Genomic DNA, 288,358 nt, shown 5'->3' with positions numbered 1-288,358 from the left:
CTCCTGTTCTTTCTACCCATTACTAGTTCATGCTGCAGACTGCCAACCCTCCGGGGTTGCCAACCTTCCAGGATTGTCCTGGAATCTCCAGGAATTAATCTGTAATTAAAGATTAATCTTTATGTCATGTGATGAAACCTCCAGGAATATATCCAACCAAAACTGGCAACCCTAACTGCACTGCTGTGTATTTCTTCTGATGCGTTTCATGCTTTTCCCTGAACCTATAATGTGTTCCTTCCAATCATTTTGTTTCTCAGGCTTGGTCTACACTAACCCCCCAAATCGAACTAAGATACGCAACTTCAGCTACGTGAATAACGTAGCTGAAGTTTGAAGTACCTTAGTTCGATCTTACCTCGGTCCACATGCGGCAGGCAGGCTCCCCCGTCGACTCCGCGGTACTCCTCTCGCCGAGCTGGAGTACCGCAGTCGACGGCGAGCACTTCCGGGTTCGACTTATCGCGTCCAGACAAGACGCGATAAGTCGAACCCAGAAGTTCGATTGCCAGCCGCTGAACTAGCGGCTGGGTATAGACGTACCCTCATTCTGTGATACGTTATTACAAACTGGTTTCCTTTGTATCTCAGTGGTATCATAAGCATGAGGTTGCACTTCTAATTTGTCTTTTTTTAAAGCTAAACAGACAAACAAAAAACAAATCTCTGCCACCTACTCAGACACTTCATGCAAATGAAAACATAAGGTCATTAGTCTGAGCACAACATCACGGATATCTGGATTCTTGTAAATTTCACACTAGTGCCTTTTGTTACATTACAACACATGCCAGCTTGTGCCAGGGGTGGCACTACACTACAAGCAGAACAGACAGCAGCACATTAGGTCAACAAAGCATTCAGCAACTGTTTTTGGTTGTGGGACGGTGAGGGGAGAACATATTGTGGTTTACCCTAAGGCAGTGGTTCCCAAACTTTAACAACCTGTGAACCCCTTTCACTAAAATGTCAAGTCTTGCGAACCCCCCTCCTAAAAATGAACATTTCTAGGGATTTTCTCCTTTATCTGAGTATAAATTATAAAAGCAGTGATCTTGGAAATATAAAATTTGTTTTTATGACATACTTATTACACACTATTATTATTATTATTTTATTTGTTATTACAGTACTTTTATTACATTATGAAAACAGTAACACTCCTCCAAGATCTCACTTGTATCACTTTGAATAAGCCTGTTATAAGACAAGGCTCCTATGTTTCATCAAGGAGTATCAGATGTGAAACAGCAGGAAGGTATTTAAAAAGCCAACTCAAAGAGTTCCTCCTACACAAGCATTCAGGTCTTGAGCAGTCCAGGCAAATAACGCACATTACAACAAAGCTTAAATTTGTTCTTCATAATAATTTTAAAAACAATACTAGCTGCCTATTTAATTTTAAAAACAGCAAAAAATATCCACCTCCCTTTCCATTTCTTACAAGGAGTCTGGATTTTTTTGCCTCTGTCTTCACGAACAAGGTCAGCTCCCAGATTGCTGCACTGGGCAGTACAGCATGGGGAGAAGGTGACCAGCCCTCTGTGGAGAAAGAAGTGGTTCGGGACTATTTAGAAAAACTGGACGTGCACAAGTCCATGGGGCCGGATGCGCTGCATCCGAGGGTGCTAAAGGAGTTGGCGGGTGAGATTGCAGAGCCATTAGCCATTATTTTTGAAAACTCATGGTGATCAGGGGAGGTCCCAGATGACTGGAAAAAGGCTAATGTAGTGCCCATCTTTAAAAAAGGGAAGAAGGAGGATCCGGGGAACTACAGGCCAGTCAGCCTCACCTCAGTCCCTGGAAAAATCATGGAGCAGGTCCTCAAGGAATCAATTATGAAACATTTAGAGGAGAGGAAAGTGATCAGGAACAGTCAGCATGGATTCACGAAGGGGAAGTCGTGCCTGACTAACCTAATTGCCTTCTATAATGAGATAACTGGCTCTGTGGATGAGGGGAAAGCAGTGGATGTGTTATTCCTTGACTTTAGCAAAGCTTTTGATACGGTCTCCCACAGTATTCTTGCCGCCAAGTTAAAGAAGTATGGGCTGGATGAATGGACTGTAAGGTGGATAGAAAGCTGGCTAGATCGTCGGGCTCAACGGATAGTGATCAATGGCTCCATGTCTAGTTGGCAGCCGGTTTCAAGCGGAGTGCCCCAAGGGTCGGTCCTGGGGCCGGTTTTGTTTAATATCTTTATTAATGATCTGGAGGATGGTGTGGACTGCACTCTCAGCAAGTTTGCAGATGACACTAAACTAGGAGGCGTGGTAGATACACTAGAGGGTAGGGATCGGATACAGAGGGACCTAGACAAATTAGAGGATTGGGCCAAAAAAAACCTGATGAGGTTCAACAAGGACAAGTGCAGAGTCCTGCACTTAGGACGGAAGAATTCCATGCACTGCTACAGACTAGGGACCGAATGGCTAGGTAGCAGTTCTGCAGAAAAGGACCTAGGGGTCACAGTGGACGAGAAGCTGGATATGAGTCAACAGTGTGCTCTTGTTGCTAAGAAGGCTAACGGCATTCTGGGCTGTATAAGTAGGGGCATTGACAGCAGATCGAGGAACGTGATCGTTCCCCTTTATTCGACATTGGTGAGGCCTCATCTGGAATACTGTGTCCAGTTTTGGGCCCCACACTACAAGAAGGATGTGGAAAAATTGGAAAGAGTCCAGCGGAGGGCAACAAAAATGATTAGGGGTCTGGAGCACATGACTTATGAGGAGAGGCTGAGGGAACTGGGGTTGTTTAGTCTCCAGAAGAGAAGAATGAGGGGGGATTTGATAGCAGCCTTCAACTACCTGAAGGGGGGTTCCAAAGAGGATGGAGCTCGGCTGTTCTCAGTGGTGGCAGATGACAGAACAAGGAGCAATGGTCTCAAGTTGCAGTGGGGGAGGTCCAGGTTGGATATTAGGAAAAACTATTTTACTAGGAGGGTGGTGAAACACTGGAATGCGTTACCTAGGGAGGTGGTGGAGTCTCCTTCCTTGGAGGTTTTTAAGGCCCGGCTTGACAAAGCCCTGGCTGGGATGATTTAGTTGGGAATTGGTCCTGCTTTGAGCAGGGGGTTGGACTAGATGACCTCTTGAGGTCCCTTCCAACTCTGATATTCTATGATTCTATGACGTTTAAATCTCCTCAGTGTGATAGAGATGCTTGCTTTGATCTGCTTAGCTCCTGGAAATCCAGGGGCTCCGGGCTGCTGGCCCCGTGCTTCCCAGGGTTCCTCGGGACAGCTCTGTCTGGCTTTAGGGAATTTTTTCCCTGAGAACCCCCTGTAACATTTCGTGAACCCCCAGGGGTTCACGAACCCCAGTTTGGGAACCACTGCCCTAAGGCAATGGAATGCCTAGAGACTCTCAAGCTGCATCTCAGGGCTAGCTTGTGCCACCAGTTCACAGCCTTGTTCCACCCCTCCTCCAAGGGCGCAGTCGTTTTCTGTTGGCCTGTTCCAGAGCAGATTTCTGTCTTTGCTCCACTCTACCAGCTGGCATGTTACAAGGTGGGACAGGCATGATCCTGCCCACTCCCTGTTCACCCACTCTGTGAGGAGAGGAGAGAGTAGAAGATGCACAGTCCCTGTTTATCCCCGTGCAACCTAACCCAAGGTAGCCCATGCAGGGGCTTATGGATGCGGGGCAGTCTTACTGTCCCTTACACCCTGGCATTAGCACATAGGCCAAGAGATCATCTAGCCCTGATTGATTTGACTCTTGTCCCTAAACAAGGATCAAGAACCGAGTGGGGCACAAAGAGGCTTACAGGATATAGGTTTCTAAAAACACAGATATGCCAACACTGAGAAACATTGTCTCATGGAACAAAAATGCAGTAGTGGAACATCCAAATCTACCAACATCAGTGCAGGCAAGATACTGCCACCTTTCCTCGCAGGGATAGCTGTGGCTGCCTGAAGTGCCTATGCAGACAGGCTGGTAGGGGGCCCCCAGGGGAGAACTACAAAAGCTTTAAGCTAGCAGGACATAAAGATCTTTTAGTCACCCCCCTTCATTCTGATGTCAAGGCCTCTGTGCATTTGATGTTACTCCCCATGAGAAGCACCTTACTCTATGAGTAGTCCTGCTGAAGTCAATGGGGACCTCTCATGGACAAGTTACTGCAAGGAATCTGCACTGGGTGAATCAGCCAGTGCGCTCTTAATCCTGTTCTGAGAGGACAAAGCTCACCAGCAGGGAAGGTTCTGTGCAGGTTGGAAAGGGGCTGGGGAGGAGTGGGGCTCAGAGCCCGGGCAGGCAGGGGGCCCTGGGAGAAGTGTGGGGTTGCAGACAGTTTGGGTGCTATATGTGATCCACCAGGTGCTAGAGCTTTAGCAGCTGAAGTGCCTACAATGTCGTCTGGGACATGATACACCTGGCACACTACTAGGGACTGTTTCATGCAGAGTTTGATGGCTGCATTACTTCCCCATGAGGCGCAATGATTACAGTATCATTTAGTGTGAACCAGGGTATCAGCATCTGACTCTGAATTCCTAAGAGACTGATATCAGCGAAAAGTGAGCACCCAAAAATGGAAACTAAATAGCATTGCCAGTGACAAAAAGGGACTCTAAATAGTGCCTCTCACTCAGCACTAGAGGACACTAAAGCAAAGCCAGCTCCTTCAATGTCTTCAGAAGAGAAAATTGCAATTGAAGTCTAGGATGTCCTTTCTGTATCCTTTAAAGAATATGACAACTGAATCATTCTGAGGGGTTTTAAGAATAACCTGTTAATCAAAGTGGGTTTTCCCCTGAAATAGGGGCATGAGACCCCAAAATATGGATCTCTAAAGAATTTTGAAAGAAACAAAAGTTTCCTAAGTTGGCAGGGTTACATTTTACTTTCCTTTAAACTTGTGCAATTGATAGGTTTCCACTTGTGCAATCTCTAAGGTAATAGAGATCAGACTTTGGCCTGCGCATTGTAAAGTCAGTCTTCTGAGAACAAACTGCCACGAGCAAGAGCAAACTGTGAAACAAACTGTGACCTGAAGAAGAGCTCTGTGTGGCTCGAAATCTTGTCACTCTCACCCACCTTGTCTCTGTGAAACAAAGACGTTTAGCACTTCTCTGGGTCTGTATTATGTGTGATAATTTTACATCAAATTAGCTGCCAAGACTGAAATGTACAAAGAGTGAAGATAAAAAACAGGAAAAAGGAGCTTGTGGGGCCGGCCGACAGCCCCAGACCCCCGACCCCGCGGGGCTGGCTGGCAGCCCCAGACTCCCCCGATGCCACGGGGCCGGCCGGCAACCCTAAACCCCCAACTCCCAATCCCATGGGGCCTGCCGGGAGCCTCGCCCCTGAACCCTCCCTCCCCCGCAATGGGGTGGGCTGGCAGTCCTGACCCCGCCACACCGGGTGGTGGGTCAGCCGGGCCCCCACCACGCTGGACAGCCAGGAACCTGGACCCTGCCACGCAGGCCAGCTTTTAGCACACAGCTGAGCTGGGCCACAGCCGTGTGCTAATTGGGCTGCATGTGGCTAGGGTTGCCAACTTTAGTTGGATGTATTCCTGGAGGTTTTGGATGTTCAGCAGAACATATAATCTTGAATTAAAGATTAATCTTTAATTCCTAGAGACTCCAGGACAATCCTGGAGAGTTGGCAACCATGCATGTGGCCCACAGGCTGCTGGTTAAGAACTGCTACTCTAGAGGAACTAGAGAATTGTCTGAGCTACAGATTCAGGTCTGAATCCAGTTCTGAATTTCAAGAATATTTGAGGGTGTTCAGGTGCAGGCTTTTCAGTCAGGAATATTTTGAATATGAACCAGATTGGGGAACAAAGGGAAAGATAATAATAATCAAAATTTTGCACTTATATAGTGCCTTTCATCTGAGAATCTCAGGATGACCAAAGAAGTCTATCAACGTAAAGAATCTATTTTGGGGGCCCAATGGTACCAGCATACTCCGAGTCTAAGGACAGGAAAACAGAGAAGGAAAACAATGATCCCCTTGCCATTGTGTAAGGCTAGCAACTATTTCTTAGGAAAGGTTCAGGACTGGAGTACCAAGGGCTTTGCAGGTCACATTAGTTAAGCTGTGCGAGAGAATCTGTATAGGCCCTGCCTTCATAATGGCTCTGGACTATGTTTTTAATAACACTTCTCCATGAGCATCAAATTCACACAGAAAGTCATGGCATTATAATGGTTTAATGAGATTTATGTGAAATATTATGCCTCATACCACACACCTGGAGAATCGTTTAGGACAGGGACAAAGATCAGTCCTTGGGTTTATTGTCCTAAGAGCCCGATGGCACCAGTTTTCATCTTGCCTTCTCCATTTTCCTGCCTTTGTTTGTTATTCCATCCCACCTTCTCTGCTAAAGTCTGCTGCTTTTCTGCTGTGTAAAACCAGCACAGGGCTTTATGTCAATCACTCTAAAGGAGCCGCTTTGCTAGGTGCTGACTCCGGGAAGAAGGCAGGAGGGGCCAGCGATGGATAGGTGATGTGAGAAGTAGGACAGGATGAAGGGTTTTTAAATATCTGATCACTATTCTCGGAGGCTTAGAAAGCATTTGTAAACTGTGGAGGGTTATTCTGTCTCTGACAACCTTCCTGCATGTTTAATTGTTTACCCTGTATATTGTGAAGATACCTTTGACTGTATAATCCAAGCACCACTATTTCAAAGGGGTCTAGTTTCCCTACAGGACTTGCACAACCTTGACAAATTCCTGCAGACATTAATGTCTTGATTTTCTTTCCTCCCATTTTCCTCCACTCTTGTTTTCCATAGCCGGTTCCAGTCAGTTCTCTCATTCATGGCCACACCAATGAGCTGAGCAACAGCATGTGAGTGTAGGATCCACTTCTGCTTTTGTCAGCTGCCTGCTTCCCAGGCTACCATACCTTCAACTGCATCTTTACTTCTGGGGGAATTCTGTGCCACTGCACATGCGCAGAATTTATGTCCCCCACAGATTTCTTTTCTTCCCCACAGAAAATGACTTTCTGACAGGGAAGCAAAGGGAAGCCACAAGAGCGGTCATATGACCCACCCCAGCTGTATGTTTTGGGTGCCCAGAGCAGCCGGAAGATCACTGTAGGGCAGGGGACGGGACTGGGGAAGACCCAGCTGGTGGTTCCTACCCTGTGCCAGGCTCAGCTACTAGTCCCAGCTGGGCTGGGGAGCATGGGACTTCCTGTTCCCCACCCCCAGATTTCTTCCCCGGCTGTTGGAAGCTTTGCAAACCCCTTCCCCCACTTCCTGCACCCACTCCTCAGCTGCAGGGAGAGGGATCACTGGGCAGGGAGCTGCTTCCCCATCCACCCAATTCCCATGCAACCTCCTCATACCCAGACCCTCCTGCTGAGCTTCACTCCCCCCACGCCCAGAACCGCCCCGAACAAGTCCCACTTGCCCTGCACCTGGACCACCCCAACGAGCCACCCACATCCGGATCCCCACCCTACTGAGCTCCAACCGACTGCACCTAATTCTCCATCCCACTGAGCCCCACTCCCCCAGCATCTGGAAACCCCCCCCCCGAGCTCCCCACACCCAGACTCCCCTGCCAAGCTCTATCCCCCCCACACCCAGACCCCACACACTAAACCCCAACCACCTTCACCTGGACCCCCCTGCAGAGTCCCATGGCCTCTGCACCCAGAACCCCCCCAATAAGCCCCTGTGCATCCAGATCCCCCCCTGCACCCAAATCTCCCACTGACCCACCCATACCCAAATTGCCCCACACAGAGCCCTCTCAACCCATATCTAGATCCCTACACACTAAGCCCCTCCACACTTGGATCCTGCATTGCTGAGCCTGCCTGCCCACACCTGGTGCACTTGGCATGGAGGGGCAGGGCCCTGGGGTGATTCTGGGGCAGGCCCGATCCTTGCACTGTGTCAGAGTTGGTTGCAGCCTCATTGCTGAGTCCATGTCTTGGGGGGGGGAGCTGCACAACGATCTCCCATCTCTGTGCAGCTTGTGGCCTCTGCTCCCTAGTGCCATGCTGGAGCCTCCACATTTATTTGACAAATAAAATTTGCAGAATTTTAAAATACTGTACACAGAATTTTTAATTTTTTGGTGCAGAATGCCCTCAGGAGTACATCATCTTCCTTCACAGAAGAGAAGGAAGGAGAAGTGAGGAGGGCCTGAGTGATTGCAGACTAGAACCAACTCACCAGCACTAATTCATACTCACTTAATGAGCAACAGAACTCCTCACCCCATTCCAATACATAAACACACCCCTTTCCCACCTCAGGAAGATTCCTCCCTTCCCTATGCCCTCAATATCCCAGACAGCTTTCCCCCTCAATGTAGAGAGGGGAACATTCCTTGTGGCCCCCAACACATTCATGCCCTCAGTAGCCTCTTCACCCAGCCCATGAGGCTGCTCGTATATACATCTGAGCCAACTGACTCCACAATTGAGGGAAGGGGCCCTCCTAAGATGCATCCACTGCTGCTTGGACACAGTTGAGAATCTGGTCCTTATTCTCTGCCCCCAAGTGACTTTTTTCTGAAAGTCAGAGCCTGTGTTTCTAGCGCCCAAATGGCTGGAGGTATGTGGCTGAAGTTTGGCATTGAAATACCGCTCAATGAGGGGAAGTGTCTTTGAGTGCTCTAGTTAAAGTTGGTTTTCACTTGAGTACATTGAGCAGGGGCAATAATATTTGTGGTGGACAGGAGATTTTTGTGTCGTTACTTATACAATATCACATAGCAACAATTCCATTGTATGTAGAAGTGTCAAATAAAATGAATCAATAAAAAATTAAGCTCTATTCTCACTCACCATCAAAGAGTGAATCTGTAAAAAACTGACCTCTACATCCACATTCTGTATGTGCTCTTTCCTTAGTGATTCTTATGTGATATTCTGGCAGGAAGAGGCTCAGAATGACCTTTGCATTCAATATAACTTCTTTGCCTGCATTAATACTTTAAGCTTTATTGACAAATTTTCCTTCCCCACTGTTCTTCCAAGTCCTAAGCTCCTATGCATTTAATATCAGACCAACTTCTCCACTGTGATTGCCCATTATCATAGCTGCAATCATGTTGGAAGAGGAGAGATTCCTGAGGTTACTATGCACCATCCTATACTGCCATTTTAATTGTCATTATGGTCATTATCGTTAATAGGGGCCACTCTTGTTCTTTATGCATTATGATGTTTCTAAGAAGCTAAACATGTTCTACAAATATACCATACTTGTAAAAACCTGCCAAAATGCTTCATTTGTGATGCACAGACCTCCCCTCCATTACAAAAGTGATAAACATTAGCAGCTTGAAGAACCAATGTCACCAGTAAAAGTAAAAAGTTAAATACAAAGAGAAGATTAAACAACTACCCAAGAAATATTAAATATTGTTGATGGAAACAGATCAGGCGACTGTCCACATTTACTACAGCACAGCCCATTCGTAGCTGACATTTCCTAGGGGTTACTGTTCATGATACCATCTGCTCTACTGGGATTGCTGGGTACAAATGGTCACTGTCTTCCACTCCATTGTCCTGTCAGAGTCACTAGATGTGAGCTGTTGAGACCACATGCACCCCGTGTCAGGGTCACTGAGCATGAACTGGTGGGGCCAACGCAAGCGTGCTGCATTGGCAGGGCCTGTTTGCATTGGTTTTGATGCCTCTGTGTTGGTTGCCACAGTTGATTGGTGTTTGTGCTGACACTAATGTCTCTCCCTTGGCAGGAAGCTGCTGTAAGCATCTCTCCTAGGAGGCTGACTTTCATATTCTCTACTGAGGAATAAGCAAAGCATCCACCCTCTTGAGGACAAATCCCCCCTCTGAGTTTGCAACCTCTTCCCCCATATGAGTTTCCTCCTGGATGTCATTTTTTCATTCTTATGGTGATCACTTTACTCTTTCTTTCCTTTACTGGATTATTATGAAGACATTTTCTTTGATCTTACTCTCATATACAGCTGCTGAGTCAGGAATTATATTAGTAACACTGAGGCATAACAGGAATTATGCCACAACCCCCTTGCAAATAACATTCTTCCTCTCCAGGCCCCAGGCATATCTCCAGCATCCCTCACTGCCTTCAACATCACCCCAGCTAAGAAAGCGCAACATTTATGCTGAGTGTCTGAGATACTCATATCACCAGGGACAATCCCTTATAAATGGACTCACCTTTCTTCCTACTTTCCAGACCATTCCTTAAGCTCCTCATAGCATAGGCTTCTTCCTCTCCTCACCCCCATGAGTATATACCCCAGCAGGTGCTAGATTCTTTTGGAATTAGCTTCACTGGGCTCAACTGGCTCCTTGACAGTATACGTTCATCCTCAAGATCTGGCTCTTTTCCACCGACCATGCTTTCTAACAAAACAACCAAACCCTACTCCAAGACTTTCCTCAGGATCAGCTCAATGATTTCTCCACAAGCTTTGCTTGTGCCCCAGCCTGTTATATCTACACATGCTAGCACAGGTGCAGGTGGCCTAAATTTACACACTTACATGGGAGAACCAGCCCTTGGCACCCCCAAGAATCTCGGGATATAAAGGTGCTAAACCCTTCCCAAGTCCTGGGCCAAGTTCAACTTATCCAGACTCAAGGTTAGACATCTTTAACTCTAGAAGATGCAATGTGGCCACAATGCTAGAAAAATATAAGGGGTCAGATTCTCCATGCAGTTATACCTATTATACACTGGTGTAACTCTATTTGAATGAGTGTTATACTGGCATAAAACTGGTCCACAGATTATTATTTACTTATTTATTGTTAAATAATGATCTTGTTAAAAGCTTTGCTGAAAAACCTTCTTTTAGCTAGAAATTTTAATATGCATTTGCCATCCAGACTTTTCTTTACATCAAACTTAGCAATGGAGGGCTCCTCTTCTAAGGAAAACCCCATTGTTTTGCTCTTCAGTGGACACAGGACTTGGTTTGTCTTATCTACTACATTTTAAACTGGCCCATCTGAGCCATGGCTTACAGACACCACCAAGTTGGACTTTTAACTTTACCAGATGCTGTCTGACCACCACAGAAAATCCTGCCAATTTTATATTATATCTCTGTGTAATTATAGCTCTTTAGCTCAGTAGGGTATTATTAGCTCAAGCTGTAATTCGTTGACTGCACTATAATTACAGTGCACTCAGCCTGATAGTCAGCTATCACCTAGAATGGGTGTGTTCCCGGTGTTATTTTTAACAATCTGTTGGCAGCCCTTATTACCAAGGTTTTCAACAAAAACATCTGAAATTGGGCAGGCATTTGGCAGCCTCATTAGCAGCAAACCTCTCTGGATATTCTTAAGTGGTTTGCGGGTTGCTCTCATTTTTGTGTCTCTCACTGTCATTGTCCCTTCATTGAGAAATTGACAAACAACAGAACAAAAAACAAAAGAAACAGGAGTGTGGAATCCTACTCCACTGGATCATAAATGCTTGTGGGTATAGGAAGGGGCCTTTATCTGTTAGTGCCGCCTTGCAAAAGGATGGGGAGCTACACCAGCTGACTCCATCCCCCGTATGCTGCCGCACTCAATTCTGTGTTCGTCAAGTTCATCATCCGGCCCTCAGGACAATGGGGAGTTGGAAGTTCCATGGCTCTAGTGGAGGCTAGACAGACCTAGGTCTCCTGGGTTTAGAGGCTTCTTCTCCAAAGTCCTTGCCTGGAGGAGTTAGGGGAACCCAGGCCCATCCACTCTACTGGGTTCCAGTTCATGGCCTTTCTTTGGAACAGCCAGAACCAATCCTTCTCAGTCCCTGGCCACTCCTTGAGATACCTCCTACCTCTCTTCTGTGGGCTTTCCCAGCCTGTTTGTTTCTTCCTCTTTGGAGGGTTGACTTCTCAGGCAGCTTCTCACTAGTCTGGTGGAGGGATCCTCTCCCTCTACATTCTCTCTAGTAGCTATCTTTCTTCTCAGGCAATTAACTGCCTCCTGGTTACTCAGTGCATTAACTACTCCCAGGTGAACCTGAGCTGCCTCATTCCCCCTATGTGGAGCCTGTCTGAGGTTGACTGGCCCCTACTCCTTCAAAGGCCTAGCTACCCTCTGACAAGGTGGTCCCCCTTAAAAATTCTAGTGGTTTCATATTTTTAAATTTGGAGTCTACTGTTAAAATTCATAGTATGATCCTTGGGAATATCAAAATTATACACTTGCATTAAATATTGTAGTATCAGAGGTGGTCCAAGGTAAAACTCTGACATCTATGACCCTTTATGGGGAACCTACTATCATTAGAGACACCAGATGCTTAATGGCTGGCTCTCCTAAAATGTGGTTTAAACTAAAACCCTTTGATGTCACTTTACAAGCTTACATATGTATAAAGTAATGGCTCTAATAAAAAGTCAGTCTAAAGAATAGTCTCTCTCCCCTTGTTGCATGGGAGATTTATACAGCGCATTTCAGTTAATGCTAGTGGAAGTTACTGGATAAAGATAAGCATAAATCCCACCATCCAAGTGTACAAGAGGAATCAAGAAATTAAAACTGTGGTGGTGGTTTTGTGATGTAAAAATGTATCCACTAAACACTGGGCATTTAAACCATCTGTTCTACCTCCCTCTCCCCCCCCTTTTTTTTTTAAACTGAGAAAGAGACGGATTTAATGAAAACTCCTCTTCTCTGAACTTCACTGACCTGATGGTGCAGGAGACATGAATATCAATAAGCCACTTCTACAGGGCTCCTTGCATGATTTGCCTTTCACATACCAGTAAGAATGATTTTAACAGTGGGAGAACAAAAAAACAACAACAACAATTCTGGGCTTTTTTTGTTTGTTTGTTTGTTTTGATAAATGGGTGGAAATGATTCAACATTTACAATGATTTGGAGGACTGGGCCAATATTTTAAATTAGACCTGAGTTAGAGCAATGGCTAGCAACATAATGGGAGCTCAGTACAACACTCTTCACTGGTTTTGTTATATACCTGTATGCCATGGAAACTAATATAGAGAAATAGTGCTAGTGAAAAGGTAACTGAGGATAATTTAGAACATATAGTATAATATTGCATTAGTGTCCTAGGGTACAGGTCATTTGGACTAACGTAGGAGCAGAAAGCGAAGAAGACTACTGATGCACTAAAAATATCCTTGCTTTGGAAGAAATTATATCGGAATTAAATAGATATCTTGAATGATTAGCCCCAAAACTGGATGTTCTTGGTAGGGAAATCTATTGTAAGTGACTAGAAATATTTCCTCCCCTTCCTTCTTTAATGAGGGGCTCTGGAATAGATGGCATATTGTTAAAATACAAAATATAAGCACTTATTTTCACAACTGTCATAGGTTGGCCTTCCCCCTTACCTGCAGTGATGAGAACTCACACTGAACCCTACATTGTGCCCTAGTCTACACACCCATGCACGGGTGCAAGGGGAAGTAAGAAACTCCTACTCTATGCTCCCTACTCTCCTGCTGTAGAAGATGATAGATGGGGAGTTGCAAGGAATGTACAGAGCCTTAGCTTCCCCCTCCCAATGCACCAACCCACAGAGCTGAGTAATTTTCTGCTAGTGTAGACCTGCATCAAATTATTTCCCCTGGAGTAGAGAGGGAGCAAGGATGGAATTATGCTTCTCTGAGCATCATGCCACCCCTTACTGTGGGCTGTCTTTGTGGCACAGTCCAACCCCAAATGAACAAGAAAACAAACAGTTCTTTTTTCCCTTCCAGGCTGTTAAAACTGGTCAGAAAAAGTAACCCTATTACAGTGGTTCTCACCCCGGGGCCCAGTTAGCACACAACTGTGGCCCAGCTGTGTGCTAAAAAAAATTCAGGGTGAAAAGAAAACACCATTGCTCCCCAGACAGTAAAGAAAGCTGTACTGCAGGCATGACAGGCCCAGAGTCATGAACAAATGAGGCCTAGAAGAGTCAGTGAAGCCTGCTTCCTTCTAACTCCCACAGCAAATGACACATTATCCACAGCTGAACTGTGTGACTCACTCAAATTCTAGCCACATCTGCTCTTGGAGTCAAGAGACTGATCTGGGATTACAACGTTATTAATTATAATTGTAATGTGTACAGTGCCTTTCCTCCAAAGATCTCAAAGTGCTTTACAGGCATTAATAAACGAAGGGCTTGTCTACACAAACAGTTAGTTCATGGCAAGCTGGGTTGGGAATCTACCAACACTAGCCTGCTGCCGACTAAATGCCCATGTGCATGTTCACAGATCAAAGTGCACAAATGAACTTTTAATACACGTCAGCAGGGTCCATGCAGCCAGTTAGTCTGCAGCAGGCTAGTGCAGGGTAGATTCACACCCCAGCTTGCCATGAACTAAATGTTTGTGTAGCTAAGCCCTAAATCACCCAAAACTCCTGTGAGGAAGCTTTATTATGCCCATTTTAAAGATGGGTGAACTGAGGCACAGAGAGGCTCAGGATAAAATAGTGGCTTTGTGCCATTGCTTGACTTGCAGGGGTGAGGAGGAGCTGTATGCCTGGGGCTGTTCCTAGGGGCATTTCATCAGAAGCAAACACAATGCCCCCAGGAGCACTGGAGAAGCACACACAGCAGCTCTTATGGCTACATCCTTTTACATGGTGAGCTTGTGCTCTGCCTATGCTAATATAGCTCTTGGACAGTGGAGTGGGCAAGAGAATCATAATCCCACCATTGCCCCATCCTTCCATGTTTCCATCTGGAGTGTCAACCACTGCTCACAGCACTAGAATTCCTTGGTCCTTGTGTGTCAGTAGCACGAGGACAAGGAATGTGCCTGGCTTGTGAGCTGGAGTGCAACGGTGGGAAAGGTTTTCTGGGCCCTCCTTATCCACACAAGGCTACATACAATCTAGCTGTAACTAGTGAGTAACAAATCTGGGAACAGAAGTCCTGGCTCTTCCACTGCCTTCTTTAACCATACACAAAACCATCTAAGAAGCTTACTATTGGATATAGAAGAACACATTGGTTCTAGAACACTGACCACAAATTCAGCACTAGTCTATCTCCAAGGTTAAATTTGCGCTTTGTCTAAGCATTGAAAGTTAGTCACGTAGTTATATGCTAAGAAGTCCATTTCCACTTTTCTCCTGACCCTCTTTCTTCTGTTTCTTGTTGTTAATTTTATTTAATCTTTCTGGAATATCCCACAGCCATAAAGAAAGTGTAATGAAGCCTGCACTACCAGCATCCTGTTTCTTCAACTGTCTTCCTTTCTGTTTTGTGCCCAGAATAGAATGGATAATTTAGATGATTTCACTGATGATTGAACATAACTGTTACTTCAGCACAGCCAACATTGCAGGAAAAGTAATAGGCATAATTGTCCTGAAGCAGCACTTAATCTAGGGATCTTGAGGGCAAATTCTTCTAGAAAGAAACATTGGTATAAAAGATGTTATTTGGCACAGTCTTGTAAATATGTGGCAAATTGCGATTTCTCACTTCAAATCTGACTTTCTAAGGTCTCACAGGAACTATTATGATCTTTTTTACATTTATTTCCTTTGCCACGCTTCCTTCTTATAATTTCAACCTCTTTTCTTCCCATAGTCCTGATTCCCCCCCTCCCCGCATATCTTTGTTCCTTTTTTCTGTTTACTCTTCTGTTTCTAGTCTCCTCTACTTTCTTCCAGTACCTAGGGCGAAATAAATGATTCATTTAAAACACTTTGATGAATTTTGCTGCGTTTTCTATTTGCAAACTAATTTTTAGTCTATTTGTAAAATGACCCTATGTCCTAATTTTACCGGGACAGTCCTGTTCTTTTTCATATGATTTCCTTGTTTCCCAGGATCGTCTTTCAGAATACCTCAAATGTCTTCCTAGTCCTAGTCTCTTTATCCATACAGTCCTAGCTTCCAACCCGTGCCATCCTCTACTAGCTCCCAGTCCCAATCTACTCCATCTGCTCTCTGCCCCTGAGTCTAGAAAGTGCTGCTCAGCCCTTGTATCCCTGGGCTAGCGCATGTTCAGCATAGACAGACGATTTGGAGAATTAAGATGCTGAACTCTAAGAAGTCTATACAGAGCATTTGTGAACTGAGATATTTTAGTGACATCTAACCTTGCCAAATGTGGACTGTTTTTCACAGGCCCAGCACAAGACAAATCCCTGACATCAGCAGGGCCCCCTTGCCAAATTTCAAGTCCCTGCTCCAAAGCCTGGAGGTGGGTGCTAGAACTTCTCAAAAAACTGGCATCAAGAATTATTTTTTTAACGTGAGCAAAACAGTGTATTTTCCCCTAACTGTATTCTCAGAAACAGCTGAACAATTTTTGCTGAAACTTTCCAAAAAAATTCAGCCCGAGGCAGACACCTGGCATGGAAAATTTCAGCTTGACTGGTTAAAATTTGGCAACATTATAAGCCACTGTAAATAGGGTCTTATAACAGGATGTGTCAGGCAGCCTTATCCATAAGCAGAGCTATAAGCTCTCCCTATAATTAGTAAGATTCATACTCTGAGCAATATGAAAAATAAGCAGTGAATAAAATCCAGTAAACATTTAAATATGGCAGTAGAGTACAGAGCAGGAACACCAGTATTTTGTACACTAGAAATCCATTTAGTTCCATGCACATTAGTCACAAGGCAAGTAGAATGAATCAAATGAGTATTCAAAGTGGCAGAGAGATGGACAAAATGACCTGATGAGTCTTTTTCATCTCTAATTTCTGTGAAGTGAGTCAATTAATCTCAGGCGAGGTATACAAGTTTACAAAGGCAGCAACTAATGAGACAGTAAAACGAGTTAATGTAACACAAAACCTCCATTTAACGGATCCTTTTCAAAATCCATAAAGGGCTGCCATATGTCATAGTAGCGCAAAGAAGCCCGACCAGCCTTATACGCTCAAATCTCAGAAGGCTACAGTTCATCAGCATAGTTAAGCCAGTGCACAAATCAGAGATAATCACAGACTCTCCATTAATTCAAATCACTTTTCTTGCCAAAAAGAGCACACTGTATAGTAGAAGCTCATCATGCCAACTCTGGTAATGTGCTGGCCTGTGTCAATGTGTATCACTGCCCTCTACTGGGCAGAATCAGACTGGACTGAGTGTTTTGTGGTCTGTCATTGTCTAATCCAGTGATTGAGCTGTAAAAGAAAGGGATTGTGTGCTCCCTTCCACTCAGCTCTTTTCCCCACCCCAAATACCAACCCCTTTTCTCATACGATGTGAAAATAAAGTATGTTCCTCTCATTCAAGTACTCTTATTTTCCTATAGCGACTAGCCTAAAAGGATGTCAATCTATGTCCCAGGGTATTGGGAATCTTCTTCAGTCAAAGCAAATTCAATGAGTTGGGTGCCTAACTCCTTTAGGCTCCTTTGAAGAACTCAATCCATGTTTGTACTGAATATTCATGTAGCACAGACCAAACTCTTAATATCTTGCTCCAGGATTCACTAAGCTGGTGTAAAACCTGGGGTGGGTTCTCTGCGGACAGTGTAGTCCAGGGATCGGCAACCTTTGGCACATGGCCCACCAGGGAAATCCGCTGGCGGGCCGGGACGGTTTGTTTACCTGCAGCGTCCATAGGTTCGGCCGATCGCAGCTCCCACTGGCCGCGGTTTGCCGCTCCAGGCCAATGGGGGCTGCGGGAAGCGGTGACCAGCACATCCCTTGGCCCGTGCTGCTTCCCGCCGCCCTCATTGGCCTGGAACAGCGAACCACGGCCAGTGGGAGCTACAATTGGCCAAACCTGTGGACGCGGCAGGTAAACAAACCGCCCTGGCCCGCCAGCGGATTTCCCTGACGGACCGCGTGCCAAAGGTTGCCAATCCCTGGTGTAGTCAGTATTTGTTCCAACATCCTGGTCATGAATCTGGAAGTGACATTCCCCTAGTACAAGAGGAAACTTATGAAGGTTTGCTTTTAGCTCACGTAGAGTTTATTTGAATAGATGGTGTCCCATGTGGTACATACTGTACTGCACTTTTGCATCTTCTTTGTACTTTAGCTTTGAGTCTCTCAAGTGAAACACAAGAGACATTTTTTAATAAGACAAAAACATTTTGGGACAAATCCTTGGCCTTGGTCCAGGCCTTCTCCACCACTTTGGCAACAGAAGAGGCATAACTGGCCAGCTGAGGATTCCCAAAATCCCTCTTTTGCTTAAAACTGGTTTAGCTGGCTCCTATGCCCCCTCCCTGACCCACAATGTAGGGCTTGTATTGGGAACATGGATGGAGTGCTGCTGCACTCTATTGATCCCTGGCCATAGCCAGCAGAAATAATATAGGCTGCTGTAAAATATATCAGGACGGGTGGAAACTGCCCCTGTGATCAGGGGGCTGCAAGTGGCTCCTTTGGGGCTCCATCATTTAGCTGTGCCCAAAGCTTATTGAGCACAGCTGAAGACTGAGCCCTCCATATTTTGTTAAGACAAAGGCCATGCTTATAATACTGTTTTGGTAAGAATTTTGGCGGGGTCATGTCTATGACATGTCAGACGGATATTTCTTGAGTGGTCATTGCTATCTACAGTAGTAAAACTTGCAGTTTGGCTATCATAAGGATCTGAAAGCCACATGCAGATTTCTAGTAATGGTGTGTCTTAATGTCAACTGACCAAATCCTCCTCTGACACTATCAATGCCAGCATAATGGCAACCACATCGCTTCTCTTCAGGTCTAGCCTAAGGTCCCACTCCCAGGGAACTGCACTGGCACAGATCAGGCAAAATGAACAATGTACTTTTAAAAAACAACAAGGAGTCTGGTGGCACCTTAAAGACTAAGATTTATTTGGGCATAAGCTTTCGTGGGTAAAAACCTCACTTCTTCGGATGCATCCTTGTTGTTTTTGTACATACAGACTAACACGGCTACCCCCCGATACTTAATGCTACTTTTGAATATTTCACTGGACACATTAAATGAAAAACTGACCTTGAACATGCAACCAGAGGTGATTGTTATGAATGGGTCATACAGTGGTGGAGAATAGTCCTCAGTGAGTAAAGCCAAGCTCTCCCAGGGATCAAAAGAAAAAACAATTCCTTCCCCTCTGGGTTCTTTCTCTTTCACATCAGCCTAGCAGCCCCTAGACCAGGGGTCGGCAACGTTTAGCACGCAGCTCGCCAGGGTAAGCACCCTAGCGAGCCGGGCCAGTTTATTTACCTGCTGACACAGCAGTTTTGGCCGATCGCGGCCCCCACTGGCCGCGGTTCACTGTCCCGGGCCAATGGGGGCAGCGGGAAGCAGCGCGGGCGAGGGATGTGCTGGCCACAGCTTCCCGCCGCCCCCATTGGCCCAGGACGGTGAACCGCGGCCAGTGGGGGCCGCGATCGGCCGAACCTGCCGCGTCAGCAGGTAAATAAATTGGCCCGGCCCGTTAGGGTGCTTACCCTGGCGAGCCGCGTGCTAAACATTGCCGACCCCTGCCCTAGACCATGCCATTGATGGAAACTTCACCACATATGGAAGAGAAGAAGTAAGTGTTGTGTTTACATTTTATACAGTGCTTCAGCCACCAAAGGGAACATTAGCAGGACCAGCCCAATGGCTACAGGATAAACCTGTCCCTTCCATGCACTGACAATACCTATTACTAAGGGCTTGTCTATACTTACCGCGCTGGTTCGGCGGCAGGCAATCGAACTTCTGGGTTCGATTTATCGCGTCTAGTCTGGACGCGATAAATCGAACTCAGAAGTGCTCCCCGTCGACTCCGGTAATCCTGCTCGCCGCGAGGAGTACGCGGAGTCGACGGGGGAGCCTGCCTGCTGGGTCTGGACGGCGGTAAGTTCGAACTAAGGTACGTCGACTTCAGCTACGTTATTCACGTAGCTGAAGTTGCGTACCTTAGTTCGATTTGGGGGTTTAGTGTAGACCAAGCCTAAGGGTAGCTTAATGAAAGGATTTGGCCCATTGATCTAGTGAAAAGCATGTTAAACCGGAAGACTGCCATGCTGGTACTCAGTCATAAAGAATTTGAGTAATACACGACAAAGAGTCCTGTGGCACCTTATAGACTAACAGACTTATTGGAGCATAAGTTTTTGTGGGTGAATACCAGGGCCAGCTCCAGCATTTCTGCCGCCCCAAGCAAAAAAAAAAAAAGCTGCGATCACGACTGGCGGCAGCAATTGGAAAAAAAAAAAGGCTGCGATCGGCGGCGGCAGTTCAGCGGCAGGTCCTTCGCTCCTTGTTAAGCTCGTGCCTGGAACCGACCCCGGTGAATATCCACTTCATCGGATGCCCATGAAAGCTTATGCTCCAATACATCTGTTAGTCTATAAGGTACCACAGGACTCTGTCGCTTTTTACAGATCCAGACTAACACGGCTACCCCTCTGATACTTGAGTAATACAGTGTTTGTGACATTGTGTTAAATTGCAATGACATTCAAAATTACGGCACTACCCCAATACAAATAGTATAATGCATTGCCATCATATCATTTGCAACTCCGCTCATTGCTCTAGCTACTCTTACTCCTCGCCCTCACCTTCCTGGCTGCCAAGACCAGGGGATATTTTCTCCTTTGCTCCCTCCTCCCTTTCCATATGGGTCATTGTTCCCTTAAACACTTAAGGACGTTTCAAATTCTCTGGTAGTACATAGCACATCTTCACAGAGAGCTTGTGCGACATGGCAATACTGCAGTTGCATAGATGGAAAAGTAACCTTAAGAAACCATGTAATATATTTTAACTGTCTATTAAATACATCTTAGCAACTGGAAAGGAAGAGGAGGAACCAGCACTATGTAACAGCTCTCCATGGACTATCACAATTGCTCTGTGGAACACAGTTTGAGCCTATAAAGCTTCTAATACAATTGACATAGAAGCAGCTCATATTCCATGGTCAGACAACACAATTGCAGATGCTATCGCTTGATATTCTGCCTCTTAGCTGGCTATACTTCTCAAAAGGTTTTCCAAGGTGAACTCAGTGAAGATAGAAATGCCTTTAACAAATCAACTAAGCTACTAAATAAATAAACATTAATGAAATGTGCTGTCTTGTCTGTGGACCAGCATCACACCATGTACACCTTTCCTCCTTTATAACTGCTATCTGGAGCTTTATTATACAATATTTATTATTAATTTGTATTATTGCAGTGCCTCTGACATCTTAAAAAATGTATGATCCCTGATTCTAGGAAAGATGCAAAGACCTAAACACAGAAACAATTATTATTGCACAATGGTCAAGTGCCCCAGCAGCATTATGGGCATTTTCCCCTAAGGGGCAGTTTGCATTGTTGAACTTTTCCAGCTTATTCATTACTTGTTAGAATACTGAGCACCTACCTCAAAGTCACCAGAATTCAAAGAGGACTAGGGTAAAAGCCTCTCCTCTACAGCACTTCTGGAGAAAAATGGTGGAAAATATTACATTCTGAAAGTGAGTTTTAAACAGGAGGAGTGGGCATTGGGTAAATGAAAATAGCTTATGCATGAATCAGACCTCCCATCAGGAGCCAATGGGCCCAGTTCTCCACTACCTGGCATCTTGTATAGGCATTTATATCTGTGGAAAATGAGTGTGCAAAGTCGGTGTAAAAACAATGCCAAATTAGATTGTCAGTGTTTTACACCCACTTTACACAGGTAGAAATGACTACACAAAGTGAAATGACTACACTAGCTAAGGGTACGTCTACACTTAAAACACTACAGCAGCACAGTACGTGACACTTACTACAGTGATGGGGGGGCATTTCTCCCACTGCCATTGTTAATTAACCTCCCAGAGAGGTAGTAGCTAAGTCAACAGAAGAATTCTTCTGTCAGTCTAGCACTGTCTACACTAGGGGTTGGGTCGGCATTGCTATATCTCTTGGGAATGTGACTTTTTCACACCCCTGAGAGACATACCTATGCCAATGAAAGTTTTCAGTGTAGACCAGTCCTTAAAGGTATTCTTCACTTAGTGATAGAAGAATAAATGGTTAATACATTACCTCTCTAGAACTTGGGGGAAATGTCTACTCTCCTTGACTCTCTTCAGTCAGCCAGGCTGTCTCCCAGATCTTTCCCCTACTCCTTCAACCAACTGGTTTTTAAATCCCTGGATCCAGGTCATCTCATATCAGTTTATCATCTCTCAGGGTGAGGTTACAGCAGTCTTCCCACATAGTACTGCTTGATCTAGTACACTTTAATCATCTCTATTCCCTATACAATAATTCCACCTGTCTTGAATATTTATCTTAGATACTTATATGGCCCCCATTATCACAGTATGAAAGTGCCGCACAGCCTTTAGTGTCTTTATCCTCCCAACACCCTTGTGAGATTGGAAAGAACTCTTATCCCATCTTACAGAGGGGAATCTGAGGCACAAAGAGACCAAGTCCAATATTACATAGAAAATCTGTGGTGGAGAAGGGAACTGAATTTGGCTGTCCCAAGTCCCAGGGCAGTGCCCTAACCACTGGGCCAATTATTATTGTCCCATTGTTCAGGTATCAACCCATCATCTAGGTCTAGAAGGTTCCCCCACCTTCTTGTCTCCAATCTGACCCCTCAACTAAGACAAGGTGGACAACTCAAACCAACTAATTCTTGTTTTCCCTCTTCATTCTCTGAGGGTTAGATTGTGACTAGAGCTACAGCCCTGAGCAAGGAGTGGCTTAGGCTGTCCCAGGAAGAATTGTGCCTTGGAGACACACTGGAGTCACATTCTTTTTCTTCTTGCTCCCTTGGCAGCAGTCAGTTATAACCTCTTTTGCCCAGGTTGTCTCAGCTGCGCTGGCCAGCAAGTAGGGTAGAGTGGATCCAAGGCTCTATCCTTTCCCTGCCTATCTGCTCCAGGGAGGGAATAAGAAGGTAGACAGCACTAGTGTAACCCTTCTGCCCATCTAAGTTGGCAGCAACTAGGGCCGGGTTCTGTATCTAGGGGTTCCATTTCAATAACACAATGCAAAACCGGCTCGAACTCCCACCCAGAGAACTGGGACAATTACATACCACCCCCTGGGTGCCTCTAAGAGGCAATACTTCCCCTCTCGCAAGCACAGAGTCTGAGTGTAGCAGAAAATGTTTAATAACATGAGGTAAACGACATCAGCATTAAATTGGAAAAAAACACCACAAACAGGATTCATAACATAAACCATGAGCAAAAGACCCACCCCAGCAAATTGGGCTGTGTCCTTTCCCTTTGGTTCTTGAATCCAGCAACACAAAAATCACCCAGAGTCCCCAAAGTCCAACACCACCAAAGTCTCTGTCCCTGGTCAGTGCAGCCCCAGAGTAAAAGGGGGGGCACGCAGGGTGTTAAGGGGCACCTTACATGATCCAAGGCCAGCCAGCCATCTCTCCGTGGGGTTCCGCCACAGCCTTCACCACGAGCCAGTCCACTTCCTGCCGTCCCACGAACTGCTCTGCTCTACAAGCTGCTCCGCTCCACTCACCAACCTGTGAGCCGCTCCAGCCGTCTCCGCAAACAGCTCTGCTCACCGTTCCTTGGGCGGCTCCCACCGTCCTCACAAGGCTCCTCACCACTCGCTGCTCCTCTAGTCATCACCGCATATTGCTCTGCCAGCTGCTTAACAATATAGCTTCAGGCTCCCCCACTAGTTAACACAGCACTCAGTGATCTCAGCTCTTAATAACTTTAGCTCTTTTGTGATTTCAGCTCATAATAGAAGAGCCCCAGTGTTGATACACCATTGGTGTAAAATGAATTCAGCTCAGCAACCTGTAACTAGACTCCTAATTGCATCTGAAGAAGTGAGGTTCTGACCCACGAAAGCTTATGTTCCCAGTACTTCTGTTAGTCTCAAAGGTGCCACAGGACCCTCTGTTGCTTTTTATAGACTCCTAATGGAATTAAAATTGCTCTGACATTCAACAGTGGAGAGAGAAGATGATGCAATTAGTGTTTCAAGCCCACAAAGAGCACCCATACCATCAGATACAAATACCTCTCCCCATCCTCACTCAATTCACTGGGTTTTGTAACCCATGCCCCTTGTCAAGCAAGTGCTACTTAGGTAATGGTGAGTCCTTCTGTCATACAACAGTTCCACTGGCCTTGATTCACAGAATCAGGGTAATAAAACTTTATTATTCCTGCCCCAATAACAGAGAAACTGGGGATCCCACACCAGCCAAAGTAACCACTTTCAGTTGCTGTTGTTTCATGCCAGGCGGGTGGGTGTGCCTATGCAAACAAGATCAGCCCCTGGAGTTCTTTTCCACACTCGCCATAATTCACCACCAGATGTCAGGGTAGAGCTCATCCTGACTCTGCTTACACTAGCATATTCTTATTTCCTTCTTATTCCCTTGTATGGGCATGTAGTCCATGCCACAGTCTAGCCCTAAGTCTGACTCTATACCCAGATCTCAAGGCTATTTCCTGCTGCTGCCTACTTGCCAGCTTTCAGCAGCACTGGTACACACCACCAGAAAGCTTAGTGCGCTGCTCTTGCTGTGTCTGAAAGGAGGAAAGCCTTCTGGTGCATATTAGTACTACTGTGAGTGAGAAGGCAACAGATGAAAAACAGGTGTAAAAGGCTTGGGGACATCAATGATCCTTCAAGAAGAACAGCCAGTAGAAAATAAGATATCTTAAACAGTAGAAAAACATCAATACTCCTTATCTGGTCACAGTTATTAAGGGTCTGTTTATGCTGCCCTTCTTCACACTGAATAGAACATGTGACAGAAGGACTGGTCTCTGTCAATAAACCATATTTAATAGGGAGCAAAATTAGGGTAAATCTGAGTTTTGGAAGGCTGTTAATTACTTCTCTGAACCTGGACAAAAGATGTGGAATAGAGCTGACCAAGCAGCCAAGAAGCTATCTGCTGGAGTAAGATTCTAAACATTTGTAAGGGGATGAATTAGCATCTTCTTATAAATTCATAGTTTGTAAATCCCAGAATGGACCACTCTAATCATCTAGTGTGACCTCCTGTATAACACAGGCCATAGAACTTCCCCCAAATAATTCCTGTCTGAATTACAGCATGTATTTTAGAAAAACACCCTATCTTGATTTTAAAATTGCCAATGATGGAGAATCCACTAAAGCTCCGGGGACATTGTTCCAATTATTAATTACCCTCACTATTAAAAAACTACATCTTATCTCCAGTCTGAATTTGTCTAGCTTCAACTTCCAGCCACTGGATCATGTTGTGTCTTTGTCTGCTAGACTGGGGAGCCCATTATAAATATTTGATCCACAGATAGGTACTTATAGAGTGTGATCAAGTCACCCCTTAACCTCCTCTTTATTAAACTCAATGGATTGAGCTCCTTGCATCTCTCACTATACAGCACATTTCTAATCCTTAAATCATTCTCATGGCTCTTCTCTGAACCCTCTCCAATTTATCACCATCCTTCTTAAATTATGTACAGGGGTGTAGGTGACAGCACCTTACTTTGTGAGTTGTCCTGTTGCTTTTAATGTGACAGCTTGCAAAATAAGGTACTTAAAGTGAGTAAGTATAGTAGAATCAGGCCCTACTAAGAAGTATTTTACTATTTATCACATATTGTAAAACCAATTAATACAAAAAACCCTTCACCACAAGTTACTGTAAGGATCATCAGGACTTGAACTCAGAGCTGTAGAGTGATTCATAGATTCATAGATTCTAGGACTGGAAGGGACCTCGAGAGGTCATCGAGTCCAGTCCCCTGCCCACATGGCAGGACCAAATACTGTCTAGACCATCCCTGATAGACATTTATCTAACCTACTCTTAAATATCTCCAGAGATGGAGATTCCACAACCTCCCTAGGCAATTTATTCCAGTGTTTAACCACCCTGACAGTTAGGAACTTTTTCCTAATGTCCAACCTAGACCTCACTTGCTGCAGTTTAAACCCATTACTTCTTGTTCTATCCTTAGAAGCTAAGGTGAACAAGTTTTATCCCTCTTCCTTATGACACCCTTTTAAATACCTGAAAACTGCTATCATGTCCCCTCTCAGTCTTCTCTTTTCCAAACTAAACAAACCCAATTCTTTCAGCCTTCCTTCATAGGTCATGTTCTCAAGACCTTTAATCATTCTTGTTGCTCTTCTCTGGACCCTTTCCAATTTCTCCACATCTTTTTTAAAATGCGGTGCCCAGAACTGGACACAATACTCCAGCTGAGGCCTAACCATAACAGAGTAGAGCGGAAGAATGACTTCTCGTGTCTTGCTCACAACACACCTGTTAATGCATCCCAGAATCGTGTTTGCTTTTTTTGCAACATCATCACACTGTTGACTCATATTTAGCTTGTGGTCCACTATAACCCCTAGATCCCTTTCTGCCGTACTCCTTCCTAGACAGTCTCTTCCCATTCTGTATGTGTGAAACTGATTTTTTCTTCCTAAGTGGAGCACTTTGCATTTGTCTTTGTTAAACTTCATCCTGTGTAACTCAGACCATTTCTCCAATTTGTCCAGATCATTTTGAATTATGACCCTGTCCTCCAAAGCAGTTGCAATCCCTCCCAGTTTGGTATCATCCGCAAACTTAATAAGCGTACTTTCTATGCCAATATCTAAGTCATTGATGAAGATATTGAACAGAGCCGGTCCCAAAACAGACCCCTGCGATACCCCACTCGTTATGCCTTTCCAGCAGGATTGGGAACCATTAACAACAACTCTCTGAGTACGGTTATCCAGCCAGTTATGCACCCACCTTATAGTAGCCCCATCTAAATTGTATTTGCCTAGTTTATCGATAAGAATATCATGCGAGACCGTATCAAATGCCTTACTAAAGTCTAGGTATACCACATCCACAGCTTCACCCTTATCCACAAGGCTCGTTATCCTATCAAAGAAAGCTATCAGATTGGTCTGACATGATTTGTTCTTCACAAATCCATGCTGGCTGTTCCCTATCACCTTACCACCTTCCAAGTGTTTGCAGATGATTTCCTTAATTACTTGCTCCATTATCTTCCCTGGCACAGAAGTTAAACTAACTGGTCTGTAGTTTCCTGGGTTGTTTTTATTTCCCTTTTTATAGATGGGCACTATATTTGCCCTCTTCCAGTCTTCTGGAATCTCTCCCATCTCCCATGATTTTCCAAAGATAATAGCTAGAGGCTCAGATACCTCCTCTATTAGCTCCTTGAGTATTCTAGGATGCATTTCATCAGGCCCTGGTGACTTGCAGGCATCTAACTTTTCTAAGTGATTTTTAACTTGTTCTTTTTTTATTTTATCTGCTAAACCTACCCTCTTCCCATTAGCATTCACTATGTTAGGCATTCCTTCAGACTTCTCGGTGAAGACCGAAACAAAGAAGTCATTAAGCCTCTCTGCCATTTCCAAGTTTCCTGATACTGTTTCTCCCTCTTCACTAAGCAGTGGGCCTACCCTGTCTTTGGTCTTCCTCTTGCTTCTAATGTATTGATAAAAAGTCTTCTTGTTTCCCTTTATTCCTGTAGCTAGTTTGAGCTCATTTTGTGCCTTTGCCTTTCTAATCTTGCCCCTGCATTCCTGTGTTGTTTGCCTATATTCATCCTTTGTAATCTGTCCTAGTTTCCATTTTTTATATGACTCCTTTTTATTTTTTAGATCATGCAAGATCTCATGGTTAAGCCAAGGTGGTCTTTTGCCACATTTTGTATCTTTCCTAACCAGCGGAATAGCTTGCTTTTGGGCCCTTAATAGTGTCCCTTTGAAAAACTGCCAACTCTCCTCAGTTGTTTTTCCCCTCAGTCTTGATTCCCATGGGACCTTACCTATCAGCTCTCTGAGCTTACCAAAATCTGCCTTCCTGAAATCCATTGTCTCTAGTTTGCTGTTCTCCCTTCTACCCTTCCTTAGAATTGCAAACTCTATGATTTCATGATCACTTTCACCCAGGCTGCCTTCTACTTTCAAATTCCCAATGAGTTCCTCCCTATTTGTTAAAATCAAGTCTGGAATAGCTTCCTCCCTAGTAGCTTTTTCAACTTTCTGAAATAAAAAGTTGTCTGCAATGCAGTCCAAGAATTTGGCAATTTGATCTGGCAACCAATAGCACCATACTTCCACCTGGCTGCAGCTATAACCTGTTACTCCCTGTGACCCACAATCCACAGAGGTGCAACACTCCTGGACATTCTATCTCAAGAGATCTGACTGACAGTGGTCTTAGTGATCCTGGTTGGCTCCTTGTCCCTATATAAATCCATGGTGCGTACCAGGAAGTGTCCAGGCAATAATGTGGATTCCTAGCTAGCTACCATGACTGAATTCTTCCATTGACCTAGATACCACCTCTCGGGAAGGTGGATTACCTACAGCAAGGGGAGAGCACCTCCCATCACTGCAGTGTTTACGCTGAAGTGCCACAGAGGCCCAGCTGCAGCTGTGCCATTAGCATTTTAAATGTAGACATAGCTAGAGTTTCTAAAATTGCTGGAACAAAAACCTTAATATCATAAGGGAGGATTGCTGTTACCCCATGTAATGCTGCTTTTACAAATGGGCCTGGGATTATATTGGTTATTGTCATAACTATAAAGGGAAGGGTAACAGCTCTCCTGTGTACAGTACTATAAAATCCCTCCTGGCCAGAGACTCCAAAATACTTTTACCTGTAAAGGGTTAAGAAGCTCGGGTAACCTGGCTGACACCTGACCCAAAGGACCAATAAGGGGACAAGATACTTTCAAATCTTGTGGGGGGAAAGGCTTTTGTTTGTGCTCTTTGTTTGGGAGTTGTTCGCTCTTGGGACTGAGAGGGACCAGACATCAATCCAGGTTCTCCCCATCTTTCTAAACAAGTCTCTCATATTTCAAACTTGTAAGTAAAAAGCCAAGCAAGCCGTCTTAGTTTTACTTTGTTTTCTCAACTTGTAAATGTACCTTTTACTAGAGTGTTTATCTTTGTTTGCTATACTTTGAACCTGAGGCTAGAGGGAGGTCCTCTGAGCTCTTTAAGTTTGATTACCCTGTAAAGTTATTTTCCATACTGATTTTACAGAGATGATTTTTACCTTTTTCTTTAATTAAAAGCCTTCTTTTTAAGAACCTGATTGATTTTTCCTTGTTTTTAGATCCAAGGAGGTTGGATTTGTATTCACCAGGAGTTGGTGGGAGAAAGAAGGGGGGGATGGTTAATTTCTCCTTGTTTTAAGATCGAAGGGGTTTGGATCTGTATTCACCAGGGAATTGGTGAAGGTCTCTCAAGGCTACCCAGGGAAGGGAATTAGTTTTGGGATGGTGGCAGCGGACCAGACCTAAGCTGGTAGTTAAGCTTAGAAGTTTTCATGTAGGACCCCATATTTGTACCCTAAAGTTCAAAGTGGGGATACAGCCTTGACAGTTATAGATTAGAACCTAGTGGTTAAAATGAGAGGAGACAAGAATCAACCCATGTTCTCAGTTTATGGGTTTGTGGAGTGTGATGCTTCTTACAGTTAAGGCTTATATCACAAGAGAAAACCAAATACTATAAAAATCTCAGTATATTAAAAGATGCCAACTCAGCCAATAATTCAGGAATAATATAACAAAGTATATAATATATAAAGATCTATTTTGTGTATAGAACACCACAAAAGCACATAGTGCTTTACTATAGGCCTGATTCTCCATTCTCTTGCATCAGTCTTATGCCAATGGATGTATACTGCACTACAGAGTTTTCAGTCTAGTTCAGATATATTTGATACGCCACTTTAGCTAGGTACGAGTTGCAGATGTTGTCAGTTAGCAGACCAGCATTAAGCAGCTTTGCAGAAGAAGAAAGGGTTTAAAGAGAGATTTAAGAAGCAATAAAGCAAATAAAAAAGAACTGCCCTAATAGAGTTCCAATTTATAGTAAATCATTCTAGCGAGGGAATTAATAGCCTCACCACTATAGTATCTGAGGGCCTCAGATATATTAAGATATCCACACAATGCCTTTGTGAGGTGGGGAAGTATTATTCCCAATTTACAGGTGGGGAACTGACGCACAGAGTGATTAAGTAACATGCCTAAGGACACACACAATAATGTCTATGGCAGAGACAGGAGTTAAAACCCTAATCTCCTGAGTTCCGGTCCAATGCCTTAGCCACAAGACAGTGGATAACAGTGGTTAAATAATCTGAGTTGCACAATCTTCATTGTAAATTATTTTTAAACAATTAGAAATGTGGCTTTCAACTTAAAATAAGGATTTGAGCACATTTGAATCATCTGTTCAGTACTGAGAAAGGCTCTCCTTGCTCTCTGGAGTCTGAAATGCACCTCCACTGGCAGTGGGTTTAACAAACACCTACTTGTCCTCTCTGCTATCCCTAGGTTGGAGAATCCAATCCCATCCCTACCGAAGCAAATGCAGACTCCTATTGATTGAAAAAGAAACTGGATCTGGCCCTCTGCTTGTGATTAGCCGGCTGTGTTAGTGAGAACACCCTGCCCTCTGCTGGACAGACGATCTGTTCTGACTCCCTTTTATTTGCTGTCTCCAGTTGTACCTTATTTTTTTCCTCAAAGCCAGATGTTCTGGTCACAGTTTTGATTTTGATTTTTTTTTAAAGTAAATTATTTGTTATTAGTTACAATGCTACTCCTGATTGTTTTATTAGCTTGTGTGTGTAGCTTTCTTGGTTAATTCATTTTGTCTCAAACGTTCTGTTCTAGTCTCTAAAACTTCCACGGCTGATTAGCACTTTGAGGACATTCGTGGAGCACAATTCTCCACTTTGGTTCAACATAATCACCTTACATTCATGTTAGCTGGATGTTTTCTAGACAAAAAGGCTTATGTCACAGTATTTTGTTTACACTGATTTAGGCACAGAAGGAATCAATTTAATACTATGTTCCTGCAAAGCCAGCTTGTCAAGCTGACTAGAACAGAATTCAAAGTCATATATCCTGAAGTAGTTTTCCTACCCACTCCAGCTCTTTATTTATTGCTTTACCCACAACAGCTCTTTAGACCACTCTTAGAGAGCAAGACTAAGAAGTTTCTGGATGCCTAAGTACACCAATGGAAATGTCTGAGCTGCCCTAGATCCTTTGTTCAACCACAATACAGGTGGGCTGAGCACTTAACTGAACCGATGTGCCTGTTTCAGCAAATATGCTTTTCCACGCATTAAATTATCAAAGAATGAAAACAAACAAAGGAATAGAGGACTAATTTCTGTACATCCTCACCTGCTGTAAAACTATACTTGCCTTTTCTTTAGGAAGCAATACAGCAAAAACAGCGGGCACCAACTTAGGGCTGGCTTTATTTTATACTGCCTGTCATTTGCAGTACAGTGACTCATGTAAAAGATTGGTAGGTTCTGACTGGTTTTGTATTGCCAGTTCAGAAAGTGAGCTCTCACAGCTGGAACTCAATTCTTTGGGATCCCTGGGACTACTGTCTTTCTGTAGGACTTCAAGCTAGCACGTGTCTTAGACAAAGCACAAAAACCAGTCTTGATAGGTTTCTCCATCATACGGTATCTGGCATCTGTTTAAACTTCTTGAGGCTATCTGAAGAAAACACCCATTATAGCATGAGTTCAGTTAAAAAAAATACTAAATGGTGCTTCCCTGTGTACCCCAGAAAGCAAGTATTATTCTGCAGCTTTATTAAAGACAACAGAAGCCATGACCTTTGCCTCAGTAAGCAGGTGCTTCAAACACAGAGCATGTGCATACCCACACATGTCCTGTTTCCTGTCTTACCTCTCCAAATAATGTAGATTTGGTAGAAGCCAGTAGCTATCTGTTTCATTTGTACCCATTTTAACATGAGTCATTCTGCATTCTGTACTAAGCCCAACAGAGATAAATTGAGCACATTGATGTGGTTGGTAGAGTCTTACAGAGCCCCTTTATGCTGTCAACACATATAAATGCAAAATAAGTTTTTATTATCTATGTAAACTCTGCTGATATTTACTCCCAAAATAAACCTGGCTTTTCAGTATGATGCAACATCACACTGCAGTAAAAAGCAACAATACAGCTAGACATATGGAGAGCTTTTCCTGCCCTCAGTTCCACAACTTAGAAATATAGGTCAAACATTTGGGTCCCTATATTTGCCTAAATATGGATTTATTTGCCTAAATATAGGAACCCAATTCTGAAAAATCTTAATTTATAGTTCAATAGTTTCCAAAAGTGTCATTCTTAAATAATTATTTAAATCAGAACAAGAAAAATGGCTGGTTGCAGTGTTGTAGCTGTGGCAGTGTTGTCTCTCTAATACAAATTATTGTTAGTCACTCTAGTGGCATGTAAATCAAGAAAACCAACACTAAAGCCACATAGGTTGAAAACATTGGTACTCTGCTTAGTGCACATTTAGAACTGTCAAAAAATCAGATATTTTATGTCCTGATGAACAGCTGCCTATATTACAAAGCAATAAAAAAAAAATATCACGGACAGTATAAAAATAAAGAAAGGTAGTGTAAGTCGCACCAGTCCTATTTATTATTTATTTCTTTAAATGTACAAAATACAGCTATAGGCACTTATCCTATGGTTTGGGAACTTATCCCCTAGGTTAAAAATACAAAATAATGCAAAAGGGCTGCCCACGAATATAGCCAACCCAACTCACAGCCTGTTCTCTCCTAAATAGCTAGTGAAAAGAGAAAAAAGATAACCCTCTGGGTACTCTGTAAAGTCTAACAAATCCAACTCTGGCAGACCATGGTCCTGAGGAATTTGCTATATACAACAGGTCAAGTGCATGCTGACAGTGAATGAGGAGCCTGGGAAATTTTATCACAAAGCAATAACCTATAGTAGCAGCTGTGGTACACCTCCGTTGATCTCTATTTTGTGGAGTTACAATGTCCTAGCATTTTTCATGGTCTTCCGCCTAATACCCAAGGCACTTGAGACAGGACAATTTTTTTCCCCCACTCACAAGCCTGTTCCTGCTGCTGTAGATTATAATTGCCTCATGAACAGCCAGAAAGACAATACGGGGCCCGTGTGGTGCCATAGGTTAGAATGATAATTAATTATTTTGATTTGAAGCCATGTAAAAACATGAAAAATAAGAAAAATATCAATATATAAAATGGTTCCTTAGCTGTGTTCTATGTACACTTAATAGAAGCATTGTACACTCAAGCAGTGTCATTATTGTTAAAGAATTAAGAGGGATATACACAGCTAGGAGATACTACTTAATCAAAACCAACATTCCCCTTGAGTATGATTTACCAGACTCTGGCATCTTCTAAATATACTGATTTTGAGATTATAATATTTATTAGCTCATCTGAACATAATGTACCAAATTAAAAACCTTCAAAAGCTGGTATTGCCCCAAGATAGTATAGTAACTTTGAAATATTTTAATTTACCCATTTCCAGCCATCTAGTCAAATGAGGAATTTCTTTTGGGATGTGTGAAAGATGTAGAAATGGGAGATGTGGAAGAATCAGTAAAGCTGAATATCTGCTAAGGCTTTTTTATTAGAGACAAAGTGCAGGAAGTAATATCTTCTATTGGGCCAACTTTTGCTGGTGAGAGAGACAGGCTTCCGAGCTTATATAGAGTTCTTCTTCATATCCAGGAAACTAACTTACAGTATTTCTGCTAGATACAAGGTGAAACAGGTTGTTCAGCATAAGTAGTTAACACATTGCGAGGGACTATTCAAGGTGAAATGGCCCAATACCACTGTTCCAGTCATAAGGAGGAAAGGAAGAAGTTGCTAGTGGGTTATAGATTGTTGTAATAAGTCATAAATCCAGTGTCTATTCAGTCCATGATTTTTAGTGTTTAGCAAAGTTATGAATTTGGGCTCCCAGACTTGTCTTTTGAAAGCATTGTGCAGGTTTCCTTTGAGGATGAGGACAGATAGAGCGATTGGTTTATGAAAAGGGTCTTTTTGTCTGTATCATTTTCCTGTATGAGTTCATGAGAGAGTAGCAATTGTCTGGTTTCACCACATTGTTATTGGGACATTTAGTGCATGGAATGAGGTGCACCACATGTTGATAGGCATGTGTAGAACCCATGGATCTTGAAAGGTGTGTTGTGCAGGGTGTTGATCATTGTTGATATGTCTGCAGGTTTTGCATCTGTTGTACTGACAGAGTCTGGTGCCACTTTGAGTTGGTGTGTCCTGGTCTAGGGGATGCTTGTACCTTATGGTAAGCTTGAAGAGATTGGGAGGGATTGTTTAAAAGCCAGAAGAGGGGGTTTAGGAAAGATTGATTTCAGGACGTGGTCCCCCTTGAGTATGGGTTGTATTTGCCTGATGATACCCCAGTGGGGGTTCCACTATGGGGTGGTAGGTAACAACTAGGGGTTTTCAGTCAGAGCGAGGTTTATTTCTGCATGGAAGCAGGTTCTCTCAGGATATTTGAGTGGCTCATTTCATGATGCAATCTACTTCTTTGGTAATGTCCTTGTTTGGTGAAGTCAGTTTTGAATGTCTTAAGGACAGACTTTTTCCCCAGAGCATATTCTGTGGTATCTGAGTACCTGGCTGTAGATAACAGATTTCTTGGTGTGTTTGGGGCGGTTACTGGCTCTATGAAGGTGAGTGTGGTGATCCGTGGGTTTCTTGTATGTAGTTGGCTGCAGGGTTCCATTGCTGAAGTTGTAGACCAGGACACACCAACTCAAAGCAGCACCAGACCCTGCCACAAAAACAAACAGATACAAAATCTTCAGGCATATCTCTGCGGCTACAATGATCACCACCCCCACAACCACAGACACGGGTTTCCTCCAGGCCTCAGGGCTGCTGAACACCCCACTCTGCCCCAGGCTCCACCCCCACCCAACCCTTTCCCCCAAACTCCCACCCTACCCCACCCCTTCTCCCAAGCCCCCCCTCCTCTTCCAACCCTCATTCCACCCCTTTGGGGAGGCTAGTCCCCAGCTCTGCCCCTTCTGCCCGTGCCCTCCCCACGGCTGGAGCCCCAAGACCTCCTGCCCCCCCTCACAGCCGGAGCCACAATTCCACCCCCCACAGGAACTCCAGGCTGGCTGAAGCCCTGAGCACTCCCCACCTCAGCTAGAGGCACCCCGGGCTGGCCGCAGCCTGGAGCAGCCCCCTGCCCTTTGGCTGGCCAAAGCCCTGAGAACCCCGCCCGCCCCCTCCCCAAGGAGCCCCGGGCTGGCCAAAGCCATGCTGTGCCTCCCCTCCCCAGACCCAGCCAGCCCTGGGGAAGGAAGGGGGAACCTTCTGTTACCTAGAAGACACTTTTGATATGCCCCATGCAGGTTCCGGGGTGGCTGAGGAGGCAGTATGTGCCTCCTCAGCTACCCCAGAACCAGGATGGGGCATAATAAAACAAAAACTTCACCACCAAACCCCGCAACCAGGGGTCTGGCAGCAGCGCCAGGGGAGGTAAAGTCTGCTCAGCCTATTATACCCGCAGCCCCTGCCCAATAGCAACTTATGTGGGTGAAACCAGACAATCACTGCACCCTCCCAAATGAACTAACACCTGAAAATGCTAAAAGACAAAAACACCCGATCACCTGTGGGTGAGCACTTTTCACAAAGCTATCAGTCCTCATCCTCAAAGGAAACCTGCATAACATTTTCAAACGATGAGCCTGAGAGCTTAACGTTGCTAGACTCTAAAAATCATGGACTGAATAGAGATACTGAATTTTAACTGGCCACTTCACCTTGAATGGTTCCTTGAAATGTGTTAACTACTTATGTCAACAAGCTGTTTCACCTTTCGAAGAGCTCTGTGTAACTCAAAAGCTTGTCTCTCTCACCAACAGAGGTTGGTCCAATAAAAGATATTACCTCATCCATGTTGTCTCTCAGATATGCAGGAACCCACATAGCTACAACACCACCACATCCAGCCAGGCTTTCTTATATTAGTCACTCGAGCCTGGGTAAGTTACATTGTAAATGAAAAGCCATCACTAAACTTGAATACACAAGTGCATTGATTTAACTAAATTATGTTTTTATATTGACTTAAAGTAGTGCTGTTATGTAGACACAGTTAAATCATTTTACAACTGGCTTATCTTGATTACCAGCTGAAAGTAAATCAGTATAAATCATTTTAAGTGTGTCCACACAAGGGGTTTGCGCTGGTCTAATTAAATCAATTTTAAACGATTTAATTAAACCGGTGCAACTTTTGTGTATAGACATGACTTGAAATACTGAACTGGTTAAGGCTTACTCAGTATGGTAAGAATACATGCAAAATGTTTCTCAAAATGTGAGGCAGAGATACCATCTGCAAAGCTTCTCAGAATAAATAGAAAGGGTAAATCCCAATCCCACTAGTTGAAGTCAATGGAAGTTTTGTCATTAATGAGGCCATAATTTCACTTAAAATGGAAAGAGACAAGATGCAAAGAGAAGAAATACAGCCCAAGTGTAGAGGAGATGGAAGGAAGAATGATAGAAACTAGAAGCAAAGGAGATGGTGAGGGGGAAATAAATGAGAGTGCACCAATGGGTTTTTCTGGGCCTGTGTCCTGCAACTCACATAGTAATTAAATTAGTATTCCTTTACCCTGCCAAATGCTGATGGCTATTATAAGCAGACCCGGTAGTTAGAGCTGGCCAGAACTGTTCTGATGGAATGCTTTTCCATGCAAAACTACTAATTTATTGAAAGCAAAACATTTCATGGAAACATGTCAATTGTTGACAAATCTTCTAACAGAACGCAAGCATGGTTTGAAACTCAACTGCCAGGCTGGTTTCCTGCCAGCTAACCTGCCTAGCTCCTCAGCAGCCTGCCTGAAGGACTATCTTGGAGTTGGGACCCCAGTGCTTATAGGATCTGCTGTTCAGAGGCAGTCCTGCTATACAGACTGACCTGGAGCCAGGCTTTCAGACCCCTGGGCCCACCTGCTTCCTGGGCTACCCAGCTCCTACAGCCTGGGGATGCAGCTGCCACAGGAGTCGAGAAGTTCAGGGAGCCAGCTGGCCTGAGAATCTGTCAATCCTGGAAGCCCTGAGATCTCTGACTTGGTGACGGTTAGGATAGTGTGGCTGCCATGGAGTCAGGGACCCTGGAAACCCAGGCAGCAGCTGACTGAAATTGACATGATTCTTGCCAGTTTCACAGCTGCTGGACCACTGAGTCCTGAAACTGACCACTGCTATAAGGTGGTGGACAGCTGTGACATGATATGATATGATTCTTGTCAATTTCAGTCAGCAGTTGCCAGGGCTCTAAGGGAGCATATCTGGTTTCAAAAACACAATCTGCTGGTGTTTCCAAAACAAAATATTGTGGGATTTCGGTTCCAAGAAAACTTGAGTTTTTTGCTTTTTGTCCCCTTTTGTTTTCTGGAAACTCAAAAATCATAGAATGGAAATTCTGTTTCCCAGCCAGCTCCAGTGGTGATGCCTATAGCTAAAGGTTGCTTGGCCCATCTCATTATAAGATCTCATTTTCAGTTGCTTATAACTTTGTCAAATTGTAACTGTTTGAGATGAAACTTTCCATGCTGGGTGTCTGCCTCTGGTTAAATTTTTCTGAGAGTTTCACCTAAAATGGTTCAGCTGTTTCCAAGACCCAAATTGTTTGTCTGTAAGCCTGCGTGTCCATCCCTCCTGGTCCATCTCTGAGGGAGGCCACACCTCTTCACTGTCAAGCCCTTAGCACTGCAATCAATTAGTGGGAGATTAGCAGTCTTTAGAGTTCAGTCCACTAGATCTGTACTGGGCAATAGCAAGTCTATGAACCCCAGCCCTCAGGCAGGGCAGGGCATGAACAGTTAGGGGCTCTGGCCTGCAGTCAGGGCAGAATAACACAGTCTATAAGCCCAGGCTCTTAGCCTGGGTTGGGCAGCAAGCAGTTAGGGACTCTGGCCTGCAACCAGGACAGAGTAACACAATCTCAGGGCACAGGCAGGGGTGAGCACCAAAACACAGGCCTCCTTGTCTAATGCAGGGAGGCTGCCTCCCCAGGGGAGGGAGGATAGCAAGGGGCCTGGGCCCACCCAACTCCAGCAAGTTCCAGCCCAGGGGGGGCCCTAGCAGTGGCAGAGTGGTCCGCCATTGGGTCAGCTGGGATCCACCCACAGCACGCTGACCTAGTATCAGGCCAAGGCCCAACCAAATTGTCATCTCGTTTCCCTGGGCTACTTCCTGCCTTCCCAGGGTTTGGTACCTCTGTGCTGTAGGTGTCCTCTGTCTCCCTGGGATCAATGGTCAGTGATAGCCCAGCCACTCGCCAGCACCTTGGTCAGTCAGGGGTTCTGGGAGCTCTGGCCAGTCCTCAGGCAGCAGCCCCAGGAGTTCCATCTCAACATCCCACTCAAGCAGCAGAGAAGAAGGGTGTGTCTTCCTCAACAGCTCCATCCCAATGAGCTGCATGGACTGCCTTTTGTATTTCTGCTTCCTGTCTCACCCCTCAGCAGGCATGGCTTCCCTGGTTCTGTAGCCCCAGTATGCTGACTTAATTCCACCTCCATGTGAGGGGCAGACTCAATGTTGATGTAGTTAGGTTGACGTAGTGTCAGTGTAGACACTGCGCTGCTCACATTGACTGCTACTGCCTTTCAGAAGCCATCGCACAATGCCTCACACTGCCAGTACAAGTGCTCCCGGTGAGGACGTGCACCGTCGACACAAGGAGCATAGTGTGGACACGCAAAAGCAATTTAATTACTGCAGCAGCTGTATACTGATGTAACTTAGATCGACATAATTTTATAGGGTAGACATGCCCTAGGATTGGGAGCAAAGGATGGAAAGAAGACTTAGATTAGATGAGGAGCTGTAGGGTGTAGGGAGAAGACTGGGACTGACTGGGACAAGTAGCTGGGCGGGGGGGCAGTGGGGAAGAGGAGATCAGGCAAGGAGACTAGTACAAGGAGCTTGGGGGAGTGGGATTGGCTGGGCTAGGAGACTGGGACAAGCTGCCTGGGAGGAGAAGTCTGGGAGCCAGGACGAAAGACTGTGATTGGATGAGGCACCCTGGCTTAACTGATCAGCAGTTAAGTCAGGGACTGAGCAGGCAGGAAAATGGGTGGAAAGAAGACTGAGACTGCCTGGGAAAAGGTATTGGGACAAGGAGTCTGAGGGGGAAGATGGGGATGAGGAGCTGGGGGAAGGTGAAGATTGAGATCAGATGAGGAGCCCAGTGAAGGAGGATGTTGGGAGAGACTGCAACTGGATAGGCTATGAGACTGGAACTGGGACAAGAAGCCTGGGGTAGGGCAGTGAAGAAACAGGACAGAGACAGACTGAAGGGGACATGGACCGAAGGGGTCAAGATTGGGAGCAAGAGGGTCTAGAACCACTACAATATATTCCCCCTCCAGAATGTGAACTGGAACCCAAGATTCCTGATGTCACCATTCCTCTGATGTCAGCAAAGAGCTATGAAATCCAGTGGCAAAGTGTCTCTTGCCCCTCTCTAGTGTAGGGCCATGCAGAGGATGACAACCTATCAACTACTGTTAGCTAAGTGGCAGAGGTCTTTGCTGTGGATCTAAAGATTCCAACCTTGCTGATGATCCATGCGGGTGTCAACACGATTCCTTCTGATAGAATTGCTCTTTTTTCAGTTGTTTTTTTAAAACTTAGTGTACATATTGGGTTCCGGGAAGTGGGTGGGCGAAGCCTGCCCACTGCTAAAGGATCCCCCCCCCCCAGCCTAAGGGGAGGACCCACAGGGCCTAAAACCCAAATGATTACAGGGGGCAACTAATGTAAAAACAGGGACAGGAGTGCGGTTAAAGGGTCAAAAGAAGGGAACCTGACGGGGACACCGAGCAGAGCACCCCGGACAGCGCCCACTGCTCCTCAAAGGTGTCAAGGGAGCCAGTGGACGCCGCCCAGAGGAACTCTGCCCGGATACATGAACGGACAGAGGATCAGAAACAGGCCCCACAGTCATAGGAACCTCCATCGGCCAACCTCCTCTCCCTGGTTTTATAGATGGCCTGTTTAGCCAGGGCCAAGAGGAAGTTGACCAGGAGGTCCCGTGACTTTGTGGGGCCACGGATAGGGAGCGCATAAATGAGAAGGTGAGAGGAAAAGTGCAACCAAAAATGCAACATAATGTCGGTGAGGAGCCGGTGTAGGGGCTGCAACCTGGCACACTCTAAGTAAACGTGAGCCAGGGTCTCCCTCATGCCGCAGAAAGGACAGGTGTCTGGGACAGGGGTAAACTGTGCCAAGTACATGCCCATGCTCACGGCCCCATGAAGGAGCCGCCAGCTGATATCCCTGGCGGGTCTCGGGACCAGGGTGGAATAGAGGCTGGCCCACTGGGGCTTCTCACCCTCAACAGGTGGCAGGAGGTCCCGCCCCTTCGTATCAGGGCGGGACACGAGGGTGAGGAAGTGAAGAGTGTGGAGCACGAGCGTGTATAGATGTTTCCTTGGCGTGGTCAGGAAACGAACCGGCTGCAAGTCGTGCAGCCGGACCTGGTCGAGGTAGACCCGAGCAGCGGGCGGCAAAGCAGCCTTCACCTCCTGAAGTACGCACCGGGGAGTACAAGGCCTGGAGAGCCCCATGCGCCGAGCGAGCGTCAAGGGATCCAGCAAGACTCCCTGGTCGTAGTCCAGGCAGTCTCCGACTCTAGTGACGTCTGCCAGGACCAACCTCTGGCGCACCGCGGGGGACTCCACCACCTGCACACGAAGCTGGGGGTTGTGTAGCAGGGGCTCCGCAAGGAGATCTGCCCCCCCCTGGTGGCCGCCACGGACCTGGTCGCTCAGAACAGTTTCCAGGTCTGGAGGAGGTCCTGGTAGAAGACCGGCAGCCCGGAGAGGTCTCGCGGAAGACCTCTCAGATCGAGATAAAAGAGCTGCTGGTCATATCAGAGCCCTCGGAAGCAGTGCAGGAAGGCGTGCGCCAGTACTCTCCACGCCGGACTACCTGCACCATAAAGGAGCTTCTGCAGGGCCTGGAGGCGGAAGACATGGATCTGAGTGCGGAGGCACTTTAGGCCCTGCCTCCCTCCTCCAGGGGCAGATGGAGGACCCCCCCAGAGACCCAGTGCAGTCCTGGCCAAAAGAACTCCAGAATCGCCCTCTGGAGGTCGGCCAGGAAGCCCGGGGCCAGGACTAGGGTGTTGAGACAGTACCAGAGCATGGACAGGACTAGTTGATTGAGTACCAGTGCCCTCCCTCGAAGGGAGAGGCACCGGAATAGTCCTGTCCATTTCCGGAGCCACTCCGTCACCCTGCCCTGCAAACCGTGCCGGTTCTCTGGAGGAGACGGATGCGTGGCAGAAAGGTAAACGCTGAGATAGAGCAACAGACCCGCATTCTACCGGATGGCCTGAGGTGCGGGTGGGAGGGAGCTCGCCTGCCACTTGTCCTCTACCACCAGGCCAGAGCTCTTGACCCAGTTGACCCGGGTGGAGGAGGCCGCCGAGTACATGGTCTGGCAAGCCTTCACCCGCACCAAGTCGCCCGGGTCCTGGACCACGAGGAGCACCTCGTGGGCATATGCTGACAGGACCAGCCGCAGCTCTGGCTCCCGAAGCACCAACCCCGTCAACCTCCTGCGGAGGAGACAGAGGAAGGGCTCGATCGCCAGAGCGTACAGCTGGCCCGAGAGGGGGCACCCCTGCTGCACTCCCCACCCGAAGCTGACCGGCTCGGTCAGGGTCCAGTTGAGCCTAACCAGACACTCCGCAGAAGCGTACAGCACCTGGAGAAAACCCACAAACTGGGGTCCGAAGCCTAACACTCGCAGAGTGCCCAGGAGATACCTGTGGTCCACCCTGTCGAACGCCTTCTCCTGATCCAGGGACAGGAGGGCGAACGACAGACCATCCCTACACCCAAGCTCCAAGAGATCCCAGACCAGATAGAGGTTATCATAGATGCTACGGCCCGGGATGGTGTAGGTCTGGTCTGGGTGGATCACGTCCTCCAGCCCAGACCCCAGCCACAGCGAGATGGCCTTGGCAATGATCTTGTAGTCCATGCTGAGGAGCGAGACCATTTAACTTCTAAAAGGGGAACTACACAAAAGCGAGGAAGCTAATGAAATGTAAAATAAAATGAACAGTCACAAGAGTGAAATGTCTGCAAGCTGCATATAAACTTTTTAAACACAGTAATAGAGGCTCAAATTAAATGTATTTGGGGGGGGGGGGAAATAAGAAGACCAAAACAATGCTACCCAGACTAAACAACAGAATAGAAGAAGCAGCTGGAGGCAAAAAGGCATCCTATAAAAATTGGAAGTGAAATCCTACTGAGGAAAATAGAAAGGAACATAAATTCTGGCAAGTCAAGTGTAACAGTATAATTAGGCAGGCCAAGAAAGAATTTGAAGAGCAACTAGCAAAAGACACAAAAATGAACAATAGTTTTTTTTAAGTACATCAGAAGTAATAAGCCTGCCAAACAATCAGTGTGGCCCCTGGACAATTGAGGTGTTATTAAGGAAGACAAGGGCCGTTGTGGAGAAACTAAATGAATTCTTTGAACCAGTCTTCACTGCAGAAGATGTGGTGGAGATTCCTACACCTGAGCCATTCTTTTTAGGTGATAAATCTGAGAAACGGTCCCAGATGAAGGTGTCAATAGAGGAGAGGAGACTTTGGAATAAACTGACAAATTATACATTAGTAAGTCACCAGGACCAGATAGTATTCACCCAAGAGTTTTGAAGGAACTCAGATATGAAATTGCAGAGCTGTTAACTGTGGTATGTAACTTACCACATAATCAGCCTTTGTACCAGATGACTGTAGGATAGTTAATGTAATGCCAGGAGTTTTTTTGTTTGTTTGTTTGTTTGTTTTTTGGGGGGGGGCGGGGAGTCTCCAGAGGTAACCTTGGCAATATCAGGCCAGCAAGCCTAACTTGAGTACCAGGCAAATTGGTTGAAATTACAGTAAAGAATGCAGCTGAACATGATACGTTGGGGAAGAATCAACATGGCTTTTGTAAAGAGAAATCATGCCTCACCAATCTATTAAAATTCTTTATGGTGGGTCCAGAGACATGTGGACAAGAATGATCCAGGGGATATAGTGTACTTGGACTTTCAGAAAGCCTTTGACCAAAGGATCCTAGACAAAGTACGCAGTCATGGAATAAGAGAGAAAGTCTTCTCATGGATCAGAAACTGGTTAAAAGACAGGAAACAATGGGTAGGAATAAATGGTCTATTTTCACAGTGGAGAGAGGTAAATAGTGGGGTCCCTCAAGGATCTGTACTGGAACTGGTGCTATTCAATATAGTCATAAATTATCTGTTCATTCCCTCTGAAGCATCTGGCACTGGCCCCTGACCCAATATGGCCAATCTTATGTTCTTTCACTCATTGGAGAAAGCAATTGAGATTTGGGCTGGGCTTCCCTGCTCTTTCCTAGTGAGTTGTGATGCACAGGATGCTGAGGAAAATGGCAGACAGATGGAGCTGGTGATTTATGTGTAGTCAGAAAAAGTAACTGTGAGTGTTCAAAGGAGCCATCTGCAAGCTCTGTGCACTGCTTTTACAACTTATTCATTATTCCTGGAGTTGACACCTTCTGTGTGATACTGCACCAAGAATGTTCTGTGATACACAGACAACGTGCTATGAGGAAGTTGTAGCAAGAACCATTTGGATTAAGCCTTCTTTCATCCCTGAGAATAGGGGCTTATCTGAGCCTTTTACATCAGACAGGCGGCTCATGGAGAAAATCTCCAACTGTATACTTCACAGGATACACTGGTCACTGTTCCGGCAACTCCACCTGTATTCCCCTTCTGTGGTTCAGCAGGGTCACCCACTCCTAGGCTTCCGGTTCCCAGGCCGTTGCCTCTCTTGGCAACATGAGACATGAGTCTCTCCTTCCTGACTGGGTGTATTTCCAGATGTGATGGTCTTTGCTTGTGGGGAATGTTGCTTAGTGGTCTTGGGCTTAGGCCCTTCAACCTGCAGAGAGAGGTTTTGGTAGGGGAGCCCAGGCCCTTCCGTTGCACTAGGCTCTGGCCTAAAGAGCTGTGGGGGCAACCAAAGGGTCTGACACGAGTGCTTAATTTGTGCCAGGACTTGCCAGGGCTGAGCCCCAGCACGTGGAGGCTTGGCAGTTCATAGCCCCGGCACCTCTGGGCTTGCTGCATTAGTTATGAAAATAAAAATATTGCTTGAGCCCCAATGGCAATTGGTTGAGCTCCAGCACCTTTTTCATTTCCAATTAAATGCTGTCTGACACTCAGAAGCACCTTAAAACTGCTCTCCCTGGGCCACTTCCTACCACCCCGCTATTGTCCAAAGTTTGCAGTCTGGAACAGGGGAGGGTGTAGCACCTCTTTGTGGCCAGGCATGGCATGGTTGCTTTCTGCCTCCTCTACTGCCTTGGCCCTCTGGCCGGGTCAGTTCCCTTCAGGGGTAGCCCGCAAACAAAACATGGGAAATCAACACAAATAAACTGGGTTAGTAGGTAAGAGGAGGAAACGCCTCCTTCTCTGGATATAACAGAAGCAGGTCGTCCCTTCCTTCAGGAAGGGGCCTTCAGACAGATATTGATGGGAGAGATCCTGCCTTCCCTCAGTAGCTGCAAGGCAAAGATCCTTTCTCTTCCCTGGCCTGCCCCCACGTGTGCTGTTCTGCTCTTTTAATTCCTCCTCCAGCCTGAGCATCCCTTGCAGGTGTGGCTGGGCAGGGCTGGCTGAGCCCAGAGAAGCTCCATAACCCTTTGTTGCCCAGTGGGGGGTTTGTATATCCCATCACACTAGGCTGCACAGCTCCTTGCCAACACTGACTTCCCCAGCAAAGTCAGGCTACCTAAGCAGGCCTGCTTTAGTTTTCTCCTCAGAGATGGTAAACAGTGACAAGGGCATCCTCTACTCCCACAAGCTGTCTCGTTGGTTTAATGGGATTAGTGATGTGCATAATAGGTATGAGTAAGGATTGTACAGCCATGGCCCAAACTCCGACCAGAAGCACAGCCTGCTACTGAAAAAAGCAATGACATGAACATCAAGATTGAAAAGCAGAGAAAAATAAAATAGATCAAAATACAAGTACATTAGCAGAAGTGACAGTGCTTGCTGTATGGCCATAATGGCATCTTCTAAAAACTCAGCAAGATTGTCTGACTGTGTCCTACCACAGGCAACTAGTACAATCTGACCTCCTCAATACATAAATGCAAAGACAAATCAAAAAGTGGAAATTCAGCAGAGTTTTATTTTGCCCCACATATAAATGCAAGAAAGAAGGACCCTTGAGCAAGAAATCCCTCCTCAGGCTTGTTTCTATCTGAATCCTTAAGATCACTGTCATGTCACAGGCCGATTAGACTTTGAAGAAATTAGTAAAAGGAAGTCTGGTTCCAATCTGGACACCAGGGCCAGTCTTCATCACAAGTTAGGGATATTGCAGCTAATGTTATCTCTACTCCCACAGTTGTCAGAATTGAGAATGCAACAGTAGTAATCTGTATCAAGCAAGAAGAAAAATTGTGTCTCATTTCCCATAAGCAGTAGATTTACACATCTTGAAAAAAGGAAGCAAAAAGTGTTTTATCATTTGGAAAGAGTGAGATTTACAAAACTAGTCCAAGAAACAATAATAGAATGCTTCTCCCTGATATAGATAGGGCTACCTGAATGTGTTACTGTCCTGCAGAAAAACTATGGAGTATTTGCAGGCATTCTAAATAATTCTTCTTGCAGGGCTGTAACACAATCAAGTGACCATGACTGTGAAAGGTATCGTATGATTTTTGACCACATATCATCACGGTCATTTGACTCTGACCTTTCCTTTTCCAAGCACTGTAAATCTCCCTATCATCACGTCTGCACTATTGCCAACATATATCACTACCCCACACCGCTTCTGCTGAAATTCTCTTTGATACTTTCCTGACCTCTCCCTTTGTTGCGTACTGAAAAAATCATAAAGCACCGGCTTGGAATTCCTTAGCGACAGGATCCAATCCTGCACCTATTGAACTCAATGGGAGTTTAGCCATTGTATCAACCAATTCCTTAAATAATGAAAAAGAATGAGACCCCTGAACAGCAGTTAACTAGATTAAAAGCCAGCTCACTTCTCCAGACATGCCCCAGCTGCCCTGCTGCACAGCCCTGTCTTCAGACTAGATAACAGCCAACACTGCATTTACCACCTTGTACTGTTTACAGGCATGTGTAGCCAACAGGAACACAGTAACACACATTCTAACCTATGCATACACCATAGGATAATTAAGCCTTTAATTAATGAACTAAAATCACTGTGCATAACGCAATCTAACAGCAACTCCCTTCTTTACGGCTCACCCATGTCCCAATGCTGCCTGTATTTTAAAAATTTCCCCTCCTCCCCCACTAGTAGTACAGCGTCATTCAGAGGCCCAGATCAGGATCAGAGCCCTATTATTATTATTATTATTATTAAGTTTTATTTCTGTAGCACCTATGAGCCCTAATCACAGACCAGGACCACACACTGCTAGGTGCTGTACGTGTTGGTAGTCCATCACTACTGATGAAGACGATATTGTTGCAGTTCTCATCTATGGCTACGCATATGACTCCGAAATCCAAAACCTGATGCACAGAGTTGGCCGCACTGAGGGCATGGGAAGTCTGTATCTATGATGTTTGATGATGCAGCTCTGTTTGCCTTTCACGTGCAGCCTGGAGATGAATTTGTCAATCCTGCTCAAACCAGTTACATGCTGATCTTGTCAGAGACCACCAGTGAGTCCTATTCTGAGCCATTTGCTCAATTTCTTTGGGATTGAGTCACTGGAGACTGCTCTTCAAATTATCTTTGAAGTGCTTACATGGATGACCCTTCTTTCTTTTGCTCGGACTCAGCTCTCTATACAAGATCTGTTTTGGAAGACGGTGGTCTTCCATTCTGATGACATGTCCGCTCCACCTAAGTTGTGCTCTCAGCAACATTTCCTCAGTACTGGTTGTGTTTTCTCTTTCAAGGGTCTTAATATTAATCACTATCCTGCCAGCAAATGCTCAGTAATGAGCAGAGGAAGCACATGTGAAATTGCTCAAGCTGTTTAATGTGACGTCTATAAAGAGTCCTTGTCTCAGATCCATACAGGAGAGCTGTTAGAACCACTGCACTATAGATCTTCAGTTTGGGGGAGACACAAATGTTATGTTGGTTAAGGACTTTTGTTCGAAGTCAGCCAAGGGCCTGGCTGGCTTCACTAATTCTGGAGGAAATTTCCTTATCAAGGGAACTGTCACATGAGATGGTACTGGCCAGATACTTGAACTGATCCACATTTTTCAATGGTGTGCCTTGGATGAAGTTGGCTGGCACTGGGGCATTGAAAAATAGGTCCTGGTTGGAACTAGACCTCTGTCTTCCCAAGACTGATGGTGAGGCCAAAGAGCTGGGATGCTTCAGAAAAATCTATCAACGATGATCTGAAGGTTGTCTTGTCTCTGGGCCATCAAGGCGCAGTCATCTGCAAAAAGTACCTCGACGAGAAGTCTCTGCAGCATCTTGGTCTTAGCATTGAGACTTTGAAGATCAAAGAGGGAGCCATTGAATTTTAGGGGGATGTATATCTCCTGATCCAAGTCCCTTGTGGCATGGCTGAGGACACAGGCAGAGAACAAGTTCAATAGTACTGTCCTTGCTTCACTCCATTTGAGATTTTGAATGCATCGGAAAAGTCACCACTGGTGAGTACTTGCCCGGTCATGTGATCAGGGAACAGACGGATGATTTGTATGAACCTTCTTCGGCATCCCAGTTTATGCAGAATAGCCCATAGACTCTCTCTGACCGTATCAAAAGCTTTGGTCAAATAGATGAAAACTGCATACAGGTGCACTGTTTTCCTCTAAACATTTTTCCTGGACCTTACAACAAAGATCAAGTCCATAATACTATGACCTGGTCTGAAACCACACTGCACTTCTGGCAGATTCTCCTCAGATATGTTTGCAATGAGTCTGTTCAACAGAATGCGAGCTAGTATTTTCTCTGCTGTACAGAGGAGAATAATACCTCTGTAGTTTCTGCAGTCAGCTTTGCTGCCTTTGTTTTTGAACAATGATACAATAATAGCATCTTTGAAGTCTTGTGGCATTTCTTCTTCCTCCCAAATGCTACTCAAGATGTCATGAAACACCTTGATGGCGTTGAAGCCTTGTAGTAGGGCGGCTGCCCCACTCCCTGAGATTATGGGCTGTGGCAGGCCAGGGGGCCTGCGCAGATGCATAGCCAATAGGAGAAGGGCTTACTGGGAGCCAATCAGGGCCCAGGTTGGAGACAGCCAATCAGGGCCAGGCTCAGCCCTATAAAAGGCTGCTCAGGGAGAGAGCAGTCAGTCTGTCCCAGGCCTTTGAGAGGGGAAGGTCTATCTCCAAACTGGGAGACTAGCACCATGGACAGAACAGTGCTGGCCAGGCTCAGGGAGCAGAAGGGAGCTCTAGCCTGAGGCCTGCCAGGCTGCAGGCCCTGATTGGAAGGGCCTAGCGGGTGCAAGGGGCCGTAGGAGAAATGGCCCAGGGAAGTGGACAGACGAGGGGAGAGAAGGAGGACAGCGAGGCTGCCGCCAGAGGGTCCCTGGGTTGGGACCCAGAGTAGAGAGCGGGCCTGGGTCCCCCCACCCCCACTCCCTTGCAGTACAACCAGCCATTGGCCGTAGGGAGCGGCTATTACAGACCATGCCAGATCCCTGATGGGAGGGATTAGACTTTGGGGTGTGTGGTTGACTACAGTGGAACATAGAGACTGCCGATTGACCGCCGCCCCCCCCCCCCCCCGGAAAGAGTCGTGGAAGGACTGAGGGGCACTGCCGGAGGGCAGTGGTCCTGAAGAGGACGCCGCGAGTTGGTGAGCGACGAGGGCTCAGACACGCCAACCGAGGGCGAGACGATGGACGGGACACCACCAGGAGGGGGTGCTCCACTGGACTGAGCTAATTCCCGGAACAACCAGTAGGGGGCGCCGCGGTGGTGAGTCCCAACCCCGTTACACGCCTGCTACTTTATACAGTTCTGCTGGAATACTATCCTTTCCCGAGGCTTTGCCAGAGTTCAGTTGTTGGATGGCTTTCATAACTTCCTCAACTGATGGAGGGAGGTGGAGATCCTCTTTGATGGGTTTCTCAGGTAAATGATCAAAGATACACCAATCAACTGTGGATGTTCTATTGAGTAGACTACTGAAGTGTTCAGCCCCTATCTATACAATTCCCTCCTTGTCTTTGATGAGGGTTATGCCATCTGCCAACTTCAAGGGGGCTGTGCCAGATTGATGGTCCACAGACTGCTTTGAGAGAGTCAAAGAACATCTCTGCATTGTTTGTATCTGCATAATGCTGAACTTATGCAGCTTTCTTCTCCCACCACTCATCCTGCATTCTCCTCAGTTCAGACTGGGTCTTGCTTTGTAGGTACTTAAACCTATCTTTCTTTGAGATGGAAGTGAGATCATTCTGTGATTCAACAAATGCTTTATGCTTGTCACTTAGGAGTTTGGAAATGTCCTTGTCGTTCTCATTGAACCAATCCTGGTGTACCCTTATCTTTGGCCTCAGCACTGATTTAGCTGTGTCAATAATCATGTTTGAACTGGTTCCATTTCATCAAGTGACTGCTGAAACTGCACCTGATAGTTAGCAAAACTCAAGCACGCCATGTTAAAGGCTATTTTATTAAGTTTGGGGCACTTGCACTGTGAAGGGACTATATGCAGGTTAAGCACTACTCTTACCAATCTGTGGTCTGTCCAGAATTCTGCATCATGCATGGTTCTGGTAATTCTGACATCACAGATGTGTCGGTGGTGGGTGATAACAGTCAATCAGGTGCCATTGTTTGGACCGTGGGTGCATCCATGTAGTTTTATATTTATCATTTTGCCTAAAGATGATGTTAGGAATGAGCAAACTATTCTGCATGTTTACCCAAGAGGAGGAGGCTATTGCTGTTCATCTTTCCCACTCCATGTTGTCCTCTAACACCTCTCCAGTAACAGCTGTCTCTACCAACTCTGGCATTAAAGTCTCCGAGCAGGATGAGCTTCTCATATGCAGGGGTTGATCTGATGATGGATTCCAGGTCAGAGTAGAACTGCTCCTTGCTTTCCTCTGTGCTGGTCAGTGTAGGTGTATAGGCACTGCTGATAGTGACATGCCGTAGAGGATTCAGGGGGAAATCGAAGCCTGAATGAATAGCTCATGAAACTAACAGGCTGGTCAGGAAGTTATTTCTGGAGAGATGTTCTTATTACAAAGCCAACTCTATGGATCTTGTCTTCATCCTCTGCTTTTCCTATCCAAAAGAAATTGTAATCACCTCCTAGCTCACTGATGGAACCTTCTCCAGCCAGTCTAATCTCATACAGTGCTGCAATATCAATATTGTACTGGGCAAGTTCTCTGGAGACAAGAGCTGTTCTTATCTCAGGCCTTTGTGCATCGCCTCCATCTATAAGGGTGCAAACATTCCATGCTCCTAGAATGAGTCTTTTCTTCTTTATTAAGTATCAGGGGGTAGTCTTTAAAGGTGCCACCGGACTAGTTGTTGTTTTTCTTCTTTACTGTTTTTCGACCACTGTAGGATAATCTGCCAGCTGTGGTAGTCTGGCCAGATGTTATGGGGCAGGCAATGTTTAGGGCACCTTTCCTGGCCCCTTCCCTTAAAAAGCAGTGCTATCCTAAGAAGGGCTGCTTGGTTGCCTAGGCTGCTGCCGAACTTCTCCGCTGCCCCGGGGATAGAGCTGAACGGCAACTAGTCCCGAGGCCATCTACGTGGCTACAACTGCCAGCGGTCATCTCCACCTGTTGCTTCGCCATACCCCTATCACCACAGGACTTGGATTAAGGATGATGAGATTTGATAAAACAATGTTAATGGGATGAGAGTTGTGAGAACCTGTGCAGGAAATTTGAGTGAGAAAACTGTTGCACAGGGGCAGTCCCACTCTCGGCCATGGAAGCCAGATTCAAGCAGCACGAAGAATCGTTACAGCTGGGAACTTCCTTAGCTACAGTGGGTGACCAGGACATCTTCAGTGGCTTGTCATGCTCTCCATGCCCCACAGCATGTTGCTGAATCTCCTTCATGGCCCAGTCCGCCAGAACAGTCTTTGCATGCTAGAGAAAGGCAGTTTCCGTATCTCACCGAGGGTAAAAGATCCATCGACTATCCTCACTGTGCTGTATAAACACAGAACAAAAAGGTTAGTGCTTTTGTGCTGTAAAAACATACAGCAAGCGACAGACTATGCCTCAAAGAACTCCCAGTCTAATTTAAGAAAATAGACAAGTAGGTGTAACAAAGAAAGGAAGTGGGGGTGGGCGGGAAGACTGAGAAGGAGAGAACAAGTGACTACATAGACCAGTGTTTCCCAAACTTGGGATGCCGCTTGTTTAGGGAAAGCCCCTGGTGGGCTGGGCCAGTTTGTTTACCTGCCATGTCCACAGGTCCCGCCCATCGCGGCTCCCACTGGCCGTGGTTCACTGCTCCAGGCCAATGGGAGCTGCGGGAAGCGGCGGCCAGCACATCTATCTGCCTGCGCCACTTCCCGCAGCTCCCATTGGCCTGGACCAGCGAACTGCGGCCAGTGGGAGCCGTGATTGGCAGGACCTGTGGACGCGGTAGGTAAACAAACCGGCCCAGCCCGGCCCGCCTGGGGCTTTCCCTAAACAAGCGGTGTCCCAAGTTTGGGAAACACTGATATAGACAGATATCCAGGCACAATTAGCAGATTTAGAGTTGGTGGTGTTTGTTTGTTTTTAATATAAGCAAAGAAGTTAGTGATCTCACTATCCCTGCAGGTGATCTGCCAAGCCATTTTAATCTGGCAATTTACTATACATCTCCTGATAAAGTGGGTCTTGAGGAAGGATTTAAAGGCAGACCAAGCAGGAGGTTTATGGATTAGTCTGGGGAGGGTATTCCAGGAGTAAGAGGCAGCACTGAAGAAAGCATAGGGACGTCTGTGGGAGAAGTGCCAGCAGACTCCTAGATAGAGCCCACATCAGCTCTATCCTCAAACAATTCCATTGGCTACCCTTTCATTTTAGGAATCAGTTCAAAATTGCCCTTGTTTTCTTAAACCTTCTGAGACTTGTTTCAGTCACCTTTACAGACCTTGTCTACCTTTAATCCCTTCCCTGCCCCTCCACTTGTCTAGCCCTGGCCCCTCTCTATCGCTACATACAATCTCGCAACTGTTAGATTGAAAGCCTTCTTTAGCTCTTGTTATCAGAATCTTCTTTCCCCTTCCTCACTACTTCTAAATTATCATTTGTTTTCAGGTTTCATCTCAAGGCATTTTTTTCCTATGCCTATACTTCCCTCTGCCGTTGCTTTTTATTTTAGCTTTGTAGCTATATCATTTAACTCTAAAGTATTTTGAGATACACTTGTAGAATGTTATACACAAATACTCTTATTTTGCTTTGTTATACCACTGCAAATCTAAAGTAACTCCACCAAATTTAACTGAGTTACACCAGTGTAAGTGAGGTCAGGTTCAGGCCCACTGGTATTCAGAACGTTGAGAAATATCAGAAACAATAATCTGGGCCCAGATTCTGCCATCATTACTCATGGTGAGTATTACTTGCCAAATAAAGTAACCCCATTGAAATCAAGGTAGCAGAATCTGCTCCCAAATGGCTATTTCTCAAACTTCTCAACCTCCTGAACACAATGAGATTGAATGTGATCTTACTTTCATGGGTGTAGCTCAGTTGAAATCAGTGGAATCACTCCAGATTTACCACAGTGTGATGGAGCGGAATCAGGTCAGAAACATGCAGTGAGGGCTTCCATGATGCATAGCAAAGGGCTCAAATTCAGAGTAGTCATTTTTGTCAAGTGTACAGTCACTTCTGTGGTTACTCTACTGATGATTAACGTTTTGCGAGTGACTTACTACAATAAATGTGCATCATGTGTTGGTTTGGCTTTATGCAGTTATTTTTGTTTTTCTATAAATATGAAAGGACTCCTGAATGGGCAACAATATTTTTCATGTCACTGAACAGTTAGTTTGCTCAAAACTAGAAGCCTGAATACCTTCCCCACGGGCTCTCACAGCCTAGTCCTGCCTGGCTGGTACTCGCAATCTCTCCCCAGGTTCTCTCTTCCACTCTCTTTATGCCCTGGGAAGGAGGAACCCACTTACACCTTTACCACTCAGAAGGAATGTACTGCAGTCACTACTGTGGGACTAGGGTTGCCACCCATCCAGGTTTTACCCAAACAGTCTGGGTTTTGGCTTCTGTATCTGGGCGCTATTTATGGTTTTACCCAGAAGGTCCAGTTGAAAAAGGGACCTGGCAACCCTAAATGGCATCCAAACCAAAAGTCTGGTTACCATGGGATGGGGGGTGACGCCCAGTCATTAACCTGAACCAGGCTCTGATCAACCAGGGCCATCTCCTACCTCCAGGCAGGCTTCTTGAGACAATCCAGGAAACGATGGCAGGAGGGCGGGAGAGGAGCAAGCAAAGGGATGGGGCCTTGGGGGGAAGAGGTGGAGCAGGGGCAGGGCCTTGTGGGTCCGGGTGCCAGCAATCTGCTGGTAAATGTGGAACACTGGCAGAAGAACAGTTTCAATTTTTCTTTTTGACACCCTGCTGTGATAAAGCACTTAAGCCCTGGCCTTGCTTTCTCAGTCTTGGTTTCTTAAGTGCTAGATAATTGAGTTCCTGTGTGTCTTTCTGATTCTCCTGTAGGGTTTTGAGTGGTTTTTTGTTTTTTTTTTTTGGTGGAGAAACAATTTCAAAAAATTGAGTGGTTACAGAGATTTAATAACTTGCTTTTACTTGCATTAGGGGCATGTAACTCTCCATATATTTACAAGGCACATATTAGATATGTCATCCATACTAGAAGGCACTAAAGAGAATTTTAAAATGTTATTGTTTAATTCAACTGGAAAGAGTGCCCAAGGGATTCAGCCAATTAACTCTATTTTCCCCTGAAGTCTTAAACCAACTCTCCTGAATTAAAATAGATGCACTATAAATCTCCTTTGCCAAACAAAGAATGCTTCAGCAAGTGATAAACCTGGCCCTCCAAACACATCTCTCCTTAAATGTGACCAAGCTAGAACTCCTATAAATACCAGTGGGAACCAGAGGGAACTAAAATGTACAAAACTAGGTATTGACAGTGCAAATATGTGATGACTTCTTCAGAAGGCTGATAAGCTAGGACCAAACAACGTTTAAAAACAATTATTAACCAACTGAATCTATGGTGGTTGTCACTTTAAAAAGTAATTGCTGGGCACAACTTTAACAATAAAGCATATGTAGAAGTCATTAAAAAGTTTTCCTTGAGCAAAACAACACCCTTAATGTCAAATCTAGACAATTTTATCCCATCTAGACAAGCAAGAAATAGAAGGTATCTTGAGGCTGATATCATTAATAAACGTAATAATATTGCCCACTAAACTTTACCCCTCCCCCCCCCAAACAATCACTAAACTAAGCAGGCCAGACAGGAACAATCCATCAAGGAAATTTATTTAAACAGTATCAAGTTCCTAATTATCTTACTTTCAGAGATGCACTATAACATTCTATTTGTCTTCATCTCCATTGCTGCTGGAATATCAGTTGACAGGAGGGATGAGGAGTTCGTTTCACCATCTGTAAATGGTAGATAAATGAACCTCTTAAAACATCTTGGTTCTAAACCTGGGGATGCCTCTATTTCTCCTAATAACATGAGTTACCTGAGCGACTTTAGCAAGAAGGGTATTTATCTAGTCTACCAGGCCTCCCGACTCCATTTGAACATCCTAAAGCATCATTTTTTTTGTTTCTGAGATGATTTCACTGTGAACCCCTATGTATTACACTTCATATTTGGTGAAGCTGCCCAATTCAAATTAAGCAACATTTTCAATCTATGTGCCTAATCCTGCAAGGTGCTAAATAGCCTCAATTGCTTAAAAGCAAGCATAAATCCCAGCCCAGCATACTAGCCATAAAAAATTTATTCCAACTGTGCATTTTATTTGGGGTAGTTAGTTTCTTCCAATATGTTTAGTGACGGAAGAAAGTATAAAAGTAAGTAAGAGCCATCACAATTGGCACTAACTGGCAACTTTCATGGTAGGCTCAGTAGAGGCCAAGGAATGAAGGAATAGCAAACAGACATACAGTACAAAGTTCCTACTATTGTGAAACTTGCCCTCAATTCAGATGTTTGATGTACTGTATTAACTCTGGCAACACTTCTATATGGCCATTTGTATAAAGTTGTTGATATGGAGACCAATCTATCCTTGCCCCCCTAGAGATGCCTGTTGGTCAGGAATGAGGCACGCTACTGGGGCAGGTTGGGGAAACGTGTATGTTCACGGTTTGTGCTGTAGCTATTCTATTTTGTGACTGGCAACTTTCATGACATCTATATTCACACAAATAAAAATTAAAAAGGAAATAAGGGCCAGATATTTCCTGTGATACAAATTGTGATGCTCATTGGAATGCCCTAGCAGATTTGTATATGAAGCAACAACACCCAGACAACTTCAAACTAGAGCTACAGAACACAGGAATGCAACATAGAGAATGACAAAAAAATCCCCTGTAGCCAGGCACACTGGAAACTGCATGCATCATCTATTATCTGTGCTATTCACACCTATTAAGCATGTGCCAAAATAAAAGAAATACTTTTCAATCTGTCAAGGCTGTGAAACTACATTTTAACATGTGTGACAAAGACCCAAAATAAGAGGCAGAATGAAAAATAACAGAGAAAGGACCTCAAAATAACATGGGTTGAATTTATTTAATATGTATGGAGTTTTCTGCAAATTCAGCATCAATAATCAGGCTTCTTAATGTCAGTAGTCTCAGTAATAAATGGTCAGATAACACTGGATCTCTGTGGAATAAAGGTAAAAATAGAGGAAACTTGCATAAGTTGTCTTTCACTAATTTGAAATTGTTTCATATCCTTGTGATAGGCTGGAGACCACATAATCATGTGTAGGTGGGCAGGGCCATCCCTCTGAGTCTGAGGGGGGCTACGCCTCCTCGCAATTTGGGTATGCTAAGGCCTTCTCTAAGAAGAACAAGAGTGGGGGAATTAGTGATTCAAAAGGGGGTCCATCCTTCAAGAAGGGCAGGCCATACACAGTCTGGGCTCTGGCTGGTGACCAGGGCAGGGTGCAGCTGTCTATTCATCCAGCCCTTAGGCAGGGCAGGGCAGCCACCAGTTAAGGCTCTGGCCTGTAATCAGGCAGAGCTGCAGTAGTCTATTTCCCTGGCCTTTAAGCAAGGCGGGACAGCCAACAGTTAAGGCTGTGGGCTGCAATCAGGAAGAGCTGTTGTACCAGCCAAGTGCAGGGGCTCAGGTAGGGGGTTGAGTGCCACAGTCTTGGGGGCTCAGATTTGGGGTGAGTGCCACATGCAGTCTATTGGGCTTAAGCAAGGGGTTGAGCCAAGGAGCACAGACCTCCTGGCCTACGGAGGGGGAGTACTGCCACCCCAGGGGTTGGGTGGCAGGGGGGACGCAGGCCCCCCCAGCTCCACCATGTCCCAACCCAGGGCCCTATCAGTGGCAGAGCAGTCCACCACTGGGTCAGCGTGGATCCGTTCACAACACACGGACCTGGTTTCAGGCTCACTCTCCACCAGACTGCTGCCTGGTTCCCCTGGGTTGCTTCCTTCTTTACCCCTCAGGCTTACCTGGATCCAGGGGTCATCCTCAATATCCTCTGAGTACACTGCCAAGGTTAGAGTTAGTAGCTCCTCTGCCTCGAGAGCATTGGGGCTCCTTGGAAGCTTATGCTGGTCCCTGGGGCAACAGCAGTTCTCCTTGGTGCTCACCTCCAACATCAGGGAAAATGTGTCTATCACTTTCAGTGGCTTCTTCCCAAATAAGCAGCTGGGCCAGCCTTTTATATTTCGGCTTCCTGTCCCTCCCCTCTGCTTGTGGGGTGTGGTCCTCCTGGCTCCTCCCACCTGGTGGTCTTTGGCGTTCGCGCCACACCTGCATCTCAGGGGAGCCACACCTCCTTGCTACAGATGACATGCCCTTGCAGGAGTGGGTGGAATCCTAATTTGGCTCCTCAAAGCAAAATAAAGATTTCACCAGAACGGTAGAAGGAGCTTTTATCGTCATCTGAATTAATGGAAAAACATCTCTGAAATCAAATCAAATATGACACCAGACTATTTATTACAAAATCCCCACAGCATTAAATGGATAACCACACTGAACAGAGACATTTGTTTTTTGTTCTGTTTTCAGTAATTATTTGCCCCAAGCCAAGCAACTACAGGATAAGTGTACTTCACTCTACTTTCCAAAGAAGTACAAAGGGTTTTCTTAAAATGGCAACATAGGAATTGGAAGTTTCGCCCTCTTATCAACTGCTCCATCTGGTAAAGAACTTTGATTAATTACTTGTCATGATTCTTTTTGACCTTTGTGATGGTTTGGGCGGGAAATATGTCTGTATACAATGTACAAATTCCACTTTGGTTTTATGAACAACCTGTTTTCTTACATCTTATGACTGTCTTCTTCCTTGCTTCTTGTGTTAAGTAAACAGGGGAGTGTTGCCAACATATCAGTCTATGAATAAGTCAATCATTAAAGATTATCCGCATCTGAACAGCTCTTATCTAGGAAGAAGAAAGGCATGACAGCATCCTAGAAAAAAGTCAATAAAAGGTATTACTTTACAGACCTTGTATCTGTTTTCTTCTGAGGCTGTGTCTACACTAGAGAGCTTACAGCTGTACTGTACTGATTCAGCTGTGCCACTGTAAGATCTCTCATGTAGCTGCTCTATGCTGACAAGAGAGAGCTCTCCTGTTAATGTGACTAATCCACCCCCAACGAGCAGCGGTAGCTATGTCAGTGGGAGAAGCTGTGCACACTACCACTTATGCCAGCATAATTTATGTCGCTCGGGAGGGTTGATTATTCACACCCCTGAATGACGTAAGTTTTGCCGACATAAGTGGTAGTGTAGATATAACCTAAAGTCATTAATAAAAGCGGAGGGCTAAGAACTGATTCCTGTGGGATCCCTCTAGAAACACACTGTTCAATGATAATTCCACGTTTACAGTTACATTTTTACACCTGTTAATTAGCCAGATTTTAATCCACTGAATGTGTGCCATGTTAGTTTTATAACATTCTGTTTTTTTAATCAAAATCTCATCTGGTACCAAGTCAAATCCCACAGAAATCTAACTATATTACCTTAACACTCTAACCTTTATGAACCAAATTTGTGATCTCATCAAAAAAAGATATCTGGTTAGTTTGGCATGATATCTGTTTTCCATAAACAATTGTCTTTGACAATTCCACCTTATTCTGAAGCATCTGGTACTAGCAAGCGTTATGAAACAACCTGGCATTAATTATATTATGCTCCTTTAATTCTTTATTAATTGAGTCCCATATCAGCCATTACACTATCTTGCCCAGGATTGATGTCAGACTGACAGGCATGTATACCTATCCCATTCAACCTTTTTAAATATTGGCACATTAGCTTTCTTCCAGTCTTCTGGAACTTCCCCAGGGTTCCAATATTTATTGCAAATCAACATTAATGATTCAGGGAGATTCTCAGCCAGCTATTTAAAAACTTTTAGATGCAAGTTATCGGGACCCATTGATTTTAAAATGGCTAAAATAAGTTACTGCTGTTTAACATCTTCCTGAGATACTAGTGGAATAGAAGGAGTGCTATCGTCAGCATGTGATGAGACTACATGTCTGTTTTTTTCCATAAGATAGAAATATTTATTGAACACTTATGCCTTTTCTACTTTAATATTGATTATTCTACTATTTATATCTAGTAATGGACCAGTACCATTGTCAGGAACTTTTTGTTCCTAATATACTTAAAAGAAACTTTTTCTTATTGTCCTTATCTCTGCTGGCCATAGATTTCTCCTTATGACCCTTTACTTCCCTCATCAATTTCTATAATTCCTAGCTTCTGATTTATAGTACTACCAACTTCTTTTTCTTCCTTTGTTTTTTTATATATAATTATTTTTGTAGCTGTCTTCACTTCCCTTCTAAACCAGATTGCTTTTTTTAACCAATATGGCCTTCTTACTTAATTGTGGGATTGTGGCTGTTTGGGCATTAAGTAAAACGTTCTTAAACAATTCCCAATTATGATTCACATTTTTCTGATTAAATTATTCCTCCTAGCTGATTTGGCTCATCATTGTTTTCAGCTTTGTGAAACTGCCAGACCTGACTAGACCAGCGGACCACCTAGTCCAGTGTCCTGTCTTTGACAATTCCACCTTATTCTGAAGCATCTGGTACTAGTAAGCGTTATGAAACAACCTGACTATATGGATTGGGTTTTTTTACTTCTTGGTAAAGTTGGTTTATGGTCTGAAACATGAGTGTTTATATCCCTTATAAATGTTTATCCTATTCTATGTAACTGAGCATGTTCTCATAATCCATAATCTAATCAGAAGGGAGGGATAGCTCAGTGGTTTGAGCGTTGGCCTGCTAAACCCACGGTTGTGAGCTCAATCCTTGAGGGGGCCATTTAGGGATTTGGGGCAAAAATCTGTCTGAAAATTGGTCCTGCTTCGAGCAGGGGATTGAACTAGATGACCTCCTGAAGTCCCTTTCACCCCTGATATTCTATTATTCTATGATTTGCCCACAACAACAAATACTAATACAAAGAATTCTGAGAAAGTGGGTTATAAAGATATACAATCCAACAACCAAGCAACAGGGGGTGCAGGTGTACTCAGTATCTCTGCTGCCGAGCACTTCCTCTCAGCAGGATTATCCAATTAAATACCTACTGGAACAGCTAAATATAATCTGACAACGTGCAGTCTACTATACATGAGAAATTTGAAGCTCTGCACACAAAAATGGGGGCTTTTGCTACAAAAGCTAATTGCACTTGACAAGAAGATGGGGGCAACAGAGAAACATGTGGAGATGAAAATTGTCTCCCAGGACAACATGGCAGTTGACAGAGTGGATATTAAAAAGTTCTTGTCAGACAGGAACAAACTGCAGATTGCAGAAAGGAACCAGTTTAGGCATAAGAATATCTTAATGCTGAGAATGCCTGATGATAAAGACCTATTTGACCTGGTGTCTGTTTGAATCCCAAATTCCATCACATCCTAGATAATCAAAAATAATGCCATGGAGTAGAGATGCCACATTAGAGAGAAGGAAAACCAGAGTCAGCTGCTGATGCCTGCAATAGAGGATCTTAGCAACTGAACTGTCTGTAGAATAAAAAGTGACCTAGGGTGGAAACATTTTCCATATTCATTTTCTTGCACCTTAGGCTATGTCTACACTGGATACCTTACAGCGGCACAGCTGTACTGATACATATGCACCGCTGTAAGATCTCCCGGGTAGCCGCTGTCTGCCCGTGGGAGAGAGCTCTCCCGTCAACATAATTAAATTACTCCCAACAAGTGGCAGTAGCTATGTTGGGAGAGCGCCTGCCGCTGACATACTGCTGTTCACACCGATGCTTCTGACGGTGTAATTTTTGTTGCGTGGTGTGTATGTGTGTGTTTGTGTTTTCACACCCCTGAGCGATGTAAGTTATACCAACAAAAGTGCTAATGTAGACGTAGCCTCTGACAACACACAGAAGAAAACAATTAAATATTCTGAAAAACAATTCCATAAAGATAACAGTATAAGTCAGGAGAAATGGAAGACAATGGCATTACTTGTGATTCACCCTGGTGGAAATTAGAGAAGACTCAGAGCTAGTGTCTGCAACACAGCTCTTTGGACCAAACTCTACTTTCAATTACTTCTATACAACCACAGTGACTTAAGATCAGAATTTGGGCCCAGGGTTTCTCATGAAGATTATCCCTTAATCATGAGTTATGTACATGGAATCACATTATACACTGGTTCATGATGTCAGAACTGAGCAAATCTTTTCAGAACAGAACACAAGTCAGTGGGGCACCACTGGCAACCCTAACCCTCCTTTTGTTATTACTTACTGTTTGTATTATTGTAGCACCTAGGAGCCCCAGTCATGGGCCAGGACCCCTTTGTGCTAGGCACTGTACAAATAGAGGCAGGATAGAACTTAGGAAGCCTGAGTCCCAACATAGTCTACTCCTGTCAATAAAATAGTAATGTTAACCACTCGCAGAACATGTTAGCTCCTGGGGTACAGGTCTGTGGTATGGTTCAAAAGACTACAGTGATGAGCATCCTACAAAACCTTATAATCACTAGACGTTTTTTCAAATAATACTTTAGATAGCCAATAAAACTAATAATTCTGGAAGTAATATGTGCTTTAAATAAAACCTGTAATTCTGCAGATGAGCACATGGTAGGGATCAAATGTATCATTGATGTAAGGTGGGTGCAGTTCCATGGGCTTCAATCAGAACCTGCCCACTTATGCCAGCCGTGAATTTGTCACTAGATATGTAATGTCATAGTAAGCAGTTGTCACTACTGCACCAACATTTATCAGATAAAATTATTACATTTACATCTTTCATTGGGCATAATTGAAAAAGTAAAGACTCAGTCCTGCAGGGTGCTGCGTAAGTCCTACCGTGGACTCAAATGCATTCAGCACCTGCAGGAAATGCTCAGCATCTTCAGGATTGAACCTTAAGTAATTATAAAAGAGCATTGTCAAAGGATCAATATTTCCTACTCTGAGAATAAGCTTCCCAGCTCTAGGTGAATACATTTCTCATAATTTCCTCTGCTTTGCCTCAATTATGTAGCAGTGGCATTAGGAGACCATTATGCTGTGTTAATGTTCCATTGACATTATCTCTAATTCTGTTGCTTGAATAATAAGAGTTAATTAAAAGACTGAATTTTCTTTCCTCAATACTTGTTTCTTTTAAATATGTTTTTGAAAAAACCCTAAAATGTATTCCTGAGTACAGAAGATTTCTTCTTCTTCTCAACAATCAGAACTGAAATGCTAATCAGCTACTTAGAACATGTTTTCATAATTAGTAAGAATGGATTTTAAATGTCTTTTAATAAAGCTTCCCTAAATTAAGCAATGGTTCTCACCATAGAAGTCCACAAAGGGAGATAATTCACTCTGACAAGAGTTATACACCAGGGCTTTCTCAATGTAGAGCTTTAATCTGTAAGGTCACCTGCAGTCTAGTGGATTGAGGGTAGCTCTGTGAATCAGGAAACCTGGATTCTATTGGTGACTCACTGTTGCCTTGCTTTGTGACACTAGACAAGTCACTTGCCGTCATATTTTCTAAGATATCACCCTGCGTCAGTCTGGGGTGTTCAGAAAACTGGGGAACTTTTAAAATCATATGTTGAGCAACCATGGATCCTGAAAACATGGTCACATGTCTAAATGTGCAAGACAAGTGGGTGCCAAAGACATTGCTGACCATCTAGGTACAAACTTGTCTAATGGACACACTCATATTTATCCATGCCACATTTGTTCCCTCTTCCTAAATGTCACAAATAAACCCCTGATACCCTTACAGCGCTCTCCTAATACTACAGTACCCAACATATTTGGACACCTGTGGTAGAAGGGGACAGCACACAGAGCCCAATATCACCAACCATGGCCAGAAACCCTAATCATAAGTGAGGAGTTATAGGCGTCAGTTCATGTGGCATGATGAGGTGATGAAATATTAAAGCTGGTTTTCATAGTTTTTGCCATAATGTTGCAAACCTGGAATGTGCAACAAAGCATATTATGATAAAGGGGCTCCCATATGGAAAGGGGAAGAGACCAGAATGACCCCATATTGTTATATTTTAAGTGTATACTCTCACCATATTGTGCCTGACATTCTTGCCTACAGATTTGAGACCCCAGAACATTCTGATATATGATAGGTAGGGCCTTCCCCTCTTAGTAGTGTGAGGTGTAGAAAGATGGGCAAAATATTAATAGAGGCCCCCATGGCAGCATTTCCTTGTTCCATGCACACTGTGGCATAGATACATACCAGAGGGACTGGGACATACTGCCAGACCCTACAGTTCTAATCCAGCCAGCCATGATAATGCGTGATCCCCATATAGTATATTCAGTGGGTCTACTGAGAAGTATGCCTATGTCACGGATCTGCAGGGTCTGTGCTACACCCCAGATTTTAAACAGTCTCTGGAGGGGGTGGTCAGGAGACAAGGAGCTGCGGGGGGTTGGATGAGTCAGGAGTTCTGGGGGAGGGCTGTCAGGAGGCAGGGGTGTGGAGAGGGGTTGGGGGAGGTAGGGAGTGGGGGGATTGTATGGGTCGGGTGTTCTGGGGGTCCTGTCAGGGGGTGGGGAGCAGTTGGATAGGCGTAGGAGTCCAGGGGGTCTGTCTGGGGGTGGGGGTGTGGATAAGGGTTGGGGCAGTCAGGGGACAGGTAGGGTCCTAGCGGGGCAGTCGGGACAAGGAGCAGGGAGGTTTAGGTAGGGGGTGGAGTCCTGGGGGGGCAGTTAGGGGCAGGGGTGCCAGGAGGGGGTAGTCAGGGGACAAGGGGTTGGGGGTTCTGAGGGGGGAAGTCAGGGGGTGGGAAGTAGGAGGGAGTGGATGGGGGCAGGGCTAGGGCGGGGCTCCCTGCATGCACAGCTTAATGAAATGGGCTGCACACACCTATGGCTGGTACAGGGGTTGCAGAGGTGCAGCCTGGGCTTAGGTGAAGGTAGCAGGTCCAAACCCCCCGTGCCAATGATGAGTGGTTTATAGACTGCAGTCTGCTCCAGTGAGCAGGGGCTAGATGGTGACTGGCAGTAGCCACTGAGGTGAGATGGGGATAGAGGGTTGGGGGTTCCCCTGGGTGGGGGCAGAACCCTGATGTAAAGGGTGCCGGGATCTGGGAGGGACACGGGGGCCAGCGGCAGGCGAGACATTGGCCTGCAGAGGGCGCTCTGGGCTGGAAGAGCTAATTCCTGAGACAAGCAGCAGGAGGTGCTGCTCTGGTAAGCTGTTGCCTTGCTACAGTGTGCCAAATGCATAAGGGGTCCCACTCTTCTTTGAAAGTAGGCCACGCAGCTTCACCACCTCCTAGATTGAGTCTCTGGCTTCCAGCACACCTGGTTCATACTGTGAGCTCTGCCCAGCAAGTCACACTAAGATGGACTCGTGATAGAGACTTGTACACTCTTCAGGGACTCATGCACCTCAGCCAGTATTTGCAGTGACAGGCAAGCAGTGTTGTCAAAACAGAGTAGGGTTTATTAGTCAACTGGAACACAACATTGGAAGTCCTTAGGTTAGCACAGAGAAATAAAGGTTAAAGCATAACCAATTTCTGGTGAAGCCAGAGCCATTCACCAGCCAAGCTATAGCAAACTCTGTTTTCAGGTTCTGTCTCTCTCTGACCTCCTTAGTCAGTCCCTGCAGAGAGCCAGCTTCTTCCAGAAATAAACTCTTTTTTTTCCCCTAGTCCTCTCACAAGTCCTTTGTTCTCCAGCTAGGGCCATGCTGAGTGCACAATCCCTGCTAAGGCAGGAAAAAGCTCCTTTTGGGTCATTGGTTACTAGGGATCAACATACTGGTGATGAAGGCTTTCCGTTTTCTTCTTGAGTTTTCCATTGATATGGGTCAAGTCCTTTTAAAGAATCATTTAGTGTGCTCAGAGAGATAGGCAGCACACATACACGTATGGCTTTTTCCTGTTTTCCCCACTAAGTAGCAATGCAAAGTATAGGTGGAAACTGAAGCACACACAGGTGTCATAAAAATATTACAAAACATTCTCACTTTGTCACAGCCTGTGACTGGATGTACACGTCTGTCAGTTCCTTGATTATTAGCAGTGTTGTTGTAGCTATGTTGGTCATAGGATATTAGAGAGACAAGGTGGGTGAGATACAGCAGCATCCAGGGAGGCAGCGCCACCTCCACCTGCTGACTCACCTTAGCAGACTACCCAGGGCTGGTTTATAGTGATCTGGGTTGAGAGTGGTGGGGGTTCAGCTCAAAAATTTTAAAAACCGCTCTGGCTGGGGGGGGGGGCGTAGCTAGGGGCTGTGTGCAGGCAGGGGGTATCTCAGGATGTAGGGATGGGGTAGCTAGGGGCTGTGTGCAGGCAGGGGCTATCTCAGGGTGTAGGGAGGAGGTAGCTAGGGGCTGTGAGCAGGCAGGGGGTATCTCAGGGTGTAGGGATGGGGTAGCTAGGGGCTGTGTGCAGGCAGGGGGTATCTCAGGGTGTAGGGAGGGGGTAGCTAGTTGCTGTGTGCAGGCAGGGGGTATCTCAGGGTGTAGGGAGGGGGTAGCTAGGGGCTGTGTGCAGGCAGGGGGTATCTCAGGGTGTAGGGAGGGGGTAGCTAGGGGCTGTGTGCAGGCAGGGGGTATCTCAGAGTGTAGGGATGGGGTAGCTAGGGGCTGTGTGCAGGCAGGGGGTATCTCAGGGTGTAGGGAGGGGGTAGCTAGTTGCTGTGTGCAGGCAGGGGGTATCTCAGGGTGTAGGGATGGGGTAGCTAGGGGCTGTGTGCAGGCAGGGGGTATCTTAGGGTGCAGGGAGGGAGTAGCTAGGGGCTGTGCACCAGGAGAGCTCCCCTTTAGTCACTGCTCCCCAAGGGCTCTGCCGGCCACAGAGCAGGGTCCCGCTGCCTGGGCAGCTCTTACCGGCTGTATGAGCTGAGGAGCAGCCACAACCCCAGGCACCAGCATCAGGAGATGGAACAATGCGGCTGCCCGCTCCGTGGCACAAGCCAGAGCAGCAGCTGCCTGCACTGCCCAACTCCAGTGTCCCGCTTCTGACCTGACCAAGGGGTGGGGCCTCAGGGGCAGACAGAGGAGGAAGTGGGGGCGTGTGGAGCTGCCCTCGGGACTGTTCTGTTCTGCTCTGGCACTGCGGGGATGGGGGCAACCAGCACTCAGGGCATCAGCCCCGCAGCATGGGACAACAGGACTCCGAGCTTCAGCCCCGTGGCCGGGGAGGCACCAAGGCTCAGGCTCTGGGTTCCAGCTGCGGGGTCCCACAGCTCCCCTGAAAAGGCAGAAAATCCCAGTCTTTTTTCTAAGCAGACATCTCTCTTTGCCTTCGCTTCTCTTCTGTCTCCATATGTAGCCACATTGTAAGGTCTGAGGCTTTTGTCTGCAGCCATATTAGGAGAGCAGCAGCCATGAGCTAAAAATCACATCCTCACATTCCATCTAAATTAAAACAAATTTAAATTTAAATGACATTAAAACAATGTAATATCAGGCTGCTAAGAAGTTGATCCTGTCCTAATAGTATCCACCATCACCAGATAAAGAAACAGATCTTAAGATGGTAAAGAAAACTTTGTTTGATGGCATTCTGTCTGGAAAGAAATCACTTATCAATGGTGGTGATTGTAAAATCTATACTTCTCTTGTTTTGCATTTATGGTCCCTACTTCTCTATTGTTTATCTGTACGGTCTTTGTCTGTTCTTTGATTGTTTCTGTCTGTTGCATAATTAATTTTGCTCAGTGTAAATCAATTAAGGTGATGTAAATTAATTAATGGGGAAAACAGTGAATGTGATATATCTTGACTTTAGCAAGCTTTTGATATGGTCTCCCACGGTATTCTTGCCAGCAAGTTAAAGAAGTATGGGCTGGATGAATGGACTATAAGGTGGATAGAAAGCTGACTAGATTGTCGGGCTCAATGGGTAGCGATCAATGGCTCGATGTCTAGTTGGCAGCCGGTATCAAGGGGAGTACCCCAGGGGTCGGTCCTGGGGCTGATTTTGTTCAACATCTTTATTAATGATCTGGATGATGGGATGAATTGCACCCTCAGCAAGTTTGCAGATGACACTAAGCTGGGGGGAGAGGGATAGGGTCCAGAGTGACCTAGACAAATTGGAGGATTGGGCCCAAAGAAACCTGATGAGCTTCAACAAGGACAAGTGCAGAGTCCTGCACTTAGGAAGGAAGAATCCCATGCACCGCTACAGGCTGGGGACCGACTGGCTAAGCAGCAATTCTGCAGAAAAGGAACTTGGGATTACAGTGGATGAGAAGCTGGATATGAATCTGCAGTGTGCCCTTGTTGCCAAGAAGGCCAATGGCATATTGGGCTGCATTAGTAGGAGCATTGCCAGCAGATTGAGAGAAGTGATTATTCCCCTCTATTCGGCACTGGTGAGGCCACACCTGGAGTATTGCGTCCTGTTTTGGTCCCTCTACTACAGAAGGGATGTGGACAAATTGGACAGAGCCCAGTGGAGGGCAATGAAAATGATTAGGGGGCTGGGGCACATGACTTACAAAGAGAGGCTGAGGAACTGGGGTTATTTAGTCTGCAGAATTGAAGAGTGAGGCGGGATTTGATAGCAGCCTTCAACTACCTGAAGACGGGTTCCAAAGAGAATGGAGCTAGGCTGTTCTCAGTGATGGCAGATGACAGAACAAGAAGCAATGGTCTCAAGTTGTAGTTGGGGAGGTCTAGATTGGATATTAGGAAACACTATTTCACTAGGAGGATGGTGAAGCACTGGAATGGGTTACCTAGGAAGGTGGTAGTATCTCCATCCTTAGAGGTTTTTAAGGCCCAGCTTGACAAAGCCCTGGCTGGGATGATTTAGTTGGTGTTGGTCCTGCTTTGAGCAGGTGATTGTACTAGATTACCTCCTGAAGTCTGTTCCAACCCTAATATTCTATGATTCTGTGATTCTATGGTGGGGTATAATTGGTTAAAGGATTGTTTTATAATATGTTAGGATTGGTTAGAAAATTGTTCAGTAATATTTTAGTAAAAAGAATGGTTAAGGTAAAGCTAAGCAAGACTCGAGTTTCACTATATAAACTGAGGTCCAAAAGGAAGTTCTTTGGAACCAACTCCAGGACACAGCCCCAAGATCAGAGCTGCCAGACCTCAACACTCTGCTAATGACACCGTGCAGAAGCTGGAGTCCCCCAGATGACCTGATCCTGACTGGCCATCAAAAAAAGTTCACCTGTCTTATTGGGAGTGGTGAGTGTAGTATGCTTAGTATGTGCATTCTGTTTTGAAGATTGTTAATAAATAGAGGTTAAGTAGGATATTACAGTGGAAGGCTCTTTCACTGGTAAAAGACCCCGCAAACCCACAGAGTGTAAGGTTACGCCCTGAGCCCTAGGAACAGGGTAAGCATGGGTGCCTAAATTAACAGGGTTACACCTTGAGCCCTAGGAACTGGGTACAGATGGGTGCCCCTAGAATGCGTGAGTAACAGAGAATTTATGCGGGTAACACATTCTGACAGGCAACATACTGAGTAGGCAGGATTTGTATCTGCCGTAACAGAAACCTGGCTTCTAGTCCCAGAGCTTACTTTATTTGTGAAATGGATGGACTCATAGTTATCAGTCCCCAGGGTGGAATATGGGGCCATGGTCAATAATAAGGGCTTTGAGTTGCACAAAATATTAATAGTTGCCAGTAGATGATGACTTAAACTCATGCCCTGTCCTCCTGGTTCTTAGACTACTGTACTTTAGGTTAAAGCAGAGGTCTCAAACACGCGGCCCGCGGGTCGCATGTGGCCCGTGGAGTTATTTCCTGCGGCCCGCCATAGGCGCTGACTCCACTGGCAGCCAAGCTCTCCTCACCCCCTGCCCTCTTTCTCCCCCCTCCCCCCTCAAAGCGCACTGCGTCCCCACTCCTCTGCCTACCTCCCAGCACTTTCCGCTGCCAAACAGCTGTTTAGTGGCACTTAAGGACTTTCCATGAGGGAACATTACAGTTTTTAAAAAGTTGATATATTGACTTTTAATAGCATACTATATTACTCTTCACTTTTTTCATTTTTGACTTACTTTTGTATCATTGTATGAAAAGGTTTCAGTGATGCAGCCCTCGGGACAATGTACTAGTCCTCTTGTGGCCTTCATGGTGATCTGAGTTTGAGATCCCTGGGTTAAAGGGTATTTTGTGAGAGCTGTGGTCAGGCTCTCTTATTTAGAGGGGTGTGTGCCGGGCTGTAGCTAGGTGGGGGATGGAGCTGTGAGAGCCCAAGGGGTGTGTGCAGGGCTGTAGCTGGGAGTGTTATGGCTGCGGGAGCCTGAGGGGTGTGTGCGGGATGTAGCTGGGGGCAGTGCCAGATTAAGGTATAAACTAACTAAACTACATTTTAGGGCCTCGGAATATGAAGGGCTTCTAAAAAAGAAAAAAATGACTCAATTTCAAATTTTATCAAAATCAGTTGATAAATAAAGGAGATATGGGAAAAAGAAGATTCTCAGTAAAAACAGGCATTTTCGTTCAAATATCACAAAAATATACACATCTGGCTACACAAATACCCTAACCCTACCCTTCACTAATTATATTCATTACTGAAAGGTGGGATGCCAGGGCTTAGAAGAAAATGATAATTGCACTTGTAAAATTAGATTTCTACGAGTAAGTCTGCTATCAGGCTCCTAAAGCAGCTTTCTGTTGGGCAGCTGCTACTCATAAAATTCTGACCATGCCTTCATAAGTTATTTAAATAAATAAATAATCTCACTGCCGATAAAATTGTAAAAAATGTGAGATCGGAGATGGTAGTGTCATGAAGCAATCCTGCCAAGCTCATACTTGTATGTTAGTGTGGTCTTTCTTCTTTTGATCTGTACATACGTACAATTGTGTATTTTAGGGCGCACGCTGCTTTCTGCTTCATGGGCTATCCATGCTTTATATGACTGAGTTTGCAGTTGATCGTCTTATGGACTTGGGTCAAGTGGATCTTGAGGATAAATTTGTGTTGGCTTCCCTCTGTCAGTTTTGGGAACCTTCACAGTAAATATTAGAGAGTGCTGATGAAAGGATAAATAGAGGTTTTTGAGAGATGTGAAGGCAGATATACATATATATAAAATTTTTCTGAGTAGTTGGTGAGAAAATTATTTCAAACTATGTGCATATATGATTTATAGGGTATTAAAGCCTATAATATTCATTATATTTGCTTGAATATAGGCTAGTTTTTCTCACTTTCTCAATGCCTGTCTAGAGATTACCAATCTTTTTTTCTGGTAAATTCTTTCTCTCTCTTTCGCACATATAGCTTGTTGTCACTCTGTGTGTCCGAGGTGTTTACTCGGATTAATTAGTGGTTCTGCGGGAGACAGAAAAGAAGCGAAGGCAAAGAGAGATGTCTGCTTAGAAAAAAGACTGGGATTTTCTGCTTGGTGGGTTTGGAGCACGCAAGATAGTATTTTATTATAGGTAAAATGCTATGTAAAAATTCTTATATAGACTTATAAATCACATATCATATGTATAATACATTGTATTTTTATAGTATGGCAAAAGAAAAATCCCAACAATTCATTGTTTCGTAGAGAAAACTAAATCGGAATAAACATTTGTAAATATATTTTATATATAATCTGGATAAACTTTGTATTTCCCTGACGAAATTAATCAAACGTTTTTTCATTTATTCATATGAAAAGAAGGATCACTTTCTTTATTCATGGTGTAAAAAAAATGATATATCCTCTCTTGTTTTCATGTGAGAACATAGACAAAATAGCACTAACTTTCACAGAAATATCCTGGTAAAATAACACAGGTTTTTGCCATATATATATTAATAAAATATTATTTGTTATTGTATAGATATATAAAGCTCAGTATTTATAATATAATTTTTTTTACTGGTTTCGATAAAAACTTTCTGCTATTAATTTTAGTACCAACATGAGGTAATTCAGCATAACCTTCTATAAAAACAAAACAAATCAATTTATTGGAAAAATACAAGCTGCATACAATTTTCTGACGGTTTGCTTATTACCTCAGTGTAATTTATATTAATATAACTAATAGTTGAGCTTTAAGCTTGTGGGTTATCCGCATCCTATATCTTATATTGCCTCTTGTATCCTCTATTGCCATCTTATATCCTCTTAAGAGTCTCATTGCGTATTAAGACAAGGAATTCCACAATTTAGATGCCCCACAGAGAAGAAAAATTTCCTGAGAACTCTGGTAAATTGTATTTACTGTATTTTTTTATTTTATATTTTTTTATATTGTTTTGTTTACTTCTACGTTACTTACATATGAAATTAGTTCAAAGAATTTGTCTAACATTTATTTCTGCCATGTCATCGTTACAGAGGGCTGCTGAAAATGAAGATTATTACTCTATTTTTACAATTTCGTCTTTGTATATATGCAAATATAAAGCTTTTGTGTTTATATATTCAGTGTCCTTTCTGTGAAAATAATAAATTCTTTTTTTTTTTATGGTATGGGGCCTCTTACACTTGACATAGTTAGGGCCTCAGAATGTCATAATCCGGTCCTGGCTGGGGATGTGTGAGTGTGAAGCTGTTAGAGTCCAAGGGGTGTATAATCCAGGCTGTAGCTGAGGGCGTTGCAGCTGTGGGAGTCCGAGAGGTGTGTGCCAGGCTGTAGCTGGGGGTGTTGCGTTCTGGGAAATGGAGGGGTGTGTGCCAGGCTGTAGCAGGGTGGAGGGGCTGCAGGAGCCCGAGGGGTGTATGCCAGGCTATAGGAGGGTGGATGGGCTGCAGGAACCTGAGGGGTATGTGCAGAGCTGTAGCTGGGGTTGAGGGAGGCTGAGGGGTGTGTGCCGGGCTGTAGCAGGGTGGAGGGGGTGTGGGAACCCGAGGGGTGTGTGCAGGGCTGTAGCAGGGTGGAGGGGCTGCGAGAGCCCCAGGGGTGTATGCAGGGCTGTAGCTGGCGGTGTTGTGTTCTGGGAACTCGAGGGGTGCGTACTGGCTGTAGCAGGTGTAGGGGCTGCGGGAGGCGGAGGGGTGCGTGCAGGGCTGTAGCTGGGATTGCGGGAGGCCGAGGGGTGCGTGCCGGGCTGTAGGGGGGGTGTTGTGGCTGGGGCGGCCGAGGGGCGCGTGCCGGACTCTAGGGAGGTGTTGTAGGGGGGGTGTGTGTTGTGGCTGGGGCGGCCGAGGGGTGCGTGCCGGGCTGTAGAGAGGTGTTGTAGGGGGCTGTTGTGGCTGGGGCGGCCGAGGGGCGCGTGCCGGGCTGTAGCGGGGGGTGTTGTGGCTGGGGCGGCCGAGGGGTGCGTGCCGGGCTGTAGGGAGGTGTTGTAGGGGGGGTGTTGTGGCTGGGGCGGCCGAGGGGTGCGTGCCGGGCTGTAGCGGGGAGTGTTGTGGCTGGGGCGGCCGAGGGGTGCGTGCCGGGCTGTAGGCAGGAGCTGGCTGTCAGGTGGGGGTGGGTGCGCGGCTGTCCTAGGGAAGCGCAGGCGGAGGAGGGGCCCGGAGCTAACGGATCTGCAAGGGGCTGGGGGGCGGGGCGAAGAGCCTCCTCCGGAGCTGGCCTCAGGCCGCGGAGCTGTCAAACCCGCACCCCGCCCTCCCCGGCTCTGCGCCAATGAGTCCGGGCAGGACCTGTCACGTGCCAGAAGGGGCGTGGCTGCGCGTGGGCCCCGCCCAGCTGGTCCAGGGCAAAGGCGGCGCGGCTGGTGAGAGAATCAAACAGCGACGCTGCGCCGCGGCGGGGTTCGGGGACCGGAGCCCGAGCCCAGGAGGTGTCCCGGGCACGACCCCCTACAGCCGGTCCGGGCCGCGCGCGTCTTTTCGCTGCACGCGGGTAACGGCCGGACGCTCCCAGGTGCCGCCCGGGGAGGTGAGAGCCGCGGTCTGGGACGCGCTGCCCGTCGGGGCAGTAAGTGGGTGGTACCGGGGTGCCCAGCCTGCGGCGGCGGCGGCTCTGCTGGGGCTTCCCCAGACGTTGGAGTCCGCCCCGGTGCTGCCGGGCTGCGAGCGAGCTGGCCCCTGGGCTGCTGCTACAGACCCCTCCACTGGCATAGCGGAGCCCGGCGCTGCCCGCACTGCGGGGGTCCCTCCTGGCCAGCGCAGCCCCCATCCCGCACCATGTCGCTGAGGGGTCCGGGAGAGGCAACGCGGCGCCACGTTAACTGCCTTCCTCTCCGCTCAGCCACGAGAGCCCGGCCAGGGTCGCGCCCGGCGCAGCGCTGCGGACACAGAAGCGTTCGCTTCTCTGCAGCCCGTCCCGGCGGGCGGGTCACCCCCCGTGCCTTTGTGTGGCTGTTGCTTGTTCGCAAACACTGGCTGATCTCAACTTCAAACTGTGTTTTATCTGCCACGGACGTCAGAATAACCAACTGGGTGGGTAAAATTGTTGGGATTGGGAGGGATGTAGCTGGGGTTGTGGAATTACTTTCGGCAGGGGGACTGGGTGAATAAATCACTAAAACCGGGAGCACTTTACTTGTTGAAACGCGTGTAGAAGGTGGTTAGACCCATGGGGAAAATAGTTGAGGGTTGTGTGACTTTGCACGTGATATCATCATGGGTGGTTGTCCCTTGGCACTTAATGTGGTGCCTCATTTAGTTTTCGGATAATGTATCTGCTAAGAGAACAGGAGTACTTGTGGCATCTTAGAGACTAACAAATTTATGCTACTCTGGTATCTGCTAAAATACATTAAGATCTGATATTCAGACTAAGAAAATATTTTTCATTTTGAGAGAAAATGAAGAGCAGCGAATTGTCATGCAGGCTGCATTGTCCTAGGAGACTTAATGAGCAAGGCATATTTAAGTTGAAACTAGGAGTCAAGACAATATAGTAATAAGCCCTTTTAAAAATACATTACACAGTTTTAAAAACCTAGTTTTCTCTGTTGTCAGTAGTCTCCTTTCCTTAGTACGGGGAAAGAAGTCTCCCTATTAACTGTTTAATTCCCCCAATGGAACAAAATTTAAATTTCCCAAGCATTATAAACTGTTGTATGTCACCACTGACCCTCCTATATATTTTTTAGAAATGTCTATTTGAAAGACTGATTTTTTTTCAAGAAGAATGCACTCACAAGTATGTTTAATACTTAGTAGTTTAATGAAATACTGTTAATTTTTTAATTCTCAGTCCAGTATGGAGTAGCCATGTAATATTTGTTTTAAAACAATCTGTATAAATCAGTGTCCAGGAAAGCTGCAAAAAACAGCCCCCCCAAAACCTCAACACCCCCCCAATAAACAAATACCCCCCCCCCCAAAACCAGAGTTTTCTAAAAGTAGATTTAAAAAAAAAAAAACTTAAATGAGTTGAACCTGTCACTTTTTATTAGAAATTCATCTGCTTATATGTGGACTAATATGTGGTATTTAAAACAAAACATAAAGCTGTTTAAACTGAGGACAGAAAAAAATCTCAAAACATTAATTTTCATGAGAGGGCTCTTTTGGCGGAAACCTTAGATGTTTTAGTTTAGTCCCTGGAGACAAATTAGAATGGAAATTAACACTTGGCATATCAAAACCTGACTTGTATGGTTGGGTCCCAACTAAAACTCACTTTGATGTTAACCTCATTTTTATTCTCCTTAAATCTGTCAGATCTTTGAAATAAGGGCTGTAACGGTTCTTAAAAACATCAGCTGTTGAGCAGTTGTCTGCTCACTACAAATGTTGTGGTGAGGATGTATTTAGTTCCATTCCTTTGCTTTCCTTGCCAACTCAGTTCTGGTGAACTGGCAGGAATCTGAAATTGATAGCCCTGCTTCCTTAAGCACAAGGCTTAAACCAAAAACAAACACACTTTCATTTCACTGGCCTGTGATATCTTCAGAAAATACTGTAGGAGCTTCTCTGAATCCAATGCAATCACCTAGAGATGTTCTTTCAGCCATGCTCTAATTTTCCTAAAAACTCTTTAGCTTCTGCTGTAAACTGGTTTGCCACCTGCCTATCTGATATGTACTGTGCAGTTCTTTAGTCTTTAAAACCTACAGTAGCACTTGACAAGCAGGATTCTAGTCCATCTTAATTCATTGCCTGTTAAAAATGCTTCTAGCTGGGGAGAAGGAAGGTGTTGCAAAAGGGTGTTGGATGCTTGTTACCATCTATGGTTATGGTCACTTGTGAGCTGTTAGGCTTTAAGTCAGTGATACTCAGACTGGGGCTTGGGAGCCGCAAATGGCTCTTTGCAGCAGGTAGTATTAAAACACTGTGATTTAATTATTAACCAATCAGGATGCTTTTACAGTAAAAGCTTTAGTTATCCAGCATGTTGGGGGAATGGAGGGTGCTGGTAAGTCAAAAGTTCTGGTTAACTAAAAGTTATACTTACCAATGGACGGGGAGGAGTGGGGGTCGCAGACTCTGGGAGGGAGTTTGGGTGCGGGAGAGGGCAGGGGGTTGGGGCACGGGATGGGTTTCGGAGTGCTGGATGGGGCAGTGCTCACCTTGGGCGACTCCCCACAAATGGCGACATGTCCCTGCTGTTTCTAGACGGAGGCGTGGCCAGGTGGTTCTGCACGTTGCCTCTGCCCCTGCAGTTCCCATTGGCCATGGTTCCTGGCCAACGGGAGCTGTGGGGGCAGCGCACAGAGCCCCCATGGCCGTTTCTCCGCCTAGGAGCAGTAGGGATATGTCGCCAGGTAGGGAGCCTACCGGCCCCTGTGCCAACCGGACTTATAACGGATATCAGAAGTGCCGGTTTCTAGAGCTTTCTGGTTGTTAAAGTGCAGATCAACACAACTTTTACTGTACTATGTTATTAACCAGTTGTAGTTGATATAATAATACTTGGTCAGAATAACCAAGAAAATACATAAATTTTTTATATATATATATATATATATATATATATATATATATATATATATATATATATATATGTAGTAAATGAAACCGTGAATTCACACTACTGTGACTCTCTTGGGTAATGTTGATAGCTAATTTGGCTCATGAACAACTGAGGTCTGAGTATCACTGCTTTAAGTAGTTAAGATGTGATAGAATCCTTCTTTTGGAGAAAAGGAAAAGCTAACTAAGCTGTGAATAAAGGGAACTGGTGCTTAGATGGCTAGATCTAAATGACAGCAACAAATTGAGCATTTTTCCTGCTTTTAACCAGGGGCTGCAGGGGGACTTTATTAAATTGGGAATGAAAGATCTCAAAATTTCTTTTTGTGTTTAAAAGCTTTTCTGTCTTCTCACTTTCAAAGAGTGTCCAAGGAAACATTTTCCCAGCACATACTATTTATTTGTCAAGGATCCCTTCACTTTTTTAGCAACTGTGAAACTAAGAACTTTTTAACAAAAGTTAAGGAAAACACTATGTATAAAACTTAATCCTTTTCTCTCTTTTTGTGAAGCTTAACTGCACAGGAGAAAAAGTTGGGTTTGTGCTCTTCTTGTATAACAAAGGCCCAGTGTATATATTTTTTTTAATCTTGCTTGTTTTTAACACATTACAAATTCAGGTCTTGTCTGCTCTGGAAGGCTCTCTGACTCTTGGAGTTGTTGAAACTATGAAATCCCTAGAGTCAAGAGGGTAAAAGCTGAGTAACAGAGGATTTTTAAATCTCTTGCATGTAATGTTCTCTGTGTCTGTTGTGCTGGTTAATTTACGTACTTTAAAGACATGATCCAACTCTTGTTGACTTCAGTGGGAGAGATGGATCAGGCTGAAAGTCTGGCATAAAGTGCAGCCAGTTTGACTAATGTGCACCTAACCATGTTGTAGCTATTTTATACACCATTTCTTTAGGACGTGAGTCTCCGGGGAAGTGATACTAATGTTTTGAACCACATATTGACAAAATGTGATTAAGAGCAAGCCATATTATGCAGGATTTACATATCTTGGCATTCAGACTCTCTCTGTAAGAAACCTTCCCCCCCACCCCCATGTCTAAAAATTAGTTGCAGTTATTGATAGAAGCATACAGGTCTCTCTGCTCTCAGTTTTAAACTAAGGTTTACAAATACAGCAGACTAATTGTGTTTCTCATGATGGTGCATGCACCAGATATAAATATATATACAAAAAACATTTACTACAACAGAAATGCCTCCCAGAACTTCTGTACTGTATATTCTGGGAAACAGCACTCCTAAAATGTCTTAATTCTTGACAAAAACTTGTGATTACTGATTCTTGGGTGAGATGCTACTTAAGTGTTCAGTACTCTGAATACATTAGGAAGGGCTTGAAAAGAGATTGAGCTTGAGCTCTAGTTTGATGATCTGACTTTTTCCCCTTCGCGTTGTTTCTGTTTCCCTAACTGTGATATCTTTCTATCACGTGCAGTGTATGTGGCTGTCACTTTAGGCTACAAGTCACAAGGGCTTTCTAATTCAGGCCTGGTGCTCTCCTGCTTTTGAACAGGGAAAAGTCTTGATAAAGAAAGTAGATATCACTATTTGTACGATATGTGCTAACGTGCTGCTTTGCTGTGGCGTGGACTTGCTGTATGAACCAGAATAGCCTTCACGTAATATGTTTTGTCATTATTTTAATGTAATGGCTATCTCCGCTTCAGAGGGAGAGAAGATTTAAAAATAAATGAGCTAGGTATCATGAAAGGAGACAAGCGGAAGGGAACTGTTGTCTTAAAGTAGTAAGAATGAATCATTGTTTTCTGTAAAATGCAGTATTTATATTGGTTAAGTGTTGCAGTAGTTTTCTGGGAGTACCTACAAAGTACTAGATGCTGTACAAACATAAAAGATGGTGTTCCTTCCCCCAAAGAACTTAATATTGAATATTTGGCTTTCTACTTCATTAATTACTTATCAGAAAACATTAAGTTTCTGCAAATAGTCTCTGTCAGAAGTGCTGAGGGGGAGAGCTGTGGCTGGAACTCATTAAAAGGTATATTTGCATGGCTCCTATGTTTACAGGAAATAAAAAATTAGAGGCTTTGCAATTTTGCAGTTGCAGGCAGTCAGTGAGATGAGGTGTGGGGGATGTGCAGAGTGTTTGCTTTTCTAAATGTCAAGCTGAACAGTTTCTTCATGGAGTAGTACGAAATTTATTTTCTGCATTCTGTGCACAGATTTACTCATGTTAAATCAGTAAAGTTTTTAAGTTTTAGTCCACTCTAACACATTTCTAGTCTGATTATTTTTAACACATATGGTGTGTGTGTATACCTTACAGCATAAATAGTATTGGAAGATTAGGAGTTGGAGTTACCAGAGGCCAAGGGCAAAATTAGTCCTAGGGTACAACCCAAAACCCCACTTCCACATAAGGTGTGTGTGGCGGGGGGGCGGGCATGCTTGAGGATTCCTACTTGAGAACTGTCTTTGTATCCTGCTTGGTTAATTCATCTCTTGTAGCAGCCTTTGGCTAATTTAATATTAGATTGAAGCCCTTTTTGCTCACCTCCAGCTGTTTAAAGAGGATGTGGTCTCACTCTGCCCTCAAAACCCCAGAACTTCCTGGGTGTGGAAGGGAAAAGGAAGAACCCAGAAAAGACTGATGGAAGGGCAAAGGAGGAAGCCACCCTCAGCTGAGAGGCTGCAAGATGGCCTCTGCTACTCCATTCCTTCTTCCTCTCTATAACCACAGCCAGGAAGCTCTGGGGTTTTGGGGGCAGAGGGAGACCCATGAGTAACTCCTGTGCCTGCCTCTGCTGGATAACTTTTCTAACTACTGGTAGAGTGAAATTGACAGTTGTGAACAGTAGCAATGAAAATGACTGTGCTTGTTTTGTTTTGCTGCTTACTGAGAAAGGTATAGGCAACTGCTGAAGCACTGGAGCTGTCTTCCTATAAATCTTTTAGACAGACAGCGTTGCATCATGTTGACGCTAGAAGATTTTCTTTGCAACTGTAAGAAATCAGAACTAAGGCCCAGATTCTCAAAGGTAATTAGGCCCAGATCCTCAAAGGCAGGCGACTATGCTGCTATTCAAAATACAAGGCTTAGTTATGTAGAAACCAATGGCTTTGGGCCCTTTCTGTTCTTGCCCCCTCTCAGTTTGGGGGAGGAAAAGTTCTTGTGGCTGGAGAGTAGACTTTTTTTTTTTTTTTTTTTTTCTCAAATCCAGGACAAAAATATTTCTCTCTTATTGGAGAGAGAGTACCACCAGTGTTAAGCCTTGCTTAGTTTTATGAATGACACAAAGTATAACCTTTTGGACAGCGAAATAATCTCTTCAGTCATGAGATTACATCAGTGAAGACTGAGTAGAAGAAACTTCAGAAACCAGCATTTAAAGCAAATACTTGGTCAGCTCATGGTAACAGCATGTTAAATGCTTTTCCAGCAACTTGGTACATGCTAATTTAGACCTCGTCCACATTTAAATGTAGATTGACCTAGCAATGTCAATCATCGTGTGAAAAATTCACACCCCTGAGTACCATAGTTAAGATGACTTAGCCCCAGTGTAGACGTGGCTAAGTTGATGAAAAAAGTCTTCTGTTGACCTACCCACCATTTCTTGGGGAATTGGATTACTTAATTCGACCGAAAAACCTCTTCCATCGACATAGGAAACAACAAGGAGTCTGGTGGCAGGACATAGGAAGCGTCTCTGCTATCGGTGCTACAGTGGCATAGCTGCTGCTGTAGCACACATAATGTAGTGGTGCCCTTAGCCTTGTAGCTTTATACCCACAACAGAGAGCCTTGCTGGTGCACCTTTGTGTTTTTAGATCAGTGACCTTGAACTCTGCAGTATAGGAGTACAGTATAGATAGGGCCGTACCAAATTCATGGTCCATTTTGGTCAGTTTCACAGTCATAGGATTTTAAAAATCATAAATTTTATGATTTCAGCTATTTAAATCTGAAATTTCATGGTGTTGTAATTGTAGGATTCCTGACGCAAAAAGGAGTTGTGGGGTGATACTGCTACCCTTACTTCTGTGTTGCTTGGCAGCGGTGCTGCCTTTGGAGCTGAGCAGCTGGAGAGTGGCAGCTGCTGGCTGGGAGCCCAACTCTGAAGGCAGAGCCGCTGCCAGCAGCAGCACAGAAGTGGGGTGGCAATACTATACCATGCCATCCTTTACTTCTGCGCTGCTCCCTTCAGAGCTGGGCCGTCAGTCAGCAGCTGCCACTGTCTGGCCGCCCAGCTCTGAAGGCAGCAGTGCAGAAGTAAGGGTGGCAATACCATTACCCCCCTAAAATAACATTGTGACCCCCTCTTGCAACTCCCTTTTGGGTCAGGACTCCCAATTTGAGAAACGGTTTCCCCCATGAAATCTATAGGATAGGGTAAAAGCACACAAAGGACCAGATTTCTCCGGGGGGAAAGGGGGAGACACCAGATCTCACAGTCCGTGATGTGTTTTTCATGGCTCTGAATTTGGTAAGGCCATAATTATAGAAGCTCTTGGGGTAGGGAAGAGGGAGCAACTAGTAGTGGTTAACAGCTGGTTTTTGATGTAGGGTGTCTGGGAAAGTGAGGAATCAGTCCTGGCTTTTGGCAATGAGGAGGCAGCTTGGACTCTGGTTCTGGGCGGTAAAGAAATCTTTGTTTCTTCCTACCTTTGACTAGGTGGGAATGTGGGTTTTGTTTTGCAATGAACTTCTTACTGCAATCTACAACAATTGCTCCTACATGCAATAAAAAAGAAGATACTTCAGTTCCCCCCCCCCCTGAAATTTTTAGCAGGGAAATAATTATAATTTTTGATATCTAAACTGTACAGCACGTAACCTGTGTATCCTTTTGCATTCGTTACCTTCACCTCATCCCCCATTCCCTCCATTTTTTAATTGGATTCATAAGCCTTTGAGGGTAGTGACTGGTACTGTTTGTGGTTGTACAATCCCTAGCACAAAGATCCTGAGCGGTGTCTCAGAGTGGTACTTCAATACAAATGCTAGTTAATTATATATGAATAGGAGCAATTTTTCTTTTTCTTTTCCGGACCTGTTCATTCTGCCTGCAGACATGTGCAGATGCTACTGCATTGGTCAGCTTACATTGTGAAGTTACCTTATGGTGTTAAGGGATAGTGGTTTTTTTTTTTTTTTTTTTTTTTTTTTTTTGAAAGAATCTTGGATTTAGGCGCACAATTATACATCTGTTTATGCAGCTGCATGAAACAGAACCCTAGGGTACAGTTTCCATTCTAACTTCACTCACTGGCTTTTAACTTCCTCAGACAAGTTGCTTCTGGGTTGAAATTTATTTGCTTGATCTTGGAGCAAAGGTGAATCTTGTATTGGAAAGATTTTTAACAGTCAATACAGCCACTCTTAAATTGTGGGAATACTTTTCCTATATATTACAGGAGATGTCTTAATGGTCACATAACTGTAATAGGAGAAGGGACAACTTCCTAGCTGGTAGAAGTAAATACTTCAGATTTGAAGAAAACAGGCTTAGCGTTTAAATTACATATATTTGTAAAGCTGACTGGAAGCTGACAGATACATCAGTTGGGGAAGGTATAATAAAGCCCAAACTACAGTTCTGTCCAAACCTCTTTTTCTAAGGACTGGCTGTGCTAACTTGGAGAAGATTCAAAAATAGGATCAAAGTAACACAAAACACTCAACAACCAAGTGAGGTTGTTTAGCACATGGGGAGAGTAGAAGCACCCTTCCCTGGGTAGATTCTCTTGATACCTTTTTGATCTCCTTAAAGTCCTCATGAAGGGTTTTACTTGAACATTCATTACTCCTGGGGAAATTCTGCACCACTGCGCATGCGTAGAATTCATGTGCTGCTCAGAATTTTTTTTCTCGGCAGAAAATAATCTGCCAAGAAGTGCTGCAGTTATGCCTTTTGCCCACCAAGGGCACCAGGACAGTGAGCAGCTGCTCCCAAGCAGGAGCAGCCCTAGCTGAGGATAGTGAAGAGAAGAGGCTGTATTCCTCAAAGCACCCTGCCCATGGTTCCAGGTCAGGATGCATGGGATATGGGGAGATGGACAGCATGGGGCTGCAGGGGGGTTGTCATAAACTGGGGTTCAGAATGGCTAGTGAGGGGGACGACAGGGGCAGGGGCTTAATGGAGTTGCAGAGACATGGGGATGGGGTGGATGTGCCTGACTGAATGAGGGAGGCTGGGGTCTGCATCGGGGAGGATCCCTAACAATCCCTCCTACCCCCTTCCCCCCCCCCCCCCAAAATACAACAAACCCTGTTCCATACTTCTCCCACTGACATCCAACAGCCCTCCAAGTTCACACCCCAGGCGCCTTCACAGCAGTTACTTCCCTCTCCCTCAGCTCCTCTTTTACCCTTGACTCCCCCAAGTTTCAGAAGCAGTGCAAAGAGGTGTGAGAAATGTTTGTACTGTAGTTTAAATGAATTATTATTCAGAGTTCTGTATTAATATGCCTTGTAAGGAATCGATTTGTCAAACGTTTCCTGAATCTTTTTTTGTTGTCTGTATTGTTACAGACATATTTGCTGACAGGTATTTTGAAATAAATTACCAAAATAATTGAAACTGGCGTGATTATATTATTTTTACAAATAAAATATGGCTAATTTTTTATTTATGTCTTGGTGCAGAATTCTCCCCAGGAGTATTTCTCAAAGGCAGTTGCCTGATTCTTTGGTCTCATGACTGATAGACTGATTTCCTTCTTGGCAACTAAATTTCCCAGAAAGCCTATTCTGAAAGGGCCCAAGCACCTAATATAGGGCCTTGTTACACTGATCTCTTTTGAGTATGTATATTAAGATATGCTTCAACAAAGCTAGTTCTTTTTTTTTTTTTAATGTAGGAAACTAAAACAAAATAATGGTTCATGTGGTATTAGTGATGCAGAACCATGAGCTCAAGTTAGGAAATTTGAAGTTAGTGCAGCAAGAACTATTAACTTGTCCACACTGTGCTTTTGTAGTGACTTCCATTGGTTTTTTTGTTTTTGTTTCAGTCTAAACTGTAATTATTGCTATATTTATTCAAAAGTGCCATAACTTGGTCCCATTGTATATCCTGTATATTTTTACGTTCAGGTAAATATTGTAATACTTAGAAGTTACCAAAACCTGTGCTTGATTTCTCAACCTGAACACTGTCTTAATGCTGTTTCCCTTTAAATAATAAATTTCATGTGTATGATACTTCAAATAATGAAGCTAAAAAGGCCTTTTGATTAGATACTAGTTGACTCTAAGTTAATACCTGCCTTCTAACACATCATAAAGTGAATACATGAACTTTTGTGCAAGAAGGGGTATTGTTACATCCAACTTGGATACAAATCTCTTTAAGAACTTAATCCTAAAAAATCGAAGATCAATAGAAAATACTTTCACAAAACTTGTGAAAACCTATTCCAATGGGAAGTTTTTATTAACAAATAAACGTTTTCTGCACTGTCAGCAACTTGACAAAGATTGTGCAGGGGCATGAAACTAGAAAATGAAACGATCTATAAAGAAAAAAAATTGACTAATCAGTTTATTTTCCTTGCCAGGGCTCAGAGAAAAGTGAGAATAAATCTACTGAAAAATAATCAGAATTTCAACATTTTAAATATCTTTGATGTAGTAATACAGTTATGGGGAACTTCTTACCTTAATGGGCATTCACTCCCATACTAACATCTTAATTCTGCTCGTTGCTCAAATTCAGTTTTTTTTGTATTACATTTGTTTATCTTTATATCTGAATTGAGTCCTCTAAAAGCAATGTATGACTCTGCTTATAGTGATCAGAAGATGATGGCAAACAGAGCCAATTGCACTTAGAGCAATCTCTGGGAATTGTGTAGTGAAGCCTATATGTTGGTCTGTTGTCTCATTACTTGTTGGAAAAGATACTTGGCTGAATTCCAAAGAGAAATGTAATTAATTTTGATAAGAGTCATTATAAAGCAATTAGTTGTGGAGGAAGTTGTGATATTGGTTTGGTTTACAGAGTGATCGCATACTTCACATATTTAAACAAAACTTCCACATATGGACTAAAAAGTTTATCTATAACAAAACTTTATTCATAAGTTAAGAATGGCACTATTTTAATTTCACTGACCAGATTAATGGGAAAACATGGCAATGTTTGGTGAAGTGACCTCATATTTTGATGAATATACTGAAGTAATCTGTCCAAACAGTGTTCACCAGTCTGCAAGAGTTTTGATGATATTTGTGTGTTTGGATTCACATCAGGATATTCAAAACTCAGCTTACAAAGACCACCAAATTTAGAAATACTTGTCTACTGGTATGCTGATCCTTCATAATCCTTTCTTTTGTTCCACACTTGGAGTAAACCTAAAGGAGGAGAGCAGAGGAATATCTAAGGCAAAGTGAGGATACATAGTGACCTACAACTTTGTTTTGGGGCTGAATATCTATTTTGTCTTTCATGAGTGAATATTAAAGATATAATGATGTAAGATTTTTCTGTCACTGAAAATGGTATATCACTAGCCTGCCATAACCACTGAATGTTAGCCAACTGCAGTTCTTTGTTCCACAGCTGTGGAAGTTGAAAATGCCTGATGTGCTGTACTGCTGAACGGTGCTGGGAGAATGAGTTCAGCATTGTTTCTTTCACTAGAGAACTGTTCCTACAGATAAATAGGGTAGCCTGAAAATAAATACTTAATATATTTAGAAACTCTAGTCTTTGTGATTGCGTAACTTTTTGTCTGAAAAAGGCTGCAGGTCAGCCTTTTTATAATAAGAGAACAGTCTCCTCATAATGAGTGATGTAAGTGCCCCGTTTTCTAATCTGTACAGTGAAAAGCAACCACAAAACCAGGATTATTTGTGGTACTCTTCAAATTGAATGAAGATCCTTTCCATAGCTGTGTATTAACTGAAACACTTTCAATAACTTATCAATTAACAAGAGTGCAGTATGATGTATATTACTTAAGCAGTATGCTGTGAGTCGGAACTGATTTTTTTAAAATCTATTCCTTGTTTTTGTATCAGTGGTCACACTTGACTGGAGTGATCTTTTCAATTTGAAGTCAAGGGAACATAAATATATCTGCCCCTACCTTCTTTTGGGATATCTACCATTAATGCAGCTCCAGCTAATATAGATGATGAGGCACAGGTGTTTTTACTGTTTCTTGTCTAATGAAATAGCACAATGGTGATTCTTTTGCCCCATCCAGATCAGTCACACTGTTGCTACCGCAAGTGGAGCTGTGTTTATGTATGGTTTATTAAACTCAGATGAATTTTGGGATCTTGAAAGTGGAGGCTAAACCAAACTTAAGTGAGCCAAGCATATTGCTGTCTGACACTGCTGGCTTCCCCACACCTCTGCAGTACTTTTGTTCATTTCACTTCATAGTCTCTTCTAAATGTAGATATTTTACAGTGTGGACTAACATAAAATGTTTAGATCCTCCAATAAAACAGAAGATGTAAAAATAAAATGGAAGACACCCAAAAAAGGAGCAAATGTAGCATGTGCCATTATCCCAGCTAGTGAAACATTTTCTGGTGGCATGGCTCTTTAAAGAGCCAATGATTGGGGACATACAGGAGTACTTTAAAAGACACATAGTGAGGATGCTTGATCTTAAGTAACTACTTGATAAGTATTCTCTTCTTAAGAGTGCTTTGTGTAAGCCTGAATTTGAGGAAAACATTTTAATTTTAGTGGTCAAAACAGAGACCAGAGAAGAGAAGAAAAGAAATACAGTCCTGTCTAGTAGATAATTTTGAAGGAGATGTTCATCTTTGTGTCAACTCATTCACTTAAAACTTAAAATTCTATGTGTGGTGATTTTTTTTTTTTTTTTTTTTTTTTTGTATTTTGTTTTAAGGGCAGAAGGGTCCATTATGATCATCTAGTTTACCTCCTGCATAACACATGCCATAGGACTTCACCCAGTTGTTTCGTCATAAAATTGATGAATTCTGTTTGAGCTCTTAGAAAGATATGTAGTCTTGATTTAAACACTTTGACTGATGAACCTACCACATCCCAAGGCAAGTTGTTCCAGTGGTTAACTACTCTTACTGTTAAAAATGTGTGGCATATTCCTTGTCTGAATTTGTCTAGCTTCGCCTTTAATCATTGAATCTCATTATGCCTTTTTCTGCTAGATTAAAGAGCCCTTCATTATCAAAAATCTCTTACACGTTTAGGTACTCGAAGACTTTGCTCAAGTGATCTCTTAACCTTCTCTTTCATAAATTACATACATTCAGCTTCCCTAGTTCTCACTACAAGGCATGTTTTCTAAACCTGGAACTATTCTTGTATGTCTTTTCTGAACACTTTCCAATTTGTCAACATCCTTTTTGAAGTGTAGACATCAGAAATGGAGACTATATTCCAGTAACGATCTCACTGTGCTGTGAACAGGGGTGATGCCACCTCCCTTGATATTCCTCTGCTTAGGCAGGCAAGAATTGCATTTGCCCTCTGTCACACAGAGCCCTGGAAGTGTCCAGCCAAAGAGAGAGCTCTATCTCCACACAGAGTCCATTGTGTTTGGAGCTCACCTCATTGGACTCCAAGTGCACTTTAAGTCTCTTGAGTTTGAACATAATCTCTAGGCACTGCCCTGTCTGGAGGTGCACTTCTAGAGTGCAGATCCTCTGTCCAGTACTCCCTTCTGAATGCTGTGCCCAATTTCCTAGCCCCTGGAACTAATCCTGGCCCTTCAGACTTCTCTGTAGCCAGGGCTGGTGCAAGGAAGTTTTGCACCCTTGGCGAAACCCCCCCCCCTCTCACCCAGCTAACCCCCCCCCCCCCATGGCAGCTAACCCCATCCCCCCACCTGGGGCGCCTGCCACCCCTCCCCCCCGCAGCAGCTTCCTGCCACACCCCCCACGCTGGGAGCCCCCCTGCAGTAGCTACTCCCCTCTGCGGCAGCTAACTCCGCCCGCAGAGCCCCTTTCTCCCCCCCCCCCCCCCAGCTCACCTCAGCTCCGCCTCCTCCGCTGAGCACGCTGGCACCGCTCTAATTCTCCTCCCCTCCCAGGCTTGTGACGCCGATTGGAGGAGACTTAGAGTGGGGGCTGTGTGCTCAGCGGAGGAAGCAGAGTGGAGGTTATCTGGGGCGGGGAGCGGTTCCCCTGTGCGTCCCCCCCCATTACTGCGGGCGGCCCTCCCTGCGCCCCCACCCCGCCCCAGCTCACCTTCACTCCACCTCCTTGCAGGGGTGGCATGTTTGTAGAAATTTTGGTGGTGCCCAGAACCCGCCCTCGCCCAAATTCAACCCCCCCAAACTCTGCCCCCCACCAGCCCAAGGCTCTGGAAGGGAGTATGGGTGAGGGAGGAGGTCTGGGGTGCAGGCCCTAGGCTGGGGCAGGGGATTGGGGTGCAGGCTCTGGGAGGGAGTTTTGGGATGGGAGGGGTGCAGAGTGATGGAGTGCAGGGGTGAGGGCTGTGGGGTGTGGCTGCAGATGAGGGGTTTGGAGTGTGGGAGGGACTCAGGGCGAGGGTAGGGATGTAGAGGGTGAGGGCTCTGGCTGGGATTGGGGATAAGGTGTTTGGGGTGCTGGAGGGGCTCAGGGCTTGGGCAGAGGGTTGAGGGTGCAGTGTGGGGGTGTGTGTGAAAGCTCTGGCTGGGGATGTGGGCTCTGGGGTGGGGCAGAGCTGGGGATGAGTTTGGGGTACAGGCAGGCTGCTCTGGGATAGGGGACAGAGAGGAGGACTCCCCCCAGCTCTTTCCCTGCCAGCCGCAGCAAGCTCTGGGGTATGAGCCCCCCTTTCCTGCCCCCCCAGCAGCACTCCCTTCCACCCCCCCCCCCCGTCACTGCATGTGCTCCTAGGGTTCGTCTCAGGTCCTGGAATCTCCCTCGCCTCCCCCATAGTGGGGCGCTGCGTGTGCCTCCTCCCCTGCTGTTGCCCCTGACTGTAGCCTCACTGGGGGTGCCTCCTTGCCCAGCATGGGGCAGGAGCAGTGACTGCGGGCAGGGGGGTCCCCTGTGCTGCTGGAGGGTCACATTGGAAAATGAAAGGGTGTGAGGGGGAAGGGCAGGCTCAGAGTCAGTCTGCCCTGGCAGTGGAGAAGGGGGGCACTGGGACCCTGCGGCAGCAGTTGTTGCAGGGAAGCAGAATGGAGGAGACAAAGACAGACAGGCTCTGCTCGGGGACAGAGAGTTGGGGGCAGGGGCAGCAAGTTGGGGCCAGGGGACACTCGGGGGAAGGCGTGGGAGGGCTGCAAGTGGGGCCGGGGGGGGGACGACACGGCCCCAAGTATTGCTGGCTCTGAATATTGCTGGTGCCCGAGCACCACGTGGATAGGCTTTTAGGCGCCCCCAACCACTAGGCGGACGCCTAGTTTGCCTAAATGGTTGCACCGGTCCTGTCTGTCGCTTAAGTACACCCCTCTTCTCCATAATTTCAGCTGTGTGGCAGAAATTCTGACTTTGCAGTTAAACTCTTCAGGGGCATATGACAGTGAAAGCAAACAGATATTGCTCACAATTCCAAACACCATTACTCTTTACTTAGCAGTATGGGATATGTGCAGGTCTAGACAAAATACAATAGTCTTAGGCCTTGTCTACACTACGAGAGTAGTTCGATTTTACTTGCATCGAATTTTTGTAATCGATATTGCAAAGTCGAACGTGTGTGTCCACACTAAGGACAGTAATTCGACTTTGTGCGTCCACACTAACGGTGATAGCGTCGACATTCGAAGCGGTGCACTGTGGTCAGCTATCCCACAGTTCCCGCAGTCCCCTCTGCCCATTGGAATTCTGGGTGTAGCCGGCAATGCCTTCTGGGTAACAAAATGTGTCCAGGGTGCTTTTGGGAAACTGTCGTCATCCGTCCATCACTCCCGCCCTCCCTCCCTGAAAGCGCCGGCGGGAAAACAGTTCGCGCGCTTTTCCAGTCATTGACAGCGCGGACGCCACTGTACTCCGAGCATGGAGCCCGCTGCGACCATCGCTGCAGTTGTGGCCGCTCTCAACGTCTCGCAGCTTATCATAAAGGTTTCCCTGAGGCAGATGCAGAAAAGTCAGGCAAGGAGGCTACGGCACCGCGGTGATGTCCTGAAGTCTGAGAGTAGCACAGACCTGTCAGAAAGCAGGCGACCCAGCGCCGAGGACATCACAGTGGCAATGGGTCATGTTGATGCCGTGGAACGGCGATTCTGGGCACGGGAGACAAGCACTGAGTGGTGGGACCGCATAGTGCTGCAGGTCTGGGATGAATCCCAGTGGCTGCGAAACTTTCGCATGCGGAAGGGAACTTTCCTGGAACTTTGTGAGTTGCTGTCCCCTGCCCTGAAGCGCAGTGACACCCGGTTGCGAGCTGCACTGAGTGTACAGAAGCGAGTGGCCATAGCCCTGTGGAAGCTTGCAACGCCAGACAGCTACCGGTCAGTCGCGAACCAGTTTGGGGTGGGCAAATCTACCGTGGGGGTTGTTGTGATGCAAGTAGCGAAGGCAATCGTTGATGTACTGCTGCCAAAGGTAGTGACCCTGGGAAACGTGGAGGCGATCATAGATGGCTTCGCAGCGATGGGATTCCCAAACTGCGGTGGGGCCATAGATGGAACTCACATCCCTATCCTGGCACCGGACCACCAGGCCACCCAGTACATTAACCGAAAGGGCTACTTTTCCATGGTGCTGCAAGCACTGGTGGACCACAGGGGACGTTTTACCAACATCTACGTGGGATGGCCGGGCAAGGTTCATGACGCTCGTGTTTTCAGGAACTCTGGTCTGTTTAGACGGCTGCAACAAGGTATTTACTTCCCGGACCACAAAATAACTGTTGGGGATGTGGAGATGCCTATAGTCATCCTCGGGGACCCAGCCTACCCGCTAATGCCCTGGCTCATGAAGCCCTATACTGGCGCCCTGGACACTGAAAAAGAACTCTTCAACTACCGGCTGAGCAAGTGCAGAATGGTGGTGGAGTGTGCTTTTGGCCGTCTCAAGGGGAGATGGAGAAGCTTACTGACTCGCTGTGATCTCAGCGAAACCAATATCCCCATTGTTATAGCAGCTTGCTGTGTGCTCCACAATCTCTGTGAGAGCAAGGGGGAGACCTTTATGGCGGGGTGGGAGGTTGAGGAAAATAGCCTGGCTGGTGATTACTCACAGCCAGACAGCCGGGCGATTAGAAGAGACCAGCGGGAAGCGCTGTGCATCCGGGAGGCTTTGAAAGCAAAGTTCCTGAGTGAGCAGGGTAACCTGTGATTTTATAGTTTGTGTACTGAGAAGCTAAACCTGCCCCCGTTTCTTTACCCAGGTAATGTTGACTATCCTATCCAGTTACATACCCCCTTCACCCCCCCTCCAACACACGTGTCGAAATAAAAATAGTTCTACTTTGTTAAAGCACACCGTTTTCTTTAATACTGTTTTAGCGGGAATTTTTTAAAACTGGGACGCAGACTGTGGTGCGGGGCGGGTCTAGTGTTGTGATGCGAATGCAGCTTCTAAACTCAAGGATTGACAGGCTCCGCTGCGGTGGGATGCTTGTTTCAACGGAGCCTGTCACCCCTCCTGATCGGGACTGTGTGTATGGGAGGTCTATTTGACTTTGTGGCAGGGGGAGGACGGTTACAGATCCCATGCTGTGTGGCTCTGTGATCCTGTCTAAGGACCGGCGCTTAAGATCTGTAACTGCCCTCCCCCGCCACAAAGTCACAGAGCAACCCACCCCCCCCAACATTACATCAAAACAACCTCCCAGACTAACCGGGGCAACTAGTCACTGCATCACTGCACTGTGTATGTGCCCTGCTGCTGTGCCTGCCCCCGACTATGTACCCTGCCAAAGGAGACTGTCCTGTCCAATTTCCAACCCCCTTTCCCCTCCTCCTCCAAAAGAACATGATTGAAACAGTAGTTAACAGAAACGAATTTTTTATTATCAACTACACATGGCATTGGGAGGTGAAACTTGGACGTGGGCTTGTGTCAGGCGGGAAGGAAAGAACTTTTCAAATTTTGGGAAATGAGAGCCTTCTGCTACTAGAGCTCTCTGCAGGGGTGGAGTGAGAGTTAGCAGGGACTCTGCCGCCTCTCCTTCTTTGCACTTTGGGTGAGGTGGGTATGGGACTTGGTGGCGGGGGAGGGCGGTTAGAGATGGACTGCAGCGGGGCTCTGTCCTCCTGCCTCCGTTCCTGCAGAACATCCACAAGGCGCCGGAGCGTGTCCGTTTGCTCCCTCAGTAGTCCAAGCAGCGTTTGAGTCGCCTGCTGGTCTTCCTGCCGCCACCTCTCCTCCCGATCCATGTTGGCTTGGTGCATTCGGGTCAAGTTCTCCCGCCACTGGGTCTGCTGTGCTGCCTGGGCTTGGGAAGAGGCCATAAGCTCAGAGAACATGTCCTCCCGTGTCCTCTTCTTCCTACGCCTAATCCGTGCTAGCCTCTGGGAGTGTGATTCCAGGCTAGGTTGTGAGACAGTCGCAGACGGGGCTGTGGAAATGGGAAAAAGGGAGTGAATTCCTCTGAAAGATAAATGTAGTTGTGAACAAAGAACATAGTCTTTCTCTGTGAACAAGACCATGCACAGCACCTTTCACATGCGCACTCAGCACAAGGTCGAATTCTCGGCCTTCGCATTCTGTGCCTGGGGTCTTGAACAGCACATTTGAGAAGCGAGGCAGCACAACGGAATTTCTGTTGCAGGCAGACATGGTAAGCCGTACACTTGTGGCAGTTTAAAACTTTTATATTACCACTGGCCTCATTTCACATTTAAATCAATGTCAGTCCCTGCTGCCAGCAATCCGGCAAGCGGGAACTCTGCCCCTGTCCCACCCCCTCGCGGCTGTCCCCGGGAATGATCCCTTTCGGCTGCCCCTCTCCCGCCTCCACCGCGTGGCTGCAAACCAGCGGTGACAGTTCTGTAAAGGAACGGGAAAGCAGTCCCAACACTAACATTCCCCTACCTAATTAAAAGCAGGTCACCATGGCCGACATCACCCTGATGAGGATCTCCGAGAGCGACAAAGAGAGAATGCTCCGGGAAAGCCTCCAAAGACCAGGGCCGTATGCCGCCCTGCTGTGCAGAGCAATGATCCCCGAATACCTGATAATCTCGTGGCGCGGCAACGTGTCGTACTTCGGAGGACCCAATAAGGCCGCTCTCCCCAAGAACCTCATGCAACGGCTTTCAAGTTACCTCCAGGAGAGCTTCATCGAGATGTCCCAGGAGGATTACTGCTCTATCCCCGCACATATAGACCGCATTTTACTGTAGCTGCAGTAGCAGGGAATACACAGTAGAGCGGCTTGTGCAGGACAATCACTGAAAACCGGACATTGCTAGATTTCTTTTCAAAACTTGCACTGCCCCTTACTAAACCGTTAAGCGCCTAGGGCACACTAATCATGAACAACCCATTCTTTTAATTGTTAATATTCCTGTTTTGTTAAAAATAAATGTTTAGATGTTTACAACACTTACTGGCTGATCCTTCACCAGATTCTGTGTCCGGGGTAATGGCTGGGGACGCTTCGTAGGGGATCTCTGTAAGGGTGATGAAGAGATCCTGGCTGTCGGGGAAATCAGCGTTGTGAGAGCTGCCAACTGCCTCGCCCTCCTCATCTCCTTCCTCATCTTCCCCGTCCCCTAACATGTCTGAGGAACCGGCCGTGGACAGTATCCCATCCTCAGAGTCCACGGTCACTGGTGGGGTAGTGGTGGCGGCAGCACCGAGGATGGAATGCAGTGCCTCGTAGAAACGGGATGTCTGGGGATGGGATCCGGAGCGTCCGTTTGCCTCTTTGGTCTTCTGGTAGCCTTGTCTCAGCTCCTTGATTTTCACGCGGCACTGCGTTGCATCCCGGCTGTATCCTCTCTCTGCCATGTCTTTAGAGATCTTCTCGTAGATCTTTGCATTCCTTCTTTTGGATCGCAGCTCGGAAAGCACGGACTCATCGCCCCACACAGCGATGAGATCCAAGACTTCACGATCAGTCCATGCTGGGGCTCTCTTTCTATTCCCAGACTGCACGGCCATCACTGCTGGAGAGCTCTGCATCGTTGCCAGTGCTGCTGTGCTCGCCACGATGTCCAGACAGGAAATGAGATTCAAACTGGCCAGACAGGAAAAGGAATTCAAATTCAAATTTTCCCGGGGCTTTTCCTGTGTGGCTGGTCAGAGCATCCGAGCTCGCACTGCTGTCCAGAGCGTCAACAGAGTGGTGCACTGTGGGATAGCTCCCGGAGCTATTAGCGTCGATTTCCATCCACACCTAGCCTAATTCGACATGGCCATGTCGAATTTAGCGCTACTCCCCTCGTCGGGGAGGAGTACAGAAGTCGAATTAAAGAGACCTCTATGTCGAACTAAATAGCATCGCAGTGTGGACGGGTGCAGGGTTAATTCGATTTAACGGCGCTAACTTCGACATAAACGCCTAGTGTAGACCAGGCCTTACACACTTTCGCTGTCTCAGCTTCTTCATCACACTGGGGAATCCTCTGAAGTGTTCAGAGTCCTTTCTTGAGTCTCGTGGCACCTTTTTGGGTCAGCTAGCTTTCTGTGACCTTGGCTGGTAGTCCTGCAGTTAAAGCAGAGCCCCTGCTGTGAAAACATGCCCATCAATTCCTCTTTTCTACAGCAACTTTGGGTAGGTCTCTGTGAATCTCAAGTTTGTGTTCCCCCTACTAATAGTTTTAGTACTACTGCTGGTGACTTTTCCATTCTCCACTTCATCAACTCCTTGCAAATAAACTTGGTTAAACTGGTTTCCCCAATCAGGTAACCTCTTCAGCATACCCATTGTATGATTAGAGCACAGTCATTAAGACTAATGACTATTTTCTTGGGTCTGGCAGAGATGTGCTACAGCAGGGGTTGGCAACCTTTCAGAAGTGGTGTGCCGAGTCTTCATTTATTCACTCTCATTTAAGGTTTAGCGTGCCAGTAATACATTTTAACGTTTATAGAAGGTCTCTTTCTATAAGTCTATAATATATAACTAAACTGTTGTTGTATGTAAAGTAAATAAGGTTTTTAAAATGTTTAAGAAGCTTCATTAAAAATTAAATTAAAATGCAGAGCCCCCCAGACCAGTGGCCAGGTACCTAACCGGGCAGTGTGAGTGCCATTGAAAATCAGCTCGCGTGCCGCCTTCGGCACCCGTGCCATAGGTTGCCTACCCCTGTGCTACAGGCTTATTAGCAAATGGCGGATTCCACATCCGTTCAGAGGCATTCCATGATACAAAAATTTAATATAAACCAGAATTTATATTATAACTGTATAATGGACCTGTCTCCATCATTTATCACTTCACCAATTTTGTGTTACTTGTTTAAAGAAGGGAGATAAACCATCATGCTTTAGGGCAGGAGTTGGCAACCTTCAGCACGCAGCTCCCATTGCTGGGAACAGCGAACTGCGGCCACTGGGAGCTTCAGGGGGCCGTGCCTGTGGACGGTCAATGTAAACAAAATGTCTTGCGGCCCGCCTTCGGATTACTCTGATGGGCTGCGTACCGATGGTTGCCAACCCCTGCTTTAGGGCATAATCCATCTACTAACTAATGTAAGTTTCTTCCAAATTCCAATATGCAATTTACTCCATAAGTGTCCATTATAGGTTACTCACCCCTTTCCTGTGAAAAAGCTGGTTCTGGCCACTGTCAGGCAAGGCACTAAACTAGATGGCAGCATGGATCACATCCAGTATGAAAATTCCTATGTTATATCATATCAGTGAAAAACAAAACAAAGATGGCTATTTGGAGGTCATATTATTAAATCTCATAACTATTGTGTTGAAAGTCCTCAGAAGTTTCTCAAAAGAACAGAGCAAAGATTGAAAAATTAAATATACATATCTCCTAAAAAGCATCAGAATTTATTTATGCTGAACAGCACCCACTGCACCAGGTTTCCTACAGGAAAAAAAGTAGGTTGACAGGCCATCTTTAAATTAAATGCTGAAATCCGTATTTCAGCACCTAACTGCAGGTACTCCGCTTTGAAAGTTTATGCCATTAATCATTATTTACAAAGGCCTTTTTAAAATTGCCAGTCAAGTTACTTTTTTTTTCTGTAGAAAACTTGATGGAATGGATGCTATTCGGCATGATTGTCAGACTCTAATGCTCTTATAATCGCCAACTTGCATCAACAGAATTAGTTTAAACAAAAAGGACAAGTTGCTATGATTCAAGGATTGTGTTGACATTATTCTTGTTAAAAATAGAAGATACTAAGCTAGAAGTTAGTGAGCCAACATTAGTATGTCGGATAGTAGGCATAATTGATGGACAAAATAGGTGGAATAGCCAAACCCCTCACTATCACTCAAAAGAACAGATGGAGGCTACTCAAGCAAGCTTCATCATCATGGCTGCCACCCCCACCTTTTTCTCTGACTGCAGGCCTTCATCCTGATCTTGAGAAATGTCCTTACTAGACCAGGCCAGAGAGAGGGAGAGGATGACATCACCACCCTACCAGCTCCAGCTGAATCCTAAACACCACCTGGGATGAAACGACTTTAACATCAGCAGTAATTAAAAAGTATTGATGCCATCTAAGAGACTGTCAAACAAGGGTTTTTCCCTTCTAAAACTTTCTAAAGCTAGAGTGAGAGGAAACAAGAAATGTTAAAATGGAAGCCTTACTTAACACTTTACATTTCAAATGCTTTAACTGTATCTTTAATAGGTTTAAAGGGTTTTTATTGGTGTGTTTGCCAGGGTACTAAGCAGGCAGAGGTCTCTGTATACCAAACCACACACCTTTTTTAAAACTAATGTCGGACATAGACTGGGTTATGTTAACATTATTGGCCCACTTATTTCACCTACGTTAAAATATTATTCCCATACTTTTATCTTCTAAATGCTCTGGGTTTCAGGAAAACTTCACTAAACCCCCATCTCACGCACATGCCCCAAACTGCTCTTTATATTCAATAGCCAAATCCTCCAAAGTCTCAAAATACTGTGTTGTACATTTACACAAATATTATGCTTTAATAAAATAAAAATTAAGCAGTTGTTAAAATAAAGTGCACTGGTACGTTATCCTTGCTTTTTTTTATTGTTTACATGCTAATATGAAAAATTCTGTACTCCACTAAGTAAGACCTAGAGGCGCTACTGTAATTTTAGAACAATAACTTCCAAAGTAGGTGGCAAAATATGGTGGTATTGGGACTTTTCTTTTCTTATCACAAATAACTATGAAAAGGCATATTCAAGAGCCTTTGGGCTATCAGCTGTGGTGATCTGTTGTGGAAGGAAGAACAAAAATATATTCCATTCCCTCCCCCTTTTACCGTCCTCTCCCCCCCGTTAGAGGGTATCCACACACCAATCCATTTAAACAAGTTTCTTGTGAAGCACGAAGACAGAGTAACTTTACTTAATATATAAACCAGGTGTTTATATTGGGCAAAAAAGTACCAAGATACACAAAAATAAGCCAGTACTGCAAAATGGTGCATGCCATTTATTGAATAGCTAGGCTGTGTGCTTATGGATCTGAATTCATTAATCCTGATCTTAATAGAATTTGCTGCAATATTTCACATATTGAAACCAACCATTTTAAGAGCTTTCCACTTCAGAGTCCATTATTTAGTAATGTTCTACCATAATATCAAACTCGTATGAATTTTTTTTTTATAAACTAGAACAACCTTCCCTTCAGGAAATGATTTACCTCGATTGGAAAGGCTCTTCGTGGTAGGTTAGTTTCCTTGATGTAAACTAACCTAAATGGATAATAATGCCTTTTTTGCTAGATGTGCTTAAAAATAACTTTACTTATGCTTTTTTTAATTACACAAGCGCTGAGCGATTGCCAGAAGACAACTAGGCATTCCATGATAAATTAAAGACTACAAGAGTGCTAGTCAAGGAGAGCTGTCTTATTATTTGTTTTAGCTGGACTAAAGATAAATAATTTAATTCATATTTCTATTTTATACACAATTTTAGAGAATTACCATAAAAATCAAATATCTATAAAGCATGCTGTAGAAAAAAGAATTCAGCACACAGACACCTTTGCAAATATACATGCCCAAGTCTTTTCTTTGGATCCTTGAATTCCAACACTGGTAAAATTTAGATCTGTGAGCTGGAAGAAGCTGCAAAATATTACTGAATTTCTGCTAGCACCAATGCAGCTGCACAGTTGCTAATAAATGGGCACAAAGTGGGCTAATGTAAAACAGCATAATTAAGATTTGTCTACATGCTAGTTCAGTGTGTTCTTGTATCACACCTGCTGTTATAGACAACTTAAATAAGACCTCTCCCCTGAGGACTACAGTCTCTAGTTTAAACAAATACTTGGTGTAAGGGATGTGAACAATCTAATGACAAGACACACAGAAACATGTTCAAGGAAGTAGGGCTTTGTCCACACTCAAAATCTGTACTATTTTTAACTACACTGGCACAACCGCCCTAGTGAGGACACAATTGTGTGGACCCAGCTATACTGGCCTAGGCACTTCTATACCAATATAATAGCACCCACAATAGGTGTACCAGAATAATTATTTTGTTTAAATAACAAAAAGTTGCACCAACTGAAATAGTTGCAACACTACAACATCTGTTACTTTAGTCAAGAAATTAGCGGATCAAATTAACTGGCAAGTGAGCTCTAAATATCAAATATATGAGGCTGTTAAAATAAGAGTAAATGCTTTCAGAAATGTCAGGATAAAAATTCTAGGAAGACGCATTTGATATATTTTTAACTGCATGATGCCAGAGGTGTTAACTAAGTTGCTGTTGATATCGCATACAGCTGGAGCATTCTACAAAATATGAAATTCAACTTATAAGTTAGCATAAAACAGAACATCTGAACTATTACCGGAATTACTTTAGGGCCTTATCCTTGTCCACTGGAGTCACTGAAAATTTCAATGGGACCAGGATTTAGCTGTAAGAATGCATATGTTCATCTTCGGGTTTCAGACTGTTGCCCATCACTATAGCATCCAAGCACCTTCCACATAAAACTAATAGTAATAGCTGACGTCCCTAGTAGATCTTATGGAGCCTGTGGTGGTTCTTCCTTTTCAGGAGTAAAGGCTCTGGTTTTTGGTTTTGGTTTTTGGGGGCAGAAGGCGGTTGTCAGTCTTGCTATAAAAGAAAGGCTTTCTTGAAAAGCAAAGTTTTGCACAGTATTTCCTAGAGATACTGTCAGATGCTAGAGTTGCCTAATCTCCTTCGGAGCTTCCTTCCACACCCAGATCCTTTTTGAGAATCCCTTGGCCCTAGCTCACAAATTTTATCCTGGGCTTTTTTACCTGCTTTCTCTCAGTTTGGTCTTTAGCACCTCTGCGGCTCAATCCATTATTTATTCTAAAGGTTAGGACCAATGCCTTTAAACTGACAGCAGAAACCAAGTAGGAATCAGCAGAGGGAATGAAGCACAGGCCTGAAGAGCTCATGACTGCCTAAGCCCGGGAAGCAATGAGCAAAATGCAGTTTAGTCAATCACTTCTTCAAAAAGGAGCCTACTGTATGTGGGAAACATAAATACACTTAAGTCCATAAGGTTGTTTCTAGGTACTCTAAAAGCTTTCTCTAATACAATTACTATTACATTGTTCAGGTCTGCCATTCAGCTTTAGTACAGACTGAAGTGCTTCAGATTTCTATTGCTTTCTAATCCTTCTCTGATCTAGCAATAGCTATCTGGAAGTTTTTGTAATCCATCTCCCCTGACTTGTAGTACTGTAACTTAGAGCAATATGTATTTTTAACATGGTAGACCACATCAAATTTATTAAATTTGCAAAACCAACTGATTTTATAAGGTTGCTCTAATATATTTTATAAGGTTGCTTTGATATAATGTAACGTGCTGCAGTGAACAGATGAACTATAGTGGGCACTAAAGCCTATCCACTCATTTTCAATTAATTTTAATTGAAGATGTATAGCTACATCCTCTGAACTGTTTTGAAATCCCAAATATAATTTAACATCCCCATGGTTCCTTAACATTTGAAAAGGCTTGACATTCTGTTGCATTCACAACATCTATGAATGGGAACCTGTCAGGCAAATCATAAAAACTAAAAAGGAGCTATCCTATTCAATAATAGAAGTCTTCTGTTCCCAGACCTTTCAAAACTACTCAAGATAAACATGGGATTGCTTCTGTTTAGAGCTGACTTTTCCATCTTAAGCTTTCCCATCCTTTTTCCTGCCGTTACAGCAACAGAAATCATAAGTAGTTTATTTTCCTCTGACTAGAATGACAGGAAAGGTTTTTTGCTTTTTCATATTAGAGGAAGTGACCTTTTCAGATAATTTGGAAACTAGGTCTGATGTAATGTTATCTGATAATGTTTTATTTGTTTAAAATAGTTTGATGCAAGTTGTTTTGTTTCTCTTTCATACCTTCCCCATCAACATTTGTTGTTAGAGGACATTGTAACATCATCTCAACTTTATGAACATCCATACCACAATTGAACATGTCCTTAGCTTGAGTCAGCTGGCATGGGCCATCCACAGGTTTTTAATTGCAGTGTAGATGTACCCTAAGAGTGTAAGATCTAAGGTGCATAACAGACTTCAGGAGTAGCGTTTAGGCCTAGTCACTCCTCAGAATTCTCATGTGAAGTCCATGGCAGCAGTTTACAAAAACAAACCCTAAGGAGCCATGTGGCCATCTTTTATTGCTGTTCTTACAGCGGAGAGACTAGGATTCCCTGCTCTTTCATCTATCTTTTTCTTCCCTCTTAAGTAGCACTATAGAAATTCCTTCTTTGGAAGGTTCTAAAAACCTACCCTGAATAAACAGGTAAGGTTAGCAGTAAGGCTGTAAAAGAACTGCCTTGCTTCAGGTAGAATGTACATTAACCATGTTGCTGGATAGTCAGTGTTTTAATCTGAGGCACTAAGTGGGGGATGGTGGGGACAGACATAATTTGTTGTCACAGGACAGAGAAAAGTACTTACATTACTTTTTTCAATTAACTTTTCAGCTGAGAAATGGTTTGAACTTCAATTAGAGTATGCTTCCATGTCAAAGTTGATGTCCTTTTTTCCCCCCCACCCACCTCCCCATCCTCATTACTGAGACTTTTATGGCCTTCCACTTGCTGTTGTGCATTGAATAATAAAGTTGGAAGTGCTCATCTCCTCCTGATTTCCTTCTGTTTTGCCTTTGCCCCTGGAATGAGTCATTAGCTGAGTTTCCCCAGTCATTCCCTTTTTCCAGGCATTTAACAAGTTAAATCAGTATATATGCAATTTCCCGGCTCTACTCTTTTGGCTGGTAGGGGCATCTGACTCTCATTGCTGTATTGGTCTTCGGAAGAGTAGGAGTGATTCAAACTCTGCATTTTCTAACTTTCTCCAGCCAGCAGCTCAGACTCAGCATTGTTTGGGACTAACATGTCTTCCTTCTAAAGGGTGGCATGTTTGCACTGAGGTACTACTTTTGGACACCTGGTGCTCTTCTGAAGTGTGGTTTGGTCTCTTTAATCTTTTCACCATTGTATGATATCTGCCTCATAGAAGGAGTTCCAAGGTACTGCAGAGGAGGGAGGTTAAATGTAATCATGGACTTCACAAAAAATAATTTTTTGTGGGGAGAAAGGGAAGTATTATGAGTGGAACAACTCATGTAAACTACCAGTTAGCATTCCTTAATTTAAAATAGTCCAAACTGTGTTCAGATTAATGTACCTCACTGATTTGTGAAGGGATTTAAATTACATGTTATTTGCAGAAGCTCATTAGAAGGAGTCTTCACAAGATTGGGCAGAGAAACTGCATATCAGTGTTTACAGTGGAAATCATTTTCTATAAACCTTTGTTAGATTCCAAAGTAGAGTGTAAACTAACTTACAGGCAATCCATATTTAAATATCTAAATTGTGTGTGTGTGGCACACACAACAGGAAATTAGGATAGCTCGTTTTGAACAAAAGTTTGAATCTCAAAACTTCCAGACTAAACTAAATAAAGATTTTGCTATATTGTCGATTATGCCTCTGCCGGGTTACATCCCTGGTGTTGCAGGTCTTACGATTTTGAGTCTCACAATATTTGGGGTCTTTCTGATAGCCCCAGTTGCTGTAGTCATGTGAATAAATCAGAATCTCTGCTTTCAATTAAAAAAAATTCTGGAGCTCATGATTGCAGAGAGAAGCTGGAAAACACTGATCCTAAAGGCTCAAATACTAGAAGGCACATAAAAAGTTGTCTTTTAAAAGTGTTATGACCCTTTTTAGGGACTGACTTGTGATTTTTTTTGGGGGGGGGTATGCTTGGTGTTGGCAACACTGCTTTGCGTAGTTATCAGTAATTACAGCTTTTTGATGTGCCATTTGGTAAGGTGGAAGCTGAAATTAGATAACTTGATCTGAAATTTACATAGACCCTCAGTTTGTGCTACATTGGTGGGTGGAGTGGGGAGTGTTGGCTGATTTTTCTGTTGCTGGTAGACAGCCCATAGGACTAAATTGTTGATGAGCATGTGTCTTTCCCAACAGGCTGTATAAGTGCACTCTAGGTATTATGTAAAATGCAAATCTCTCTCCTTTTGCATAATCTGGTGTTATTGACAAAACTGTTAAGATAACACACAAGATCAGATGAAACCTTCTCTCTAAATTAGGCTGCTCGTAGAGTCCCTCTGTTAGGTCTACTCATCCCAGATCATCTTACCTGATGGTGTAACAAGTCATCTGCCTCAATGAGTCAGAAAAAAAAAAAACACTCCACGCTTTCCTAGCAAGTTGAATACCTGCTATACAGGATGGAAAGTCCCTGGCAAACACTGCCAAGCTATAACAAGGGCTTTCTTTATCTTGTACTTTGAAAATACAGAAATGAGCTCTGTTTATCTTAGTCATATGAGCAGCACAACAAGAAAGGAAAGCAAATAGAATGTTCAAATAAGGCAAATATCAACAATCTATTCACATAATCTTTTGGTTACTCAGTTCTGTGAATATACTTCCCAGCATTGCTAGGAGAGAAACAAATCCTTTCTCATTATAAAAGAGGAAAAATAAATACAGATGTTCAGTACTAATATCCTAACTAAATTCAATATAATAAAACATACTTGCCAACAGAAAACTAAAAAGAAATGCATAGCTATTGTTGAAATTGTCTTCCTTATTCACATCTATAATTACATAATGGTTTTTTTTAATCTGTGTCTTTTTTGTGGGTCTGTTTATATCCTAACTGTGTAGTTCATAATATGTAGTAAAGCCTATTTTACCCTTACTTCATGTCTTCTGGTTTTGTGCCTCCTTAAAAGTAACTTGCCATGATACACACCAGCCTGTCTTTTCTCATTCAAACTGTATTCAAAACATGGGAAAAAGTGTATGAAGAAAAAATGGCTGTCTAGTATGCTACCTTACCCAACCATTGTTTGTGCAACAGCATCGACAAATGCTCTAAGCCCAGCTGTATCCATATTGTGCATCAGGTTGCTGCTGAAGATCCAATAAAAGGAATGTTAAAATATTGTATGTGGTTCACCCCCAACCAGTAGAAGTTGTTTCTTGAGTCCATGGATCAAAGTGTCGTTCCTCCCCCTCTCTTCCCCTCCCTCCCCCCCCCCCCCCCAGTGAGTTTGCATGGCTCTTTGGGTAGGTAAATTATGGAATAGTTTTTTTTCCTTGGTGAATAGTCATTTACAGTTTGAGTAGATAGTGAACAAGACACTTATTGCAGCGTAGTTTAGTGTTCAGAGCAGAAGATTTCGGATTTCCTGGGATCTGTTCCACTGATAGCTCTTTCACTGATTCACTCTCAGATAAGCTTGATTCATCTACCTCAGTTTTCTGTTTATCTGTCATGCATGGATATTGAGGGCTGAACTGTATGTGTGAAATGGCTGTTTCCTCTAATGAAAGCTATCAATTGCAGAGTACTGTCTGGGTGGGTGGCCTGCTCAGCCCACTAGATTGCCAGTCACAGAGGGGCAAAACTGAATGGATATGGAAACTGAACTACTGGTAAATTTGCCCTTTGGAACACAATCCACAGAGAACAATTGAGATTCACTTGCGAAACATAGTATGAGTTTGCATTGTTGGTGATCCAGCTATTCTATGGATTAAAAAGACTACTTCTGTTGAAGTGCTATGAAACAATGTCTTATAAGCACTTAGTTTAGTATCAGCTGCTGTAGATATTTAGCATATGGATGGCTTTTCCATCTTGTTGTACAAATTTTATTTAAAACTGTGGAATTAAGAACCTTTAAATTGCCTCTTGCATAGCAAGGTCAGTGCCACATATCTATTTCAATATTGCCATTCACTTCCAAACTTTCATGGGAGAAAAGCGAGCCAACCAGAATATTTGTGTTATTCCAAAAATATGCTGTTCACTTCCTGAAGGATAGGGTCAATGTAGTGTGTTCAGCTTATAGAAAATCATTGATGACATTGATATTTGGATTCTTCTTGAACCAGGTTCTTGTGAATACTACTCTGTCCAAAAAAAATTGCTCTCACAAAATAGCTGCTGGTATTCTTATTACTGTGAATTGGTCTTCTGCAAGCTGCATTCTGTGCTTCAAAATAAAACAGTTCAGATGGCAGGAATTTGAGTAATGAAAAACAGTTTCTAACATAAATCCTAGACTTCCATGATGCAAACTCAATAGGAGTCTACCCTCTCATTGAGAGGTAGTTTTACCTTGCAGTCTTACTAACCCCCTCTCAGAGTTGGTAAGACAACTCCCACCTGTTTATGCTCTCTGTATGTGTGTATATATATCTCCTCAATATATGTTCCATTCTATATGCATCCGAAGAAGTGGGCTGTAATCCATGAAAGCTTATGCTCTAATAAATTTGTTAGTCTCTAAGGTGCCACAAGTACTCCTGTTCTTCTTTTTGCGGATACAGACTAACACGGCTGCTACTCTGTAACCCCCTAACTTAATCCTACCGATTAAGTCATCCTTTTGTCAAACCTGTAAAGTTCAAGAAAAGATTGAAGCTTTGGGAGAGTATTTTGGTTCATAAATACCAGCCCCAATAAAGGTTTAGTAAAATATCTATTATTGCCACTTCAGCCTAGTGAAGGGTTTCTCACAGAAAGCATTAGTGTATTGCCATCCAGAATGAATATCAGGTGCTGAAAGACTTTTGCTACTGCTTTGGCTCCAGGAGGCTCACTCTGTCCACCTTCCTATAATAGATATGAACATTCCCTCTTTAATAGGTCACTGATAATACTTCTCAGTAGCTTTGTTTGAAAATCCAAAATATAACTGTTACAGTATGTCTACATTTAATAGGGTAAGTATCTTAAATGCAGAAAAATAGCATTAGTAACTTTATTGTTTAGAAGCAGTTTTTTTTTTTTTTTAATTTTTGGGATTCTGACTATCCTTTAGGAAACTGAGGGTCTGATGCTTGTTATGTGGATCTCTGGTGGGGAAAACAATTTTCTGTCTTTAAATATCAAAACAGAATTTTTGTGCTACATGTATGCATGACTCATAATAAGCTGAAAATGTTTTTAAATGGGTCTCCATCAAAAGTGGTCTAGGAGTGAAATGCTTTTGAAATATTTGATGTTTTGGGCATTTAATATATTTCAGTGGAAAAAATAATTGATCTTCAGGCGTACTTTTTAGAACCTCACTAAGTCTCTCATACTGGAGATGACTAGCAGTATCCCAAGAGGATAAAATTATCCCAAAACTTTCTTCAGTTTGTTAGTGGAATTTTAAGGGGTTCCCTCAAAAGCTCTGTCAGCATATTTCTGTCACAACTTAAGGTGCATAATATACGTTTGAAAATTTTATGAAGCGTGTACCTTTCAAACTTTCTTGAAAGACGATAATAAATCTCTCCTCCTCTCAGCATCATCCATTGTGACCTTACTACTCCACCGACTTATTAGCTGCTGGCTTGATCTTATTTTCAAGCAAAATTGCTCTCTTGGGTTCCTTCTATCTCATTTAACATCACTGACCTTAGCCCAGGGGTAGGCAACTTATGGCACGCGTGCAAAAGGCAGCACACAAACTGATTTTCAGTGGCACTCACACTGCCTGGGTCCTGGCCACCGGTCCGGGAGGCTCTGCATCTTAATTTAATTTTAAATGAAGTGTCTTACACATTTTAAAAACCTAATTTACTTTACATACAACAATAGTTTAGTTCTAAATTATATTCTTAAAGACCTTCTAAAAACATTAAAATGTATTACTGGCATGTGAAACTCTAAATTAGAGTGAATAAATGAAGACTCTGCACATCATTTCTGAAAGTCTAGTATCAGAGGGCTAGCCATGTTAGTCTGGATCTGTAAAAAGCAACAGAGGGTCCTGTGGCACCTTTAAGACTAACAGATGTATTGGAGCATAAGCTTTCGTGAATGGTCTGACGAAGTGGGCATTCACCCACGAAAGCTTATGCTCCAATACATCTGTTAGTCTTAAAGGTGCCACAGGACCCTCTGTCACTTTTGAAAGGTTGCTGACCCCCACCTTAGCCTGATTTCTTTCACTCTCAGCCCCCTCTTCATAGACTTCTCATCAGTCAGTTGTCCACTACTCCTTTTTCTTCCACCTTTGACTCTGTCTCCTATTGTAAAGTTTGTCCTATTAACCTACAGAGCTGGCTTATGTCCAAATCTGATTTCTGTTTCTGCTTCTGTTTGCTGCCGAACATCTCTTGGGTAATCCCATGACCATGCTGACTTACTCCATTACAGGTTGGTTCTCTCCACCTTCAAAACTTCTGTCACCCACCAAAGCATACCATTTCTTTCTCATTGAATCCCTCGTGCCATAATCTTATTTGCAGCCTTTGATTCCTAATCCTCTTGCTGCCTCCTTTCACTGGGCAGGATCTTGTGATTTCATAGCAAAGACGAGCATTCTTCCTTTAACACGTGCTCCTTTCTTACCACCCAACCGTATGGTCTCCTACCTTCTCTGGCATTTGCAAATTTACTGTCATTATCAAAATGTGGACATGCCCATATGACACCCTAAATAACTGGCATATGTACAAAACAGACTAGATTGACCTTTCTTGGTAGGTGCTTTGACAGTTTTGAAAATGTCTGTCACCTTATGAATTTCATTTTATTTTGTATCACTTGTGATTGTAACCTGCATTCATTAGGGACTCCATTTTGTACCTGATCATACTTCGTTCTGTGTTGAGAGCCAGTTTGATCTGCTATATGTTTAGCCTGTTTGTGCTATATAACAGCAAAGCTGGAGAAGCAGAGGGCATTTCTCATCTTGTGAAACGCTAATGCAGGACTCATCCAGATTGCTCTCTCCAAGAACTCACTTGCTTGAAGCTGATGTGCTTTATCACCCCCTATGAAACAAGGGTATTGTGCATGTAAAATCAGCATGACTGGGGCTTGACCAAGACATTATCTTTAAGCAGGAGGGGTTCTAGTTGCAAAGATCCATGTAGCTAGCATGAAGGGTGGGCAAGAGAGGCTTTGTTTTTCCTCCAGGCAAATCAAGATTTTAAAATCCAGGTTGGATGTGGTTCTTAAAGATGCTCTAGTTCAAATGGGAATTGGTTCAGAGAAGTCATATGGCCTGTGTTATACAGGTGGTCAGACAAAATCCATGTGGTGGGTGTTGGCTTTTTGTGTGTGTGTGCGCGCAAAGCCTTTGTTCCTTGCTCTAACTGTCACATGGTCATGGAAGAGTTAAGCTTTAAACTAAAGCAAACCCAGCCAAAAGAGACCCTGGGAGAGAGTGCATAAGCAACTGAGGCAGGTTGGGAGATTTAATGTTAGTCAGGGGGGTGAGGAAAAACAGGAGGGGCTGTGGGACTTGGGTGAGGTGGCCTCTCATGCATCTCCAGAACACTGGACATGCTGCACAGAGGATGCCATTTTTAAGAACGTGCTGCTGTGCACTCACTGGCGTGACTCCACCCAGACTCAGTGGGCGTGAAAGCATGGGAGCAGAGTCTGAGTCCATTACACCAAACTGGTGACCGTCCACAAGGAAGGACACAGCTGAGGCTTTAACAAGTGTGTGTGGTACCATTAGAGAAGGTTGTCTTGATTTTAGTCAGCTAAAGACTTAAATTAGCCCGGTCATGCAAAGATAGGCACAACTGAAAGACAGATCTCCCATCTTTTTAATGCTAAGATCATACAGTAAACATCAGAACATTTCTTTATATTTTAATTTCTTTTCAAATATCCTGTTCCCCTTCTCAGATGGAGTGATTTGTATTAATTTAAATCTACTAGCCCAGTTTTCATGGTTGATCAGGTATGGCTGTACATCTGTTTGTCTAATATGATTCTCTGTTTCCTTGGCAGTAAATAAAATGACAAGATTAAGACTTTGTTCTCTTAATTTTAAGCCATTTTGTTTTATTTGCTTCTCTGAATACTTTAGCTAAAGACTTGCTGTAGCTTTTTCAGTTATGAACGTAATTGTTATATCTAAGTCTGGGTTAAGATAAGCACATGACTTGTAGAAAGTGAAGAACTGGACACAGCATTTGGCATGCCCTGTGTGATAGTTGCTTGTTAGGAATTAAGTGTATGAAATCAGCGAGAGACCTCCTTGAAACATTACAAGGTGAGTATTTTCAAAAATAGTTAACTATCAAGCCTGTCACAATAAGTGAACAAATGTATTCAGCCAGTAAACACTGCCAGAAAAAAAGCTCTCACGTCATGCCAGTTCATTATGAAATAGAAATAATTGCTCATGAAACTTCAGACAACTAACTAAATTACAAATTATTAAAAAAAGGTTCACTATGCTTGACCTTCAGTCAAATTGCAAAAGCTGAGGAGCAAAGTAATGCCAAGATGGTGTAAGAATGTTGAAAGTAAAATTCTAATTTTAATCTAAAAAAATTAGTTTGTTTTAATTTGCCATCTTAAAATAACTTACAAATGGAGTTCATGGTCATTGCACAAGGGAAAAAGTAGAGACTCTGCTGTCTTGTTTCTGAATGTTCAGCCTTGAGGAAGGAAATGTTATTACTTTGTTTTCAGTACAAATGCTGCAAATATCTTCAAACTTGTGATCTGGTGTCATGTGAAATAACCATGATTAGTTATTGTGTAAAAGGATTGATACACTAATTACAAAAATTGCTCAGAAGTCTCTTTGTCATTGTGACAACCTCCTATGTTGAAATTGTAGTGAAGAGACATTTGGATGAGGAAGGAGAGAGTTCACTGCATCTCCTGCTCTCTGGGCTCACGCTAATGGCCCTAAGAATTCCAATCACTTCTTATATTTAACCAACTCTGCCTAAAACGTGCTATTTTAGTAGGAATGTTCATCCTGGAGTGGAGGATTAGGGTAAGGGTGGAGATGGGTGCTCAGGAATAGATTTTTTTTGAGCCAAATGGAAGAGGATGCTTAATATTCAGCTGTGTTCATAGTGTTTGAATTTGGTGTTCAAAGCAGCTCCTGGTTGGAATTAGTATGTCATGAAAGGTTTTTACAAGTGATTAGCAGCAAAAGTCCTCCTCAAACATCATGGGGAGTCTACTTCTCTTCTGCAAGGGTAGACTATTAAGTTGATATTTTCCATTACTCTGAGGGATAATAGTTGAACAGTATACTGAATGTCCCATCTGCAGAAAAAATAAACAGTTGAAAGATAGATTTGTAACTACTTGCCAGAATTCTTCCACATATGTGAAGAACCTGACAATAGGTCAGTTTTTTTTTTATATTTTATGAGAGCGGTGTTATACCAATAAAAACTAGCAGTATCTTATTAAAGGGGACAAGATAAAGATGCCACATTTATTATAACAATTTGATTTATGACCAATAACTAATATCTTAATCCTTACACACACACACACACTATATCTATCTATCTATCTATCTATCTATCTATCTATCTATCTATCTATCTATCTATCTATCTATCCATCAGATGTTATGCAGCTGCTGCATAGTTACCAGTCCTGCTTGAGTTTGCAGCTTGGGTTCGTAGCTTGTGGCGGCTAACTGGCCAGGAAAGCCGGGCACAAGGACGAGCTGGGTCTCAGTTGCGCATGCACCGATGCCCTTCCATGTTGGCAGCAGAATGTTACCCTCCTCCAAAGTTTTCCATCTCACCCATCCTTTTTGTAGGCTTTAGTTTGAATCCAGAGTCGATAGGTCTTGCTGTGTCACGCTGCCTCCAGGTTTGGTGATTGATCACCTGTCAATTGCAGACATGACTTTCAGACTCCGACCGGGCTTTGATCTTCCTTTTATTGTACCTTTTCTTTTTAGGGTGGATTCTTCTTACTTTGTTAGGGCTCTTGTCTGCATCTTCAGCCGTTGGTGTTTGAACTCTATTTAATCAGGACAGGCTGAGGCTGGAGGTTGATTCCATCATCCATACATACCTCATTCACACATCTAAACTAAACTAATAAGATTACAGCAGGGTTTGCAAAAATGAAGGTTGCAGCAAGCCCTTACAAAATGGAGTAAGCATTTTTAAAATGGGGTTTGAATTACAATATGGCAAACAGTGAACAGAAGTTACAATATAGACAAGTGTAATAAATGGTGAACAGAAGTTACAATACTGAAACAGTGCAAGTCTCAGTGATTTAAGCAGGAATTGGATTGATAGTGAAACTTACAAAGGCAGCTGACTGAACAGCTATGGCTCTTAACAAGCATCTTAATTGTTAATTAGCCAGTTATTGGGGTAACCGGTTTTATGAATGAATATTGTTTCATTCATAAAACTTTACTTATGAAGTTACATTAATAAAGTGAACAATTAAAAACAATTTCATTCATCAGTTCTACAGAGGCTGTGTAACTGGCTCAGAGTCTGAAGCATAGGTGACAATATGAAGAATTTGTATTCTTGGAGAAGCAAAAACAAAACCCAGAGCAAATGATAAATATCCAATAAATAGCATTTGAACATTATGTGAAACTTTTCAGTATAATAACAGTTGGCATACCAGGAGTTTCACAGCTCACCCTTGGACCTACACAATCTTCTCCAAGTAAACTGTGCCACTAGTGAAGCATCTCTAAAGCTGTACTTAAGAATCAAAGGGCACTTGATTTTGGGAATTTATTTCCAGAGTGCACCTGGTCTCTCTGAGTCTCCATATTATAAGTAGTAACAATACCTATAGCTCTAATAGAATTACTCCACTGTGATCCACTAGAGAAGAGGGTGGAAAGAGGCCAACTAGAAAAGACAGGGATTTCAGCTCTCACCCACATGTTTAGTCATTGTCCTGTTAACATATGTAGTATAGAAAAACAACCTCTTACAGCAGCATGAGTCTTCTAAACGCTTTTGTTCTTGGAAGCTGTAGCTATCTGTGAAGGAAAGAGAAGAAGGAACCTCCTGCTCTTCGAAGTCTTCTTCAGAGACCCTTAAAAGAAAATGGCGTCCACAACTTCAGAAAGTGCCAGTGGCTATATCACAAATTCATATTTATGAAAACTAATTAATTCATGTTATGCCCTCCAACTTGTTAGGTAATAACTAGAAGAGGCCTGTAACCCTTCATAAACGTTACAAGCTCGTTGTATTAGTCTCTGCAAAGTGTGCTCCAGTTCTTTTTGATATGTGCTGTCCCAGGTGACGAAAAGAATATTTACTACAAACACCCACAAATCCCCAGTGATGTGTATGGAAGGTAAGACTTGAATTTCTGCTCTTCAATTGATCTTCTGCTAAATTCAGCAGGCCTTTTTCTTTAGGTCCAGTTGAAATAGACTAGTGGTTTTAAAACTTTTTTTCTGGCGACCCAGTTGAAGAAAATTGTTGATGCCTGGAACCCAAAGGAGTTGGGATTGAGGGGTGTGGCTACAAATTTGTTTTTGTTTGTAAGCAGTTTGTTGAGAGTACTCCATTCTGAAAAATAATATCACAGGAATGTAGTATCTTGCCTCTAGTAGTGACCATTTCAGAGAGAGGTGAATGTTCCTCTCTATCCCTGTTGTGACAAGATGGCCGATGTATCCCTGGCCCTCCTGTATCACACTGTTTAGTGCAAGTAATCAAATAGGTAATATTTATTGCTCAGGTGATATAGTGTATGCTCCGAATAATGAGACTTGATTACTCTTCTCTGAGTTTACGGATTTATAAATGTTAGGAGCGTGGTCTCTTTGGCCCAAAGGGTGAGGTTAACCCTTGCAGTACGATTGCAGGGCAAGCATGCCCTGTCACAGGCTCTTATTTTTACCCCTTTATTCCTGATACTTTTATTAGTCAAAGTCCTACAGTAAAAAGCTTTGATCTAGTTTTTTGGGTATGGAAGTATCATAACTAGAAATGGAAGGGTAAAAACCCTCCTGTATTCAATATTATTAAAATCCCTCCTGGACAGAGGCACCATATGACAGGGAGAGAGAAAATGGTTGAGACTTATAAATCTCAACCAATAATCCTAGGATTTTTTCAGTTTCTTACATGTAAATCCTGCTGTGTCAGTAACTATTTTGGCTGCCTTTCTCTGGACCCTATCACTACTGTTGTAATTTGTGCAGGATGAACATGATTGAAATCCTTATTTAAAAAAATCCAACAACCTCAAGATAGTAAATCCTCTCCTTTCACAGATTTGTTTATCAATGAAGTGATTTCAATTCTTGCTGTAAGATTAAAAGGGGTGCTGTTAAATTAAATATTTTTTGAGTGTGATTTTTATTCCAGGTTATTGGCTTTAGTTAAAAAATAAGATCAGATAGGCATCAAATTACTTTCCTTAGGGTCTCAAATGACTGCTCAGAATTTGTTAATGAATGATAGAATAGAATGATAAAATACTACATTGAAATTGGGATGTATTTCCTATGGAATATAATGTTTTAGGAAAAATCCATCTTGGGCTAAGAATTTGATAGTGAACTCCTGCATTATGATAAAGAACAAGTTAATCATGGATGCTATAGGAGTAATGGAAGCCGTTATATTAACATTTGAAAATACGACTTAACATTATGTATTTTGGCATTATTGGTCAAGCAACTCAATTTCACTCAGGGCTGCAAAACTAACAAAAAACAAACACAAAATCCTCAAACCCTGGGCTTTACATGTTTAATAGATTATTTTGAGAGCTCGTGGTCTGCTATTTTTTATTAAAGGGGTGCTCAGCTCCAGTAGTTTCCACTCAAGTTAATATACCCTAACTCCAATGTACAGAGAATATTTTAAAGTCAGAGGCAGTTGTGAGTGTGTTTTTGCACCTCTAAAAATCTGGCCATAAAACTTTACAAAGTCGTCATGCAAGAGCTTATGTTCTAAAGGTTCACAGTCACACTGCCTATACTGATTGCATTTAAAAAATGAACAAACTTGACCAGGATACAAAATGTCAGGATTAACTTTACTGGCCTACATTTTCAAAAGTGACTACTGATATTTTGGGTTTCCAATACAGACATCTTAAAAGGAGGCTTAATTTCAGAGCATGGGTGCTCAAACTCCTGGAAAATCAGGCACCTATAAGGTATCTCAGATTGGACACCCAAAATAAGTGGTTGCCTTTGGAAGATCTAGAACACTGTATTTTTGTGCTTTCTAACTCTGACTTACTTACCATGGTCCCTAATCACTAGATTCTATGCATTCATTGCACAATTGAGAAGGGAGAGAAAACTAAGAAAACACATTAGACACGTGGCATGTGAGATTTGCCAATTGAGTAAGAGATGTAATGTGCACAAGGATAGACATCAGGGGTAGGCAACCTATGGCATGCGTGCCGAATGCGGCACACAAGCGGATTTTCAGTGGCACTCACACTGCCGGGGTCCTGGCCACCAGTCCGGAGGTCTCTGCATTTTAATGTAACTGTAAATGAAGCTTCTTAAACATTTTAAAAACCTTATTTATTTTACATACAACAATAGTTTAGTTTTATATTATAGACTTATAGAAAGAGACCTTACAAAAGCATTAAAATGTATTACTGGCACGCGAAACCTTAAATTGGAGTGAATAAATGAAGACTCAGCACACCACTTCTGAATGGTCACCAACCCCTGATAGAGATGCTTGGCATAGCAAAGTTTGAAAATCTATGGTCCTAGCAGTCCACTTATTGGATTTAGAAGCATGTTGAAGATGTTGCTGCTAATACCAGAGTTGAATGGTTGCTAACTTCCACTCTTTACTGTAAAGGACTGATGCACTTTACTTGATCTCTAAATGCCAGATTTTAAAATAAAAATGCAAATTATGATGTATGTAAATGAAAGCATAAAATCATGACAGACTTATTAACTATGGTAGCAATACTAGGTGCATAGAATAACTTTAAGCTAGTATCAAATTTATTCAGTAAATACAAAAAGGGAGTGTTATCTTTTAAATTTAACAAAATCCAGGAATTTGTCTGTTTGTAACTCAGATTATTGTAGAGGAATGTGACAGTGGTATAAGTAAAGGAAGAAATAACAGTTCTCCTTTTATGAATGCTTAAAAAGGTCTGTCAAGGAAGGCTAAAAACTGCACAATTTGTCTGAGAATTGGAAGAGGCTCCTTTTAGACCTATTCTTGCCTCCTAATTATATAATGCTACATTTCATTGGGGAAAAAACAACTTGTGCTATGCCTGGGGCTCCATGGTCTTCATATAGATTTGTCACATTTAAAAAAAAAAAAAAAAATTGCACAATTTCCCAAGGTTGGAAAGCCAAGCTCTCAAAAGTTAGGAAATGTCAAAATTAAGGTTCTCATGCAACTATATACCCTCATGTATGTTTGCATGTTGCTAGTCTTCCATTAAGTGATCATACTATTTCTCCCCCTCCCCCATATGAATGCTCAGTCGGTTGTGAGCAGAGGATCTTCAGATTCACAGCGCACACTTTTCCACTTGAGCTAAATGATTAACTGGTAACAGAAATGTAGACTATTATCCTCTATATCAGTCCCTAGAAGGGGACATTAAATACATGTTGCCAATGAATTGTGGAATGTTTTGGTATTAGGATTCCTGGTCTCTATTCCATAGATTCCAACACTAGAAGGGACAATTGTGATCTAGTCTGACTTCCTGTATAACACAGGCCATGGAACTCCCCCAAAATAACTTCTTTTGAACTGGAGTATATCTATTCTAGACTTTGGGAGCAGAATGTTTTCCAATGGTTACAGAAGATAGCAAAAGTTCATAGCCTTTTGGAATGAGAGCCACACAGATTTGGCACAAACTTGGTTCTGATCTTTTAGAGGCCTGAGTCTTTTCCCAGTTCTGCCTAAAATTATCTTATGAGCAACCTCTGATACCTTTTTTTTTTATATATATATATATATATATATATATATATATATATATATATATATATATATATATATATATATATATATATATATATATATATATATATATATATATATATATATAAAAATATTTACTCTTTTTTATAGCTGCTTTTCTTTAGAGTTAGGGATATGAACACTTGGCCTATAATTAGGGCCCTACCAAATTCTCGGCCATGAAATACACGTCACAGACCATGAAATCTGGTCTTCCCCTCTGTGAAAACTAGTCTTTTGTGTGTTTTTACCCTATACTATACAGATTTCATGGGGGAGACCAGTGTTTCTCAAATTGGGGGTACTGACCCAAAAGGGAGTTGCAGGGGGCTCACAAAGTTATTTTAGGGAGGTCGTGGTATTGCCACCCTTACTTCTGCACTGCCTTCAGAGCTGGGCAGCTGGAGGGTGGCGGCTGCTGACTGCAGGCAACAGCACAGAAGTAAGGTTGGCAATGCCATACCATGCCATTCTTTCTTCTGTGCTGTTGCTGTCAAAGCTGGGCTCCCAGCCTGCAGCCACCGCTGCTCTCCAGCTGCCCAGCTTTGAAGGCCATGCTGCCACCAGCAGCAGTGCAGAAGGAAAGGTAGCAGTACCGCAACCTCCCCTTCAATACCTTTGCGATCTGCCCACAACTCCTTTTTGGGTCAGGACCCCTACAATTAAAACACTGTGAAATTTCAAATTTAAATAGCTGAAATCATGAAATCCAATGACCGTGAAATTGACCAAAATGGACCATGAATTTGATAGGGCCCCATCTATAATATATCTGTGCAGTTTGCCACCCTTAACACTAGTGACTGGAAGAGGTGTGACCGAAACCATAGTCTCTTGGCTCACAGCCCAGAGTACCTTCTCATGTGCCAAAAGGGGTTTGTGTATATCTCTTACCCAGTGAAGATATGGAGCGGTATGGCTGCCCAATGTGTGTCTCATATGAGGACACTCGGGAGGCCTGCATTACAATAATATTTGACTACTTCAATTGGCCAAATGAAAGTGAAACATTCTTGATTCAACCTGTTAAATTTAAAGGCCGAAGTACATAGGATACAGCATGACTCGACACATGGATCTGAAATTCCTATGATTCTTTTGTATATTGGTTCTACAAAGGATGATGCAGCAGCCTTAAAAAGGACAGGCTTGGGTAATTCAGGCTCAAAATGTAGGTCTTGTTAAATCTTTACTTTTAAAAAGAAGTCTGTAAAGATTTCTATTTGAATCGCAAACAGTGGATTGTGCTAGTATACAAGAACACAGAAGTGAAATTTTAACTAGGCAGGCAAAGTAAGTGTAACTGTAAATTTAGCAAAAATGGTAGAAATTACACTTCCTAAATCGTTTGATTTTAATAATCCATGATGCTAAAGGCTGGCAAGGTCACTTTACATTTGTAACAGTTAGTTCCTTTAAGTCACATTTTCTTGTTTCTTCCCCGCCCCGCCCCCGCCCCCCCCCTCTACTTTTATGGTATTTGATTTCTGTTCTTTTTCATCTACTGTGGGAATCTATTTTTGTTCTGAAAGTGCTTGAAGATAACTTCCGCAATATCTGCAGAGAAATCCAACTCCAAAGTCTGCTATTTCTCACTTCATCATATTTTTTAATCTACAACAGGAAGAAGCTGCTGAATTGCACACATTAAAGACCAACTTTAATGGGTCTATATGATCACAGTGGTTCCTTCTGGCTTTATAATTTGAATTCCCAACTAAATCGTATTGTATTGCAAAGTCAGTATGCTGCTAACATGTAGTGTCCTCTATTTTTTTTAATCCCATAGTTAATATGCATTCATAGATTAAATCAGGTAAATTTAGATTTCTAAGCCTTTGTGTGTTTTTAACTTGCATTACCTTTCCATCCTAAATAACTTCAGTTACAGCAAGCTGTGCATGATGATGTTAGTTGTTGGCTGCATGTGTGTGTTCTCTCTGTGTGCTGTTCCAACTCTGGCCAGATAGCCAGCTCAGCAGACCTTGATTGAATTGTCCAGAAAGACCACAGACTCGGTTCAGTGGTGAAAGTGCTTGGCCAGGTTTATTGATGACAAAGCATTGCACTTGCACCTGTTAGACTCTAGGATACATGCTCGTGAACTGCGGGATCTTCCGCTTCCCCCCTAGGCTGGACAAAGACACTCACTCTGCGACCCCTCTTTTATACACTATTACAAACAAGTTACAAATGCCCCCTCTGACTTGATTAGTTACCACCCTTTACATTGTGCCTGTTGGTTTGATCAAAATATCTCTGTCACCCTAACCTTATCTTTAGGAGGAATCAGTGTGTCCCTGTATTATCATCAGGAAGTGTATCATCAGGAGGGACAGCTCAGTGGTTTGAGCATTGGCTTTGCTAAACCCAGGGTTGTGAGTTCAATCCTTGAGGGGGCCACTTAGGGATCGGGGGCAAAATCAGTACTTGGTCCTGCTAGTGAAGGCAGGTTCTGGATTCAATGACCTTTCAAGGTCCCTTCCAGTTCTAGGAGGTAGGATATCTCCATTAATTTAATTTAATTTAATTTAATTTAAGAATAACGTTGTATGGAGGTGTTTTGGTACCATCCTTCTAAGAATGTGTTTACGTGAATGCTTAGTACCTAGGAGTGCTTGTGTTTTTGCAGTGCCAGCTCTGTTCTTGCCAAGTCCATGTACTGACTCTTGCTATCTTTGCTTTATATCAGCAGGGCCTGACTTTAGTTTGGGCCTTAGGCCTTGTACCAGGCCCCATGCTTCAGCTCTCTTTTTACTACACATGATAAAAAGAAATTGGGAACATCTTCATTGGTAAACTGAAATTTTGGCAACAGTTATACACTGTCTGAATTAATGCAGTGATGTCCTTCTGAGGGCTGGCCTACACTGCAGCTGTAAGTTAACCTAAGTTTTATGCTACTTTAGTAGTGATTGCTTTGTGAAAAGTGTTCACCCATAGGTGATAGGTCTTTTATCATTTTCAGGTGTGAGTTCATTTGAGAGCGTAAGTACTCGTCTGATTTCACCCACACAGTTACTATTGGGCCATTTAATGCACTGGCTGAGGTATGCCAGATGTTGAATAGGCATGGGTATGACTGCTGGATCTTGAAAGGTGTGTTGTGGGGGTGTTGATCTTTGTAGCAGGGGAGATATGTCTACTGGTTTTGCATCTGTTCTGGCAGATATTTTGACACAGTGTTCTAATTGGAAACATTGTCTACTGGTTCATTAAAAGCTATTGAATTGTTTTCTCGGTGTCCTTTCTCTCAGACATTTTTTCATTTTGGTGAATTGAATGTGATACTAGTACTACTACAGGCATCTATTCTCAGGCTTAAAATAGTAAAAGTGCTGCCTCTTTCCTTTTATGCTTTCGCTGTACATTCCACAGCAATGTCAGTCAAAGGAGAAGGGGGAAAAAGTGTTCATTTTAAAAGAATAGGATTGGTTTTGTTTTGGTAAATGTTACATGCAAAGGAAATTACTAAATACAGATTTTATCTCTTCTAAGAACTGCTAATTCCACTCTGGCATTAGAAATGGAAAGAACCTATTCTTGCACCTATCCATCCTGTCTGTGGAAACACCATTGTTAACTTAACTTCCTTTGTTTGAGGAATTTGGCTGGAACAACTATATTTTCTTCTGTTCGGCTTGTCCCCTCGCTTGCATTAGCTTCTCATCAGTGCTTGTATTGCTTACAGACAGCTCACAAACCTATCAAGATAAGAAACCAAAGGAAATATTAATTGGTCTTTATCCATCAAAATACAGATCACTTTCTTGCCTTGAGATATTGACAGGAACATTTTAACTTCTCACGCTAATCATTCTCTAGGTGAAAATGCATTAACTAGGTAGAGAAATAAATTTTCTGATTTACTTATTTATTTTAGTAATACTACAAAAGAGTTGGGAAAGAAATTTCAAAGTGCTGCTGGAGTCAAATGAAGGCTCCTCTTTTGAATGAAAATTGTGTCACCCACTTATCATAGATAACATAGGTAGCAACAATTTGTGGTAAATGTTCTGTCACATCATTAGAATTTTCCCAGTTTCAAAGTCTTATTTAAAGACTTAGTGGGTGGAAAAAGTATGTGACTCTAACTCAGGACATAATCGCAGTGTTTCAGGATGGAGTTCCAGGGGCAGAGGGGGTGGGGGTGGGACTTTCTTGAACATTTGTTAGCCATTAAAGGAAAGCACATCAAGGTAATCACTTTTTTCCAAACAGACTGTGTGAAATATAACTTGTATACGCAGTACTAGCATTACAAAATATTAATATCTACTGTAGGTTCCACTCAGTGCCTGCCTAAGCATTTGGTGCAGACCAGGTGTTAGCATTCTTCCATTACAATGTTTAATTCTTTCCACAAGATGAGAGAGAATGACACTGTAAACCTATACTGGTTTAAGATCACCAAGCAAGAAAGTTACTGCAGTCCATGATTATAATCAAAGGAACACATAGTCCTGCAGATATGTAGCTTTCTAGAAAATTCTTCCTATGTCTAGAAAACACCCCCCCCCCCCAGAGATAATAAGATTTTACTAAACCTGCATTTTCAAGGTAAAAACAAAGAATTAGCCCCATCTGCAGTTTCATCTGCATGTTGCTTCAAGAAATTACCGGCTTCATCCGATTTGGAAAATGCAAGGGGATGCCCCCAGAACTTATACAGTAAGGATTAGGAATTTCCTGTGAAATACACTTGTTATAATAGAGGGTGACTACTTTTCTTGAATTTGAGTAAAATTAACTTCACCCAGTTTTCAGTCCATTTGAAAGGGATCTTCTCATGCCAATTTGAATTGATGTTTCAAGTGATAGGGTATCTCAGACTTTCCAAGAATTTCATTGGTACCAAGGTATATTGCATGTACTATGTTCCCTTGTGTGTTGAACTTACAAATCTGATAACTAAATTTGCCATGATGGGTTGCTTTATAAACTCTTGATGGTCATTGCTAAGAGTTCCATTATTCTTTAGATATTCAGATTATGGGCCACACCTTATTAGAGAAATAAGGTAGGTTTACTTATAGGTCAATGCTAGCATCACTGACTGCATTTTAAAAATTGAGTAGGGAGGTAATACCATTCCTTGGTACCACTCTGGGTATTGATAAAAATTAAAGATGGTAGATATGAAGTAACTAAACTACATATGTTAACGTTTTCTAAGTATCTATTAATGGATTCTTGTCAACAGTTACATTTATACATTTTTCATGATCTCCTAATTTTAATGCTGCTTATCTTAGTTTTTTTTATAGTGCTGCCCTTTACTGTAGTGCCTGAGCACCTTCCATAGAAAATCAATAGCAATAGTCAAGTCCCTAGTGGATTTAATGGAGTCTCTGGTACTTTTCACGTCAGAATTCTGTTTGGGATAGTCCTTTTTTGGCAGGGGAGGGACAAGGAAGAAAGGCAGGGTTAGAAGGGTCTTCGGAATAAAAGGGGCATATGAACTCAGTGTCACTAAGGGCAGTAATTACTGCAGTGGCTGATATCCACATTACCCTCCTTCTGTCCGTGGTCTGCGTCCTTACCAGAAGCCCTTTCACCAAATGAAGAGGGGCAGTGTGGGGGCTGACAGCTGTGGCTTTCAGCTTCGTGCAGCTCCCCGTTGGGAGCCCAGTTGCCCTCTGGGCTTCTCACCTTCCTGCTCCCAGCTGCCCAGGGCTTCTTGTCTCTGGAGGGAGATCTGCGCCAGAATCTAGTAGGCTGCCATGCCTGGCTCCTACCCAGCCTGGAGAAGCTGGGAACAGTCATTAGAGGGGAAGTCTGGCTTCATCTCTGTAGCCCTTGACTGAAGCATATGCAGTCAGTCCAGTGTTGCATAGGAGCTGAGAGGCTCAGGCATGCTTAGTGAGGCTATATCTTCAGCAATTTTAGCTGTTAAGCTTTAACAAGTCTCTACTGAGCATGTGCAAACTTGTAACTTGGGCAGATTTTCACAGGTTTGGCAAATGGACCATCCCTTACATAAAGGTAAAATTTGAAGTCCTTGCTCCAAAGAATGTTGGCAGTGCTATTCTTTTTTTTTTTTTTTTTTTTTTTTTTTTTTTTTAAAGAACAGGTCACTAGAACTTTAACACTTACATGTATTTTTTTCTCTAGCCTGTGTTCTTGGAAATGGCTGAACTATTTTGGCTGTCTTTTTTTTGCCAAACCAGTTCTGCCTGAGCCAAATAAGCTGGCATGGAAAAATTCAGCCTGAATGGTTAGAGTTTGTCAAACTTATAAGCAGCTGAAAACAGGGTCTTACAATGGGAGATGTGGGGCAACCTTAATAGGTGGTGCTACCAGCTCCATCTACAATATGCTTTGTATTACCCAGAACGCTGACAGTATTTATTGACTCTGTTCTGGTTTGGTTTACTCCCCACTGTTCCATTTCTAGTATAGATTTACTTCTGATATTTGAGCTTTCCTCCCAACCACCCTTCTTTTAAAAGCTACTTTTGGCAACTCCTAATTCCTTGTCATTTTTTAGGTTGATAAATCACACCGTAAACATTATAGAAACTAAATTTAACTAGTCAAAGATACTTTACCTAAAAGTACAGATTTTATTTCTGCATTTGGTTATGATATCTTGGGTTTCCAGATCTTCACAGTTTGGGTTTTTAATATTGCTTTGTTAGATACAATTTTCCAAAATTTGCTGACTCAGAATATAATCTTGTACTGAAGTATCCCATGAACTTGTTAATTATGTTGACCTCAGGTAGTTTGTGGTTACCAGCCATCTCTATTATTCATGTTATAGTTCTTATCTTTAAGTAGTAGTTTCAGGAAGACTTCTCCTGTGGTTGTATTCTTTACTTTCTGGATATAAAATTGCCCCTTTCATAATGTAGAAAACCCATTGATCCATTTTTAGCTGCATATTTTACCAAGTAGCTGTCTGAGTTTGAGCTCCTTGAGAGTTTGTACAGAAACTTTTCATGACATCTTATTTCAGTCTTGGAGAAGAGGGTATGGAGTCTGTTGCAGTTCCCCTTTATTTATCATTTTTTTTTCTTTGTGTTCAGCCTCAAGTTTTAGCACCCATCATATTAACATATGTTAACTACAAAATTATCACACCAAGTGCAATGCACTCTAGTACCTTTGAGATCCTTTGATGGGAGGCTCTGGAATTTCTAATACTAATGAATTAAGCCTTACAAGCTTACAAGTCTTACACTCTTGTCCAGTAAATCATAATTGATGTGGCCCTCAGAGTAGTCTTGAGAAGAAAAATCAGTTAATCAGTTTAACATTAATCTGTTACCAGTTGTATGAATCTATTCCTGTAAAAAGCTAAGCTTGTGGATGAAATCAGCAAACTTTTCTGTAACATACATTTGCTGAGAGCACTTGGGAAATGCAGTATTGACAATTCTCACTATTTTATCATAATCTCTGAAAGTTTAGTAGTTTTTTTTTTTTTCTTAGTGCCAACTCCTGTAGCAGGTTAATTACATGAGGCTGCTTTTATTTTAAGGAAAGTTGGTTTGTTTCTTGTCCTTGAGCTTTTTGAGAAGCTTGAAAATGTAAACTCTAAAGGCTTAAGAACCAGAATGCCAATAAGAATGCAAAACTTAATTTTTTTTAATCCAACTCTTGAATGCATATGGTATCAGTACTGAAACTGACACATCTTAAGTGACTCGAGGATGTTTAACAGAAGCTACTAAAATTAGACACTTTAAAACCAGCAGGTCCAGATAAATTGCATCCAACAGTTTAAAAGAGCTAGCTGAGAAGCTCAGTGGACTGTTAGTTGTGGGGTTTTTGTTGTTGTTTTTAATTTCCAATAACTTTTAGAACACTGGAAAAATTCCAGAAGACTAGAAGGAAGGTAATCTGGCGCCATTATTTAAAAAGGGTAAATGGGATAATCATAGGGCTGTCAGCTTGACATCCATGATAATGGAATGGCTGATATGGGCCTTGATTAATCAAGAATTAAAAGTGGCATTAGTTATATTATGCAATCAACATAGACTTATGGAAAATAGATGTTGTCAAACTAACTTGATATCTTTCTTTGGATGAGATGACAAGTTTGATTAAGGTCATTGTGTTGATGTAATATACATAGACCGCTGTAAGGCATTTGACTTGGTACTGCAGGATGTTTAGATTAAAAACTATAATACAAAATCAATGTGACATGTTAAATGGATTAAAAACTGATTAACAGACCAGATCTCAGAGTGATTGTAAACAGGGAATCATCAAACAGGTATATTTCTAGTGGTGTCCCAGATGGATAGGTTCTTGGCCCAATGCTATTTAATGACATATAAGAAAACATATAATCTCATTTCTGATTATAACATTTGCAGATGATACAAAGCTTGGGGGAGTGGTGGCTGGAGGGCGGGAGAGGATGTCTTCTTCTGTTTACTCTTTATGTGCAGGCTTACCTATCAAGATTGATATTGAACAGTTTATTTGTACTGGTAAGTTACTAGACTTTGCCTTTATCTCTCCTATTCTCCAAGATTGAAATAAAGTGATCCTGAACATTTCTGTACAAAAAACAGACATTTGCTTGCTAAAATATGCAGCTAAAAATGGATCAGTGGGCTTTCTAAGTTGCAAAAGAGACCCTTTTTTTTTTTTTTTAATTCAGAAAATAAAGAATACAACTACAGGAGAAGTCATCCTGAACCTACTTCTTACAAGATAACAACAAAAACATGAATAATAGAGACGGCTGGCAACCACAAGCTGCCTGAGGTCAATGTAATCAGGAAGAAGTTCATGGAATATATCAGTGCAAGATTATATTTCAAGTCAGCAAATTTTGGAAAGTGGAATCTAGCAAACTACGTGCAGTAGAACACCGTATTTAACTCCCAAACTGTGAAGAGCTGAAAACTCAAGGTATCCTAATCAATTGTAGAAATAATGTATTAGGATCTGGCCTTCATATTTAAATCTAACTGTCTTAAAGCAGACTTCATTTTCTCTATCTCCTCATTAACAAAGCAGTAGAACTCCTTTTGAACTCAGACCATGCTCTATGAAGTCTCACAAGTGCCCTTTTGTTTGTTCTTAAATCTGCAAAAACCATGAGAAAATGTAATGTGTCACTATTCAAAAGTTATTCTGGGCCCTAATTAAACTTATACTGCAGAGGTAGAGCTGGGGTGATGCGCCTTTCCTGTGAATTAGACACTTTCATTTGAGAAGGGGTTTGGATTGGCAGGAAAGCCCATGCACTTGCCAAAAAAAAACTGCATAAGACAGCTCCCAGAAATAGGTTTGGAGGCTGAGACCTTTGGTCTTGCCTTTTAAGTGGACTTGGTAGTCCTGGCATGCTTTAAGTCGTACATCCAAAGGGGGGAAGGCCTTCAATAGGTTTGGATGATATTGGTGCCGCATTGTTCCTCCTTCAAGCAGCCTGTCCTGGTAGAAATGTAGGAGATCTTGCTTAAAGTAAAAGTTTAATAAAGTAGCAGCCACTTAACCAAAAGATCATAGTGTTTTTCTGCACTTGTTGGTTACCTGCCATTTTCCAAGGACTGAGTGAATTATCTAGACCATGCAGGGCTGGATTAACCTTTTATGAGCCCCGGTGCCAAACATAATTGTGGGCCCCCATGTAGTCATTGTAGGGCCCCCATGTAGTCCGAGTGTGGGCCTGGTGTGGCAGTGCCATTGGTGCTATAGTATACCTGGTACTGAATCTCAGAGACATTTTTCATTTTGATCAGATACCTCTGCATGACGATATGCATTGCCATACACAGCTCCCCCGGTTTTTCTCATTGAGCTGTACGCCCACTGGGTTTATCAGTGTCCACAGTGAGCAGAACTTTCATAGTGATTAGGGGAAACTCCCCACAGATTTATCTCCTTCCTCATTCAGACCTTCTATAGCCATGTCTCCAGTACCACCCTATGTCACCGTCACTGTATGTGGTTCTGGTCTCAGTTAATAAAGTTCCACAGCCAGCATATACCTGATCAGTTCTGACAAATGCCTTCCTCAGAATCCATCCTGCCATTTTAGCAAGCCACTTGCAAACACCATTTCCCCAAAGAGAGGACTTAGCCACTGGAAACCTGAAATCACCAGATTTTCTTCCTCTGCTCCCAGCTACATGCTAGTCTACTACTTGGTCACCACCACCTCTCCCCATGGCTGTTTCCCTTCTCCCCTGCAAGCCTGACCTGCTTCCTCTTTCCCTGCTTCCCTTGACATTCCTTTCCTACGGGTGACCTCTGTTTCTTGAAGTTAACTCCAGTTTCTTTATCTGCTCCTATCTTAGTTGCCCCCAGTAGTCACAGAGCCACCTGCAGCTTCTCTGGCTACAGCCATGGAAGCAATTGCCAGAGGCCAGCCTTAGCCTTATTACCTTTTTTATGTTAGAAAACTGTGAATAAATGATTCATTTCTTACTCGATAATTAACTTGTGATTTGTGTCAAACTCCCTTTGGATAGAAATTCAAAGTCAATGCACAAAAACAGCACTTAATTTTTTAATTAAGCTTATTGTTCCCATATTTATTCAGCACATCAAAAATGTATCAATCATGTTTTCCATTTATTGAACAAAGGAAGTATTATCTACACTTAGTGAATTGAACTGGTTGTTTGTGCTCACCATGCCTGTCAAGGCATTAGAACTAGTAAATCTCATCTTCTCATATCTAATTTTTATTAATAGATTGGAAGAGGAAAACAACCAGAGGTGAAAGTAAGCCAGTCTTGCCAGTACGCTATACCGGACTGGCTTTCTCAGGCTGGCGATTTAAAGGGCCTGGGGCTCCCGGCAGCGGCTGGAGCCCTGGGCCCTTTAAATTGCAACCAGAGCCCCTGGGTAGCTGTAGCTACTAATCTAAGGAGGGGTGGCAATTCCAAGGCTGAGCATGCTTGAACCTTGCAACGGTGGCCCTATGGACTCTAAATCCTCAGTGCTGGCCCTAGGCAGCTGCAAACTCTGCAGTTAAGCACTTCCCTCCTCTAGGCCATGGCTTTAAGTACCTGAGATGCCCATCACCTGCAGCAGAGGCCACCAATTCCTATGCATCCCTCAGCTAGCACTGAGTCTAGCAGAAACTGCAGAATGATTTTGGAGGCTGGAGTTCCAGGGGGTTTCCATCCCTGAACAGCAGCTCTGCAACAAGCTAACATGGCCCCACTCCACTGTGGAACCAGGACCCTATGAAGACAGTGGAGTTACCCTGTGTATAACCAGTTCTGTCCAAAGCCTGTTGAAGTGAGTGGAAGTCTTTCTATTGTCTTTAATGGGCTGTGTATAGAAGCAAAGGACCCCATTCTAGACTCCAGGAGCAAAGTGCATTCTATGCTGCACTGGTTTACTATTGTAACAGGAAGGTTTTACATTACCTAGTGAATAAGCAACACCTTCTAACTTTTTCTGAGAGGCTTCCCACCCAGTTACTAACTGTAAAGCTGCTTAGCTTACAAGGGCTGAAAATATCAGGTAGTATGGTTACAAAAGCAAGGCACTTCTGAATTCAGTAGGAATTATGGATGGGCACAGAATACAGACAGGACTGGTACCTGCATGGTTACAAAACTGCAGGTGGCTAGGAGCCCCAGAGCTCGGGCGCTTTAAAATGCCGCCCGTGACTCCACGGTGGCAGAGCCCCGGGTCCTTTTAAATCGCCGCCCAAGCCCTGCTGCTATAGCTCTGGGATAGCGTCAGCGAGGCTCCAGCGGTGATTTAAAGTGCCAGAGGCTCCAGGCACCGCTACTGCAGCGGCGCCCCGGGCCCTTTAAATCTTGATTTAAAGGGCCCAGGGATTTAAAGGCCCTGCCTCTTCCAGTTGAGGCCCTGCCCTCTGATCAGGACTCCGGTGCACTGGTAAGTCCTTTAAGTTACTTTCACCCTGAAAACAACCTTTCCTGTTTCAACTTCTAATTGGTTGCTTAACTCTGAATACCCTCTACTCATTGAACGAATTGAATAAACTGAAATGAAAGAAATATTCTCTCTGCACCTGCAGAAGATACTGCTGTTGCCAAAGCTGGTTCAGCACTTCAACAAACTGGTTCCATGTGCTTAGCCCATGACTTCCACCAGTTCAGTGGGTTGGTTTTCTTTAAAAATTAGGAGCAAATATGTACTGCTTAGCATTACTTTTTGTATTTAATATAAAGCATTTAAATTGATTATAATAAATTTAGGCCTTAATTTCAAATTTTAATTTTGAACGGGTTTACATTTAAAAAAAATAAACTAGTATTTAATTTAAATTAAATAAAATCTGAATCTTGATTTTATTTTTTCTTCTAAATCTATTTTTAGCCACCTTACCCCCTCACACATCCTCATTTGCCTAGATCTTCTCCTAGAAGGGGTATTTGCACTTAGCCCCTCTGACCCAGCACAGCAGTTGTGCACTTCTCCCTCTCCATTCTGTCCTTTTAAAGAACAGAACTACAGAAATGAGTACAAGAAATGTACTTCTCTTTGTGGAAAACCACAGATCAAGGAAATGTGAAGGCAGGTGGTGAAGCTCGAGTGCAGAAGAGAGCATTTTTGTGGGTGCGTGCTGCAACTTGACAAAATAAATTGTGGTGCATTGTGTTGTTGGATGTTTATATTGTACGCGGGGGGGGAGGGGGAGCTTATACAAGAAAATTCTTGGTTTTATTATTGCCATGCTGTAGCAGACCCTCAAACTGAATAGAGAATTCCTCAGTTCAGGTGTTTTAAGCTTGTCATGGGGTCATTTGTGGATGTCCTTTCCACAAATTTGGCTTTCCAAGAATCTTGCATTTGCTGTCAAGTCCTGCCAATCTCTGGCTCAGTTTCTTTCCTCAGGTCTCCCTCTGACTTCCTTATATCTGTTATGGGATTTTGTTGAGAACCTATCAATTTTGAATGATTAGAGAGGGAGTGCAGAAATAGAAATGTATACACCTTGTTTTTCTCCTTATTAGTGCAGACTTGAAAGAAAAGTCTTGTCATGAAAATGTCTGAATTCCTTAATCTGTACTTTGATTTGTAACTGCTATTCTTACACAAGGATCTACACCTACTCATCTTAGACCAGAGCTAATTTTTTAAAGAGCCCTTTTTGGTGCTTTTTCTTGGCACTGTCTCTTATATACGTCAACCAAGTTATTTCAAATTCTTTCACAGGCTCTACAGAACTGTGTGTGATGATGATAACCACATTCTGAGAACTATTTCCTGTAGGTAGTATGTTTATAGTGCTATCATGACTCTCCAGGACTTCAGAATATAAACCTGTTTTGGTAGCTTTTGCTGCATTTCCACTGTTGGTCTGATTCCAGTACAAATAAACTGATTCTTAATTAATCTCCAGCTTCTTTCAGAATGCAGATATGGATGGTCAACTCTTTTTTGCAGCACTAGTCACTGAAGACAAATGTGACTATGCTATTTTAAAGGGGTTCTTGGTTTAATATTGTAAATATGTATCAATGTTGAGTAATATTTTTTCAATAAGAAATGCCTACTCCATATACTGTGCCTTGAAGATGGTACTCTGTTGGTTTTGTAGGCTAACAGGTATAGCGAGAGACCCCAAAGCGCAACACTCCTAGTCAGATTTGTAATGGTATGTTCTGCAATAATTAACTGATTTGGGACAATGTTAAGATTTTTTTGTTTTTATATATTACACTGTGCAAGCTTCCAGGTGTTTTGAAGATTTACACACTTTTTTTGTATGTATGCATACCATATATACATGTAGCCACCCCCGGACTGCAACCCTGGGGACTGTTAAAAATGCCCAGCACCACTACACAAAATAGGCTAGGAAGGACTTTGGGTAAAGCTTACCTGAACTGAAATTTGATAGGATGTTGGGGGTGACGCTCATTCTCCTACAAAAGGGATTGATATTTTAGACCAGTAGTTCTCTGGGCCCGCTGGGGGGCCACGAGCAGGTTTCAGGGGGTCCGCCAAGCATGGCTGGCATTAGACTTGCTGGGGCCCAGGACAGAAAGCCGAAGTCCCACCGCCTGGGCCTGAAGCCGAAGCCTGAGCAACTTAGCTTCACAGGGCTGTCTATGGTGTGGAACCCCAGGCAATTACCCTGCTTGCTACTACCGAACACTGGCCCTGGCTTTTATATGCAGAAAAACAGTTATTGAGGCACAGGTGGGCCATGGAAATTTTAGTGTGGGGGGCACTCAGAAAGAAAAAGGTTGAGAACCCCTGTTTTAGACTACAGGTGTTATGATCTTATGACTTTAACATTTGAAAGTTTATACGTCCAGCAGTACGCTGTTCAACACCATACCAAGGCACATGGTCCCTATGGATTTCCAGGGCGTGTTTTCTCAAGACTACATTCATCAACTGGATTTTTCCCTGATAACACCTGTCAAACTACTGATTTGGTGGTTCTCCTGTTTCGCTACAATAATGAGACAAGACTACATTTCAGTTGGACTGTTTAGTTATACAAGATTGCATTATTGCAATCAGAATTTTTAGGTTTGCGTGAACATTTATTTCGTTCTGATAAAATGTAACAGTGAAACAAAGAGCAATAGTATGTGAATTTTCAGTACAAAATTAGTGAGTTCAGAATTTAAGCCAATTGAGCAATGTGGTTTTTATAAATGTCACTGGTATTGGACTTTATTAAATATTTATATTTCCATAGTGCTCTAGTGTACCATTGTGCTAGATGCTGTCCAGATTCGCATCAAGATATAATCTCGGCTCCAAAGAGCCTGCAGTCTAAGAAGGAAAGTGACCTACTGTGGGGGGAGGACAGAAAAGAAGGATGCTACAACAGATCCACCCAACACAATTTTTATGCGCAAGCTTCTAAAAATATAAACTGACTGCCAACTATTCCCAGCTGTCTCTCAACCTAACTCTTCTTAACTAAGGAGTAGAGGAGTGTGGGAGGTGGTATAATATCCTAAATCATTAAGAGTGTATGCAGGGTCATAAAATCAGGTCTTGTCAGAATAAGTAAACTGCCTAGTAAAAATATAGTGTATTGCTTTTTGTGTCTAAGGTACATTTGTTAACTATGTGAAATTGCAATCTGTTTTTAGAAACCAAATGATTTCTACATAGCAAAATCTTGGGTGGTGTCACTATGCGGTATTTTGTTAGCCTTTATCTTTCTGAGACCTTATTTCATCAGCAACAGTTTGGTGTACCCATATTTCATTGCTTGTATGTTTGAAGACTAAAAACAATAAACTCCTTAAAATGTAAAGGAGGCATTCTAGGGTTGAAATTTATATGCAGGGTTCTATGTGTAATGTGATTACGCAGCTGGCAAATTTTCTTTTTCTTGTAAAATTGGGCTAAATTTTAGGATTTAGGAAATCTTAGGATTTTGTAGCATAAGTCTATAGCCCTTGCAGTTGTGAAGGTAACCCAGTGGTGCACAGTGTAAACCAATGCTGAGATACTTGCAGATAGCTTGGAACAGTAGGTCTGGGTGTCGTGAACAGAGCTACTTATCTCCATTGGATATTGGCTCCAAATCCTAACCAAGGATACTTTAAACATTGACATTGCTTCTCTGATCTTGGCAGAAATGTCAGGCTAATACTTCACCATTGTTGGATGTAAGCTAGTTGCTGTCTGGGTTTTGTTGGTGTGGAGAATGAAGAATTCTCTATCCCATTTTGCATAGAAGTGGAACAAGTGATGCATCGCTTCTCCCCATGGTACCAAATTCCAAATGCCTTTTGATTCCCAGAAAACAAAACCACCACCTACATCTTTCTGGCTGTCCAAAGCCCCATCTGCCAAAACCTCAGTCTTCCCACTTAAAGCCTCTGCAATGCTGTTGTGTATTTTAATACAGAAATGACAATTGGGGTGAGGTGGGGTAGTGTAGTGCAAAATGAAATTAAACTTAAATTTAATATTAACAAGAAAAACTACATATTGCACCATACTGGAAAGGAGCAGCAGCAGTGGGAGAGGACCTATAGGAACAGTGTCACCTAATGTAGAGGTCCCTGACACACACGACACAAGTCTAAATTACATTAAGTCAATACAGATATCTGCCAGTCCCACAGTTTCCTATTACACCCTAGTAACTTGAGGGAAATTGGAGAGTCCAGCTGTAACTGAGATGTGTTGGGCTCCTGACCAAATAGTCACAACTAACTGTGGCAATCTTCAATTTAATAGTTTTCAGAATAATAGTTGCACCTCTTTGGAGTCTGAGAATGCAAATTTTACTTATACAAGAAATAATTCAAATGTTCCTTATAACCGAAATAACAAACTTTTTTTTACCTAATAGTTAATATTTAATAGTCCCTTCCATAAGGACCTCACTGTCATTGTGATTAGCAAGCAGGTCATCCCCAAAAGGGTACTGAAAATGCTGTTTACCTTGTGTGCTTGTTAGGTTGGTCAAAATACCTGCCAATTTCCTTAAAGAATAACTTACTAAATGTCATGCTTTTCAATACAGTGTGAATTCATTCTAGCCTCATTGGAGAGCAGAGTCCTAAATATGGAAATTTGCCCATGTTGAACTATTCCTTCCCTTAACTACCATCTTCAGTGTGACTATCAGTGCACCTTAAGTGATAGTTACTTCTAACATGAAGGAAGGGTGTATGCATTACAAACACAATTAATGTTTGTTTCAGTTGTACTGTCATAGTTACAGGACTGGCTGCACTTACCGCTTATATGGTCCTTCAGATGTTACATATCATGCCTTTACTTATCCTCTGGTGGGATTTTGCAATTCTCTCACTCTAGAAAAACAACAAGGAATCTAGTGGCACCTTAAAGACTAACAGATTTATTTGGGCATAAGCTTTCGTGGGTAAAAAACCCACTTCTTCAGATGCAGGGAGTGAAAATTACAGATGCAGGCATAAATATACTGCCTGTTAGTCTTTAAGGTGCCACTGGACTCCTCGTTGTTTTTGTGGATACAGACTAACATGGCAATTCTTCTGATACTTCTCACTCTAGACTGATCCCAAGGCTACAACTGTTCTTATGCTGTATGTTTGAGTTCTTCTTCGAGTGCTTGCTCATATCCATTCCATTAGGTGTGTGCGCGCCGCGTGCACGATCGTCGGAAGATTTTCTACCCTAGCAACACCGGCGGGTCGGCTGTGGAGCCCCCTAGAGTGGCGCCTTCATGGCGCTGAATATATACCCCAGCCGACCTGGCGCCCCCTCAGTTCCTTCTTACCGCCCCTGACGGTCGTTGGAACTGTGGAGCGCGGCATAGCTGTTCTCCACTCTCCCTAGCTTAGTTAGTTATTCGCAGTTATAGTTATAGTTATAGTTATAGTTATAGTTCTAGTGTGTATAGTTAAATAGTTCAATAGTTTTAAAAGTTGTTCTAGTTGTTCTAGTAGTTCAGGGGATTAAGGGGGTCGTCTCCCCCTTTCTCCCCCGGCCGCGGGGCCGGGCTCATGCCCAACGCTCCTGGCTTCAAGCAGTGCGCCTCCTGCGCTAAGCCTATGCCCACGAGTGACCCGCACGACTCCTGTCTGAAGTGCCTGGGAGAGTCCCATCAAACAGATAAGTGCAAGATCTGTAAGGCCTTCAGACCAAGGACCAAGAAGGAGCGGGACTTTCGGCTCCGGCAACTCCTGATGGAGGCGGCACTTAGTCCGGACGCTCCATCTACAAGCCAGGCCCCGGCACCTAGCGCCTCGGTGCGCAGTGCCCCGGCGGCACCGGCCATGCCGACCACGCGAGTGGCGTCGGACAAGCCTCCCCGGCACCGGACCTCGTCGGCACCGCAAGCACAGCAAGTGCCTCGGCGCCGGTCATTATCCCCAGGGCATAAAAAAGCCCATAAGACGGGGACCTCCGTGCCGAAGACGCCGGCTCCCCCAGTGCCGGGGGTAGAGCCGCGTCCGCCGGTGGAGCACCGGAAACAGGTGCCTCCAGCACCGTCGAGTCCGGCGCCGAGGCCGTTGAGTCCGGTGCAGATAGCGTCTCCACCGAGACCGGCGGTGATACAGTGCCTCCCGTCGACTCCAGAGACCTTCGCGGTGGCGAGAGACTTAATAGCTCTCACGGAGCCGGCACCGCCTCAACCACCGGCACCGACGGCACGTTGACTCGCCCGGTCCAGTCGAGGGGGAAACCTGCCTTGATGCGCCCTCCATCGCAAGGGCTGGAACCTCGGCACCGGTCCAGGTCCCGAAGCAGGTCCCCACGCCGCTCGCAGTCCCGGCGCCGAATATCACCTCGGCACCGGTCGTACTCGCGGCCAAGATCTTCGTCGCGGCACCGCTCTACGTCTCGGCACCGCTATGATCGTCGGCACCGATCAACGTCGAGACGTAGTTCTCGGCACCGCTACGGCCGACGCTCGACGTCGAGAGGCCGCTCCCGGCACTGGGCATACTCCAGGTCCTCGTCGAGGTCCAGATCCGACTCCCGGCACCGACGAGGTCATCGGCACCGATCGCGGTCCCGGCACTGTTCGCCGGCACCGCGTAGAGATAGATCATCTCCGGACCGGCACCGTGCGGCACCGCAGCCCACGGGAATCGTCTCAACGCTCTCGGCACCGCCATGGCCATCGAGATTGGTGTCTCGCTCCTCGGAGGACCTCTCGAGATCGGCATACCCCCCTCAGGGGCAAGCCGAGGAACAGGACTTGGGCCATTGGCAAGAGATAACAGAGGACCATTCTCATGGCCCATCTCACTGGTCGTTTTGGACCCCGTGGGCGTACCATCAGGCGCAAGGGGCTCCAATAGCTTCGACCTCTCGCTCCGGTCACTCCGCTAGAAGGGCCCCAGAGTCCACCATCTCTCGGCTTCCGCCAGGGGGCATGGAGGCTTCCGTGTCCGCACCACCTGATGCCCTGGACCCAAGCGCAGGTGATGCTCCGGCCCAGGAGCAGGGAGACCAGGACCCTCCCTTGGATCCTGTACCACCGGAGGCATCTTCCTCTTCCTCTCCGGATGAGGCAGTGGCGGGCACATCGTGCACAGGTCCACCTCCAATAGATCTTCGGGCTCACCAGGATCTTCTGCGTAGGATGGCCCGTAATATGGACCTGCAGGCAGAGGAGATAGTGGAGGTGCAGGACCCCATCGTGAATATCCTCGGAGCGGATGCCCCATCGAGGGTGGCGTTACCCCTGATCCGCACGATACAAGCCAATGCAACTACGATATGGCAGACTCCTGCCTCTATCCCACCCACAGCGAGAGGGGTGGAAAGGAAATACTTTGTTCCGTCCAAAGACTACGGGTACTTGTATACCCACCCCCAGCCGTGTTCACTGGTGGTGGCATCAGTGAACGCAAGGGAGCGCCACGGTCAGCAGGCCGCAGCGCCCAAATCAAAGGAGGCTAAGCGCCTCGATTTGTTCGGCCGTAAGGTTTACTCAGCCGGAGGGCTGCAACTTAGAGTGGCTAACCAGCAGGCGCTCTTGAGCCGCTATAACTTTAACTCCTGGAACTCTATGGGGAAGTTCAAGGAGTTGGTTCCCCAAGAGTCCAGGGAGGAGTTTGGAGCCCTGGTAGAGGAGGGTAAGAAGGTGGCTCGGACCTCCTTACAGGCCTCCTTGGACATAGCGGACTCGGCTGCGAGAACCCTGGCCTCAGGTATCGCTATGCGGAGGATCTCCTGGCTCCAGGTTTCGGGTCTGCCTCAGGAACTGCAGCAAACCCTGCAGGATCTACCCTTCGAAGGACAAGGGTTGTTTTCAGAAAAGACGGACTCTCGTCTGCAGAGCCTCAAGGACTCCAGGACAATCATGCGTTCCCTGGGGATGCATGTTGTGGGCACTCAGCGCAGGCCATTTAGGCCGCAGCCTCAGCGCTTCTACCCCCCCCCCCCCCCGCCTCGTCAGAGACCGGACTCGGCCCGGAGGCGAGGGCGAGGTGGTAGACGAAGGTGGACCGGCCCTCAACCCGGTCAGAACCAGGGGCCACCTAGACCACCTTCAGGCCCCAGGCAGAACTTTTGAAGGTGCGGTCGAGGACGGCGCCCCAGTCATCCCCCAGGATCCAGCCCCCTCCTTTCGGGATCGCCTTTCCCATTTCCACCGTGCCTGGTCCCTTATAACCTCGGACCGTTGGGTCCTTCGCACGGTGGACAGGGGATATGCTATCCAGTTTTCTTCAATCCCCCCCTCCTCCCCCCCTTCCCCGTCCCTCTTCAGGGACCCTTCTCACGAGCAACTTCTTATACAGGAAGTTTCCACGCTCCTTGCTATGGGGGCCATAGAGGAGGTTCCAGTGGAGTTAAGGGGCAGGGGATTCTATTCCCGTTACTTCCTCATTCCCAAGTCCAAAGGAGGTCTGCGACCCATCTTGGACTTGCGCGGACTCAACAAATTCGTAGTAAAGTTGAAGTTCCGCATGGTCTCTCTGGGGGCCATTATCCCTTCCCTCGATCCTGGAGACTGGTTCGCCGCCCTCGACATGAAAGACGCATACTTTCACATCGCAATTTACCCGCCTCACAGACGCTTCCTGCGATTCGTGGTAAGCAAGGTGCACTACCAATTTGCAGTCCTTCCCTTCGGCCTATCCTCGGCCCCAAGGGTGTTCACGAAATGTATGGCTGTCGTGGCAGCGTACCTTCGTCGGCAAGGGATACAGGTGTTCCCGTACCTAGACGACTGGCTAGTACGCGGTCGCACCAAAGAGCAAGTTCGAGCTCACATTCACATAATAGTGCACACATTCAACGAGTTGGGCATCCTACTCAACAAGGACAAATCCACTCTAGAACCTACCCAGAGAATAGAATTCATCGGCGCAGTCCTAGACTCCAGACGTGCACAAGCCATCCTGCCAGACAACCGCTTTTGCACCATCACGAACCTCATTCAAGGGCTCAAGGCCTTCCCAACTACCACGGTGAGGTCGTGCCTTACCCTGCTGGGTCACATGGCTTCCTGCACGTACGTAACCAGGCATGCCAGACTTCGGCTTCGCCCACTCCAGACCTGGGTGTCATCAATATACCGCCCACATCGGGACAGCCTGAACATGATGGTCACGGTCCCGAACTCGGTCCTGACCTCCCTCACCTGGTGGCTAGATCACAATGTGGTTTGCGAGGGGATGCCATTTCACGCCCCACAACCCTCTCTGCACCTGGTCACAGACGCTTCGTCTCTGGGTTGGGGCGCCCATCTCAACGAACATCATACCCAGGGCCTGTGGACTGCACCCCAGATAGCTCTGCACATCAATGTTCGGGAGCTGATGGCGGTGCGCCTGGCGTGCCAGGCATTTCTCAACCTCCTACGTGGCCGCTGTGTGTTAGTTCTCATCGACAACACCACGGCCATGTTTTACATCAACAAGCAAGGAGGAGCACGTTCGTCAATTCTATGCCAAGAGGCCATTCGCCTGTGGGACTTCTGCATCGCCCACTCAATCCATCTCACGGCATCGTTCCTCCCTGGAGTCCAGAACACTTTAGCGGACCGACTCAGCAGGTCCTTTCAGACGCACGAGTGGTCTATCCGTCCGGACATCATACATTCAGTTTTCCAGAAGTGGGGGTTTCCCCAGATAGACCTGTTTGCATCTCGAGACAACAGGAAGTGCCACGTGTTCTGCTCCCTGCAAGGTCGAGCTCCGGGCTCCCTCTCGGATGCGTTTCTCCTTCCCTGGAAAGACCACCTGTTCTATGCCTTCCCTCCGTTTCCTCTGGTCCACAAGGTACTGCTCAAATTGCGCAGAGACCAGGCACAGGTGATTCTGATCGCCCCAGCGTGGCCGAGACAACCTTGGTACACCACGTTGTTGGAGCTCTCGGTTCAGACACCGATCCCGCTTCCATTATGCCCGGATCTCATCTCTCAGGACCACGGCCGCCTGCGTCACCCCGACCTGCAATCACTCCACCTCACGGCGTGGCTGCTCCATGGTTCACCCAGGCAGAGCAGCAGTGCTCGCACTCTGTCCAACAGATTCTGCTGAGCAGTAGGAAGCCCTCAACACGGACTACATACTTGGCCAAGTGGAAGCGGTTCTCCTGTTGGTGCGAACAACGAGCCACGTCCCCGTTGCAGGCACCTATTCCTCTCATATTGGAATATCTCCTCTCCCTAAAACAGCAAGGGTTGGCGATATCTTCAATTAGAGTTCACCTGGCCGCTATATCGGCTTTTCACCCAGGGGAGCTCGCGTCTTCGGTATTCTCTAACCCAATGGTCGTTAGATTCCTCAAGGGCTTAGACCGGATGTACCCACAGCAACGTCAGCCCGTTCCGACGTGGGACCTCAACCTGGTTCTCTCCAAGCTCACAGATCCTCCATTCGAGCCACTGGCCACCTGTTCACTTCTGTACCTATCCTGGAAGACAGCCTTCCTCGTAGCCATCACCTCAGCAAGGCGCGTTTCTGAACTCAGGGCGCTTACATCTGAGCCCCCTTACACAGTTTTTCATAAGGATAAAGTGCAGCTTCGTCCACATCCTGCCTTTCTCCCTAAGGTGGTTTCTCCTTTTCATATCAACCAGGATATATTTCTCCCGGTCTTTCATCCTAAACCACATGCCACTCGCCAGGATCAACATTTGCATTCCCTGGACGTACGCAGGGCCCTGGCCTTCTATATTGACCGCACAAAGCACTTTAGAAAGACGACGCAACTCTTCGTTGCAGTGGCCGACCGAATGAAAGGCTCACTGGTCTCCTCACAACGCCTATCCTCCTGGATTACGTCTTGCATCCGGACTTGCTATGACCTGGCAGGTGTCTCAGCACCGCACCTCACCGCTCACTCCACGAGGGCCCAGGCTTCCTCGACGGCTTTCCTGGCACAAGTTCCGATCCAGGACATTTGTAGAGCAGCGGTTTGGTCATCAGTCCACACATTTACAGCTCACTATGCACTAGTGCAGCAGTCCAGAGACGATGCTGCTTTCGGATCAGCGGTTTTGCACACAGCAATGTCTCACTCCGACCCCACCACCTAAGTTGGGCTTGGGAGTCACCTAATGGAATGGATATGAGCAAGCACTCGAAGAAGAAAAGACGGTTACTCACCGTTGTAACTGTTGTTCTTCGAAATGTGTTGCTCATATCCATTCCAAACCCGCCCCCCGTCCCCACTGTCGGAGTAGCCGGCAAGAAGGAACTGAGGGGGCGCCGGGTCGGCTGGGGTATATATTCAGCGCCATGAAGGCGCCACTCTAGGGGGCTCCACAGCCGACCCGCCGGTGTTGCTAGGGTAGAAAATCTTCCGACGATCGTGCACGCGGCGCGCACACACCTAATGGAATGGATATGAGCAACACATCTCGAAGAACAACAGTTACAACTGTGAGTAACCGTCTTTTTCGGCACCTCTGGCTCTTCCCTTGAGGAGTCTCACCAGTGCTATTCAGTGATCAGACAGTCTTCTTAAAACAGAACTATTGAGGTAATAGCAAAGCTTTTAGAGAGGATTTTAAGAGTCTGTGTGCATGTCTCTTACCTAAAGGCTTATCCCCTGCTGGTGACCTAGGCAGGCCCAACTTCTTCAGACATCTCCAACAGGCTTCCTGTCGCAGACTGCTTCCTCCGAAACACTTGAGAGAGGGTCCCTCTTTAAAACTGAGAACAATCTTTTTTGTTCTTTTGCATTCCTGGGCTTTGGCCATTCTGGTCAAAACCAGTTGTGTAGGTTGGCTGGAGCCAGAGTAAAATCATCAAAGCTAATAGATGTGGCATTGTCCCTTAACAATTCTGAAGTGTTTGAGAAGTGGCTATCCTGGCCATTATTTTCCTTCCTGCTTGTTTTTCCCAGTAGCCTCCTATTAAATTTATATAGTCATACAGTGAACACCTCAATTGCCAGGCCAAAATATAGTATACATAAATTACAAAGCAGCTCCAAATCTGTGGTGTATCCACAGATTATGAACACATTTTATTTAAAATATACAAAGATATAATTGTGAGCCAGAAAATCTTGGATCTCTCTTCCTTGCACTTCTACAGACTTGCTGTATGTGACATTGGCCAAGGCACTTAACCTGTGCCTCTCTGTAGAATGTATATTTATATATTTCACATGATGGCTGAGGTTTAAATCATTGAACTTTTAAAATATTTTGAGCTTCTTGGGGCAAAACAGAGTAAATTATATTTTTAAATATGCAGCATTGTTGTGTACCCTTGATGGTCCCAGGATATTAGAGAGACAAGGTGGATCAGGTAATGTCTTTTTCTGGACCAACTTCTGTGGATCAGAGAGACAAGCTTCTTGAGGTTACATAGAGCTCTTCTTCAGGTCTGGGAAACGTATTTTTAAATAAGCATTTTGAAACCAAATCACCTGGCTTGGGGCTGCAGGATAGGCACCCCTTTTGCGGCCCCAGCAGGTTCAGGCCAGGGCCGGGTTTAGGCCGGGGAAGGGGTGCCCGTGCCGTGCCTGGGGCCGGGTTGCACTGCGCCTGGGGCTGGGTTGGCGGAAATACACCCCGGCCGTGGCATGTCACCCTGGCTGTGGCAGGTCACAGGGTGGGTTCCCTGAGCGCTTGTGCAGCGCTAAATAGGCTGCTGCGTGGCTCCATGGCCGTGCAGCTTACAGGGAACTTAAGTCCACAGTAATTCATGTCTGTTTTTGAGGGTTTTATACTGTGGTGTGAACAAGCCTGGTATCATAGCACCCTTTCCTTGTTCCATACAAAAGATTGCATCATATATAGGGAATAAGGCAGTGGTCCTGAGGAAGGGCGTGGGATGATCCTGTCAGTCTTTTTGACTGGAACCTAAAAAACATGGATCCAGTCCCCAGCTCGTCCAAAAATGGCACCATAAGTGGCAAAGTCACGTAGTCTCTGTGCCTCGGGTCTGTTTAGGTCTACTGCTTAAACTGTAGTGGAGATCTTAAAAATTCATAAAAATTTCTGATTAAATTGAGTGCTACAGAAAAGCTTGTAAAAGAAAACCATTCCTTGTTCACTGTAGGGATTGGATGTTGCTCAGTAATTGAGGCCTGGAGCTACACATTGAACAAAGAGGATGTAAAAGGATACAGAAGAATCTGGTTTTTGCTTACTGACTGTTGTTTATTCACTGGCCTTTGTCAGCTCTATGCCTTGAACGAGTGTGATCCTGTGGGGAAAATGACATGTTATATTTTAAGACTATCACAATGCATGTGCAAGATAGGCCAACCTTAATGTGATAATTTCTTGAGTTTTGGGTGCTTCACTTTGCAACCTTAATTTTCCTTTAATTTAGGCCCTTTGTACAGGTAGTATGTGGAATCTTCGAGAACATACGATATAAATAGCATATGGTAGCAGTTAAGCCATTATTTTTGTTGAGCACTGCTCTAGTGTATTATTGTTAAAGAACACTAGTGATATCTGGTTGCAGTGTTAATTAATTTCAGCCACTGATGATTGATTTGTTCTCTTCCAGGATATGCAGGTTTGCAGCATGGAGGAACTCTAATTGAAAGAAATACTGAGACAAGGCCTCTTTCAACATGGAGACTGTTTTATTTGAAGGGGAACCTGACAGAATTTCGGTGAGTAACGTCAATGTGATTGAATGTATTCAAATTAAATAAACGTGGAGGGTTTTTTTTAGGTTCATTGATCTTGAGTTTGTATCTTAAATTGTAGGTACTTTTTGGTCACTGCGTGTTAAAAGTAAATTTTATATCCTATCAGCAGGGGAAAATGTACCAACACTTGTTAAGCAGGGCCTGCCTGGTAACCTTGTAGTAGTACTTTTCACTACCATGGAAGAAATGTTTGATTCCTGGACTTGGTACTCACTATTGGGGGGGGGGGGTAAGGTAGTAGAGGGCATTCCTGTTAGTCTTGCTGATCAGCATATGAGCAGGGCAGACTAGCTTTCTTTTTCCAGTCAGAGATTGGTAACTGAAGTGCTGCTTCATGAGATAAGGGGTAGGAGGAATGGTAGGGATTCCGAGGACTTTTTCAAGGACAATGAGTACTTTCCATCGAGGATTGTAAGCTCTCTGGGGCAGGGACCATGTCAACTTCTATACTGCACCTAGGACTGTGGGGCCCTAATCCCGATGAAGGTCTATAGGTGCTACCATATTTAAACAATTATGTTAACATACTAAGTAAAATAGTGAAGATGTATAACTGCTGAAGCCTTTATATATGACCAGGCTTGGAAGAACTAGATTTTTATTGGTAAATGTTGAACATTGATTTCACCATACAAACACTAACAGACAAAAAAAATCTTTCCATCGCTTCTGATGATAAATTTACAGATAGGCAAAGTAAGAAAAATGCTGTTAACTCATTAGAATTTGATTTACAGATATTTACTTTGTATATTTTGACATGTGATATTGACAATTTGAATATTTAAAAGATATAAAACTTTTAATTTTTTGAATGTCAACATCTACTATCATTAAAAAATCATCTTACACCTCCCACGGCTGAAAATTGAAATAGATAAAAATCAGAAAAATGCTGAAACCATAATTTTGCACTACTGTGAAAATTTAAATCAATAAAAATAACTTAAAATATTATTGTTTAAGTTTACAGAAAAAAAATCGTCGAAGCTTATATGTGAGGTTTGCATGACACAAGATGCACTAATGTTTTTTGTGGTGTGGTTTATTATATCTAGGGGAAAGATATAGCTTTTGATCTTCTTCCCGCCACATAGACAATTCTTTAAAAGATTGTCATTTACTTGGTAAAGACTCCAATACTCAATGAATTTCCATGAGGGCCTGTTACATACAGAATGGTTCAGTGGGATGTGACTTTTTTCTCCTGAAGTCATTTTTTGAGCTAATCACCTCCCTTCAAAAACAAAGTAAAACTCATTTAGAATTTTTCCTTTCTTTAGTGAAAATAAAGGAATGCTTTAAATTAATTCAAGAATTTTTTTTTTTTTACTTGATAAAACTTTTTGGTCACCCATAAAAGCAAAAAGAAAATCTTACAGCAGTATTTGGGCCATAAAAATAAGTAATCAAAAGCAGCTGTTTTTCCAGGACATAATCAATAATATGGAAAATGTGTTTCTATCTGGAGATGAGTATAAAGTGAGCTACTTTACAGCCTGCAGCAATGTTGGATCTCTCTTTGCTCATTCAGAATTACAACAAGGAGGTCGGTGGCACCTTAAAGATTAACAGATATATTTGGGCATAAGCTTTGTGGATAAAAAACCCACTTTTTCAAATGCATGTGGATACAGACTAACATGGCTACCCCTCTGATACTTGACAAAATTCAGAATTGAACTTCTCCCTGGGAGAGGGTACTCTCCTTTCCAAGGCCTTTGTTCACACCTTGTACGTCAAATGTCAACCACAATGTAGGGCCTGTTTGAAGAAACTCCCTGTTCCTCCTCCTCCTCCTCCTCCTCCTCCTCCTCCTGTGGTCATGGTACCTTATTTGCAATGATGAGAATCCTGCACCTTTCCTCGGTTATCAACATTTAGCAAATATAGAGATAAAGGTAAATTGGGAGGAATGCAGACAACTTTAAGTGTGTGGTGTTGGACCTCCTTGACATGCTTTAAAAATGAGATCTATAGAGTAGGTTTTTCTAAGTTCATTAAGGCTACAGATACACTGTCCTGCAGTTTGGACTGTGGGGGTGTAAAGAGCAGTGCACGCCAAAGTGTTGTGCTGTAATTCCCCCAGGCAGACCCTGTGGGCACGAACTAAAAGTTTTCTGGTTTGTATTAATGTAGTCCTGTTTGAATAGGACGACATTAATCTGAACTAGGAACTTTTTAGTTCGTGCTCACTCGGATCACATGGGAGAATTACAGTGCAGCACTTCGGTGCGCACTGCTATTCACACTTCCAATGTCTGAACTGCAGGGCAGAGTAGGCAAGCCATAAATCTAAAACGTTGTGAATTCTCTTCAGAACTGATGTTAATGTTAAGTACTTTTTTCCACTGTTCAGCATTGCTTGCCAGATTAATACTTACAGTAGTAATTAAGTTTGACAAATGTGTACCTTGATTATAGGCAGAATGTGAAGTATCATTTAATGTTTCTATTTTATACCACAGCTATTGTGTTAGAAGTGTTTTTCAAACTGTAAGCACAATTAAAAGTTTCTCTTTTGGGGCCAAAACCTTATCTAAGTACAGTATCTAATTTTCTTAGACTACTACACATTTTAGTTTAACGTTGCTTAAAGTATTTGAAAATCAATTCAGAAATATTACTACTATATTTAGGATTAGTACAATATTTCAGTTCCTTCTTTGTTTTGAAAATCCTTTGTGCACAAATACCCAGCGTCTTACAGGTTTTGTATTTTTGAGTATGAATAGGGTTGCCAACCCTCCCAGATTGAGCCCAATTCCAGGAGACTCACGGCCAATCTCCAGGAGGCTATTGAAGCCAATCCAGGATATTGTAGGCCACTAAAAGTCTGGCGGCGCAGTGGGGCTAAGGCAGGCTCCCTGCCTGCCCTGGCGCTCCACACGATTCCTAGAAGTGATTAGCATATCTAGTTAGGCCCAAGGGCGTCCAGGGGATCTCCACATGCTGCCCCTTCCCCGACTGCCAACTCTGCAGCTCCCCTTGGCTGGGAACAGCGGCCAATGGGAGCTGCAGGGTCAGTCCCTGCAGGCAGGGGAAGCACATGGAGCCGACTGGCTGCCCCTGAGCCTAGGAGCAGGACACGCTGGCCACTTCCCAGGAGCTGCCCAAGGTAAGTACCGCCCGGCCAGAGCCCGCACCTTGCACACCCTCCTGCACACACCCCAACCCTCTGCCCCAGCCCTGAGCCACCTTCCACACCCAAACCCTTCCAGAGCCCGCACCCCAACCCCCTACCCCAGGCTCAGCCTGGACCCCCTCCCACATCTCTTCAGCACTCCAACCTCCTGCCCTAGCCCAGTGAAAGTGAGTGAGGATGGGGGAGAGCAAATGATAGAGGGAGGAGGAGATGGAGTGAGTGGGGGTGAGGCAATGGTGTTTGGGTTTGTGTGATTTGATTAGACAGTATGAATAATATGGCAAGCAAGTGTGGATAGCCTAAACTTGAATTTATCCCCTAGAACCCCCAAAGAGAGGAAACTTGCTGAAGTATGCAGGATAGCTGTGTAATATTGAAGGGTTTGATTAGTGGGAGCCAGAAGTAATAAGGGCTTTTAAAAAAAAATCCTTCACTTAATCTTGTGTGCTGTGACCTGGTTGCTTTTGTTCTAGTACTGGGGAAAATAAATTATAACTTAAATTTTCTGTTGCCTGAGTTGCATAGTACTGTATTCCCCTTCTTCAGATTGGAGAGAATTCTGACTCTGTACAGAAGCCCTGGACTGCCATGGTGCTCTAAATTATAAGAGCTGATACAGGCTGAACTGCTGAGCTTTTCATAGGCTTTTGTAGATTTCTGTGACTTTCATATTTTTTGAAATCTGTGGGTTACTCACAGGATCCAGGCTCAGGCTGGCCTTCAACTGATGCATGTATCGACTAGGATTGTGTTCATTCATATTGGGATGTATTCTAGAGCAGAAGTTCCCAAATTGGGGTCCATAGGCCACTTACTGGCAGTCAGCAGAGATCTGGCTGGTTTACATTGTGCTGGCTATTCTTATTTAAGCTGAGAAAAGAACAGGTGGCAGGGGGCTAAAATCATATAAGAACATAAGCATGCAGTGTGATTCCTTTTCTTCAAAAGACGAACCATTATTGGGGTAAAGATGACCAAAAATATTGCCTAATACTATTTTCCTGCCTAAGCAATAGCTGTAGTTACCACAGGGGGAAATGATCAGTGTGATCACAAATGTGAGTGGGAAAGTAGCTCATGACTCAATTTCTTTTAATATTTTGTGTATACTGTGAGAGTTTGAACTCTCCAGCTCTACAGTTCATGCCATCTGCTGGTGAGGGAGATCTTGGAGTAGGACTGGTTGCAGGATCGCACTCATGCTACAGCTCTGCTGTTTGTCTGTAGCAGAAGACATCTAACGTCATCCACCTAGACTCAATTGCTGGGTTGGTAGAGAGCAAACAATAGGCTGTATGCTTTTTTTGGCATTTAGAGTATGGCTTTCTTGTCCAATTAAAATCAGTTTGTTCTGTGCATGCGTTTGGAAAATGGGGCAGCTCATAAGAGCTAGTAATTTAGTCAGAAAAAAGCACCTATGCTAATTCTCCTAGCTGTTCTGGTGATGCAGTTCTCAAACTCTCAACTTTAATTCTTGCTTCAGATCAGAATAGTTTGGTTGTAGCTTGTGTATTTGGGTGGTGGTATTGAAATGGGTGATCAAGAGGGCACAATAATATCAGTTTTTCACATGCAAATCTTGTTTCAATTTTGGAACCCTTGGAAACACTTTTTCCTTTTGTTTATCCCAAGCTTGTTCATGGAACTGCAGAGAAATATCTTTAACTTCTCTTTCCATAAAGTAACTTGGTGCCTCTGGAGTAGAGTTAAGAGTTCTGGGAACTGTTGTCCAAAAACCTGAACTGTGATTTTGCATGACTCATGAGATGTGATAACTCCTGTGTGTTGATTGGCTGAGCTTGGTTTAAAAGTAGGAAATGTTAATATAAAGGGGTTTTTGTTTTTGTTTTTTTAAGCAAGTCTCAAAAGACAGGAGAGACACTGAGACTCTGTAGGTTGCACAACAGCATAGTTAGTTTGTTTTAAACATCCTAATTTTCTGTTCTCGATTTATGTGTTTTTTTATTCCACACTTTCTTCTTCCTTTTTGTGGGTGATTTAAATGGATTCTAATTTGAGCGTTCTTTAGCTATATTTTGAGTGTTTAGATGAAGATGTGGTGGTGGTGGTGGTGTGCCTTCAGAAGTTGGAGCAGATTGAGGCCCTAGTGTGCTAAGCGCTTCACATACCTCTAATAAGACAGTACCTGCCCTGAAGAGCATACAAACTAAATAGACACAGGGTGGGGAAAAAGGATGTATTATTCACATTTTACATATAGAAGAACTGAGGCACAGATGACTTGTTCAGGGTCATCCCCTTCCTCTTTCTTTCTCTCCTTGTAGTTTTTTCTTGTAGAGCCATAGGTTCATTATTGCAACTATGCAACAACTGCAGCATAATATAATGTTCTCCAGGTCACATGCAGATATTGTGTGCTATGTGTAAATTGACCTCTCAGAGTAGGGTTATTGTGTTATAATTTGAAATACGCTGACCAAGATTTAGCAGAGGTCCATCACAGGGGTGGTATAATTTACTCAGCATGTGAGAGATTGGGGGTGTGGGGGGACGGGGAATTACACTGCGGTAAAAGATTGTGGGACGATAGACAAGATAATAAAAGTGATCGTCCAACAAAAATAACAGGGATTTTATTTAGACTGGAACAAACAGAACTGAACCCTACCTACCTACGATGTCTAATATAGGAAGTGTATAATTAAAAACCCGATTCAAATACACCCCCCCCCCCCCACACACACACACGTTCAAATGTGCGCGCATACTAACTTAATACTAAGTCTACTTAACTATATATAACCCTCTAAATAAAAAAAAAATCTATCTCTGTGTGTACAGGCTATTATCTTATAGGTTGTTGTTGTTTTTAGTTCAAGGTTCACCTTTTCCCAAATATCTCACTGGGTGCTGTCTAACACCGAAGTCAGTCTCTGAGTCTCAAGCACCTCTCGTGACTTCCTGAAGAGATGGTCTTGACTCCAGTGATGCTTGCTTACTGGGGTACACGTTAGACCAGACTCACTGGATCTGAAGGACCTTTGGTTCTCCTGTTCTGGATATCTGGGACAACATGAATCAATGAGATTACTAGGAGATTACTGTATCCAATGATCAGGAATATAAAGGAATGGATGCTCAAGAACACGCGATTAAACACGGACTGACGTGACCAGCCAGTTTTAAACGGACGGGATCCTCTCCTGCACATCAGTTTGTCCTGCCCAATCTCAGCCTCTCCACTTACTCTGTTTCTCTATGCTATTCTGGCTGCCCTCTCCCCTCACCCTGTTTCTCTCAGGTTACTCACAGACCGTTAACTAAACTAAGGGGGGAGGGATAGCTCAGTGGTTTGAGCATTGGCCTGCTAAACGCAGGGTTGTGAGTTCAGTCCTTGAGGGGGCCACTTAGGGATCTGGGGCAAAAACAGTACTTGGTCCTGCTAGTGGAGGCAGGGGGCTGGACTCAATGATCTTGCAAGGTCCCTTCCAGTTCTAGGAGATATTTCCATTAAAAAAACAAAAAAACCTCTCCCTCAGGTTCTCCCCGCCTGCCTCTGTCCCTCAAATGTTCCCCCCTCTTCTCCTCCATCACTTCCCCTCCCCCTGAGGGGAGATGTCACCTCCTCCCACTTTCGCAGAGGGAGCGCCACCTGTTCTCCACAGAACAATGACAGTGCATTCACCCTATATCATATGTCCCCATACAAGGTTGAGTCCCTTAGTCTTATTTACATATGCTTTAAGTGTAAAACACATAACTTCCAATATTTCTAAGATGACGTCAGATGTAATCCACCATCCCTAGCTGCTTTTCTGTTGGGCCTTTATGCTGCCAGTGTCAAACTGTATAAGGTCTACGGTGCAATGCATCTTGGAGTGCACAGACTTGGCATTTCATGCAATTTATTAATTCAAAAATCAAATATCAAAATATCCTGGTTTAAACTAGTCTTTTTTTCCTAAACTTCCCACTGTTTCAGCTTCCCTGGCACTAGCAGTAGTGGGAGTACCAATGTAGATAAGAGACTGGTAGCCAGTTGTCTTTATCATCATCTTGTGTAGACCTGCTATGAGCATAATTGGCCTGCATGGTGGTAAAAGTGCTTGCGTCACTGGCCATCATAATGCTGGTGGAGCTGAAGTGGGACTAAGAATAGTAGGAATTATTTTGGAGGAAAAGGCTACTGTTGACACAATGTTTTGAATGTGCAATCAGTAGAGGGAATCTAAAACACATGCGCTATGTACTGGTTGCTGAGAAAGTAATGGACTAAATTCAAATGTATAATGCTAGTTTAAACTCTGATCTAGGCATGAGTTCTAATTAATAAATCAATCCCACTTTTGTTTTTGTTTCGTTTTTGATTTTTCCCTCCTAAGGCTGAGTTGGTTATCCTACTCTCTCCCAGTGTTTCATTTGGTTTTGAGTAAGAACAAGGTCATCGGGGGGGAGGATAGCTCAGTGGTTTGAGCATTGGCCTGCTAAACTCAGAGTTGAGAGTTCCATCCCTGAGGGGGCCATTTAGGGATATGGGGCAAAAATCTGTCTGGGGATTGGTCCTTCTTTGAGCAGGGGGTTGAACTAGATGACCTCCTGAGGTCCCTTCCAACCCTGATATTCTATGATTCTATGATCTTTGTTTAGGGACAGATTCAGTCTTAAGGAAAGCCCTTCCTCTATATATTCTAGAGTCCCTGTAATGATCTGCAAGGCTCTTCTGCTTAAGAGAATTTAATCTTTGACCATTATGATCTTTTATTCATCTTTGCCTTTTTGAGGTATACATTTTTCCTTTTGACAGGGTAGCTGCATCTCTGAACAACTCTATTTCTGCATTGTTCAAACATAAATATAATTCTGGCCCCAAAATGTAGTTTAAATGATAATGAAAAGAAAACTTACTGATGGTGTGGGAATGGGAAGAAAGAAGAAAGTGTAATTTCCATGGAAGCAGATGTTTTGCTGCTTGTCTTTATTCTTAAAAAAAAGTATCTATTTTTAGGAACAGCAATGGGAGCAGATAATTCCAGATCAGAGAGAGTGACGAAAGGCTAATTGAAAAGTGAGATCTGAGGAGGAATTGGGAGTAGAGCGAGACTTCTTGGCATACAGGGAGAGGATGTTTGGGCACGGGGTGGTACAAGAAAAGACATATTATTGCAAGTATGAAGGAGATAAAGTAAAAGTGGTTGGCCTAGAGGCCTTAGAGATGGAAAATAAGAGGTAATAACTTGCCTGGCAGGTGGGGGCAGAACTTAAAGCCTTCAAGTTGAAGAGTTTGAGGTTTGATGTGGAAAGAAGTCAGTGATGAGATTTAAGGGAAAGGTGGCACAGTTGAAAGTGGTGTGAGACAGATGATTTTAGATTTGATATTTTGGGAGAAATGAAAAGGGTGATGAGGCACACAAGTCCAGTCTTGTGTGCCCCCTTGAATGTAGTGGATACTTTGAATTGTGTAAAGATTGAATGTAAGAGGTTTGGGACAGTAATGTGCAGTCTCTTACTGTAGATGAGTTATTTGTTTAAAAACTTCTAAGAGGGTAAAGGGGAGGCAAGGCATATTTTTGATGTTCATGGCACTTTCTTTTAAATATTCACAGGAACCTGTTATTCATCATCTAGCACACAAATGTATAACTTGCACACTAGGTAAAAGGTTTTTAAAATAAAACATTCTTGTTTTAGTTCTGACTAGAAAACTGTTCATCTGTTAATTATTTGTATTGTATATTTTTGTTGCTCTAAGATAGCTTTCTGCTTTAATGTTGCCTCTGTAGAACTGTGAACCAGTAATGTAGCTTAGGTTCTTCTGTGTTGTCTAACAACTTCTTGGGTTGAATTTTCATATGTAGCTCTTATGGAAGCAGTGCAGTATGGTAAAGTATCTCTAATCTTACCTCTCCCTTCCCCTCCCACTGTGCCCTTCTACATGAAATTGTTAGTATATTAGTCAAATTAAACAGTTCTACAAACTTTGATTATATTTGTCAAACTTAAAGAACTTCAGAAAACCTTGTAACTGTTCTTCTTGGGCTATTGATGGGCTATACAGAGAATCTGAAAGTCTGGACACACTATCATGGGAGTGTGCAACCTAACTTATATCAAAATGTAATCTTATTGCTGACTGGAAGAGCTGTTTAGGACAGAAACGTTTTGTTTTATGTACATAAAACCATTCTATGAAAAGAACAAAACTTTATCTGAAGCAAAGCTGTGTGCTGCATTTGCAACCTGTGTTGTGTGTGAAATGTAAGCTTTCTTTACCAATCTTCGATTTGTACAATAGGTGAAACTCACTATTTCACTTTCACGTCAGGGACGGTACTTGGTACTGCTCTGAAGGCAGGGGACTGGATTCAATGACCTTTCAAGGTCCCCTCCAGTTCTATGAGATAGGTATATCTCCAGATAACTTTGTAATTTTAAAGGGTAGAATATTGAACTGTGGGTTCTTCGTTATTTGTATTCAAGTTGTATAATCAGCTCTTTGGACAGTTATTGGTATACCATGAAAAAACAGTAACTTTTCCATAAAGATTACAGTTATGTTACTGTTTTAAAGCTATATTTTGCTCCCTTGCTAAAATCTATTAAATCAGCTAAGTTTGAAAATCGGTAAAAACAAGTCTTGAGCTTCTTACAAAATCTACCAAATTTAGGTCTTTCAAACGGGGGTTTCTGGCAGAGGTCACCACCACAAAATAGATATTTTCAAAGTTGCAAAAGCTTTCTAACACTCTATATTTATTAAGGGGGGGGAAAGGTAGTGGTGGGGGTGGGATATGAAATTTAGATAAAAATCTTGCTTAGGCGAGTTTGGTAAACTATGATACCAAAATTTAGTTGCATGAAATGTGAAGTATTAAGTCTCGCAGCTCCAAAAAGAGGAAAATGCTAAAGATAACCAGGTTCCTGTGAATTCATCAGGGTACAACAGAAATCCTAATTTTTCATTTATAAAATCTGAGGTGAGCATCCTGCCTTCTCCCCTGCAGAGAAAGCTCAAAATATAACAGGATTCTAGGGAGGGTTGTTACTGGGGAAAGGGCTCACAAGTGAGGCTGCTTGACAGGCTATGTTAGTGGCTGAGACAAGCAGCCAGTGATCGGAGAAGTGGTGGCGATCAGGAGGAGATTGCAGTTATAGGGAAGAGGAGCTGTGGGCCAGAAGGGCAGGAGTTGCTGCCATTCCCCAAACAGCTGCAGTTTGGATGACTGTTGCTTTCTGGATTTGCAGACGGGCTGGAGGGTGAGCAGGAGTACTTTGGGTTTTTCCTAGAATATATAGAGGGACTGCCATGGGTAGACAAGTCTGTAGGAAGTTAGAGAGCCCCTAGCTTTTTTGCTCCCTAATCCTATGTCACTACTTTAAACTAAAGAAATTCACCAGGCAGACTTTAAGGTGGAGTTATGATTGTGATCACACAAAGCTACAAAGTCATTGTGCTCTTCCTGAATGTGGGAGTTTAAATGTCTAAATTCTAATACTAGAAAACCAGGAAATTTAGAGATAAGGGCACCCTGTACTCCAATATCTTTTACAAGGATATTAGGCACAACTTTAAAAACAAGTTTTCAGTGTGTACTTGTTCTGCTACTATTAGAAATTCATGGTCTGCTTTGCTGATACAAATAAAAGGGCTTATCCCAAGATTCCCTTGGAAAGAGCCCCTTGCAGGAGGTGCAGAGCCCGTTCTTGCCCTCTACAGGAGACCCTGGCACCAGGAATGGGATAGAGTGGCTAAAGCGTCAGCACTGAAATAAATTCCATTGTCACTCTTCAAGTCTTATCAGTCCAGCATTTTTTGTGACTACTAACGGTCAAATAATAGAAATGTTTTATAAACACTGATCTATATATGCTATTTAAATCGGTCTGAGAAACTAGTAAATGCAGTTTGGGATGATCACTTAAGTTCAGGTTCAGCTTTGGTGGTAAGATTTTGAGAGATCTATGCACAGAAAGCTACAATTACAATACCATGAAATTTCAGAATTAAATATCTGAAATCATGAAATTTACAATTTTTAAAATTCCATGACTCTGAAATTGACCAAAATGGACTGTGAATTTGGTAGGGCTCTATTAATAAACAGTAGTTTGCAAAAATAGCCTTAATTATTGACCTCTGACAGTGAGATGATCCTTTTTAAGATAAATCCTTTAACAATGTGGTTGTGGGATAAAATTTTCAAAAGCAGCTAAATCCTATTGGAAGCCCAATGGGACTTAATAACCTGAGTGACTCAAGTGCTTTTGAAAATTTTACCCTTGGTCTTTATCTTTCTGTTATATACAGGCAACATAATTGTTTTTTCTTAGTGGACTATGGATATTAAATTTACATAGTTATGCATGCTTAAACATAGCAGTTTAGGTGAACAAACAGCAACTTAACGATGAGCTTAAAAAAAGGGTCTTGTTTATAACAAGTGTATATATTAAACTTATTTTAATGTTTTTTTTTCTAAAGACTATTGCTCACTTATCTTAGAAAATTAATTATTTATTGGAAAATATTGAATACTCCCTCTAGATTCTGGAAAGGAAAATGCATGTTTCAGACAGTTTTATGGCATGTTTCTGAAGTATTGGAGAATTTTGCTGGCTAAAAGTGAGCCCATGACTGTTTCTTGATATGAAACTTTCTGTGGTTTGATTTGTGGCAACACAGGACTCAGTCCTTCCTCCTTGCTCTGACAGATGACTGCCAGTTGCTAGGGGTTCTTCTTTTGCTTCGCCAGTTTGGATTCCTGCCTCAGTCAGAGCAACATACAGGACAGAGGCTGTCTGATGCACCCGTGTATGTTAATACTCCATGACCTAGCTGGTAACAGGGTACTCTTGAACTTGTATCTCCAGCAGGGTGCCTCAGATACTGCTACACCTATGAAAGGGGTGCCTGTTTCCATCTTTATATGGTGTAGCCATTCTATTTTCCCCATGGGATGTAGGGCAATTTTTTTTGGCTACTTTGTCCAGAAACCTAGTTGATATTTCCTGCAAAAGAATTTCATCAAAGACATAATCTCTGGATCCCTAAGGGCTCAAGCTTTCCCCTCTCTCCTGGTGTGTCTGTTCCTGAATGTGGTGACCTTTTTCAGCTTTTCAAGTTGGAGATTTAGATTCTATATATATAAATTGAAATCCTCCTCCTCTGATTTATGTGGAGGGGTGGGACTGAAAATACATATGGGCAATCAAGTTTTCTGAAGTGGTTTTTAAGATATTAAAAACTATCATTGTACACCTTATTCATATGCAAACTTGCACTAGTTTGACTAATTTGAACACGCATTTTTAAACCAATTTTGGTAAACCTTTGCAAGTTTATATATAAATAAGGTGTACAATACTGGTTTTTAATATCTTAAAAAAAACATTTGAACTAAAGTTTAGTAAAGCCATTTTCCAACAGTTATAGTAGACTCTCTGTTGGTTTAGTTTGTTTTTCACCTACAGAAAATGTCAACTTTTCATTTGAAAGAGAAGAAAAAAAAAAACCACAACCCTCAAAACAAATCAGTTTTTAGCCCAAAACTCTAAACATACATAGTAAGAAGAGACTTTCTGTGGATCATGTTTAGTTGAAACCCCAGTTTTCTGGCTGAATAAGTTTTTGACTGAAAATTTCAAGCAGCCTTAATATCAACACACAAACTTGTACTAGTTTAAATAACTTGTTTTAACTGAAACATTTGTATGAGGACAAGTCTTTAATAGATGAATTCATATGCAGACATGAAATATTTTTAAAACAAATGTTTGGTACTCAGACATTTGGGTTACCGGCTATTATTTGAATTCAGGATCACTTACCCCTGCAACAGTTGGACATTACAGGTATCCTAAAGTAGTGTTTAGACTGACACTTTTCTGTATCGCTTTAGCAGATACTCAATCTTCTTTTGCAGGAAAAATCCCTGACAGTAGGTCTTGACAAGCTTAAAATCTTTTCTTTCAGTTTTTAAAATGTCATTCTTAAGGTTACATGTGTATTCTGTCAATGATTTGTGATCGTTTAAAAGTATATATTTTTAAATTTAGTTTATAGTACATATTAAATAGTTCAGTTCTTTTTCCATCAAGAGATTGTATGTTTCTGCTATATATCCTGATCACTAATGCATCAAACCAGAAAGTAATTTTGCACAAATAATATAAAATACTTGATTAACTTTAGGAAAAACAAATAAATAGCACATATACACATCCACATCATTGTAATTGATTCATGTAGGTTTTTTTTTTTTTTGCAGACTCAATAATAAAAATATTACTGTGAGAAGTGATGCTTGTATGTTTGTTAATATCACTTTTCTCAGCAAGTCCCAGGAAAAATTAAGCCCTGGATGGGGGACAGGATGGGGTTGGAGGTGGAGGCAGTGGGGTCTGGGGCGATGGAGGGGTAGATTCAGGGCTAGGAAAGGCGGTGGGGTCCAGGAGTGATGGGGAGAGGGGCATGGATGCAGGGCCAAGAGAAAGGAGGGTGGGTGGCGAGCCCTGCAGCTGCGCGGCTGGAGCAGGTTGTTGGCACCCACGGCTGGGGATCAGTGCCCACAGCCAGAGCCCAGAGCTGGGTGCAGGAGCTGCACGGCTGGGGATGGGGCCAGTGCCTGCGTTCGGAGCAGGAGCTGCATGGCCGGGGCAGGGAGTTGAAGCCCAGGGACAGTGCCCATCACCACGAGGCTGAAACTAGCACCCGCTGCCATGTGCCTGGGGATCAGCGCACGCCCGGGGCCAGGGATCCGCGTGGGCCCGGGGCCAGTGCCTGCTGCCATGCCCCCAGGGATCGGCGCCCACTGCCACATGGCTGGGACTATGAGTCAGCAGCCCGGGTCAGCGGCCAGGACTGGGGATCGGAGCACGCAATTAGGAGTTGGTGCCTGGAGCCAGCAGCTGCCGCTGGGTTTCAGTGCCCAAGGCCAGCTGGGGCCAGTGCCCAGGGCCTGAGGCCAGCACTGTGTGACCAGAGACGGGGATTGGAGCCTGCTGCTACGTGGCCAGGGATTGGAGCCTGAACTGAAGCCCCATGGCCAAAATCCAGGGCTGTGTGGCCAAAGCTGGGGATCAGTGCCTGAAACCCTGCAGCCGGAGCTGGGTGTTGTCACCTGAAGCCCCATGGCTGAAGCCCTGGTCTGCGCAACCAAGCTCCCTAAATCCTGCCTCTGGAGCCTGCCTCCCAACCACCCCAGGACTGAAGCCAGAGCCTCATTGCCTTCCCACGCCGGTAGAGAACTCCCTGTATTCCTGCAGCATTGTACCCCGCCTATCTCCAGGGGCCGTGCAGAGCTGCGCATCCAGGAGGAACAGAGAAGGAAGTGGGAGGAGCAGAACCTTTGTCTCCCCCACCATCACGGCTCAGGAAGCTGTCGAGGCTGCATAGAAACCCCCTGGTTGCCATATTTGAGAAACGCTGATTGATTAGGAAGCTTAAATTACAGAACCCTCCCATCCCTGTATGCTTGTTCATTAATACTTTGTTTCTCATCTCTCCCAACTCCTGCTTTTGCTTTAAAGCTCTTACTATGAACTGGCAGATGTAGCAGAGTGGTGCAGATCAGGAAAGGCTTGGTGTTCTGACTCATTATCACACTGAATTTATGCTTACACGGTTGTTCTATTACTGCATGCCTCTCTGCTGTTTTGTTGCTCTTGGAACTTTCTCAAATCTAAAAACAGTAAGGTAATATAATCCCATTTGCGATAACATGTATTATGTTCCCATTTTAAGTATGCTATCTTACTGTATTATGCAGTTAAAGAGAAACCAACTTGATATGTCCAGTTTTTTTAAACATGAGTTTGATACTACTTTAGTCCCCAAGTTTCCTTTAACTTCTGGGGGTTTTGCAATCACATTCCCCTATTTAAAAACATGTTCTTTCTCTCACCTGATACTCTGTGAAAGATCCAGGCAAACAGAGTGAAACTAACTAGCTGACTAAACAGGAGAAACTGAAATGGACTATACAGAATGTGCTTTCAAATGCCCTAGTAAACAAACTGAAAAATGTGAAGTTTTTTCTTTTTTTACTGATCTTGTTACAATAGTAACAACATTTTCAGACTGAACTGAGTATTAACCTCTCCAGGGCAGCCAAGTGGCACAGGAACCCCCATCGCTAAATAGGGACATGGCTATGTTCTCCACGAGGCAAGAGACTCCTTCTGATACACCTCACAGAGTTGGGAGCCTCAGGGGGTGACATGGTCTCATGTTTGCTGACATGGAGGCAAACCTGACACCTTTTTTAAAATATGGCTAGGGTTTGCCATCTCAGTGCACCCTGGGTAGGGTTTTGGTTGGGCTTTCCAAAGCACTGGATTTTATACTTTTTTTTTTTTATTATTATTTAAAAAAAGTTAGTCAGATGTGCAACAGTCCTGTTTAATTCTCATTCTCACACTCACACCTAAAATTGAAAAGATAAACTATACATTAGCAGAGGAGCGATTGGGGATATTTTTTCCCCAGTAGTGGGCATGTCACAATGCTTGTTTTATCCTTTGATCCCAACATTTATGTCTCTTTTAAAATGGTAAGCGCTTGGGGGCAGGGATGGATCATATCTTGTATCTGTACAGCCCCCAACCCAAGTGGTCCTGATCCTGACTGGAGCTTTGGATACTAATGGAATATAAATGATTAATAATACAAGTCAAATTACCTCCCATCTCAAAAAAGATGAGGTGGGGTGGGCTGTTACTTTATAAATACTCCATCCTCCTGCAATGATTACAACTATATATAGTTCAGTGGAGACTTAGGTGGGGGAAATTTGTGATACAGCTTACAGTTCTTTGGAGATGCACGAACACAATGCTTCTTGTTTAACTCTCTTCAGTTTCCATTGTTTGTCTTATTTCCTACACAGGAAAAATATGTTGTGTGATGGGTAGCTGTACTTAATGAACTAAAACACTGAGGCTTCTAAAATAATAGTTTTGCATAAATGCTTATGCTTGGCTGCATCATACTAGTGGATGCTGCACATTTAATGCGCTTTTAGGAATGTTTCTGTTTACATGTACAATTTGAGAGAAACAATTTTTTCTTTTAGATGGATTGTCCTAGAATCCTAACTCTTTCATAGGACATTGTGGTTTTCTGAAACTGATTTAATTACAGATCTTGAGACATGTTCTGTTGTAATGAGTTTTGTGAACACTAAATTTCTGAACATCTTTCAGAAGACCTACTTTTGTCTATCTAAAAAGGGATATTAGCTGCTCACTAACTGTATCTAAGCTAATAATGGCTTCCTATAAGCATATTTGTCAGTTTTGTTGCTTCAATGTTTTGTTTCTGAACTGTTAAGTCCTTTTGAAGTCTTCCCTTAATATTGATGTGCATGTTGTATTTTAGTGATAAACTAACTCTGTTTTCATTGTGCTTCCTCTTTCCTTTTGCTCCTGTTGCTGACGTCTCTGCACATTTTGCTTCTTCCTGGCCTGGACTTTTTTTGTTCGCTGTTCTTCGTTCTCCAATTGCATTGCACGCGCAGAATCATGGTGAGATCAAAGACTCTCATGGACCATCAAGTAAGTAACTGACCTCGTCTATCGGATGTTTGGGCATATTAGTCACGGTCACCATCTTCTTGTGTGAGCACATGGGCCAGTGGACATAACACTAGGGTTTCATGTGTGTCATGACCTAATTGAAGAACTGAGATAACAAGGACAACTGTTAAAGAAATACTTTATTCTGCTTGTTGGTCTTGTCCGTAGGTGTTTGTTAAATTTAAAACCAACCATAATTCATAGGACGTATTGTTCTTCTTCAGTCATGGCTAGAAAAATATGAATCCTTTTAACACTCCACTTGGAGTTCTGAAGTTAAAATGGAAATATTTATCACTTTAAAAGAAAGGACTGTCTTTTCACTCTGTTTGTTTATACAGTGCCTAACACAGCTGGGCTCTAATCGGAGTTGGGGCCTCCAAGTGCTACTGTAATATAAACACTAAATAGGACACACAAAATAGTGGTTTAACAGGTAGAAGCAACTTGTTTTATTTGGCGCTTAGGGCAGTGTTTGCTTTCAGTACCTTGTTGTCCAATTAGTTTTAATAAAAAGCCTTCTCACATACTGAAGTGTGACTAAAAAGAGGTATCCCAACATGCAAGGGAGACTAGTTTGGATGCATTTTTACTAAAATACCATTTAATAAAAGGCAGTGACCTATGGGAATGCTACTATTAGAAACTTTTCAAATCCGTTTGGGGTTTTGTATATTGCTTTTTTCTTGAAAAAGTGAAATGAAGTAAGTTATCTACTGCTGAAAACGATTTACAAATACTTTTTATGTTCGGTCACATGCAGATGGGTTTGAATTTAGCTTAAGGTGTTAGATGTACTTTCTTTTTTTGTGGTGTCGCCTTTCTGTCCCTCAACAGAATTTTCTTCTTAGTTCTTGTAGCAGCACCAGCTCACCATTCTGGTCATGGGCTAACTGCTGCCCCAGTTTCTCTTCACTCAGTCTGGCTCTCCCAATTTTGTAGCCTGGTTTGGTTGCTGTGGTGATTTGGCCCTCCGGCTAAATCACTAACGAAAAATTTCATTCTTTCCAGGGTATCCAAGTCAAAATAAACACAAACCAAAATCTTCAGCCAGTCTCAAGCTAGGCCCGCCCCTCCTTCCTAAAGGTCAGTCTTCTCAACTGATCTTTTCCTGGGCTTTTTTGAGTCTTGCCTTGCTGTCTACCAACAGCAACTCCCAGGGCTTTCTACCAGGATTCACCATTCTCTGTCTTGAGTCTCTTCCCTGGCTTCTGCTTTCTCTCCATCCCACAATGCCTGCTTGTCATAGGACTTTGCTTATTTTGCCCAGGGGTGGGGGGGATGCAAGCTAAGTATGACACAGATGGGTTGGATCCGTATGATTCATAGATTCCAAGGGCAGGAAAGGCCATTGTGATCATCTGGTCTGATCTCCTGTGTGACACTTTGCCAAAATATATTCTAGAGCACATCTTTTAGAAAAACATCCTATCTTGATTTAAAAACTGTCAGAGAGAATCCATCACAACTCTTGGTAAATAAGAGGGCTGAAACTGGCAATGGAAATTCCCAGCAAAGCTTCCACATGACAGACTGGAGACCTTGAGACTGTTGAATTTGTCTCCTCTAAAGTTTCTGTTTTGAAAAAATATCTTTTGAGCATGAGGTCAGAAGTTTAGATTTTCAAATCTCATGTGAAGTTTCATTGAATGTGCATTGTGAAGAGATTTGGCCAGTTGTGTCAAATCCTTTAACTCGAAGTTGAAAAGAAATGTTTATGTTGCGGATGGGGGTTCTGTTTTCTCTTTTGCTTTCAGTGAGAAAAGGTGTTTCATTTCTAAGGGTATGTCTATACTTACCTCTGGGTTCGGCGGTAAGCAATCAATCTTCTGGGATCGATTTATCGCGTCTTGTCTAGAAGCAATAAATCGATCCCGGAAGTGCTCGCCGTCGACGCCGGTACTGCTGCTCCGCGAGAGGAGTATGCGGAGTCGATGGGGGAGCCTGCCTGCCGCGTGTGGACCCGCGGTAAGTACTTTGTAGTTCGAACTAAGGTACTTCGACTTCAGCTACGTGAATAACGTAGCTGAAGTTGCGTATCTTAGTTCGAACTGGGGGGTTAGTGTGGACCAGCCCTAAGACTAACTGCCTCAAGGTGTCTGTGGGCCATGTTTTATCATGGCTCTTTGTTGCAAGATGACAGCTCTTCAGTTACATTGCCTTGAAAGGCCTCCACTGCAGAGACCTCTTGTAGAAAAATGGAAGTTGCTAAACGAGAGACTGGAACAGTAATTACTTGAGCTCAAATACTTTGGAGAGCCAGTACAAATTTCTTGAATCAGTATACTTTTCCAAGCACTAATCCAGTTTCAGTGAACACTGAGGGAAAATGAGGATTGGGAGCTTGCATGTAGTTCATACAGCAAATTCAATACTGAAGATGAGACAAGTCTCAAATAAAGGGAAATCAGACTCTGAGGCTAGAGTCTGATTATTATAAAGGACTGTTTGGTGGCGCTAAGTACTGGAGGCTTAATCTTTAAAAGACATGTTCTAAGAAGACGCACTTATATTGCTGCTGATTAATGCATTAGGCACTTAAGTAAATTTAAAAAAAAGACTTCAGTTAGGACTCTTGCATTTGAAGCTCTGCCCATTGTAAGCACAGTGCTGTTACTTATTGAGAGATGCAATGAAACTGGCAGATAGCTTTTTTTTTTTTTTTTAATAAATTCAAATTACTGATGTCTTAACACTTGTTCTCTGATTCTGTTACATCTCTAGATTTCATTTCCCATCTCATGAGCTACAGACAGTGGTACAAGAGATCTCTTAAAGGCTTTGATTGCATGAGAATTTTATGTATTTTAAATTACAGACTCTGCTTAATATAGGCTGGAACTGGAATGTTGGTTAAATAGGAAGGTTTGGGATTCTGATATATTAGTGTTTACAGGAGTGAAGCCTTTTATATATTGAAGCATTATAAACTCCTGTGATGTGATTTCTATTGAATAGCATAGTATCTGGTATTTCTCTTAAATCCCTAGTTCTTGGAGTCTTCTTCACTTTTTTAATGAAAACTGAGATTCTCATGTAAAGTAAGTTTCTAGCCCTCATAGCTGCAAAGAAGAGCTTGAAAATGTTGAATCCTAAACCCTTAAATACCAAAAGGAAAATAAAAATAACCTAAAATGAAAATTTTATTTATTTATTTTTTAAATCTCACCCTAAAAATCTTGTTTTTAAGCCAATCTCATAACTTTCCTTGGGCAGGCTGTCATGCTTTTTTGAGTGCTCAGGGTTGACAATGCTGGAATAGGATTTTATTGGAATCCATTGTGGTATTGAGTTTCCAATGCATTATATTAAAGATCTCTTACTACCTTTTCATTTGTTTCCTTATTGAAAATATAACTTGCCATTTCAGATACTTAAAATAGCTTCCACTGCAGAATCTGTGCAAATTTGACATAAAGACTCTTAATTTGTAATTTTTCATTTCAATTCTTCATTTCATATCTTCTGTTATTGACTTGCTATGAACTAGCATCCCAACAGCTGAGCAGAAGCAAGTGTGAGGAAATGGAAGAAGGTAAATAAAAATGTTCTTTAAAACAGAGTTGTTGGCCTAGCCTAGTGGTCTTAGTGGTGTTGGAATGTCCCCTCATATGGGGATCAGAGCTTAAGACCAGAACTTTGTCTCTTAATCCACATTATACCAGTAACTGATTTTTGTTTCCTTTCCTAGCACTCTTATTCCTTTTTAAACTCAAAATGATTTCTTTGGTTCCAAACATCTTAATGGCCTGTTTTGGGCATTTTTCCATTTACTTACCTTAGTAAATAGCTTTTGAAAATATTCATTTTGATTGTTTTTAAATTCTTGCTGTTTCCATTTAAAGTGAACTAGGCTGTTTCTTAAGTGTTTCCAAAAGAGCTTTTTACCAATTAGGATTCAAAAGATGCTGGGTACTGCCCCTCACAGACATATAGGGCATAATTTTACAGAGATGGTCGAGCACTTGATGCTCCCATTGAATTCAGTTGGAATTGTGGATATACAGCACTTCTGAAAGTCAAGGCCTTAATAAAAGCTACAGTAACTCCTCACTTAATGTGGTAGTTATGCTCCTGAAAAACGTGACTTTAAGTGAAACGATGTTAAGTGAATCCAATTTCCCTATAAGAATTAATGTAAATGAGGGGATTAGGTTCCAGGGAATTTTTCTCTCTCTCTCTCACACACACACACACACACACACACACACACACACACACACACACACACACACACACACACACACACACACGTTTTAAACAAACAATTTAATACTGGTACACAGTGATGATGATTGTGAAGATTGGTTGAGGTGGAGGAGTCAGAGGGTGGGATATTTTCCAGGGAATGCCTGACTGCTAAATGATGAACTAGCAATTGGCCGAGCCCTCAAGCGTTAACTCTCATAGTCTACAAGGCAGCAGGGGGGAGGGGAGAGAGCATCGCAGACAGACACACAATGAGTGTGTGTGAGAGAGAGATGCGCATTTCTCCTTTAAGTACACTGCCTTGTTAATTAGATCAGCCTGCTGAGACCACAGCTGCTGCTACCAGCAAGCTCCCTCTGTCCTGAGCCCAGTCGTGTGTCTCCCCTGCTCTATGGAAGATGGGGTAAGCGGGGTGCAGGAGCGGGGGGAGGGGGACACCCTGACATTAGCCCCCCTTTTTTCTCCCCTTCCCCTTGCACAGCAAGCAGGAGTCTCGGGGGGGCAGCTCCAAGGCAGAGGGCAGGAGCAGCACATGGCAATCGGGGGAGGGACAGCTGCAATTGCTAGCCTGCTGGGCAGCTGCTGCACAGGGAACTTAAGGGAGCGGGGAGCTGATAGGGGTAGCTGATAGGAGAGCTGCCAGACCACCCTGGTTCCAAGCCCCCACCAGCTAGCTGCAACGGGCTGCTCTTCCTGCAAGCAGTGGACAAAGCAGGTGGCTGCCAAACGACGTTAGATGGGAGCATTGCACAACTTTAAACGAGCATGTTCCCTAATTGATCAGCAATGTAACAACGAAACAACGTTAACTGGGATGACTTTAAGTGAGGAGTTCCTGTACTTCTTAAAATAAGAAGCTGAGGCTCCCTTCGAACTTGCATAGAGTAAATGGCTCCACACTGTCATCTGGCCTGCTTACCAGGCACATGCCAAAAGGAGAGCCTATAGCAATTAGGGGGAAGGTTTGGAGGTTTTCTGGAATAGACAAGACAGATGATTCCTTGCTTGTGCTTGCTGTATTACCTGCAGTACAGGCAGAAGTGCACCTGTACTGAAAACTTTCCATTCACCTTCTTACTGTTCTGTAACACTATGCTGACAAATACCATTGGAGTTTAACAACTTCGAACTCCTTTCTCTTCTGCTGATCACTTTCAGCTTTACAGATTAACTTTTTTTTTTTTTTTGAAGCGCCCACTCAATTGAAGAGGCTAATGTTAAAGTTTCATAACTGCAAATACAGTTAAAAGACAAAGTCCTTGACTTGAAGCACTTATAAACTAACTTAAGCACACACACTATATCACATAGCAGTTCAAAAGGAATGGTTTGCAAATATTATTAGCGTGTGTGTGCCATCACTGTTTCAGTATCTTGACTAGGTGAACTTTGCAGTGGCACTACAACACTGTGTGTGTTGGGTACATAGCAAACTTTAAGCTTTCAACAGGGTGGGTGGTGGTCAACTTTTCCTTAAAACATGACTCTTTTTACTAAAGTACTAAATTCATTGATAGTCTGTGTATTAATGAGCCATGCACTATGAGGGATTAGCATTCTGAGTTACTTGTGACAACTAACCAAGAGTATTCCTCATTATGTCTTAAATAAAAAGTGAAAAGCAGCAACTACTACATCGATTTTTAAAAAAGTTAGGAAAAGTTAAAAATATAATACTGGTAATAGAAGTGCCCCAAAAGAGGTTCTTGGTTCAGGTAAACTTACTTTGGCAATACTTTGCGCAGTGTTACTTTGATATTATATATAAATAACCAATTAATACTAAAAACCTGAGTGTCTGTCCTCCTTTGGAGTACATGTGATTTTGATTGATGTGTATACTGGACACACAATTGGAGGCAATTTGGACATTACAATGTCGAAATTGGAGGACTTGAAATTATTTTGCTTCCAGTATGGGAACCAGCAGAGGGCATTATAGTTCTATACATGGTGACTCTTCAAATTGTCAGGTACTCCACTGCATGTAATAGCAGAAATGAAATTGCAACTCCATTGCAACAGTATGAAGGAAGAGGTGTGAAAGACGTAAAAGGCTTTTTTGGCTGAATCAAATGGCAGGAGAGGGGAATTATCTTTCAAAATTCTAGATTTTAATTGCTTATTTGTTATATACTTCAAAGTTGCTGTTTTAAAATAGATTAAAAAATATTTTAAAGAACAGTGTCATAATTTTTTCTTAGGACTGTTCATAATCCACCGAAGCTCTAAAGTGAAGTTTTGTTTCCTTTATAGATCTTCTGCACTTTTTTGCATTTTGCTTCTATGCTCGCTTATAGGGTGACTCATCAGTGCTGGCAGTCCAGTACTCCAATGTTTCGATCTCTTGAAAAAGCGTTTGATTTTTAACCCTACTCTTTCCTCCTTCCCCAGTCAGGAGGAGGGAGAGGAAGTGCTACTTTTTCATCCAACTTTCCTGATCAGCAGGTCACACAAGTGTTTGTAGTTTGTCCAGTATAGAGCTATAAAGTGGGGACTACTACTGTCCTTTTACTCTTTATGCTGTCTTCACTGGTCATTGCCACCTTTGTGGAAAAAATAACTTAGTGATGATGATAATAATAATGAAACAAGCCATCAGGCATCCTTGGAATGTCATGTCTGGAAAATTAAACTCCTAACCTGACGTGGTTTAAAAGTACAGTTCAGAGGCCCAGTCTGAAGAGACATGGAAATCTTAAGGCATGGTGAAGTCTGCAGCCAAGGGGCTCATATCTTCTTATTTTTGCAGCCTGCCATGTGGTGACTTGTTGAACTAGGCGTCCTTTGTAATGTCCCAGTTTTCATTTTGGTGTTTTATTTTCCCCCCTCCTTGTTTCATTTGTCATGACTACTCATTCCAATAACACCCACAGTGTGCCAGCCACTGTACTATTACAGAAGAAGGGAACAGTCCCTATCCTGAACAGCTTATAGGTGAATACAAGTAAAGTGGTTGGTGATTACTGGCCACTTATTACTACAGGATTTACTCTATAAAGCTTTTTTAAAAAGATGTTCAATTTCCCCCTCATCCCTGCCATTGTTTGCAAACTTCATGGAGGAAATTTCTATTTTTATTCACTTCTGCTTTTTAATCTCTCTCATTTTGCTTCTCTGCCCATTCCATCACCAGAGGGCTACATGCTTGTTATGGTAACGTGCATCCATTGATAGCTTTTAGGAACAAACACATGGTCTTGCAACTGAGACATTTGAGCTGGCGAGCTGCAGCCATGGCCTGTGCCAAACTAAGGATTCCCAAAGTCTGGATCCAGAAGGGAAGCTGGATTTCAAGTGGTTTCCCCCTCCCCCCTCCACTTTACCTACAGGAGTGTGTTTTGCAATGGGTTAGCATAGTGGATTCCAGGCCACATAGCTTTCCCAATTCCCAATACTCTTTTCCTCTGCTGTATACTTCACTCTCCCAGACCATTGTCTATTCCCAACCAAATTGCTGGTTGGGAAATTCCTTAGCCTGTTCAAGAGGAAAGCACACGTGTAGGTTAGAAAATGAAGGTCCCAAGGATTTAATCTGAAGGGCAGATTTTTAATAATTAAAGATTATTTAATTGCTGTCATTTATTTCTTTGTCATGCATAGATTTCTATAGTTGCGTGACCATCCTTTTTATGTTCCAGCTGTGGTAACAAACAGTGATGAATCACACCTTCTGACTCCAGGAAAGATGAGCCAGCGCCAGGGGAAAGAAGCACATCTCACTCCAACCAAAGATCTACTCCAGCCGACGCTCAGTCCAGGAACTGTCCACAGCCATGGTAAGAGACCTTTACTTCTATTACTGAAGGGTTTAAAATATTCCAAACTTGGTGGTTGTTACCTATTCCAACCCAAGCATCAAACATATTCCAATCCAAGCATCAAACATTAGTTCAGTTCTTGACAAAATATTGCTTTTAAAACTGAGGTTTCAGAAAAAGGAAACTTGTCTAAGTACCCTCTGGTGTAAAAGCTTCCAATATAATTAACTTAAATTTATTCTGTTAGCCAAAGCATATTGTATAGAATTCTTCATACCACTAAAATAAAAGTTGTTAATTGCACGACAGAAGAGGATTAAAGCATAGCTCATGGCTCTGTTTTACATAAAGTACACGTTATGACTTGTGGAGAAATATTCCGTATTGTGACCGTGAATAAAGGTGACCTCATATAATCTTGTAACGGCTATTTATGTCACATCTAAGCATTTTATGCAAGACTGTTTATACAATACATTTGTAAAAGTACTTCAAGAAAATATAACTTGATGCAGAGAGGTTTATTGATCATCAATTATACTGAATTGCATGGCAGAATGTAGGACTGTTCTTGAAAAATCTAGTATATGGATGTGGTTATATGGATGTGGTTATTTTTATCTGTGTGATAAGATATTTACACTTGTTACTTAATACACAATGGGATGTCCTATGCCAGCTCAAATGATGTATTTAATCTTATTTTCCAGCAGATGGAAACATGAAACATCCCAAGCATTTCAACTAAACCACACTGTTTTTAGGTAAAATATAAAATCAATCTATTAACTACAGAAAGATAGATTATAAGTGGTAGACATAAGAGTTCAGAGCTAGTTACCAAAGAAAATAAAAGATAAGCGCACAATCTAAATCTTAACCTTATTGCACTAGGCAGTATTTTGATTAAGCAGTTTTCTCATCCCCCTGGATGTTGAAATTCTTAATACACAGGCCTGTCTTAAGCATGGACCAGTCTTCTCAGTTGAAGTTTTTGTCTTCTCCGTGTTCTTGTTGCTTCCGGCGTAGGTGGGGGAGAAGAAAGGTGAAGGCATGCTGCCACTGTTCCCTATTTTATATCCTTAGTCCATTTGCCTAGAAGACACTTGCCCAGACATGTCCTGGCAGATTTTGCTGAGTCACTGGGTTGGGCAGTCCCCCTGGAGTGGTCTTGTGCAACTGTGTCATGGGATCGAGCAGTTCCCATTGTGTGGTGCTTGTGCAACTGTCATTGAATTGTAAATCCCTTGATTACAGTTCCCCTGCTAATTGAACACCCTCCTGGGTGGGGGTCCTTTCTGTGCCACTAGCAAATTTACAACATATTTTAATAACAACCATACAGCAAAATCTCATAACATACACACTAACAATATACATATTTGGATGGAACAATGGGGTTCAGCAGATCATGACCTTTCATATGATACCTTACATGGCATGCAGTGTATGAAATATCACAACCACATATGAATGATGAATATGGAGTTACTGGGTGCCATTTTGAGGTATAGTATGTTACACATACCTGCCCACAGACCGGTTTCAGGCAATGAACGCCATTATATCTCACTTCATGAACCTCCCACATGTACCGCTCAAGACATGCCTGTCTCTTCTGGGCCACATAGCTATGTTACCCCTTTCCACTAGACTTCATCTTTACTGCTTCCAGATGTGGCTCCGTTCCGTTTACTCACCAAGCCATCGCTCTTTGGATCTCAGGCTGAAGATTCTGGTACTGTTGTCCCTACTATGGTGGATCGCACCCCCTCCCCACCCACCCCACTCCCCTGGTCATGTACTGCTGGGGGTTCCCTTTCTTCCCTCCTTTCAAAGCAAAATTATCATCACCGATGCTTCCCTAATAGGCTAGGGAGCCCATATGGACAACCGCACAGAACAAGGCACGTGGACCCCTCTCAAGTCCAGGATGCACATCAACATCCTGGAACTTGGAGCAGTGCAAAGGGCGTGCAAACCATTTCTCCCACTCTTTCAATTTCATCATGTCAGCCAATACCACCACCAGTTTTCTATATCAACAAACAAGAGGGAGCGAGAACGCCCGCTCTCTGCACAGAAGTGGTCAAGCTCTGGAACAGGTGCATCACACATCAAATTGCCCTACTGCAGCTTACCTCTGGGAACACAGAATGTGCTCACGGACTTGCTCAGTAGACACTTTGCAAGTGACCACGAATGGGAGCTTCACAATATGGTGCTATGCAATATCTTCAAACAATGGAGAGTCCCTGCCACAGACATATTCACTTTTCAGACCAACAACAAATGCACCACGTACTGCTCCAGAGAAGGCATCGTCTGTCACTCCCCAGGTGATGCTCTCCTACTCTTGTGGTCAGACCAATTCAGCTACGTGTTTCTTCCACTGCCACTCCTACCTCAACTTCTCCTCAAAATCCAATGAGACAGGGTGACGGTCATCCTCAGGGCCCCTTTTCGGCCCAAACAGTTCTGGTTCCAGTTACCTCCGCGTGTCCTCTTGTCCCGATTCCCATCTTGAACTTTCCTGATCCCCTCACCCAACTTGGTGGCACCCAATCCACATCCGCTCCATCTCAGGAAGTGGTAATTCGATAGGCATCTACTCTAGAATGAGCATGCTCCTCTGCTGTACAAGACATTCTCTCTAGCAGCAGGAAGGACTCCATTAGACAATGCTACCTGGCTAAGTGGAGGTGCTTTTCCTCTTGGGCCCAACTTAAAGGAGTTCCACCAGAAGAGGTGGAAATCCCCTGATTCTGGACTACATTCTATCCCTGAAGTCATTGGATCTCACCTCAGCACGTTGACTGACCACTTGAATGCAATTAGCACTTTCTGTCCACCAGTGTAGCAGGCTTATTTCTTTTTACACACCCTAGATTTTGGAAGGGCCTACTCAGAACCTTCCCTCTTCACCAAATGGTTGCATCTCAATGGGACTTGAATTTGGTATTCTCAGTTTGAATGACCCCCACCCACCCCCCGCCGTCACTGGCAATCTCCTCCCTGTCCCTCCTTCCCATGAAAGTTGCCTTCCTGGTAGCTATCACTGCAGTGAGGAGAGTCGGTGAACTCTGTGCTATGGCGGACCCGCCATTCACAGTATTCCACAAGGAGAAAATCTCCTCATGTCTACACCCTAAATTTCTACCAAGGTGATAACCCAGGTTAACTAAGCTATTCACTTACAGGTTTTCTTTCCAAAACCACATGCCTCCACACAAGAATGTCGGCTCCATTCCCTCAATGTCAAGCATGTGCTGACCTTCCACCTGCAGAGAACGAAACCTATCAAAGTCCCGTCGACAATTCATTGCAATAGCTGAGAGACTCTGAGTACAGGCCAGCTCCACCCAGAGACTCTCTCCAGGTGGATTTCTGACTGCATCAAACTCTGCTACCAGCTGTTGGACCTACCTCCCCCTGCAGGGATACAGACTCACTCCCTCAGAGGGCAAGCTACCATCTTGGCTTCTCTCCAGGGCATCTCTCTCATAGACATAAGTAAAGCAGCCACGTGGAATTTGGTGCACATCTTCATGACACTTTATGCCCTGGTGTGAGACTTGGCAGTGGATGCTTCATTTGCTTCAGCTGGTAACGAAAGATAGGAAGGCATAGTTGCTCAGTGCCTACTTTGCTTCAGTCTTCTCACAAAAAAGAACATGTGACCAGATGACTAGCAAAGTTACCATAGACGACAAAGGGGAAAAGATGCAGATCAGGATGAGTAAAGAAGGTGCAAGATCTTCTCACCAATTTGAATGAATTCAAATCAGTGGGGCCAGATGCTATTCACCTGAGGGTACTGGAGGCATTAGCTGAAGAAATCTCAGAACCACTAGTAATAATATTTACAAACTCATGGATGACAGGAGAGGTGTCGGAAGACTGGAGAAGGGCTAACATAGTGCCCATCTTTAAAAAGGGGAGAAAGGAGGAGCCGGGAGACTATAGACCAGTCAGCCTGACTTCGATACCTGGGAAGCTACTAGAGCAATGTATAAAACATTGTTTGTGAATACTTGGAGGATGAAGGGGTAATCACTAGCAGCCAGCATGGATTTACCAAGAACAAATCATGCCAAACCAGTTTGATTTCCTTCTTTGACAGAGTAACTGATTTGGTGGATAGGGGGAATGCGGTGGACACAATATACCTGGACTTCAGCAAGGCTTTTGACACAGTCCCACATGACATTCTGATAAGTAAGCTGAAGAAATGCAGGCTTGACAGAACTACCATTAAGTGGATCCAGAATTCATTAAATAACTATAAATAAAGAGTAACTATTAATGGAATGATGTTGGATTGGAGGGAGGTCTCAAGTGGGGTTCCACAGGAATCTGTTCTGGGTCAGGTATTGTTTAACATCTTTATTAATGACCTAGATGTAGGAATAGAGAGAATCCTGATCAAATTGGCAGATGACACAAAGCTAATGGGGGTTGCCAGTACTTTGGAGGATAGAGCTAAAATTCAGAGGGCTCTTGATAAATTGGAGAACTGAGCTATAGACAAATGTCGGGTTAGATGATCCTTGCAGTCCCTTTTTAACCCTATGATTCTATTTTGCACGGTAGTCTTCTGCACGACCCTTCCATCATCATCCTCGCACCCTCCACCAACTTCGGTACTGCTTGTCAATCTCCATAAGTGGAATACAATAGGGACCATCATTTGAAGAAGAAAAGGAGGTTACTTACCTGTAACTGGAGATTCTTCAAGCTGTATGGTCCCTATCTGTATTTCATTTCCCGCCCTCTTTCCCCTCTGCTGTGGATCTCTCAGATTTGTGGTGAAGAACGAACCATGCGTGGACCAGCGAATACTGCTTTCAAATTCTCTGACTCCGGGCATGTGGTGTGCATGTGTAACCCTCTGGAATACAGATAGAGACCACACTTGTCAAAAAATCTCCAGTTGCTGGTAAGTAACCTTCTCCTTTGAAACACTAACTGAAGGTGTCAGGGAATCACCCCAGTTTCTGTATAATAGGCCTGTGATTTACAGCTGTGTGGAGCAAATAAAATATGCATTGTATGTGTTCAAGGTGGAAGTCATCAGTATGTGAGACTCATTTATTTCTTCCTCTCTCCTAAAACCCAAAATGCCATGAAGCAAATAGCAGAATTTTTGAATCAAGTGATGCAAATTTAAGTAATTCCCTTCCAGGGAAGGATGACTATGGTACTTAAGTATATTAAATGTAGCTCAGGAGCCTTCTGTACCATTCCATTTATTGCTATGATTTAAAAGAAATTAACAAGCTTCTGAGAATTCCCTCTCTGATGGATGGAAATCCTGACAAGCATTCTGCAAGCATTAAATCCACGGGAATTCTTACAGTTGTATGCAATACTGATTCTTCTGGAGGGTGAATTTTAAGATTCTCCCTGCTTGCCAAAAGTGTGTGTTTTTGATTTGTTAAATTTCTGCCCTTCTCCTAAGAATAATGACCCCTTCTACTTGGGCAGTGTTGACCTCCAATGTGGAACTTCACTGGGACTGTCAAGTGATCACTTGAGTTTCACCCTATATTTTACAGGCAATATATGACAGCTTCTTCTGGGGTAGGTGGGGGAGTCAGGCCCCTGCACCCCCTAATTCCTGCGATTCACCATGACTCTCAGCCAGCCAGTAAAACAGAAGGTTTATTAGATGACAGGAACATAGTCCAAAACAGAGCTTGTAGGTACAGACAACAGGACCCCCTCAGTCGGGTCCATCTTGGGGGGCAGGGAGCGTAGACCCCAGCCCTGGGGCTCCCTCCATTTCCCCAGCCAGCTCCAAACTGAAACTCTCCAGGCCCCTCCTCTGGCCTTTGTCTCTTTCCCGGGCCAGGAGGCCATCTGATCTTTTTTTTTTTTTTTTTTTTTTTTTGAGGTGCTGTCGTCATCATGAATAAATTGGAATATGACCAAGAGGCTGCTAGACAGCTCTCTAACACCACATTCTACAGGCCATTATCCTCTGATCCCATTGAGGATTACCTAAAGAAACTACACCATCTGCTAAAAAAAACTCCCTGACAAAGCACAGGAACAAATCTGTGCAGACACATGCCTAGAACCCCGACCAGGGGTATTCTATTTGCTACCTAAGATCCATAAACCTGGAAATCCTGGACGCCCCATCATCTCAGGCATTGGCACCCTAACATCAGGCTTGTCTGGTTATGTGGACTCTCTCCTCAGACCCTACGCTACCAGCACTCCCAGCTATCTTCGAGACACCACTGACTTCCTGAGGAAACTACAATCCATCGGTGATCTTCCAGAAAACACCATCCTGGCCACTATGGACGTAGAAGCCCTCTACACCAATATTCCACACAAAGATGGACTACAAGCTATCAGGAACAGTATCCCCGATAATGTCACAGCTAACCCGGTGGCTGAACTTTGTGATTTTGTCCTCACCCACAACTATTTCACATTTGGGGACAATATATACCTTCAAGTCAGCGGCACTGCTATGGGTACCCGCATGGCCCCACAATATGCCAACATTTTTATGGCTGACTTAGAACAACGCTTCCTTAGCTCTCGTCCCCTAACGCCCCTACTCTACTTGCGCTACATTGATGACATCTTCATCATCTGGACCCATGGAAAAGAAGCCCTTGAGGAATTTCACCATGATTTCAATAATTTCCATCCCACCATCAACCTCAGCCTAGATCAATCCACACAAGCGGTCCATTTCCTGGACACTACTGTGCTAATAAGCGATGGTCACATAAATACCACCCTATATCGGAAACCTACTGACCGCTACACTTACCTACATGCCTCCAGCTTCCATCCAGGACACACCACACGATCCATTGTCTACAGCCAAGCCCTAAGATATAACCGCATTTGCTCCAATCCCTCGGATAGAGACAAGCACCTACAAGATCTCTATCAAGCATTCTTAAAACTACAATACCCACCTGCTGAAGTGAAAAAACAGATTGACAGAGCCAGACGAGTACCCAGAAGTCACCTCCTACAAGACAGGCCCAACAAAGAAAATAACAGAACACCACTAGCTGTCACCTTCAGCCCCCAACTAAAACCTCTCCAGCGCATCATCAGAGATCTACAACCTATCCTGAAAGATGATCCTTTACTCTCACAGATTTTGGGAGACAGACCTGTCCTCGCTTACAGACAACCCCCGAACCTAAAGCAAATACTCACCAGCAACCACACATCACTGAACAAAACCACTAACCCAGGAACCTATCCTTGTAACAAACCCCGATGCCAACTCTGTCCACATATCTATTCCAGTGACATCATCATAGGACCTAATCACATCAGCCATACCATCAGGGGCTCGTTCACCTGCACATCTACCAATGTGATATATGCCATCATGTGCCAGCAATGCCCCTCTGCCATGTACATTGGCCAAACCGGACAGTCTCTACGCAAAAGAATAAATGGACACAAATCTGACATCAGGAATCATAATACTCAAAAACCAGTGGGAGAACACTTTAACCTGTCTGGTCATTCAGTGACAGACCTGCGGGTGGCTATATTACAACAGAAAAACTTCAAAAACAGACTCCAACGAGAGACTGCTGAGCTGGAATTGATATGCAAACTAGACACAATCAGCTCAGGATTGAATAAGGACTGGGAATGGCTGAGCCATTACAAACATTGAATCTATCTCCCCTTGTAAGTATTCTCACACTTCTTATCAAACTGTCTGTACTGGGCTATCTTGATTATCACTTCAAAAGTTTTTTTTCCCTTACTAAATTGGCCTCTCAGAGTTTTAAGACAACTCCCACCTGTGTGTGTGTGTGTGTATATATATATATATATATCTCCTCAATATTTATTCCACTCTGTATGCATCCAAAGAAGTGGGCTGTAGTCCACGAAAGCTTATGCTCTAATAAATTTGTTTGTCTCTAAGGTGCCACAAGTACTCCTGTTCTTTTCATCTGATCTTTGTTCTCCAACACCTTCAGTTGGCACCTTTGCAGGGGAGGGCCCAGGCCATCGGTTCCAGGAGACAGGGTGTCGGCCATTCTCTGTGCAGACAGCCTCACACTGGCCCTCTCGGGCTCTGCAACAATCACACAGTCTTATCCCACCACCTAGATACTTGAGAAATGCATAGGGGAAACTGAGGCACCCACACGGTATTCAGAGAAAACATTAAGAATGTCCCCACTTCATCACATCTTCTCATAGTCCCATTTTCACGAATGGGTACTGCTGTAAGCATCCTGCTATCTGACATCACAAAGTATATATTAGAGAAGTCTAATTTCTTACCAGTCAAGTTTCTTTAAGTCCTTCTTTTACAGACAGCCAGGTTTTTTTCTTGGACTCCCAGGATGTTTCTGCAGTAGATCTGTTGCAAATCTAAATCTGACAGGGTCAGTCTAACAAACCTTCCTGAGCATATTATACCCCTTTGGTCTGAAATAGCCTGAATTTTTGTTGGCCTTCTGGGCATGCTTCAAAGGACAGGTGTTCAGGTTTTTGGAGAAGGTAGAGGGTATGCTTCCTAGATGGGGCGGAAATAATTTTTTGTAGGTTGCTGGCTGAGTTCCTATCAAATTTGATCATTTAATGCTGTTGAGATTTAATTATGTTGTTAACAGTGTGTTGGGATGGCCTGGATAGGTATCTCTTGAATTATTTAAATAAAAATATTCTGCTCTTAGTTTGCTGTATTTTCACCAGTTAATTTTGAGCTTTCATTGTGTTTTTGTTTTCCATTTTGACTGCAAGGGTGGAAAAAAGTCAATATATTTGGGAAGAATTCAGATGAGATACTTGTGAATTCAGCCAAAAATACCACTGACTTGCTACTTCGATCTGTTTAGTGTTTTCCCCAGATTTATTTTACTATGATCTGCACTACTGACTGCTAATTATGGTATATTTTGTAAAAGCTGCTAATATTTCATTGCAACAGGTACATAACCTCCTGACTCATGCTGTAGTCTATACTTTAGGAACAGTCTTGCTGTAAAATTTGTTTAACTTTAATATTAATAAACCTTCTAAACAAGTTTGTGGTGGTTCTTTCCTATGAATACTTTGCGATATCTTTTTCTTGACCAGAAATGCAGTACCTGTATATTTAGTTTCCTAAAACATTTTTTATAAAGCCCGTAATGTAACCATTATGCCTGATGATATAGATGTGGTCAAGCATTCATTGTGTTCTTTACTGGCTTTGCTTTTGCTCACCAAAATAATTGAGACCAGTCTGTAAATTAAAAAAAAAAAAAAAAAAAAAAAAAGCTTGGGAAAAGATTTATAAAAGCAATAGGCTAGATCATACTACAGTAATCATTTCATTGATACTCTGTCGTCCCTCCTATTGTCTCACCTTTTGCTTATATAAGTTTTTTGAGGAAGGGACACACTTTATTTTGCATGTGTGTATGGCTTAATACAATGGGGTCTCAGTCCATTGTTGGTGGGTTTTTGTGTGTGACAACAATACAAACAAGTTACTTCAGTTCATTTGCATGAATTAAGACACTAACCAATATGGGTGGTTAATTTAGCCTGTTCTATTATTTCTGTGAACTTCTGTAAAGATGTGAATTCAGTGCTTTTGAAAGTTGGTGTATTGGCATCCCAGGTGATTTAAGTCCTCCTATACTTGCCTAGAGACTAGGTAGAGTATAGGGTGGCCTCATGCTGGCCTCATAATATGCTTCAATCCTAGCATAGTTGGACTTTTGAGTGGTAGTGCAGTCTCCAGGCTCAGTCAGTTCTTGGGCCAGTCTGCTATCAACAAGCATGGCAGTTGTGGTGCTCTTCATGATATGAATGTTGTAATGATTGCCTTGAAGTGACAAAATTGTCTGAACAAACCACCACCAATTAATTTTATAGCACTATGCAAAAATTCTACTTGTTCACCTGCACAGAGCAATATCTAGAAGTAGAAGTAAAATAGCAGGATTGACCTTTATGTCCAGTAAGTGACTTCCACTCAGGTAGAAGTATCCATTTCATGAAAGCAATTACAGGATTTAGTGCTTTCCAACCATCAAGAAATAATTAATGGAAAATGTAAAAACTAATACATGATTACTTCCTGATCCAGTACTTTTACCCCAAAAACTAAAAGCCCCAATGGTTTGTAACATGATTTTTCATAAATGCTGGAACAGCTTGTTCTGCTAGTCAGTGTAATTTAATACAGAATCACAACAACTCTGGGCACCATTTGTGTACAAATTAAACTGATTTGTAAGCTTTAACTCCTGTGAGCAGTGCAAAATCTTATTATTTTTATTATTTATTACTAACAGCTCAGTGCCACCAAGGGATACTGTGTGTGTGTGTGTGTGTGTGTGTGTGTGTGTGTGTGTATGTATGTATGTATGTATGTATGTATGTATGTGTATGTTTCTAAATTCACTCAGTTCAGAGGTATTTAACTTGACAGTGTCTCTTTAAAACTATACCCCAAGGTTCATTTAAACAAAAGACTCACAAAAACAGACCAACCAAATTTCCCATCACTTTTAAAAGAAAAAATCCTATGGAAAGTGTCTAGTCAAACATTTCTTAACGCTATTTGCCATAATCACTGCACTTAACTAGTTATCAAATGAACTTAATTGTCTCAGTAACCAGAAGTGAAACTGACTACTTTTGCTTTTAAGATGAGAAATGCAGAAAGCAAATGGAATAAACTGTGAAATGTAATTTACATTTTAATTTACTTTTGCTGTTAGGTATATTTATAACATAAATGAAAAATTAGGGTGGGATTTTCCAAAGCCCCTAACTGGTTTAGGAGTGCAAGTCCCATTGAAAGTAACCCATGGTGCTCTGAAAATCCCATCCTTGGTTATTTTTTAAAAGAGGGGTACATAACTTGACACATTGCTTTTTAAATAATATCTAGAGTGTACAAATATATGAGTAATGGGCACAATATATAAGTAATGGGCTTCAGGTTAAATGTAAAATATTTGCGAGTAAAAGTACAATAAAGTCCTTGTTTTCAGTCCGTGGTGCATATTGCTAGAACATTACAAACCACGGTACCCAGAAATAACTTTTTCTTTTCAAGATTTGTGTAATTTTTTTAGATGGCTGTGCCAGCTGCAATGTTAATATTTCCATCAACTTGCAATACGAAGTAATGATTCATGTATTTGGAGTAGTTTGAATTTCAAAAATGAATATTTCATATATAAATATTCATCTAATGAAGTACAAATGTTAGAAATATATTGTAATTGCAGTGAAATTGACCCAGAAGAGGGTGAGATTCTGTGATTGGAACACACATGTATTTGTAGTACAAAAATAGCATTGCTTCCAGATGTTTGCATTAGCTCTGACTGACCTGAACTGAAATTCTTATTCATGGGATTGTTTAACATCGGGACTGGTATGTACAGTAGAAAGGAGTGAAATATGGCTAGGTACATTATTCCTATAAACAAAACACTTTTAGAAAACCTAGCAACTTCTTTAGTCATCTGTTGGAGGTTTAGTATTTGCTAGGCCACCTGACCAGTGGCAAGTTAAATAAATTCAGTGAATTGTCTGTCATGCCAAATGTTGCCATTTTTAATTGTAATAAGTGTATTGTCAGTGTGATGCAAGTTTTTATAACTATAAAAGTGTATAGGGTGGTAGAAATTTTGTTTGAGGCCTTTTTTTTTTTAAAGTAAGCTTAGGAATACTTTGACTAACACTTAGTCTAGTGCCATAAAAGTAAGTTTGTTGGTCATGTAGCTTTTGCAAAAATGAGAGGCTGAACTAAAGTAAAAGATATGCAAATATTCTATTTCCTATGCATTTTGACCTGCTGTTTTGCAGGCCTTGGGTGGAATGCAAATATAAACTTGAAAAGAAATCAAGCTTTTAAAATATCCTGCTCTTAGCTCTAGTTCCTCTGACCTCATGCAATGCTTTATCGTAGCACTATAAATAAATCTACCCTAATTTGTTCTGGATTTAGTTTCAAGCCCTGGTTTACATTTCTCAGGAAAGAGTAAGGGTAGAAGGGAACCAGTCACTCTCTGAATCACAAACAATAAAACAGAAAATACTGTAAATGGAAGTGGTCATATTATTGTGCTAGCTCTTGCTGCTCTGAAAATATCAACTTGTTTGTCTTAAAGTACATCTTGGGATACAGCCTGCAGTAACTGAACATATCTTCATATATTTAAAGTTTGGATGGTAGCTTTAAAGAAATAACATTACTTAATACCAGGTCTTGTTTTAAATAACTGTGATGTATTGCTATTTTTTCTTGACAGTTCCTTACATGAGAGTTGTTTTAAGTTAACTGAGAAACTGTTTTGTAAGAATGATTATAGGATTGTTCCTAGTCCAACAAGAGTAGATGAGTTGAGTTAAGTGAGTCTGCCAAGTTTAGTAACCTCTAGCTTACACTTGTATAGAATTGTAGTAGTGTTTACGGGCACTTTTTTTATTAATTGGTACTTAACATTCTTTGCAGTAACTAAGGTAAAGTGCAAGCTTTAGATGAAGCTCATACTCACTTGACTACTCAGAGTACAGCATGTATTTTGCTTCAGCATCCTCTAGTGCAGTGGTTTTCAACGTTTTTCATTTGTGGACCCCTAAAAAATTTGAACGGAGGTGCGTACCCCTTTGGAAATTGTCTGTGGACCCCAGGTTGAAAACTACTATTCTAATGGTTGATTTAAGAAAGTTAATGGCATCAGTTAGCCTTCCTGAAACTTGACTATCCTCTATTCCTTTAAGTGCTTTTCTTTAAATTTTCTATCAACCTCATTTGGTTAAAATGTCAAACAAGGCACAGTATTCTCTGTGTAACCTAACAGTGCCTATATACAGAAGGGACTATCTCCTCCAATTACTATGTGATCCTTTTGTATATGTAATCTGAAATCATACTCGGTTTTTTTCTCTGCCATACCTCTTTGTAAGGTGATACCTATCATCCCTAAATCTTTTTTTTCCCATTACTACTATTGGAGTACTTTCCCCTCCATTCCAATATTATTACTTTTCCGCATTAGCACAGTGTAGAGGCTACACTTGTAAAACGCCTGGCTTAAGTTTAGCTAATCTTCTGAATAAATGAACAGACTAAACAAGAATAAAATCCAAATATTCCCTGGCTGGCAGTAAGTCATCACTGGATAGGTTCAAGAAGCTACCAGATAGACAGGAGTCTTTCAAAGGTGGGAGGGGGGGAGAATGAACATGTGTAGAGGCTCCAGAGATCTGTAATCCTGGGGGGAAAAGTTTAGTTTTTTAAGGAGGAAGGCAAAAGTCTTAAGACGCTAGTCAAACAGTGACTTCTAGCTGTTGAAAATTAATTTGGTACTTAATGCTTCTTCCACATTGTGATCAGGACTGTGGGACAGACTTTTAAAGGTATTTAGGATCCCAAAAATGCAAATAGGAACCTAATGGGATTTTCAGAAGCACCTAGGTGCCTAACTCTAACTTCCCTTGATTTTTAGTGGAAGTTTAGGCACCACTGGTGCTTCTGGGAATCACATTATGCTCCTGTATTTAGGAGCCCAGTGTGCTTTAACAGCATGCTTCTGACCAAGGAAGAGCAGGTAGCCACACCTCCCTGCATATCCTTGTACAGTAGGTCAGGTGTCTAACCTGACCGTGTCAAGAAGTGAGAGTTCATATGTATTTTAAAAAAAAACAACAATTTGGTTCTGCCTCGTTCTGCTAAATTATACATCTGAGTCACCTGATGACACTTGTGTTTATTGTGGACTGGTTGGCAACCGTAAGATGTATCACAAGTGTTAGAACAGCAGTGCTTATACTATAGAAGAGGTTGTCAAGGGAAATGTCTAAGTCATCAAGTTTAGGTCTGCTAGAGGTAGAGGATAGGTTCCGTTTCTGGTTACTGTAGCTAAATGTAGGTTATTTAGTAGCTTGCTTAAATAAAAATAGAAAGGGGCTAATCATATAGCTGTCTATTGGCTGAGGTACACAAACAAAAATGTTTTAATTAATATAATTATGTAATTTCACTTATGATATACTTGATACAAAACAGGCCATTAGCAGGTAACTGAGAACAAAAGATCAGTGAAAAAGTGTGCACATTTGTGGCTTATTTTGTGCTTTGAGCTCATGGGACTTTGCATTATTACAGTGACGGGTCTGTTTAGTATTTTAGTATTCTATATAATATATATTATTATATAATAATAATTACCTTTATTATTTATTTTGTTGTTGTTGTTTTGTATTCATAGGCAAATGGATTCAGAATTTGGCTGGTAAAGTGATAGTCTTCCTGATAGGAGACTTTGAGGGAATTTGACAATTTTTTGCTGTAAAGTTTGATTTATTTTTGTAGGTCCTATAGTGCATTGCTTACAGCAATGACGACTTACGTATAGCAACATATTTTGGCAAGGATTACTATACTTGGATTTTAACACCACTAAAACCTCTGCCACAAAGCAATATTTCTGGAATACAAATCAAATGACATAATGTGGTCAAAAGCCCAATTTTATATCTATAAATCATCAAAGGGTTGTAGTTTGATGTTGACAGATTTTTGACTGACTTCTTCACCCTGGCTTTGATTCTCCCCCCCCCCCCCCCCCCCCCCCCCCCCCCCCCCCGTAGAGTTGCAGTGGAAAAACAAAGTACAATAGGCTAAATTTATTTTTAATATTGAAAACAAGATTGGCGTTTTAAGGTAGGTCTGCACTGCTCCCAGCCTGGGTGGACTGACTCGTGCTAGCAGGGTGTGAGCTAGTGTGCTAAAAATAGCTGTGTGGATATTGCTGCACTCGCAGAGACTTGGGTGGGTCTGATCTCAGGTGGCTATCCTGACCCTCTGCTGGTGCAGCAAAATCCACATGGCACACTAGCTCAGCATCCAAGCTGCTGTTTTTCATGGGTTATATAATAATATATGGAGATATATCTATCTCATAGAACTGGAAGGGACCCTGAAAGGTAGTCTAGTCCAGCCCCCTGGCTTCAGGGGGGACCAAGTTCTGATTTTTGCCCCAGATCCCTAAGTGGCCCCCTCAAGGATTGAACTCACAACCCTGGATTTAGTAGGCCAATGCTCAAACCACTGAGCTATCCCTCCCCCCAAGGGTTAGTATGAGTCTGTCTACCATGGATGGGATACACGCTCCGAGCTGCAGTGTAGATGTACCAGAATGTGCAGGAATCTTTGATTATAACCTGAAGTTGTTTACATTGTTTGTTATACAAATCATCCTTTTCAAATTGGACTCTTATAAATCATGTTAATTATTCTTCCAAAATTCAGAAGTGTCCTCAGAAATTGAGCATCTAAAATTGTCAGACTTTTGAATTATAAACATGTTCCCAGGCTGTCTTGATGATCGGTTACCTGTACTTGCAATAACTGAAATAGAAAGAAAACTCTGACTTGTAATAGATACTGAAAATTAAGATGCTTTGAAAAAATTGATTGCTACTAGTATTCAGATAAGATTGTGTTAAATTTATAACTGTGTTCACCCTACTGTCCAATTTTTATACATAGGCAATAAAATATATTTCATGGGTTTTACTTGCTAGGAATATCTGCTTTTTTACTGAGTGACAGGAAGATGGTCTTTGGCTTAAAAAAAAAGTGTACATATGACAACTCCATGTAGAAGCACTTGTGAAAAGAATGGCACTAAATGAAGTCTATAATGCTAGGTTATCTAGGGATTTGAAGAAGAACAGTAAGGTAGTTTTGCACATGTTAATGAGGAACACCTTCCCTGTCTGAGGGGTAGCAGGAAGGGTGTGCAAAGGTGTTTGCTTGGAAACAGAATCACTGGGTTGTGATGGCTGCCATTATTGGTGGAGGAGAGTAGACAACTGGATAACCTATGATAGATGGGGTGGGAGTAGTCTGTGAAGGACCTTAACATGCATACTACTTTTCTTCACTTTTATGTATTAGAGAAGGGGGAACCACAGGTGGACAGTAATAGAGAGGTGATATGGCTAAAGTGATGAGCCAGGAAACCTATCATTGCAGTAATGCTTTGAATGGATGCAAGTGGGGCAAGATTGCATTGGTCATAACCATGGAGAATAAAGTTGCAGTAAGCCAAGATGCTAGATGAGGGCCTGAATGAGAAATTTGTCTGTGTGGACAGAGGGGGAAAAAGGCCAGGTTGTTAGAAGTGTTATGAAGGAAGAAGTAGCAAGATTTAGATATGGCCAGGATGTGAGACCCTAAAGAAAAGGCTGCGTTTGAAGATATCCAGATTACAGGCCTGACAGGAAGCATGGTGGGTTGTCCACTGTGCATGGAAAAGGAGGAAGCAGGACAGCTCTGGGGTTCTGTATGTAAAGATTAAGAACTCTGGCCAGGTTCAGTTTAAGCTGAAGCTTGAAGGAATCTCAAATCAATGTCCAAAAGATGGGCCAGAATTTTAATCTGAATGGAAGGAAATGTAGATTTGTGAAAGTCACCAGCACAGAGAGAATAGGTGAATATCATAAGACAAAGCATAGATAGAGTGAGAAGTGGGGGTGGGAGGCAAAGAACTGAGCCCTGAGCCAGTCCAACAGGAAGTTGGAAAGTGGATAAGCAGGCTCCTCCAATACAAAGACCAAAGGATCAATTTGAGAGAGAGAGAGAGAGAGAGAGAGAGAGAGAGAAGAAGAACCAGGAAAGGATGGAAGCATAAGAGCCAACAAATGACAATATTTCAAAATGACAGTCCTAGTTGTTGGTGCCAAAGGCAGCCAATGGTTGAGAGGGATGAGGGTGGAGTACTGGTTCTGAGCTTTGGCCAGGAAGAGGTCATTATTTTAATGGTGAGTAGGAGGTGGAAATTACATTGGAGAGGATTTATGCTATAATTGGAGAAGAACTCCAGGCAGTAGTTGTAGACTGTGCATTCAGTGTACTTGGAGGAAGGGGAGGTAGTAAGTATTACTGACTCTTACAGGTATTGAAAGCGAGGCAAAGATTGGACCAGACTCTGCTGCCTTTTTTAGTGAATAGTAGTAACTTACGATACAAGTGATCCAATTAATTTCACTGGTACAGTTTAGGCAGTCATATACTGGTAAGGGGAGAGTCAGGTAGAGACAGATTGTGCCTCAGAACCTTAGTGAATTAGCAATATCCGGATTAGACTGTGGGAATTCTGCTCGTTCTTGTTGACCACTTCTTTTACCATTTTTGACTCAAAGTTGGAATAGCATTTGTTTTTTTCTGTTGCTGTCTCAAAGTCCTTATCTCATACTACCTCCTCCCCGTTTAATATATTTGAGAAGTAATAAAATAGATGTAAAATGCCGTTTGCATCAATGGCTTTATATAAATAATAAATGCTGTAGACAGATGTAAAGCATCATTTGTAAATTTACACATACAAATAAATTGACAGTGTTGTGACAGTGCTTTGCAATAGATTAAAATATGCTAAACACAGAGGAAAAATTCCTTCAGAGTTTGTATTGAACTTGGAACAAAGCTAGTCTTACTCCCGCTCAAAACAGTGGCAACACATGATTTAAGAGATGTCCAAATCACCCATCTCCTGAGAGGAGCCAATGTTTGCTGGACTGACCACTGCCTGGTGAAGTCAGTCATGTCCATCAGGATTGCATCGAAACATAGAAAGCAATCCAAATCACACAGATGGCAATATGACATCCAAAGACTTAAATCCTCAGTGCACCAAGAGAACTTCCAAACACTCTTCAGTGGAAAAACTGACCATATGCACACCTGAAAATGACAACACAAGTGTCGAAGAAGACTGAGAAGCCCTAAAACATACCATCCATGAGGCTTGTGAGGAATCCATCAGCCTTGCTACCTGCCACCATCAGGGCTGGTTTGACAACAACAACATTAAGATTACAGCCCTTTTGAACCGGAAGAGAAAAGCTTTCTGCGACTGGCAAAACCAACCACTAGCCAGTCAGAAGCAGAGCTCTTTCCATCAGCTCAAAGCTGAAGTTCAAAGGAGGATCCGAGAAATCAAAAACAAATGGTCTGAGGACAAAGCAAAAGAAATCCAAAAGTTCGCTGAAAGACATGATATGCGAAGCTTTTTTATTAGATGAAGACCCTGTATGGACCAATCTCATGTGGCCTCACACCTCTGAGGTCCAAAGGTGGTAGTACCCTTCTTAAAGATAACGAATCCATCAAAGAGCGCTGGAAGGAACACTACCACAAGCTTCGAGAATCAACTGTGACTGACGACACCATCGACTCCATCCCTCAGCACCCAATCTGGGAAACGCTTGCTAACCCACTGACACCTGGGGAGGTCTGCAAAACAATTAAACAAATGAAGAACAATAAAACACCAGGTCCTGATGGCATACTATCTGAAGTACTAAAAGTGTGGGGGAGAGAGACTGACTAACAAGCTTCATTTGCTGCTCCTCAAAATCTGGCGCATTGAAGAAATCCCTTCTGACTTGTGTAATGCTAACATCATCACCATTTTCAAAAAGGGAGACAAGGTCGACAGTGGCAGCTATCAAGGCACTGCTCTCCTTTCCATCTCTGGGAAGATTCTTGCTAGAATCTTACTGAATCGCCTGCTCCCTCTTGCAGAAGAAGTACTTCCAGCATCCCAGTGTGGCTTCAGGCTATCACAAGGCACAGCTGACAAGATTTTTGCAGCTAGACAGATCCAGGAAAAATTTCAACAAAAACACCAGGAGCTGTATATGGCCTTTATCGATCTGACCAAAGTCTTTGACTCTGTCAACTGTGAGGCTCTGTAGAAAATCATGTCAGAGTTTGGCTGCCTAAGCAAATTTATCACCATTGTAAGACTCCTCCACAACCAGATGACTGCCTCCATCCTGTGCAGTGGCTCTGCCTCTGAGCCCTTTTGTCATCCTAACTGAGGTAAAACAAGGCTGTGTACTGGCACGCACCCCTTTCTCCATTTTCTTAGCAGCTATGAAAACATTAACCCAAGACTGTCTACCACAGGGCATTGGCATCCAGTATTGGACTGACGACAACCTCTTCAACCTTTTTCGTCTCTGTGCCAAAACTAAAATAATATTGGCAACAGTAACTGAACTCCAGTACGTAGATGATTGCGCTGTAGTTGCACACTCAAAGGAGGATCTACAAACAGCCCTTAATTGCTTTTCTGAAGCTTACAAAAGCCTAGGGCTAACTCTGAACATAGGCAAAACAAAAGTTCTCCACCAGCCTGTCTCCAGTCAGTCATCAGACCCAGCAAGGAAGATCTACACTGACAAAGAAGAACTGGGGAATGTAGAATACTTTCCCTATGCTGGCAGCCATCTCTCACAGAGGGCAGACATAGGCCTTGGCTACACTTACCGGCAAGTTCGATGGCTGGAAATCGAACTTCTGGGTTCGACTTATCGCGTCTAGTCTGGACGCGATAAGTCGAACCCGGAAGTGCTCGCCGTCGACTGCGGTACTCCAGCTCGCCGAGAGGAGTACCGCGGAGTCGACGGGGGAGCCTGCCTGCCGAGTGTGGACCAAGGTAAGTTTGAACTAATTCGAACTAAGGTACTTCGAACTTCAGCTACGTTATTCACGTAGCTGAAGTTGCGTACCTTAGTTCGAATTAGGGGGGGTAGTGTAGACCAAGCCATAGATGTCAAGATTCAACACCGAATCTGCTGCACCAGCCTTGCCTTTGGCAGTCTCTGGCCAGGTGTTCAACAGTTACATCAAAACATACGCTAGTCTTTAGTTTATAAAGCGGTGATAATCCCAACTCTCCTCTATGGCTGTGAGACTTGGGTGACCTATAGACAATACCTGGAACTCCAGCACCAGCACTTCCTTCAGAAGCTCCTCAACATAAAGTGGGAGGATTGTTACACTAATGTTAGTGTCCTCACAGAGGCCAACATGTTCAGTGTTGAGGCCCTGATGATCCAGCACCAGCTGAGGTGGAGCAGGCACTGTGTGCGCATGCCTGATGTAAGCTTACCAAAACAACTGCTGTATTCCCAACTCACCAAAGGAGAAAGGAAACAGGGAGGCCAAAAGAAACGCTTTAAAGACACCGTCAAGATAAACATCAAGAGATGTGGCATTGACACGGCTCACTGGGAGATAGCAGCCCAGGATAGGGATAACTGGCGAAGACTGTCAGAGAGGCACAACAACTTTTGAGGAAAATCACCTTGCCCTGGTAGCAGAAAAGCACCAGAAAAGAAAGGAAAGACAACTGTCTTGCAGCAATCGTGGCCCAACCCTGTCTTCCAACACCACCTGCAACGTGTGCCCATGAGCCTGTGGCTCAAGGATCGGACTCCTTGGTCACCAAAGGACCCATGAAAAATAAAACCTGTCAGAGATCATCCTCAACCTCGAATGAGCTCCGATAATGATGATTAAATATTAGGGCTGTCAAGCAATTAAAAAAATTAATCTTGATTAATCGCACTGTTAAACAATAAGAGAATACCATTTATTTAAATATTTTTGGATGTTTTCTACATTTTCAAATATGTTGATTTCAATTACAACACAGAATACAAAGTGTACAGTGCTCACTTTATATTTATTTGTGAGGTACAAGTATTTGCACTGTAAAAAACAAAAGAAATAGTATTTTTCAGTTCACCTAATACAAGTACTGTAGTGCAGTCTCTTTATCATGGAAGTTGAACTTACAAATATAGAATTAGGTACAAAAAACTGCATTCAAAAATAAAATAAACTTTTAGAGCCTGCAAGTCCACTCAGTCCTACTTCTTGTTCAGCCAATCACTCAGGTAAACAAACTGGTTTGTATTTGCAGGAGATAATGCTGCCCACTTCTTGTTTACAATGTGACCTGAAAGTGACAACAGGTGTTCTCATGGCACTGCTATAGCCAGTGTGCAAGATATTTATGTGCCAGATGTCCTAAAGATTCATATGTCCCTTCATGCTTCAGCCACCATTCCAGAGGACATGTGTCCATGCTGATAACGAGTTCTGCTTGATAACAATCAGAAGCAGTGCGGACCGAAGCATGTTCATTTTCATTATCTGAGTCAGATGCCACCAGCAGAAGGTTGATTTTCTTTTTTGGTGGTTTGGGTTCTGTAGTTTCCACATTGGAGTGTTGCTCTTTTAAGACTTCTTAAAGTATGCTCCACGCCTCGTCCCTCTCAGATTTTGGAAGGCACTTCAGATTCTTAAACCTCGGCTCAAGTGCTGTAGCTATCTTTAGAAATCTCACATTGGTACCTTTTCTGTGTTTTGTCAAATCTGCAGTGAAAGTGTTCTTAAAATGAACAACATGTGCTGGGTCATCATCCGAGACTGCTAGAACAAGAAATATATGGCAGAATGCAGGTAAAACAGAGCAGGGGACATACAATTCTCCCCCAAGGAGTTCAGTCACAAACTTAATTAATGCATACTTTTTTTAATGAGCATCAGCAGCATGAAAGCATGTCCTCTGGAATAGTGACCGAAGCATTAAGGGGCATACAAATGTTTAGCATATCCAGCATGTAAATACTTTGCAATGCCAGCTACATTGTAAATAAGAAGCGAGCAGCATTATCTCCTGTAAATGTAAACAAACTTGTTTGTCTTAGTGATCGGCTGAATAAGAAGTAGGACTGAGTGGACTCGTAGGCTCTGAAGTTTTACATTGTTTTGTTTTTGAGGGCAGTTATGTAAATTTTTTTTGTTGCATATGTAAGTTGCACTTTCATGACAGAAATTGCACTACAGAACTTGTATGACGTCAATTGAAAAATACTAATCTTTTATCATTTTTACAGTGCAAATATTTGTAATAAAAAATAATACACACTTTGATTTCAGTTACAATATATTTGAAAATGTAGGAAAACATCCAAAATAATTAATAAATTTCAACTGGTATTTTATTGTTTAACAGTGTGATTAAACCTGCGATTAATCACGATTAATTTTTTTTTAGTTAATCGCATGAGTTAACTGCAATTAATAGACAGCCCTAGTAAATATACTAGTGCTTTCTCCAGTCTAGCGTTAAATGCCAGATGATGGGACTCCCACCACTTCCAGGGGTAGATTCTCTAGGCTAAGATAATTTGTCAGTAAGCTCTTGCTGATACTCAACCTACGTTTTCCTTATTCATTCCATTATCCTCCTTTTTATAATCCTTTGTATCTCCAGAATAATTCCTCCAACTCTGGCTTTTAGACTTTCCTTCTGAAAGGCTGTCTCGAGTATGTGTGATTTATATAATTTATGCATTTCTTTTTTTTGTTTGCAAAAGCCCTTGCTGGATTCTTGGGCACAAAAATGGGGGAGGAGGGGTTAAATGTTAAAAGAAAACACACTTGACAGACTGTTATTCCTTAGGGTATGTCTACACTACGAAATTAGTTCGAATTTATAGAAGCCGGTTTTATTGAAACCGGTTGTATACAGCCGATTGTGTGTGTCCCCACATAAAATGCTCTAGGTGCTCTAGTCGGCGGACCGCGTCCACAGTACGAGGCTAGCGTCGACTTCCGGAGCATTGCACTATGGGTAGCTATCCCACAGCTATCCCACAGTTCCCGCAGTCTCCGCCGCCCCTTGGAATTCTGGGTTGAGATCCCAATGCCCGGATGATGCAAAAACAGTGTCGCGGGCGGTTCTGGGTACATGTCGTCAGGCCCCTCCCCCCCATCACAGCAACGGCAGACAATAGATTCGCGCCTTTTTACCTGGGTTACCTGTGCAGACAACATACCACGGCAAGCATGGAGCCCGCTCAGCTCAGCTGAGCTCACCGTCACCATATGTCCTCTGGGTGCCGGCAGACATGGGACTGCATTGCTACACAGCAGCAGCTGCTAACTGCCTTTTGGCGGTAGACGGTGTAGCATGAGTGATAGCCGTGGGGCTGGCAGCCGTAGGGCTGCATTGCACCAGCCCCTTGCCCTTTGGTAGGCGATGGTATATTATGATTGGTACCCATCGTCGTCGTACTGGCGTGGCTGTCAATCATGGCCACCTGGGCAGACATGCTACTGTTTCGATGATGATGGCTACCAATCGTAATATACCATTTTCTGCCAATTGCCCAGTATTGTCTGCTAAGCACCCAGAAGAGGCCGAGGGCGATGCTGGGTGCTGGCGGACGTGGAGCTGGCAGACGTGGGGCTGCATTGCTACACAGCAGCAGCCCCTTGCCTTTTGGCAGACGATGGTATATTATGACTGGTATCCGTCATCGTCATACTGGAGAGGCTATCACTCATGCTGCACCGTCGGCTGCCAGCTTAAGATGTAAAAAATAGATTTGTTCTGTATTCATTTGCTTCCCCTTCCTCCGTGAAATCAACGGCCTGCTAAGCCCAGGGTTTTCAGTTTAATCTTTGGGGGGACCATTCTGTGTGACAGTTGTTTGTGTTTCTCCCTGATGCACAGCCACCTTTCTTGATTTTAATTCCCTGTTCCTGTACCTGTACGCCATGTCGTCACTCGGCCCTCCCGCCCTCCCTCCTTCTCCTGGTCCATCAGATACTACTTTCGCGCCTTTTTTCTGACCAGGCGCCATAGCTAGCACTGGGATCATGGAGCCCGCTCAGATCACCGCGGCAATTATGAGCACTATGAACACCACGCGCATTGTCCTGGAGTATATGCAGAGCCAGGACATGCCAAGGCGAAACCCGGACCACCCGAGGAGGCGATTGCAGCGCGGCGACGAGAGTGATGAGGAAACTGACATGGACATAGACCTCTCACAAGGCACAGGCCCCAGCAATGTGGAAATCATGGTGTCACTGGGGCAGGTTCATGCCGTGGAACGCCGATTCTGGGCCCGGGAAACAAGCACAGACTGGTGGGACCGCATCGTGCTGCAGGTATGGGACGATTCCCAGTGGCTGCGAAACTTTTGCATGCGTAAGGGCACTTTCATGGAACTTTGTGACTTGCTTTCCCCTGCCCTGAAACGCCAGGATACCAAGATGAGAGCAGCCCTCACAGTTGAGAAGCGAGTGGCGATAGCCCTGTGGAAGCTTGCAATGCCAGACAGCTACCGGTCAGTCGGGAATCAATTTGGAGTGGGCAAATCTACGGTTGGGGCTGCTGTGATCCAATTTGCCAGGGCAATGAAAGACCTGGTGATATCAAGGGTAGTGACTCTGGGCAACGTGCAGTCAATAGTGGATGGTTTTGCTGAAATGGGATTCCCAAACTGTGGCGGGGCCATAGACGGAACCCATATCCCTATCTTGTCACCGGAGCACCAAGCCACCGACTACGTAAACCGCAAGGGGTACTTTTCAATGCTGCTGCAAGCCCTGGTGGATCACAAGGGACGTTTCACCAACATCAACGTGGGATGGCCGGGAAAGGTACATGATGCTCGCGTCTTCAGGAACTCTGCTCTGTTTCGAAAGCTGGAGGAAGGGACTTTCTTCCCGGACCAGAAAGTAACCGTTGGGGATGTTGAAATGCCTATCGTGATCCTTGGGGACCCAGCCTACCCCTTAATGCCATGGCTCATGAAGCCGTACACAGGCAGCCTGGACAGGAGTCAGGACCTGTTCAACTACAGGCTGAGCAAGTGCCGAATGGTGGTGGAATGTGCATTTGGACGTTTAAAGGCGCGCTGGCGCAGCTTACTGACTCGCTCAGACCTCAGCGAAAAGAATATCCCCATTGTTATTGCTGCTTGCTGTGCGCTCCACAATATCTGTGAGAGTAAGGGGGAGACCTTTATGGCGGGGTGGGAGGTTGAGGCAACTCGCCTGGCCGCTGATTACGCGCAGCCAGACACCAGGGCGGTTAGAGGAGCACAGCAGGGCACGGTGCGCATCAGAGAAGCTTTGAAAACGAGTTTTGTGACTGGCCAGGCTACTGTGTGAAACTTCTGTTTGTTTCTCCTTGACGAACCCTCCAACCCCCCCCTCCCCCAACCCAGTTCACTCTACTTCCCTGTAAACCAACCACCCCACCCCACCCTCCCCTCCCGCTTGCAGAGGCAATAAAGTCATTGTTTTTTTCACATTCATGCATTCTTTATTAGTTCCTCACAGAAGTAGGGGGATAATTGCCAAGGTAGCCTGGGATGGGTGGGGGAGGAGGGATGGAAAAGGACACACTGCATTTTAAAACTTTAACTCTTATTGAAGGCCAGCCTTCTGATGCTTGGGCGATCATCTGGGGTGGAGTGACTGGGTGGCCGGAGGCCCCCCCACCGTGTTCTTGGGCGTCTTGGTGAGGAGGCTATGGCACTTGGGGAGGAGGGCTGTTGGTTACACAGGGGCTGTAGCGGCGGTCTCTGCTCCTGCTGCCTTTCCTGCAGCTCAACCATACGCTCGAGCATATCAGTTTGATGCTCCAGCAGACGGAGCATTGACTCTTGCCGTCTGTCTGCAAGCTGACGCCACCTATCGTCTTCAGCCCGCCACTTGCTCTTTTCATCCCGCCATTCAGCCCGCCACCTCTCCTCTCGTTCATATTGTGCTTTTCTGTAGTCTGACATTGACTGCCTCCACGCATTCTGCTGTGCTCTATCAGCATGGGAGGACATCTGGAGCTCCGTGAACATATCATCCCGAGTCCGCTGTTTTCTCCTTCTAATCTTCACTAGCCTCTGCGAAGGAGAAACATTTGCAGCTGGTGGAGGAGAAGGGAGAGGTGGTTAAAAAAGACACATTTTAGAGAACAATGGGTACACTCTTTCATTACAAGGTCGCATTTTTCGGCTTGCAGGCAGCCATGGTAGGCCCCTCCCCTCCACCGCGTGGTTAACAGCGGGGAACATTTCTGTTCAGAAGAGCAGGAACGGGCGCCTCTGAATGTCCCCTTAATAAAATCACCCCATTTTAACCAGGTGACCGTGAATGATATCACTCTCCTGAGGATAACAAAGAGAGATAAGGAATGGATGTTGTCTGCATGCCAATAAACACCGGGACCATACGCTGCCATGCTTTGTTATGCAATGATTCCAGACTACGTGCTACTGGCCTGGCGTGGTAAAGTGTCCTACCATGGCGGACGGGATAAGGCAGCCCTCCCCAGAAACCTTTTGCAAACGCTTTGGGAGTACATAAAGGAGAGCTTTCTGGAGATGTCCCTGGAGGATTTCCGCTCCATCCCCATACACGTTAACAGACTTTTCCAGTAGATGTACTGGCCGCGATTGCCAGGGCAAATTAATCATTAAACACGCTTGCTTTTTGTGTGTGTAATGTTTACAAATATTTACAAAGGTACACTCACCAGAGGTCTCCTGTGTGCCCTGAGGGTCTTGGGTGAGTTCGGGGGTTACTGGTTCCAGGTCCAGGGTCACAAACATATCCTGACTGTTGGGGAAACCGGTTTCTCCGCTTCCTTGCTGCTGTAAGCTACCTACAGTACCTCCATCCTCATCTTCCTCGTTCCCCGAACCGTCTTCCCTGTGTGTTTCTCCAGTGAGAGAGTCATAGCACACGGTTGGGATAGTGGTGGCTGCACCCCCTAGGATCGCATGCAGCTCCGCGTAGTAGCGGCAAGTTTGCGGCTTTGCCCCGGACCTTCCGTTTGCTTCTCTGGCTTTGTGGTAAGCTTGCCGTAGCTCCTTAATTTTCACGCGGCACTGCTGTGTGTCCCTGTTATGGCCTCGGTCCTTCATGGCCTTGGAAATCTTTTCTAATACTTTTCCATTTCTTTTACTGCTACGGAGTTCAGCTATCACTGCTTCATCTCCCCATATGGCGAGCAGATCCCGTACCTCCCGTTCGGTCCATGCTGGAGCTCTTTTGCGATTCTGGGACTCCATCACGGTTACCTGTGCTGATGAGCTCTGCGTGGTCACCTGTGCTCTCCACGCTGAGCAAACAGGAAATGAAATTCAAACCTTCGCGGGTCTTTTCCTGTCTACCTGGTCAGTGCATCTGAGTTGAGAGCGCTGTCCAGAGCGGTCACAATGAAGCACTGTGGGATAGCTCCCGGAGGCCAATAACGTCGAATTCCGTCCACACTACCCCAATTCCGACCCGCAAAGGCCGGTTTTATCGCTAATCCCCTCGTCGGAGGTGGTGTAAAGAAACCGGTTTAAAGGACCCTTTAAGTCGAAAGAAAGGGCTTCGTCGTGTGGACGTGTCCAGGCTTAATTCGATTTAATGCTGCTAAAGTCGACCTAAACCCGTAGTGTAGACCAGGCCTTAGTCTACAAGTTGTTTAGGTATATGAGGGATTTCTGGGATGTTCTCTTGTAGGCGAATCAAGGTTAGCCAGAGTGTTATCTGATTATGCCATTTAAGATATATATATTTTTAAAAGTGATAAGATTAGAGAACCAATTAATTAATTAGCAAATGGTGTAAATAGTATAATATATAAACTACCTCAAAGGAAGGTAATTCACCCCTTATGTTTGGCTAATCTTAGGCAAACTGGTTTTCATAAAAAAACAAAGAACGGAGTTTGTCCTGTGTTCCCTGAAGAGATACAAGACTGAACTTGCTTAGAAACTAATCCCTAGAAACAATACAGTACTCCCTCCAGATCAGATCTGAAATCCCCATCAAGAGACCAGCATGTTTGATCTCTGTTCTTTGAGATAGCTTTGCAATAGACAGTGCTTTTAGATTTTCAAAAATTAAACGGCGGTAGGAGGAAATTGTTCTCAAGCAACGCAACCTGAGATGATTTCTAACCATTTTGTGTTCTTTGGGGATTTTTGCATGTCTTTGAGTATTCCTTCTGCCTCACCCAAAGAAAGCAGTTTTCACTTTTGTCATATTTTGTTCCATCTCATTCTGATGTTACCTATTTACTTCACTTTTGCTTCATGTCTGTGGCATTCATTATGCTCCTTAAATTAAGTCAGGACATAATGAATGCCACATGCCCCTTATCCTGTGCCACTCCAAGAATCATTTAGGCAGAGGGAGTATGGAGCAAGCAGTATTGCTGGCCCATACCCATTAGCACCATGGTCTCCAACCTTTTTACACCCAAGATCACTTTTTGAATTTAAGTGCAACCCAGAATTTACCCTGCCCCTTCCCTGAGGCCCTTCCCCAAAGCCCCGCCCAACTCACTCCATCCCCCCCCATCTCTGTCACTCACTCTCCCCCATACTCACTTTCACTGGGCTGGGTTTAGGAGGTTAGGGCTCTAGGCTGGGGCCAAGGGGTTTGCAGTGTGGGAGGGGGCTCTAGGCTGAGCCTGGAGCAGGGGGTTGGGTGAGGGGTGCAAGCTATAGGAGGGAGTTTGGGTGCAGGAGGGGGCTCTGGGCTGGGGCAGAGTGTTGGGGTGCAGGAAGGGGTACAGGGTGCAGGCTCTGGGATGGGGGGTCAGGGCTGGTTTGGGGTGCTGGCTCTGGGAGGGGGCTCAGGGCTGGGACTTGGAGTGCAGGAGGGGGTTCAGGGTTGCTGGCTCCAGGAGGGTCTCAGGGCTTGGGCTTGGGGTGCGCCACGGAGCACTCACCTCCAGTGGCTCCCGGTTGGCAGCACAGCGTGGCTGCTGCTAAGGCAGGCCCCATGCCACTCCCGGCCCCATGCCACTCCCGGAAGGAGCTAATGCGCCCCTGGGGCAGGGTGGGCGGCACGTGGCTCCGCACGCTGCCCATCTCTGCAAGCACCGCCCCCGCAGCTCCCATTGGCTATAGCTCCCTGTCCCGGCCAATGGGAGCTGCGGGGGCGGTCCTTTCCGACAGGAGCAGCAAGCTGAGGGAGACCCCTGTCCCCGTGGGGCCACACTGGCCGCTTCCAGGAGCGGCGTGAGGCCAGGGTAGGCAGGGAGCCTATCTTAGCGGCAGCCCCACTGCACCGCCAGAGATTGCGATGCACTGGGAGGTCCTCTAGGAACGACCCATCGATTGCAATCGACTGGTTGGTGACCACTGCATTAGCAGATCTCACAAAGTATCTGAGCTGTCTTAACCTGTGACAGAGCAAAAGGTAGGTAGTCCTGATGTATTTCTTGAGCCCAAGGCTTGTTACAACACATGTTGCCACATAAGCCCCCAGAGAGAAGTCCTGAACATATTCATTATCTTTAACAATGAAATGAAAATGTCACTTTAAAATCTGCTTCCTCCTGTTATTGAATAGATATGGCTTATCTTTCATAAGACACTGGAAATGTGGTTAAATGAGTCTGCCATATGGAATTTAAGCTTTCCTTATAGGACCCTTATTCATCAGTAGTCTTGCTAATTTTAATTAATAACTCGTGTGAATAAGGTTCCACTTAGATTGAGCACCCAAGCATTAATTTTAATCTTTATATTGCCTAACTAAAATTTTTATACATTTTTCAAGTTTTGCTTTGTGATTGTCTTTTAAAAAATATTATCTTGGCAGCATGCCTGCTATTCAAATAGCATACTCTATTAAATTCTAAATTAATGGGAATCCCCTTTGTGTATGTGTAAAGGCATTGTATTTTGGAAACAATTTGCCATACAACAGGGAGCTGCTGCTTGTTAAAATTACGTTTACCTATTTCTATATGGGTAGCAGCTTTGCAAAGACATAAAATATTCATAGGACTATGCGTTAAGAGGCAAGTGTATCAGATTAATGTGAAGGAGAAAAAAGCTTTTCAACCAAGCTTTCTTGGCAAGTAAATCTCAGCAAAGCTGACCTACTTGAACCTGAACTGTTGCCCTGGAATTTCACGAGTGTTGTGAAGAACAAAATTATTGAAACCTGAGTAGTGAACAAGTCTACGCACTTCTGCTGGGAGGAGCTGAGGGACAGTGCAGCTGGTGAAACACAAGGATACAAGCATGTACAAGCTGCAAAGAGCCTTGATGCCAATGCTTGTATTGTAATCAGAAGTATCTAAGGAGTTATGCTTCAGCATAAATTGTGCGTGGTTTGGAATTACTAAATGGTGGAGAAGAATATTTGGCAGGATTAAATTGGTTTTCCCTTAGCAGACTATTAGCTCTGCTTTCAGAGTGAATAGCATTGTGGCTCGGATGTCTGCTTTGTGACTCACACTGGTGTCTCTGAAGGCAAGTATACCTCTAAAAGAGCCTGTTGATCCATAGGAGAAAAACAGACTTCTTAATTATAGTGGCTTTTAAACTAAATGTAAAATATGCATGCTGTATAGAAACAATTTTGATGTATCTGACAGCTGCTAATAGTTGATTTTTTTTTCAATCGCTTACATACTGTAGGAGTTGCTACATACTGCAGATTTATGTGGGTAACGTGAAATTATTTACCGATCTATTTTTGAGGAAGCCAGTTGGATAATATTGCATTTTAGAAATGTCAGGTCATATTCCTGTCAGAGACTTAATTGCACCAGGGCTATTTTCCCCCTTACCGCCATCCCTCCCCCTCCTCCCGGCTTTTACAGTGTTGATTGATTTAAGGTCTCTGTTTCAGGAACTAAAAGGAATTTTTTGCCTTCCTCTTTTTTTTTTTTTCTTAAATATGGATATTGCATAAGAGAATTTAAGCTGTGGCTGCTACTGCACCAGTAGTAGCATTTCTTGATTGTAAACTGAGCCTATGTGCTATATCAGCTAAGAATACTCTCTGAATGTAGTGTAAATAATTTACAAGTTCTGATTTGCTCTGTGAAGGTGTTCAGTTTGTGCTATTGATTTGGAGCTTAATTTGCATGCTTAGTATTAATACCTAATTCATCCAGAGAGCTTTCTTCTTTTTTGACCAACTCATGATTTTTGAATTGTAATTTTTTCCCTTATAAGAATATTTTTTTTTATTAAAACCTAACCTTTTCTAAAATGTGTTGCTGTGCTGTTAACATACTAAGACCTTTAGATTGTGTCCATCGTGTGCACTCTGATTTAGTTCCATCCCAAGCAATCTTATAAAAGACTGTCTTAAGGAGAGGGTTATGGCATATTTTTTCAGCCGGCTGAAAATAAATTTAAAAATTTATTTCTAAAAAGAAAGCCCCGATTTAATTGCAAATACATATGGGGCATACATTGTGTTCTTCAGAAAATATCTTCAGTAGATTGCAATCTTCTTCATTGTTACCCACTTTTCAAAGTAATCCTTACCATATCCATTTCAGACCATCAGATTTTTTCCTTTGATGTTCCTTGTTTTTATAGTACCATATTACCTTATTTTTCTATATAAATGATGTATTAAAATCAAAAGCTTGCTTGCATGAAGCATCTAAAGTTACTGGTAAAAAGAATCTTAACAGTGTCTTATGGGCTTGGATGCATTCAGGATATAGAATGGTTATCACACAATTCATATTGAGTCATCTCCCACTCCCTCCTGTGAGTTGCCAGCAGATACACTTGGTAGTTTTGTTGAAATTTTGTAGTCTTGTCTCCTAGACTTTACAGGGGGTACATAAACGCTACCATCAATATTATAATTGGGGTGATTCTGCAGACAATAGATCCTGACGCTCAGGGGTCTAGGAATCCTTTTAAATGCCCTTTTAATTTTTTTTTATCAATTCTAAAGGTTCTGGCTTAGTAAATATGCGTTTTCCAAGTGATGATGGCACTTGCTGTGATTGGCATTCTGAATTTGTTCTGATATGTTTAAAAAATAAAAAAAAATTCACAACTTTTGAAGCGTGGTAAAGTGCCAAAGTTGTCATGTAGAAGATGGCCAGAATCTGAGCATTTACCAAGTTGTCCAAAGTGCTAAAGTGTCCCTCTCAGCAGAGGAGGCTGGTGCTGGTTGTGGTAAATTCAAAAGGGTTTTTTTAAATTTGGGATGCTGAACATATTGAGACCAGAACGTTCTGCTTCTGTAGCTTGTAGACTACAGAACACATCTTGTGCTTCTTACTGTCACAATATGGAGTCTGATGAAATCTGGGCCTGGAACTAAGGCATCATAGGATGGAATGTTGACTATACTACAGGTGTTAGTTCACATGTCCACCACAGTATAACAGCGCTGTAGCGGTATCAGTAACATTTTTTTAAAATTTCCCTCTCCTTCCTCACCCAAGTGAAATGCTGAAATTAAGGGACATACATAAATAAGAAATAAAGGTAAAGCTCACAAGTAATGAGTGTGATGCTGAAAAAAGTAGAGCTATTAAACACTCGTGGCCAAATCCTGCTAATAGATCTACAGATCATAAGGAATATAGGTTAGTGAAGTATAAGGGAAGAGAAAATGAAAACATGAAGCTGGGGAATCCACAGAATTATCCTGCACTTCAAATAGTATTTTTATGCTGGATACATATGTTACATGTTAGTGCCAAAGAAAACATCATCTTTGGTCAAAAGGGACATTTTAAAAACAGTGGACCAATAAGTGAGATTTTTCCATCTTCATGCTGAGTTAAACAAAGGGCAGTTGATTAAAATATGTGATGTACACCAGTGGTTCTCAAACCAGGGCCGCCGCCAGTTCAGGGAAAGCCCCTGGCGGGCCGGGCTGGCTTGTTTACCTGCCGCGTCCGCAGGTTCGGCCAATTGTGGTTCCCACTGGCCGCGGTTCACCACTCCAGGCCAATGGGGGCTGCAGGAAGGACGGCCAGCATGTCCCTCGGCCTGCGCCGCTTCCTGCAGCCCCCATTGGCCTGGAGCGGCGAATCGCGGCCAGTGGGAGCCACGATTGGCCGAACCTGCGGACGTGGCAGGTAAACAAACTGGCCTGGCCCGCCAGGGGCTTTCCCTGAACTAGCGGTGGCCCTAGTTTGAGAACCACTGCTGTACACCAGTTTTCTCAGTTGAAGAGCTATTCAGGCTGTACATTTCAGCACACACTCTGTGTGCAAATGTAAAGGTTGCATTAACATTGGCGTTTATTGTATCCATTTTGTCTACTAGATTCCTTTTTAAGCAGGAAAAAGGGGAAGTATTTATTGCTGTCCTTTGTTTCATCCTCTCTGTAGAGAAACTGGGTGTTTAAATTTTCAGACAATCAGAACCACCACTAAGCAGAAATAAACTCAAATACATTAGAATTCATTTGGAAACTTCTTTGAAATTTTTCTTGTGGGATGAGCAAAATGGACAAATATAGAGAAAAAAACAAAATATTTAGATGTATCATTTCTATTTGAAGGCTTACATTGGAACATTTTGAAGCATGTTTGACAGTAAAGAGCATATGTCTCCACCTGCCTTTTGGCTGTAGAATTGTATCTAAGCTGTGCCATGTTTCCAACTACTATTAGCATGACTTGGTTTAGACGGCATGGTTCAGGCCAATCATAGACATGTGACATCTCTTTTTTTGGTTAGTAATGTGAACTCACCGTGCTACAAAAACATTACATTCCTGCCTGCTGCATTCATTCCACAGTGAAATTGTGCAGCTGTTATCTAGAATGATTTAAATCATTCTCAGACTGTTTTTCCTTGCAATTTTAGAGAAAATTAAATGAATATCACACCTTTTTCAAAAAGGGAAAAGGTTAATGAGGTAGTGAAATGGGATCACCAGAAGTAAAAGGTAAAGACTGGAGATCATAAAGGAGTAGTATCAAGAGTCATGTCACAGGTTTACCATTTAACAGGAAATTTATAAATTTTATAGTGGGAAATCAATGAAGTGTGGTAGTTAATTGGGATAATGGGTAGAAAAACTTGATGTTTGTATGTTGCTGAACTGGATCATTTAGCAAGGTTCTGGCATACTTAGCATTCATGTTACCCTTGGGTATTTTGGAGCTATGGTTTCTGTGGATGGCACATGAGTTGGGTATTTCAGTCACAATCCTTCTTTAATGCCTGCCTTGCCTTTGGCGTGTGCTAGAAATTATTAGGCTGTTAAGAGGACTGAGTATTATTTCACAGTTCACAGCATCACAGGGAGTAGTAGAGCTACAATTATTTTTCTAAACTGAAAGACATTTTTATGTGCCACGTACGTACTTTGCACTGTTACAGCTACGTTTAACAGCCATTGTAGGGACAATAGAATACTGCAGGCTGCTGTGTTTAGGTGTGATCCAGTGAAATGATGTGACTTGAGGATGCTTAGCACCCCACAAAATGGGAGTGACTGAGCATTAATTACAAACTGTTTTATCATTAATTTGATTTTGGGAATGGCTTCCTCCAACGGTGAAGAAATAGCCTTTGTGTGAGGAATGAACCCAGCTGAGCTAACTGTATATTTGTTTCTTTTGCATTGTCCAATTAAAATGAACCAGGTTTTATAATGACTTTTGTCTCAGATGCTGTATAGTAAGAAAATTGAGCCAGTAGAAAAGTGCCCAACAGTGAAGAAAATTAACTTGTGGGAGTGGATGTGTTTAAAAAACCAAACTGCTTAGTGGTTACTGACAGTTTGAATGGTGTTAATTGTTAGGTATGGGAAACAGGAGAATTGGCCATATAAAATGATCGGTAGGGAGAAGGAAAACTGATTTGGTTGTTTTACATGTGAGAGTAACAGTAGGTAAGGTTTGGTTCATTGGGTTACTATAAGGTCAGCTCAGAGTTCTTAAATGGACTTTTTAAAGTGAGTTTTGTCCTCCTTTGGTTTGCCTGGCTGCTTCCATTGAAGTCTTAATTTTAGGTTTAAAAAGGCGATTCACTGAGCTGCTAGTCTTAATTATATTTATTGTGTATAAGTGTTTCTGCATTAAGAAAACATTATGGTTCTTTTTATTTTTGTGGAGGTTATGTTGTGTTGTGTGTCAGAAATGTAGAAAAAAAAAGTTAACGAGAAAAAAATTAGAATAAAATGCTTGCTGCATAAAGTGGCTGATTGCTTAAAAATCAAAATAAGTAATGAGAATTCAGGTCAGTGTTAAGTTAACAGAAAAACCATCAGGTAGGGTTGCAGCATTGATTATTAAAACTTAACTAGACAGACGTTAAACGAGCCTGGTTTTAAGGACGTGCTAAGCACTTGCCCTCTGAAAGCCAGGCACCTCTAAGGTGTGTCCAGTTAGACATTCAAAAATTGAGGTACTTAAAATCCCTATTCTTTTTAGGATGCTTAAGCCAATACTAGTCTTCAGAATTGATATAAATTTCGTGAATTGTTAACTGTTAGCAAATGGGACTCATCCTCTGTTAACATGTAGACTTAAAAGGTTTATACTGGATTATTGTTTGGAGAGAGAATCAAAATGCATCTCTCGCTCTGAATTGTAGCTTTTATTTTAATTTAGAATCCAAACAGTGACTAGCAGGAACCTAAACTAAGGCCTTGGCTGCACTGGCGGTGTACAGCGCTGCAACTTGCTGCGCTCAGGGGTGTGAAAAAACACCCCCCTGAGCGCAGTGAGTATAGCGCTGTAAAGCGCCAGTGTAATCAGAGCCTGCAGCGCTGCACGCTCGCTCGCAGCGCTGCAAGCTATTCCCCTCGGAGAGGTGGAGTACATACAGTGCTGCGAGAGCCCTCTCGCAGCGCTGGCGGCACGACTACACTCACGCTGCAGCGCTGTGAAGTCCCGAGTGTAGCCAAGGCCTAAAAGTAGAATTTAATCACTGTTATATAAAATATAGTATTGGCTCCCTTCTCCAGTACTCATGGTAGCATAGTTTTGAAATGAAGTATCAAATAGGAAATCCACATTACTACATTAGATCGTGAGTTAATCTTTATACAGTATAAGTTTGGGGCCAGGGAGACAAGGAGGCAGCGGAATCTATTTAACAAATCCATTCTGAAACCCTAAGTAATGACAGTTGCCTAGTGCCCAGCGAGCAGTGCTGAACAGCAGCCTGACTTGAGATGTACTGATTGAATTTAATGTGAAATATCACTGAAGTGGGATGGTGAGAGGGGGGACAATACATTCCACTTTCAGCTCATTAAGAGAATCTGCAGCAGCATAATTTGAGCCTATAATGTCTCTGTTTATTGCTGATTTTGACATCCTCTGGTATCTCCTCACATCAGTGTGTATGTGTGTCCTTTGTGTCTGTTCCCTTTGGATCTTACTAATCAGAATGTGAGGTAAAAGTCTGTTACTGCAACATTCTTGTTCCAACCAGTTAATGCTAACCAGCTGTCTGAGTGAACATAATCCTCACACAGACCATCTAACTCATGAAGGAAGAGGGTCCACTGCGACGTAGGTTTTCATCATGTGCTGGGGTTTCGCCTGGTGTGTTTCCTGCACGATCTGATGTCCGAAAACTTGTCCGGAATGCTTCGTTTGGAGGATACAATGAAATATCTCCTGCTTTACCAGGTTTGTTTTGTCTCAATCTTGCTCAGTAGATCTTAATAACAAAAAACAAAACTTACAATCTCAAATCCATCAATTTAGGTGAAAGCCCTTTACTAAGATTTTGGTATTACAGTAACTAGAGTGAATATTCCAAACATATTTCTGGATGAAATCTGATTGTGGGAAGAGCAGAAATTTTGTATCTTTGACATGGGAGTAAATAAAGTAGCTTGTTTCATAAATGTGTCTGCCTAAAAGGGATTCTATACATGCTTGATAGAGAATGTGGTGTTTTACTTTGATTTGCATACAGGATGCAGTTTTTTGCAACTGAAAAATTGTACAATGGGGAGAGAGAATGTCCTCAAACGACTCTTAAAGTGAGAGACAGAGGTTTTTAAACTGTGTAGTTTATAGCAGCTCCATGGTAACTGCTGCAAAGTTCACACACAAAATGTTAGTGGTCTAGCCTTAACTTGTCATTCGAAGCAAAAGTTTTATTCTTAATCACAGCCCCCCTCTTTTAGTATTGCAGGAGCCTCCAGTAAATGACTTTATATAGGATGGATTGAATCTCATCTTGGTCATACATTTCAACCTGTTCTGATAGGTGAAGGTGTGCAGGGAAAAGTGTTAATTAATAATAATGAGAGCTGTGGTGGATTTTTAAAAAAACTTTTCATTCTACATCTATATAAGTGTGATTCAAATCAGTATTAATGGGCATATAGTCCTATATAATACTTTAGGAAACTTCGACTTTAAAAATGTATTTCCAAGCATTGTCAGTCTGAAGTACAATTCTGCTTTGAAAGTTACAATGTAAAAATGGCCGGTGTGTGTGTGTGTGTGTGTGTGTGTGTGTGAGAGAGAAATATTTATTTTTGTCAGGTTATCTCCATAGAGCCAGGAGAGCTGGAAGAGGAAGCTATTTCATTCCTTTGTTTTTTCCCTCAACAGAATAGCTGGCTAAATTGCAGTTAGTTACATCTGTGTAAATCCACAGAGGACAGTTGGGTTGCTGAATGTCATAGAGGGGCAACTTCTTAATACTGAAGTTATGCCAACTGTCACTGATAGCCTGATTTTGCTTGCGGAACCTTTACTACAAGTGGAGGTAGACAAGAAGAAAAGAACACAATAGAATTCCCCAAGCATAGGCTCAATCTGCAGCGCTGGAAATTAGAGAAATCCTCTCTCTTACTTATAAACCAAACTCATACAGTAATCAGAGAGACAAGAAATATGGACCACAGAGCACCATTTTTAGTCTTTTTTTTGTCTAGAGTAGGACTGCACATTAAGTGTTATCTCTGACCATTACTTCAACAATAACATTTTTTTTTAAGTAGGACAAATGGAAAAGATGAGTCCAAATTTGGTGAACTAGACCAGGGGTTCTCGCAACAAATTTTTTGTTGGCCTCAAAGTGCGGCCACCAACTCTTGCTGGTGGTTGTGCTGACAATTTTTCCTAAGATACTTAATTAACTTTAGGAAAAACAAAATAAATATGCACATATACATGTCCAAATCATTGTAATTTATTTATGTAGGTTTTTTTTTTTTTTTGGACAAACTCAGTAATAAAAATAATTTACATTTGTCTCTATTCTTTACTGGACCTAAACAGAATAGAAACACACAAATAAGGCGCTTTGCATGTTCTTGTCTTTTTGTTGTTGTATCTTTTGCTTTTTTGGTTGCGCTTCCCTCCCCCTGGCCCCTCCCCCCACGCCCCCCAAGGCGTGCTAGCTGGTAAGTCTTCTGCTGTGATAAGTGATATTTATATGTTTGTTAATATCACTTTTCACAGCAGACTTACTCAGCCCCGGCAAGCCCTGGGACAAATTAAGCCTGAATGGGGAGGGAGGCAGCAGGGCCCAGGGACAGTGGCGGGGTGTGGTGAGCCTGGGGCCAGAGCCTGCCACCGCGTGTGTGAAACCTGAAGTCCCGTGGCCGAGGCCTGCCTCCCCTACCCCTGGGGAAGTGGGGAATTCACCAGCTGTCTGCACCTCCAGCGTTTGTGTCTCTGGAGGGGGGCAGGGCCCAACCACCTCTGGCGGCCCTGGGAGAGGGCCACTGCTTTGCGTCCCCCTTCCCTTCATCAAACCCCAAGAGCCTGTGACCGCAAGAAAAGGCACTGGTGACCACATGCGGCCACGGTGACTACAGTTTGAGGAACACTGATTTAAGAAGCCTGTGGGAATTACACACACACAACAGATTTGTAGCTCTATGAAGCTCTTGGTATGTCTTGTGTAAATACCTATTTAGGTAATGCATCTACCTCACTTGATGAGGTGGTCTTTCGATTTGTTATGTAAATAGCTGTTTATGCATACACGGAAAACACCCAGTGTAAAACAAGCATACGTAGATAAAGTCCTGAGGAAATGCCTTGGGGGAAAATAGTTACTGTGGACTTACTTTATTCATTTTTTCAAAGCAAAATCTTATTTAGAGAAAATAGTAACCAAAGTTGTTGTTATACAGTTGCCAATTTTATTTTACTACTATAGCTTGCTGATCATGAAACACTTGAAACTACTTAATTTCCAACAAAGATATTAAAACTAGTTGTGGGGAAACACCCAGAAGTTGAGTATTCACACTGTAGGTGTTTGCCAGTGTATGTCTCCTGCATTGTTGTAGACAAAACGTTGTTCCAGATCTAAATATGCTGTTTCCTTTTTATGTCCCATGAGCCTTCTCCAATACTGCTACCTTCCCTTAAGCATAACTCAAGGTGGGGGGAGGGATAGCTCAGTGGTTTGAGCATTGGCCTGCTAAACCCAGGGTTGTGAGTTCAATCCTTGAGGGGGCCACTTAGGAATCTGGGGCAAAATCAGTACTTGGTCCTGCTAGTGAAGGCAGGGGGCTGGACTCAATGACCTTTCAAGGTCCCTTCCAGTTTTAGGAGATGGGATATCTCCATTAATTTAATTAAATTTAATTTAATTTAATTTTGAGAGTGCTTAATTCTTCAGTTCAGTGTATTATCTTTCAGAGCTGTTTATTGCATCCACTCCTCAAGTTAACCTGCTTCTTATCTTGATGTGTCAAAGTTGACAGCCTTGTCACTCAGTTGACTTTAGGTGATCTTCTTGATCTCTTCATTTATGCTTTCATTTTTGCATTGGTGCACATATGGACTTCAGAATTAAAAACACAATAAGTGACAGTTCTTACATTTTGAATCATAATGGGTTTGGTGTTGGTATTAAGTAGGAATTAATTTCTTGTTCTATTTTTTTTTTCACTTAAGCGTCCTAAATGTGAAGGTTATTTGTTGTGAAATGCAAAATCAGCGTATGAAATGATGCCCCCCTTTTTTCTGCTACAAGATTGATTGCAGGATATACTTACAGGTGCAGCATGAGAAGAAATGAAATTAACATAGTGATGAAATGCTTCATTTGTGAGGTTTAAGAGGTTAAACTCAAATTCAGTTTTAAAATGGCACCATATCATAAACTATGTGCCAAAGATTACCCTGCTTAAACAAGGTAATGACTAATCCTCTTGCTTTTTTGAAATCAGCTTTCCGTAGAGGTCAGAAGAAATATACTTTGTGGAGGACTTTTTTAGTCCAGAAAATATTGTCTTAAATATACAAACTAATATCTCCTCATTGTGTTTTAAATAGATTTTTAAAACATCAGAGCTCTTGGTTATCAGTTCAGTTAATATGTAACTACTAAACTCTGCCTGCTGTTGTATAAAAATACTGTCTTGCAATCAGTTGGGTCTCATTTAAGTGTGATAAGACGGTCAGTTATTAAAAAGAATTGCCCTAATGTTTATAATAGGCACCAAAATTAGCGCCTGAACCAAAACCCATTGACTTCAGCGAGCTTTGGACCAATCCCTTGGTGAGTTTATAATCTGAGGGCCAGAACCTGGCCCATGCCAAATCTGCTTTGTTTTGGTCTGGTGGAGAAAAGCAAATTTAAATATTGCCTTAGTGGATTCTCTACGGAGATCCCACTAGTGGTGTATAGCCAGCCTGAAGCCACTCACCACCTCCCCTCCCCTTACAACTCTCAGTATATGGCATACGAGGGGAGGGGCTATTGGGAGTGCAGCAGTGTCCTGGCCACTATTCCTGGCTGCTGTAACAGCCCCTTGGAGATCATTGCAAGCTAGGCTTAGGTTAGAGCAGCTTTTAACTTATCCTGGGCGTGAACTTGACCCTGCTTGAACTTGAATCAGTTTTAACTTATCCTGGGGGTGAACCTACAGCTCTGAGATCAGGTGAGAATTAAGTTTGTCACCTTTGCCATCCCACTTGGTACTGTGCTAAGTACATCTCAGCCAGACCCAAGGATTGGTCTCAGGAGCACAGTGGGATGCGATGCATAAATCTGAATTGATTCACACATTGGGACAGAAGAACTCAGAGTATTTTGTTCTTAGTATTATAGTTTTTGTGTTGAAATGGACACAAGGACTTTTAAGGCTGACACATCTGTCTGCACATATCTTCTTCATTTGAAAGATATACTTTAAGTTTCTGGTTAAACAGGGCTCAATGTGCAGAATATTTAAGTGTACCCAAGAAACCAGTTACAAGAAAATGAAAGAAGAAATTAAAAAGATGAACTGAAAACTGTCAGTGATTCAGATTGAAGAACTTGAGACCTGGGTTGATTTTTAAACACTGCTTCCAGCCCCTCTGGCATTGTCAGTTCCAACCTCAGACAGTGACCTCAAATGCATTTTGCATTAGCATTTAGTGCCACGAAATACAGACTTCCAGTGCCTTAAGGGCTAACGGAAATACAAATATAGCAATAACACTGAGCATTAAGTTCAAACAGATGGATCCTCCTCTGTTATGCCATGTTATCTCCATCAAGATTCTATATGCATGTATAAATAAATTCACAGTGTATGGCTGATGGAAAAACCAGGTATATTTTTGTCTACAATAACAAAAAACAAATATACCCTCTAACACACATTGTTCCGGAAGGTAGTAAGTCAAGGGGGCAGCTAATCAGAACATGGTCTCTACAAATTGAAATTCATATTGACTACAGAGTTTTGGCTAACAAACAATTTTAGGGTTATTTTGGTACAAATCTCCTTGAATGAATTAGACTAATAGTGCTTCTGTTAAAATAAGCTTAAAATACACAGATGCTTCCATCGTAGGAGAATACATGGCAAAAGTAGTGTTTTACTATATAAGGCTGTGACTAGGTTAGAGGTAGAATACTGCGTTTTATAGACTATTTTCATAACACCAAGGAGAAAAATCTGAAGAATATATTTAGTAGAAGTTTTAAAAAGCTGCCTTACTGTTGCTGGAAAAGAGGCAACACCAAGGCAACACAATGCTGGGATGCACAACTATGCAGGGTTTTTTTTGGAGTGGAACAAAGCTCTTTACTGCAAAGGTTCAAAATCCGGGACACTGTATAAATAGCAAGCTGAGTGCAATAGTTTTTGCTTTGGTTAATTTTTAAAGTTTAATTGTTCAATAGAATAGTAAGGGTTTGAAACAAGTAATATAAATTAGTTTGATACAACTGAACACTTAAGAGAGAAGAAACTGAAGCATGAAAGTAGAGTTCAAATAAAAAAAGGATGATCGTGGATCAGATAGCATCCTACTTTCCTGTAATTCCTCATGTCCCAATTGATGTATGCAGTTTTCATTTGTGCCTGGTGTAGCTAATTAAATCTATGGAACATTTTAGGAAAGTTTAGAGTGTGTGAGTGTGTGTGTGTATAAAATTAAGTTCTTAAAGCTGTCATCCTTTAACAGGAAGCTGTGAATTTATAGCTTCTATCCTTTTAATCACAATTCTTGATGTTAAACATTCTTGTTAATTCAACTTATTATGTCTTTTTGTAATTAGGATAGCTATTTTCTGTCCCTTTCTCCATTAACTTTTCTGCTTAACATCCAGGAATGTCAAAACTTAGACTGAGGTGGGTGAGGTAATATCTTTTATTGGCTCAACTTCTGTTGGTGGGAGAGACAAGCTTTTGAGCCCAGGCCTGAAGAAGAGCTCTGTGTAAGCTCGAAAGCTTGTCTTTCTCATCAACAGAAGTTGGTCCAATAAAAGGTATTACCTCACCCACCCTGTCTCTCTAATATCCAGAGACCACTATGGCTACAGCACTGTATAAAACTTAGATTGGTTCTTTTATTCTGTGTGTACTAGATAGAAATATGTGCTTGTCTTCTAGGCATCATAGACTCATAGACTTTAAGGTCAGAAGGGACCATTATGATCATCTGGTCTGACCCCCTGCATGCTGCAGGCCATAAAACCGTCCCTACCCCTTCCCTGGAAGTCCTGGAAGGGTGCAGATGCTGGCCCAGAGATGGGCTCTGGAAAATACTGGTTTCTGTTCAAACCAAAAAGAAAAATTGTCCAACTTTACAATGGTGAGGGGGGGAATCTACTTTTAGGGTGTGTATTGGGGGAGAGGAGGAGGAATGAGCAACCCATCTTCTTGAGGGAGGCAATCTATTTTTTCCACAGGACCTCCCTACGTACCAGTGTCTCCACAATTCCTAATTCTTAAGGCAGTCCTTCAACCTCCAGGAGAGGTGTAGCCCATTGGAGTAATTACTACCCATGCAACATTTGTCAGGTGAACTAGCTTTCTTGTGGCCCAAGGCTTTATGGTATATTTGCAGTCAAAATGGTGCAAGGCCTTTCATCTGGCTGGGTCTATTCTGAGGTATGTTCTTTCTGAGGTGACCTTTAAATTATCTGTGGTGTACCTAGATGGCATAGTAACAGGTATACCTTGATATACTGAAATATATGCATCAGAAATTTTTTATTCTTGCACTGCAAAAAACTATTCCAACAAAATGGAGCACTGATATAATCTGTTCCAGCATTTCATCACATGCATGGTATTGACTTCTTCCGCCACTCTATACTTAAAACATTTCATGCTGTAAAAGTGTGCCATCAAGTTGTAGGATGACAGCTTTGACGCTGATAAAAGCCTAGTGTTATTGCCTAACTTACATATATAATACTGTAGATACAAAGGAGTGTTAACTTAAAAACAATTGAAACAAAAGTTAATATTGTATATATCACACACACCATGTTGGACTCAAAATGTAAGCACATGTTAAGATGTGAAGCAATCTTTAATCTGGAGAAGAACTACAAAAGGGCGGTTCCATCTATGTTGTGTGTGCACTTTTGCATATATTAAACATGTTGATTTACTGCTTATGTACAGTAGTTTGAAGTATTTTAATGACCATGGCAAGGGAATTTGTTGTTTTTTGTTTTCCTCCTTGAATTTATATCTGAGAGACCAAATAGCTAATAAGTTCCAACCAGAGTGTGGGTGGTGACACAATCTCACTATTTGGAATCTTCATTAGCATAAATCCTGGAAGGGTGCAGGTGCTGGCCCAGAGATGGGCTTGGGAAAATACTGGTTTCTGTTCAAATGAAAAAGAAAAATTGTTCAACTTTGCAGTAGGAGGGAAGCTGCTTTTAAGGATTTGCATTTGTCCAACTGTTTGCTATAATCATTAGTACTGGTATATTATGCATTACAGGTGTTCGTTTGGTAGTGAAAACTGTGACGTTGCATATCATTTTAATTGTAACCCTTTATTCTGAAAAATGTACCTTTTTTCAGTGAAGCTTTCCATGCTTGCATCTGCCTAAAAGTTAATTAAAAAAAAAAAATAGAGCAAAATCTCTCTGGCCAGCTTTGAGTCAAGTTTTTGTTTGTTTGTTTCTATTTAAAACAAAACAAAACACATTTTTTTCCAGTGCCAGGAAGTATCTGGAACTTGTAATTGCATGTTTTGTTTTTTAAAAAGCAACGAACAGTGAGGAGTGTCTATTTAATTAGAAAAAAGTTGGTTCTGACTTAATAAATTTGCCTGTTTAAAACATTGTGTACTCCATGTGCACAATATAAAACTCTGGAGTGTAGAGGTGCACATTTTGGGAAATATTTATGGTGTATGTGTGAGCAGCTCAGAATCTCAACACTTCTAAGTCTGAAGTGGCAGTTGGGAAAATTGTATATAATGTGAAATTTAAAATATGAATAAATACACAGAATAATGTATTTTCAGTGAGGAAACTAATTTTGTTAGAAACTCAGAAGTAGCTGTACAGCAAGTGATATGTTGAAACCTCAGATGTATTTTTACTAAACAATGTTATTTAATCACATTTTATAGGGGCAGTGTTTTTATTTTTTTAATTTATTTGCATAGTTCTGGATGATAACCAGACAAGTGAAAATTACTAATTTATGTTTTACTTTTCAAGAGCCAGATAACTCATTTGAATACACTACATTTTATTTTATCATATTGCAACAATGTCATCTTCTCTTTTAAGGTTTTGATAGAGGGAAAGATGATGTGTCACAAAGTAAAGAAGATTCAGCACATTCAATGTCAAAAAGCAAGGTAAGCACAGCCAGCTTTCCAAAAGCTGGTTTTAAAATATGCAATTACACAGTGGAGTTGTTCCATGCACTGGGTTTAAATGCAAGTGTATTTAGCCACAGTGAGTGTTAATCTGGTGGATTGCTGTGAAGACCTCTCAAGGGAGAAGGATTAAATATTATTAAAAGCATAGTGTCTACTTTATTAGGGTGACTTTAAACATAAACCTACAGTGCAAACTCAAGAAATTGAGTTATAGTTTCTCATGTCGTCGTCTTAAAAATTTTCATTTAGAAGATGGCATTTCTTAACTTAAATCCACTGTACTTTTGGGCAGCACTGGTCTTGATAAAGAATGTGAACTTCCAGCCTTTTGACCTGTAAGTGAGAGTGCGTCATAATATCTCCTTATGGGACGAGTTGAGGGTTGTGGGAAAAGGTGTGTTTTCCAACAATCATTCTATTTATGTGTAGTTTGTGTTTTGAGATACGAAAGTATTTTTAATTTAATGTTGCTATTTAGGAGCATGAAGTAGTCATTCATGAGTTCAATATGAAGTCCCATTTCTGTTAAGCAATGAGGGCCTCCTAGGAGGTGCAAAGTGCCATCATCTCCCATGCCAGTCAACAGTCTACTGATCTTTAGTATAAGAAACTATGGTCACTGGTTTCTTTACATTCCTTTTAAAACTAGATCTGGTCATTAATTTTTTGACTAAACATCTTTCATTAGAAAATGCCAATTTGTTGAAGTCGCATCTGTTCTCTGGAGAGATTCAGTTTTGATCAATTTTGCATTTCAAAATTTTTTTTGAAATGATCAAAACTTCTTGTTGTAACTTTCTGCGCAAAATAAAAATCAAAAACCAGAGCCCAAGCTCCAGCCTGAGTTCATAACATCAAAGCATCATTTACACAGCTACTTTTAGTGTGCAAACCCCACTTCCGTAAGTCTGTAGACCTGGTCTGGGAGACTCAAACCTCTTAGCTTAGATCCATTTGTACTTAGAGCCTGATGAGTTATTCATATAAAGGTTTTCCGGAACTTGCCTCTAGATTGTAAGATGTGGTATTTTTACATCAGACATTTTCTCAGAGTTTTAAGAAATTCCCAGATTCTGGCCTAGAACATCTTAAATGTGGAAGGTCAGTGTACTACTAGAGAGAACACACTATTGCCATATTCCCTTTGGTTTTTTTGCTTCACAAGTTGTCAAGGCTAAATCACCACTCTGGCACTTTGAGTGCAGAAGGTAGGGCCTGCAAGGATTCTAAAAAGTAATACTTGCCACTCCAGGCTTGTATTAAACTTCCAAGGTTACAGCTTTTTTTTCTGACCTTAGCTTGGTAAACACTGCCACCACCCAAATGCAAACAAAACAAAACCTTGGACCCAGGAAGGAACACTTGGGAATTCCTCCCTGTGGGGTAACCTAAAGCCCTTTCACCCCTCCTCTGGGGAAGAGCTGAGGGGAAAAAAAACAAAGGAAATTAGCTGTAACCACCAGCTAATCAAACAGCATATGCACAAACCTCTTAGGACACCAAAAATCCAATCCGGTCTTAAAGGTATATTTTATTAAAAACAGAAAGGAAGAAAATACATCTGGAATTTAGGCTTTTGCTAGATTTTAAAAGAGCAATTCCAAAAATTAAGCACCCAAACTAGCCTTCTTGGGGGTTCATCTTAACGGTTACAAGCAACAAAAGCATCGGGTTAGCACAGAGGAGATCCACAAGCCAAAATAAGCAATAAACCCGATAGTGTCTAACTAAACATTCCCTACCCAAATTATTTTTTCTAGGTATGGAAGATACTTTTGCATACCTGGTTCAAACCTTACAAGCATTCCTGCTTATAGCATTACTGCTCCGTGTCGCTCCAGCCCAGCGAACAGACCAAGGGAAAGTTTCTTTCCCAATTTTAAAAAGTTCTAGCCTTCCCATTGGCTCTTTTGGTCAGGCGCCCACTTCTTTTTATTTTTCTCTTTACCTGGGGGACTTTTTAACCCTTTACAGGTAAAGCAAGTAGAGAACAGCTACAAAGAGGGATTTTACAGCTAACTGGCTGGCTGGGTGTCCATCAAAGGGAGCAACCCGCCACCCCTCCCCCCTTCATTACCACACAAGTACTTTAAGTTTACAGTCTATGGCTGCAGAAATCTTACATTTGAAAAACCTGTACTTGTAGAGACTGGTGTAATATGAGGTAATTTTTATTTGTGATGCTTTGTGACCCCTAATGTAGCATGGATGTGAACAGCAACAACTTCTTGGTCAGGGCCTAAGTGTCTAATATGTAGGTCTGCCTTTGGTGACTCTTGTGTATTTGGTGGCACATGAAGTTTTAATGTGGAATAATGGCCTTCAGTATCTTTCTAATCAACAGTCTGTAATGTATATCTTTCTGTGTGGTTATAAAAAAGGTCACATTTTGCACAACATCTGTATGAATAAGAGTAAACTACCGTTTGGTCACTGAATTGAAATTTGTTTTTACAGATGAGATTTTCTGACATTTTTTTCTCAGGGCATTTCTGCAAGGGCAAAATGAAAGCTGTTTAGGTACCTTAACTGAATATTTAAATTCAATGGCAAAAAAAAAAAAAAACCCTGTTAACACAGGGTTAAGTTGCTTGGTAGTATGTCGACCCCTTGTAGAACTTCTAAAAACAAGGAAATTCACAGTTAAAATTGCCATGCAACTTTAACTCCGCCCTTTTTGGGTAATGCATGCTGCCAACCTCACAATTGCTGAAATGTAGACGCTCTTCACCAACTTTTTTACTGTCCATTCACTCTCCCCCACTAGATTCCATCTAACATTATTAAAGGGAAAATAGGTTGCCCACATTACCTTCTGTCTCTTCCTCTGGACCTGGCAGTAGCCAAGGGAATTATTAGGATACACTGTAGGTGCAGTTAGTGTGTTAACTGCATTTTCTGCTTTTCAAAAGTTTGAGTTGTCCTCAACATTCTGCAAGAGACAACATCCCACCAAGCAACCTTTTGACTGCAGCAGCAGTCAAAAAAGCTAACAGTGTTAGGAACCACTAGGAAAGAGAGAGATAATAAGACAGAAAATATCATAATGCTACTATATAGTATACCCACACCTTGAATGCTGCATGCAATTCTGCTCTCCCCATCTCAGAGATGCTTTAGACCTGGAAAAGGGCAACAAAAATGATTAGGGGTATGGAACAGCTTCCACATAAGGAGAGATTTAAAAGACTGGGACTGTTCAGTTGAGAAAAGAGATGACTAAGGGAGGGATATGATAGAGGTGTATAAAATAGTGTGGAGAAAGTGAATAAGGAAGTGTTATTTACCCCTTCACATAATATGAGAACCAGGGTTCACCCAATTAAATTAATAGGCAGCAGATTTTAAAAAAACATACAGAGGTATTTCTTCACACAAAATACAGTCCACCTGTGGAACTCATTGCCAGGTGATCTTGTGAAGGCCAAAAGTATAACTGGGTTCAAAAAAAATTGGATAAGTTCATGGAGGATAGGTCCAGCAATTGCTATTTTGCCAAGATAATTGTCCTGTTCTGTTCATTCCTTCTGAAGCATCTAGCACTGACCCCTGTCAGAAGATAGGATAGTGGGCTATATGGATAATGGTCTGCAGTATGGCCGTTCTTGTGTTCTTACCTATGTTAATACAAAGTTATTTGCCATTGAATAGAAACTCACAGTTCAGGCACCCAAACAGTGCCAAACTACTATAATAATAGACAGTCCCTACCTCAACGAGCTCACAGTCCAAGGCCTGGTCTATACTCTACAGTTTACGTCAACCTAATTATGTCAGTGTACATACTACAGCCTTGTCCCGCCGATATAAGTACCCAACTACACCGACATAACTCCACCTCCAAGAGAGGGGTAGCACTTAGGTCGTTGATGTTCGACCAATGCAGTGTTTGTGTAGACCAGGGGTCAGCAACCTTTCAGAGTGGTGTGCCGAGTCTTCATTTATTCACTCTAATTTAAGGTTTCGCGTGCTGGTAATACATTTTAAAGTTTTTAGAAGGTCTCTTTCTGTAAGTCTCTATTATATAACTAAACTATTGTATGTAAACAAGGTTTTCAAAATGTTTAAGAAGCGTCATTTAAAATTAAATTAAAATGCTGATCTTACGCCACCAGCCTGCTCAGCCCACTGCCAGCCTGGGGTTCTGCTCACCTAGGCCGGTAGAGGGCTGATCAGGGCCTGCGACTGGGACCCCAGACCTGGGGGAGTGGGGTATTTCAGGGGTCAGGACAGAGGGCTGGGGGAAGGGGGTCAGGGCAGAAGGCTGGGTGTGTGTTGGGGTGTGGGGGTGCAGGGCAGAGGGCTGAGTGTGTGTGTGGGGGGTTCAGGGCAGAGGGATGAGGCTGTGGGGGTGCAGGGCAGAAGGCTGGGTGTGTGTTGGGGTGTGGGGGGTTCAGGGAAGAAGGCTGGGGGAATGGGGGGTGCAGGGCAGAAGGCTGAGTGTGTGCGTGGGTTCAGGGCAGAGGGATGGGGCTGTGGGGGTGCAGGGCACAGGGATGGGTGTGTGTTGGGGTCAGGGGGTTCAGAGCAGGGGGGTGGGGGGTATAGGGCAGAAGGCTGGGGTGCTCAGCTCGTGGGGGTGCTCCCTGCCCTGAGCGGCTCATGGCAGGGGGCTGGAAGGGATATGCCCTGTTCCACCCCCTTCCCCCAGGCTCCGTCCCTACCTCTCTCTGCGTCCTCTACGGAGCTATGTGCACGCTGCCACTCTTCCCCCTCCCCCTTGCTAGGGCCATCAGTTGATTGGCGCAGGGAAGGAGAGGAGGAGGGGCAGGAAAGCACCACACTGGGGGAAGAAGCGGGGGAGGGGGAAGCTTGGCTGCTGCAGAACCAAGCTTCTGTTTCCTGCCCCTGCAGGGGAGAGCGGTGGGCGGGGGGGCTGAGTGGGGCTGGGGGCTGGGACCATGGCAGGGAGCTGCATGCCACTTAAAATCGGCTCGCGTGCCGTAGGTTGCCGACCCCTGGTGTAGACACTGCATTGCTTGCATTGGCCAATGGCTATCTTGTCAGTTTCATGGTTCCAGCATGGACAAAATTGACAAGAAATCTGAGCAGCTAGATCCCAGCTTCCCTTGCCTTCCTATTCCCAGCTGGGCTGCTGCCCAGAGGCTTCCCGCTCAGCCCCCCACTTTGCCCCTCTTCAGTCAGTGGAAGCGCTCCTGGTGAGGGGGGCATGCACAACTGATAGGAGGGTAGCGTGGACATCAGCCACTGCAGTAACACTGCTCTACAGCCAAAATGCTTCTGAAATAAATGTAGTCAAACTTTACTAATTCTGGGTCACTGAGAAGGAAAATGATGCTTAAAATTGTTGACTGGCTCTAGTTTTCAAGATACGCTATTGGGTCAGTATATACGATCCTTGACTTGGGAATGGCGGAGGATACGTGAGTTATAAAGGGAAAGGATCTCAATTTAAACCAGAAATGACTAAAATACATCTTTGACTGGATCTATGAATAAATCTATGACTGGGTTTGGACAGTACTTGCTTTTTAGGCAAAACAATGACTGATGCAATCTGAAGCTGGTATTGCGTCATCCATGATATGAATTGCATCATATTATTCCTAGAAGTCATGGATGATGCAATCATAACGAAGCTTACATCACTCTGCTGAACAAATTGCCCTATATCAGCTCTAGAAATCATACAGTGTCGTGCTCTCTTACTTGTCAGTGTTTGATTTTGCAAAGGGACACATTTCTGTTTAGCCAAAGTGAGCAGAGATGCCTCGTACTTGTGTGAACAGTGCAGATAACTTCTGCTATGTTTGTGGTGAAGTGACTTTTGCATCACAAAAGCGCAGTATAAGCACTATGGTAAAGAAAGCCTATCACCTTTATTTTGGCTGCAAAATTGGAGATCAGGACAAGAGGTGGGCCCCACACATATGCTGCAACACTTGTGCAACAAATCTTCGCCAGTGATTGAACAGGAAAGGTGTGTGAAAGAAGAAAAAGTGGACTGTGCATTATCCAAACATTCCATCAGCTATACGCCCAGTACCCCACGGAGAAGGACTGCCGGTTCCTGATGCACCAGAATCATTCTCACTTGAGTCAGACGAGGAAGAGGATGAAACTTTTGATCCTGAACCATCAATGTCACAGGACCCACATTTTCTCCCATCCTCCTCCTCTGAACCACACCTCATAACACAAGGTGAACTGAATGACCTTGTCAGGGATTTGGAACTACCCAAGAGTAAGGCAGAGCTGTTGGGCTCCAGACTACAGCAGTGGAATCGCCTGGAAGGTGATGTTAGGGTTTCCGTGTTCTGTGACCGTCAAAAGGATCTTGTCCCATTCTTCTTCATGGAAGGTGATCTTGTATCCTGCAACAACATCGATGGTGTGATGGCAGCCCTCAACATCGTTCACGATCCAGATGAGTGGAGACTATTCATTGCTTCATCGAAGACGAGTCTTAAGCTGTTTTACTGCATAATGGCAATGTTTTGCCATCAATTCCAGTTGGCCATGCAGTCCATATGTAGGAAACCTATGACAACATGAAACAACTTTTGAGGTGCATAAACGATGACCACCATCAGTGTCAGCTTTGTGGCGATTTGAAGGTTGTTGCTCTCTTGCTTGGTCTGCAGACTGGATACACAAAGTACTGCTGTTTTCTCTGCAAATGGGATAGTCGTGCAAGAGATTCCCACTACATCAAGAAAGATTGGCCACTCCGACAGTCATTGGAGCCTGGGAGGAAAAGTGTTCAGCAGCCACCACTTGTTGAATCAAGGAAGATTTTGTTACCACCCTTACACATCAAGCTGGGTCTGATGAAGAATTTTGTCAAGGCCATTGACAAAACACAAGCAGCTTTCAAGTACCTCCGTGGAAAATTTCCAAGGTTAAGTGAAGCTAAGATAAAGGAAGGTGTCTTTGTTGGTCCTCAGATTCGTGAACTTCTTCAAGATGATGCATTTGACCATGCACTGCGTGGCAAGGAAAAGACGGCATGGAAAGCCTTCCAGTTAGTGGCAATAAATTTTCTCAGAAACAACAAGGCAGACAACTACAGGTTGTTGGTGGAAAACCTCCTCAAGGCATACAAAAGCCTTGGTTGCAACATGTCACTAAAGATAGTGCAAAAAATGTCTCATCTAGATTTTTTTCCCACCGAACTGCGGAGTAGTGAGCGACGAGCACGGCGAGCGATTTCACCAGGACATTGCAACAATGGAGAAACGCTATCAGGACAAATGGAGCCCATCAGTGCTTGCAGACTATTGCTGGACAGTGACAAGAGATGCTCCATTTAATGAATACAAGAGACCAGCCAAGAAGCACCGAGTAGACACTGAATAGAACTAAACTATGTACATAATAGTTTTTTGCCTTTTGTTTCATAATACATTTTATTTATATAACCCTTTTGCTGATTTTTAAAGTGTTACATAAACAGGACAGGTGAAATATTATCATGTAAAGCAACCGTAAACACATGAAAAGACCTAGGTTTACAATTTATGATTAAAACTCTACTATCTACACAATATACATAGACATAAAATGTAAAAACTTAAATACCTTAGAAACAGTAGCCAATCAGTTGTTTTAATTGTCATATTTGAATTCAGCACATCAAAATACATAATAAATAGCACATTTTATCTCTGAAGCAGACGACTTCTCAAAAACTGTAGATCAGTGTAATTACTGCAGTGGCTGTAAGTCGACCTAATAATGTAGGTTGACTTAGTACTGCAGTGTAGTCATGCCCTTTAGTGAATTGGTGGATGTGAGCAGGATATGCACCTGGGCTGAGCTTCATTGGCTGAGTGGGAAGGAGAGGAGGGTTGGCGTTCACTGGCAGAGGTGGGGCTGTGGGAGGGTTGGGGGTGCATGGGGGCTGGAGTGAACTGGCAGAACTGTGGGGTGCCAGGGGTTGGGGTCCATTGACAGCTGTGGGGTACAGGGGGTTGGGGTGCAGAGGAGTTGGTGCATTGGCAGTGCTGGAGGGTGCCATGTCTTCCTCACCTGAACCCCAAACTTGCTCTTCTCCCATACCACCCATATTTATTTGTTTCCCCCTTCCCCCCCCCCCCCCCATGCTTCCCAGGAAGCATTCACATGTCTGATTTTCCACAAAGACTTTAATTACACTTCCCCAAAATAAAATTGCTAGGACTCACAAATTGCAGCAACCTGCAGCCACTCATTTCAAAACTCTTTTTGTTTTAGTTGTGGGTTTTTGATTAACTTATCAAAACTAACTTAGTTACATTAACTGAAGGGTGAGTTCACAGTCATCTGTCTCAACGAGGCTGGTGATTAATCTAATGATTAGTACCTCTCAGTTTACTAGTACAAGGCAGCAGAAGGAAACAGGATTTTTTGGCGGGCCATCTGTAACGGGAACCTCTTGGTCGAATTACCTCATATTTCAGTCATTAGCGCTACCCCACTTCCTCATGAGGCAGACCAAATTTAAAAGCAATCAAAATCATCATTCAGATTTTAGAGCACTCACAAGAGTTGAGCTTTAAAGCATATAAACTGGTGGGAATGAAAACCCTCTACCTCAGTGGTTTTCAAATTGTGGGTCAGAACCCCAAAGTGGGTTGCGACCCCATTTTAATGGCATCTCTAGGGCTGGCATTAGACTTGCCCTGGGGCTGAAGATGAAGCTAAGGCCCCCCCTCCCCTTCCCAGGGCTACCTGGGGCTGAAGACGGGGCTTGGGTTCAGGTTTCGGTCCCCACTTTTTTGTCTTCAAAGGGGATTGTGATACAATAAAGTTTGAGAACCTCTGCAAAGCTGTTTTTTCTGTACTGGTATATGCACACTGCAAAAACCACACATTTTCTTAAATACTGTTCTCAGTTTGGGTCATCCACGATTTAGTGGGGTTCCATGAACCTGGGGTAACACCTGACAGATTGTGCCACTGTTTTGACCTGCATCGTCGTCATAGTTTGATCTCTAGCTCTGGCTGGGGGGGCCGGGGAGGGAGAGAGAAACTTTTTGAAAAATGGCTGTTTTTTCAGGGCTTATCTCTGGAACCCCTGGCTCAAATGACCCTGCCCCCCCCCCGCTGAGGTGCACAGAAATCTTCAATTACTTCAAAAGAAATCTAAGCATGTAGTTTTTAGAGGATTTAGGAAGGTCAACCTTTAAATTTGTGACACAGCCTTAACTATCATGCTGCTGTTGCCTACTATATTATCTACATCAGTGGTCTCCAAACTTTTTAGATTGCACACCCCTATTGGTAAAAAAATTTTGAGCACGCAGCCCCTGCCGCGCCGAAGCGCAAAAAAAAAAAAAAAGCCGCTCGGACTCCCGCCTGATGAAGAAAAAAAAGGGAAAAAAAAAGTGCTCCTCCTGCCACGCACCCCCAAGGATCCTCTTGCACGCACCCCACTTTGGAGACCACTGATCTACATCACCCTGATCCAGTGGCTTTATAGCCTATTTACACTGGAAGAAAAGGGGAATTTGTGGGAGAGAATATGACTTGAGTTTTTACTCCTAGATTATTCTCTGTAAGGAGGATACCCTGCATTCTTCATGCAAAAACAAAAGGTTGTTTAAATTGAAAAATTCAATGCAACCTTAACTATGGAGCTGTTATGGAATTTCCATAATCATCTTGCAGGTCTTTAAAAAAATTAATGCTTTTGCCTTGGTGTAGTATCCTATGGCTACTCATTCCTGTCTCCCAGCCCAACTGTTCTGTAGCTGATGGAAAAGACTTGGAATTCTGTGATGTCATAGTTGAGAAGTCTAGACCATGTCAGCCTTTGTTCAGTCTTTAAACTCTGACTCTGGATTGCTCCAGATGCAAAACAATACATCATTCAATTCTAGTCCACACTCAGGTCGTACTGGTCAGGGAAAAGGAGAAAATACACTTGGTCGTTATCCAGCTCCTTTATGATCACAACAGCTAGTTGGTCCTGGAGCTTCTGAGCCCTCTTTCTATTCTGTGATTCTTTTTTAACTGCGATTCTTTAATTTATAATTTAACTAAATTACTGATCTTTGAATATTAATCCAATTTATTTTCTCAACTTTCCATTTCAGGTTCTTACTCTTGTTTTCCGTCCGATAACTTCAGTCTTTCTGTCCCTTCCAGTTACTGTCTTATCTAGACCTCTGTACAGCTGCAATGAGGAGAGAAAAGATGTTTTCTTTCCTCCATTAACACCTCTTTTTCCACCTTCGGTTTTGCAGTAGCTGTTTGCCTGACTTTTGATAGGAATCAACAGCTCCCTAGACTTCAGGATAAGCTTTCAGAGAGACAATTGGCTGTCCCAGCTACAAAGGCTAAGTGGTAGCCCTTTTGTCTAAGCATGGACTGGACCAGCAGTGATGAAAGTTACTCACCACCCAGTACAAGGAAGGTACAGCATGTACCTCACTAGGAGTTGCAGTTGGCTCTTTTACAATGTTTCCTGTTTAAAATGTTTTCTCCTGTCATTTTTTAGATGTGAATTTAGTGCTTGGTAAAGGTGCTGGCTTGACATCCCTGGAGTTTAAAGTCTTCCATTTATCTACTGAACAAGTTTCCCATAGGCAGTTTCATCACAGTGCTTTTCTAACAAACTTCAGCTCTTGCATGGAGACCAAATTTTCATAGTTCTAGGATTAATGTGCACCAGTGTGGGGTCCCAGGCACATATATACATTTCAGATAGCATTAGATTCCTTTTAACAGGCAATCTGAAAACTTCAAAGTGTTATTTCGGATTGTGTTCCATTACGCCTTGCCTTTTGGATTCCCTGGCTCATCTCTCCTCAAATGCTTGAAAAAGAGTAACTATTTTTTCCCCTTCATCCGATGCAATGAAAGTACTTGAATACTTATGACTTAATAGACCAAGAATTCACATGTCCAGTTGTATATTTAGAGTTCAGAACAAAATAAAATTTAGATTTTAACAGGCTTCTAATATGAAATAAACAGTGTTCCCTTCCCTCTCATTATCCCAAATGTAGAGAATCTCCATACTTGCACAATTTAGACTCAGTCATTCCTAAGTGTTTCAGAAACAAACTTTTTGTGAATGAACTCCATATTGAAATTTGAGACTTGAAAATGGACAGCTGGCTATTTGAAAGGCTAAATAGAGTAAGAGGTTGCTTTCAGAAAATTGTCCTCTAATTCAGATTGGCAGCAAGAAGGCTGTATTGGTAAATGGGCATTTTGCTACAAAGCAACTCTTGTCAATCAGGGTTGTTTCTGTGCATAGAGAAATAGATCTTTTAAATTTATTTTTGGGTTGGTAGGAGATAACTACTGAACAGTTCCCAGTGGTGATTCACTGGATTGCAATAGTAATGACAAGTGATAAGTTGTAACAGCACAGCAGACTTCCTTTACAGATGGCCACTTGCCAGTCTTTGGCTGGATCAGTCAGTGTCCTCTTCCAGTTCCCTTTCAGCTAATGGACAACAGATAAAAAGAAAAACATCTTTGAATCTTTTAAGACATGACACAAAACAAATCATGTTATGATGAGTCAGCGCATTGTCCAGCCATGAATAAGGACCTGGGTTTTATAAGCAACCTTGAGTCCCACTTTCCAGTCTGGTGGCACTTGGGTGCTCTGCTGAGATATCTTGATCTTCTCGAGTTTGTAGGAGAGGGGAAAGTGGTGACTGAACTCTTCTTGAGCAATCTTAGTCCATTGACTCATGGAACAGATTTAAGTCTAGTTTAGTCTGAAGACGTTGCATGATTCCCTTCATGGATTGGGGGTAAGTGCCTAAATAGCAGTTGGCACAGAAGGAGTTGTCCAGTTATAGGTATCGAATATTGAAGAGTTGAGCTCCTCCCAATTTTAAATTCCTGTGGTCCATCTTTCAGCCAAATAGAGCATTAAAAAAAAACAAAAAAAAAAAAACCATTCAGCCAGAGATGACTCGTGTCTGCCAATAGTGTGGGGGACAGGGGGAGATCTTGGGCAACCAGCTTCAGCAGTGTTACTGAGTATGCTCAGTCTATATGGCTTGTACTGAGCATGCTCACACAGAAAATGGGGTGGGGGGAGAACGTGACCCCTCTTCCCCTGCATCTCCCCGCCCCCTGCAACAAATTTACTACATGTAGTTGAGCTTCTTCTGGAGGATTCACTTGCAGGGTCTTTCAGTCCTTAAAGTAACTGACAAAAGCAGGGGTCTCAAACTCAATTTACCTTAGGGCCAGTGCCAGTCCTCAAATCCTCCCAGCGGGCCAATAATGTCACTGAAGATGGTGTTCAGAAAAGAAAACGTTTATATTTTATTTTTAATTTCTTAGAAATAATAACACTGTCATACAACTTTATACAATTCTTCGCCTGCCAGAGAGTTTTTAGTATTTTCCAGACACCTGGCAGCGCTTCAGTTCTGTCAGTTTGTTGATGTTTGGCCTCAATGACTGAGCAGTTGAAACTTTCAGGATTGCAGCAGGGTGTGCATCAGATAGGTGTGTGCGGTATTTTGACTCGTTTATATTAGGGTTACCATACGTCCGGATTTTCCCGGACATGTCCAGCTTTTGGGGGCTCAAATCCCCGTCCGGGGGGAAATCCCCAAAAGCCGGGCATGTCCGGGAAAATCGGGAGGCTCGGCCGGGGCCTCTTTGCGCGGGGCCGGGGGCATGGTGCCGGGCCGGGAGCCGGGCCGGGCATGCGGTGCCGGGCCGGGGGCCAGGCCGGGCCAGGGTCGCAGTGCCGGGCCGGTCCCGCGGGGCCGGGGAGCCGGGCCGGGCCCGCGGGGCTGGGAGCCGGGCCCGCGGGGCTGGGAGCCGGGCCCGCGGGGCTGGGAGCCGGGCCGGGCCCGCGGGGCTGGGAGCCGGGAGCCGGGGGTGGTTGGCCGGGGCCGCGCCTCCTCCCCCCCAAACCCCCCCCCTTACCTGCTTCAGGCTTCCCGCGAATTAAATGTTCGCGGGAAGCAGGGGAGGGGGCGGAGACTTTGGGAGGGGGCGGAGTTGGGGCGGGGCCGTGGCCCCCGGGAGTGTCCTCCATTAGGAGGCACAAAATATGGTAACCCTATTTATATTCATTGTGGGGAAAAAAGTGATGCTGCCTCCATGGGTGGCTCTGCCCAGCAACTAATGATGCTGCCTCCATGGGTGACTCTGCCCAGCAACTAATGATGCTACTTTGTCCCTTTCCCCCAGCCAACAGGAGCTGTGGGGGATGGCGCCTGCAGCAGACATTGCTGGCAACGTGTCTGCATGTGTGTCTCCTCCGCAGGCTGTAGTGGGGAGCTTCTTGGGCCGCAGGCCAGGACTTTGAGACCCCTAGACAAAAGTATAACTCTGTAAATAGTTCTTGAATGAACCAGGTTGTGAGAAATTGATTTTTATTGAAGGAAATGAAAGGAAATGGTGAAGACAGTAGAAACTATAGAAACATCTGTGCACATCACTGATATTTTTTTTTGTCTGAGTGAAACACTATCCTAATGTGTCCAGGTATCTATCAGCAATACTTACTTATTCTTTATTTTGTAAATTTCAGTCTGAATCCAAGCTTTACAATGGCTCTGATAAGGACATCTCCTCTACTTCAAGCAAGCTCACAAAAAAGGAGTCTCTTAAGGTGTGTCACTTTCCAAAATAATTTAACAGCTTGTAATTTGACTTTCCAGTCAGCCCTCAGAAGCTAAATAGGGATAAGACCTCTCAGGTAGAGCCCTGCCCGGGACTATGTTTTTAAATCCAGCTCCCATCCTGCCCCGCAATACCTACTCCCTCATTGTTTCTGGCATTTTTTATTCTGCTCCCACCTGCAAAAACCTTGGATCCCACAAGAGAGACAAATTCCCCCATGCTACTAAAAAAAAAATTGATTAATATATTGTGTGTATATATAAACAATATTCAGGCACAATTTTTACCACTAAAAGAATAAAATAAATATTGCTTAAACTATGTAAAAAAAATACTTTTAACTCCTGTCATAATAGACATCAAATCTCTTTCTATCCCTTGCTTAAATTTAAGTATTAAAAGCTTTATTTACAAAAAAAAAGAAAAACTTGCTCTACATTGCTGAATTTCTATTTGACAAACTGATGAGAGATTTAGTTTTCCTGCAAATTACTGTAGTCTGGTTTTGTTTATGTCCATCCAATCCTGCCCAAAACAAAGTACAGTTTACCTGCTCCCGCTATTATGGCAGCGAGTCCTCTGGGACCCGTGGGATCCCAGTCCCACTGCTGTGCTGCACTCTAAGGAATATCTAGGACCATTGCCTCATGATGATGCTAAGGTGACTTTGTGTTTCTGTGGTGCAGTCTTTAGGATCACATGTAAAATGGGAAGAGTGCCACTTGTTGAATCACCAACACTGTCTTGTGGTACCTATGTTTTCCTTGTTGGTGTTTCCTCCATATATTGACAAGATCAGACCTTACAAAGTTTTTAAAATCACTGCCAAAGGTGTTTAGCACAAAATTTTTCAGCCTGGAGTCGAAACCAAAAAATCTTTAAAAAATAAATAAATAAATAAATAATCTGGTTTGATTTGAATCCAGAACAATTTTTTTCCTAACTTTACAACAGATTTGTTTTGAATCAACCAAAACATTGTCAACTTGAAAATAATTTTTTTGTCTTTTATTTTTTTTATTTGAGTTTTTGTTTCAATTTGGTTGTGTGGGTGTTTCACCCTTTATTTATTTATTTATTTATTTATTTATATGTATATGTGTATATATATATATATATATATATGTGTGTGTGTGTATATATATATGTGTGTGTGTATATATGTATATGTATATGTGTGTATATAGGCCAGAGTTTGAAATTGAACTGTCCATTTTGAAATGAAAAGTCAAAACAAAGTAGTCCAAGATGAAACATTTCAAAATGGTCAAAAAGAAACATTTCAACTTTTGAACATTTTTTTTCAGTTGAAACTGTTTGCCAAATTTCAAATTGTTTTGGGTCCTGAAAAATGCAATGATGAAAAAGCAATTCATTGAAGAAACTTTACCCAGCTCTTGAGGTGTTATAGCCACAGACCTTAAAGTGGTCGGCTACCGTGAGAGGAAAATGGCATCACTGAATTTCTACTGCAAAAAATAGATAAATAAAAAGTAAATACTTTCATGTCCCTCTTTCATTATTTTTCAATGTAATGGACATTTAAACATGCATACCTCTCCTAAACCCAAAATCTGCACAATTGTGCCAGTGTATGAGAACTTGAAATTGACTACTAATTGATTATAAATAAAAGTGAAACTAACTGTTCTATTTGCTTTTCTGATAAGGAGCAATGAAATAAACAATAAAATAGTTAAAAATAAGTGACTTCAGTTATTTTTTAAAAAAAATTTAAGGTGATGTTTGTAATATTTTTTTAATTTGACATTAGAAGTGACTTGTCTTGAAACTGAGCAGGGGAAAGTCTTGTGTGTTCAAGACAAACATTCTTCCACATTTTTAAAGCTGCTTCTTTGTCTATATTGTTACAGGTTGAGCTTTGCACCTTACAATTTTCCTGAGGTTTTTGTTAGTTGCAATGTTTTTTTATTGCTCTGACTCTTTTTCCCTGTGATTTAAAATAGTTTTCCCATCTTCTATATTTGTTAATTACAGGTTCAAAAGAAAAATTACAGAGAAGAGAAGAAGAGAGCTACGAAAGAATTGCTTAGCACAATCACAGACCCATCAGTTATTGTTATGGCCGACTGGCTGAAGGTCAGAGCTTGAGTGTGAAACCTGAGTTGAAGTTGTAGCAGCTGCCTGGTGTTTACCTACCAAAATAGAAAAGGCTCAGAATCTTGATGGATTGCTGATTAATGTTTTTCAACTAGCAGAGCATCTATTAATTGCAACCCAGAGGCTCCATGCTTGAATCCTAGGGGATAACTGAGGAACCTGGCTGTTACTTACTGCAGTCACCATAGTGACATTGATCTAATATGTACAGCAACTAATTTAAAAAACTAGTTGGGGTTATGGGGTTGTTGTTTTTTTTTTTTGTACTTGTTGATTTTATACTTGATCCTAGAGAATTCCTTAATTTCTGTTAGCAGTCACAAAAGGAAGGTCAGTAATCTTCTTAGGTATTTTAACACAGGTTCCTTCTTGCCCATCTCTTCCTCTTTTTTTCTCTTTCCTCCCATATGAAATAGCTATAATCCTAGAAGCTTATTTCCATAGAAGGGATGAGACGTTCATCTGTCCCAAACAGTGGGCAGTACCACCAGCAACAGGGCATTGCAAAAGCAGTGTGGGTACTTTCACAGAGATTAAAGTAAATGGCTTATGTATAAGAGGTAATATTTACCCTGCTCATGGAAAAGCCTTACTAAATAGAAGGATTAAATCAATACTACGGAGGTCAACAAATTGGTGTTTGGTCAGCCTGATAGGGAGATATAAGTTCTAGAGTGACCAGAACTTAATCACAAACATCCAGACCCCAGACATTCAAATCCAAGGAACCTAAGAACTCTTGGTGGTGCCACAAGAGGAGGTGCTCTCTCAGATAGCCCGTGACCCAAGCCAGATCTGGAATTTTTATATATCTATAGACTGGTTGTTAACACCTTGATTTCTATTCAAAGTCAAGTATTAAGCACTCTGAGACCTGTTATAACCTACCGTCACTAACAAAGAAAAACCTATTGCTGGCCAGTGCCAGCTGACTTGAAATTGCCCTGCAGCCCCTGCCTGTTGCTGTGCAGACTTCTGGGTTCAGGCTGTAGCCCAGGCTCTAGGACCCTCTGAGGTGGAAGAGTCCCAGAGCTTGGGCTCCATCCTGAGCCGAGAAGTCTACACAGCAACGAAACAGCCCTGCAGCCCGAGCCCCATGAGCCTGAGCCGGCTGGCGTGGACCAGCTGTGGGTTTTTCTTTGCTGGGTAGATACACCTTAAGTAGGCAATTGCATTCTGCACCAACTGTTTCTTCTGAGTTGCATTCATAGCAATTCCATTCAGAGTCTATTATAGTAAACCCATATGTCATGCTAATGGTAAAATACGATCTGGCCGTGGACACTCCTGGGGAATCCAGAAGGAATCAGGGATCCAGAAGTACTTCCAGATTTTGAACCAGGGTAATATTCACCAGCCCTGGAAGGAGGAATCTGCATCTAAACATGTTTCTGCCACAAGGAAGTACAGAACACAGTTGTAGAATCAACAGACTTACTTTATTTTGGGTAAAACTGTCAATTGGCTTGGATTCAATTTTCCTTTCAGCAGGAGAGGGATGACTTTGATATTTATTTTTAACTTTATGATATTTATTATAATTGTGATGAACTAAACCCAATTGTTAATATTTTGTAGATTCGTGGTACATTGAAAAGCTGGACCAAACTGTGGTGTGTGCTGAAACCAGGAGTATTGCTCATTTACAAAACCCCCAAAAATGGCCAGTGGGTGGGAACCGTGCTCCTGAATGCTTGTGAACTCATTGAGCGGCCTTCCAAAAAAGATGGCTTTTGTTTCAAACTTTTCCATCCCTTGGAGCAGTCCATCTGGGCTGTTAAGGTTAGTGAACATCCATTCTTTAAGAAGACATTGCAGAATGTGTCTGTTCCCAGCGTTGAGTAGAAGCAGCCTTACACGTAAGAGGCACTAGGCTTTTCTATATAGTCATCAGTGTTATGTTTTCTAGCTATTCTTAATTTAATTCTGTGTTAATACAGTGTCTACTGCTGTACTTTTCATCCAAAAGAGTAACTATGTGACCTCTATGATTTATACTGGGTAGATCACATGTTGGTTACATGAATAGATTAATCCTTTGGGGAGCCCTTAGAAATACATAGGATGCTATAATCTTTACTGAAGAGCATACAGTGTGGTTCATGTAATGTGTCTTGCTGAAAAGTCTTTCATTCAATATTTATAAATAGCTATTTCATTTCTTTAGATTTGATACTTGAGTAAATTAATAACTTCATACAAAAGCACTTGTTTTAATTGCTTTTGTACACAGCAATAATGATGGAGACCCTGTAGGCATTTGAAGCTTGTATATGATTCTGTATTTTGAAACACAGTGGTGGTGATTATTTGAACAGTAGAATCCCATTTATCCGACCCTCCCTTAACAAGCGCTCCACATTTACCAAACAACTTGGACTAGAGGGCCAGAAGCGGGCAATCTCTCCTGTGGACACTAGATGGCGGTGCATCATCACATTTTTCCCATTCTCTGGTTTATCCAGAGGTTGGTGGTTTTTTTGGATCTGATCTGGCCCTGATCCCAATTAGACTGAATAAATAGGGTTCTACTGTATTACCTTACCTCCTAACAGTCCTACTAATGGATGAGGAATTTTATATTCTCTGCATTCTGCATCTGACACACACATGCAAAGTACCTCTGCAGCTGTTTCATGTTATGTCTCATTGGTGATGGAGAATGGTAACTTTGTTCTTCATTAAGTTCAGGCAGTTAAAGTAACATTTATTCTGAGGAACTGTTGTCTGTTTGGAATCTTATCTCTTCTTAGTATGAAATACTCAAAATATTAGGGCTTTTTATAATTGGTTGTAGATTTACTGTAGTCTAAAACCACTTACCCTACCAATTTCTCATTGTTTGCTGCACACTGCTTTCCCCCATTCCTTCCCTAGCTATATGTATTTTGTGGTTAATGTGACTTAAAAGTTCAATACTTTATATGCACCTACATCAAGAAGGTTGTTAACAGCTGTTTGACTAGGGTGACCTAGCTCTGCAGAAGATAACAAATCAGTCTTAGGCTGAGATCTGCATAAATCAAGGCTATATTTCCTAATTGCTTGAACGTTATTAAAGATAGGTCAAATTTTAAACCTGAATAAATCAATATTGTCCATTTTAAATGTACTGAGGGCTATTGTGGCATTTGCTCGTTCTGGTATGGCTATATACAGTCGAGAATTATTAGTTTTAGTTAGAAGTCCTTGTTAAAATGAAGTAGTCTTCCCTATCCTATCCCCCTGTCAGTAACAGCAATCCGCTAGTGAAACTATAGATCCTGTGGGAGGCAAACTTTCATAAGGATAGCAGCCGGTAACTTTACTCTCCAATAAGCTTTCACCATTAGGTTCACAAGAGAAAAAGCTTGTTTTTCAACAAAGAACAAGAACATAAGAATGACTATACTACGTCAGACCAAAGGTCTGTCTAGCCCAATATCCTGTCTTCCAACAGTGGCCAATGCTAAGTGCCTCAGAGGGAATGAACAGAATAGGAAATCATCAAGTGATCCATTTCCTGTTGCCCATTGACAACTTCTGGCAAACAGAGGCTAGGGACACCATCTCTGCCAATCCTGGCTATTAGCTATTGATGGACCTATCCTCTATGAATTTATCTAGGGTTTTTGGAAACTTGTTATAGTCTTGGCCTTCACAACATCCTCTGGCAAAGAGTTCCACAGGTTGACTGTGTGTTGTGTGAGAAACTCCTTCCTTTTGTTTGTTTTAAACTGGCTGCCTATTAATTTCATTTGGTGACCCCTAGTTCTTGTGTTATGAGGAGTAAATAACACTTCTTTATTTACTTTCTCCACACCAGTCATGATTTTATAGGCCTCTATCATATCTCCCCTTAGTCATCTCTTTTCCAAGCTGAAAAATCCCAGTCTTATTAATCTCTCCTCATTTGGCAGCCATTCCATATCCATAATAATTTGTTGCTCTTTTCTGAACCTTTTCCAATTCCAATATTTCTTCTTTGAGATGGGGCGACCATATCTGCACGCAGTATTCAACATGTGGGCTTACCGTGATTTATGTAGAGGCAATATAATATTTTTCTGTCTTATCATCTATCCCTTTCTGAATGCTTCCCAACATTCTGTTTGCTTTTTTGACTGCTGCTGCACATTGAGTGGCTATTTTCAGAGAACTATCCACAATGACTCCAAGATTTTTCTTGAGTGGTAACAGCTAATTTAGACCCCATCATTTTATATATATAGTTAGGATTATGTTTTCCTATGTGCATTACTTTGCATTCATCAACATTGAATTTCATCTGCCATTTTGTTGCCCAATCACTCAGTTTTGTGTAGCTCTTCGCAGTCTGCTTTGGATTTAACTATCTTGAGTAGTTTTGTATCTGCAAATTTTGCCACCTTGTTGTTTACCTTTTTTTTCCCCAGATCATTTATGGATATGTTGAATAGAACTGGCCCTAGTACAGACCCCTGGGGGACACAAGTATTTACCGCTCTCCATTCTGAAAACTGATCATTTATGCCTACCCTCTGTTTCCTGTCTTTTAACCAGTTATTGATCCCAGGAGAGGACCTTCCCTCTTATCCCATGATAGTTTACTTTGCTTAAGAGCCTTTGGTGAGGGACCTTGTCAAGACTTGTTCACACCCAGTCTAGAGAGACACCACCACTCAGAACTATGTACACAAGATGTATAGGTATTGCAGAAGTCCTGCTTTTCCCTAAGTGCACTTTTCATAGAGTCTGGTTCCTCCATCTGGCTGACTGCGCATGCCTTTCTATAGTAGTTTGGGGTCAGTCACTTATCATGCTCCCTTGATGTTATGCTCTTCCAGTCTACAGTGTATAACGGGTCGGCAACCTTTCAGAAGTGGTATGCCCAGTCTTCATTTATTCACTCTAATTTAAGGTTTTGCGTGCCAGTAATACATTTTAACGTTTTTAGAAGGTCTCTTTCTATAAGTCTATAATATATGACTGAACTATTGTTGTATGTAAAGTAAATAAGGTTTTAAAAATGTTTAAGAAGCTTCATTTAAAATTAAATTAAAATGCCGCACCCCTGGACCGGTGGCCAGGACCTGGGCAGTGTGAGTGCCACTGAAAATCTGCTCGCGTGCCATAGGTTGCCTACCCTTGGTGTATAATGAGTAGTATCCATTCTGTTGTGTTTAAACCAGTCTGAGACTTCAGCACACTAGTTGCTTGGTTCTCCCTCAAACACTCAATATTTCAAATATTGTCTTTCTGAGACTCAATCAGATAAGCTGAAAAAGCACTGCAAATATATTTCCATGAATAAGCTGAGTTTTTAAAACATTCTTTATCCACCCCCTTATTGTTTGCATCCCTTTTGCATTCACTTTCCAAAAACAGCCATGACATTTTAGTTTTACTGGCATGAACGTGCTGTGGAAAGTGAACTTCAGAGTCTTATGTTCACTTACAGAAACTGAAGTTAAAATTTACCCATGAATGTTTGTGCAGGGAGTGCTAGAACTATCATCCGGTTAGGGAACAGAAACAATACAGTGTAACTTCTCACCGATTGCAACTAACCAACCATCTACAATAGTGAATAACAAAGACTCTCAAAACTATTTGCAATCAATCTGTACATTTTTTTAAAAGTATCTAATGTTTTCAGAAAACTGATACATTATAGAAAATCGTAATTTACAAGCAATTATTCCATTACCAAAAAGTTCATTTGTTCAGTTATTCACTGCAAATTACTCATTCAGTTTTACTCATTGTACTTTGCCTGAGCATCTAAGCATATCACTATCATATGCTTTATCCTGAATGATGATAGTCTGGTACAGAGTAATTAATGTATCTCGTATAACCCAAATTAGAGTCCAGGTAACTTGTCTCACTGACAGACTTCTGGCCTCAGACTGTAGTCTCGCCACCTTAAGATTTTACACATTATCACAATATCCTTCCCCTTAGTTAAGGCACTTTCTAGATCACCTACTCATATTGCTCATAACATCTTGGATCTGTGTGATCTATACTTGGAGGATTGACAGCTCTTCCTGAATAAAAAACTGTGGTTTCTTTCACAGTCTGACGGTTAACTCCCAATCGTAAAATGTCCTTCTTTCTAAATATACTCTTCATAGACCCACCAATATCTTTTGTTTCAATTCTGAGGACTTTCCCTTGGGGGACAGTTCTTGTTTTTAATCTCTGTAATGGGAGTTGAGAAATTCCTGGCTATGGTTGAGACTAGCACTAGCCTATGTACATTGTTTCTTTAACACTGGCTTTAACATATGATAGCTTCTAAAAATCACTGTCGTCTTCTTTGAGTGACTGTTGTATTCCACTGTGGTTTACACACGTGCATCAGGCACCCAAAGCTGGAGAATTTGCAAGTAATGTCCATTGGGTCTCACATGCACCCTGGCTCACCTCGTGCCTCCGTCCAAGAGGATAAAGGGTGGGGCAGACCGACTGTCTCTCCTATTGCTTCTCACCACCTCGTGGTCTGCGTTGGAACCTCCAGTGTCTGTAGCTTCAGCTTCGTCCTAAAAAATAAGAATTAGATTTAGCTTTGTAAATAGTTTTAACAATTTTTAGAGTTTGCATCCCTACCTCCTCTAAAGCCTCCTCAGTACTGCCTCTGGGGGCCACTCTCATGAGAATATTCTTAAACAAGAGATGAACTCCCTATTGGGGCGAGAAGCGGTAGAACACATCCCTCCTCAATACCAAGGGAGCAGGTTTTACTCAACTTACTTCCTGGTACCCTAAAAAAGGGTGGTTGGAGACAATCCTTGACCACTGCCATTTCGATCACATCATTTGCAAACTCAGATTTCACATGGTCACATTGGCATCTATAATCCCATGTTTAAACCAATCTCAGCTTGGTTTAACATAGGCTTGTTGCATTTCCTCTCCACGTTGAGGGGGAGGCAAACTGGATAATATATTCATACTGGTCGGGGTTTTGACCAGGGCAGGATGCTACAGCTCTGGGGCCCTAGGCTGGGAAGCTGGTGGTTATTTTGGCTGTCGCCTCTCTTTTGTTGGTTTATGCAGTGGCTGATCAGAGAGCCTGCATGTAATTGCAGCTGGGTTTGTCCCTAGCTGTATGAATGCTGGAGGAAGTGTAGGACCAGGAGCAGCTCTGCAGCTTTTCACAGCAGCACAGTGTGAAAAGGAGCCCAGGCTGTTGGGTCAGAGAGCTCAGTGGTACCCCAGTTCCAGGTGGCACCCTCGGGGGAACTCCTCACATCTACTCCCAGGGTGATGCTCTGCTTCTTCCTTGGTCGGATCAGTTCAATTATGCCTTTCCTTTGCTACCGCTTCTACCATGAGTTTTTTGCAAAATCTGGCAGGGCAGAGGTCATCCTGATCGCCCCTTACTGGCCCCGACAGTTCTAGTTTCCCCACCTCCTACATGTCATCCCGGCTACTAATCAACCTCCCAATGTTTCCTGAACTCCTGACCCAATGGAACAGCAAGATCAAGCACCCTGATTTGCATCCGTTCCACCTCGGGGCTTCATATTTGGATGGGTATCATCGTTAGAATGTCCAGTTGGGGAGTGAACCTAACCCAGCCTTGAGAGACATTCTTTCTAATATTAGGAAGGATTCTATTAGAAGATATTACTTCTGGGAGGATTTTGTGCCAAATATTTAAAAATTCTGCATATTTTATTTGTCAAAATAATGTAATATAATCACATCAGTTTCAATTGTTTTACAAGCAACAACTATGGCATCATTTCAGAAGGTGCCTTTCTTGATATCTGCAAAGTGGCCACGTGAGGCTCTGTTCATGCACTTGCAAGACATTATGCCCAGGTGCAGGACTCCTCTGTTGATACTTCCTTTGGGACTGCAGTCCTCCACTCAGCTCCACCGTCTACATCCTCACACCTTCCTCCTACTTCAGTAGTGCTTGTCAGTCACCCATGGTGGAATACAATAGGAACCATCACTCGAAGAAGAAGAGGAAGTTACTGACCTGTAATGGAGATTCTTTGAGATGCGTGGTCCCCCTCTGTATTTCATTACCCTCCCTCTTTCCTCTCTGTTTTGAATCTTCTCTGATTTGCAGGAGAGAAAGAACTGGAGAAATGGTTGGTCTGCCCCACCCTTTATGCCCTCGGATGGAGGCTCGAAGTGAGCCAGGACATATGCACGGACCAACTGACCTATTTTCAAATTCTCCAGCTCCGGGCGCATAGTGCACATGCATAACCCACAGCGGAATTCAGATAGGGACTGTACATCTCTAAAAACCTCCATTACAGGCCACTAACTTACTCTTCAATTGCTTTTGTTCAAAACTTCTTGCTTTTACATTCCCTCGTCTAACTTACCAGTTTCCCATTAGATTCATTGGGGGAAGTCCATCCCCCAACACCCAAACAGGTTTTTTAACAATTAGGCTGATTGACGGCTGATTGACAGTAGATTTAATGTAGCCTCCAACCATGACTACAAACCTAATGCAAACCCCTTTACCTATCAGTTGTCTTAAAATTCCTCTAACTTAACTGTTTTTAGAGTGGGCGCTTGAGTGGTGTTTTAAATCTTTTATCCTCTAAGCACACTTGACAGAAATAGAAATATCTGTAGGAATAGCACTATTTAAAAATTCCAGATGTTTAAAACATTTCTTTAGAGTTTATTTAGGTCTGTCAAGCAGTTAAAAAAATTAATTTTGATTAATCGCACTGTTAAACAATAATATAATACCATTTATTTAAATAGTTTCGGATATTTTCTACATTTTCAATATATTGATTTCAGTTACAAAACAGAATACGAAGTGTACAGTGCTCATTTTATATTTATTTTTTATTACAAATATTTGCACTGTAAAAAACAAATATTTTCCAATTCACCTCATACAAGTATTGTAGTGCAATCTCTTTATTCTGGACGTTGAACTTGCAAATATAGAATTATGTACAAAAAAATAACTGCCTTCAAAAATAAAACAATGTAAAACTTTAGAGCCTACAAGTCCACTCAGTCCTACTTCTTGTTCAGCCAGTCGCTCAGACAAACAAGTTTGTTTACATTTGCAGTCGATAATGCTGCCTGCTTCTTGTTTACAATGTCACCTGAAAGTGAGAACAGGCATTCGCTTGGCATTGCTGTAGCCAGTGTTGCAAGATATTTATGTGCCAGATGCACTAAATATTCATATGTCCCTTCATGCTTCAACCATGCATCCATGCTGATAAGAGGTTCTGCTTGATAACATCCAAAGCAGCATGGACCGACACGTGTTCATTTTCATCATCTGACTCAGATGCCACCAGAAGAAAGGTTGATTTTCTCTTTTGGTGGTTCAGGTTCTGTAGTTTCCACATCTGAGTGTTGCTCTTTTAAGACTTCTAAAAGCATGCTCTACACCTCATCCCTTTCAGATTTTGGAAGGCACTTCAGATTCTTAAACCTTGGGTCGAGTGACGTAGGTATCTTTAGAAATCTCACATTGGTACCTTTTGTGTTTTGTCAGATCTGCAGTGAAAGTGTTCTTAAAACAAACAACATGTGCTGGGTCATCATCTGAGACTTCTATAACATTAAATATATGGCAGAATGCAGATAAAACCGAGTAGGAGACATACGATTCTCCCCCAAGGAGTTCAGTCATAAATTTAATTAATGCTTTTTTTTTTTTTTTTTTTTTTTTTTTAACAAGCATCATCAGCATGGAAGCATGTCCTCTGGAATGGTGGCCAAAGCATGAAGGGGCATACAAATGTTTAGCATAACTGGCACGTATATACCTTGCAATGCCGGCTACAAAAGTGCCATGCAATTGTCTGTTCTCACTTTCAGGTGACCTTGTAAATAGGAAGCGGCCAGCATTATCTCTCATAAATGTAAACAAACTTGTTTGTCTTAGCAATTGGCTGGACGAGAAGTATGACTGACTTGTAGGCTCTAAAGTTTTAGATTGTTTTGTTTTTGAGTGTAGTTATGTAACAAAAAAATCTACATTTGTAAGTTGCACTTTCACGATAAAGTACTTGTATGAGGTGAATTGAAAAATACTCTTTCTTTTGTTTGCCATTTTTGCAGCAATTTTACAATAAAAAATAATACAAAGTGAGCACTGTCAACTTTGTATACTGTGTTGTAATTGAAATCAATATATTTAAAAATGTAGAAAAAGGTCAAAAAATATTTAATAAATTTCAATTGGTATTCTATTGTTTAACAGTGCAACTAATCACGATTAATTTTTGTAGTCGTGATCGGGTTTTTTGAGTTAATCGCATGAGTTAACTGCGATTAATCGACAGCCCTAAATTTAATTTGAGATTTGTATCTGGAGCTTTGCATTGCTTCCTGTTCGGAGACAGAGTGGCACACTCTCCTGCTGATTCCTCTTGCAGAAGGCACTTGGAATCTACAGTGGGGGGCGGGTCATAGAAGTACGTAGGACAGATAGTATCCTTGTCACCTACTCATAAGTCCATTTCTGTGAGGGGAGGAAAGTACCTCCACCGTAACCTGACTTAGGGGAAGAGGCAAGGAAACAAGGTAAGAGAGCACGGGGTGCTGCTGATAGGCCAGGTCATAGAAGTTATTTGCCACAGCCAACTAAAGCCTCCAGATTAATTTTAAAAAATAAATTGGAATAAACTGAAGACCTTTCTCTTTAAAGTATGGTTCTCAACTCAACCCCACTTTAAGATAAGTGTCTGAAGAGGAAAATCCAATGAAAGGAGGCAACTCATCTACAGAACCATATCTTCATTAGTTGTTGCTGTGAGTGACAGTAGAGCTTCCTGCATTGTAATCATGTTGTTATTACAGCAAACAAGCCATGGAACAGCTGATTCAAAATAATGTCTAAGGGTGTTTTATTCATATATTTCTAGGGTCCTAAAGGTGAAGCGGTTGGTTCTATAACTCAGCCATTACCTGGCAGTTATTTGATCATCCGAGCAGCTTCAGAATCAGATGGTAAGTAAATTTCTTGTTTAGTTTTTATTTTTCATTTTTAAAGTGCTTGCTTATTAGAGATTCAAATTACTCCATTTCTCTTGTACAGTGTGTAACAGCATCATATTTGCAGATCCGTAGTTCAATTGAACGTGCTTTTTATTAACCCAATATATTAGATAGCTATAATGCAAGCATTTTTATTTCATATCATGAAGTAACTTTTTGCGAAGTTTTAGTAGTTAAAAATTTTGACTTCTTTGAACTAAACATTTGAGCCTACTTAAGAGACTAACAAACACTGCCTTGTAGAAGAGGTGTTAGTCCATATTAAATGCCAAATATCTTGGAAGATTCTAAATTAGAAAGAATTTCAAAAGACTATTGTGTAACTTTGAGTAGCTGCTATTCAACTGCACTAGTTAATTAACTTAGCACTGCAATATACATTTTATATAGGTCTTATTGTTGAAAGGGTTATGGCCAACTTAAAATCTAGTAAATTTCAAGAAATGAATGAAAAGTAATTTCATGACCTAGTTGTCCTAAGTTCGCTTTCAATTTATTTGGTTTTATAATCAATTTATTATTTTTCAAAATGCTTTTTGCTCCCCTATTGCTGTTGAAAGACCCCAGAAAATTGACCAAACATGGGAAATAGTAAAGATGGCTAAACATAAAGTATTACAGTGAAAAAAACGTGTTTTTTTTTTCTGTGATCTTTCAACTATAATCTTTGGTCTAGTCTATTAGAGTTCTTTGGGTGTATCAACAAAACAGGGACAGAAAACAGAGGAGGAATAAATGGTCAGTTTTCAAGATGGCAAAAAGTTAATGGCTGGGTGCCCCAAGGTTCTGTTGTAGGACTGGTTGGTGTTTGATCCCTTTTTCAGAGCATTACTAAATTGAAGAGCAAATTTTGCATATGACAGAATTATTTGTTAGCCAAAACTAGAGAAGGCTGTAGGGAACAACAGAGAGATCTAGTAAAGTTAGGTGACAAAGCACAACAGCAAATAAAGGTCACTGTTGTGAATGGAGAAATGGTACATTGGCAGGAATAATTTGAACTAATCAAACATTAGCTGGGCTCTGAATTAATTAGTTAGGGGGAAAAGGTTGGTGTTCTTGTGGACCACTTGGTGAAAATGTTTCCTCGGTTTAATTGTAAAGTTAAAATGTAAGTATGTATAAAGAATGGAATGTCTGAATTGGACATTTGCTGATGTGTTTTTGTAAGCAGGTGCTTTTAAGAAAGTACTGAAGTTTTACGTATTCGCAGTAAGGAACAAAAATATTGCAAACAGGGAAGGAGAATTCAGTACAGTTGACACTCCATGCTTGAAAGTTGAGTTGGCAGGCAAAGAAGGGAGGTGGCAGTCTGCCTCTATGAGGGAAAAGGCATATCTGCTGTGGCTTCTTCTGTTATAACTAAGGTTAAGATTTTGTCTCGGTTACTTTTTATTTATTAAAAATTCACGGAAGCCCATGACCTGTCCGTGACTCCTACTAAAAATAACAGACAAAAAGGGGAGTGGGGCGTCCATCACCTGTTGAAATGGATCTTTAATGGCCGGTACCAGTGAAAATTCAGGTTCAGTTTGCTCAATGCACAGCAACTTATTTGAGAGAATCACACAAGCAGTAAAAGGTTATGTAATACGTCCTCCTAATAAGCTTGAATTCCCCAAGCATAAACCCTCAGTAACTGTCTTGGCCCTACACAGTATCCTGACAGGCAAACAAAGCAGGTATAGCTACCAGTCCTAGATAGAGACTTCTTTTCTTCTCTTCTCTTTTCAAGTACTTGGTTACTCTGAGGCCCTCTGGTTCAAAAGTCCCTCATAGCAGGGTGTTGGCTACTCCTAAGACCCTCTGTCTTACAGCATCACAGACCTCTTCAGATGTTAATTGGAGAGCTAACTAACGAACTAACTCTGCATGTATGGTATCCTTAACATTTATACCCCTTGCTCTCAAAGGAGTCACGTCCCAGAAATATGCCTTGTGGGCGTTTCATTACTGGTTTTTCTAATTAATATTTTAAAAGGGACTGCAAAATAGACAGAGACCAAAGATCAGTTGACATTTACCCTCTCATCAATCATTCACTTGAGCTCTTAGTGTGGTGCCATCCTAAAGGGTCATTTTGACCCTGGTCATTCAATACCAAGCTCACTGATAGCATGTCTTCTGCGTTTTCTGTACTTTTGTGAGCTGGCCATCGGCTGACATGACCGGAGTTCCAAGCTGAAACACAAACAGATAGTCTCTGATTAACAATTCAAGTGCAATTTCAGCGCACTCAATAAATTTCCATACAAACGGTCTGATGTTAAGAGAGCCCTGCTCCCAGAATCCTCTAGCCAATTCAAACATACCAAGCCATACCAAACTCATGTTCACCACATTCATTCATATCAGTCACAGTAATTCACAATAATAATTTGGCACCATCCCAACATCACCCATCACTGCTGTCACTCGCAGCGGCTGGGAGCTCTAGAGTCTCCACCACCCCACATGGTGTCAAGTGTCAGAGGGGTAGCCATGTTAGTCTGAATCTGTAAAAAGCAACAGAGGGTCCTGTGGCACCTTTAAGGCTAACAGAAGTATTGGGAGCATAAGCTTTTGTGGGTAAGAACCTCACTTCTTCAGATGTCTTGCATCTGAAGAAGTGAGGTTCTTACCCACGAAAGCTTATGCTCCCAATACTTCTGTTAGCCTTAAAGGTGCCACTGGACCCTCTGTTGCTTTTTACACCACCCCACAGAGACTCGGAGCTCCGGGGCTGGTGGCTCAGACCTGCGGGGGCCTCCGCCACGGCTCGGAGCTCTGGGGTTGGCAGCTGAGAGCTCCGGCCCCGGGGCTGAAGCAGAAAATGTCACAGAGGTCTCTGGAAGTCATGGATTCCGTGACCTCTGTGACATAATCGTAGCCTTAGTTATAACGTTCTGGTCTATGATCTTGCTAGTCCTACCCTGGAGTCCCTTTCACAGCTAGACAGGGAGTAAGTTATTTTTATATTTTAGGTCTGGAATGATATTAAAATCCAAGTCACCTAATGTCTGTGGACTAAGTGCGCATTTATTATTCTAGTATGTGCCTTTCAAAGGTAAGGTATGTGGGGCCCTAAATAACTCATCATTGTGAAGTGAACAATATCAAATTCCATTACTAACAAGCATCTATCTTTAGGCAGGTGTTGGATGGATGCTTTGGAACTCGCTTTGAAATGTTCCGGTCTGCTTAAACGTACGATGATTAGAGAAGGTAAAGAGCATGACTTGAACTCTTCAGCAGAGAGCACACATGTTTCTCTCTATGGCTTATTGCGTGCTAACAACTTACACGGTACAGAAAGCTTTCCGTAAGTAATCAAGCCCTTATTTTTATTCTTATAAGAAAGTTACTAAAACTGGTGTAAAATTCTTAAATTGTTTAGGCAGATCTTTGAATTTGAAATGATAATATCAAAGTGGAAACCTTCTTAAGATTGGAATTCCTTTTGCCTCCTAATGCCCCTTAAAGATCTGTAATTGTGTATTTTTTTTAAACTTAACATTTAAACTGTGCAGATGTGGGTTCTTTACTTGATGCTCTTCAAGTAGCTCTGCTTATTCTCACTTAAGAGTACTGTGTCTCCTTATGGTGCCTCGTGGTAGAACCATCTTCTAGCAGTATTAGCTAGGGAACTCTTGTGCTTCCCCCTCATCCCCCCCAATGTCACACTGCGCCAAAAGCAAGGCTATACAGAGGGCGGAACACCCTCACCACCTCAGTTCCTTCCAACCACATGCCACAAACATATGTGAACCTCTCCGATCTCTTCAGAGCTGGGTTTTTTTTCTTCTTAGGGCTGGTCCACACTAAGCCCCCAGTTCAAACTAAGATACACAACTTCAGCTACGTGAATAAAGTAGCTGAAGTCGAAGTATCTTCGTTCGAACTTAAAGGTACTTACCACGGGTCCACACGCAGCAGGCAGGCTCCCCCGTCGACTCCGCCTACTCCTCTCGCGGAGCAGGATTACTGGCGTCGATGGCGAGCACTTCCGGGATCAATTTATCGCGTCTAGACAAGACGCGATAAATCAATCCCAGAAGATCGATTGCTTGCCGCCGAACCAGCGGGTAAGTATAGACGTACCCTTAGATAGTTACTGCTAGCTGTTGATTTAGTCGGTGATTCTTTTTCAGTTCTGTGATATGGCGGAAGTGAAGAAGCTGGGTTTTAAGAGGTGCGTTTCCTGCCCAGCTATCTTCCCGGTACACAACGACCACGTGCAGTGCCTAAAGTGCTTGGGAGAAAGACATTCGCCTTTTGATTGTTTGATTTGTAGGACCTTTACTCCCAGAGCCCACAGGACCAGGAGACTCCCCTGCAGCGCCTACTATGGAAAGAATCTCTCAAGGCCAGACCCTCTGGTTCTGAGCAATCCTCCAATCCAAGATTGCAAAGGCAAGTCTCTGCCTCTGTTGTTCCCCCCAACAAAGGACCGAAGGGTTCCAAGAGGCTGCATCCCGAGTTGGGACCAGACCCAATCCCTGTGGCTTCCTCAGTTAAGATTCTGAGGTGACACATGGCCAAACTGAGGGCCATGTGATCGGATACCACTGCCCAGTTCCAGAAGAGAGGCCAAGACAGTTGATCCACCCTCATTGTGCGATACTTTGTGCCTCACAGCTTTCTGATCCTGAAGGAACTCATGTGGTGGTAGGACTAGGATCAGCTTCAAAGTCCACTTACAGATGTAGGAAGATGGAGTCCATTGGTGTGCCAGAACCAGGGTAGCTAGTGCCTTTGGTGCTGTCAGTAATGACACTGAAAAGAGAGGGGCATAAGGACAAAGTGGCCACAGTGAGCAGTTCTGGTTCCTGGCACAGGGATCAGACCTGTCAGATCCATCTGATTCAGACCAGGGCACTACGGCTCCGAAACGCAGACTTGTTCAGCCTTTTGCGTCAGAAGCAAGGGAGATGGACTTACATGTAACACTGGATTTGATATTGTCTCAATCTTCAAATCTGTAGTTTGGTTCCCATTTTGGCTCCCATTTTGGTTCCAGCTACATCCTCAGTTCCAGAGAGTTCAATCATCATGGCAGTCTAGGTTCACCTTTTGATGCCGCTGCACATGTCTGATTCAAGAGTGAAATGCAAGAGCTCTAAGAGGAGGCATGTTTCCCCAACTCGAAGATCATCATCTTTGCCCCTGTCAGGAAGAGGAGGCTAGAGGGCATTAAGGTCCCTTTCACAGATTCTCTTATGCTCCCTCCTCCTAAGACCCCTACAGGATCTCCTCCAAAAGCTGGCTCCTTATATCTTCTGCCAAATCTGTAGTTGTCCCTGGTTCACTCTATTCCAAATCTAGAGTTTTATCAAGAAGGAGATAGAGGAAGAAGGCAGAGACTGGCAGAGTTTTTACAAAATGTGTCTCTCTGTGGTGGGAGTTCATCTGAGGAATCAGGGTATTTTTGTTAACCCCTGTTTAGATGACTGGCTACTGAAGGCTTCTGTGAATGAAGATCTGTTAAATAGTCTTCATGACCAATCTCTTTTCAGATTTAGGGCGCTTTCTTCACCCAAAGTCGATCTTCTGCCCTTCACAAAGGATCCCTTTTATAGGCGCTATACTAGACTCCATAGAGCGGAGAGCTTTTCTCCCAGAGTATAGATTTATCAAAACAAGCCAGTATTTGTTAAAGATCCAGAGAGTAAAGTTTTTCAGGGGTCTTATGGTAGCCACTACTATGTGATGCTGTTTGCCTGTTTGAGAATGAGATCTATGCAGCAGTAGATGCCTTGGTCTACAGACCAAGTTGAAACAGTCTTCAGTTGTTGATACCCATGCCTTAGAGGATGATAGTGTCCCTAGACTGGTGGTCAGTCAGAACAAATGTGCTCAGGGGTGTATGGGTCCAACCTGGATAGTGAATTCAGACGCATCAACCAAGGGCTGGGGAATCTTCGTTTCTGAGTGTTAACTTTATTGGAGCTACTTAAGTAGTCAAAAAGCTTATATTGACAACCAAGAATACATCCATTATCAATCAGTGTGTTAATTCCTTCCTGGAGTTAGTCTAAAAATATTGCCTTTTGAGATCTCTTTGGTATCTGATCTTGCTTGCTTCCTTTTCTATGTGCCACGTTTTTAAAATGTACTTTAGTCTCTTTTTTAATCTTGTAAGACATGCATAAATTCCATCCTCAAAAGTGTATCCTGTAGAATGTAGCACACAGGTACTCTTCATTTGTAAATAAGTAATGCTTGTCTTTTGACAACAATTTCTATTTTCAAAACATTTTGTTTCCAGTTTAGAGTATTACGGTTTTAATATTATCTGCTGATCCAAAGTAACCACATTGAAGACTCATTTAAGTAAATTTCTAACATCTCCCCCCTCTTAGTGCCTTTTGGCTCCTGCTCAGTGTGATGTCCCAGCTTGCACTCTACTAGTGACATCACACCCAAAATAGAAGGATATTGGTAACCAAATCCTGTCTCAAGTTTGAGTTTGGTTTCCAAATAATCTTCAGTGTTGGGTTTATCAGAATGGATGCTGGGGTGCTATGACACACTGAGAGGAAGCAGTGATAACAGAAGGGTATTTGTCTTCACCTGAATAAAAAGGCATGTTGAAAATGTACTCAAACTCCCCTTTTCTCCAAGTCCACATGGTACATGCTAATCCCCATTTTGGGTACAACTCCTAACTGCAGATACAGGAGAAAAATCTCAGCATTATGACTTCTTCCCCTACGTGATGGTTGCATTCATATTTACAGCAAAGAGAGTTCCTCTGCTACGTAAACGAGCTTTTGCATACTTGATACTTTTGTTCAGAGAATCTTCACCTGATGCTTTTATTTTCTGACAGGATTTGTTTACTATCATGTGCTTGTATCAGTTTTTTTGCCCTTGGGCATTTCCAGACTTTCCAGTGTTTGAATTTATTTAAGTTTAACCCTGTATTTCTTGGCTTTCTATTGCTTGTTTTTTTGTTTAACTACAATATTCTTGTAAGGTTTTTAACCCTTACGTTACTGATGTACTTTCAACCCTACTGTGGCTTAGTGAAGATTTTTGTCTGGGCATTTTCTCAAGGTTTTAAAACTTTGAAATATTTAACATGCATAGGGACCCTAGACTAAATGAGCTGAGGGCCCTATAGGGCACTGGGAACCAAGGAACTCTGTGGAGTTTAAGACTTGCAAGTGACCCTGGATTGTCAGCTTCTTCATACACCCCAGTCTTCCTCACTCCACAAGTGGCACATGGTAATGGTGTTTATGGAAATCATGGATTCTTCAAGTGCTTGCTCTTGTCGATTCCATTCTAGGTGTGCGTGTGCCCACCTGCGCGGCCGTCAGAGATTTTTGCCTTAGCAGTATCCGTAGGGTTGGCTGTGGCGCCCTCTTGAGTGCTGCACCCATGCGTTGGTATATTAGGCACTGCCAGCCCTATGCCCTTTGTTACTTCTTACCGCCCGTGGTGATTAGTCAGAGCTCCTTTCCATGCATGGCAAGGACTAGCATTTTCGTTCCTTCTGACTTCGAGCCTTAGGGCTTTGTAAGTAGTTTGTTTATAGTAGTTAGTGTTAAGTGTAGTTCGAAGTTAGAGCCCCAGTGGGCACTTTGTCCCAGGCGGAGCATGCCCCAGCCTCCAGGGTTTAAGCCCTGCGCAGATTGTAACAGGCCTGTGCCTGTAAGTGATCCCCATAGCAGCTGCCTCAAGTACTTGGGAGAATCACATGTGAAGGACAAGTGTCGTATTTGTAAAAATTTTTGACACAGGACTCCAAAGGAGTGAGATATTCGTTTGCGGGCTCTCCTTATGGAGGCTGCTCTTCGTCTGGTTTCTGAGCCGTCCCACCAAGACTCGCCGAGTACCTTGGCCTCAGTGTGCAGCGCACCCCCGGCACCGGACTCCACCCGGCACTGCTCCCTGCTGGTGCCCAAAAAGAAAACAAGGAAGCACGGCTCCCCAGCACCAGGCAAGAAGGGCCATGGGTCATCGGGCAAAGGACCCAGTTCAGGCTACCCGGCCACTCCAGAGCCATCTGTATGTGCCTCCCCAGCTGGGGCCCTTTGCCCCTTGAAGGGTCCACCACGGACTCCTAGGAGCTGTAAGGGACCCAAACTCCTGACGGCATCAACACCTTCTCAGAAGTTCCCCCAGTGCCAAGAGAGTGCCGCTGGCATCGCACGTGGTGCAGGAAACAGCAAAGGCTCCCTTCAAGGGCAAGCCAGCTGCTAAGAGCCCTCAGGGACAGTGGAGTGCCACACGATTCCTCCAAGATACGGCAGGTCTCCCCATCTCCCCACCGCAGATCTCTGGACTTGCAGTCCAGATCCTCTGGGGCTCACCCTCAGGCACCGCGATCATGATCCCCGCTGTCTCGACGCGGATAACCTAGGGGAAGATGCTGGTCTCCGTACTGCCAGAACCGGTCGTCCTCTCGGCACAGATCTCGGTCGTCTGTCCCGTCTTGACTATGGTCCCCCCCAGCACTGGTCCCCTCGATACCGGCACTGATCCTCTTACTCCGGGCAGTGGTCTCCGGTAGTGACGGTCAGTGGGCAGACGCAGGCGTCGACGGCCCCACCGTAGTCACTGGAAGGGGATTCTTCTGGCACGGAAGGGCAGGTCAGCCCCTTGTCCAGACTCCACCGGTGCAATTGGGCACCCAAGGCTGTGTGGACATGGATAGTGCCACCTTGGCCACACGGCCAGTGGCCAGCACAGTGGCCTTATTGAAGCGCGTGAGGCATGCCAGTCATGACAATGACCCCTTCGCACTGCTCATCTGCCACTGCCTCAGAGCAACAGTTGGCCATACCGACGGCGCTGGTCTCGGTGCATGGGTCACGCTCAGAGGTCAAGGTAGTGGACACTGCACCCACCCCTAAACCTTTCTGCCCCCATGGGGGATGATGCCCCAGGGCCTCCTCAGTCTTCATTTTCATCCCAGGACGAGGTGGTTGCGAGATCCTCGAGGTCCAGACCACTGGACAAGTTTAAAGAACACCAGGCTCTGCTTTGACAGATGGCAGAGAACTCAGGCCTAGAGGTGGAGGAGATGGCTGGGCAGGCAGACACCTTGTTTAACATACTTTCAGCCTCTACCCCTGCCCATGTTGCACTACCAGTGCATGACGGAGTCCTCAAAATTTCCAAGCCCTCTGGCAAACCCTATCATCCAGTCCTCCCACCTCCAAAAGGGCCAAAAAGAAGTACTTTGTCCCAGCCTTTGAGTACCTTTATATCCACCCATCTCCGCAACTCCCAAAAATAGAGGCCAAGAGACTGGACCTTTTGGGGAGGAAAATTTATTCGACTGCCAACCTAGAATTCCAGGTGGCGAACCATCAGGCCCTGTTGAGCAGATATAGTTGTAATTGATGGGACTCCCTCCATAAATTCAAGGAATCCCTTCCGTGGGGTTTGGCCTAAGAATTCGGCACCCTGGTAGAGGAGGGCACTGCAGTGGTTAGGTGCTCCTTCCAAATGGCGTGGAACGCGATGGACTCGGCAGCTAGGGTGGTTGCAGTGGTTATGAGGCACAGCTCCTGGCTTCAGACCTCCGGCTTCTCCCAAGAGATGCAGACCTCCAATTGGATGGGAACGATTTCTTTTCAGAACAGATGGATGCGAGGCTGCAAGGGATAAAGAACACTTGGGCCAGCCTTCACTTGCTGGGCATGTATACGCAGTAATCTGCACAGAAGCAGTTCTAGCTACCCCTGCCACCAAGGCCTTAGCAGCCTCGTCAGGGGTCTGCAAGGAGAAGGGATAGGAACATAAGTTTCAGTCGCTGCCACCCTTCCTCCTTCCACTCACCTGCGTGGTCTGGCTTGGCAAAGCATCCCGGGAGCCAGAAGCAGGATGTTAGAATTCTGCCATCTACTCCAGGACATGTGTGCATGAGGATTCTGCTCCCTTACCTTCCTTTTGTGGGAGGATTGTGGTGTTGCTCATCTCCCCAGTGCAGGATGCTGAACATTATGCCATTATATGCAGGGGAGTGGGTGAAGACCTGCATCTGGAGAAATACAGTGCAGTTGCCTCTGAGGGGACCCCTTGAGACAAGGGTGAAACTGGGGGGAGGAGGAGGAGGCCTGTTGCGTCAATCCTTGCTTGGTTCATGGCCCAATCCGGGGTGTGTGTGTGTGTGTGTGTGTATTATCAAATAAGCCCGTGAGAACTCTTGGAACAAGTACTGTCCTCACTCTACTGGCTCCTTTCAACCAATATATATGATCTGCCTCCAGCTGGACACTCAGCTATTACCCAGAGAAACATTAGTGAGATGGTATTTCATAGAATTTTGCAAAAATCTTCCCTTGGCCTTTCTTTTAAAGTTATGCAGTAGCTACTGCAACACTTGACACTTTTTTGAAATGCAGTTATCTCAGCTATGTAAGCTAACTGGACTATAGATCTACCTGTATATGCATGTATGTATCATACAAATATAAACAGCTTTTAAAACCCATTAAAAGTAGCTAGGTCACTGTTAGGCAATCAATCATACATATTGTTTATACACAAAATAGTGAGGGTTGTAAGGTAAAACGTGTATGAGGACGAAATTGTTGTAGGGTTGGTAATGAGCTTCATAGTTCTAAACAGATTGCTATAAAAGTTTCAAGGAAGGCTGTTCCTTGTGATTCTTTCTTATTGCAGTGCTATCAATTTGACATGGCTATCAGGTATTGGTATTGACACTAATGTCCTGCATTAGGTAAGTTCCTGGTATGAGGATGTTATTCATAGTGGTGGACGATTTGAAGGAGAGGGACAATCACAACATTTTAGATTTATTTTTTGTTTATTTGTTGTAGATTAAATGATAGTGAAATTGAAAGGCATCACTTTAAAGATCAAGATGTGTACTCAGACAAATCTGATAAGGAAAATGATCATGATCATGATGAGTCTGATAATGATGGTCTGGGGAAAAGTGAAGAAAGTGACACTGACACATCAGAGCGACAGGATGACTCTTACGTTGATCCAGAACCTGTTGAACTTATCAGGGAAACTACCTATATGGAACAGATTCATGAAGAACTTGGAGAGGTAAATAATGTACTCGTAGTAGTATTTACCTTATTTCCAGATAGCAAATTGACTTAAGAGTTTTAGAAGTCAAATTGAATGTCATTGGAAAGTTGCCTTGCAGTGTTGGATTTAGTAGTTTAAGGAGACTTGTGAAAGTGTGACTGCTCCCCCTCATGCCCCTCTATTTAACAGATTCCTGTTCACCACTAGTCATGTGGCTGAGCAAGGGACTTTGGAATACTCCCCAAATTAAAGGGACTGATTTTACACAGAAATTGCCTCCTGCAGCAGAAGTGGAGTCCAGCTGCTTGTCCTTTCATTATTAGTGATTGGTTTACATTAGCTTGGTTTCAAGGCTCTCTCCTCAAGGAAAAGGGCAAGAAACTTAGTTATTAAATGAAGTAAAGAGGTTTCTTTACATTCTAGTTTCCCCCTTAATCAGAGAAGCCAGTAGCCACAAAATTTGCAGGGCTCAGAGGTTGCTTTTGTTGCCTTCTGTCATTTAACAAATTTAAGTTGATCTGACTCTGACATAGTTTCTGCATGGCAAAGCTCCACCTGCATTTGAGGTCCTGAGCATTTGTGTGATTAAAAAGTAGCAGTCACCATAAAAAAATCACCAGTGCTATTTGAAATAGTAACACTCTGAATCTGACTTGTTTGAGCCTCCCTCTTGTGGCTTTTCACTGCTAGAGACTTTTTTTTTAATAGCAGCAGCAGCAGGGAATGAATAAGATGTCAGATGATGTTAATTTCTAGCCTACGTTAATGCTGCTGTTACCGATTTCTTCTCCAAAGATATTTGAACTTTTTTTAGACAAAACCCACTACTAGTTTTTGTTTGTTTGTTTTTAAATTGGAAATAAGGTAGCTTCTTCTAAAATCCTGGTTTCATTTCCTGAAACTCTCTGGAAAGGAGAAATATCTCCCTTTTCTTCTCCTAGTCTAGCAGAGTGTCATCTGGAGATGTGTAGATGGGGGAGAGAGAGCGTCCTCTTGCTGCTGCTAGAGGGAGGGAGGCATATGGAAGAGTGCTGGACATATCAAAGGGTGGAGGTGAAATGGCAGATTCTTCATCAGCATTCAAAATGAGAAATTGATTAATGTAACCAATGGTCCCTGGCTGGTACATTCACTGCATGTGAGAGAAAAGGGAAACACATAATTGATGGCTGGGAAAGGAACAGGCTTCCGACCATGGTCCCATCTAGAGGGCTCTCTTGATATAAAATGTAATATAATTATTGGGGCAAACCTAATTCCTAAAAAATAAATACTAGATAGCATATCTGATATGCTGTGTTAATCAGGTAGCATATATTAAACTTTTCAGAATGCCTCTAATGGGGCTAGTTCCCATACTCCTGCAGGTAGTTGGTTAGCCACCATGTATCCTAAACCTAACTTATTGTTTGTCCTAAATGTGTGTAGTTTTTTTTCATAGGATATGTTGAACTGTTACTGTGTTTCTAGTTTTTCAACAACATTTTTTCCTGGTGGAAGGCAGGGGAGGCTTGTCAAACAGAAACAGTGTCAGAGGAGAACAAAAGCCTGATCTGGATGCTGTTGAAACAAGTCCGTCCAGGAATGGACCTCTCCAAGGTTGTACTGCCTACGTTTATCTTGGAACCTCGTTCTTTCTTGGACAAACTCTCTGATTACTACTATCATGCAGACTTCTTGTCTGAGTGAGTTAATTCTTTTTACTTTAAAAATAAATTTTATTAAATAGTGAAATGGCTTTGCAAGGTTTTCTATCCATCCCGGTTAAACTGAAACAGAGAATGCTGAATGTCTGCTCATCTAACAATGTATTAAACACCGTGTTGTGGGATTTCCTTGGCTTATTCCTAAAGCTTATAAAGTACATTTCAAAGGCACAGTATCCTGGTCAGAAATTGATGATAACTCTGACAGACAAATGTGCTTGTTAGTGCTACTAGAACCAGCGGATAGGGACCTTTGGAAACATCTGTTTTCCTATGCTATAAGAAGTTAAGAGCTAGTTAGTGAAGGCAAAGGAAACTTAATTTCCTAACTATCTACAAAACAATACAATTTAAGTAGTCCAATTAAAGTATTTTGTTAGCTATATGGGGGCCTAGATCAGTGGTTCTGAACCTATTTACCATTGTGGGCCGCATCCAATACTACCTGTATGGCCCTGAGGATGTCACATGGGCCGCAGCTCTGTGCTGATTGGGCCACAAGCGGCCCGTGGACCGCAGGTTGAGAACCATTGGCCTAGATGAATTCACTTGATTTATCTGAGAACCAAAAGGAATAAGAAGGACCTAAAATGGAATGCTTCACTTCAACTTAGAGTTCTGTGAATTTCTAAAGCAGTCTTCCCAGATTGGAGAATTGAATGGAAAAGATTTTGCGGTGCATGGGCCTAAGTACTATATCTTTGCAATGGCCATGCTGCCCAGAATTGGACATAATTGGCTTTGCAAAAGAAATAGTTTCCCCGATGACCTTTGGCTTTTAAGTGGGGGAAACACACAATTCTCTCAAGAGCCAACAGTTCGCCAGTCTGTTCTCAAGACTAGATTTTCTTGTTACTTTATTGTTTTGACCAATATTTAATAATAAATACAAAAAGGGCTCTACTTCACCCTAGAAATGTTTTCACCCCTCAGCTCACAGTTCTAAAATGGGGATTACATCACATGGATCAATATCTGGATCAACATCTGTCTACAGTATTAAACTATATTAGAAAGGAACAAAAGTCCATAAAGGAAAACAGAATATTTAGCTGAATTTCAAGAATCAAACCAAGCTTTTTGATCATAAAATGTGCATTTTCTTGTATTCAAGAAGCTTATTGGGACTCAGTGTTGATAACTTTCTCCTTGGATCTCACTAGTCTGACTAGCAGCAGTATCTCCCCATCTATAGTAGGAAAAGTTTCCAGTGAGATATTTGGGAAGCAGTCTCTTGGTAATACTGACAAATCTTTAAGAAGCATGACTTTTTTTTTTTAATTTGGCAGCTTCTTGGTCAACTGTATGCCAAAAGACATTCTTTACCCTTATTCTGAGTACTTTCTAACTATGTCCATTCAGTTACCAGTGGATCTGATAAAATTATTTGATACATATATACTTAAAATATAGGCGTGACTTTAAATTTCCCATGTGTACTAATTCAAAAACATGTTACAAGATCTATTTTCTGGTCAATAGATAATATATTATAATACATATCAATGTAAGTTATAATATGCTGATAGTAGATAATAATGATAGAAGATCTATGATGTGTCTATTTCAGTTTTATCTTTAATCCAGTAACTCTGTCGTGTGTTATAGGGCTGCTCTTGAAGAGAATGCTTACAATCGTATGAAGAAAGTAGTGAAATGGTATTTGTCAGGATTCTACAAAAAGCCAAAGGTAACCCTTGGCATCTTCCTCTGCTATTAAAGGATGATCTTAATGTTTAGTTATTTTAAAAGTAATATAGACAAATATGAAGCTGTCTCTTATATTTGGACTCAAACCAGGGTTGAAATGGACTGCACTTAATGCACATTTTTGGCAGTGAATGTTGCAATATGCATTTTCAGCTAAATTGGGCAGTTCCTATATTCTTGATAGTCATGCTCTCAGTGAGGAACATCAATCTCAGTAGGAAATTACGACCAGGATTAGATAGCAACATTTTTAGTATTTTATACTTGGCCCCCTACTTGCTTCTTAACACTTCTTTCTAGCAGTGCTGATGGGAGGAGTATTGAATGACACACAGCTTGCCTCTGCTTAATTTCAGAGAGATGGAGATGAGTGATTAAAATAGTTTTCCCACAATAGCTCTACTGCTCTATCCCCCATCATAAAATGTACACAGAATGAGAAAGGATCTCTGAAGTACTAATGAGTACCTGTTTCTATTCTTTGTCCCCCAGAATTCATGGGGTTATCTTCAAAGTTGGACACTCTTAGAGTATATTCTAGTGTCCTCTGCTCTTTTTTCCTTTACATTTGATAGTGCTAATTCCATTTTCTGTAAACTGTTTTGCATTTTCTGTGATTATATTGTCTGATTGAAATCTCCAATGTTTCTATTCAGGGACTAAAGAAACCATACAATCCTATACTTGGTGAGACTTTCCGCTGCATGTGGATTCATCCCAGGACAAACAGCAAGACTTTCTATATTGCTGAACAGGTATTGGCAAAATAGGTTTTGCTATTAATCTGACTTTTTAATATATGCCATCAGTTAGTTGGTTTTTTGCTTTGCTTTGTAGAACAGATAAAATAATGATATTCTGTATAGTCATAGTGACCCCAATTTGGCAAGGTACTTAACATTTTTGCGTAATATATGAATAGTCCCAGGGCTCCTTAATACTGGCTCAGTATCTTGCTGAATCAGTATTTAAGAAATGATTTGATGTCCTTGTTTGAATGCCTATTTGCTTAGGGGAATGGCTGCTACATGAATTACTAAGTGTCTGAACACTACATCAAGAGCAGATGCTGATTTTGGGAGTGGAGGGACAGAGTTTCACTCATTGTTCAAATAATAGTGTTTCTTAGGTCATCTTCTCAGGGAAGTCAGTGTTAGTCTCCTATAGGGGCTCTGTGGCAGTATCATGGAGGAGAAAAAGGGTTATTCATCAGCAATACATTTTGTCTGTGAATGTATTACTGGCATGTTCATCCTCTGTCTCAGAGCCCAGCCACAAATAGTTTCCCTCTGTGCCTTTAGAAACCCTAAGGGATGGGTAGAAGAACTGGCATATTTGTACCCCTGGAATGTTGGGATTGAGGAATTGTGCACATATTCCTAACTGCTACTCAAAAATAGTTCCTTGGCCATGTGGCTAGGCACCCGTCTCTTACAGTGGGGCTGTAGCGAGACAGTACTATTAAGTAACCTCTAATCTACTAGCTTCTCTTTCTGAAAAATAAAATGGCAGTTAGCTCTGGAACTTGGCAGAGGAGGCAGTAAAACAACTGCAGTCAGTAGGCCAGGAAAATCCAAGCATATGGTACTTCTGGTCCAAGCTGAGGTGGAAAATCTGGGAACTAGGACACTCAGACCAGGCAAATGCATGATTCCAGCTAGTGAGACAATACATGTGTTCTAGGCTTTGAGATTAATTACTACTGGGTAGTGGTACTCGCAAGGGACAAACAGTGCTAAGTACGTGAAAAGTATTCAAGAAGTTCTGCTGACAAACTTGGTCTTTAATGGTACTCTGGATTTTTACTAGACGTAGGTGGTTATACAAGAGATTTCTTTGTAATAGTTTAGCATTTGAAGTTTTCTAGTTACACCTTGAATTCAGTAAGGATGTTGACTTTGTTTGATCGGAGTATATTTTTAAATATGTCCTGACTTCTATCTATGAACATTTCCTATAGATGCCTTTCTTTGAATTTTAAATCCACGTGCACTTTTGATATGTACTCTCTGTAGCTCACTTATTAGAACAAAAATTATTCCAACACTTCAGCTGCTTGTGTTCAATTTTGTTGCATTCAACAGGTGTCTCATCACCCCCCAGTATCTGCCTTCTATGTTAGCAACCGAAAGGATGGGTTTTGCCTTAGTGGTAGTATCCTAGCCAAATCCAAGTTCTATGGTAAGTTCTTTATGCTTTTTTATATACAATGGAGCCCCAATTATCCAATCTAATAGGGATCGGGGCCAGATCAGATAACCAGAAATCCAGATAAACCAGAGAATGGTTGGCTGGGGCTCCCACTGCCAGCCCCAGGTGGCTGGTGGTTCGGTAAATATGGAGTGACGGGTAATGGAGGCTCGATAAAACTAGGTTCTACTGTATTATTGCACAAGGAATCTATAACAAGTTGGAAATGCAATTAGATGTTTTTATTAAATAAATGCAAGGAGTGCCTAAAATTCTAAGGATTATTTAAACAGAGAAACTTTGCTTTAAAAACTTTAAGCATCATTTACAAAACATTAAGAATCAAGTCAGTTATTGACATCTCCTTCCTCCAAATAAAAGTGCTCTGTTCATGGCTTTGGTATAGATGCTATATTTTGTAAAGGGGATACTCTACAGCATATGGGCTTCTCTGTAAGGACAGAATGCAACAGAGGATGACCCAGTCTCTTTAATCTATTGCTCACTTACTGGGAAATGCTGCCTATTGTCCATTGGCTTTGAAAAATACATAGTGTAATTTGGTTTCCTTGTCTTTCAGGGAATTCATTATCTGCCATATTGGATGGAGACGGTCGACTAATGTTCCTGAATAGGGGAGAAGATTATGTAATGACCATGCCATATGCACACTGTAAAGGTAGTTTTGTTTTTTTTCCTTATTCAAAAGGTGGAAATGTTACAAAATTAGATGTTATCATAAGCGTAGATAGGCTTGAGTTAGAGAGAATCTACTCTAAAGTGAAGTTGTCTGAACACGCAAAACATTATTATATCCAGGTTCTTCCAGACCTGAAGAAGAGCTCTCTGGCTCGAAAGTTTCTCTCTCACCGGCAGAAGTTGGTCCAATAAAAGATATTATCTCACCCACCTTGTCTCTCATGCATAACTTTGATGGTTCTCTAATTCTATGCTTCCACATCTGTTAATAGAGCAAGTACACTTGTGTGGAGGGACGCCTAGTTAATGCTGTATTTTTGTTGTAAATTTTGAAGAAAATCATGTGGCTTTAATGACAAAAATATGTAAAGCCACCTGGAATTGCAGTAAAAGTAATTAATGAAGTCAAGGGCTTGGGACTATTTTTTTTTTTTTTTAAGGAACCAACCAATCAAGCGACACCATTGCTACCTCCTGGAGATCTTAATATTTTAAACCAGTTTTTTAAAAGGGGTACCTAATTACTATTCTGCTTTTTACCCTCTTCTAGATTTTTTTTCTGAACTTGGTCTTATCAGGGAACATAAGAAATTATACTTCTTGCTGTGGCTGAAGTGTTTGTGCGTTTTGTTCAAATACTTACCAACCATATGTACAAAAATGTGCTCACACACCATCTTAATTCAGCCAGATTTCACTTCCTTCTTTCACTGTTAAACCAGCCCTTCAGCTTGTGATCACAAGATACAATGCAGTGCAACACTGCGGGCGCGGGGAGGAAGGGGATGCTGTTCAGCTTAAGTATTGAACTCGTGGTTTAGCTGCTTAGCTGGAACTAAAAGATCCCTTTGAGACTCCCCAAAATAGTTGAGAATGAACCATTTGTCATGGCTAACATTGTCAATGAATTTAAAAATGTTGGTGTTCCCATTGGTGAATATCAAAAGTCTAATAGCCAAGGGTGTATATATGATTTGAATACAGTGGGCTAGTGTCCATTTGCCTGTAATCATTTCACTCTCTGGGAAGTGAGTGCTTTTTATTAAGCTATTTGGACAGGTGCTGGGTGTTGTGGTGATGAGAAACAGTACAAAACACTTGCATTCAAATGGGACTAATTTTAACACAATTTGCTGCTTATTCCAATACATATATTCTCTGGCAGAGACTGGCCAAGTGTCTGCCATAAATGCTGCCACTTGCGTGTAAGACGTTGCATTGCAGCAGAATAGTGTAAACAGAATTAGCTCCAGTTAGCTGGATTTTGGAAAGCTTAGCTATGCTCTTTTCACTTCTTTCCAGGAGATTTTTTAAAACTTATTTCATGCCAGAAAGGGAAGAACTTTTGTGTGGTTTTGGGACAAACATATATAAAATATATTATGTAATGTATCCACAGAGTAAGGGGCTGCACATACTCATGATTAGGAGAGATCCCCTGAAGAGAAGATAAACTGGCTCTCTTGGCTATTCCTTTTTCCACCTGGCACCAATAAACATTCATTCTAAGGGGTTTTTTTTTTTTTTTTGGGGGGGGGGGGGGTTAATAAGAATTTAGCACTTGTGTGTATCTTGCTCAGTTATCAATAGAAAGCAAATGGGTGTTGTGGGGGAACTCTGTTTGCATGTTATGTAAAACAAGTTCTGTTTTCCTGCAGGAATTCTTTATGGCACAATGACTTTAGAGCTTGGGGGAACTGTCAACATTGCATGTGAGAAAACTGGATACAGTGCAACAATTGAATTCAAACTAAAGGTAAGAGGGCTCTGTATGTGGACACGAGTGGAATTAAGATAATAGAAAAATGGATGTAGCTCTTACCAGGGCACTAATCAGGTTTTCAGAGTTGGTACTGATTTAACTCTTTTCTTGGAAAATGTATAGTTTCTTTATGCTAATTGTTGTATATCAAGCTATGTTAGTCAAGCTAATCACAACACAAGTGATTACAGTACTAAAAGGAACAGCATCATTAGGTAGAATACTCTTCTGGGTCCAAAGGTCAGGACCTGGGCCCTTTGCTGGGACTTGGGCTCTGACCTTAGCAGTGCACCATCACACTGATACAGTGCTGTTGGTTGAGTCTAACGGATGACACTTTGGTTTAAATATCTCAAAATCCTTTTTCTCTGCCCAAGTAAAATTCAAGAGACATCTGACCCTTTAGATCAGTCAGGGATCATGCCAATGTTTTGACCAATAGTCCTTATGTTAATAAAACTGTTTCAGCATAGCTTTTTAGAAATGAAGAGATGACTGAACAAGATGTCATGGGCTGAGCCTTAACTCTTGGATTAGATAGCCATGCGACAGGTTATTTTAAAGTAATTTTGGCTGTCACACCAGAGATTTTGTAATTACATGTTTTTGTCCTAATGTTTAACTTTACTCTAGCATTATCTCTCACTAAAAAATTAACATTTTTCATTTTGTTTTGTAGCCATTTTTGGGCAACAATGACAGTGTTAATCAAATATCAGGGAAAATTAAACTGGGCAAAGAAGTTCTGGCTACTTTGGAGGGCCACTGGGTGAGTAATGAATGCGTCTATAAAATAAACTATTTCTGTTTTGCTAGTAATGACAAGTAAATAGCACTCATCCTTCAAATTTGTTGTAAATTCACCTAAATATAAAGCTACTTCATTTTGGCTGTAAACACTGGCATTTATAAAGAGGTGGCTCATGATAATAGATATCTTACATATATACTCAACTCTCAGGAATGTCTCTGGAATTTAGATAATGCTGATTTTAAATGACGCTCTTGTTTTCGTTACTTTATGTACTTCTGAAAGGGGCAGAGTTGGACGAAAAGGGTGGTAGTGCATTTGTGAGTGACATACAATGTTCCTGAAGAAAAGAAATTGGTGGCATATATGGCATATACACAAAGACATTATATCCATATATAATGTAATACAAACTAAGGGAACTAAAATGGGGGCGGGAGGGGAAAGGGAATTGAGGTAAGAGCCTGGCATGGAGTTACTGGGGACTCTGAAAGGAGAAACTGAGGCAGACACAACTGTTGTGCTGAGGCCTGCTGCAGGAGGGTGCTCAGGACAGGTCGTCCTATCACAGATAGCTAGTAGGGACTCCGGTAAGTAGTCAGCTTTCAAAAATATACATATGGGCTGTCAAATTACTAAAAAAAAATAATCGCAATTAATGGCAAGATTAAAAAAAGTTGTGATTAATTGCAGTTTTAATTGCACTGTTAGAATACCAATTTTAATTTATTGTAAATATTTTGGATGTTTTTCTACATTTTCAAATATATTGATTTCAATTACAATGCATAAGACAAAGTGGTACAGTGCTCACTTTATATTACTATTTTGATTACAAATATTTGCAGTGTAAAAAAAGATAAAAGAAATAATATTTTTAAATTTACCTCATACAAGTACTTTGTTTGATCTTTGGTCTTGTAGTGATCCTGAAACTCTGGAAGCATACTCTGTCGCGACTGGCAGGATTCATTTGCTATTGGTGGGTTATCTATAGCACAAGAACTGGAGGCGAAAGCATGTTTTAGCACATAGGTGCTACTGCAGACTTGAAGTACTTTAATGGTATTGGAACTCAGCTACAGATAACTTTTTATCCAGAGAACCATCCGGAAGTTTTTTAAAAATAAACTTCCTATTCAAAAGACCTGAACTTTTGCTGCTTTGCTCCATTAATTTTTGCTGATAGTTAATCACTCCAGATTATGAGAACACAGTAGAATTGTGCCAATTTCCACTAAATGATGAAGTACAGTATGTGAAGAGGGTCAAAACAGAGGTGTGCAATTAATTCTCATTTTTAAAAAATGCATTAATTTGTTTTGTGTTAATCGCTTGCATTAACTGGGTTTGACAGCCATAAAAACAATAATTCTATATTTGTAATTTGCACTTTCATGAAAAAGAGAAAGCACTAAAGTACTTGTATGAGACTAATTGAAAAATACTATTTATTTTGTTTCATTTTTACAGTGCAAATGTTTGTAATAAAAATAATCTAAAGTAAGCACTGTACACTGTATTCATAAACAAACTAGGGAAATTCAACCTAGATGGAGCTACTATAATGTGGGTGCAAAACTAGTTGGAAAACCATTTCCAGAGAGTAGTTATCTGTGGTTCACAGTCAAGGTGGGAAGGGCATAACGAATGGGGTCCCTCAGGGATCAGTTCTGGGTCTGGTTCTGTTCAATATCTTCATTAAGGCAAATATAGCACCCATATTTTAAAAAGGGAAGAAAGAGAACCTGGGGAATTACAGACCGGTCAGCCTCACTTCAGTCCCTGACAAAATCATGGAGCAGGTCCCCAAGGAATCCATTTTGAAGCACTTGGAGGAGAGGGAAGGTGATCAGGAACAGTCAACATGGATTCACCAAGGGCAAGTCATGCCTGACCAACCTGATTGCCTTCTGTGATGAGATAACTGGTCTGTGGATATGGGGAAAGCAGTGGATGTGATATATCTTGACTTTAGGAGAGCTTTTGATATGGTCTCCCACAGTATTCTTACTAGCAAGTTAAAGAAGTATAGATTGGATGAATGGACTATAAGGTGGATAAAAAGCTGGCTAGATCATTGGGCTCAATGGGTAGTGATCAACAGCTCAATGTCTAGCTGGCAGCCGGTATCAAGCGGAGTGCCCCAGGGGCCGGTCCTGGGACCGGTTTTGTTCAACATCTTTATTAATGATCTGGATGATGGGATTAATTGTACCCTCAGCAAGTTTGCAGATGACACCAAACAGGAGGGTAGGGATAGGGTCCAGAGTGACCTAGATGAATTGGAGGATTGGGCCAAAAGAAATCTGAGGTTCAACAAGGACAAGGGCAGAGCCCTGCACTTAGGAAGGAAGAATCCCATGCACCGCTACAGGCTGGGGACCGACTGGCTAAGCAGCAGTTCTGCAGAAAAGAACCTGGGGACTACAGTGGACTAGAAGCTGGATATGAGTCAGCAGTGTGCCCTTATTGCCAAGAAGGCCAACGGCATATCTGTATTAGTAGGAGAATTGCCAGCAGATCGAGGGAAGTGATTATTTCCCTCTATTCGGCACTGGTGAGGCCACACCTGGAGTATTGCGTCCAGTTTGGTCCCTCTACTACAGAAAGGATGTGGACAAATTGGAGAGAGTCCAGCAGAGGGCAACAAAAATGATGAGGGGTCTGGGGCACATGATTTATGAGGAGAGGCTGAGGGAACTGGGGTTATTTAGTCTGCAGAAGAGAAGAGTGAGGGGGGATTTGATAGTAGCCTTCAACTACCTGAAGGGGGGTTCCAAAGAAAATGGAACTAGGCTGTTCTCAGTGGTGGCAGATGACAGAACAAGAAGCAATGGTCTCAATTGCAGTGGGGGAGGTCTAGATTGGATATTAGGAAACACTATTTCACTAGGAGGGTGGTGAAGCACTGGAATGGGTTATCTAGGGAGGTGGTGGAATCTCCATCCTTAGAAGTTTTTAAGGCCCGGCTTGACAAAGCCCTGGCTGGGATGATTTAGTTGGTGTTGGTCCTGCTTTGAGCAGGGGATTGGACTAGATGATCTCCCGAGGTCTCTTCCAACCCTAATATTCTACGATTCTATGATTGTGCTATGTAGAGCATCAAAACCTGACTGAAATTGCCTCACACATTTGATAATCTAAGTTAGTAGTAGTAGCAGAGGCAAGGAAATCTGTTTTTGAACTATGACTTTTGAGCATTACCAACCAGGTGTGTCAAAAGAGAATAACAAATTCTTCAGTTGCAAAAAGTGCTGTATCCAGGGTGTCTGTTCCTCAGACTTGTTCTCTCTGGCTTTGTTTAAGACTGCTACAATTTTTGGTAAATAAAGTAATTATAAATGTTAAACTTTACAGGACAGTGAAATTATTATTAGCGACAAAAAGACAGATGTTTCAGAGACCTTCTGGAATCCAACATCTGAGATCAGGCAGCGCAGATTAACAAGATACACAGTGAAATTTGACGAGCAAGATGACTTTGAGTCAGAGAAGTAAGTTCATGAACTATTAGCTCCTTTTCTTTTAGTTAATTACATAAAGGAGAGCATATATGCTGTTTGACAAATAAAATATGGAAGAGAGCATGGCCTATTGGTTAAAGCTTAGGATTTCGAGATGATTTGGATTTTAATTCTGATTATCCTGAAAACTTATCTTTGTGAACTTGAGCAAGTCACTTACCTTCTCTGTGCTTCAGATTCCCAGTCTGTAAAATTGAGAGAAATAACACCTTTAAATGCAACCTTATTTACAGAAGTTCCAATGTAGGAAAACGTGAATAAAATAAAACTGGCAAACACAATAATGCAGTAAATAGTATCTTTATAAATTGATCATCAATCTCATTTTACCTCTGTCAAAGCAATATTTGTAGTTATTTCTGTCATCCTAATTTTGATTCTTTCACCCTTATTACATTAATTTGCTAGACTTTGGCAACAGGTGACTCGAGCTATAACCAACAAAGATCAGACAGAAGCTACTAATGAGAAATGTGTTCTGGAGGATGCTCAGAGAAAGGCTGCCAAAGAAAGGAAACTGAAGGGTGAAGATTGGACCTGCAAACTGTTTGAACAGGATTCAATCACAGGGGAATGGCACTACAAATATGCAGAGTGAGTGGTGGAGTGTTTTGCTTACAGTTTAAACTATTCTACATATTTAAAGGTGGTGTTACGTAGAGAACTTGTTTTATAGTTTCAGGATTGAAAGAACATGAAAATGTGGATGAGTTCACACTTGTCCAACTGGTATTGAGTAGTCTTAAATCTCTATTCACCTAAAGCCATATCCACACTACAACATTAAACTTACTGTGTAAACGGCATGGGGTTGGCTTTGGATGTAGTTAGTATCTATGCAAGACATGGCTGATGTTCAGTTAAGTAACTGTACCTGATAGTAATAATTTGCTGCTAATAGAGGGACAGACTGGCTTGTGTTTTTTTTTCTTCTTAAACTAGTTCAGCATGCTTTTTTGACAAGTGGATGAGACCCCCTAACTATTCCTGTGTAATCAGTTTGGCTGGTGTCATCTTCCTAGTTCTTTATGCGTATAACATCCTGGAATGCATTGCCCCACTTGCTGCTGGTTGTGTTCTGTGGGCTTGTTCTCTGAACACTTGCCTTCTTAGGCAATGTAGACTATCCAGATTTTCCCAGAATGGGCTGATGCACAATTGTGCAGCCTGGTAAATGTGAACTTGAAAATGTAGCTGAAATAGCAGAAAAGCTGTTTGGACATAAACTGCATCATATAACTTGTTATTGGTAAAGGTGACTAACACTGACAGGCTCCAAAAACACAGTTGCCACGTGGATGGGTCCACACAGCTCTCTTCTCCTGACAAGTGTAACACACACTGAGTAGCTCACTGTTAAAGGCTTATGGTGGTTCCATGCATCAGAAGGTGGAGGGGTAACTCTGCAAGTATACAAACAAATGTGAAACTTGAGTCCAGTCTTGGCATTGATCCACATCCTCAATTCCCACTGACTTACAAGGAGTTCAGCAAGAAGAGCAGTGGCAGAATTGAGCCTTTTACCAGTAACAGTTACCACAGGATCAGCCAGCAGAGTCTTTTGTTCCTTTTTCAATTGAAGTATTAATTTGTACTAAAAAGGGGAAAAAGTAAAATATCCAGGGATATTACAGCCATATAAGAATGTAGTAGTGCTGAAACCAATGTTATATCTAGCTTTGTGCTGACAGTTGGTTCCAGAGCTATATACCTTACAGTGAACTCTATTGTACATAACAAATTTTCACAACTGACAAAAATAGCCTTAAAATTTTCTACACACCATATAAACTAGTGTTTTCCGTTGCTCTTTCAAAGAGAAAATAACAAGATTTTTCTTCCCCGGTTTATGTTTATGTAACATGTCAGGAAATCTTTACATAGCTCAGTCTTAGCATTTTTGTTATGCCAGTACCTATCAAAATTGAGTGATACTCTGGCTGGCATTCTCAATAGCCAGGGTAGGGACTGACCTGTGCATGGAGACTGAGTTATCATATCATCTTTGGGTGTATAATCCCTCCAAATCAGAGGTGAGGCACATCAGCAGGTAATATGAAGAGGCTTACATCATTTATTCCCGTTCTATACTTATCTTGTGGGGAGTTCTGAATCTTTTGGATGTCATACTAACACCTTTCACTCAAAATATTTGCTTGAAAGCTTTCCTCAACTTAACAGGAAAATGAAAATGCCTCTGATGTGTTATACAGTAACACTGTGTTCATTCTGTTTCTGTGTAGAACCAGACCATGGGATCCACTGAATGATATGATACAGTTTGAAAAAGATGGTGCCATCCAAACAAAAGTCAGGCATCGGACACCAATGGTACGTTCCGGCTTTGTAATTCTTCTCAGTAAACATGAGGTCAGACACTGGCAAATGTCAAGTTATAAATCTAGAATTCACAAAGCACTAGAGTGGTTCTTCACCCGTGTCCTACAAAGGTGTAGTCCAGTCAGCCCCTAGCCTCTCGCTCTCCTGCTGTTGGCTATGTAGGAAAACTGATGTAATTGGATAGGTATTGAAAGTTACATTACCTTAATTCCACTTACAAAAAAAATCCACACTTATTTTAATTAATCTAATCTAAACCCTCCAAAACCTCTAGGATATCATTTTCAAATATTAACTCAAGCTTCTAACACACAGCCATTATTATAATGGAACAACAGCTTTTTCATCAGAATGTTTGATTCTGTGCAGATAAGTATTACGTGTGTGAATTGCAGGTTAGTGTTCCAAAAATAAAACGAAAGCCAACCAGTCAGTCGAAGAAAGGAGAGTGTGGATTCTCTTCCCCAGAACCTGATAACCAGGACTCCTCTGGAAGTGAAGGTAGGATAAGCTGCATCTGTTCAGCAAATTTCATTGTTTTTCTGTTCAGTTAGACTGAGCACTGCTACAGTACAGTCATGCATTTACTTTCCTATTCTTTATTATCCCAAGATATTTGTGGTATAAAATAACTATTGGAATATGATAAGTTACAGTACTAGTGCATTACTACGTGACTTCATAAAAAGACAAAAAATGCATAGCACAAGAAAAGCAAGTGGCCCATGGTGTTACTAGTGAGATATCTGAAACTTTCCTACGTTTATAAACATAGGGCTGTAATTTAAGTAGGCTTTACTACTATAGTTAGTACCTGTGGTACAAATACTGTGTTTGTTCACTTGTAAACAAAAGGATTAGTCTCTGCATTAAGAAAGCAACTATTTAAATATATAGCTCAATAGGCTTATGTAAGAATGAAATGTGTAAATAATTGTTGGCACTGTTTATAATCTTAAAACTTCTGTACTCAGTTGAAAAAAGATTAAACACTTCAGTTGTGGGCTTCCTGGGATATAAGTGACTGGAACAAAGCTTTCAGCAGGACCTCAAATTGGAGAATTTCACCTAACTGTTTTCTAAGTAGTTTTATTGTAGGATTAAAGGAGTTTAGATTTGGATAAATTAGTCATTCTAACCTATTGCATCTGTCTGGCATATCTTCATAGCACAACTACTAAAGCATAATACAAGAATCAGAAAGAAGGGGGCAGACCTTGGTGAACTACAAAGTGCCATTGAATCTATAAAAGAAACACAAGAAGACATTAAGAGGTAGTATTCAATGATAATATTTTAAAATAGATTTTAGTGTATCAGGCTTGTTCTGTTTAAAATAAGCTAGGAATATAAACTGTTATTTATTTTTCACTTCACTGGTTTAAATATAAATACTTCAAAACAGAAACTTCTCCTAAAAATTGACATGTTTATTGTTCTTGTCATTAATCCTGCTTTGTATAATATACTCTGGAATAGTTCAAAGAAAATGGTAGCGATGCGGGACTCACCCCTGCGGCGCCGCCTGCTGGTCATCTCCGGGAATTAGCATTTCCAGCATCCGGAGCACCCTCTGCAGGCCGGTGTCCCGCTGCTGGTTGGCCCCCCGTGTCCCTCCCAGGACTCGGGTGCCCTGTTATCCGGGATGCTGCCCCCTGGCAGTACACCCCTCAGTCTCGGGGTATCCCCTCCCCGGGGAACCCCCACCCCCTATCCCCACCTCGCCTCAGTCGTAGGCTACTGCCAGTCACCAACTAGCCCCCGCTCCCTGGGGCAGACTGCAGTATAAGCCACTCATCACAGGCAAGGGGGTTTGGGACTTGCTGCCTTTCTCTGCAACCCAGTACCTCTATGGGGCCTTGGACAAGGCTCTGCAGCCTGGGGAGTTGCCAGCCCCTCTGGCCTTTCCCCAGCCCTGCCTTACTCTAAGTACCCTGAGCTTCCCAGCAGCCAGGCCCCTCCCTCCCTCTCTCTCTTTCTTTGAAAGCAGAGAGAGACTCTACTCCCCAGTCCACTGCCCTCTTATAAGGGCCAGCTGCAGCTATTTCCCCAATCAGCCCACATTTTCCCCTACCACAGCCCTCTCCCAGGGCTGTTTTAAGCCCTTCAGGGCAGGAGCGGGGTTACTGCCCCGCTACACTGCTCTAACAAGCCTGATTACTTCATCTCCGATTCAGAAACTGGATAAATACAGTGATTAATGCAGATCACCTTCACTGTATGTTTGTCAAATTACAAGTAGGTTTACTGGAAATAAATACCATGGGAATTCCATATATAGCACAAATTTTGGGTCACTGGATTTTTTTAGTATTTCCATTGTTTTCTGGGGTATTTTTTTAAAGTTTCTACCTCTTCCATACGTGAACCAATGCAATGTTGTTTTTATGATACTGCAGAAGGATTTTGCCTAATTCTTCTTATTAGCATATTAACTATGAAACCGAAGGATGACTGTTTAAATGTCAGTATGTTTACTAAAATAACCAGTAGTGAAATAGTTAAGAGAGCGCTCGGGAGCCCAACTGCATGCATCTTATTCATGATTGGGTCCTAAATGTCCAAACAAATATTGAGATTTATTTACTTGTTGGACTTCAGTGTAAAGTTATTGCAGGAAGAGAAAGGCAAAAGCTCTCTGGGGACTTGAAGTTTACTCAGGGAGAGACGATATGGAGATAGCTGTTAATTTAAGTGGGAATGAAAGAGCTCAACGAGGGAGAGAGGCATTTAAAAAACGATAATAAAAAAAATAGACTGAAATAGTCATTTCTTTAAAGCTACTTATTAGCAGATAACTTACTACTACGGTTGCCAATTTTGGTTGGATGCATTCCTGGAGGTTTCATCACATGGCATAATCTTTAATTAAAGATTAATCTTTAATTCTTGGAGACTCCACGACAATCCTGGAGGGTTAGCAACCCTATTTACTACACAAGTCACCTAGAATTGTCATGTATGTTGAAGAAATGTACTTAAATTTCCACCGATTTTTGAATTTTTCTGCCAAATCAAGAAAACGACCTCATTGTTCTATGATCCTAGTTACAAGGCTTTTTTAATTTTAAACAATAAATTTTATCTCTATTCATAAATTTATAAACACCCCTTTATATAATGTGTTTCTTGGCTGCAAAAGAGAAACTCCACAGATTCGATGCTGCATTAAATACAGTTCAGCAATGGTACAATGATAGAAATTGTAGGATGTATAATAAATGAGGAAAACTGAAATTTTAGAATTAACCTGATCTTAATTGCCTTCACACTACACCGTTGCATATTGGTAACTGGAAGATTATTGATTTTCAGTTGTTATATGCAGGTGTTTGAAATATGTTGTACATCAACATAAAGTTACAGACTGCTTTGCGGACATTGGGATTAAAACAGTTGTGTTTTTCTAATAGTTTGTGTATGCATTACTTTGAGATTGACCTACTTTTTTTTTTTTTCTGCTACCCTCAATAGCCAACTACAAAACAGGGTTTGCATTGTTTAACTTAGGGGTTGGCAACCTTCAGTACGTGGCCCATCAGGGTAATCCATTGGCGGGCCGCGAGACATTTTGTTTACATTGACTGACTGCCACAGGGACATGCTGGCCGCTGCTTCCTGCAGCTCCCATTGGCCGTAGGGTGACCAGATCACTACGCTAAAATATCGGGACACATTGGAGTACCATCAGCCCCACCCACAGTCCACCCCCGCTCCTCCCAGGCTCCATCCCCACTCTGCCCCAGGTCTCGCCTTCCCACTGCGCCTTTCTTCATCCCCTGTCCCTCCTCAGTCCCCCACCCACTGCTTGCCTGCCGCTTGCCTCTTCACCCCCGCCCGCCACTCACCCCTACGGCGCCGACTTCCCCTCTGCCAGGTGGGTGCTCGCCCACCCCTGCCTCTTCCCGCTCCTGCACCGCCCTCGCCCTGCCCCCATTCCACCCCCTTCCCCAAGGCCCTGCCCCTGCCTCTTCTCCACCTCCTCCCCTGAGTGCGCTGGGTACCTGCTCCTCCCCCCTCCCTCCTTCCTGGAAAACGCTAAGCACCACCAAACAGCTGTTAGGCAGCAGGAAGCATGGGGGTGGGGGGGAGTGGGGATGCAGCGCACTGGGGGGGAGGGAGGGAGAAGGAGGTGAGGAGGGGGGAGCTTGGTTGCAATTTTTCCCATGGGTGCTCCAACCCTGGAGCACTCATGGAGTCAGCACCTCCCTCCCGCTCACCTCCTTACCTGAATATCTGGACAAATGGCGTCCCGATCGTACATTGATCGGGATGGGAGACAAAGGGTTAAATATTGGGACAATCCCGATTTTATCGGGACATCTGGTCACTCTAATTGGCTGGGAACGGCGAACCACGGCCACTGGGAGCTGCGGGGGGGCCATGCTTGCAGACAGCCAATGTAAACAAAATGTCTCACGGCCCCCGAGCGGATTACCCTGATGGGCCGCATGCTGAAGACTGAGAGGGGACATGATAGCAGTTTTCAGGTATCTAAAAGGGTGTCATAAGGAGGAGGAAGAAAACTTGTTCACCTTAGCCTCTAAGGATAGAACAAGAAGCAATGGGCTTAAACTGCAGCAAGGGCAGTCTAGGTTGGACATTAGGAAAAAGTTCCTAACTGTCAGGGTGGTTAAACACTGGAATAAATTGCCTAGGGAAGTTGTGGAATCTCCATCTCTGGAGATAGTTAAGAGTAGGTTAGATAAATGTCTGTCAGGGATGGTCTAGACAGTATTTGGTCCTACCATGCGGGCAGGGGACTGGACTCGATGACCTCTCAAGGTCCCTTCCAGTCCTAGAATCTGTGAATCTATAAAAAAAACCCTGGTTTAACTGAAGAGAATATGTTGACTAATATCCATTGAACATGAAGGAAAATGCAATACTGACTCTTTCTGCTTTGCCGTATTCTTACTTGCAGACTCCCAGGCCTTCAACAAATATGAGGAGTTTGGGATGAGAAATGTTAGTTTCCTGCCATTTTATTTCTCATTTGAGGTCTTTTTGTTGTTGTTGTTGTTGAGTTGGTGTCTTGATATTGTGTATCTAAAAGTCCAGTAAAATTACATCAATTAACCTTTTCTCCAAAAGTGACAGAAATAGCCTCTTGATATTTCATGGTGTTCCTAACAGAAGTCAGATAATGTAAGAAACTGTTTAAATCATCTTGATGTCCACTTAAGAGAGTTTCTTTTTATATTTTATAGGGATATTATGGCTCTACGGAACCGTGTTACTTCAAATTCACCACCACTGGAAAACAATTTCTTGCAGCTTAAGCACTATGTCTTTATTTTTCTCATGGTTCTGGTGCAACTTATCATCAATTTTGTGTTCAAATAGAAGGTCTGAACAAAAGACTCTTTGAACTGGAATGCTCATATACTTACTGGGACCATATTTTAAGTTGGTTTGGACTTTAAATGATGCAATATTATCAAAAAGAGCCCTGTAATTAAAACTTAAAGAACTTCCCCTCAAATCTTTATGCGTACATGGATCAAGATATGTCGAATTCCTGCCTAGCCAGTTGAAGTGGGAAATGTGTAAGTGCCAGTACTCTTGCTCTTTGTGTATGCCTCACACAAACACAACAATAGCCTTCTATCTATAATAGCTCATAGGCTGTACTAACAAATTTCAGTACAGAAAATGTCAAACTCAAATTCAGAAATCTGTTCCCCTCTCAGTGGGGACATGTAATGCCTATTGATAAAAATAAACTGAGAAAAGAACAAACTTAAATTAACAATTTTGTAACAAAATAACTTCTGAAGTAACCAGCTTTACTATTTTATTGAAAGTACTGTATGGTGAAACATGTTTCAGATCAAACAACACAAATACATTAGTAAGCACCATAAGTAATAGGAATTGGCTCAACACAGAGTTGAAGGCTTTACCTGAAATCTTCGTGTTTTAATGCTCTGATTTGAGAGGAGGTTTTTCTAAATATATGGCAATATTTTAATTCTAGATTATTGTGGTGATATACAAACCACTCGATTTTCATGGTTGGCCACTTCAAACCTTTTATTAAAAACACTGTCTTACGTTGTACAAAGAATGAATTGTAATTATGAAATTATGAAACCCATAATGACTACTATGTTAATGGTCCACCAACATTTCCATTATGAATCCATGTGTCAGAGATTTATAACTATGTAGTTAATTTTTTCTCAGTTTACTAAACTTGAATTAAATTGTGTGGGCACTTCCAATAAGTTGAAGAAAATAGACTACAGCTATCAAATGGTTTATTTGGTGTTTCTGTAACTCAGAAAAAAATATTAACATGCAAAGCTGTGTTAAGTGTGAAGGGCTTGATGTTAAGTTCCAAAATGAAAGGCAGTTTAGAACTAAGAGTTCAGTCCTGCTATTAGATTACCACTGCTAATTTTATAAAATACACAGCAACAAACCTTAGCTGTTTAAGAGCAAGATGAAGCTCTAAATCTTCATTAAATTCCTCCTTATTGCAGTATATACACACCATGGAACTCATCCTGATATTCCACAATTGGACAAACTAATAATATAGAAGTTGGACTTGGATTTTAAATGTGACTTTTTATTCTAACATGCTTTTGGTCTGAATTGATGTGTTTCCAAACAACCAATTTTTTAAAGCAAAATTAAATTTAGGTACCAGCATTTACAGGGTGAGATCTCCCTCCCTCCTCCCCCCATTTTGACCCATCCACACAAGTTAAAAGGGGCTCTAGAATCCCAAGTTCTAGATGGGGAGACCTTCCCTGGTGTATACGCTGTGGAAGACAGCCATAAGGCTGTTTTCCAAGAAGCCCCTCTCAAGTCTTGGCATGTAGGGGGTAGAGCCACAGCACTGCAGAGATTCTGGGCAGTGCAGTGGCTGATGCGGCAGCCTTTCAGGAATGTCCTAACTTAAACAGGCCCCAGGGCTCTCTAGGTAACACCGTGGGCCTCTCCAGCCCCTAGAATAACCTGTGACTGGCAGGATGCAATGGTGTTTTAAAGTCACCTTCCCTTGGGCTGAGAGTCCTGTGCTCTACCAGTCTCATCCAATGTTAATGCAAGTAAAATGTAGTTAGATTTGTGCTTTGTCTAACCAGCTTTTATCTTCCTGTGTCCCTAACATACAATTTTCCCCAGTCCTTTATTGCCCCCACACAGGAGACAAATTTTACTCTTTAAGCATCCTGCTTAAATTTGGTAATTCCCCACCCCCTTTGTCATAATATAGTTTTGTCTTGAACCATTCTCTACAGCAGTGCTTCTCAAAGTCGGGCCACCGCTTGTTCAGGGAAAGCCCCTGGTGGTCCAGGCCGGTTTGTTTACCTGCCGCGTACGCAGGTTCGGCCGATCACGGCTCCCACTGGCCGCGGTTTGCCGCTCCAGGCCAATGGAGGCTGCAGGAAGGGCAGCCAGCACATCCCTCGGCCCACACTTCTTCCTGCAGCCCCATTGGCCTGGAGCATCGAACCATGGCCAGTGGGAGCCGAGATCGGCCGAACCTGCGGACGCAGCAGGTAAACAAACCAGCCCAGACCACCAGGGGCTTTCCCTGAACAAGCAGCGGACCGGCTTTGAGAAGCACTGCTCTACAGCACTGTTCTTTAACATGACTATAATATAGACCGGTGTTGTGTACACAGGCACAACCAAATTCTTGTAACTTGGTTGGAACACTATAATGTTATACCTTGTGATTAAAATTGTAAAATATAGAAAGAGCTTTACTGTAGAGAGGAGATAGTTCAACACAGTAAGTTCCTAATAGAAACTAAAGGTGGCAGCCATATATAAAATGTTAGCAGTCATAACATAAAGGGTAGGTTAAAAGATGAAAATAGAATGTTGTAATACTGATTTGACACTGCCAGCATTCAAGAGATTGTCATTACACCACTCACATAGAGAGATCTCTTATGCAGATCTGTTCCAAGACCTGCAATGTAGTTGGTATACTCGTATAATTTGTGCTATACATGACAGGAACACATGATAATACATAGGCAAATGTGAGAGCTAACTAGCACTACCCCGAGAATTTGGGCAGTAATATTAGATCCCTGAGATATTTCTACAGTTTTTATGTGTTGAACCTCATATTTGGTAATAACTTATCTAAATTTAAAAGGAATGTTTGTTAAAAATGTCCATCTTGCTCAGTATTTATGGCTTTTAACTTTTTTTTTTTTTTTTCAAGGGCAGTTAAGGAGAAGCCCTTTACGGATATATTTTTAAACTGACTTTAAATTTAGTATTGATTTGCAATTTAGTATTGATTTGCAAGCGTGTATAGAACTGCATATTTATACTCATGCTGCCATTGTATAGGTCAAAATATTGTAATCGCTAGCTGACGGTGTTTTGGCCCATATCAGAATACATGTGTGCACACCATATATTCCATATTTGAGATCCTGCCCACTTCAACTCTTGTGTTTTGCATATGCATATACTTAAATAAGATGGAGCTAGACAAAATGCCCTTATTTACATGAAAGGTTGTTTTTTTCTCCTCTCTCAATATGTTTTTAGAGCCTGACTATCTAAGATATAAGAGCTGTTGGTTTAATTCCTGTCCCAAGAGGCAAGAGTACTTCATGAAATTTTTTAATGAAAAAGTAAAGCAACAGGTCTGCTCTTAGGTGTATTTATTACTCGTATTCTAAAAAGCACATGCACTGAAAGCCTGATAATTCCTATTTTGCTCTTCTTTGTATGTAATTTCCTTATGTGAGCAGAAAAAGGAATTTATTGCCTGATTTTTAGGGTAAGGTTGATTACAGGCCTGGTTTGTAAAGCCTTTTCTTAATACATAAATAACTTCATATTTAGCCACGATGTGTAGTCGATCTTGAAATATTCTTTACAAAAGATTATCAGTTTTCTGCACATAGTCATAAAAACTCTGCTTGTACAGTTTGCAGATATCTGAAGGCAGTGGCCTCCTGCTAGTTTTTAATATTTAAAACAGAGCACTTGTTTTCTCACTTGATTAGATTCTTTATTTTTTTTTTCTTGTACAGGAATTAGGAAATATTCTGAACTGATGGTTGTTGCCATGTGTTTTTTGATTGTTTTTTAAAATGCACTCTAAGCCTTTAATTTGCCACTTAACTACTGTAGTTAGGTATAATTGACCTACAAAGAAAGTAAGCGTCATGTGAAGAGCATAGTTCCAGCAATAGATAATGTTTCTTGTATTTCATATGTTGGTTATTTTAAAAATAGTTTGCATTATTTATAAGGGTACAGCATGTCTTCCCCCCCCCCCCTCCAAATTAAATCCTGAAAACTTCATCTTATTGTTGTCTTGTAAGATGTTTCATGGATTTTTACAGTTCAATGCCCTTCTGTGCCTTTGGGAAATCCTTCTTGTCAGTTTAACGTTAATGAAACAAAATTTGGATTCAGTATATTTGTCTAGCATAAATTGGTGGTAGTTTTTCTTAAAGGCCATTATTTCATCACTTAGTTTTCTTTTTGTAAACAAGAATGCTGTACTCTTATGAAAGTTTGACTAATCATTGTATTTCAAATATATCCTGAACTCTTTGGACATCATTGAAAATAGTCAGATATTTCTGAGTATTGTAAACAGTGCCTTCTTGATGGATTTCACACTGTTTTGAGGTGTATAAAGAAGACTTGTCAAATTTGTGCCATACATACAACTGACCTTTTGTGGGGGCTATGTTTTTGAAAACTATCTTTCTCCCTTCGTCAGATTTTTGAAATCACTATAAAAAATCCATCCTTCCACTTCTATTTCAGTTTTCTAGAATTTCTAGCTAGTGAGCAGTGTGTCTGGTCTTGGCTTTTTTGGTCTTCTGTACAATGAAGCTGCAGTGCTTTGTTTGTGATATTAAAGAAATAGCCATAATAAAAGCTTAACATCACAGACAGATTATTTTGGCTTCACTTTGTACTTGACTAAATTTAATCGAGAAATTAACTGATACAAAGAAAAAATTGGGGGGAGGAGAGATTTTCAAGGGCACAAAGGGCAACAAGGCACCCAACTCCCATTTGTGTGTCTTGAAAATCTTCCCCTTAAGCATGTATACCTTTTTAATTATCTAGCCATTTTGTACAAACTACAAACCAAAGGTATACTTAACTGCATGGGGAAAGTGCTCTTTAAAATACATAGCTTGCCACTATTATCTAATTCTTCATTTTTCTCTAGTTTCAGAACTTCAGGTAATTCAGACTAGCACATTTTTATTCACTTTTTATTATGTTACATATTGTTTGAATTTTTGTACTGTTACATTTTTTTAGAAAATTGAAAATGGACTGTTATACAAAAGCTGTATAGGACCAGTGTTTCATTAATCCAATTCACAGAATATGTAAAGAGCCAGATCCCATGACAAAAATGAATGTGAATGTATGTACTAAAATATTTATATGGGGGAAAATCCTTTATTCCTGTATGTTTTGTTTCTGCATATATCATGTTAAAATTGCTTTAGTATAGTATTGCACAGGTTATTTAAAAAAAAACATGCTCCATGTAGTGTTATAAGAACTACTATGAATTCTTTAGAAAGATCCACAAGTTGTGACCATATTGCATGCTTAAATGTACATCTGAGTTCAACATTTTGTTAAATGGCCATTTGTAAATTAAAGCACTTCCACTGGTCAATAGTTTTGTATGACTAATGAATAGAATAAAGAGATGTCACCAACAGCATAAGCACCGTATGCTGAGTCATGTTTGTGTGTCTGACACCACTACATTTAAACAGATGATAGGAATGGTACGGAGAGGAACATTTCAAATTTGTTACAGAAGCATTTATCCCTGAGTTTCCATTGCTCCTTATTTAGTTTCTATTTCTGGTTTCTGATTACAGATTTAGTATTTGGTCTGCCTAGGGTATCTATTGTAGGTGTTTTACTGTGGTAAGAGGTCTCTGGCAATTTAACTTGTACTGTTTGTTTATTTGTTCTGCTGCTGCTAGGATATCATGTTCTCATTTTGATTAAAATTTCCTCAGGGAGCATGTCTTGGCACTTAAGTAATTAGACCAAATATAAATTAAATAGCAGGCTACTTTGTGGTGGGTTTGCTGATTTGGTGTGAAGGTTAGTATTAAGATGTTGCGGTGATTTTACATATATTAGGGCTGTCAAATACTTTTTTAAAATAATCACCGTTAATCACAAGATTAAAAAAATATTGCAATTATTCACAGTTTTAATTGCACTGTTAATAATAGAATACCAATTTAAATGTATTATAAATATTTTTGGATGTTTTTCTACATTTTCAAATACACTGATTTCAATTACAACACAGAATACAGAATTCAGTGCTCACTTTATATTATTTTTATTACAAATATTTGCATTTTAAAAAAGGAAATAGTATTTTTCAATTCACCGTATAGAAGTACTATAGTGTGCTGGTTCTCAACCAGGGTTATACATGCCCCTGGGGGTATGCAGAGGTCCTCCAGGGGATACATCAACTCATCCAGATATTTGCCTAGTTTTACAATAGGCCACATAAAAAGCACTAGCAAAATCAGTATAAACTAAAATTTCATTCAGACTGTGATAAATGAAAGGGGTGGGGGGGGAGTAGCTCCCTTTGATGGACACCCAGCCAACCAGTTAGCTGTAAAATACCTCTTGGTAGCTGTTCTCTACTTATTTTACCTATAAAGGGTTAAAAAATCCCCCAGGTAAAGGGGGAAAAAAGTAGGCACCTAACCAAAAGAGCCAATGGGAAGGCTAGAACTTTTTTAAAATTGGGAAAGAAACTTTCCCTTTGTCTGTTGTTCTCGCTGGGCTGAAGAGACGGGCAGCAGGAATGCTGTGTAAAGTTTGAACCCTCAGATCATATCTAGAACTACTTTTAAGAACCCAAATATGTAAGTAAATTAGGAATGATGCAATTAGGTTTATTGCTGTTTATTTTGCAAGGCTTGTAGACTCCTCTGTGCTAACCCCAGATGCTTTTGTTTGCTTGTAACCTTTAACCTAACCCCCAAGAAAGCTATTTTGGGTGCTTAATTTTTGGAATTGCTGTTTTAAAATCCAGCAAAAGCCTAAGTTCCAGATGTATTTTCTTCCTTTTTGTTTTTAATAAAATTTACCTTTTTTAAGAACGGGATTGGATTTTTGGTGTCGTAAGAGGTTTGTGGATGTTATTTGATTAGATGGTAGTAACAGCTAATTTCCTTTGTTTTCTTTCTCAGCTCTTCCCCGGAGAGCGGGAAAGGGCTTGAGGAATTCCCACATGGAGGAATTCCCAAGTGCTCCTTTCTGGGTCCAAAGGGTTTTTTTGCAGTTGGGTGGTGGCAGTGTTTACCAAACCAAGGTCAGAGAAAAGCTGTAACCTTGGGAGCTTAATACAAGCTTGGAGTGGCAAGTATTAATTTTTAAAATCCTTGCAGACCCCCACCTTCTGTACTCAGTGTGGGGATTCAGCCTTGACATGGATTTTACAGCAAACTTGCTGGCTGGGTGTCCATCAAAGGGAGTAACCCCCCACTTCATTTATCATATAGACAATGACTTGTTTATACTGTTCTAATTACTGTACACTGAAATGTAAGTACAATAGTTATATTTCAATAGATTTCTTTTATTATTATATGGTAAAAATGAGAAAGTAAGCAATTTTTCAGTAATCGTGTGCTGTGACACTTTTGTATTTTTATGCCTGATTTTTAAGCAAGTATATTTTAAATGAGGTAAACCTTGAGGTTACTGAAGACAAATCAGACTTGTGAAAGGGATACAGTAGTCTGGAAAGGTTGAGAGCCCCTGCTATAATGTAATCTTTATTATAAAAATGCAACTTACAAATGAAGAATTTTACATAATTGCACTCAAAAACAAAGCAATGTAAAAGTTTAGAGCCTATAAGTTGAAGCTTGAAAGGGCATAAGAATATTTAACATATCTGATTGCAACACCGGCTACACTACCATGCACTTTTAGGTGACATAGTAAATAAGAAGCGGGCAGCATTTTCTCCTCAAGGAATTTGTATTGTTTTGGCTGAGATTGCACCAAAAGCTGTGGTCCTTTATATTTACATAGATAGATAGATATCCTGCTGCATTTCTGATCTGCAGCCATATATTGGAGTGTTCCTGTTGTATATCATATTTGTTTTAGTTGTGTCCATTTGAGTAGTTTGTAGTTGCTCATTATCGTGAGTTGCTGTTGAATTCTATTACTGAATAGTTTTGGCAGTAAGTTAAGTGGGAAGGGTTGTGGCTGGGGATGCGGGCTCTGGGGTGGGGCTGGGACCGAGGGGTTGGGGCTGCAGGAAGGGTCTCCGGGCTGGGACTGAGGGGTTTGGCAGATGGGAGGGGGGTCATGGCTGGGATTTGGGAGGTGGGCAGGCTCTGGGCAGCATTTACCTCAAGCAGCTCTTAGAAACAGCAGCATATCCCCCCTCTGGCTCCTACACAGAGGTGCTGCAGGTGTCACCCCTGCAGCTCCCATTGGCTGAGGTTCCCAACTAATGGGAGCTGCAGGGGCAGCACTGGGGGGGTGGGGGTAGTGTGCAGAGCCCCCTGGCTGCGCTCTACATGTAGGAGCCAGAGGGGGGACATGCTGCTGCTTTCAGGAGCTGTGCAGCATGGGGAAAGAGCCTGACCCTGCTCCCTGGCTGGCTTGACAGAGTGGGGAAAGCCCCGTCACCACTTCCCAGTGGGAGCTCAAGGGCCTGATTAAAATGGCTGGAGCGGCCAGATGTGCCCCCTAGGCCGTAGTTTACCCACTGCGGGCATAGGGTATGCATGTCTGATGCCTTGTACTCGGAGGGGAAGGCCTGCCGAATACAAAGAATGCTACTGTGATGGAGAATGAAATTAATGATGGTCCCAGTCCACAAGGCAAAATTTCTCCTGGCCCCATGTGGCTGTGGTGCAAGTGCCCGGGGAGCACCACGCAGCGGGACAGAACCGCGCCAGCAGGGAGAAGATGAGGCACAGCAGCGTCCTACGAAAACTGCCCTGTATTTCTGAAACAAAGACCGGCCCGCGGGCGATACTGACAGCGCTGCGGTGCCACCTCCACGTGCTCAAACACTGAGTCGCGCCCCCACAAATCCACTTTTTGTTGAGGGCTTTTTAAAGTTGCCCTCGGGCTGCACGTGGGGCCCCGCTCCAGGATTTTCCCTCCCCGCAGCAGCGCCAGAAACTGAGGTTTTAGCAAAGGAAACGCGGCTCCCCCCGGGCGTAACCCCGCGCATCCCCAGCTAACGAGCGGCTCGGCTCCGAGCGAGGCTGCCTCCGTCAGCGGCCCCGCGCGCCTCTGCGAGAAGCGGCACGACCTGGGAAAGGCGGCAGCGGGCTCGGCCCAACCGTATTAACCCCTCCCCTTTGTCTGGGACGTTACCGCGTTCAAACGTGATGGCGTCACGGCGCCTTAGGGCCCCAGCGGCGAGCGGTTTCCATGGCGTCCGCGGCGTCCCTAGACTTGGGGCGGCTGGTGCAGGAGGCCGAGGCGCTGGCGAGCGCGGTGCGGGGCGCGCTCGGGCCGCGCGGGGGGCAGGTGCTCATGACCCGCCCTACGGGAGAGACGCTGCTTACGCGGGACGGGAGGCGAGTGCTGGAGGCGCTGAACCTAGGCTCGCCTACGGCCAGGTAACCCCGGCCCGGTTACATGCCTCGCGGGCCCGCCCCGCCCGCGCCTTCTGGGGCTGCCGGTGCCGCCTCCGTGTTTCAGTCGCTTGTGGCTACGACCCGCCCCCGCCGTTAGGGGCCGGGCCTGCAGCGCCGCTGTGCGGGTCCCGGATTCCCGGGCCGCAGCCGGTCCCTGACGCTCTGGGACTTCCCACCTCCGCGCCAGCCCACGGGCGCAGAGTGGTGGCGACTTGTCCCCTCGCAGCAGCCGGGAGGCAGTGAGAGGACAAATCAATGGAGCAGCTGCTCACCCTGGGCAGAGGCAGCACAGCACCTTCTGCCAGCAGTTCCGGGGCTTCGTTACACCGCTTTACACCCAGCTTCATCCTCCCCTCCATGAGCCTGGTGCTGATGGGAACGATACAGTCCCCGCCCCCAGCAGAGGCCAGGGCCAGGATCCTCGCCCTTCACAGCACCTGGGGACAGGGAGGAGTTTGGGCTTCTTGCTAGGATGCTGTGGTTTTTTGCTGTCACTGGTGCCTGCCTGCCTCTTGTCTACCTCTGTGTCTGGCATGTCTTTCAAGCCCTGGGCAAACCTTTCCATTTGTTAAAATGACAGCTGGGAAGAACCTGCAGTCGGTCATGAGTAAGACTACATTTTAGTCATGGGTATTTTTAGTCATGGGGAGGGAGGGAGTAGAGGCAGGCTGGGAAGCAGCGACCTCCAGCTCCTAGCTCCGCATGCTGCTTCCGCTCCTCCCCCAAGCCCCTCTTCTGCAGCTCCCACAGGTTGGGAACTGCAGCCAATGGGAGCTGCAGGGGTGGTGCCTGCGGGTGGAGGCAGTACGTGGAGCTAGGAGCTGAGGGAGGGGAGTTCCTGTTGCCCTTCTGAGGAGTCCCCCCAGGTAAGCATCACCCAGAGCCCCCCTCCCACCCAAACTCCTACTGTTGGGGCAGGGGGAGGCAGAGTGCCCCAGCAGCAGCCGGTGCAACTCGCCCAAGGGCTGCCCGAGCTGCTCAGGTGGCTCCCAAGCCAGCCACACGAGACACTGCAGAAGTCACAGCGGTCACGGAAAGTCACGGAATCCGCGACTTCAGTGACAAACACAGAGTATGAGTAGGGTGACCAGATAGCAAGTGTGAAAAATCAGGACAAGGGTTGGGGGTAATAGGCGCCTATATAAGAAAAAGCCCCAAATATTGGGACTGTCCTTATAAAATCAGGACATCTGGTCACCCAAAGTATGAGTCATGAGTGGCTAGTATTATCTGTTGAAAAGTGAATACATCTCTACCTCGATATAACACTGTCCTCGGGAGCCAAAAAATTTTACCGCGTTATAGGTGAAACCGGGTTATATTGAACTTGATTTGAACCGCCGAAGCGTGCAGCCCCCCCCCCCCCCGAGCGCTGCTTTACTGCGTTATATAGAGGTGTAACTGAAACACTTCTCTGTTAATAAATTGAAGCTATTGATTAAAATATGTTGGTAAAAGCCACCCTTAATTTACTTTGTTTTCCTTTTTCTACCAGAATGATGGTAGCTTGTGTCTCCAGTCACCACAACATGACTGGAGATGGTGCTAAAACATTTATCATCCTATTGTCCAAATTACTCAGAGGACTTCAAGCAATTCTTGATAAAAGAGAAGGATCTCCATTTTGTGAGGATATTCAAAGGAGAGAAAGAGATCAAAAACATTGTCACAGTCTGAAGCAAATATCTCAGTCTCTTATGACATTTCAGACTCACATATTGGACCACATCATGGCACAAGACCTAAGAAAACATTTTCTATCTGCTTTTTCTAGTTGGGAAGGAGAGATAAGTAGAGACACAATGGAGTCAATATTAGAAGCTTACTTTTGTGGAAGAATAGGAAATAGTCATCAGAAGCTTCTTTCCCAATTGAGTTGTGATTTCTATTACAGGTGTATACCTTTCAAAAATGGTAAAAATGAAATGCTGGATTTGGTGAATGAATATTTTCTAGAATTGCATTCTGCTGTAACAGGTCTTCCTGTTTCAAATTCCAGGATCTTAGAGGGACTTGTTCTTCACAGAGATTTTGCTGTGTACTGTCCAGCAGATGGTGACATAAGAATCTTAATTGTAACGGAATCGATTGACTCTGCTCTTTCTGCCTCTGGTTTAGATTTTGTTGTAAATGCAGAAGTTCAGTATCAGGCTTCCCAAGTCTGGATTACAAAAAGAACAGAAGCTATAATGAAACACTTGCAGAACAACAATATAAAAGTATTATTATCAAGTGTGAAACAACAGGAAATAGTTATTTACTATGCAAAAATAAGTGGTATATCTATTGTAGAGTGTTTATCATCAGAAGAAATCTCTCTTCTCTGCAAGACCACAGGTATCTCACCTTTTATACCTACTCAGGACAATATACATAGTGCGATCGCTGAAACCATGATAGCAAAATTTTGTCGGCCTCTTGTACTTGGCTCCAAGAGATATGTTCATCTTGGTTTGACAAGGACATGTGCCTTTGAGCCTCATTGTGTAATATTTTGTGGCCCAGTGCATGGTGTCACTGAGCAGCATGCCTCTGCTTTTCATGGAGCATTTAAAATGTTACAGCAACTATTTAAAGCAGTTGATCTGAGTGATGGATGTGAAGCACAACCTGAAAACCCAAATAATACTTCAAAAGCTGTACATTGTAGTTGGCAACAGTCAGCTACTCAACAAAAATTCATAATGGAGAATATTTCTTGTAATAGGGAAAAGGTCAATGACCAACAACTGAAAACATCTATGGCTGAAACAGAAAAACAGTTTATAGACTCTTCTAGATGGGTAGATGAAAATCCATCATGTAATCAAACAGACTTGCAAAAATCCTCAGACCTAGCCATGCCCATTGTAGAATTAGAGAGTGATTTTATGTTTTCAGCTCTAATTGACAGAGGTAGTTCTGTAAGAGAGCTACAGAAACTGCCACTAAAATGCAAGCATCCAAGTGAAATGTGGGTAAAGAATAAGAGTGAGCCAGTTGTCAACAACCACAGGATTTGTAATGATGCTATGACAGCAATAGAAAACACCAGTACATCAGTTGTTTCCAAACAGCTGAATGCTGCTAAGGAGTATTGGAAACCAGGCAATCATATAGTTCCATTTAAGTATGAGAAGAGTTATAAACACACAGTCCAAAGTTACACCAACTTGGTCATACAGGCAGGATCAGTTTTGTCAGTTGGAGGTAACTTTGAGATCCTGTTACATTATTATCTCCATTCCTATGCAAAACAATGCCAACAACCAAAAATAACTGTTATTTCTACTGTAATTGCTGATGCATTGTTAAGCATTCCAAAAATCCTTTACAGGACAACAAAAGAGAACAGTTTTACTCAGGTCTATTTCAAAGCCACTAGTGCACTTCAAACTAATCAGCAGCTGCCCATGCATCAACAAGGTCTAGAATCAGTGTATTGTAAATATCAGTTAGTAGCTTCTGTTCTTCATTGTCTTACAAAGCTTCTCACTATTGATTTAATAATTGGTATTAAGAGACCACCTCAAAAGACTGATGATTCAGAAGAAGATTTATGAAAACAACGTTTTTGTTTTTCCTATGTTGTTACCGGAAGATTTTGATTCAATTATACTAAGCCAATGATGTTACTTTAGAAACACTGCTTTTAATTTAAAACCTTTATTTCCAATTTATCCATTTCGGTATTAAAGCTTGTGGCCCGCCCTAAGGGATTTTCCCAGGAAAGTCACAGCTAGCCAACTTTCCTTTGAAGGACACCGATACAGCCCTTCGCTCAAGAATAGGCAACAAGCAATAAATTATTCGAAAACAAAAATATTTATTTAGAATTGAATAGTTACAGTAAAAGAGTAGAGATAGAAGTCATAGAGTTACAGTATAAACATGAAGCGGCATCGCAAATAGACACCGCCCTACAATTACTGTTTCAATTAACTATCACATATAACAATATGATCATTCACTTTATACCTTATAACAATATTTATTACGTATACAAATTAGAGCTGTCAAGCGATTAAACAAATTAATTGCACAATTAAACAATAATAGAATACCATTTATTTAAATATTTTTGGATGTTTTCTACATTTTCAAATATATTGATTTTAATTAGAACACAGAATACAAAGTGTACAGTGCTCATTTTGTATTTATTTTTTTATTACAACCTAATACTGTAGTGCAATGTCTTTATAATGAAAGTTGAACTTACAGATTAGCATATGCTAATTAGTCACTTGTACAGAAAGCTCCTCCTCTGTCCCATAGACTTCTATGGACTCAATGCATCCTTATGGGTTTTTTCAGCTGACCTTTGGATGAGCACTAGCTATTTCCTGCCTGGACATCCCATTGGTTTCTATGGGCTACAGTGTATTCTTATGGGGTTTTGCTGAGTCATTCCCCACAAGAAGTGATGCAATACTTTGCCTTGATTGCATCATCCCTATTCATTTCTGTGGGCTTCCATGCATTCCTATGGGATTTCCCACTACATTACCTAATCCTATACTATAGCCGCCATCACTATATTTTCTAATTTAAACTATTCTTAATTTTTATTTAATTAAAGCTTTATTCTTAAAACTAATTACTATTCTAAGCATCCCAAAGGGTCCTGACACTACCACTACTCATTTTATATTCAATTAAGCAATTTAAAATTTTGGCAAATTTAAACCCTTTTCGAGGTTTTTCTGCGGATTTCCAATTTAGGGCTTGGTAAGGCATTTCGGGCAACTGAGGCAAAAATCTTTTGTCACAATGTGTTCTGGTCAAGTCTGGATGCCCAAAGCTCAGTGCAAGGACAAATACTTCTTCCCGTAACAAAGAGGGAAGAAAAAGCAGATCATTGCAGGTTTGGATGGCTGTTGAACTCAGCAAAGCAATTACTTTTAATTTATCAGGCAGGTTTCAAACACAAGCAAATGTAATAGTATGCATTTAGTGTTAAATTGATTCTGGCCCTTTGCACCATATTGTGGATGGTCTTAAGATTCACCATTGGGCAGACTTGCACACCTCATTTTTCACATTTCAATATTTATGCAAACTAAATGTGAATTTTGGTTTCCCTGGCAAGTTACCTGTGGCATGTGCCATCAAAACTTTGCAAAGCTAAAGAGCTAGCTTTAACAATTGTTTAATAAGTCAAAATGTCTCTGTAATTTATTGACCTTCATAAGGAGTTGAATTAAATACGATTTTAAACACTATGTTGTGTTTTTGTATATATTTTCTCTAATTTTTTCTGGCCACCATATTCTTATAACCCATTCCACATCAATATGTTTACTGTTAAGACAGCCATCAGTAGACTCTAGGCCACTGTAGTATATTCCTGTAAATGACTGTCTGACTGAATATGATATATAGAATTTCTATTCTTTATCTAATAATTTTGATAATAGTAGCAATAGTAGGAAGTAAATCCACATTATGACTGGCCAACATTTGATCTGTCAAACTGATTTTACATGGTATTCGTGGCTTCCAATATTTTCAACTATTCTGGCTCATGTTCTCGTGTCACTATAAAAATAGGCTGAGTGTAGAAGAGATGCTGTACTATTAAACTACTAAACATCTTTTCAAACTGTGTTGATCATCAGTTTTCTTCAAGTTTCTCATCCTAAAACTTACTTGAAGATTAGACTTAACTTGATGCCTTAATTTACCTGTTTTTTTTAACTGTCTACCATAGTGATGCATGGAGGAAAGAGAATACTGAGTAAATGGGCAGCTGCTGCTGGGGGAAGTGATCATATTTGTATCCCTAGTAATAGTATTAGATATTAATACTAATATCAACAGGGATTTTATAATAATTAATTTGAAGTAATATTGGAAATTTAAAAATCATATGTTATAAACAAATACTTTTCTCTCTCTTGTCAATAACCACTTACATGATTAAAACTGAATGTCAGTTTTCTTCATTTTTTGTGCTGTTTCCCTTTTACATTTTTCTCAGTATATTCAGCGGTGATTGATTGAAGTCTTTCACTTTCAGGTCCTCATACTACCGTATTTTGTTTGCAAATACAGTAGCAAACTTTATTTAAATACAAATTTCCATTGGAATTAAAAAATCTTGCCAAAATTTCTATTAATTTGGGTTTTGTAAAAGTTTGTTTTACAGCATGTGAATTTTGAGCAAAAATTGAGTTGATACTGTACCTTGAATTTTAGGAAATTTGAGAGAGTTAAACTGAAGCAAAAAAAAAAGTTGCTTAAACATATTGTGGTGATAAAGTTGAACTTTTTGTTCTACAAAAAAAAGTGAAGCTCATTGTTTTAAAATGTGCCCCAAGGCTACCTTCATGTTTAATGAAGTGGTATAGCCCACAGAGATTACAGGACCCAACATGCAATTCTCCATTTTGACCCCATCATGATGGGAGCTATAGTCTCTGGGCTGTCTGAGTAAGATGAGGGCAGGGCGAATGACCCCATTTTATGCACATTAGTGTAGATCATAAGCTCCAGTAAGTTGTCAGTGCAGCTCTCATTTGGGAAAAATGTGGATGCCTTAGACTGTTCTAACACAAGGGATATCAACTGTAAAGACTAGTAAAGAATGTTTTGTTTTGTTTTAATTTAGGACCTAGTCCTGCAATCATCTCCATTTGGGTGGACCCCGGCACTTGATTCATTTGAAAACAGTAAAAAGCAACAGAGGGTCCTGTGGCACCTTTGAGACTAACAGAAGTATTGGGAGCATAAGCTTTCGTGGGTAAGAACCTCACTTCTTCAGATGCAGATGACTTGCATCTGAAGAAGTGAGGTTCTTACCCACGAAAGCTTATGCTCCCAATACTTCTGTTAGTCTCAAAGGTGCCACAGGACCCTCTGTTGCTTTTTACAGATTCAGACTAACACGGCTACCCCTCTGATATTTGAAAACAGTGGGTCCCAGCGTAGGCGTGTCTGCCTTTACAGTTCTCAAGGCAGGCTAAAGGTCTAAGTTATCTTTTGCTAGCATAGTCAGTTGTTTGTGGGGGCGTTTTAGGAGGAAGGGCTGGAAGAGGATCACTCTGGCATCCCCCTATTGCTACAAAACATCATTAGGTCCTTGAATACATGGTGATGGGTGCAGTATAAGTAAATAGAAATCACCATTCTAAAAGACCTTGAATTACAGAGAACTATATGCAGCTCACCCAGCCACTCTGAGTACCTTCTGCTGGCCTTCAAGCTGCAATCTTGAACTTAGATTCCATGGATTAACCTGATGCTAGATTACTAAAACAGCCTAACAGGTATGCAGGTTCCTATGTATCTTGTGGAAACTGGTCCATAACTTTGGTGAAGGGCGCATGAAATCTGCAGCACTCTGAAGCTTCCACAGAATAAACCATTTACATTTTAAAATTTGAATTTTTATTAAATATGAAAATGAGTAATACAATCAGAACTCTGTCCCCTGGTGTTATTTATGTTGACATTCAATTTATTTTACACTGTTGTCACATTTTCAGTTTATGTACCACAGATTTTTGTATAGATAAAGGAAAATTGTACTGTAGAGTATGAAGGGTCTGATAGCTGGATAAGAGAGTAGTTAGGATTCCTGGCACTTGGGGAAGCAGTTTGGGATTATCTCATTACCTATCATTTGCCCCACAAAATAAAATTATTTAGATTATATTTTTCTTATGGTTAAAGCATTAAGGCTAATTAAGAAGTTGGCAAAGCTGATGTCAGGTGTAAATATCCTGTCTTTGTATACAAAAGTTATGTGGGCGAATTTACAAAATAGAATGATATACTGTCTCTGTGCCTCAGTGGGTCACATAGCTGAGGATGCCAGATTCAGGACAAGCTGCTGAGAAATAGGGCAGATTTAACCTAGACTGGTGGTTATTCTACCATTAGAATGCCAGTAACAAAAGTAAAAATCTGTCTAACCATACTGCTTAACATGAAGTCAAAAAAATGCTGTTTTCTTAGGCATTCCAGCATTTATTTCACCACCGAGACACAAGACTTTATGATGAGTGGTTATAGAAAACCAATTTAATCAAACAAAGGGTTCTTCTGATCTCAAGAGACCAGCCACATAGCCAGATCAGTATTTTAACTCAGATCTTACCCAATAATCAGACTGCTGCCAATCCTTTAGTAACTAAAATCTAAAGATTTATTTATAAGGAAAAGAAGCGGAGAGTTAAAATGATTAAGGAAATCATATACATACAAGTAATTGCAAAGTTCTTATATCAGATTTGAAACAGTGATGGAATAAACTGCTAGTCTGCAGATGTCTCTCTGGAAATTACCCAGACAACTTGGGGGTCATCAGTCACTGTTTAGAGCTTCCTTGTTAGAAACCCAGTCCAGAGAAATGAAGCAGGAAATTAAGACAAAATGGTGGTGTTTCCAGGATCTTTTATATCTTCTCCCAATCCCATGTGGATGGAATTTTACTGTCCCAAACAAAGCTCCCAGTCTCAGATTGTGGAAAATTACAGGCACAAGAGGGAGTCCAGGGTCACATGAGCAAGTCACATGCCTTTACATGCTTTGATGACTCACAGGAGCAGCCATTGCCCATATTCTTTCTAAAGTGTCCATAGGAAGACTTGCTGGGCTGGATGAGTTTCTTCTGTGGCCCACTGTGAGAGTTAATTTTCTTTAATGGGCCATCAACACAAAGCTGTCTGGCTTCATTGTATATTTTACCTGGTGGGTATCACCCCAGGAACAAACACAGTTGGGATACAGATCTATAGCCAATATTCATATCTTCAGATACAAAAATGATACATGCATCTAAACAGGATAATCATACTTGGCAAATCATAACTTTCCATCGACACCTTACATGATATACTTTGTTTAAAATTTGTTGCAGTTGTATAACAGTGGTAGCAACAATGATATACACAGTCACATTTCAATCATATGGCATCACAATACCATATCATTATTTTAAGATACATCTCCACTAATTCTTTCCACCTTTCCCTCAACATCTGACCCTGTTTTATTGCATCTCTCACCACTGAAGGCCAGTTAAGTTGGGTGTTTGAATTTTACCGTCTTTCCTGCTCTTACTTTGGGAATGGGTTTTTTCACTTTTGAACTACTAAAGACAGCTGAGAGCATGGCACTCATTTTGTGAAGAAGACAGGGACATAACTCTTCCAAGAAGAACACTAGTTCTTTCTGGATTGGCCATTGTGAGGCACTTATCCAGCATATGACTATTTCATTTTCAATCCTGGCATTATGATCATATTGTGCCTATGTTCCACAGGCTCGGGGAAAAGAGAGAAAGGCATTAGTCCAGTCTTCTGGGATGCCACCAGGTTCACCTACTGATCTGACTTTTTCCATAGTAGAATCCTCTACATTCTAGATCTGTGTTTCTCAACCTTTTCCATACTGTGACTCCATGTTAGAACAGAAGAATGTTTTGGGACTTCCCACCTTCTGTATACTCATAAAGGGAGGGTGATTGCGACTCCTCAAAACCTGTCTGAGACCTTCCATGTCCTAGATCAGGGCTAGTGTGTCTCCACTGGTATTTTCTCCTTGAAGCTTCTGTCCATCTCCACTGGGTGGCACATGCACATTTTTAAGTGCTCTAATCTGTGCTGGCAGATGACATTCACTTCTTCATGCATGCAACTTCTTAAAAAAATATGCAAGAGTTTTAGCCGCATATCAAGTAGCATGATAACAAATAAAGGCCACATTTTGAAAATGTGGCTCATACAGCAAATCCAGGAACTGAAACTGTATCTCTTGTATCAGAGGGGTAGCCGTGTTAGTCTGAATCTGTAAAAAGCAACAGAGGGTCCTGTGGCACCTTTGAGACTAACAGAAGTACTGGGAGCATAAGCTTTCGTGGGTAAGAACCTCACTTCTTCAGATGCAAGACTAGCATCTGAAGAAGTGAGGTTCTTACCCACGAAAGCTTATGCTCCCAGTACTTCTGTTAGTCTCAAAGGTGCCACAGGACCCTCTGTTGCTTTGTATCTCTTGTAGGTCAACGGAGTCAGGATGTGATGGGCTTTTAGGCTGGCAGTAATTCAATTTTTCAGTGTTGCTGTTTGGGAGTTTTTCCAGTCTTAACGTATTCATGGGTGATGTGACATTGAACCCTATATTTGTCATATTAATATTATTATGACATAATTATGATGCATTTTGTAAAAGATAAGTCATGCGAGGTGCCACTGAAAAAGTTTTTTGCTTAATATGATTATCCTATTTGTATGCATGTATCCCAGGGCCTACAGCAGCGATTGGGCCCTGCCCCCTTCAGAGACCCAAATGCTTGAGGTGCAGGCAGATGGTGAATTCCCCACTTTCCCAGGGGTTGAGGAGGCAGGCTTCGGCCACCGGGCTTCGGGCTCAGTCCATGTGATGGCAGGCTCTGGTTCCAGGCTCCGCTGGCCCCCACTGCCTCCCTTCCCAACTCCCCATCAAGGGCTTAATTTGTGTCAAGGCTTGCCAGGGTTGAGTAAGTCTGCTGTGGCAAGCGATATTAACAAACATACAAATACCACTTTTCACAGCAGAAGACTTACCAGCTAGCAAGTCTTGGGGGGGGGGGGGGGGGGGAGGCAACGCAGCCAAAAAAGCAAAAGAAACAACAACAAAAAGACAAGATCATGCAAAGCACCTTATTTGTGTTTCTCTTCTGTTTAGGTCCAGTAAAGAATAGAGACAAATGTAAATTATTTTTATTACTGAGTCTGAAAAAAAACCTACATAAATAACTTACAATGATTTGGACATGTGTATGTGCATATTTATTTGTTTTTCCTAAAGTTAATTAAGTATTTTAGGAAAAATTGTCACTGCGGTCACCAGCAATAGTTGGTGGCCACAGTCCAAGGCCACCAAAAAATTTGTTGTGAGAACCCCTGGTCTAGATAGTTTTCAGAGTGGTAGCCGTGTTAGTCTGTATCAGCAAAAACAACGAGGAGTACTTGTGGCACCTTAGAGACTAACAAATTTATTTGGGCATAAGCTTTCATGGGCTAGAACCCATTTCATCAGAGGTATGGAGTGGAAAATACAGGAGGAGGTATAAATACATGAAAGGATGGGAGTTGCCTTACAAGCATGAGGTCAGTCTAACAAGACAATTCAATTAACAGCAGGATACCAAGGGAGGAAAAATAACTTTTGAAGTGGTAATGAGAGTGGCCCATTTCAGACAGTTGACAAGAAGGTGTGAAGGTCTAGATAGTGGGTGGGGAAGGGCCTATTCAGGGTAATGAGCCATTAGGGAAAACAATAGGCCTTAGAAGAGGTTTATCTCTCACCTGGTGAGCCTTCCTGAGAACACTCCAGACAGCCTGTAAATAATGGCTGCTAAGACTCTACAAGGACATGTGACCAGGCCACATGATTCTGGACTCCATCTTGGGATGTCAGTATTTTTCCACAAACCAGTCTGAGAACCAAGTTTTGAAACAAAGGGTTCCCTTCATATGATAAAGCTATATAAGGCAGGGAGTGACATCATCTGTTGTTCTTCACTCCCCACACAAGAAGACTCCTGGAAACACCTGAGAAACAAAGACTGAACTGGGCAAAGTGCTGGACCCAGGCTAAAGAGATTTCTAGCCTGTGTATCAAAGATTTGGGGATTCCAAGCTGTAAAGCAAGTGCAGCTTGTCCCTTAAGATTCCCTAAGAATCTGCAGCCTGCTTGTATCATCAGCCAGGGTGAGAATTTGCTACGTCATATCCTAACTTAGACTTAGTTTGTATTTTTGTTTATTTACTAGGTAATCTGCTTTGATCTGTTTATCACTTAAAATCTATTTTTTGTAGTTGTTAAACTCATTTTTGCTTTATCTAAATCAGTGAGTTCGAGTGAGGTGCTTGGGAATCTTAGCTCAGAGAGGCTGTTGCATATTCTTCTCCACATTGAGGGGTGGGGGCAAACTCTATGAGCTTACACTGGACAGTTCCCTGTGCAGCGCAAGACGGTATAATTTTGGGTTTATGCTCCACAGGGTGTGCATGCCTGGGGAGCTGAGACTTACCTTGGTTTTAGCCTTTCTGCTGTTGGTTTGTGCAGTGGTTAGTCAGAAAGCCTGCATGTAACTGCAGCTGGGTGTGTCCCTAGTTGTGTGTGTGCTGGTGGAAGTGTAAGACTGGGAGCATGTCTGTAGCTTATCACAGCAGCACAGCGTGAGAGGGAGCCCATGCTGGTGGATCAGAGGGCTCAGTGGTACCCCAATTCCAGGCGGCACCCCAGGGGAACCCATCACAGATGGTATTCAACATACCTGTAGATACAGTGACATACAATCTCCTGCCTCTTTGTGTGGTTAACTTGCCCAGGTCCTCTTTTTGGCAGGTGTGGCCATATGCTAATGGGGACAGATTTCTATGTGGACAACCATATAACCATCTGATGATTTATAAACCTACTAAATGGCTTGAATATATTGTTACTTATATATTGGGGGCTTTTTTTCCCCCTCTTTCTTTCCAGAGCAACTGATGCACAAAGAAGTTTGTCATGCTTGGAAAGGCTGATGGCTAGAAACTTGACTTATTATTGTTGTGAAAATGTGTTACTGGTCTGATGAACAGTAGGCAGCAAGTGGAAGTTCTCAGTAAGAAAGATATGACAGTGAAAAATTGTGCTCTTTTTGTTTGATGGAGAAAAATAAGGTGCCTACAATGGTGGCTGTGAAAAGGTCTGAGGTATCCAATCTAATTTCATCCTCGGCTTCAGGCAGATGTGCCTATATGGAACAACCCACACTTGAAAATTGGGAACAAATCTATAATTTGGAAGAACTGTCAGAGCAGGGGCATCATATGGATTTCGCAGTTAGTCACTGATGAGAGCTTGGTCTCTTTTTCTAATGCAAAAGCAGTGCTATGGCCTGCCACCCTACGCATATTGTCCATACTTACAACTAAGTACTTGTCTACGCTTCAGAGTTTTGTTGACGCAGGTTATGCTGACAATCAAAAACCAGTATAATTACATCGCTTGTTTGTGCACGTTCAAACAATGCTCCTTCTGTCAGCAGAGCACATCCACAGTTGGTGCTCTAGCATTGACAGTGAGAGCAGTGCACTGTGGGTATGTATCCCACTGTGCTACTTGCCACCTTTTGCGGCCAGTTGTGGGAAGGCAGAGTGGATTGCAATGCATCATAGGTGCGTGCTCAATGTCCCATGATGCAGTTTTTTCTTTCCCATCATTCCGTGGGCTTCAGACTGAGTTTCTGCGACGGGGTGATAGATGGCGCACACAACCCAATTTTGGGCCAGGACTATCTTGTTTTGGAGTTCTTCAATAAAAAGGAGTGCTTCTCTATGGTATTGCAGGCGCTTGTTGATCACTAACAACAATGTGGGCTAGTCCAGGAAAGTGCATGACTCACACATCTT

At 42.8% G+C, this 288,358-nt stretch overlaps 3 protein-coding genes across 32 annotated transcripts; 2 read left to right on the top strand and 1 right to left on the bottom strand.

Annotated features, from left to right (window-relative positions):
* The first annotated feature begins 72,053 nt into the window (after positions 1–72,053).
* OSBPL8 (oxysterol binding protein like 8) lies at positions 72,054–271,051 on the top strand. Of its 29 annotated transcripts, XM_065559307.1 has the most exons (27): positions 72,071–72,259; positions 122,091–122,344; positions 138,781–138,889; positions 155,549–155,585; positions 159,097–159,141; positions 160,128–160,218; positions 163,457–163,594; positions 207,923–207,993; positions 221,483–221,563; positions 223,573–223,674; positions 225,274–225,477; positions 234,537–234,621; positions 237,799–237,970; positions 245,448–245,685; positions 247,141–247,355; positions 248,985–249,066; positions 249,743–249,841; positions 251,171–251,267; positions 251,857–251,955; positions 253,634–253,731; positions 254,417–254,506; positions 257,849–257,985; positions 258,424–258,609; positions 260,259–260,346; positions 260,751–260,856; positions 261,525–261,630; positions 265,566–271,051. In XM_065559307.1, the coding sequence occupies exons 7-27, from the start codon at positions 163,504–163,506 to the stop codon at positions 265,699–265,701; spliced, it is 2,583 nt and encodes an 860-aa protein (XP_065415379.1). In that variant the 5' UTR covers positions 72,071–72,259; positions 122,091–122,344; positions 138,781–138,889; positions 155,549–155,585; positions 159,097–159,141; positions 160,128–160,218; positions 163,457–163,503; the 3' UTR covers positions 265,702–271,051. The 29 variants fall into 29 exon arrangements, 27 of the variants coding, with proteins under 27 accessions (XP_065415358.1, XP_005310875.2, XP_065415396.1 ...); XM_065559249.1 differs by lacking the exon at positions 160,128–160,218 and having other exon boundaries at positions 72,067–72,259; positions 247,171–247,355; XM_005310814.5 differs by lacking the exon at positions 160,128–160,218 and having other exon boundaries at positions 72,080–72,259.
* Positions 90,202–92,248, bottom strand: LOC135973914 (uncharacterized). The gene is made up of 2 exons (XM_065559373.1): positions 91,672–92,248; positions 90,202–90,677 (listed from the first exon to the last, which is right to left on the bottom strand). The coding sequence occupies exons 1-2, from the start codon at positions 92,246–92,248 to the stop codon at positions 90,202–90,204; spliced, it is 1,053 nt and encodes a 350-aa protein (XP_065415445.1).
* A 2,638-nt stretch (positions 271,052–273,689) lies between the features above and the next one.
* Positions 273,690–280,190, top strand: BBS10 (Bardet-Biedl syndrome 10). 2 transcript variants are annotated; one of them, XM_005310822.4, is made up of 2 exons: positions 273,690–274,970; positions 276,484–280,190. In XM_005310822.4, exons 1-2 carry the CDS (start codon positions 274,780–274,782, stop codon positions 278,528–278,530), a joined length of 2,238 nt encoding a protein of 745 aa, XP_005310879.2. In that variant the 5' UTR covers positions 273,690–274,779; the 3' UTR covers positions 278,531–280,190. The 2 variants fall into 2 exon arrangements, with proteins under 2 accessions (XP_005310879.2, XP_005310880.2); XM_005310823.5 differs by lacking the exon at positions 273,690–274,970 and adding an exon at positions 274,991–275,595.
* Positions 280,191–288,358: the final 8,168 nt, after the last annotated feature.

The sequence above is a fragment of the Chrysemys picta genome, chromosome 1 (assembly GCF_011386835.1).
Source record: "Chrysemys picta bellii isolate R12L10 chromosome 1, ASM1138683v2, whole genome shotgun sequence".
NCBI classification, from domain to species: Eukaryota; Metazoa; Chordata; order Testudines; family Emydidae; genus Chrysemys; species Chrysemys picta.
This window is presented reverse-complemented; position numbering and strand designations above follow the sequence as displayed.

Coding starts and splice junctions, on each gene's coding strand:
- LOC135973914 (XM_065559373.1), bottom strand. CDS start 92,248: ATGCAGAGCTCTCCAGCAGTGATGGCCGTGCAGTCTGGGAATAGAAAG. Junction 90,678..91,671: donor ATCTGGTGAAGGATCAGCCA/GTAAGTGTTGTA, acceptor CCATTTCCACAG/CCCCGTCTGCGACTGTCTCA.
- OSBPL8 (XM_005310814.5), top strand. CDS start 138,848: ATGGAGACTGTTTTATTTGAAGGGGAACCTGACAGAATTTCG. Junction 260,347..260,750: donor TCAGGCATCGGACACCAATG/GTACGTTCCGGC, acceptor TGTGAATTGCAG/GTTAGTGTTCCAAAAATAAA. Junction 261,631..265,565: donor ACACAAGAAGACATTAAGAG/GTAGTATTCAAT, acceptor TATATTTTATAG/GGATATTATGGCTCTACGGA.
- BBS10 (XM_005310822.4), top strand. CDS start 274,780: ATGGCGTCCGCGGCGTCCCTAGACTTGGGGCGGCTGGTGCAGGAGGCC. Junction 274,971..276,483: donor CTAGGCTCGCCTACGGCCAG/GTAACCCCGGCC, acceptor TTTTTCTACCAG/AATGATGGTAGCTTGTGTCT.